Below are 286,616 nucleotides of genomic sequence, written 5' to 3'. Positions count from 1 at the left end.
TGAAAAGTTTCCCTGCTCTGGAGAGCAGGATCTGAGCAGCTGGAAGAGCTGATCCCCATGGAAAAGGCAGTTCCAACATCTCCTTCCCCACCAGCACAGCCACCTTCCCTCCCTGCATCTTCACTGCTGCCATTCCAGAATTGCCACTCCAGGATTGCCATCCCAGGATTGCCATCCCAGGATTGCTATCCCAGGATTGCCATCCCAGGATTGCCATTCCAGGATTGCCATCCCAGGATTGCCATTCCAGGATTGCCACTCCAGGATTGCCATCCCAGGATTGCTATCCCAGGATTGCCATCCCAGGATTGCCATTCCAGGATTGCCATCCCAGGATTGCCATTCCAGAATTGCCATCCCAGGATTGCTATCCCAGGATTGCCATCCCAGGATTGCCATTCCAGGATTGCCATCCCAGGATTGCCATTCCAGAATTGCCACTCCAGGACTGCCATCCCAGGACTGCCATCCCAGGGCTGTGCTGTGGCTGCCAGGAGAGCAGGGATCTGTTTTCCAAGCACCTGAAGCAGCAGGAGTTTGCCCTTTCCTTCCCTCCCCTCCTCAGAGCCAGCAGGACACGGCAGGGACAGCACAGGCACATTCCAGCAGGAGGAACTGGAGCCCAGCTGGAAAACACAGCTCAGAAACTCCAGAGGCTGAGCCCATCCAGAGCCAGCTCTGTGATTTTCACCACAATCCAAAGGACTGTGTGGGAACAGCTCTGGGCTGGGCTTTGGAGCTGCCCCTGGCACCTCCAGCCCCACCAGCTGGACCAGTTGTCCCTGAGCCATGGGACATCCCTGCTCCAGAACCTTGGGATGATCAGTCACCACCCAGAGGCTGCTCCATCCCCCAGGATCAAGGGCATTTCCCAAACCTCTTCCATGCTCCCTGTCTGTCCCCTGTGCTTTGAGCTTCCCCCAGGGCAGGAGGAATTTCCTGTTCCTGTGGGACAGTGAATACTTAAATATCCCAAATATCCCTCACTTGGAGAATGTGTGCCTGGATTCTGGAAGAGCTGCCCCCATCACCACCTCATCCCTGCTGGTTTTCCCTCCATCCTCACCGAGGTGAATTTTAAATTCATTTTTGGCAACAAATTCCCTGCTCTTTTTTGGTACCAGCAAATGCTGCTGTTTTGGAGAGAATTTCCAATCCAGCAGGAGAGAATTCCCAATCCATCAGGATTTCATGGAGCTCAAGAACAAGTTCACTTTTCTTTCTTTGTATTTTTTTTTTTAATATAAATAGAAATCTTTCTCCCTGTTGCCTCTCTCCTTCTAATTCCTAATTGGACAAGGCAGGCTCTTTCCTATTTCCAATAGGGCTGTGCAAAATGATGAGATCCATTAAATTTCCAAGGGGAAAAAAGAAAAAGCCTCCAAGCCTTCTCTGCTGATTTCCAAACCCTCCCCTGACCACACGTGCTCTGGGCAGGGTAATTTTGTTTGGGGTAATTCACTTGTGCTGATTTCCTGGAAGTCTTGCAGGATACATGACTCCATTTTGGAGTGTTTTTCTACATAAATTCAGGATTCATTTCCCTGAGAAATATTTAAGTGTAAAATATCTCCAGAGAGAGCAGGGGGTTGGTTTTGTTTTGGTTTTTTTGTTGTTTTTTTTTGGGGGGGGGGGGGGGTTTGGGTTTTTGGGGTTTTTTGGTTTGGTTGTTTTTTTTTTAAATTTTATCTATTGCAGGAGCAACGTGGCCTAGTGGAAGGTGGAATTGGAATAAATAAATTTTAACCAAATTCCAACCCAAACCATTCCATGATGGAATCCCAGGCTCATCCATTGCTGTGTTTTAGAGCTAACAGGGAGCTGTTATCCCAAAAAACACCTCAAGCAGCAGTCCAAACTTTCCCTGAAATCCTGAGCACTTGGAATTGTAATTCCATTCAATCTGGGTCACTTCATTCCCGTAAATTGCTCTGAAATGAAAATTCAGATTCTATAAATCACCCACGAGCTGTGAGAAGGCTGAAGGGTGAATATCAGGAATTCAGGATGGGTTCATTAGGGATAGTTAGGATAAATGCTCCAAATGGGGAAAATCTGAGGGGGAGGCAGCTCTGGAGTGCCCAAGGAAGGAGCAGGAAAATTCAGCCCCCCACACCCAAAGGGAATCTGTGCCCTGGGAAGGGAGAGCCCTAATTCCAATCAGGGGAGATCCCTAATTCCAATCAAGGGAGAGAGCTAATTCCAACCAGGGGAGATTCCAAATTCTAGCCAGAGGAGATCCCTAATTCCAATCAAGGGAGATCCCTTATTCCAATCAAGGGAGATCCCAAATGCCAGCCAGGGGAGATCCCTAATTCCAGCCAGAGGAGATCCCTAATTCCAGCCAGGAGAGATCCCCAATTCCAGCCAGAGGAGATCCCTAATTCCAATCAAGGGAGATCCCTTATTCCAGCCAGAGGAGATCCCTAATTCCAGCCAGAGGAGATCCCAAATTCCAGCCAGGGGAGATCCCCAATTCCAGCCAGAGGAGATCCCAAATTCCAGCCAGGGGAGATCCCCAATTCCAACCAGGGGAGATCCCTAATTCCAACCAGGGGAGATCCCTAATTCCAGCCAGAGGAGATCCCTAATTCCAGCCAGAGGAGATCCCTAATTCCAATCAAGGGAGATCCCAAATTCCAGCCAGAGGAGATCCCTAATTCCAACCAGAGGAGATCCCTAATTCCAACCAGGGGAGATCCCTAATTCCAACCAGGGGAGATCCCTAATTCCAACCAGAGGAGATCCCTAATTCCAACCAAGGGAGATCCCTAATTCCAGCCAGAGGAGATCCCTAATTCCAACCAGGGGAGATCCCTAATTCCAACCAGGGGAGATCCCTAATTCCAACCAGAGGAGATCCCTAATTCCAACCAAGGGAGATCCTAAATTCCAGCCAGAGGAGATCCCTAATTCCAGCCAGGGGAGATCCCTAATTCCAGCCAGAGGAGATCCCTAATTCCAGCCAGGGGAGATCCCAAATTCCAGCCAGGGGAGATCCCTAATTCCAGCCAGGGGAAATCCCTAATTCCAGCCAGAGGAGATCCCTAATTCCAGTCCCCACAGCTGGACCCAAGGAGCTCGGCAGTCTCCTGCAGAAGGAGCAGGGATTGGGATGGAGCCTGGGGAGCAGCAGAGCAGCTCCTCACACTTCCCCATCCCTCTGCTTTTCCACCCCGGACTCTTTCCCTCAACATAACCCCATAAGGGAGATCCCTCCCCTTTGGGATTTTTGGGATCAGCTGCTGCCCTACAAATCCCAGCTGGCCCCGAGCTCTGCTGGAATTTGCTTTCACCTCCAGGTGGAGCAGGGCTGCTGTGGCAGGGCTCAGTCCTGCTGTCCCTCCCTGAATCCAGCCTCCACCGGATCCCACACCGGGAAAATCCCACCCCTGGATCCCAAATGTCACCTCTGGAGCCATTGTTTGTCGGGACAGACGGACAGGGGACATGAAGTCCTTGAACCCTGGTGCCCACCACCATCCTGGGAGGGTCTGCAAGGGAGTGGATTTTGGGATATCCCAATGCCATCAGGGGATGCAGCTTTGGAGCATCTTTCCCACGGGAGGAGGAAGTTTTGGGGCTTTCCAGGGGAAAGCCTCTCAGTCCAGGGTGGATTTTCACACTCTGAGAGGCAGAATTTGGAAGCTGCTCGCAAGCCAGCAAGGGAAAATTGCAATCCAGGGAGGAGGGGAGGAAAACCTGGATCCAGAGCCACCCTCCTCACTTACAGGAAGGCAACTGGGAGGACGCAGTGTGGAAATGAACTTCCCAAAATAACGGGAATTTAACGCTAAGCAAAACAGCCGGCCGCAGACGGACTTAATCACTCCGAAGTGAGGGAAGGTCATTAAACAAACAGCACAATCCAAAGTGTTGATTTTGGGGATATATCCAGCTATCAGCTCTTCAGGAGAGCAAATAAACCTCGGGAATGGCACGGCACAAAGGTCCCTGGAGCGCTGAGACAAAGGGAAAAAGCCAAACCGGAGCCTCTGCTGACACACCAGGTCCAGAAAGGCTCTTTCACAGGGATGGAGGCAGGGCTGGGAAGGGAATGGGGATTTCCAACAGCACTTTATGGGCATTTTTCTTCCCTGATTCCTTATTTTTCTGCACCATAATCCCAACTCCACCATAAAAAATGTTGATGTGGATTGTGGTTGGTGGAACCGTCCCCTGGCCAAGAGCAGCTCCTGGGCTGCTGCTTCCCTACAAATGTGATTCCTGGTGGCTCAGCCACTCAGTGACCTCCTCAGTCTTTTCCCTGTGGTAAAACCTGGGATATAACTTTTTATCCTCCTCCTCCTGTTTTCCTTCCTCCCCAGCTCTGTTTTCAGAACAGATGATCCAGGGATCAGGACTCACTACGGAGTTTCCCGCTCCTTTTGCCGGCACCAGGAAATCTGTGCAAGAAGGGCACAAAAAGTTCAGCTTTTCCATAAATCCAGTACCCTGGAAGTCTCTAATTGGCACGGTGGGATCCTTACACTGGGCTTGGTGGGAGTTCTGCCCAAGGAAATCATCCCTGAAACTTGTGGGACCATAAAATGGGAATTCACCCAGTGCTTCCAACCTTGAATCCCTCCCCAGTCTCCTGGATGGGGAATTTCACTGGTTTTATAGGAATCAAGCTGGGTAAAACCTTTGGAATGATCTTTTCTGTCACACCTACGTTCTGCAAAGCAGGAGAGGGATTTTCCTGAACAGGCAAAGATCCTTTACAGGGATTTAGGAACGGGAGAGAAACAGAATGGCTGTGGAGCCTCTGGAGAGAGGATTTTCATGGAACAACTTGGAATAAATCACCCTCTTGGAATCACAGCTCCACACCACAGAGATGCCCAGATGCCAATGCACACACTCAGCAGAAGTAAAGAAATCAAAACCAGAGCTAAAAATCCCGGGAAAAATCCCCCCAAGAACCAAGAGGGATGTGAATCCGCCTCTGGAGCTGCTCTTGGAAGGAGTCCCCGGAGCTCCCTGTGCCAGCAAAAGCTCTGCTGGGCCCTCCTGATTTTCCTGAGTCACCAGACGGTCAAGCAAACATCAGGCAGAGGATTCCTGTCCAGATCCCCATCAAGGCGTTTGTTCGGTGCAGGAACCAACCCCGGCAGGGACCAACTCCCCTCCCCAAACAGCCCCGATGATTAGCGCTGATTAATGGGGCTGTTAGAGGCTCATTCATCACCCTAACTCACAACATCTTTTCCACACCAGTTCCAACTCCCGAGGAGCTGGAAAGGGAAATGGTTCTTTCTCATGGCTTTTGCTGTTCCCAAACACATCAACCCCGGGTTTGGGGTTTTTTAAAGTTGCCCAAAAGTCCTGCCCAGGTCCAAAACCTCTGCACAGCACAGGATTTTTCATTAATCGCCATCTCTCTCCCCTATTTCCTTAAAATCATGGAATCATTTAAACTGGAACAGCCCTCTAAGACTGAGTCCAACCCATCATTCCCTCAGTGCTCCAAGGCCACCACTGACCATGTCCCCAAGGGCCACATCCTGTTCTCAAATCCCTTCAGGGATGGGGATTCTGCCACTGCCAGGGTTGGACAACCCTTTCCAGGCAGAGATTGTCCCTAAAATCCCACCTAAACCTCCCCTGGCACACCTTGAGGAGGAGCACCCCTTACTTGGAGGTTGCTCAGTGTCGCTCAGCTTCTGAAATTATTTTGTTTCCACCCCAAGTTTAAATTTCCTGCAGGAAAGAACTGCCATAAAATCCTGGATTTGGAAACCAGGCAGTCTGGGATGCTGGGTTGGGAATGATACAGCACAAGGAAAAATGAGGTCAGATTTTGGGCTGCAAACACATCCTTCCACCCAAAGCCAGGGAGAGTGTCCCATGCACGGGACCCGAGCTCTGCTCTCTCCTGGAGCACCCAGGAAAGCACAGAAACAGTCACACACACCCTCAATGGCCAAGATTCCACCTGAGATATTCCCTGCTTCCCAAATGTGGGATTTGAGTGTTGGATTCCTACAGAGGAACTGTTTGGGAAGGCGCAGGATAAAATCTGGGCTCACCCTATAAAAGGCACCACATCCCAGGAAGACACAACCCAACAGATCCACTGGGAAAGGATGGCTCAATCCTCATGGATGCAGGAATCAGGGAGCAGCCAGGGGAGCTGGCAGCACCCCAAACCTCACAAAGTCCTCAACATGGAAAACTTTCTCCACTGCGTTATTTGAGTTACCAATCCAGAAAAAGTAAGGAGCTGTTTCCTTACCTTCCTCAGCTGGATCCACGCTCCAGTGGGGATCAGAGCTGTCCAGTGTTAATCCAGGCTCCTGCTCCAGCCCCAGTCCCTCATCTGCCCCTGGACACCTTTGGGATAAATAAAAAAGAACATTAAGCCTTTTATTTTTAAGCAAACAGGAAGATGTGTGTTGCTGCTCCTCTGTTTTCCCACTTTTCTCTTTATCCAGGGATACCAGAAATGGGACAGCAAAAGGCAAAGCACGTGAGGGAGAAAAAACTGCAAGGCAGAGCAAAAATCCCTTGTGACGGTGGAACTGATCCCTGTCCTCCAGGAATGGGGCTGGGAAGGCTTTCCCAGGAAGTTACACATCTGGGACGATGCTGTGGATGGAATCAGGGCTCCTCAGAGCCCCCAACATTCCAGTTCTTTCCCCAAACACGTCCCATGGCTCCAGTTCCCAGCCAGACCCAGGGGAGGAGAGGCTCCTCCAGACTCGTGGGGGTGACCTAAGGGTGCAGACCCAAAAGGTCCCACTCCAAACCATCTTCCCTGGGCTACACGTGGGCATTTCCCAGAGATCAGGCAACCCTGACCCTCAGGAAAGGCAGGAATTTTCACCAATTCCTCCTCTCCCTCCGTTCCTCCCCAAACCCAAGTGGTGGAGGCCAAGTTTGAGGCAGGGGCTGGGTGTCCCCTGTCCCCAGGCTCCCATGGAAGGTCTGTCCCTGGCAAGGGGCAGAGCTGTTCCCAGTGCAGCCAGCCATGGATCAGCTTTCCAGGGAGCCACAGGGAGCTGCCATCATTCCTCTGACAGCTCCGGGGCCGCTTCCAGCCCGCTGGACTCGCCTCCTGTCACTGCAGATCGGAAAGAATCTCCAGTCATCCAAAAGTGGATTCCAGCAGGCCCTCCAGGTAATTCCTCAACCTTGAGACAGTCCTGGAGAGCCATCATTCCCTCCTTAATCCCCTCAAAAACATCCATGGGAATGGCAAGTTGGCTGTCTGGCCCTTGCCCTGGAGCCTCACCGCTCCCTGCCCGGGGCTGGACAGGCTGGAATCCTGGCTTCTCCAGGAGCTTAGTTCCAGGTCACCGAGCCCATGAAGAGTGACTGGATGGAAGGAATGGCACATGCCATTCCCATGATGGGATGTGGCCAGAAGGGCTCTCCCCAGCTGATGCTGTCCCTGGGCCACGTTATTCCTGCAGCACCTGGATGCTGCCCCATCCCGGGAATGCAGCAGCTCATCCCAGCTCTGGGAGCCTCTGGATGAACCCAGCTGGGGGCTCTCCCCTCCTTTTCCCACCAATCCACATTTCTGTGTTAACAGCAGCCTGGGATGGTGCAAACTGTCCCTTCCCATGGCAGGGGGTGGGATGGGATGAGATTTAAGGTCCCTTCCATCCCAAACCATTCCAGGATTCTCCAATAATTTATTTATAAATTTTATAAATACATTCTGTGGGTTTATATCTGTATTTTACATCAGCCAGGGAGGGAGACGTGACCCAACCACCTAATGGATCAGGGAATTCTAATTCCTAGAGTTAGGAGCATCACAATGGAGACATTTTTGCACACAGAGGCTGGAAAAAGAACTTTGGGGTGGGGGGGTTAAATTCCAGTTCACATAAATCATGGGAAGGAAGCACCTCCTAAAAAAATGGATACAGCAGGGGGTTTGGGGATTATAGTGTTGAAAACAAGGATCACAGGGTACAAGGAAAGGGAAACTGGGCACCATTCCCCTCAGGAATCCCCTTAGCTCTGCAGAAGGGTCTCTGGAACAAGTGCAATTGCCCCTGGAATTGTCCCTTTTCCCATTAAAATTCACAGAGGAGGGTCAAGGGTCAATGGATTCAGGTTTCTCCTCTCAAAGCTTTTCTGTTGGTCACCACTCACTGGGTCCCCAACTCCAACTGTGCAGGATATTTCTCCTGCTTTTCCTCCACCCTTCAGGATTTTCCTCTTTGCTCCCATTAACACCATGCCTGTTCCTCCCAGGCCTGGATCCTCCAGGATTGGATCCACCCTTTGGTAGGACCAAACCAGCACAAAGGCTCCTGCCCACTTTGCACCCAATCCCAAGGGAAAAAAGTAGGTCCCACAAAAAAAAAGGAGGAGAGCAAGCACGGCTCCAGCAGTTTTCATGGCATTGAGCCAGGCTGGAAACACTGATGGCAATAATTGCCTGGAGCCTCCCAAAAAGCACTGGCCACGGATTTTCCAAATGCTGAAAGACCTGTATTTGTGAGCAACCACCAGAGCCCATCAGCTCTTCCTGACCAAACACTCCACAGTGACATCATTCCACACTGGCATCATCCTGAGAGAAAAACCACAGCATTCCTGGAGCCCCAGCAGAAACTCGACACATGGAATGCCTAATCCTACAGTGGACTTTATCCCTGTTTCCCTATGAGTCATTTTCCATCCCACTGTCTGCCCCAAAATGCTTTTTTGTTGTTTATTTATTAAAGGTTCTCTCAATGGCTTCATTGATGACCCAAGAAAGGAGGGAAGGAGGCTGGGACTGGGCATCCCAGGGATCTGCCACTGAGCCTGGCCTAACTAAACCCATCTGCTTGGGCCAGTCTGCCACCAGATCCACTGCCAAGATCTGGGACAGCACTGGAGCAGCAGGATGCAGACCAGGCTTTGTGCTCTAAACCAAAGTCCTGTCACAAATAATAACAAAAAGAAAAGGGACATTCCTTGATTTTCCAGGAGCGACATGGGATGGAGGGATGGGGCTGTTCTGGTTGACTGTCAAAGCTCCATTTTTTGGCACCAAAGGAAAGGCCCCCAGGCCTGTCTGATGGGAACTGGGAGAAAACCATGGACCAACCCCAAAAGTGAAATTGGCTGGTCCAAATCCATAATCCAAAGAAAATGCTGGATCCAGGCCTTGGCTGTACAAGAGTCTGTGCAGAGCTCAGCATCAGGGTGCCAGGCAAAAGGAGGATAAAGCACCCAATTATTTAACAAATACCATTAATTGTGCAATTTGATCAATCTCCATCGTCTCAGCAACTGAAGATCCCAGTGGAGACCCTGCCATGAAGCAGCACTGTCCTTCAACATCCTTCCAACACTGTCCTGCCACGGGGTGGGACTCACAGCTCCACTAACACCAAAAATCACAAATCTAAAACAACAACATCCTCAACTCCCCTGCTTCAGAGAGAGGCTCTGCCTTCCCCAGCCCCGGCCAGACACGAGGCACGGACTCCAGGCTCGTTTCCATCCACACCTCCATAAATCCGTGACAGGAGCAGGACAGCCAGGCCAGCCCCGACCTCTCGTGGCGCTGACAGGAGGCTCCCAGAGCAAATGTTCCGCGTTTGTCTTCGATTTGTTCTTCAACAAGAGGAGCAAAGGCCAAACCTGGGCTGCCCCAGGAGGGCCCATTTGTTGTCCAGATGTGATGAATGCGAAGGACTTTTTTGGGAATGGACAAACAGCTGCTCTGCAGCCCCAGCTCCATTCCCACCTTCCCGCTGTTGGGAATGTGTCTGTTCCCTTGGGCTTGTGCACCAGGGATGGGGTTTGGGACCAGCAGGGCAGAGTGCAGGGAGGTGTCTTATTCATACAGCACCTGGTCTGTACTGAATCATGAAATCATGGAATGGTTTGGGCTGGAAAAAGATCTAAAAGATCATCCTGTTCCTGCTCTGATCCATGGGCAGGGACACCTTCCATGAGCCCAGCCTGCTCCAAGCCCCATCCAACCTGGCCTTGGGCACTTCCAGGGGTCCAGGGGCAGCCACAGCTTCTCAGGGCAACCTGTGCTCACCTTCCCAGGGAAGGATTTTCCTTCCCTGGAAATTTTCCAGGAATTAAGATGGGATATTTTCCCAATATTCCATCTAAAACTACTCTCGTTCAGTTTACAAGCCCAAGGAAGCTCATCCTGGAGCCTGAGCACCCTCACAAGCCCTTGTTCCCTGGGAGAAGGGGCAAATCCCACCTCCTGTGAAGACAAGGAGAGGCAGAACCCTCTGAGCCTCCCTCCTGCCCCCAGCCAGGTCCCACGGAGGGGAAGATGCCCGAGGCAGCTCCATCCAGACCACACAACCCCCCTGCAGCAAGCACTGGGCAGGATCCCAAACTGGGGGAAAACCCAACAGGGCCATGGCCCAGAGTCAAGGAGAGCCTGATCCAATGGTCCTGGAAGCTGCAACAAGTCCCAGTGGCTCTGCTTTGTCTTCTGGGGCTAATTGCTTTCAGGCTGTCAAGAGCTGCACGTCCTCAGAGCCAAGCCTAAGTCTGGTCCAATCCTGACTTATCCCAGAGCAAAAAATCCCTTACTGTCACTCCAGCCAGGAATGCACGTGGTTCCACTGGGCTGAGCAGTGCAATCGACCTCGGTGCCCACCTGCCACCTCCTCCTGATCCCACACAGATCAAGTTCCTTAAACCTGTTTTTTTTTTTTTTTTTTTGAGGTTGAACAAAGATCTCTCCTCAGCTGGAGATTTTTTATCTGCTCCCAACGCTGAAATTATTGTGATGTGAAAATTATTACCCCAACACAGGGAAAGTTAACTCCCCAGGACAGTCTGAGACAGGCAAATATATCCATGATCTTTGCCATTTGCAGCACAGTGGAAAATTGCTAAGAAAAGTTCCCATTGTGTCGGGGATGCCACTCCAACCTCCTGGAATTTCTCTCTCCCTCCCCTCCCCCTGGCAGCTAAAAATGGCTCCAAACTGCCCAAAATGCTGGAGGTTGAACGGTGATGCTGGAGCTCCACGGGGAAAGGGCTGAAGATGTCCAAGTGCACGGCTCACTGCCCCCAATCCATGCTCCAAGACTGGTGGGTGCTCCAAGGGTGGAGATCCTGAAGTGCAGAATGCTGTAGGAATCCCCCCCAGGTAATTCCACCCCAAGACCTCAGCATGGAGCCATGGATAGGGGCACCCCTCATCCCTGACATCTCCAATCCTTCCCACCACCAAGGAAGGTGGTAAAAGACATTTCCCATTCCTCATGGCTTTGAAGGCACCTCCTTTGGACACTGCTCTCCCTCCTCCTTCCTTTTAATGGATAAACACCCATGTGCTGATCCCAGCCCCAGGAATGGAAGCCCAGACACAGGAATGAAAAACTGGGATAACATTCCCATAGCTGCATGGCCAGAGTGGGACTCCTGGATCCATCTTTTGGCACAGGAACAAGTGACCTGATTTCTTTACAGCCCACCAGAGCTCCCAGCAGTCTGCTCCTAAATGGGGTCACGACTCCTGGAATACCAAGGGAGAGGTGGAAAACCCAACTGCAGGCTTCCTGCTTTGAGGGCTGTGAGTTTTCCTGAGACTTTCCTGCCTTAACTCCCTCTTCCCTCAGCTCCAGGGATGAAGCAGCAGGACAGGGGTCAGGCGAGAGAAGAGGGAAGTGCAGCTCTCCTTGGATGGGCACCTGTCTCTCCCTCTTTTTCCAAGCACATTCCTCCTCCTGCCAACTCCTTGTGCCTCAGACCATCCCTGCTTTGCCTCAGCCCCTCCTCCAGCCTTTCCTCAGCAGGAAAGCTCAGGATCCAAGTGTGACACACACAAGATGCAAAACCCAACCTCAGATCTTGACAGGGAAAAGGCCCATTCCAGGGAAAACTGGGGGAAAATGGGAGATTTCAGGTGGAACCACTGGATTCAGTGTTTCCCTAAGGCAGCCAGAGGGTTTAATTTCTGAGCATTTGTTAATTATCTCATTATTTCCAGGACCGTGTGCTCCCTATTCCGATAGCAAAGGGACATCTGAGGTTGGTTAAACTGTTTGTAATGGGGCCATCTCCAGCTTTTTGGAATTTCCTGATTGGCACCTGCCCAAATCAAGACATTTTCTACGTAAAACAAGAGTCCCTCCAAGGAGCTGCTCTAAACAATTCCCTCATTCAGCAATTTTGAAGGCACTGGCTTTAGGGACTTTATAAATTGCAGGGGAAAAAAGTCCCAAAACTGAGAAACAACAACAAAACGTGGAACCTCTTTGACCCCTGCAGTTATCTGATGAGTGCAGGCAACAAAAATAGTCTGGAGACTGGGGAGATTTCCAATGAGGAGGAATTTCTGGGTTTTCCCTTCAACTTGAGGCTGACAGAAGCCATGGAAGAAGCCCCATGGAGCAGCAGCATCCCTGGATGCTGGTTTAGGAAGCAGCAGTCTGAGATCTCCTATCACATCTGAGTAGAAGGAATTGTTGGGGTAATTCCCAGCTATCTACTGAGATATCAGTGCTTCTTCCAGCCCTGGCAGCAGCTAAAAGCCGTGGAAAAATTATCCTGGATCAGCCTGTCTCCATCCTTCCCAGAAAGCACCTCCACCATCACGACCTGTGTCACAGAATCCCAGGATGGGCCAGTTTGGAAAGGAACACACTGGGTCATCTGGTCCAACCTCTGCTCCAGCTGGGTCACCCCAGAGCACTGGGCTGAGTCCAGATGGTTCTGGAATGTCTCCAGAGAGGGAGACCCCACCACCAGCTGGGACCACCACAAGCTGCAGCTTGTGGCCACCTCTGGATCCCTCTGGAAGAGCTGGACACGGAGGTTTCCTGGCGTTTTGGACTTCTCTGAGGTTCACGGGTGGCCCAGAATGTGACACAACACAGAGCTGTTAGCAAAGCCCAGGGATTTGGGCTAGAGTTCCTGGCTGGAAGAGCTGGATGGGACTCTTCTCCTCGGAGCTGAGCTGGCAGATCAGCACTGCTGGGGAAAAGCTGGAGGGGAAGGGAAGGAAATCCCAGCATTTCCCAGGTCACCTGTTTTCCTTATGCCAGCACTGCCAGTTTCCTGCAGAAAACCCAGCCTGCAGATTGAACCAGTGCTAAATGGGATTCCTCTCCACTCCTCCCTTCATTCCCACTCCTCTGCAGCCCTGGAGTTGCCATTCCTGAAAATTTCACACCTAATTATTCATTATCCCCTGCTCTGTCTGGAGATGGTTTGAATGGGCAGAGTTGTGCAATCTCTGGCACCAGCCCTGCTCCACCTCTACTTGAATCCCAAAAAATGAGCCTGGAGGACTTTCTCTGGTCTGTGCACTGGGTCAGGGCAGAGGGAGAGAGGGATTTGTCTGGGATAATGTTCCAGGCTGAGGTTTGGTCAGCACGGTGGCCTCATTAACAGCAGGGCCCAGAGAATGGAATTCCTCTGGGCTGAACAGGCACAGCACAAACCAAGGAGAGATTTGGTGGGAAGGAAAAGCCCAGCTCTGCTCCTACACGCTCTGCTGGTGCAGCTTCCCACCCTAAAGGTCCCAACAATCCTGCTGGCATGGAGCAACTGGAGATAATCAACAGCTCCCTGATTCCAGTGCACTGGTCCCCACTGGGATCCATCCAGTCCCTGGCAGCCACCTGGCAATCCATTCATCCAGCACCTGACTGAGGTGTTGGAAATCTGTCCCAAATTCCCCTTCAGGACTCAGACCCATCTTCCAGTTTGTTTTCCAGCTCCTCTTTCACTGAGGAGCAGCAGTCTCCTTCCCAACTTCAGTGTACCTGTTTTTCCACTTCTCCCAGAAGCCCAGCATTCCTCCTCCAATGGTTTGCCCTGCAGGTACCTTGTAGGGAAGTTTTGGAAATGAAAATTCCCATTCCAAATGCTGGCTGTGCTTTGCAGCTCTGCCTGAAACAGGCAGGCAGTGCCCTGGATCTTCTGGGAAGCCAGGTCCCAACTTCCAGCAAGCTTCACCTCCACCTCCTCCAGGACCCGGGAACCTCTGTCATCCCAAAGCCTTTTTAAAATGTCATCATTCCAGCAGAAGGCAGAGGGGGCCTGAGCCAGCAGTGGTGACGGAGAGCTGAGATCAAAGCTGTGAACTCGGGGCAGTGTGGGGAGCTGAGGGAAGCCAGAGCAGGAGGTGACATCAGCCGGGAGAGCACAGGATTCTCCTGGAGCCGCTGCTGCCGGAGGGATCCGGGAAGCCGGGATGCTCCAGGGCTGAGTCACCACGGCTGGAGGCTCTCCTGGGAGGAAGGAGCAAGATTCCCTCACAAGAAGGAGCTTTTTTCCACTGTAAATCTTCGGAGCACAGCGAGGAGGCTGAAAGGTCACTGGGGCTTGGCGCTGCTTTGGCAACTGGGAGCCAAATGGCTTTGGTGGGAATGAGGATGATGCTGCCTCCTCCCCAGGGGCTCTCTCCTCACAGGCTTCACCCACAGCCTGTCTGGGTCACTGTGGAGCAGCTTTCCTCATTCCCTGGCTGCTCCAAGGTCAAACAGGCTTTGGCAGGGCTGGGAATCCTGGTCCCACTGAAGGAAAGGGGAGTTTTGTCCTTGGCTTTCACAACGAGGGAAGGGTTTTGAGCTCAGACCCTAATTCGTGTCTTGAGAGGGATCTCTGGTGAGGAGCAAAGCAGATCTGCAGGTATTCCAAGAGCTGAAGTGGATCCAGAGCTTTTGAATTTTCGGGGAACTCAAATCCCACCGGTGTTTTGCCTCCACTCAGATCTGTGGGGTCCCTGATCCGGGTCAGCTCCTTCCACACAAAATTACTCACTGAATTCCCTTTCCTTGGATTTGGGAGAGGATCAGCGACATTAAAGGGCACACAGACAGGAGACCCTTCCTCTGGAAACGTGGGGAAGATTTGCCGTGCTCCACGACGGAGCTGAGCCTGCTCTGGTATCGGGGGAAAGAAATTCCACCCTCAGGAGTGCAAGGTGGGAGAGCAAAGCCACAAAAGCCAGCCAAGACTGACCTCTGGAGAAAGGCTGGAGCAACCACAGCCGGAGGAAAAGCCAGGGAGCAGCCGAGGAAAGGTGGGAAGAAAAGCAGGGCGAGGATGATGACAACAAAGCTCCCTCTGTGCAGCCATCCCTCAACACTTCCTCAGCATTAATTACACACAGCATCACCAAGGGTGATAATGACTTTCCAAGGTCCACCCAGCTCAGATTTTTGTCCCTGGAAGTGGCCAAAGGCAGATTTTCAGGAAGGGTTTAAGAATACCATAAACACACTGCGATTTTTTTTTCTCCCCCAGCCTAAAGAAGTCAGCAGCTGAGGGATTTCCTGAGCTGAAGGAGGAGTTGTCTTTGCATTAAACAGGACTCGGGGGATTTTCCTCCTACAAACCTCTCCATTGTCCCTCAGTCCATAAGGAAAGAAGAGAAAGAAACGTTACAATTTTACTGATGATGAGGTGTCAGCTGAAAATGCAGGGCAAGAAATTAAATTTCTTCACCTGCACCTGAAGTCGGTTCGGAGAAAGCCCCAATTCTCCCTCTGACAACAAAGTCTGGGCTCATTAACGAAAATTGTGCTGTAAAATCTTTCCCCTGACTTAATGGGACAGCTCCAAGGTCCTTGGAAGGATTATTTCAACCCCACAGGCTCAATCAGTTGGTTCATTAAGCAGCAAAGTTTGGGAAAACCCACCAGGGATTCCTTCCTTCAAGGTTATTATTCCTGCTACAAAATGTCCTTCTTGATTTTTCAAGCAGCTGTGAGCCAGTTTTGGCTTTTAAAGCAAATGAGTGGGGACCCATCAGCACCCAAACACATCTGGGTGGAAGTGTTAAAGGGTCTTTTGGGGTGAATCCCAGCACAGGGGAATAAATGGAATTTAAATGGTATTTAATGGCGTTTAAATGCTATTTAAATGGTATTTTAAGGCATTTGCATGCCTCTCCTCCTCACACATCTGGAAGGGGCTCCAGCTGCACATTTTACCCTTCCACAATCCTATTTTTCAAAGGAATTTGTCGTGCTGTTCCCACTGCCACAACCTGGGCAAACACAGAGGCTCTGCCCTCCGCACATCCCTCCTGGATGGCATCCCAGGAATGCTGCTGGCGCTTTCTGCTCCCTGCAGAAATCCTGAGTGTGCTCAGCAGGACAAGCCTGGGCAGAAGGCTGGGCCTGGAGGACCTGCCCCAGCCTAATTCCTGCACCAGGAATTCCTGCCTGGCACCTCCACATCCCACAATGACACCACTGGGCACAAAACTCATTTTTCTGCTGAAAAATGTGACCTGGCTGTGTTTCCACCCAAATACTTTAAAACCCACGGCTGCAGCACTGAGACCCTTGAGGACAACACGGAATAAGGGGAAGAGAATGTACCCAAAAAGGGAGGAGGGAAGGGGATTTTGGAAAAAAGGAGGAGGGCAGCACAAAATCAACACGGCAGCAGGGCAGGTGATGAGAAGGGAAGGCAGCTCTTCCTCACACAAACATTCCAAATTCCTCATTTCCATGGCAAATACCAATTCATCTCCACGCCTTGGCTTTGTGATCCTGGCCGTGGACACAGCACTGGCCCGGCTAATTGCCATGTAAATCATTAGCAGGGCACAAAGGGGTGGCAGGAATTCCTGCCCCCTTGGGCTGCGGCACAGCCCGAGGCCCTGCTCCCTGTTAATGAGGGATTTCGGCACCTCCTCGGGATCCTGAGGGGTCCCTAATGAGGGGGAGGGTGTTTGTGGGAATTGAACCTGTCCCTGATGAGTTCACGGCACAAGGGCTCCCTGCTGAGCCCGAGATTTATGAGCTGGAGTTGATCCTGGAGAGCTGCAAACCTGGGCTGGCCACGCTCAGCTCATCCCACCCGGGAGGCACCCAGACCCTGGGATGGAGATGGAGACAACACCCCCAGGTCTTGGTTCTCTCCCCCCAAATCCCAAAATCTGGGTGATCTAGAAAGCGGTTTTGCTCCTGTTCTGCCCCATGACTCTGCCTGATCTCCCTCGGTGTCACTTGAGGTGGGAGCAAACTCAATCCAGCCTGAGCTCACAGCACCAACAACCAGCACCACACCCATTCCCGACCCCACATCCATTCCCAGTCCCAAATCCATTCCTGATCGTACATCTATTCCCAATCCCACATCCATTCCCAGTCCCTAATCCATTTCCCAATCCCAAATCCACTCCCAATCCCACAGACATTGCCAATCCCACACCCATTCCCAGTCCCAAATCCATTCCTGATCCCGCATCTGTTCTCAATCCCACATCCATTCCCAGTCCCTAATCCATTCCCAATCTACATCCATTCCTGATCCCGCATATGTTCTCAATCCCACACCCATTCCCATTTTACACCCATTCCCAATCCCACATCCATTTTTGATCCCACACCGCTTCCCATCTCACACCCATTCCTAACCCCACACCCATTCCTGATCCCCCAACCATTCCCAGTCCCACATCCATTCCAGTCCCACACCCATTCCCAGTCCCACACCCATTCCCATCTCACACCCATTCCCAGTCCCACACCCATTCCCATCTCACACCCATTCCAGTCCCATTCCCAGTCCCACACCCATTCCAGTCCCACACCCATTCCAGTCCCATTCCCAGTCCCACACCCATTCCAGTCCCACACCCATTCCCATCTCACACCCATTCCAGTCCCATTCCCAGTCCCACACCCATTCCAGTCCCACACCCATTCCAGTCCCATTCCCAGTCCCACACCCATTCCAGTCCCATTCCCAGTCCCACACCCATTCCAGTCCCACACCCATTCCAGTCCCACACCCATTCCAGTCCCATTCCCAGTCCCACACCCATTCCAGTCCCACACCCATTCCAGTCCCATTCCAGTCCCACACCCATTCCAGTCCCATTCCCAGTCCCACACCCATTCCAGTCCCACACCCATTCCAGTCCCATTCCAGTCCCACACCCATTCCAGTCCCATTCCCAGTCCCACACCCATTCCAGTCCCACACCCATTCCAGTCCCATTCCCAGTCCCACACCCATTCCAGTCCCACACCCATTCCAGTCCCATTCCCAGTCCCACATCCCCACGTTTGGCTGTCTCAGGGGAGGAGTTGGGTTTCACTGCTAACGGGAGAACAGCTGTGGTGGGACTCCAGAAACGCCTCGTATTAAACACAAAACACCCCAGAAAATTAAAGCTTGGACTGCATCACATCTCAGACTTTTGGGACTGGAAGTTCCCTTTGGGAATACAGGACCCAGACAAGAGCTACTATTTGTTGACAACCTCTTGAAATCATCCTCTCAAAAATGTTGAGTGAATGGAAATCATTGCCCTCCAAATTTTCAGCTCGTTAAAAAATGTTACAAATTCATCTTGGATTGTTACAAATGGCTTGCTTTGCTTTCAACCATTGGATTCTTCCACATGCATTTCTGAGCGGGATTTGGGAGAATTCCCAAGGAAGAAGCAGCTCTAACCACTGTAAGAATTCTCCCCTCCCAAACCCCGAAAACATTAAACTCTAAAAAATGAGATATAAATAAAAAAAAAGGCACAAACCCAGCGTGGTGTGATGAGCTCCCTGCACATCCGTGGCTCCTGCACGGGATGAAAAGAACATTTAACACAATTCCCGCCGGAGCAGCTCGGCTCTGCCACGGACTGTGATCCCTGAAAACCCCGACTGAGGCACAGCCCCGCTTCCAACGCCCTCCTCTCTGTTCCCCTCAGCAGGGAGAGTTGTTTGTTTGGTTTTGTGAGTCCCAGCTTAATGCAAAGCAGGAGCCAGCCAGGAGCAGGGCTTGCCAGAGGCAGAGCATCCCTTTCCTGCCTTTTCCCGTGGTTCCCGTCGCACTTTTGGATCCTGCCAATGTTTGGGTTGGGTTTAAATCATTCCTGACAGGCCCAACTGGCGACTGTGACGCCAGCCCATGGAGGGAATTGTGGAATATGGTCTCAGGCTCAGGCTTAGCTAGGTTGGGATGGAACTCCCCCACAAATGGCGCCTCATTCCCTATGGATTTTCCCTCCTCTGTCCCCAAAGGACACATTTTACAGGGGTGTCAGCAACCCCCAAAATCCTCATGGTACAGAAATAACCAACCCTAACCCAGCCCCCTTTCCCCCTCTTTTCCCACAAAACCCGTTCTGGTCCTCAGGAGGCTCCAAAGGCTTCTCCCAGCAGGAATTCCCAGCACATCCCTCATCCCTGCCCAGCACTGTGCCTCTGCCAGGGGGGTTGTGCAACTGCTCGAGGACATCAAGTGGAAAAATCACTTCCAAGTGGGAGGTAATGAGATGCAATCCTGTCTGCACAGGACAATAAATCACCTCTTTGGGCTTTTCCAGCCCTAAAAAACGTGGAGCAGAGGGCAGGGATGTGGCTGGCGAGGGAAAGACCAGAAGGAAAAGATCACAGCTGAGGAAAGATGCAACAGCAAACTCCAGAGAGAAGGAATAAATCTGTTCCACATCCCTGTGCATCACCACCACAGTCTAAGCAAGGAATCAGCTCCATGGCAGTGTCACATTCCTGAAAAGTCTCAGTGAATGCATGTTTGGGACAGCAACAAAGGAAATCCAAGGAAAATGGACTCATTTTCCCATTGTCCAGGGCCAGCACAGCTCCCAGCCCTCCTCAGCACCTCAGGGGCTTTATAGCTATGATTGGATTTATGGAATCATGGAATGGTTTGGGTTGGAAGGGCCTTAAAGATCATCCACTTCCAACCCTGACACCTTCCACCATCCCAGGCTGCTCCCAGCCCTGTCCAACCTGGCCTTGGGCACTGCCAGGGATCCAGGGGCGGCCCCAGCTGCTCTGGGCACCTGTGCCAGGGCCTGCCCACCCTCACAGGGAACAATTCCATCCATTTTACTCCTTAGCTGGAGAAAATCTGGAGTTTTTCACAGCCCAAACAATCCAACGGTGCAGAAGAGGAGAAAACCCAAAATCCATTTGGGTGGAAATTCAGGGGGCTTTCAAGGAGGGAGAACTGAGCGAGTCCAGGGGAGTCCCTGCAGGCTCCAGGGAGCTGCCAAGGGACAGGGACATTGGGAATCACCAGTGGAGGCTTTGGATCAAGGGACAGCTCCTGGTCCATCCCTAGGAAGGATCCCACCTTCCTGGAACAACGGGACCTCAAACTCAGTGAACCCCACACCAAAATCTTCAAGCAGGAGAGAGGCCTGAGACACATTTTGGGTACCACAGAACCAGGGAATCCCAGCAGGAGTTGCCAGGAGCTGAACTGGTCCAGAGGGATAAGAATTTGACCTGGGATTTGGAATCCCACTTCCCTTGACTTGCTAAGAGAGATTTTTTTTTTTTTTTCCCTTTCCTGGGGACATCTCTGTCCTTAAAGTGGCAGCCTGAGAAAAGTAGCAGGAAGGCAATAAATAAATAAATAAATAAATAAATAAATAAATAAATAAATAAATAAATAGGAGGCTGAATTGCCTGGATTAAGTATCCAGGGTCTGGATACTCGAGGAGTGAAGGATTTAGAACAAGTAGCACTCGACACACTTGATCTTTTTATCCCCCCTCATTTCCATTCCTTTCTAATGGCTCCAAAGCAACTGGCCCAGGATGTTTCCCATCCTTCATCTAAACTCGGAAGAGCAAAAGCATAAACATTCCAGGAATATCCACAGAGCCGTTTCCCCAGCTGGCAAATGAGGCCGATCCCCCTCCCGTCCCCTTTCCCCTGAGCACATCCAGCCCCACCACAGCTCCATTAACTGTGCTCCTCCCGGGATCACTGGCAATCACAATCCTGCCCTCAGACAAAACAACAACAACCGAAATTTGGGGGAATTAATAACAATGTCTTCCACTAATGAGCTCTTCCGTAACATCTCCCGAGCTTTATGCAAATTAACAACTCCCGCAAGTAACGCGAATTTCGGATGATCCAAGAGGATCCTGGGCAATCCTGGAGCAGAAGGAAGGGATTTGCACAGCACTGTCACCCCCACTTCCCCTCAGCAGGGAGGAGATTCCAAGCTCTCCATCAAAGGGAATTGTCCAAAAGGAGAGACCAGTGCCAGCCCTTCATGCCAGGAGGGAATTCTACTCGCTTCCAAAAGAGGGGTTTAATTAACAGCTGAAGTTGGATCCATGAATGATCCAAGATGATGGTGACAGCCCCCATCCCAGCACGGATACAGGCAGTGCCTACAGACAAAGTGGGAACAAGGAATGGGAAAAGCCTTGGACCACCTTGCTGTGACCCCAGGGGTTGGAAAACCAGGATTTGGAAAGGTTTCCAACAGCAACACACCCCAGTGTTTACAGGGAGATGGGAATGGTGCAGGATCCTCAGGAAGGTGTCCCTGCTCATCCAAGGGACCTCTGAAGGTCCCTTCCAACCCAGACCATTCCAGGATTCCTGCCTGCTCTCAGGGATCCTGCCTCCTGCCAGGAGCACCCATGAGAAGGACTCACAGTAGAAGGATCAGTGTTATCCCATCCAGGATAATTCCACAAGGAGGCAAATCCACCTGGATCCCCTCACACTTCTCCATGCACTTCAAAAGCCCAAATTTTTGTGGGTATTCACGACCTCCAAATCCCACTTTTCCCCCCAAAATCCCAATTCAGCAAACCCATGAGGAGCACTGAAGCTCTGGAGGAGGAGATCCCTGAGGTGGCCCAGACCCCACACCTGCAGGTATCCCAGAGAAAACCCTGCTCTTCCCAGATTCCCTCCACCAACCCAGGGGATCCAAACCCCACTGGGAGCTGCTCTTTGCCAGCCTGGAACCTCCTCCAGGAGGTTTGGGTCGATCCCACCACTGTCCTGCCCCCAAGCCAAAGATCACAAGGATGATTCTTCAATCTTTAGAGCCTGGTGGTACCCAGAAGATCCAGAGTGGAGCTTCCACTTGGAAAGCAGTGATTGTCCTGTTCTGGAATGCTGCAGGAGCCTCAGCAGAGCCTGCCCAGAGCTCTGCAATCCCAGAGTCCCAGCTATAAAATCCCTTCTGCAGGCAAACACTGGGACATGGAGAAGGAGATCCAAGGAATTTCTCCATCTATAACCATCACAGCTCCATAAAGTTGTTTAAAAGAGGGAACCGAGCTTGTTTTCCTTGTGGAAATCCTATGTTTATTTTTAGTTCTGCCTTGGAGTATAAATAACTCCGGAATAAAGTGCACGGTGCTTAATTCCCTTCATTGTGCCCTTAATTGCTTCCTTGTTTGCTTTCCACTTTCCACTCTGCTCCAGCCCCTATTCCAGCACCAGCTCCTCCCTTCCACGTTTGTTTATTGTGTCTGCATTTCCAGAAACTGAAAGGTCAGGAGAAAATATGAATTTTCAATGGAATTTCCTAATGCCACCAAGGCTTTACCCTCCCCGCCTGCCCTTGGCATGGATTCCCTCCTATCCAGCCTGAATCCCAGAGCCATTCCAGCTTCCCTGAAACACCCTCCCTGTCTCCTTTCCTGTTGGTGTTGGAGCCCTGAGCTCACCTCCCTCAGGAGGACATTCCCCATTCCCTTGGATGCTGTCAAAGGAACTGGTGCCGTGCTCATCCCGGTTTTGTGGGGCCACCCTTGGATGAGGAAGGAGCTGTCAGCTCTTCCAGCACCATCTCCTGACACTTCCCAGCAGGAAGAGTGGGATTTGCTCCATGGATGTCCCCACGGAGCACAGCAGCACCTTGGGAGACTCCCGGGGCAGGAGCGATGCTGGACCTGGTGCAGGGATGTGCTCCATGAGGTCTGGAATGCTGGAGATCTGCTTCCCAACCCCCAGCAGGGCATAATCCACATCCTGGAATGGCCCATCCCGACTCCATCTCATCCCAGCATCCTCTGAACCCCTCCCTTGAACACACATTGAGAACTTTGCTTCCAAAAGGAGCAGCAGGAGGCTCCAGCCCAGCCCATCCCTGAGCCCCCACAGGCAGATCCAGCCCCTTGGGAAGGGTTTTTCCATGAGTCCCATGGGCCAAGCCCTGTGCTTGCTCCACAGCAGGGACATGGGGGGGAAGCTGGGTCAGGAGCATTTTTCCAAGGGGAGTCCATGGGGGAAGGAGCTTGGAGTTCCTGACTGGAAGTGCAGGGAAGCACTCACTTCTCCCAGGTAAACACCAGAGTAGGATGAGGTTTGTGCAGGGATCAGGGATCAACCTGCTGTCCAGCCTGGAGACTCCAGGGAGACCTTGGAGTCCCTTCCAGTGCCTCTCTCCAAGAGAGCTGGGGAGGGTGACAAGAACACGGAGTGCCAGGACACAGGGAATGGCTTCCCAGTGCCAGAGGGCAGGATGAGGTGGGACACTGGGAGGGAATTGTTCCTTGGGAGGGAAGAGGAGAAGAAATGGCTGCCCCATCCCTGGAAGTGTCCAAGGGCAGGTTGGAGCAGCCTGGGATGGTGGAAGGTGTCCCTGCCCATGGCCAGAACTGGATGATCCTTAAGGTCCCTTCCAACCCAAACCATTCCATGATTACTGCCCTCAGTCCTGCTGCAGGGGTGGATCAAGCCATGTTTTCCAGGTGGATCATGTCCAAGGTTTTCCTGCCTTGTCACCACTGCCAGCCCCCAACCAGCACTGGTTTTTATTTATTTTAATTCTGTAACTTCTCCCACCCTTAAAGCTGCCCAGAGTTTCCAATAAACCTCTGCCCACTGGGATTCCCACCCTCAGTCCGGTTCTTCCTGTGCTCCTCAAAAAAATTAGGACTGAGTTTTTGGGAAGCTTAAAATTCCTCCCTCAACCTCAGGAGAGGTAAGGAGAAAAATATGCAGGGACGTGAAGCAAATTCCTGCCTAATTCCTCGGGAGACCCAATCAATGGGAGACTTCTCCTCTCTGTTTATTTTTTTCCCAGCAGAAGTCCCAGTCTGTTCTCTCCCTCTTCCAAAAATCCCCACCCAGGAGCTGTGACATCAGAGGGTATTTTAGGAAGGCAGCTTTGTCCCCAGCCCAGCTCTGGGGTGGTTCCCTTTCCCTCACACAACCCCACGAGCAGAGGCACCGCTGGCTCCCGGATGCCAAACCTGGAGGTGAAACGGGAATGTAAAAAAGCAGGAATTGTCTTCTCCAGCCCTTTCCCTCCGAAGGAATAATATGCTTGGCTTGTCCTGGTGTTGACACAAGGGTGACTCACGGGCCCAACAATGTGGGACTGTTTGGAGGTTCAGGGCAGGCATCTGGAACAGCCCCGTGTCCCTTGGCAGGGGCTGAGCTCAGCTCAGAAATGCACTTTTCTCCCTGTAATGCACCCGGAATGCAGCCCTACCTACAGCTCCCATTCCCAGACTCCTTTCCAAGGCTATTCCTGCATCCATCGGCTCCTGGCTCCGGGTTTGGCTGGAAAATCACCTCTGCAAACCCCACCTGTGCCCACCTTTCGTGTCTTTGAGGTGGATTGCACCCCAGGTTTGTCTCAGTGTGTTTTTACTTCTCCCAGGTTTGCTCCAGCCCCAAAACGCCTGGATGGTCATGGATTCACTGCAAAGCCTGGAGCAGGCAGGAGTTCACAGCCCTCTGAACCCCCCTTTGACACCATCCCTTAGAACAGGTCTGGGAGCACATTCCCAAATATCTTCCCACCTCCACCTGGGGGCTGAACAAAGCTGCTCTCCCAAAAGGTCTTCAAGGAGATCTCCAAGGAAACCAACCAACAGTGAGTGCTATTCCTGCTGTGAGTGATCCCAAAGGGCTGATCCCATGGGGACAGGGATCCCAAAGGGCAGATCCCAAAGGGCTGAGCCTGTGGGGACAGTGATCCCAAAGGGCTGATCCTGTGAGGAGAGGGATCCTAAAGAGATGATCCCAAAGAGCTGATCCTGTGGGGAGAGGGATCCCAAAGGGCTGATCCCAAAGGGCTGATCCTGTGAGGACAGTGATCCCAAAGGGCTGATCCCAAAGGGCTGATCCTGTGAGGAGAGGGATCCTAAAGAGATGATCCCAAAGAGCTGATCCTGTGAGGACAGGGATCCTAAAGAGCTGATCCCAAAGGGCTGATCCTGTGGGGACAGTGATCCCAAAGGGCTGATCCCATGGAGAAAGGGAGGATGAGGAGGAGCAGCTGCTCTGCCGGGTGTCCCACAGTGCTCTGCCAGAGGAACGTGCTCCAGATCCCTCATCCTCCTGCTCCTCCAGCCTGGATCCCATCCACGCTGCCCAGTCCTCAGCACAGACCTCCCACATCCACATGTGGCTTTCCCAGCCCTCCTGCTCCTCACCCAGCCCCAAATCCCAAATCAATTCCCACATCCCAGCTGTCCTGGAGCCCTGGGCGTGCTCCCCGCGTGTCACCCTGACATTGGAAGTCTCAGCTCCTCCTCAGAAACCTCAGCCTTGGCTTGTGGCACCCCCAGACAGGGAACAGCTGGAAAACGCTTCAGCCCAGACAGCGAGCCCTTTCCCGGGATTTTAAAAGGTCAGGAACGAAATCCATCTCGTTGCACAGCGCGTGGAATTCCGCCGCGCTCGGGGCCAGCCCTTCCCACCGCTGGCACTTCCACAGCTTCAGAGCAGGATGCTGCTCCTGAGGGATGCTCCAGACCTTCTGGAGGACCTGAGGATCCCACACCCAACGCTCCCTGAGTTCAGCTCAGAGTGTGGAAGGCTTTTCCCTTTCCCAGTTTGGCTCCGTTCCCTGCTGGCTGCGTGCCGGTAGCTGGCAGCTCCCGCATCCCAGCAGATCCATAAATAATTCAACAGCTCACTAAAAAACAGGGATCCATCATGTTTATGGTTCTGAAACATGCACAGAACCAGGGCAGAGACCTGGAGCACCAGGAATGAGGCAGGAAAAGTCAGGGAATATCACCAGGGAAAGCATTGGAGACTCCAGCTACAACAGGGCCGAAGGAAAGGGAAAAACCCTCAGACTTTGAGTTAATTCTTCAACAAAAGAAAAAACCCACGAGTTTCCTAATTCCAGACAGGACCCTGAGCAGCTCTGTGAAGAATTCCAGCTCCAGCACGCTCGTCCTTGGCTGTCCCGGCCTCTCCATCCCCAGCTCCAGGAGCAGAGAATGCCACAGAGACAGATTCCATCCTGATTCCAGCCTCCCTGCAGCTACTGCTGCTCTGCAAACCCAGCCCTCACTGAGGCTCTGTGGGAGGTTTAGGAGCCCTCTTCCCACATTTCTGTTATTTCAGTAACACCATCCAGACCGGGAATCAGAATTCCATGTTCTGAGCTCTGCAGATATCGATGGCAGATTAAAAGACCATTTTCCTCTGCAGAGATCTCCAAATCTTTCTGGCAGGGGGGAGGGCTGACAACTGCCTGGACTGCTCTTTTCCTGCACTTTTCCTTTCCTTGGCTCTTGGGCTCAATGGAGTGAAAAAAGACTTTTTTTTTTTTTTTTTTTTAAATACGTGTGCACAAAAACATAACAAAAAAATCCGGGTCTTGCACTAGCAGGAGGAGCACATCAGAATTCCAGACCCAGTTCCAGGGATCTGGGGCATTGCAGACCCCACTCAAGGGGTCTGGAACATTCCATTCCAGGGCAGCTCCTCCTGGCAGCAGCAGGTGTGGAGAGCCAGTGCCAGGCAGCTCATCCCAAGGGGACGAGGGGCAAAAGGGAAAGAAGGGAGAAGTCACAGCCTGGGTGACTGATTTGAGGATGGGGGTGGAAAATCCTTCTCCTCATCTCTCCCCATTCCCTGGGCCAAGCACAGCCCTCCAGGACTTCCCTGAAAACCACGAGGGGCTCTGAGTCTCATGAGGAGTCACAGCGGTGACAAGGAATGGTGACATTCCAAACAAAACCTCAGAGCATTTCCAAGGACCTGCCACGCTTACAGGGAGATGGAAGGGAGGGATTTCAGGCTGGGAGGGTGGGATAAATGAAGGAGAAGGAATTAAGTGCTCCCACGCAGCAATTTCCTCCTTCCCACCTCCCCTCAGCTCCAGCTCCAGCTCCCACATCAGGATGTGGACACAATTCCCACTCACCTGCTCAAGGAAAACACGGAGCTGAGGGTGCTCCACTAAAATCAAATGAACTAAAATAAAATAAACTAAAAGAGGAGGTGGCTGCCTGATCCTGCCTGGAATACAAACGACTTGCCAGAGACCAGCAAGAGATTTGGATTTCCTAAAAACACTCCCAGCCATCCCAGGAAGGGTAATTCCCATTCGTCAACTTGAGTTTTTCCTGGCAGCACCTTCCAATCTCTTGGCATTGCTTCCAAGCTCCAGCAAACAGCTGTGGATGTTTGGAAATGGAGCTGCTGCACGCGAGTCAGGTGTGGGAGCTGATCAAAGCCCTGACAGATGTCAGGGCTCTGCTTGGATGACAAATGAAGATATAATTAATTCCTTTAAATGACCCCTATTCCCAGAAGATATCAGCAATCTGGGAACAGATTTCTCTGTTGCATTTCACTCTCTCCAGGAGAAAGTCCAAGTTTTCCCTTGGGCAAACTCCCTTTTCCTGCAGCTCCAGTCCCCTGCTTGTGCCATCACCAAACTGCTCTGGGAATTAAGGGATCCTGCCAAACGTCCCGGGAGCAGTAGCACCAAGCTGGAATTTTGTTCAAAACACCCCTTTTGCCTGAGCATTCCCGCAAATGTTTCCCATTAGCCTCAGGACAAGGTGTTACCTCCAGAGCAAAACTTGGGCTGTCTCAGTTCCCTGGGAGAACTTCCCACTGCTCCCACCCCGCTGAACCCACACACATCAGATGATGGGATGAGCAGGAAAAGCCTGGATCAGGTGTCCAGACGTGAGTCCAGCCCTGGCAGAGCCCAGCACCAGCTGCTCTACAGGATCAGTGGCTCCCTGAGCACCTCTCAGCCCAGCTGTGCTCCCAAATCCATCAGGATTTTGGGCTCTGGGTTTCCCTCCTGGCAGTGCTTTGGGTACAAACCACAGGATCCACATCAGGTGTGGATCACGGAATAATCTGGGCTGGAAAGGAAACTTCCAGGCCCTGAAATAAGCAGGGATATCTTCACTCAGAGCCTCATCCAACTGTCTGCAGGGATGAGCATTCCAGGGATGTCTGGAGGTGCTACGTGGACTGGCCGGGATGCAGTGCTCCAGCACATCCTGCCCCCAACACCACCCAGGATTAGGGACACGGGGTGGGACAACCCCTTCCCCTCACAGATTTCTCTCCCCTCCTCCTCCTCCTCCCAAGCCAGCCGTGCTGGGGGAGGAGGGAGCTGTGCTAATCCCAGGGCCCTGGGGAAGCCTCTGGATTCCCTGGCAGCAGCCACAGCCTCCGGACAAGCGGCTCCGCACGCAAAGCCGCCGGGACAGCCCCGGCCGCCTTCAGCAGGATTCCCCTGCTCGTGATTTAGGAACAAGAGGCCAAGTGGTAACACCCAGCAGCTCGGGGGCTCCACCAGCTCTCAGATATTCCATGAGCACCAAAGAGCTCCTGAGCAATGGGCAAAAATCCCCAAAAGGGACAAGCAGGGAGTTTGGGAGAGCAGGGTGGGAGCTGCTGTTTCCCATCTCCTGGGTTTTCCTCCAGGAATGGAAGGAGGATCCGCTCGTCCTCCTGCTCCAAGGATGCTTTGGAATGAGTGCCAGGGCAGCTGAGGAGCCCTGGGGCAGAGCTGTCCCCAGCAGCTGCGGTGCCACACCGGTGACGCTGTCACAGCTGGGTGGCACAGACTCATCGGCTCAGTGACAACTCCAGCAGGAGGTGCCTTCAATTTTCCACAGGATTTTTTTTTCCAGTGGGGACCATGCTTGGATCTGTGCTGTGGAAATGCTGTCCTGTTGGAAGAATGAGCTCAAAAATCTAATCCTGAGTGCAGGTCTGGGGTCCTGAGCATGAGAAGCACAAGGACCTGTTGGGGCAGGTCCAGAGGAGAGCACAAAGATGCTCAGCATGGAGAAGGGAAAGCTCCAGGGAGAGCTTGGAGCCCCTTCCAGTGCTTAGAGAGGAATTGGAAAATAGAGGGAAAGTGGCATTTTGCACAGGCAGGTAGTGACAGACAGGAGGGAATGGCTTCCAAGGGCCATAAAGCAGGATTATTGGGGATGTTGGGATGAGGCTCAGAGCATGTCATCACACAGTGCTCCGGAGAGGGCGGGGGGCCACGGGGCTTTGCTCCAAGTGGTTCTGCTGCTGGGATGGGAGGCAATCAGGAATCCCCCCAGGTTTGCAGGAATGCTCGGACTGCTCCTCAGATTTCTCTCACACACGCAACAGAGATGCTTCAAACCAAACATTTGCCTCCAAATAAATTAGAGAGAGAATATTAATTATTAATTAAAGAATATGAATTATTAATTAACCGGATGATGCCACATTCTGCTTTTATTCCAGTCAAACTGAAATCCAGCAATTGATTTCCTTCTCTTTCCTTTATTCTGTGGAAGCACAAATAACACACCTGGGAAAGGACAAGTCCTGCTGTTCCCCCTTACTCCTGAGGGCCAGAAGCAGCTGAATTTTGGGATGTGCACCTGGATGTGTTCCTGGCCCACTCCCCGTGTCCTCCAGCCCATCCTCAGTGCTGCTGGCTGGGGCTCTCCAGCAGCACCTCCCTCTCCCAGCCCTCACTGCCTCATCCCATGTACTTCAAATTCCTTTAAAGGTCTTTAACCACAGAGCCAGTTTTCCAAGATGCTGGGAATCTCCATCAGCACCAAGGCAGGAAGAACCACAAGTGCATCATCATACCCCAAAATCCCACACCAGACTGGCTCCAAGAGCATTCCCGCAGAGTGAGCACGGATTATCCTCGGAATAAACAGGACAGAGCGGGGTGAGAAATGCAGGAAACCCGACTGGCAGTGACCCCTGGAGCCACAGCAGGCTCAGGGACACACCCTGTGTCCCTTTGCTGAGTGATTCCCGGTTTTCCCCCCCAAGGTGAGGAGAGGGAGATGTGGAGCTGCAGCAGAGCCCTGCTCGTGCTCCTGCTCGGCTGCAGCTGCGCCTCGCTCTGAGGGAGAGCTGCTGGGATTTGATTGATTTACAGGATGATGGACACGACTCAAAATCACAGCACTCCGAGCTCTGGGGAGGTTCATTACAGGTGAACATAAATCAATCCTCCCTCTGTTCCTGCATGCCACCTCCCCCTGTCCTTTGTCCCAAATGCTTCCAGAGCTGGCGCTCTCCCACCTCACACACAGCTCCTGCCTGGAGCTGCTGCTGGGGCCCAGCCCCAAATCCATTCCCACATGGACAGCCCCATATTTGTAGGGAATTCAGCCTGACTCATCCCCCAAAGCAACCACAACACCAAGGCAAAGTCACTGATACACCCAGTCCTTGTTTCTTTTCCCTAAGGACAGGGGTGGGCAGGCCCTGGCACAGACTCCCAGAGCAGCTGTGGCTGCCCCTGGATCCCTGGATGTGTCCAAGGCCAGGCTGGACAGGGCTTGGAGCCACCTGGGACAGTGGAACTGGATGATCTTAAAGATCTCTTCCCACCCAACCCACTCCATGATTCTGGGATCTCAGCTTTTGGCTCCAGGGGGGCAGGGTTCTGCTGAGGGGAAGGAAAATTCACTGCTGATGTCTCTTTATGCTTTACATCCACTGTGGCTTCATTTTTAATAACCTTGTCATCTCACCTATGTAAAATATGCACCTGAATTAAACCCCACAGATTTGGGGCCTGTTGCTGTAGGTTAAACAAACATCCCTGTGATTCAGTCCTATGGAAAATGCTCAAATTGTTCACATTATTCAGCCAGCCCACGTTTTATTAAAAAAGAGAGAACATGCAGAACAGCACAATTCCTGCTCAGCAGCTGTGATTATGCCATGAATTTTCCTCACTCACAAGAGATGACACCAAAAATTCCAAGCCTCTCCCAACCAATCCACGCTGCAGCAATAGAAATGACTTGGACACAAGATCTAAGCCCTGCTGCAGGTGTTTCACCTGCAGAGGGTGTCTGGACACCTGCCAGCTCATTCCCAAGAAATATAAGCAACCCCAAGCCCCAAAATAAGTTTGTTTTAGCTAGGAGAAAATTCAATGCTACAAAAATAATCCCACAGCTGCACTGGGATCTGAAGCAGGTGGAGATTTGTTCTGAGGGTGGTAAAACTGGCACGGGGTGCCCAGAGAAGCTGTGGCTGCCCCATCCCTGCAAGGCTTCCAGGCCAGGTTGGAGCAGCCTGGGATGGCAGAAATGTCACCATGGCAGGGCAGGAATGAGATGACCTTGAAGGTTCCTTCCAGCCCAAACCATTCCAGGATCCTACAATTTTAAGGATGTGCTGGAAGGCAGAGCTCTGCAATCCCATCCCCCCTGATGTTTTTCTTGGCTGCACAGGAAGAAGAAGCACCTGAGAGCACCTTGTCCCACTGGCACAGGCACTCACCTGGGCTCAGCTGCCTCCCCACCCCAAACCAGCACTGCAGGGATGGTGATCCAGGGATTGTGGTGATCCAGGGATGGGATCAGGGCAGGGTTACAAGCAGGAGGTTTAGAGGATTAAACACCTTTTAGTGCAGTACACACTCACAGGCAGGAGCCATTCCAAGGGAAAACATCTTCCAACTCCCTGCCCACAGCAGAGGGCACAGCCCCTCTCCTCCTGCCAGGCCTGACATGGATCAAGCTGCAGAAGGGAATTCTCTGTCCCTGCAGTGATGAAATCTGGGTGATTTAAACCCACAGTGACAGCACAAAAACGAGCCCCCTCCATCATCTCCCTCCCAGAGCAGCAAGTCAGGTCTTGCTCCCAGAAATGTTACTGGATTCCATGGAAGTGCAGCCTTGCAGGCCTGGGCTGGGGCACAGGGGAGGCTCTGGCAGAGGGATGATTGATCTCCAGACGAGGCAGGAATGTGATGCTTAAGAGGATCAGATCCATTTAGGGAAGTTCTGCCCCTCAGCAGGGACCTGCAGCTCTTGGGGACACTGAGCCACTCAGGGGGACAGCAAACCCTGACCTGTCCTGCTCCCCCACAACGTGGCACAGGAACTGTGGCAATTACACCCCCAAAAAGTGGAGAGAGGAGAAAGAACTCCCACAGAAACACCTCACAGAGGGCGGGAGCCCAGCCCAGGCCCTGGCTTTGTGCTTGTGCTGGAAAACATCTGTGAGCACACAGAGCCAGGCTTTCACACCTGCCTGCACATCCTCAGAGCTGCCACACAATTCCCTGCATGCTCAGGCTGGCAGAGCTCCCTGGGCAGCACAGATGGCACCAAGAGGGCAGTGCCAAGCCATGCCCAAGCCCCGGATGCCCAGGGATCACCATTCCCACTATTCCCAGTGCTCACAGCCCTGCATTGCTGCCTTTGTGCTGCTCTCAGCTCGCTGCTCCTTGGCCAGCTCTCCAGGAGAGCCCAGATCCCTCCCCGAGGATGGAGCTGGGGAGGTTCCAGAGCTGAACACGACACCAGGACTCCCACACGTTCCCCAGGGCTGCTCCAGCCCTGCCCTTCCGTGTGCTGCTTCCACGGCTCTCAGGTTTCCAGGAACTGGAACCAGGTGCCTGGGAGCTCAGCATGCAGCTCCAGCAGCTCGTGTGGCCTTTGGCCTGCCAGGGCTGAGCAGGACAGGACAACCAGAGCTGGGTCATTTCACACAAGCCCACCAGAAGATCCCTTGGGGATGACCTTGGGAATGTACTTTGTATGGCTAAATAAATTCTTTTGGAATTGGCCAAGTATCTACTGGTACACTGACCAGATGAGTGGAAAATGGTTTTTTTTGGGCTGTGTTTGACAGACTTAGGGTATCTCAACTTGATATATTAGCTGAACATACTTCCCACTCAAACTTCCCACTCCAGCTGAGCCTCGGGAGCTCAGCTGTGGGAGCAAGGCTGGGATTGATGCCCCTTCCCTGCTCTGCAGGCAGGCAGAGGGGTGGCACACTCTGGAACTCTGCCAGGCTGGCCCCAAAACACGTGTAACCAGCCCAGAGCCCAAAATTAAACCTGGTTTAGCTGGTGGGAGGAGACAATCCCACAGAAATAATCCCACAGGAGGATTGGGATCCAGAGCAGGTGAAGGTTTACAAGGAGGGAGGGGAGGCCCTGGCACAGAGGAGATGGGGCTGTCCTTGGATCTCTGGAAGTGTTCCAGGTTGGACAGGGCTTGGAGTAACCTGGGGGAGTGGAAGGTGTCTCTGCCTATGGCAGGGGCTGGCTGAGAGGAGCTTTGAGTTTCCTTCCCACCCAAACCATTCCATGATCCTACAATTCTTCCAGGCCAAGACAAGGGACACACATCCACTTCCCCCCCCCCCCCCCCCCCCCCCAAAATTAATACATCTAAACTTCACCCAAAGGAATCCCAGGAATCACAGCACTCCAGGAACCATCCTCTCTGAAAGCAAACCATTATTCCTCCTTTTCCCCACTGGCCCCAGCAGCAGGTTGCTGTTAACTTGTCCTGAGCCTAAAAATAGTTCTCCTCAAAGGAAATCCAAACCCTGCACTCTGCTCCTTCCCTCACTCCCTAATTAATGGTTTCCAGGTCAGCCCAGCTCTCTGGGAACATCTGTTTGTTTTCACTGCATCCAAGGAAAGGCAGAGCTGACCTGAAAGGGGAATATGAGAGAGGGTTTGGTGTCTGCAGAGCCTCCCTGCCACAGACCTCTGGATATTGGGGCCTTGGAGTGGAGAGGAGCATCCACAGAGGCACATCCCGACTGCAGGGCTGCGGTGTGTGTGTCCCCAACTCCCAGGGGGATCTTGAGCTCCACAGGAACAGGGGGGTCACCCACAGCTGCTTTCAGGAGCATTTTTACAGAAATACAGAAATAAATGCAGGTAAATGAGTTGGATCCACACGGATCATCCAAATCCAGCTCCTGGCCCTGCACAGACACCCAACAACCCCACCCTGTGCATCCCTGAGAGCACTGTCCAAACTCTCCTGGAGCTGTGACCATTCCCTGGGGATCCTGTTCCACCCTCTGAAGAACCTTTCCCCAAAATCCAACCTAACCCTCCCCTGCTGCAGCTTCCTGCCCTTAGAGCCACCTAAAACTCTTTGGTGGCTCCGTCACATGAGGGAGCTGCCTCAGGAATAATTGGAACATTTATTTTCTGCAAGTGGGGGGAGACTTGAGCAAACCCAGGAGTGGTTTTGTCTTTCAGTTTAAGTGAGGCTTGCACGTTTCCAATCCATCTGACAGCAGGACAGGGAATATTTATCTTGCTTTGCATGGATTTGAGAAGAGGCAGGAGGCCGGGAAACTCCAAGGCTGTCACACAGGAACCCCCCTCAGCCACATTCCCCAGCTTCCCTTGGCTCCACAAAACACCAGGGAAAGCTGGGAGATGCAACTGCAGCAGGAATTTGGGAGATCCACAGAAAAACCAGCCCTGAGGATAATGGATGTGTCATTAACATGGAGAACCATGGACAAACTGCTCCTGACAGCAACGCTGGGGAAGCAAGGGAGAGGCAACACGAGGGATGAGCAGGAGGAAGATGGAAGAGAGACATCTCCCAAAAGGCAGCCTCCAAATGAAGAGAGATGGGCAATAAAATGAAAAGCAGCAGGGAAGGAGCTGGAAGATGGAGGAGATGGGAGTGTCCTGGTTTCCCACACATCCAGGAACAGAACCTGGCCCCAGGATCTCCCCCAGAATCTGTCAGCACCTCCAACAGAGCCATCACTTGTCAGCACAGCCCTGCTGGAGCTCCCAGGCTGTGACACCACCAGCTCAGCTCCAGCTCCAGCCCAGCCAGGGATGAGATTCCTGTTCCAGGAGGCAGGGCTGCCTGGATGGGGAGGTGCTGACAGCAGTGAATCAATCCTTCCATTCCTGTCTCCTCAGAGCACTGATCCCCCAGGAACACTGACTCTGTGGGTGACAGCAATTGCAGGGACCTCGGGGGCTGGGATTGGGGATTGCTACTGGCCATGGCAGAGCTGAGTGTCCCAGGCTCCCACTGCACCCTGCACTGCACATTCCAGGCTTTGTCAGCCCTGGGATACAGCCAGCTCTGTGCTCCAGCCTGCTCCACGCCAAATCAGCCCAGGAAATGTTCTTGGGGAGCAGCCTGCTCCATGGAAGGTGTCCCTGCCCAGGGAACAAATGAGGTTTGAGATTCCTCTCAATCCAGCCCACCCTGTGATTCTGTTCCATAACCCTTCCAATTCCAGAGCAGCACAGAGCAGTTCCAGATCAATATCACAGAGCAGGAACTCCCAACCCCTCTGCCCAAACCTGGCAGGGATCCTCTTCAACCCCCAGAACATCTGGTTGGGAAAGAGGTGAATTTTATGGACAGGTTCCCAGAGCTCAAAGTGCTGCTCTGAAGTGCACCACCCTGACCTTTTAACTCAATTTAATTAATTACCCAAGTTAATTGAGGTCTGGATCTGCCCTCCTGGCACTCACAAGAAGTGAACCTGGTTGCACTCAAGGACAAAGTGACCACGGACAAGGACAGGGACTTGTCTGGGAGCAGGGACAGGGAACGAGGATCCAGCAGTGCCTGAGATCAAAGCATTAATTAAACCCTAATTCATCCTCCTGATGAGAAAGCTGCAAAAGCACCCGGGGTGTGGAGACTGGCTCTGCACTCCCCACCAGGCCAATCCCACACTGAGATTCCCTGGCTCGTTCCAAGGGTGAGGGAAGGTCATGTTTGCACTCGGAGTGAAAAGCTCTGGATTTATTTTTCCACCCAGCAAAAGAAAACCCCAAATAATCCTCTCAGTTCAGGTCAACCCCAAAGCATGACCAATCCCTTCGTTTTGGTTTGGTGCTCCTGATCCTTCTTGCCCTTTGCAGGAAGGTTTGGAGGCTATAAAATATTACTGGGAAATGGAAGAACTGGAATATCGACCTCTGAAAATGTAGGAACAAAACTGAGCTGTTCTTTACAAAAAGATGAGCCCCCAGTGCCAGCTCAGAAAAGAGCTGCAGTCAACCCCAAAATTGCATTTCTCAGCAAATGAACTCCTCATCCTGGAAAGAGTTGCCCAAATCTCTGCAGATTCTGAAAACAAAACTTTGAGCTCAGCTCAAATCTCCATCACCACATCCAGGTTTGGATCCTCTCCGAATGCTCCCAAACCATGGCGTGGAAACATTTTAAGAAGGACTTTGAATAAAGTGATTTAATGGTGTTTAGCTTTGTTCTTAAGGGGAAAATGGAGAAATAATGAGAGTTTTTTCCTTTATTCAAGAAAAGAAAAGGTGTAGGAGATGGGAATTTTGCCCTGCCGGTGCTTAAGCTGGTTAAATGATCCGTGAAGCATCCCTAAAAATGCATGGCCCCACTACCTGGCTGTTCATCTGCCTGCATTGTCCTCCCTTTGCCAGCACATTTTGTGGGTTTTCCCAGTGGAAAGAATTGGGGGATTTTTCCAGTGGTGGCTTGACCCAAAAAGCCCCAAGAGATGCCAAAGGCAGACCCAGAGTCCCACTTGGGTTTGTTTTTTTTCTGGGTTTTTTTTCAAAGTGCTGACAGCAAAATCCTTTCATCTGCTGGGAAAGCAGCACGTGGGCTCCCATAAAACAGCAAACCCATGACCCTGGGAATTAAAGTGCTCCAAATTCTGCTCCCTGCAAGCCAAGGCTTGTCCTCCGTTCCCAGAACTGCTGCTGCTCCTGGAGAGTCACAGAAGAGGTGAAGCAGCACCCAAACTTCCCCCATCAAACAGCAAAATAAACACTGACACCACACCTGGCAAAGATCTGCATCTGTGGGAAGGGGGACCTCAGAAGGTTGCACATTCCATGAGGAATAATATCCAAAATTTAAATCCAGCACAACTCCTGCCACCCAAGGATGGGCTTGACCTGCCCACATCAATTTTTTATCATGAAAATATTGCCCAGAAGAAACACATCAAATAAAATACTTGCCCCAAACCCCTAAGATTTGAAAAACTAATGATTAAACAGTTACAGAAAAAGGTTGTAGCTGAGGATTGCATCTTCTGAATGTCAAGGAAATGAAATATTCCTGTTCTGGGTGGGAAAACCTGCCCAGGGAAACTTAAATCACACCCACCCAGCTCAGGGCTGAGGCAGCAAGAACCAGTCTCAGCTGGAACCACCACAGAAATATTCCACTTAACCTGGGTCAGTCTGAGCATTTTGCACATCCCTGTGAGGAGAGGACTGAGATGGCAGAAGATTCCCACTTCAGCAGGATCTGAAGGGAAAAGTGTTCCCAGGAGTTTTACGCCGCTGTTTCCTTTATAAAATCCCCACACACTGCTCTGCTCCATCCTTCCTTCTCCCTCAGGACTTCCTGACTCTTCACCAGCTTTCCCAAGGAGCTGAGAGGGCTGAGGCTGGAACAAAAGCAGCCCTGATTTGGCAGCACCTTGCCAGCAGTGTGCTGGGTGAGCAGGGCTGGTCCAGCCCAGCTCCCCTGGCAGCGAGCACGAGGTGGGAGCTCACTCCCTCCTCAAACCAACCAAACCCAAAACTCTGTCAGCTCTGATCCTGCTCACGCTCCCAGCTGAGCCCGGGCTGGGGAAATCCAGCAGATTTCCATCAGCTGCTCAGTTCATGGAGAGCAGGGAAGAGGGGCTGGGGTGCTCTGAGCGCTGGCTCAGCAGATCCTGACCTGCTGAGCTGAGCTCAACCCCTTCTCCTGCAGCCTGTGGGTGGTTCAGAGACAGGGTTTGATTGGGCTCAGCTGGGAGAAGTTTGCATCTGGATCTCAACTTACAAAGAGTTCAAATCCAGGGGGTTGGGGCAGATCCATGCTGAGGATTCGTTTTCTGGATATCAAAACCCACCCACGGGACTTGGAAAAGCCAGCCCAGGCCTGGCATAAATGGAGTAACAGCACTGCCCTCCCTGGAGTCACTCCAGAGAGATCCAAATCCATGCCAGGGCAGCAGGGAGCTGTGCTCTGTGCTCACTGCCACGGTTGCAGTGGACACAATCACAGCTGCTCGCTCCAGAGCAGGCACCATTCCTAATGTGCTTCCCATCCGTGGATGAGCAGTGCCAGAACTCCTCTGAATGCACTTGGAGCTACTATTTTTGTTTTGGGGAAAGAGCTGCACAACTCCTCTGCTTTCATATCCAAATGAGCTTTTTCATCCTCCTCCTCCTCCTCCTCCTGTTTTCCCTGGCAGCTGCTCCTGCTCCATCTGTGCCAGGAGTGGGAGCTGGGAATGGCAGGTGGGGCCTGGTACCTGCTGAGCTCTGGCTGCTGCTCCAGCCAGGTTTATCCACAGCTCCTCAGGATTCCCAGCATTTCACACTCCACAAAGGATTCTCCTTCCCAGGAGGGAGTTCCAAAAGCCTCAGGGGCAGGGGTGGAGAGTGAGGAAGGAAATGCAAGCTCAGGATGAACAGAACTAAGCACATCTTGCCCAGACTGAAGGGCAGAGGAGCTGGGGGCAGCTTTCCAGCAAGGTCACAGGAGTATCCAAAGGCCAGGAAAGATGGGAAGGACCACAGGAGCTTCCACCCAGCTCCCAAAGGGATCGAGAGCCCCAGTGCTGTGAACCTTTGCATTCAAAGGACAGGGAGTTACAGCAGGAAAAAGCCCGAGGCAGGGGGATTCTCAAGGATTGTATAGGAATATATAAAATAGGAATATTGGGAGTTCTTACGTGAAATACCGAGGAAAAAATCCCTGGAGTTTGGAAGGGCTGTGCAGTCCCTCTTGCTCCAGAGTTTTTTTGGGAAGTGAAACTACCCAGAGCCAAGGCCAAGTCTATCAGCAGGGACCCCCAGGACACACCCCGGGCAGGATTTGGGATCTGCAGGTGCCAGATCCTCACAGCCTGGAGGAGAGATTAGTGACAGGAATAGAGGGAGAAGCATCACCCAAGGGAAAAGAGCAGGACCAAATTCCATCCTCTCAGCCCTCTCAGGAGCAGAGGCTGCCTGGCCAGGCACTGCCCACTCTGATCCCAATCTCCCTGGAAATCTGCCCCTCCTGGCCACACTCCTCCCATCCCAGCAGCCCTCCCAGCACAGCCCCAGGTAGGCAGAGTTCAGAGCACACATCTGGAGCCCAGCCCACATCTGGCTTTGCTCTGGGCTTTGTTCATGCCCGGGGCCACGGAGCATCCACCTCTCCCCTGCCTTTATCTCCTCCCAGGATCCCCTGGCTTTCAGCTGCCGGGTTTTATTTGAGTTGCACAAAGGAGTTTTTTAATTAAGCAGCCTTTTTCTGGGGCTGTTTCTGATTGTATCAGGTTGAAAGCAGACCCCCAGGCCCAGCTCTCAGTCTCTGACACAAACCAGAGAGATCTCCCCACAACAGCTCCCCAACCTTCATTACTTTAGTGTTATTGCTTTTCTGCCTTAGAGGCCAGAACAGGGTCTCGGGGCAGAGGGATTGAACTCTTGGAATAGTCCATGGAGCAGAAACAGAGGCAATCCCAGATTCCTGCCCTTGGGAAGGTTTGGGAAAACCTCAGGTATCTCATTTCGAGCTCATCCCTGATTTTTGAGCAAGGTTAATGATGGGGCAGCTCAAATTCCCTCACAACGTGGAGAAACCCTCAGATCCCAAGGAAACCCGCACAGAACCTTCTGGTCTTTGTCCCAATCCTTGTTTTTACTGTTTGGTTACCACCTCCCTGTAAATATTCCAGCCTGTGCAGCCCTTTTCCAGGCAGGACAGCAGGTGCAGAGTGATGGGATTTCACAGTCTGGATTTCTTTGGAAATCCTTGCTGCAAAAGGCATTGGGCTGGAGCGTGGTGCTGCTCCTGCCTCAAGGTGCTCCCAGCAGGGAGAGCCAAGGAAAACCTCAGGAGCAGAACAATTAAAGGGATGAGCTTGCAAAGGCTCCCTAATTGGCTGCAGGCACAGGGAAGCTGGAAGGGTCGGGAAGGGCTCGGGGAGTTCAGGAGGCTGCTGAGGAGGGGATTTTGTTCCTGGGAGTTCTCAGCCTTCCCTCCTTCCGCAGGGACTGGAGCTGCACGGAGCAGCCACGCGCTCTTCCAGCACTGGAACCACACACCCAAACCTTGGGATAAGGCCGGGAAAGGCGGATGCAAAGCCCCATTCAGCAGCACAGAACAATAAATCCTCCTCAGAGTTTCCAGGAACCTGGAGATTGCGGCCTGGAGCTTTTCTTTCCAACACACATTGTCAACACGATGACATCAGCACATCCCAATACGTGCGGGCCTCATCCAGCTTGGAGCTTCACTCCACTCCCCTCAAACATCCCACTCCCACTCCTCTGGACTTCCAGGGTCATCCATCTCCCTCCTTGGGACACTTTCAGCCTGAACCTCCAGCGATGAAATCATGGATCTGGGATGTGACTCAGAGGGGCCGTGACTCACCCGCCTGAGCACTGGCACAGCTCCATCCCCTCATCCCTGGAGCTCCATCCCCTCTTTCCCAGGAGCAGCTCATCCTCTCATCCCTGGGAGCAGCTCCATCCCCTCATTCCTGGAGCTCCATCCCTCCATCCATTCAAGCAGCTACAACCACTCATCCCTGGAGCTCGAATCACTCAGGAGCAGCTCCATCCTCTCATCCTCACAGGGTTGGTCTGAGAAGTTGGCCACTGAGATGTTCCAAAGTTTGGCACGGAGTCATTGGGAATGCTCAGCTTTGGATATTCCCAAAAAAAATTGGAAATATTTCCAATTCCACGTTGGTCAAACATCAAGGTGAACACAATCCCACGCTCCCACTTCTCCCTGCCCTGGGATGAGATGGGAAGGTACCAGTGCAGCCATTTGGGAACAGCTGGATTCTGCTCCCATTCCTTTGCTTCTGTCCCAGATGGAGGCTAGACTGGGAGGAAAATCCAGACCTGCTCCTTGGCAGAGCTACCCGGGAGCAGACACACAGTGAGGACAGTTTGCTTTGGCAACTTCCTCTAGGAATATATAAATATATATAAATATATACATTTTAATATCTTTGGCAAATAAAGGATCATAAAAAGAAAAGTTGGTTGGCCTTCCTGGCTGAGCCAAGAATGTACTTTAGGTTAAAAAATAGACACTGAAAAGGACGGAGCCAGAACAAAAAAAACTCCAAACCAAACATTTTCCCTGCTCTGAAGCTGCTTTAGGAATTGCTGATGCCACAAATCCAGGTCAGGGATGGAGCACATTGCCTATGTGGAAAGTGGCTGATCCACAAAACACGGGCCACACCTTCAGGGAGCCATCCTGGAGACAAATATCTGTTCGAGCAGGTCCAAAATCCCATATTTATTAATCTGCTCTCATGCTCTGGGATGGATTTCAGCCTGTGTAAATCACTGGGCTGATAATGCACAAGGAGGCAAAAGAGCAACCACATGTTCAGTGTGGAGCTGTTCTCCTCTTCTCTTTCCCCCTTTCCTTGCCTGATGTTAATCCCAGAACCTGTAGACTCTCTCTCTCACCCCCAGCTTCTCCCTGACCTTAACTCCTTGACAATTAATGTGGATTTCTCATAAGGAGAAGGAAATTTTTCACTTTGAGAGGGCTCCAAAGCTTGGCTAACACAAAGCAGCCCAAGAAACAGGGCAGGGATAGATGGGATATTGGGAGGGAATTCTTGGCTGGGAAAGTGGGGAGGGATGGGCACAGGTGGCCAGAGGAGCTGTGGCTGTCCCTGGAAGTGTCCAAGGCCAGGCTGGAATAACCTGGGATAATGGAAGGTGGCCCATGGCAGAGGGTGGGACTGGATGAGCTTTAAAGTCCTTCCCAATCCAAATAATTCTGGGATTCTGCATCATGGGAAGTTTGATAATTAAATAAAGAGACAATAGAGGACTTCAGGGTTAAAGGAAGCCATGGAAAAGCTCTGGGAAGTTTGCTTGGCACTGCCCCAGTCCTGGCTGCAGCCATCAGAGCAAGAAAGATGAAATTACTTCAAAGGTATTTGTAGAGATTCTCCCTAAATTGGAGAGGCAAGAACTAAAAAAATAAGGTGAAAAGTGAATAAAGAAAATCTCCAAAGAGGGAAGGACCTCTGAGAAAGGAGAGGATGATGACAGAAACTCTGATGGAGAAGAGGCTGAGGGAGGAAAAGCAAAGAGATCAGGGATAAGAGGGGCTGGGCAAGGGAAGAGTCCACAAAAAGAACCCAAGGAGAGGAAGCCCAGGCAGCATCAGGGAGCTGAGAGGGTGAGAGACCCCCTGGAAACTCTGGGGGGCTCCCAGAGCATTTCCACCAAAATCCAATAACGCGTTCTGGGGAGAGAGCCAGGGACAGCCAGGAGACGAGGGGAGTAGAGTTTGTGTTTTATGAGTTTTCCCTTGGAAAAAGCTCGTGGAGAAAGGGCAGAGGGGCCAGAGCTGCTCCTTTGGGCAGGAGTCAGACCCTGCCAGCAGCAGAGGGGGGCCACGCTCAAAGACACCCCCAAAACCACACAAGAAACCCTCCAAGTGCTCCTTTCCTGGGAGGGGGAAACCAGGACCCTCCATATTCCAGCCCCAAAACATGGAGGGGATTGGGAACAATGGATTTTCCTTCCTCTCGTGCTCAGCCAAGATGGAAAGGCAGGTGGAAAGTGGTTTAGGATTGCAAGTCAGGAGAGCTCTCCTCGTGCCAGCTCTCCAAATGACATCACTCCAGCAAACTGGCTGGAATTCAAGCCCAGGAATGCCCAGAGCAGGCATTAGAGCATTTAGGAGTGTGTTCTGCTCTGGATGGATGGGAGGATCCAGCAGGAGACCCCACTCCCCCTCCACAAGGCACAGCAGGAACCCCCAGCAAAAAAATTCCAGGAATGCAACAGATCCATGGCTTGGGAGGGAGCTCCCCGAGAGCCCAAAGCCCAGGTTCCAGCTGGAACTGGCACCAGCCCCTCTCCAATGAGAAGCTTTCCTTAAAAACCTGTGGGAATCACATCCACAAACTCCCAGGATTTCTGCTCTCCCTCACTGGCAGGGTGGGAGATTCTTGAACATCTTGAACCAGACAGGAACTTCCCCAAGGTCCCCAACACTGAGTCACAACTCCCTTTAATCTAATAAACACTTCCAGGGCTGCTGACTCCATGTCCCTGTAATTCCCAAAATCCCACAGATTTCTCACTCCTGTCCAGTGGTTTTCTCTTTTCCCTCCCTGGGGAAGGCCACCAAGAAGAGCTGGATCATTCCAGGCCTGCTGCAGATCCAGCTCTCTGTGTCACCCACACAAAATCCCCCACATTCCCATATTTCTTCCTGTTCTCCTCATTTCTGGGACAACAAATCCAAAAGCCACCAAAAAGCTGGGAGCAGCCCTGGCTGGGGTTTTGCTGGCACATAATAAACAGCCCATGCTCCTGGGCATTTATAACTAAAATAAAATTAAATAAAAGTGGTAAAAAAAACCCACCCTCTGCAAGTCCCAGGAACTCCAATCAATAATTCTGCTGGTTTTATTGCAAAGAAAAACATTTTTAAACTTAGACAGCCCTTTCCTTTCTGTAGGTCCAGAGATTAAATTTATGTCCCTCTTGCAACTCTTAATCCAAAGCATTAAAGCAGCAGAGGCATCCAGGATCCTCTGGAAAGCTGGGAATATTTATGAGCAGGCACTGGGCCTCTCTATATCAGCAAGGAGTGGTGGAGGGAAGGACTGGAGAATGCACTTGAGATTTACTTCCCTCCCGCTGGGAATTCAGTGTCTGGTGCAGCCACAAATCCTGCCATGACATAATATTCCATAAAAGAAAAATATGGCACCGATGTTTTATTTGTACATAAAAAGCCTCGTTTTAATTAAAAGGAAAAACACAGAGGGGTCTTATCAGGGGGGTTGGCAAGAAATAAGTGATGCCTTCAGTGTTATACAACCAAAAACTACTGGAAGGTTTTTTTAAAACTTCATTTTTATCTAGCCTGAGACACATTTCCCCAGCAGAGTTATTGGGAGGGTTTTATTCTGGTTTTGTGTGAAGACTAGGAGGATATCGTGTTCCCTAAGGATATTTTAGTTGTGGCACCCCAGAGCAGCCCCTCAAGGTCACTGTCCCCTGTCCCTCATGGAGGGGAGCACCATCCCAGCAGGAATTCAGCCCAACCCCTTCCAACCTTGGCACCTTTTCCCACTTTTGGCATCGTCCCTGTGCCTCCATCCAGTTTGGTTTGCGCCGACTGCGATTCCAGCTCATTTCTCCTGGAGCCAAACTCAATGACTCAACCCCAGCCCAGTCCAAGCTATCAACTCCTGCCTGCTCTTGGGTGGAAATCTGGGATATTTTCCTTTCCTTGGCGCAGTTCTCACCCCCAAGTGTGAAATGACCTGAGTGCCTTCAAAGCCCCAGCTGGGGCCGGCTCCCGCTCCCTTTGGGGGCAGGTTGGGTCTGCTTTGGGTGAAATCCTTCCTGGAGCAGAACCAGGACACCTCTGGAGAGCCAGCCATGGTCCTGGAGGTGCCTCTGTGTTTCCATCAGCCATTGCTGCCCATGGAGAGCATGGGGAGAGGGAAAAGTGATTCCCTGCCCTTCCCATTCCCAGTTCAAGCCCCACTGGCCAATTCCACAATTCCCTGCAAAGCCATCCCACCTTGGTCCCCCCAGTTTCCCTTTGGCCATTCCAGAGGCCACCATGGAATGGTTTGGGTTGGAAAAGACCTCAAAGCTCATCCTGTTCCATGGGCAGGGACACTTTCCCTCTCCCAGCTTGCTCCAGGCCCCAGCACCTCCTGGGAAGGTGGGAACGCCATGCCTTGCCCAGGGCTGCACGAGGAGCAATCCCAGCTGGAAAACCCCAGAACTGGGACCACAAAGAGGCTGAGCAGTCCTCTATGCTCCATGCCAAAATTTGGATAACACCCCAAAATTCCAGCCACAGAGTCAGAGCAATTCCAAGCATGGCAGAGTCACCTCCCAGCTATTTTTTCAGGATTCTCTGTGCCCTCCCTGCCCCTGGCACCGAGCTCAGCAGGATCTGCTGTCTGATCCCAGGGAGCAGGGCTGGAGCTGCAGAAGCCTGAGGATGACTCACGTCACACGCACCAGTCTGGGCTTCTGGATTTTATTTTTACTCCAGTGAAACATCCAGCTTGCCCTGGAGCAATCCCATTAGTCACGCTGGCTCCTGGGAACGGGCAGAGTCTGAGCGGGATCAAGAGTCAGATGTGGTTTCCTCCTTTTTGATTTGATTATTATTTATCAGGAGTGAAATTCCTGCCTCGGGATGAGCCCTGTTCTGCAGCTCTTCCATGGAATATAGGTCACCTAATTTCACCCCCAGAGACACAAACAGCTGCTGAGAAAAATCCCTTTCAGATTTCCCTGAGAAATTTTTTGGGACAGGAGCAGCACTTGCTCTGCAGCCTCAAAGCCTCACTCTGACTGACTTGAAATCCAGGGTTTTTGAGTTAAAGCACCCTTGCAGAGGAGAAATACCCATGGAAAACAGAAAGGCTCATTGGCATGGAGGGAGAAAAGCCCCAGGCAGTGATTAAGGGCTCCAGGAGGACCCTGGGGACTTTGTACATCCCTGAATTATTTGTTGTGTTTATTGCTCTGGGATCCGAGCAGGATGAATCCATCTGCTGAAACTTAAAGCTGTAACTCCAAACCATAACTCAGAGCTAGGATGGAGCTCCAGGCAAGCACAGGGAGTCCTTGGGATGCTCTGGATGACTCAGGACTGCAGCATCTCCTCAGGCAAAGGGTCTCCAAATTTCCTCCCAAACCCAGACAAAATCCTCCTCTCCACACACAGAAAAAGGGATTGAAACACTGCACAGAGTTAAACATTTAAACAGAGTAAAAGGGAACTGCTTTCCCAGTCTGTAAGGGTGGAGGACAGGGCTGGGGGTTCTGATTAAAAATCAAAGTTCAAAGATGATAAATCCAACTCAGAGCAACTTCCAGCCGTGGGTGCTTGGAGGATCCTGCCTCAAAAGGGCTCATTCCACACTCTGGGATCACCTCTGGAGCTCCTTCCCTCCCATCCAGGTGAATCAGGAGCTCACCAGCTCTACCTCCCCCTTTCCCAGCAGAGTCTGGAACTGCAAGGCTGGCACATTTCATCCCAACCCCGAGGTCCTTTTGAGGAATTTTCTGGTGGAGGATTTGCCCTTAAAGGAAAACCCCCGAGAGCAGCATTTGTACAAACTCCTTCCCTGGGATGCAGAGAACGTGAGGAGCTGCCACAGTTTGAGCTGCAGCACGAGTACCTTGGCATGAGGGACACAAACAGCACCTGAACCTAAGCCAGGCTTCTCCCAAGGAGAGAGAATCCCTCAGACTTCTCCAACCCATCCAGATGTTATCAGACTTGCTGCTAATCCAGCAAACAACAGCGACCCGGAGCAGGGAGACCCCACCAAAACTCCCTGGGGGAAAACAGAGCTTGGTGGAAAACCTCTGCCTGCAGCCACACCCTCCCTCAGGAGGATCCCTGGCATTTCCCACTTCCAATGGCCCTCCCTGCCAGAGGGGAGGGAAATGTGGCTGTGTCTGAGGGCCTGAGCAGCATCTTGGCTCCATCTGCTGCCCAGCATCCCTCTGCTCCCAACAGGAGCTTCCCATGGCTCCCACGGCAGCCACCCAGCCCTTCCCGCCTGTCTGCTTTGCCTTGCAAGCCTGAAATTCCCAACTTCCCAGCTCCAGCCAGCAGCTCTGAGCACACACCAGTTGTCTCCAGTTCAGAGGCCTCGCACAGAATGGTTTGGGTTGGAAGGATCCCAAAATTCATCTCCTCCCACGATCCCAGGTTGCTCCAAGCCCTGTCCAACCTGGCCTGGGACAATTCCAGGGGCACTTCCAGGGACCCAGGGGCAGCCACAGCTGCTCTGGAAAATCCATTCCAGGGTCTCCCCACCCTCACAGGGGAGGATTTCTCCAACTCAGCCCTGGAATTTCAGCTCCTGCCCTGCCTCACAACACCCCACACTAAAATAGTGCCCCAGATTTCCAGCTTTTATTAAATTTTTCCCTATTAATTTGTTTTAAAGCCAAGACAGGTGCAATAATAAATCAACAAAACCCAGCTGGTGTTTCCTTGTGCCATAATGAACCTTCAAGCTCATTCCAGCAATAATGACACTGCACACAACTTTACCTCTGCAAAGGTAAAAGACAGAAAGCCAGTGACAAAAGGAAAGTGAAAAATGTAAAGTTAGTTACAACAACTGAAATAAAAATCCCCAAAGAACCAAGGGTTTGAGTTTAGTGCAACAGAACAGGAATCCTGTGGTGAAATTCATGCAGAATTCCAGGGATTTCACCTCTGAGAGGCATCCCAGGGCAGGATACTTGAGTTACAGTGTGGGACTCAGGAAGAAACAAAGGAGGAAAATGCTGTAATGAGTTCTGAGAGGAAAAGCCTGCCGGAATTGATGGGTTTTAAAGCACTTCCAGAAGTCAGCCTTGTCTGCAGGTTGGATAAGAACCACAGAGTGAATCAGAGCTCACTTTGTTAGAGCAGCACAGCCACAGAATTCCAAGGAAATAAAAGGGCTTTTATAAATACAAATATATAAATTTATAAAGCTCTCAGCCTGCCTAGCACGGCACCCTCACATTTGCATTTCACAGCATAAAGGTCCTTTGATTCCCCAAAAACATCCCCTGGAGCTCGGGGCAAGGCTCCAGCTGCAACCAGAGGAAAACCATTTGGAGCAAGCAAGCAAACCAACCAACCAACCAAGCCCAACCCAACCAAGGCAGCAAAGTGCCAATCCCATCCCAGCTCCCCCTCGCTGCCTGCTCCCTTCAGGAGTGGCCTCAGAGACCCCTGGATGGGAGGAAGGAGGATGAGCCCTCCTTTCAGGAGGAATGGGTGGGATGGAGGGAGCACTGGACAGGGCAAACCCCACGGTGAACCACCCCAAGAGCCCAGGGCTCACTCCAAGGTTCCTCCTGAGGAACTCCAGCTCCACATGGGTGGCAGGGCTTGGAAACAAGCAGCAAGCTGGGCAAGACCCTCACCTGGAAGGTCAGTGCCTCCAGAATCCCTCACAGCAATAGGATCCCATGGGAACCTCCTGGAGATCTCTCATGGCAGTGGCAGCTCTGCTCTGAGCCGTGGCTCCCACGCTGTGCCTGCCTCCATCCCTATTTATCCCGGGATCCCTGCTCCTGCTGATCCCCCCCAGCACCCCCGTGACGTGAGCTCTGGCCCCGGGGATGGCTCCTCCTGCCCCCTCATCCTCACCCGGAGCCGTGGGGATCTCCAGCCCCAGCTGCCGGAAGCTGCGGCGTTCCTGGGTGGTCCTGGAGGGAGCCCCACGCTCCTGACAACATCTCCACTCGCCCACCTCCCACCCCAGCTCCAATGGACATCCTGAACTTTCAGCATGTCCATAAAATTAGTGTTTGTCATCCTACAAACATCCCCTGGCTCTCCCATCCATCCCATCCCCAAAGGAACATCTCCAACATGGAGAGCTGGAATTTCACATCCCCCTCCACTGCTGTGCCAGGAGGGATGAGGAGAAGGAAAGCCAAGGCTGGCACAGCTGGCTGCTCCTTCCCAGCCTTCCTGAGCCTCTGGGTGCTCAGTGCTCCAGGTGCTGCAATCCCTAAATGCCAAATCCCAACACGGATCAACAACAGACTCCAAGGGGAACACGTGTCAGGAGATGGATGCTCTGGGTGTAGTTTGGAAGCCTTCTCACCACCATCCTGCTTATCCTGCTCTTTCCCATCCTAAAACTCCTCAGCAGATGCATTATCCTTGGAGGCAGCAGGCACAGGAGCACTGCCAGCCCTGGGAGCTGCACAGGGAAGGTCATGGAGAGCAATTCCTCCCTTGGAATCATCTCCCAATTCCTCCCCACCTGCCCACATCCCTTCCCCACACCTGGATGCTCACAGCTGGGAATTCCCCATCCCTGGAAGAGCTCAAGGGACGGGGTTTGGAGCAACCTGGAACAACCCACGGCAGGGGCTGGAACTGGAGGAGCTCTAAGGCCCCTTCCCACCCAATCCAGTCTGGGATTCCATCCCAGGAACTCACCTCCCATCCCAGCCCTGGAGTTTGGTGAAACCCAAGATGAACAGACCAAGTGACTCCACCTCCTAAACCTAAAAAAAAATGAAAACTTGGGGATTTTTTTTTCCCTCCCTTTTTAATTTCTCCACGGATCTGTAACCACAAAGCAAACAACCTCCATCTGCAGAGCCACGTTCTCCTGCAGGAAGGAGAGGGGGTGTGGAAAAGCTCTGGGGAGAGGGCTCAGCTGCCAAGCAGGATGTTCTGAGGAGAGACAATGGAATCAGGGCTGCTGAAAACAAGGCAGGTGGGCTTTTCTTTCCTTTCCCCCTTTTTTTTTCTGCACACCCCAATATTTGTTACAGGGCCCAGCACAGCCCACCCTGCCACAGAATTCCCACCTGGGGCTCTCCCTGCTGCTCAGGGGGAACTTGTGGGGATGCACCCAAGTTGGCACCTGCATTTTAGGGAAAGCATTTTGGGAGTGGTGAACAACATGCCCAGGGTTGAACAGACTTTGGAGATCCAGATTCCCCCTTCTGGCTGTACCCAGGGGAGGATTTTTCCTCCTGGTGCAATTCCCCCTCCCCTGCTCCCCGCAGGAAGGTGAGGAAAACCCAGCCAGCACAGAGGAGGGATCCCGAGGTTTATCCCGACTCACTGCAGCTCCTGGAGCCCACTGACAGCCCAGGAGACAGCAGGAATTGCCTCATTTTCACACGTGTGAGGGAAACTCCCAGAAAAGCTGCAATCCCAGCAGCTCCATCAGCATCATCACCTTAACTCTGCCTTTTCCCTACCGACTCCAATTAGGCTGAATGTTCTCCGAGCAATAAAGAGCAGGAAATTGGAATTTCAGGAGGATTTTCAGACACTCAGAATGCCCAGGTCACAAAGTGACTCACCCCTGGTGGGAGCTAAACGTCGAGAGCTCCACTGAAGGGATTTTTCCCGTTTCCCTTGAACTCCGAGCGCTGGAATCCCGCAGGAGGTGCGGGAGGAATTTCATTTCATTTCACTTCACACAGAGGCATTAATGACATTCCCATCCTGAGGAGCCCCATCCAAACCTATATTCCAGCAGAGCCAGCTGTTTGCCTCGACAATGAGCTCACAGCAACTTCAACATTCATTTGCAGCAGCTGGAAATTTGGCAGGACGGGAGGGGAACGTCTGAGTGGTGTGGACACCGTATGGATGCACTGGAGGAGAGTGGGATGAGGGCAAAAGTCACCTCCAGCCCCCCAATTTGGGCAGCAATTTGGTGTCACACAGCCCTGGTGATCCTGAAACCCTCGGCCACAGTGTTTAAGGAGGGCCAGTCCTGGCAGGTCCATCTGTGTTCCCTCCCAGGGTCACCACCAGCCTTTGCTCTGGATCACTCTGGAAAAGTTGAACCTCCACATGATTTGCAGATTTCAGCCAAATGTGAAGAGATCAAAGTCCAGGCTCTTTTTATGACCTCACCTCCACAGAACAGTGGAATGGTTTGGTTTGGAAGGGAACAAAGCTCAGCTCATTCCAACCCCCTGCCAGCAGCAGGGACACCTTCCACCATTCAATTCCTCACTTAAAGCACTACAACTTACTCAAAAAATATTGAGTTATCCTTAAAAAAAAAACCTCAAAAAACTCCTCATGCACAAAGATGTCTGGCACCTGGGAAAATGTGTTTTCCAAGTGAATCCAGAGGAAAAGGTCAAATTCAAAGCCAATCTGAAAGGATCTGTGAAAGTGACAGAACAAAGATTTACACTGAACACTGATTTATGTTACTCAGGGATTGATATATTAAATTATCTGTACCCAGCACATTCCCATTATCCAGGATTCCTAATAACCCTCGAGCTCAGAAATTCCCATTTTCCTTGCAAAGGTTCCCTCCAGATCCCAAAAGAGACATTTGGAGGCTTCATTCACCACACAATTAAACCAAAGCAGAGCACAAAGCACAGAATAGCTTCTCTCCCTAATTCCCCCTGTTCCACACTGAAAACCCTTCCCAGAAAATCCCTTTGTAGGGATTCTGGCTGTACAGGAGGAGAGATCCTGGGCTATTTTTAAGCAGAATTTTGGGATATTTTGGGTATCACCACCACGAAGGCAACGAGACCATCACGGCCCTCACAGCTGGGCTTGCACTGCAAACCATCTTCCAGCACATCTGGCCAGATGTGCTCCCTCCCTACTCCAAGCAGCAGGCACAGATGGAATTCTGCACGGGATACAGATTTAGATTATGGCAAAAAGAGCTGAAAACTCAGAGTGGGCAATTCCTGCCAGGCTTTGAGCCCCACCACACCCAGCACCAACCTGGGCACTGCCCTGGATTTTCCTCCACAGAATTTGTGGGGGAAATCCCATTCCTGTGCCCAGAAATAGGTTTTGGAGATGCCATGAAACCAGTTTGATTAAAACCACACGGATCAAAGAGCCATTTGTTCACGTGCTGGGCTCTTCCCACCTTTTCTGGGTTGTTACCCTTCAGAAATATTTGGGAACTCAGCACAAATGGATCAGCTGGAAGAAGAGAGCAGCAGCTCCTCTCCCTGCTTTGGTTCCTTGCAAAATGCTTTTTTTTCCAGCTCAAAACTCCACATTTTTCTTTGGCCACAGCTCCTAGGGATGAGCAGGGAGTTCAGGAGAGGGACCCACGCCCTGAACATCTTTTATCGCCAACATTTCAACTCCAGGCATTTTTTGGAGGTGAGAAAACCCTGCTGAACTTGGGAGCTTGGAAACTTCTCCCCCTCTCTAGGAATCCAGAAAAAAGAGGTTTCCTGGGGAGCACCATCCAGGCTGCACAGGCTTGGGATGGAGGTGTCTGGAGTATCAGCAGTGATCCAGCCCGTGGCATTCCCAGGTTCATGGGAGCACAGCCAAGGCCTGGGGGCTGTGCTGAGACCTCAGGGGGACCCCAGAGTTTTGTGGGTGTGCTCCAGAGCTCTGGCTGTCCTGGAGGATGGCCCAGCTCCCTCTGAACCTGTCAGGCCTGATCCATGTGCTCCCAGCCACACAGGGCTGAGCAGCACAAAGATTTCCCAGGGAAAAGATGGAGCTGTGGCTATGCCAAGGATGTGGAAAAGCACAGGGAAGTGCAGCACAATTTATCCAGGAAAAAAAAAAAAAAAACCCCAGCTCATGGGTCCTATGGGCAAATCCTACCGTGACCACAAGGGGTGGAAATTGGAATTGTTGGGGAAAAGGTCCTGTTACAAACCATGGAGGTCTGACAGGAGCAGCTACAAGAGCAGACATTTTATGGCCTTTCTGTGGCTCAGAATTCCAGGTGGGAAGAGAGCTCAGGAAAGTCTGGAAGAAAGAGAGATTCTGCTGCAGCCCATAAACAGCCCTGCCCCAAAGCAGGAGCTGCTGGGGCTGGCACAGGTTCAGGGAAAGAAATCAGATCCAATCCAGGATCCAACCACTCCTGGTGGGAATTTGCTCCAAAAGACAAAACCTGAGCCTGCTCCAAATTTAGGCAGCTCAGGCAAAAACTTGGATTATTCATTCAGTGGTGATGGGCAGAAAACACACTCAAATTCCCAACAAACAACACCCAGCTGCAGGTGAAGGGAAGACTGAAGGAATAATGGGAAGTTTTCCCAGAATTGATACCATTTTAACAGGAAGGTTTGGGCATGCCCTCAGGAGGAGCAAACAGTTTTAAATGGAGAATATTCCATTGAAAATTTGGTTTTGCTCATCAAAATTAATTAAAAGTTGATGGGAGGAATTCCACCACTCCCATTCTTCACAGAATTATACATAAAATAATTTAATAATTTACATTTCTGGCACAAAACCAAAAATTGCCCCTTTCCCAGTAATCTTTTGGATAGACACCACTCCACACCCGTTTCCCCGAGGGCACTGTTATTCCCTCCAGAGAGAATCATGGAATGCTTTGGGTTGGAAGGGACCTTCAGGATCATCCCATCCCATCCTACCCCTGGGACACCTTCCACTGTCCCAGGCTGCTCCAAGCCCCATCCAGCCTGGCCCTGGACACTTCCAGGATTGGGGCAGCCACAGCTGCTCTGTCACTGTGGAGCCATTCCAGCTTTTTTTAATTTTTTTTTTTTTTTCCCAAAGACATTGGCAGTTTCCAAGGAAGAGAATTCCCTTTTCCATCTTCTTGCTCCCCTCATCCCATGCCCACCCAGCAGCATGGAATATCTGGCTCCCAAGAACCCAGGATTCACCTGGGATCTTCCCACAAGGATTTGTTTTGTGCTGAGAGGATGCATTCAGGGTTATTAAAACCCTAAATAGGATTTGGAAAAGGTCCTGTTTCCAATCAAAGATAGAGAATGGAGAGGATGCAATTGGAAAAGGATGGAGCTGAAGCCAGAGGGAAATAAAAGCTGGACAAGTGACAGTGAGGCTCTTTCAGGACTTTCCAAGCTGGTTTCGTCCTTTGTCCATTCTGGAAAAGGACAAGGATTCTGTATAAAGAGAAAAAGAAGCAAAGGCAAAGGGAAAAGGGAAAGGTTTGCTCCTGTCAAGTGGGATTAAACTCCTGCAGGGTGGGGTGATGTCATTCCACCTCCTGCTTTCCATCAGCTGGACACATGGAGTGTGGATCAGCTGTGCCAGGGGAAAACCCAGAGCAACCCCAGATGGGTTAAAGAACAGAAAAAAAAGCCAATTTCCAACTCCAAAGCATCCCTTTGATCTTCCCTGTGAGGGTGGGCAGCCCTGGGATGGATTTCCCAGAGCAGCTGTGGCTGCCCTGGATCCCTGGCAGTGCCCAAGGCCAGGCTGGACAGGGCTTGGAGCACCCTGGGACAGTGGGAGGTGCTAGGATTGGAACTGGATGGACTTTAAGGTCCCTTCCCACCCAAACCAATCCATGATCTTTGTGCTTTCAGGTACCCAACCCTTGTGGGGATGAATCAGCAGATCCATCTTTTCCAGGGAAGGAACTGAGCCAAGGAAGAGCTCAGATCCACAGGCAAGAGCTGAACAAATCCTCTGGGCTGCCCGAGGGCTCATCCCACAGGAGGACTTCTTCTGGAGCTGGATCCATACTCTGGATCTGACACGTCCTTGAGGAAACATTTGCTCCTTCCCTCCCCTTTTCCCTGCCCACAGCTGCTCTGGATGGTTTGGAGGCTGGAATCAGGTGCTGAATCCTTGTGGGAATCCACCATGTGGAATTTGTTGGCTGTTTGATCCCCTGGGTCAGGAATATCCATCCTCCAATTGATCTGAGGAGTCTGGAGCATTCAAGTGCCCTCTCCCAAGGCAGGGATCACCTCAGGGCAGGATCCCTGTGGAAGGTGACTCAGCAGAGCAGGAATTTGGGGTTTTCCCAGGCTTTGGGAGCTGGGAATGGCATTTGGAACCAACAGTTCTACCCCAAGCCACATCAGTAAATCCATGGATGTTTGGCAGGTGCCCAGGCCAGGAAAGGGCCACCAACACTGGCATCCCTCCCCAGCCATTCCTGAGGGATCCCAGGAGCTGCAAGATCACCTGAGGGAATTTCTCCAGGAACCAGCTTGGAGGGGACACCTCCAGAAGGCCCCTCAGGCGTCTGCCCCCTCCCCTCCCTGCCACGCTCCAAGTGAGCTCCACAGAACCACAGCTGGGGCTGGATGCAGCTGCTGAGCACATCTGGGAGCCCAAGCAGCAGGAAAACAGCTGCAAACAGCTGGGTTGGGATAAAAATGCCACCCTGGAGCACTCCACAGGGCTGGATGTGCAGAATGCAAATAAAACCCCAAATCTTCCTGTTTGCTGCAATTCCCAGACAAAACATGGCTGATCCTGGCAAAGCCAAGGCAGAGGCTGCTCCTTCCCAAGCAAACACAACCAGAGACAGTTCAGCTCCATGTTGGCTTTTCCCAATTAAATCTGGCTGGTTTTGCCCAGAGGAGCTGACAGAAATTCCAGCAAACCTCAGAGAACAGGAGAAATCTCCTGCATCCCCAAATATGCAGCAGCGGAGGGGCTGCAGAGATGCCAACTGGCAGAAGGCAGGGAGGGAACAGAATATTCCTAAGAAACCTCCTCATTTCCCCCATTCAAAGGAGCCAGGAGGAGGGGGGAGCTCAAACCCTTGCCCTAAATCAGGGTGAGAGGGAAAGAAAACTCTGGGATTCCAGAAGGAGAATTTTTACTGCGACCACACCGTAAAAGGAAAATAAAAATAGTAACAGGGAAAGCAAACTTCTGTTCCTTCACCTTTTCCTTATTTTAACCATTTGCTTGGGAATATCTGTACAAAATGCACCAAATTTGAAGTTGATATCACTTATGCCAAACCCTAAGGAATGCGGTCCTCAGTGAATGCTCCCACTTGGCTCAGGGGGAAAAATCTTTTTTCACAAGGATTTTGGGGATCTGCAGCTGCTGAGGCCAAAAACAAGGAAGAAAAACAAAGGATGAGGTGGCAAGGACAGCAGAGGTACCATAAAACCTTTAAATTCCAGCAAAACCTTGAGGAGAAAAGGAAACTGCAATGGAGTGCTCTGCTGTTATCACAGGAAGGAGAGAACAGGCACTAAGAGATACCAGAAATCCATAACACTTCAGGAAATCCAGTCATTTTTATCCTCCATGGAAAGAAAAAGCCACCCTGAGCCTCAGGATGCTTTAGGATAAAAGCCATGGACCTTCCAGGATTGATGGAAAACTCATTTATAATTATTCTTTGCAGGGCTAAGGAGAATCAGCTGGAGCTGCAGCACCAGAGAGGGAAACTGAACTCCCAGAAGGTCCCAGATCCTGGAGAAAGGAATGAGGGAAGAAGTTCCACACCCCCAGCTGAAATCCTTGGGAGGACTCACCTGGAGGACACCAGGGAGAAGGGACAGGCAGATTTTTCTAAACCTGCAGCTTTTTGGGGCAGATTCCCTGGGCACAAAAGGTGGAGGCAGCCAAAGCCAAACCCAAGGCTGGTCCACAGGTTTGGATCCCAAAGAGCCTCGAGGTTTGGGGTGTGTCAGCATTCCCATCCCTGCTCCTGTGCTGGGATTCAGCACTGGAAAGAGGTCCCAGACCTGTGGAAAGCTCCAGTTTTCCCCTCAGGAGAGCTGAATCCAGGGAACGCCTTCTGCAAAATCCTGTTTTATACACACACATTGCCCCAAGCCCACAGCACGGTCAGGCAGCTCCAAACACCCACTGGGGCAGCAGCTCCTCTGGGAAAGAGCTGGAAACAGCCTCAGCTCCAGGGAAAAGAGTTCCACCACAGCAAGAGAGCTCCAGAGCTCTCCCAGGGAGCCTGGTCCTCACCCCAAGCTCACAGCCTGGGATTGGCTGTGGGAAGGGGGAATTCACCCAAAAGCTCCAAGAATCCTTCCCTGTAGAGACCCTTGCAGACAGATTTCCATGGATAAATTCCCTTGGCTTCTCAGCCACGCTCATGACTTCCCTTGACCTGCAATCCCCCAATCCATTTATTCCCAGCTGCAAACCCCTGATTCCCATCCCTCTCCAGCCATCCAAGCACAGCCACGAGGCTCTGATATTCCCCAAGAATCAAACATTTGCTGTCAGGAACACTGAGATTGGAATTGACAAACATCACACACAGGAGCTGAGCCTTGCCACAAGGATGGGTCCTTTCTACAGCTGCAAGAAAAAAAAAGTCCTGGAAAATCGTGGGGTTGGATACCCTGATCCTAAATCTGGGATTCTGCCTCCTCCTCTCCTTCACCTCATTTGCTCTTTCCTCTGGTTCTTGTTCTGCCTGGGCACCACACTGGGAGTGACAGATCCCAGCTCCAACCTCCAGGCACTTCCTTGATAGCACTAAATGACTTTTAACAACACAGAGCTCATCCAAGAGCCTCCAGAGGGAGCTTCCCTCCTCCATCTCCTGAGAAGTTTTCCTCCTCCATCTCCCAAGGCCTTTCCCCTCCAGTACCCAGCTGGTGCAGCCCCAGAGTTCCCTGGAAGCCTCACACCAAGATGCAGAGCTCAAGATAAAACAGTTTCTTCCTAAGCTTCCAGTGCTCATATGAAAATCCCTTTTTAGGTAAAAAACCTTTGGGCTTGGTCTTAGCTCCTGAGGGAGTGGGATACATGGAAAAGCTGGAGGAAGCTGGACAAGGCTGCACCAGGAGCAGATGAAAACCAGAGCCAGCTCCCAAAGAGCTGGGAATTAAATGGACTTTCCAATCCCCCTGCACCCCACACATTTCCATTTTGTTCTGCTCCTCTCTTTAATTCTGTGGGCTCCCTTGGGCTGGAGTTCAACTCCTCTCTGACAAAATCAGGTACAACATCAGTTCTCTTCCCACTTTTTTAAAGCTTTTCCTGTCAGATTCCAATGGTTATTGGGGTAGTTCTGACCATGGCTGAATCCTGATTTCTGCACCTGTGAGAATGGGGAAATGCACAGGGAATTTTCCCTCTTTATCCCACACCTGCTGACGTGCCACAGCACCTTTCCATCAGGAATTCACAGGGCCCGTGCACAAGCCTGGTGTTCCTGAAGGATCTCATGGATTTCACAGTGCAGAATCAGCTCCTGGGAATTCCTGGCTGCAGGGAGCTCAGCTGGGCACAGGGACCTTGCTCTGACACGAGATCCTCTGCGAGCCCAGCGCTCCTGAGCAAGTCCATCTTCCCTCTCTGCTGTTCCTTGGAATATCTGGCTGCTTGCACCACCTTTCCTGTCCCAGCAGCAGTGTTCTCTCACGCCACAGATCCCAGCTCAGGACACCAGGAACAGCCTGCAAAGGTCAGCACCATCATTTGATGTTCTCAGAACGTCTGGATTCCTTCCGGATTTCCCTTGTTCCAACAAAAAAAGAATGGATGGAATGAAGGAAGGGGGACAGCCGGCCCCAACTCCAGGTGCAGCCTACCCCAAACCCTTCCCAGCCAGCTGAGCTCCCCTTTGGGCATCTGCTGAAATCCCAAAAAAGCTCAGGAGCCATCAGGTGGTCACGAGACGTGGAGCTGCTGTCAGGAAATTTCTCCACCGTGGTTTGAGGTCCTGCCTTCCAGCCTTATTTTCCTCAAGCTCCCTTTTCTTCCCTTGAAAATAATCCCTTCACTCAGATTCTTGTGGTGCAAAGCTTCCAGTAAGTTCCAGCCTGGAATCCAGGCAGGGGGATGGATTATCTGCCTGCAGTAGGACACCTCACTCCAAGCAGTCTAATAACATAAAAATGATATATTTGAAGTGCTGCTCCCTCAATAATACCTTTAAATGGACTCCATTTATTTGAGCATTATAAATAAAAGTGCTGGCACATGTGGAAGTTTCTCTTGGAAAAGGGGAACAATGAACTCTCCAGCTCCTTCAGCCTCTCCGAGCTCTGGTTGCCAACCTCGGAACTGCAATTCTCCAAGTGACTTTAATAAGCAAAATATTCCATTTTCCATGTATTGCTGCTCTTCAGAATGGATCCAGTTCTGGGGAGCGACGAGGAAAAGCTGTGGATTTCTGCAGAGCAGAACCAAAACTCATCCAAAGCTCATCAGAGCCCATTCCAGGGGCTGTGACCAACACTGGGACATTGGCTTCATCCCTGTCCAGGAAAAGAGGACCAGCTCCATGCTCATCTCCAGCAGCTTCCAGGTGCCTCCTGCTGCTGGAGCTTTGGTCCCTCTTACACTGTGCAAGAAGCCAGAAGATTATTCCAAGCTCCAAGTCCCCAGAGTCTGGAAAACTACAAACCCAGACCCAAACCGTGGTACGTTGAGCTCATCTTTTCATGGGAGAAGTTGGAGTTGCCCTGAAAAGATCCTTATCAGTGGCATTTTCCAGAGCTCTGTGAATGCTTTCTTAGCTTTTTTGGTTTTAATAATTCCAGCATCAATTGGAAGCTCTGGGGGATTTTTCCACATGTTCTGACACATTGCCTCCATCCCCTTGGATATTCCTGGAGGGATGGATCATATGGTGCTGACAGTTCTGAGCACCTCACTCTGCAGGAAAGAAGAGCTAAAAGCCTTCCCCTGGATAAAAAAACAGACAGGGAATCTGATGAGCTGGAGCAGCTCCGAGGGGGAAATGAGGCAACACCAGCAGCACCTGTGGGCACAGAGGGCTGGGAACACAAAAACCTGTTTAAACCACGATCCCAAAACTCCTGGAAGCAGGTTGGCCCTCTGGATAAGCGGTTGTGCTGCTTCCAATGACTTCATCCCGAAGAAGGGTGGCCATTGGGCTTGGGGAACTGGATTCTCTCCAATATTCCCTGGCTCAATCCCCTCCCCGAGCCCCATTATCTCCAGTCGTGCTCGGAGCTCATCCCACCGCTCCGGAGATTCCCCAGGCACCGCCTTCCATCCGACGGGTTTTTCCTTTGCCAGAAAAACACTGCACAGCCTTGACCTCCCCGTTCTGGCATCGCCGCTTCCCATGGAACGCGCGGCTGCTTTCGCGTCCAGCTGGGATGGCTGAGGGTGTTTGTGTTGTAACTCCGGCCCAGCTGCGGGGCCCAGCAGCCAGGCATGGAGCAGCCCTGCAGCCATCGCTCCGGTGCTCCCCAGCATGGGGATGGCCAGCAGAGCAGCTGAAGGCTGGGTGTGGAGCTCCACCAAGGGCTCCCCACCCCATCCACTTCTCCTTTCCCCGAGGATCCCGCGCTGTTCCAGAAGGGTGTGGCGGCATTACGCCATGGAACCGGGAGGCCGTGAAACGCGGGAGAGCCGCGCTCGCCCTCGCAGAGCTCGGGGGCTGGGACCAGTGAGGGCCAGGGAAAGGTGTCCTGGGATGGAGCTCCTCCAATGTGTGTCCTCCAATGTCATTCCAACACCCCTGTCCAGGTGGGTCTGCCTCCACCACACCTTCCAGAGCTTTCTCCGGGCTCCCAAAGGCTCCTACAGCAGCTGGATCCCTAGGTCCTGGATGCTGGGACCACAAGGAGCACACCCAGCACTGAAGGAATCATGGAATGGTTTGGGAATGGACGGTAAAGTTCATCCCATTCCAACCCTGCCATGGCAGAGACACCATCCACTATCCCAGGGTGTTTCAAACCCTGTCCAACCCAGCCCTGGACACTTCCGGGGGGGGCCAGCCATACTTTCTTTGGGAATCTCTACCAGAGCCTCCCCACCCTTAACAAGAGAGGATTTCTCCCAAAATTCCCAAATGTTCCATTGCACTTCATACCCCAAACTATGTGCTTGCACTCATTAAGAGTTGAGTACACCCTTTTAATTAAGACTGGAATTAATTTAGCACACCCCTGGAACATCCCAAATCCCTTCTGCAACACTTCATTCTGAAAATACATCTCAAGAAGTTCCTTCTCATTTTTAGGCCTTTCTTCCCTCACAGCCACACAGGGAGAATAGCAGATTCCACTTCCCACTGAGGGCAAGCTACAGCTGCTCCATCTGAGCCAGCCTTCCCTGCAAATACATCCTGATCCTATCAATCCTCGCTCAACTTCTGGAATGGCTCTTGTTTATAAAGGCAGGACCTACAGCAGGACACTCAAAATATTTCATATCAGGCTACGCTACAGTGCCTTCCTGACTGGCACGTTCAGAACGCCTTGGAATCGGTCCGGCCGGGATCAGAGCTTCCAAACCCTCGCCTGGTGATGGGAATTCAAGTGTAAAGCCAGTAGTGATAAGAGAAGGAAGTCAGCATGGTGAAAAGATGAGAGCCTCATGAAAGCCACTGGCATTGTCCAGACACAAGAAAACCTCCCAGTGGGAACCACATCCTGTTTCAGACCCAGCTGGATTTAACACTTCCCTGGAATCCCCTTGCACAAGCCCTGAGTTTTCCAGCAGAACAACCATTAATGCCAAAGCTTAACCCAAAGTGGCCTGGAAAAAAACCCAAACATCACCAAATTCTGCTCTTCATTTTTACCCAAGGGCAGAACTGGATATACTTGGATTGAACTAACATCTTTTCAGACAAAAATGCAAGGAAATGGATTCATCCTCATCTTTGCGGAGATCCTGAGGAATTTTAAGAGCCAAACTTGTGCCAACCCTGTCAAACAGACAGTGTCAAAGTGACAGAGCAAGTCTTGGATTATCCAAGCTCACCTCTGAGTTTTCCAGAGGATTTTCCAGCCATTCTCATTTCCTTGGTACCAGGAAGAAAGGAGGAACAGCTCCCACCCCACGTGCGGGGGACATCCCAACCAGAGTCCTCACCTCAGTCCACTGCTGCTCCTGTAATTCAAACAACTCTTTCCTCCAAATTCTCCCAGAACTGCAATTCCAGGTCAGGCTCAGAGGACAAAACATTGCTCAACTTCATAAAGCACAATGTTAATCCCTGAGGCAAAACCCAGCCTTAGTTTAACTCGGCTCTGCATGAACCAAAACTTCAGCAGAAAAATCCTCAAGTATCAAATTAACAGAGATGTGGAACCAACTTCCACATATTCCCATTTTGTCTTATTGGGAATCTTAGGTGCTGTGAAAGGCTTAAAGTTAAATGTGAGTGAACTGGAGAGAGTTCACTCAGCACATCTCCTTTGGAATGGGACCAGAGGGCGTCAGGAACTGGCCAGAGTGGGCAGCAAAAAGGTTTGCAGGATATTCCTTCTTTTCTCTTTAGAGCAGGGAAGTGCCTGAGGTCAGGGTTGGAAGATTCCTGGTGGGAGCCCCGGCTCCTGATGGAATCAGGGAAGGCAGAAACAAACTGGGCTAAAACTGGTGACAAAAGTGAAGGAAAATCACAAACTGGGCTACACCTGGTAACAAAAGCAAGGGGGAAAAGCACAAACTGGGCTAAAACTGATTACAAAAGTGAGGCAAAAATATCACAAACTGGGCTAAACCTGATGACAAAAGCGAGGTAAATAAAAAACAACTGAGGAACCATAACTTGACAGTGACGTTACAGGGAAACATAAAAAAATAATCCCAGTAGTGATGTCCGAGAGCCAAATTTGATGAATTTATGAACAATGCAACAGGTTGGAAGCTCTGCCTCCACCAGGGCCCAGCCCCAGGCTTTGAGGGGAGATGAAATCCCCCCCCAGAATTTGCCTCAGGTTGAGGAGCAGCACCCCAGGGACGTGTCCCTGGCTCGGCAGAGCAGCACGATAAGGAAAGCTGTGCTCACGTGCAGAGCTCTGAGCGACCTCAGACTTGGCTAAACCTCATCCCCTAAACACACTCCAGACCTGGATGGCTCAAAGGGACCCAGCCTCGCCTGAAAGCTCCAGACCTCCAGGAAATCAATGGAAAATTTTATAGCTCACATGCAAGCAGGGTCAAGGGCAGAGCGTGCACGGAGCCTGTCGAGATGTACGTTCAGGAAAACAAATGTGTGCATTCAGCTGGGAAGGGGCTGGCTCATCCCTGAGGGAATCATCTCCTCCACCCCATCCCACGGCAGGGAGGGAGTTGGGGGGATTGTTATCATCCACGTGTGGGCCAGGAAAACCCAAGTCATCCGTTTGCCCTTTCCAACACCTTTCCAGCCGTGCTGGAGGCGAAGCCATGCGTGAATCCATCCGTCCCTCCTCGCAGGGAAGGGGAGAGGAGAGGCTGAGTGACTCAGGAATGTGCAGCCTGCTCTGCCATCTGCTCCTGGCACGGGCCCGCTGCATCCCAGCCATCACACGGGGCTTGTGGAAAAGGCACAGCCCCGTGCCAATCCTCCCTGGTTGGAGGTTCTCAGGACTATATTTAGGATTTTTGGGAAGGAGCGGGGTGTTATTGGTTGTTACCAGGACAAAAACATGTGATTCAATCGGCAACAGCTCGGTTCCACCGGGCCACGGCATCATGTGAGTCCTGGTAACAGCCACATCTGCCAACTTCCCAAGACTTCTGGAGTATTATTTTTCCTATTTCTTGCTCACTCCTCAACATGTTGAGCAAAGACAGGGACTTGCTGCACGCTGCAATCTGGACCCACCGTGTCCCATCCAGATCAGAGCAAAACAGCTCGGGATTGGGAAATACACAGCGTGATTTAACCCATAAATCCAGATTTTCACTGGCACAGCTGCTCTTCTGGAACATCACACCAGACATCAATGAGGAAAGGCTTTGCTGGCACTGCGAGAGCCCATCATGTGGCTCAGCTAATTAAAAACTGACCTCGGCCATCATCATTAAATGTTGTAATCACAAGCCTGCAAGTGATTAGATGGAGAAACAACACCCCCCCTTCCTCGTTCCCAGGGATCAGCAGCTGACTAAGCCCAACTCAAGGCCCTCAATCCTTTTTATAAACAGCAGAGCTCAGCTGTTGTCAGGGATGAGGACACCCAGGAATTTTGACCAGCCAGCATTTCCCTCTTGCTCCACAACCAGATTTTTGCCAGACATGGAACAGTCAGCGCTGACTCCAAGCCCTCTGCTTCCCCATCCCACCAAGAACGGGATGGCAGCCAGGGAGCTCAGCCTAACACATCTCAGGCACTGCTAAAAAGGTGATTTAGGTGGACACGATACCATCAGCTACCAGAGGATGAATTCCAGCCTTGGCACTCAATCCTTGACAGGTACACGAAGACACAGAAATTGATTTTCAATTCTCTGGGAACTCTGCACTCCCTCTTGGGTTGATCTGGGGACGTTGTACGCTCAGCAGAATTGGAAAAGTTAATTAAGGGCAGATGAAAGATGATGGAAGCAGAGAATGGGTAAGAGGGGCTGGATAAGAGGCAGGATGTTCCTTGGAGGATGGAGAGGGGAGGTTGCATTGAGAGCCCAAAGGGTTCTTCATCCCCAAAAGCCCCAAACCCCTGGATCACAGAGGGAATTACCAAGGTAATTTTCCTGAAATGACCTGGATATACCAGAGGTACCACGAGATCTCTTGGCCAGGATCCTCACCTGTGCACCACCAGCACCTCTGCCAGCACACGGAGAGGAAGGAACTCCCCCAAATTATGACAGCAAACAAAAAACCCAAACCATTTCTGCTCAGTTATAAATCCCTGTGTTCATCTTGTGTCACTGGAATCCTCAGTGTTGGAAAAGACCTCTCAGAACATCAAATCCAACCGTTAACCCAGCAGCACTATGTCCACCACTAAAACATTCCCATTCCAATTACCTTGGGATTTCTACTCCTGGATGTTGTTCAGCTGGGATTTTTGTTGGGGGTTTTGCAGTTGTTTGGTGGTTTATTTTTGGAGTTCTTGGGTTTTGTAACCTCATTCAGCTCTTATCTCAGTGTCAAGCTGTGGAACTCATGGTCCCAGCCTGATTCTGCAACACCCCCAACATCTGACAACCCCGTGTGATGATTTTCCTGTTCAAGCACCTCTTTTGTTGTGTGTCCTCAGAAAGAACCCTCAAATCATTGCATCTCCTTCCTTTATACTCCTTCCAACCACTCTAAAAAGCCACTGTGGGCAAAACACCTCCAAAACACTCAACTGCTCCCCTTTTTCATTGCTCCTGCCTCTGAATTTCTGAGTTTTCTGCCTCCTTGGTGGGAGGAATTTACTCGAATGAGAGGCAGCACTTGAGGCACAGGCATTGAGCCTATTTATATAATACAAGATATTTTCCATGTGTTTTGTCGGGCTCTTCACACTTCTGTTTGCTTTTTTTCCACCACTGCTGTGTGTGGTGCCAAAGGCTACATTGAGCAACCACTGAGGGCTTTAAGCACTTCTTCTCCATTAATATAATAAACTCAGAACAGGAAAAAATTGGAGAAGCAGCTCCTTGGCATCTGGCAGGGAAGAATTCAGCTCCCAGCAGCTTCTCCCAGCTCCCAGTGCCACGTCCCTGGTGACAAGAAGCCAGCACCAAAACCAGGTGGCCAAAGGGCTACTGGATCTGCTGGTGGATGAAGCAGGAGCACGAGGGAAGCACCATAAAATAGGCTGGAGTGTATTTACCCAGGATTTTCTGGGTGTAGGAAGGGTTTAAACACCACGGGAAGGGTGCGCACTGGGCTGGGCTCTGCACAGGCCCCACGGGGGACCCCAGGCCCCACACAGGCCCCATAAGGGGACCCCCGGCCCCACATGGGCCCCAAAATGTGACACTTTTCCAACCTTTCCAGCACCCAGAGGCCGAATGGATGCTCAGCACAAAGCCAGCTCCAAAGACAAGCTTTCCTGGAGAACGTTTCCCCTGAGGTATCCAGGCTGCAGCCCAGCACGCTGCCCCACAGGGTTCGGCCCGCGCCTTGGCTTAGGAATGTGCTGAGCTCTGCTGCTGAACCCGGCCCTCTCGGACCCACCTTGGGCCACAAGCAGGAAATCGGGGATTTGGGATGAGCCAGGATCAGCCTCCCAGCTGTGCTGGGCTTTTCTCACCACCTCCCCCCCACAAACTCCCTCACGAGCGGGGTCACACAGGAACCGCGTGGACACATCCAGCAGGATTCCCTCAGGAGATCCAACATGCAAAACTGATTTTCTTCAGCACTTTGGAAGCTCTGGAAGTGTTTTTCATTCCCACTTTACTTCCAGGTCACTGGATACTCTGAGTGGGAAGGGACCATCCGGTCCAGCTCTGCAGTGAGGCCCATCCAGGCACTGAACCACGGCCGCGGTGTCACCAGCACCACGCGCTGACCAACAGGGCTGAGCTCACTGAAGAATTCCAAACTTATCCCTTGATTATTCCAAGATTCCCGAGTGTTCAGTGCTCCACATCACTTACAGACCCAAAGAGCAGCATAGGCAGCCTTGAACTTTGCATTACCTGAGACCCAGCCCATCAAGATTTGTCCGGCCTTTTCACACTCCCTCAGCCTCTAACACCACCAAATATCCTGGTTCAACAACATCCCACAAAGCCAGAATTATTACAAACTCCACAGCAACAACCCAGCCCATGCTCTCAGGGAAACTTCCAGAAGATCCTGGAGTGGTTTGGGTTGGAAAGGACCTTAAACCTCCCCTCATTCCAACCCTGCTGAGGCTGAGCTTCCACAGACCAGGCTGGTCAAAACCATGGCAATAAATGTCATTGGAGCTGCTGATCCACACAGGAATCGTTTATTTGGGGAAAATCCAACCAACAAATGTCCGGCCCTCCAACAACCAGGTTGTGAACAAGAATGTATAAATTTAACACAAATCCCTGTTAAACTTTGGACAAATTTGGGCCCTGGAGGCTCCTATTTATCAGCACTAAACCTTCCTCCTATTAAAGGGGGAAAATCCTCCATTCCAAGCTGTTTCCAATGTTCCTGGCACAAGGCAGCATTTCTTATTTTTAAGACCCCACCCCATGTTTGTGATTTTTTTTTATAAGTAAATTATGGACCTACACAAGGTTAAAGGAAACATCCCAGAATCCATAGGGACCAAAAAGCAGGGAAGAGGCCTCCAGACTGGCATTTTCTCTGGATAAGCTGATCTCATGTTCTTCCAGCTCTGATACACAAAACAAGTGTGCGGAGAGACTTTTATCTCTGGAAAAAAATAACTTTGCTTTCTGATAACATCAAAAAAACTCCCAGAATAGGAAAAAATGAGGAAAAAAATGAAATACTATAAAAACCTGGAAAATAATTAATAGATTTTTCTGTGCTTTCATAATAACATTCACTTGGGTAACCATAAAAAGCGATTATTATGGTAATAAAAGGATGAATAATTTATTATGAATCCCAGACAAACTGTTCCCTTCCAGAATTCTAAGACGACTCCATGCATATGAAAATCATCTCTTAAATGTCTGTGTTCACTGTAGCCATGGGGCCAGAAAGGTCTTCTGTGGGTTTACAGGATTGATTTTCATTTCCAAAAGTCTTCATAGGAGTTAAAATGGGAATATAAACCTGATCATGTTGGAACCTCAATGTGCAAGTTGGGACTCCTGTTGCCATTTACTCAGCTCAGGGATCAGTTTTGTCTGTTGCATTTCCAGACACAAATTTGGGAAAGGGGATCCATGTGCAATTCCCTCAAACTGGCATTTCCTCAACACACAGAACTCGATATCCAAAATTCTGCTCATAACTTTTGTTTGCAGCAGCCTTCAGAACTGAAAGGGGTTTTTGTATGGACTGGCCCTCCCAGAGACTGTGAGCTGGCAGAAACAGGGAAGACAACCAAATAAATCCAAATAATAAATCTGAAATCCAGGAGGGGAACTTTTCACCACCCAGAGCTGAATACACTGTGAACAGACCTCAGTGTTAATGAAAAAATTCCCAACAAAGCACAAACCCACAGAATGCTGGGATTTCACCAGAGTAGGGTTAGATGGGATACTGGGAAGGAAAACTTCCCTGTGAGGGTGGGGAGAGGCTGGGATGGAATTCCCAGAGGAGCAGTGGCTGCTCCATCCCTGGCAGTGTCCCAGGCCAGGCTGGACAGGGCTTGGAGCAGCCTGGGACAGCAGAAGGGGGAACTGCATGAGCTTTAAGACCCCTTCCATCCCAAACCATTCCATGATTCCGTGGATAACCCAGCAGTTCCCAGCTTAGGGAACCAAATCCATCCCCTCTCCACACCTGCCCCGGGCAGGAGGCTCCACAGAAGCCCTGAATTGCAACACCAAGGAGCAGAGAGCAGAACTGGAGCTCCTTCCAAAGCAAACAGCCATAATTCAGGATTTGAGACTTCCCAAAGCACCGATTGAAAAGAGCAGGAGCTCTTTCCTAATAAAGCCCAACTGCCTGGTCTGGGTTTCCCAGCTGCTCCAAGTGCACACAATCTGGAATTAAACTGAGCTAATCTAAACCATGAACATGAACCATCCCTTGGTTAGATCTGCAGCCCTCTGCTTCCAGCCCCAGCTCGTTTTCTCAGAGTTCAACAAGCAACAAATAAACCTCCAGAAAGAAAGAGGAATTGTGGCAGTGTCTCGTGCAGTCTGCTATTAAATAAGTCCTCACACAAACCATAATAAAATTCAATTTACTGGACTTTGCAAAACCTGATTCCTCACCTTGATAATTAAAAAGATACTGTCATAAAAGTCTTTAGTCCTCATGTGCTGCACATTTGTTCCCATCTGATTTTTATCCAGGCAGGGGGATTATAAGAACATGGAATTGCTGGTGCAGCCTTTGCGTGCAGGCACAGTGTCAGGGAGATAATTCTGGTGTCACAAGAAATTCAGAGCTCTGAGGCCTCAGCAGCCCAGCATGGACCACCACAGCCCAGTCCTGCACCCTGTGGCATCAGCTGGGCTTCCCTGAAGAGAATATCCCAAATTTTGGCACCTCCCCTGGTTGAGACAGTGGAATTGGTGCTGCCTTTCCACTCAGGAGTCAGCACCAAGCTCAGAGCAAAGACTTTTGTAATCAATTAACAAGAGAGGCAGAGGGGCAGCACCAGCCCTTCCCAGCCAGGTTTGCCAATGGCCAGGATCCTCCTGTCTGCCTTCCAAGAGAAAAATGGGAAACCACTTGACTCAAGCTGAAAAATGTGCACATCAAGTCACTCTCCCTGACTCAAGCAGGAACAGAAGGAAAACTCCCTCCCAGGTTAAATCCAACACTCTGCCTGAGCAGCCTCTTGCTCTCTTAGCATCATCTTGGGGCACAGCACCAGCATTCCCCGGGATTTTTCCTGGTCCATTTGCCCCTTCTGACCCAGATTCCCCTAGCCAGCCAGGGCTCCAGCCCCACTCACAGCCACTCTCTGGGAAAACCCTGCAGATTCCCCAGAGCTGGTTTGGATCCAGCTCCTCTGCAAGGCCAGAGCTTCCACAGGTTGGATTGGGTTGGAGGGACCCAGCCCTTGGAATGGGAATTTCCATTGTTCCACTAATCCTGGCAAAAATGAAAAAAGGTTTGGTTGTTTCCCCCACCACACTGGGGCTGTGAGCAGAGGGTCACTCTGGAATCTCCATCCTCACAGCCAGGAGCTGATCAGGAGTTGTGCTGGAAGCAAAACAGGACCAACCACAGGGAAAGGCCACCAAGGACAACCCAGATCCCACAGAAATTCGGGATAATTTGGGTTGGAAGGGACATTAAAGGTCATCTAGGCCAACCCTTCACAGCAAGATCCTAAAGAGGTTGGACAGGACCTGGCTCCAGGCTCATCCACACGGACACCATCTCTGGTTTATGCAATTCCAGCCCCCTCCTGACTTCCCTTGGCTGATCCAAACACGGGATCTCAGCCCTTGGAGCGAGCACAAGGGGAACCCGAGTGCAAAATAGAAATCCTCCATCCAAACACATCCCTTCCTGAAAACCAGGCACACACACCCAACACGAGCAGGGCCCGCACTGGCTGTTTATTTCACATGCATTCTCCACCTCAGGACAGGCTCCATCCATCCTGCTGAAAACCCTCCCAAATCACAGGGAGAATCAGGCAAAAATCACCCTCCTGAAACAGGAGGAGGCATGGGCAAAGCAGCTTTATAAATCTCACCAAAAGTCTAAGTTTTACCAGAGGAATTATTTTTAAATCTGCTCAGAAAACACACCCCCAAATCAAGTGAATTCCCAGCACAGGTTCTGCTGCAATCCCAGAGAATATTAATTTGTAGGTCCATTTATTATGGGACCAGCCTAAAAGCACTGAAGCATTTTTATTTCACATATGGGCCTGGAATGAAGCTGATTTCTCCATATTTACCCAGACATAAAATAACATCTGTCCACGGAGCAGACAAAGCTCCAGGCTGGATAACTTCACCCGGATAAATCCCAAACTTAGATCATGCAAGGAGTAGCCAAGAGTAAAACATGAGAATAAATGGAGAGAGCACCACGAGGAGCAGCACTGCCACAGGCTGCAGGGCTGGAATGGCTGATCTTGGAGCTCCTTTCCAGCCTCAGTGATTCCATGAGATCAGGAATGGGATTTATTATCCCCAGCCAGGGAAATGATGGAGCCCCTGGGCTGGACTGGGAGGCTGTGCCCACAGAGCAACATAGGAGAGAGGACACAGGTTTGCAATCTGCAAAATCCCTGGCAAAACAAGGATTTGAACTTCATTGAGCACTTCAAACTGTCCCATGGCAGAGACAAACAATGATGGGGGAAACCAAACCAAAACCACCCAGAAATGCAAATATTCACATTGGATTTTCTCTTTTGGGATCATTCTGAAATTGGGATCTACACCTCAAACCTGAGCTCAGCTGCTGCCAGACAGGGCAACCTCTGCCAGCTTTAACACCAAAATAAAATAAAATAGAGCTGTTAGGCTTTTGTCCTATTAGAATTAAAAAAAAAAAAAAAAAATCAGTGTATTGAACTATAAAGTATTTTAAAAAAGCTCATTCATTTACATAATTTAAAATCTCAGTGAGAGAAACTTTTAGAGCCAGCGTGCCACAGAGAGGAAAAACCACAAATGACAACCTGTGCACACAGGTCCGGCTGAATTCCTTAAGCACACTCCAAAACCCGGGAGGAGCGTGGCAGGGACTGCAGCTCGCAGCCCTGTCAGCACACGAGAGGGCACTGTTCTGTAGGCTCAGCTCAAAGCCAGCCCCTGCTCCTGGAAATCAACCCCTGGGCTCAGCCCAGGCTGCCAGAGCTGCTCTCTGCACAGTCCCACCTGCAGCCAGAAGCAGCACCCTCAGCTCCTTCCAGGAGATCCCTCCCTGCCCAGCAGCAGCAATATTTGGGCAGGGAATGATGATAATCAAGGCACTTTTCTTGCCCCAATGACCAAAGAACTCATTTTTCAGGTTTTATGAGACAGGAGCTGACTCAGGGCAAGGTTTTTGGTTTGTTTTGTTTTGCTGGGGGCACCAGTCAGGTGTGACAGATTCCACAGGGCCTAAATACCTTCAGGAGACTCCCAGGTCCAATCCAAGCAGGGAAAATTATTCAAATTTAGCCCAGTATTTAAGGTTTAAACAAACTGATCAATAAACTCAGCATTACAAGAGAGGAGCCCACTCAGGACAAGGTTTTTTCTGCTGGCATTGGATAAATCAGGTGTGATGGAGATTTCACATGGCATAGAAACCTTCAGGAGATTCCCATATCCAACCCAGGAGGAAGAATTCATTCAGATTTAGCCCAGTATTTAATGTTTAAACAAATTAACCCAAAAACCTGGATTAAATCCACTGTGAAGTAACTGATTGGAAATTCAAGTGACACTCCAGGGTCTCCAATTTGTGATTCCAAGAGGTGCCAACACCTCAGGATGCAGCAGGAGCAGATGAGACAGGAGAAGAGAGCTCCCAAGTCCCAGAGAGCTGAAGCTGCCCCAGACTAAACCCTGCTGAAATCTGCTCCTTTCAGTAATTCCACCTCGTGCCACCACAGGCTGCCACACGTGTCACCTGCACTTCTGCCACCTCCTCTGCCCTCTGAGCCCGAAATCCTGGTGTTCCCCACAGCCTCCCTGCTCCTGCAGCTCCCCCAGCAGCACATAAATCATAAAATTATTTCAGACACACTCAGCCCCTCCTGTCAAGGCACACTCTCAGCTCCTGTGCTTCTCCTGCAGCACGTGTTGACAGATGCCACATTCCTGCTGCTGCAGGGCTCCTGGGGAAGCACAGGCAGACAGGAACAGGAGGAAGGCAGGAAATTGCTCTGTTTGGGATAAAAAGAAACGTCTGCACGGCTCCTCTGAGGACAACAACATTCCCACTGAGGCACAGGGAGCTGGGCCTCCAGATTCCATTTCCTGCCCCCCAGAGCAGCTGATTTCCCTCCCACTTCCATGAAAGCTTTTCAAATCTTGGAGCTAAGTGGCCAAAAAATTGATCGGTCCAGTCATCCTGGCGGCTTTTTGAGGGCCTTTTTCCTCTTTCTGGACTGGATGTCATTTGGAATTGGGCATCACCAGCCCACTGTGGCAGCCTGGCACCGCCATCCTGGGGGCCACCACCCTCTGCCACCCCAGTGGCCACAGCCAGCTCAGGAACCACTCAGCCCCTTTTTGGTTTTCCAGAACATCCCCAAGAACCACTCAGCCCCTTCTTGGCTTTTTCAGGACACCCTTAGGAATGACTTTGCCACTTTTTGTTTCTCAGAGCAGCTCCAGGAACCCTTCAGTTTTGAATTTCCAGAACGGGAACAAGGACCTTCCTGTGGCTCCAAGTCTCAGTCTCCTGTAAATCTCCAGGAACAACAACCCCTTCCCCTGCAATACAAGAGGATTTTCAAGTGCATTTCTTCACAAAGCTGTGAGTCCTGAAGGGACCATGAACTCATCTGTGCTGACCTCCTGCACTGCCCCAACAATCCCATTTCCTCACTCACCCCACTCCATAAAACCCCAAAATTACATAAAATCCTAAAATTGGGGTCCTGGCTGAGCAGCCTCCCATGCACGGCTGGTTTGAGGAGCAGCAGGGGACAGCAAATCCTCTGTGGCACTTCCATCACAGAGGCTGGGCTGTGGCCAAGGCAGAAAGTGCTGGAGTTTAGCTTCCAGCTCGGATTCTCACTCTATCTTATCCTTTTGTTTCCAAAGCTTTCTCTTTCAAAACAATCCCAGTGCATAAATACCAAGTCACTCCATTTATTTTAGTTTTTTCTTCACAAATGCAGTAGATTAAGAGCTTTTCAATCTCTTGCTCTCCTTTTTTTTTTTTTAGCCCTTTTTTTTATACTAACTTCTACTTTTTGACATCCTTTAGAAAAGAAAAGTAGAATCAATCCCCTGTGGTTTGGTGAGGGACACGAGCTTCCCTTCACACCCATCCCAGTACCCCAGGGACCTTTTGGGAATTCCCAAAGGCTTCATTTATTCCCTTGGCAGTGCCATGGGGAGCACCCCCTGCCTCAACCCCAGCTCCAGCTGCATCCAAGCCTGTTTCATTTCCACGGGCTGAGCTTTGCAAAGCTCCCAGAGCACAGCTCCTCCATCACCACCCTGCCCTCCCCAGCCAAGGCAGAGCTCCAGCAGCAGGAATTTTATCAGGACTCGGGGTCGCCGAGGAGGGGATGGAACAAGAGCGGGCCAGGCTCCCCGAGCCCAAGCACCAGCCTCCCTGATGAGGAGTATTTTTCTTTCAGATGTCTCAGCCAGTTTTGGATCCCTTTGGTGTGGCTTCAGCCCGTAAAACACTAATTGTTCTCCTCAGATACACGGCCAGCCCTCCGGAAAAACGCCCGGCTTTAGTCCAGCTACCTTTGTCAAGCAAATCCTTCAAGGATGAGGCAACTTTTGCTTGACCTCCATTTAACAAGTGTCCACCAGAGCCCACATTTGTCTCCAGAACCACAACTGGAACAGTTTATTGGGGCTTTCTCCTCCCCTGCAGGAAAGCAGAGCCATCAAGGGATGCTTTGCTCGGCTGTGAAGTCCAATCCGAGCATTGAAGCCACAGCTGCTTTTCCCAGTGTTCTCCAAGGAAAACACAAAATTATCCATGAGTGCAGGGCACTGGGAGCAGAGAATTTGGGACCAGCCATCACTCAGGAGCAGCTCTCCAGGAGCACAGGCACTAAGTGGGAATTGCTAAATGAAGTCCTCACGTTTCATTAACAAAGAGCCCTCAGCTCCTTTATCCGGCTCTTAGGCCGAGTCATAACAATCCATAAAACTGACTCGGAGCCTTCCAGCAACTCCTGCAGCTCTGAGGAACGGGCTGAGCAGGCAAACCTGAGTCACCACAGACAGAAGCGTGTTACTCCAGCGAGAAATGAGTTACCACGAGTCAGGGCTACCAGTGCCACCCCATTACTCAAGCCAGGCCAGCTGCTTTCATTCCCACCCAGCCTCCACCATCAAAGGCTCCGACAAATCCCGACTCTTCCCAACTTTCTTGCCCACCCAACAGCTATAAACATCCAGCGAGCCTCTCTGGTGAGTAATGGGAACAGAATCTGCTCCGTGGCCGCGCGAGCCTCGCCGGAGGCTCTCTGGTGGATTTGGCCTCGCGCAAACGTGCAACGTGATGTGATTTCCCACAAATGTTCCTGCCAGCGGGGTTCTGCGCTCATCCCCAGCGGCTGGGGAATAAACAAAGGAGCAAAAAACACCAGCGAGGCTCAGCACCGGGTTTGGGATTGGAAAATATCCGCGGAGGATGAGCACGTGATGGGAGCGGGGCCGATGCACGGGATCGGCTTCCCCGTGTTGGGAAAGAGGGAGAATTGGCCTTGATTCCCTCTCTACTTCTGCAGCCTCGTTTAGAAGAGGAAACAGAGGTAACAATTCATAAACCAATAAAATCCCATCTGAAAACCATCCCAGAAATTGGTCAAGCGCTTCCCAGCTCTCCTCGGGCGCTGCGGTGCCGGCACACGCCAGAACCGCGAGGTGATGAAACGGGCGGGGGGCTCGGGCTGACAGGAGCATGAAAGGATTTCAGACACTCGAGCCACGGGGATGGCTCGGGTCACACATGGGGCTGCTCCTCCTGACAGGCTCCATCTGGGATCAGGAACAGCTGGGAAGAGGATTGAGTTACACAGGCACGGGGAGAGCACACCCAGAGCGATGGAGACGCCCAGGTGCTCATCCGGCCCCACCACGTGCTCCAGGATAAAGATCCCAGGTTTTCCAAGGCCTCCATGAACCTCCAGTCCCTCTGCACAACAAAATCTTCATTTCCAAGGGTCCTCACCATGAGCTCTGGGAACAACTGGAATAAAGATCCTGGATTTTCCAAGGCCTCCATGAATCCCTCAATTCACTCCGTACAAGGATGTCCCTGTTTCCAAGGATCACCACTTTCAAGCTTCACCATGAGCCCTGGAAAGAACTGGAATAAAATTCCCAGGTTTTCCAAGGCCTCCATGAACCTTGATTCTCCCTGCACAACAATATCTCTGTTTTCCAGGGCCCTCACCACACTATCCAGGAGCAACAGGGAGCAAAGATCTTGGGTTTTCCAAGGCCTTCAAGAATCTCAATTCACTCTGCACAATATCCCTGTTCCCAAGGTTCCATCACCTCTTCCTGCAATCAAAATCTGAGATGCCAGGGGGCAAAATACAGAGCCCAGACCTCCAGAAGTAAAATCCAAATGCAAGCACAGCACAAATATTCCAGCATTAAAACCTCTGGACGTGGCATTCAACAGGAAGACAGCAGAGAAATGCAATGAAAGAAATGCAGTACCTGGTGCAGGTGCTCAGGAGGGAAATTCCCACAGTGTGGAGTCAATAATCCTGCCTGGAAAAAGAGAGAAGGAAAATTAGTGTTCTGTTAAAATTTAAAATAAAGATATTTTCTAATTGAGCAAAATAAAGATAATTAATTCATTAAAGCTGTCCACACTTTGATTTACTGATTAAGTAGCAGAGACTTTGGGATTGTATTTTTCTTTACACCAGGAACTTCTGATAATAAGAATAATCATTTAAATTACTATTAATAGATAATGATTATTAATAATTATTACTAATTCTGCCCCCTTTTATTCTCCAAAAATAGTTCATTCTAACAAATAAAAAGCTTGGAAGAAAAATCTGGAACAGTCTCAAAGGAATCCTTTTATATGGAAGTTACATGGACAGGTTCCTCCAGCAGCTGATTCCTTCAGGCACCAAATCAGGGAATTTTTGGGGAGTATAAATATTAGGAATAGCCACACATCCCATTTACTCCACAGAACTCTGGAAAAACCTTCAGGAAAGACCATTTTATTTTCATTTTCTCAGTTAAAAAAATAAAATTAACAGTTGAACACCTAAAACTTCAGAACATGCCTAGCCTCAATGATCTGAAATGTCTTTTCCAATCTAAATGATTCTGTAATTCCAGTGGTGTCATTCCCAGTGATCTCCATTGGCACTGCTGGCTTAACAGCCAACCAGCTCCATTAGAGCAGCAAGAACAAGGTCCAAAATCCAAATGCCACTAAAATCCCAACAACTCCTCATCCATTAGAGCCAACATTGGCCTTTCCTGCTTCTCAAGTGAGGGGACACATCCCTGGAAGTGTTCCAGGGCAGGATGGACAGGGCTTGGAGCACCGTGGGATGCTGGAGGTGTCCCTGCCATGGCAGGGGTGGGACTGGAGGAGATTTAAGGTCCCTTCCCACCCAGCCCATTCCATGATCTCACCCAGAACCACAGCTCTTGGGAAACGAGCCAGAATCCCCCTCCATTCCCTCCTTTATTACAAATCCATGATTTTCTGGAACCAGCTCCTGATTTCTGAGTGTTCAGGGCTGGCAGAGCTGCAAATCCTTTGGACTCAGAGCATCCGTGGGGGAATCCCCAGCCGACCTTTGCTCCACACCCACTCAGGGAACACTGAGGGAAGGGCAGCTCCTTCCAGGCTCACAAACACATCCAGAGGGGAACCTGCCGCCCTGGCCCTGCTGACCCCCAGGGAATTCCCTGTCAGAGCATCCACGGCAAAGCTGCTGCACAACAAACATCACCAAGCATCCCCTGAAATCAGGGCCAGGGCTTGGAATGCTCCAAGGAATGCCCAGGATATAAATATTTATGGGGCTTGATCAACTGCAGCCCTGCACTAATGAAAGCAAGGCTGGAGAAATGGGCCTGGACTGTCCTCTGCCCAAAAGGAGGAGGTTGGAGTGTAAATATTCCTGCTCCGTGCACATGGCACATCAAGAGCAGGGAATCTTCCCCTGGAGCTGCAGAGGGAACTCAGCCAAGCCTGGGCCAGCAGTGCCCAGGTGGGCAGATGTCACCACAACAGCTGGACTGGGCTGATCCTGAGCACAGCTGGGAGTCCAACCCCACTTCCAGGAGCAGCACCAGCCCTCAGCTGCTTCCCAGAGAGCCCCTGCTGCACACTCCCACAGGCAACTCTTGCAAACACCCTGCCCTTCCCAGTGTTATTCCAGGAATTCCATAAAAACAGGGAATTTTCCCTGGCATTCCATCCCCCCTCCAAAACAACCCCGATAAGAAATGTCTGCCTTGAACACACAGGAACAGGAAAAGCTGCTCATCCCAGCAGATATTTGCTGCAGCTCTGCCTCCAGAGTCTCCCAGGTGTCTGATAAACTCACGGATTCTCCCAGCTGGATGACAAACTCCTGAACTCCTCCAAATGGATCAGGGAGTGAGATCACAAAAAAATCTAACCCCGCCATGTGGCAGCAGCTCTGGCCACGATGGCTTTCCAAGGAAATCAAAGCTCCCTGCACGTTCCACTTGCTCTGGATGCGCTCTGGGAACAATCAAAGCCACATTTGGTGGCATTCAGTGGCGGCTCCACCTCAGCCACTCCAGCAGAATTTAGGTCAGCGTGATCCTCCCAGGATGAGCTTCCCAAGGGATTCTGGCTCAAGGCAGCTGGCAGCCACCACCTCCCACAGCTCCATCCTCTCCCAAAGCCCCCACGAGCCAAGAGCTACACTTGGAAAAGGCTCTGAGCCCCTTGGAGAAACAGGGCTGTGCCCTCATGCAGAACCACAGGACTGCCCTTAGCACCATCCCCATGGCACCCCGGGGTCCTCTCCTGCCAGGTGGGGACATTCCAGCCCCTCCAGGTGCCACAGGTGGCTGCAGAGCCAGGAGCCACCAGCTGTGTTTCCTGCATCCCCATTTCAAGCAGGGAATCAGGCACAGGAAGTTTTCTGTGGCACTCGATTTAAGCAGGACCATCTTTGCTGGCTGGGAGTGAAGCTTTTCATCCCAGGATTTTTTTTGGGATTAGGGCTCAGGACATGGTTCCTCTTGGCTGCATGGAAGGAACTTGATGCTTTCTGTCCAAACAGTCCAGGGGGACTGGGATTAATTCTGACAATATTTGGTGGAACAGAATCCCAGGTCTAGCATGATTCCTTAGCTGCCTCCAGAGGGATGGAGGGAGGCAGAGTGGTGGGAGGGGGAGCTTTTCCTATCCAAAAACCTCATGTTTTGACTCCATTCCATTCCAACAAGGGAAAAGAACTCCAAGACCAAAGGAACAAACCCTCAGCCTCCAAGGTCTTGTTTTCATTCCTGTGTGGAACTCAACCACTCTGGCTCTGTACAAAGCCCAGAGTTTGTTTTCTGGGCATTTTTAACTTTCCCCCAGCAGCATTCCCACTGCAAGGCACAGGTGGAGCTGCCAGCAGGAGGGATTGCAGAGGCAGGAAGGCTCTGGAGCCTTCCAGCCCCAGGGATGTTACCTGCTTTCCACAGGGATATAAAACCCTCTGCTTCTAAAGACAATTCCTGAATTTTAGCCTCCATAAAGACAGAAGAATTCCAGGAGAACCCTGTCCTCTCTTCCTGCAACTTCACCTGCAAAACTGGGATCCAGCTCCATCCCAGCAGAGCTTCCCACCCTCCTCCCTCGCCCAGGGCCAGAGGTTTTGGGGTGGATTTGGGAAGATGCAGGTTTGGACCTGGGGAGGTCCTGCCCATGCCACAGCAGCTGTGGCACCTGGGGCAGGCAAAGGAAAACGGGGATGGGGAGGGAAGAGAAGGACAATATTCCCTGATTTAGACATTTTTTGGCAGCTGGGAGTGTCAATTGGTAAATTCTGCTGTTTCAAAAGGGTGGCTTTTAAATCCCTGCAGGACTGGGAGCTGCAGCACTGCCCTGGGCAGCTGGGCCAGCCTGGCTGACCCTCGTGGGCAGGGATTTATCCCAGAATCCAACCTAAACCTCCCCTGGCACAACCTGGGGCAGGCTCCCCTGGTCCTGCAGCAGAGCCTGACTGAGGGGAAGTTTCACCTCAGGTGAGCAAGAACACAAATCCTGAAGGGGAACCTCCCCCAGCCCCCCAAAGCCAAGCACGGAGTGGCTGCATCCACATTCCCACCCTGGATTTAGCAAATTTTCCCCATTTGCATCATCCCATGCCCACTTTGCAGGGTTTATTCCACATCTCTCTGATGCAGGATCTTCTCCAGAGCCTGCAGTGTCCCTGGATGAGCCATTTATCTCCAAACCCAAACAAAGAACATTTTTAGGCCTGGCCATTGCATGGGAAAGATGCACTTTGAGTGAACAGCTTGAATTAATGAGCCAGTAAAACTTAAATTGACCTTTTTTGCAGTTCTTGGCATTAAAGGGAGCATCAAACTTCCCTCTCTTTTTTTTTGTTGGAATGGCAGAAATGGGTGAATAGAGCTCAGTTATGGTATCAAGTGATGCATTTCAGGTTTGCTGTCAAACAAATAGAGATAAAACCCCCTTTTCTCTGGGAGAGCCTTTTACTGACTGATAACCAGGATAATTAAAATTTTAACTGGGCTGCCCACAAAGAAGCAGCATTCCAGCCATCCCCTGCCTCATTCCCAGCTCAAAAGGGGAGAAGCAGGAAGAAAGCAGGAACCATTAAAGCCCCATTTCAACAGAATCCTTGTGTTTCCCAGAGCAAGGCCATTAAAAGATGCACTGATACCTCCAGGATTGTGTTCCTCCATTTGGGGAAAATGGGATGTTCATTTATCAGGGCTGGGCTGCAACCTGATCCTAAATAAAATCCATTTATTTCCACATTTGCTCCAGCTGAGGCCGGGATGCTGAGCCAGCTGTGCTGCAGATGTGCTGCTCCTGCACCCCTGGCAGTGCCCACACCTCCCCCACTGCCACCCTGGGCTTTTGGGGTCTCATCCTGCACATCCCGGGGGAAATCTGGCCTCAGCAGGCCTTGGGAAAAGCTGCCAGGACCTGGATGCACCCGGGATGAGCCAGGTGCTGCCCCAGCCTGGCCCCTGCTCCTCCCCAGCTCTCCATCCTCCACCTCTCCCCCTGAGAGCCCCGAGCACTCCAGGTGTCCATAAATTCACTTTTCAGCTTCCAGGGATGGCACTGCACCCTCCCAGCCAAGGATGGGGTTAAATCCTGGGCTCATTTCACCCACCCCAGCAGTGCCACCTGAGCAGGGACACTGCCCCTCCCTCGGGGACAGCATTCCCAAATCTCTGCCTCCAGCAGCAAAGCCCTTCACCAAATGTGGGATTTTTACTTTTCTCCCCCTCCAAACTTTTAATTTTCCGTTAGGAAGGAAATGGATGCCTTAGGATAAAGGGGCAGAATTTTCCAGTTAGGAAAACAAACCAGCCCAGCCATTCCCACTTGCTAAAGCAGATGACAACCATGGAGGCACCAGCTCCTGCTTCCCCTTTCCACGGCTCCCATCCCAGTTTCCTCCAGAGCCAATTCCCAAATCAGGGTCCTCTTCCCAGCAGCAGCCCCTGGAGGAACAGGAAAGGAGCTCCTGAGAAAAGAGATTTTTTTTTTTTTTTCCCTAGGAAACCCCTTCCTTTTTCCTCTAGGAAAAGGACAGATACAAGCATTTGCTGCAGAGGCTCAAGAGTGCAGCCAAAAATTCCAGGACCCCTAAATCAGGTTTATGAAGCTCTTCAAACACCTGACAGGTGAAGGCAAGCCCACAACTGAATCAGAGGCTCTCAAAAAACCAAAACAAAACAAAAATTTAAAAGTCAAGCCAGATGCTCTTTAATCCTAGAAATATTCAGACCCTGTGGACATGTAAAGGAGCTTCAAAGCTCTCCAGGTATCCAATATTCCACTTCCAGTCAGGCAGGATGGCTTTATTTGGGAGAGATCTGCAGCTCAACCCCCGTTTCCAGATTTCATCAGCTCACAGGGGACAGCAGGGAGGCAGCTCCTGCTGTGCCCTCCTGCCAGGGACAGAATCCCGACAGGAGCTCCTGGCTCTGCTGTTCCAGAGCCCTTTCCTCATCCCAGCCACGGCAATCCCCCAGGAGCAGACACAGCCCGGGAAGGATCCCTGGCAAGGCACGGGGCCGTTTTTCCCTAATTAGCCGAAAGTGGCGGCACCTGCGCAGCCCGGGGGGTTAATGACTGAATTAATTACTGAATTACTGAATGAGGGGGCGGGACCGGGCGCTGATGAGCCCGAGTGGTTCCAGCTGGGAGCGGAGGACGCTCAGCTGGGGAAGGAAAGCAAAAGCGACTTTGAAACAAAAGGGAGGAAAAGCATCGCAGCATCATCTCGCAGGCAGCTTCCCAAGGCTCTGGCTCAGCCCCAGCCGCTGCTTTTCCTGCACAATTCACAAGGACTCCGCTCCAGAGGGAGCACAAAGCGCTTTTGTTCCCCTTTTCCAGATGTGAGGAGCGGGGGAGCTGCAGCAGGGCAGGTCAGGGTGGCACAGCCTGGGCTGGAGCCGCTCCTGCTCCCCCCAAAAACTGCAGCGTGCAGGGGAAGCATCCGACCAAACCCAGCCACGTGCAGAGAGCAGGACGGGCTGGAGTTCGGGGTTTTATTGCAACAACAGTAATAAAAAAAAAAAAAAAAGGATTTTTAGCGGCAGAATGCTGTGTCGTTCCAAAGGGGAGCAGAGGGAGAGCAGAGACCACCCCCCCCCCCCCCAAATTCGGATTTCAGGGACGCTGCTCAGGCGGAGCTCACGGGACACAAGGAGAGGAATAAAAGAGGAATAAACAGCAAAACCCAGCCCAACAAAACAACTCACTACAGCTAAAATTAATAAAAAGGGGGGGATTGGGAGAAATAACAGCCGTACCTTGGGGTGCCAGCGGAGCACAGGAGCGACAGGGATGAGGTTTGGGACAAACGGAGAAGAAAAGAGAGCGGAGCAGGGAGCATCCCGCGAGGCAGGAATGGTTTCCATATCCTGAGCCTTCCCAGCCCCGGGGCTGAGGGGCTGGCACCAAACCCCGCTCCGAGCACAGGGGAAGGAGCAGGACGGGCTTTGCATCCCACGCAGCTCCAGGCTCGCCTAACTCCGAGCAGGAGCCCGAGCGCAGCTCAGCCTCCCTCCCGCGCATCCCGGGAAATCCCAAATTCAACTCAACAGGGGCGGTTTGGGGACACAGAGGGGACACACAGCTCACTGACCGGCTGGGGACACAGGGGGGACACACAGCTCACTGACCGGCTGGGGACAGAGGACACACACCTCACTGCTGAGCTCCGGCGCTAGAAGATGCCCAGAGTTCCTAAAGAGGCGACAAAACTTCCATGGCGCCTCATCCCCCAAATCCAGGTGGTCGCCAAGATTCTGCAGCCCCTCAGGAAGGGTAAAAATCCTCCTCTAATTCACTTACTGTCCCTAAAAACTCAAAACTGAGGAATAAACGCTGCTCCTTGCAGCACCTCCACCAAAAGTTCTCCCCGGCGCGGAACCAGAATTTCTGAGCGGTTCCAATCCCGCAGGCAGGTGGGAAAGGGGCTGGGCGGGGCTCGCCCACCCCACTCACCCCAATCATCACCCCAATTATCACCTCCAGCTGCTCCTGGGCTGCGATGGCCCCACCTGGGCAGCGTTGAGCACCTGGAGGCACCAGGGAAGGGCCCTGGCAGCTCCCAACACCCCTGCCCTGGCAGGGACACCTCCCACTGTCCCAGGTGCTCCCAGCCCTGTCCAGCCTGGCCTTGGGCACTGCCAGGGATCCAGGGGCAGCCACGGCTGCTCTGGGAAATCCATCCCAGGGCCTGCCCACCCTCCCCGGGAACGATTCCTTCCCAAAATCCCACCCGTCCCTGCCCTCTGGCAGTGGGAGCCTTTCCAGCTGTCAAATCCCCATTTTTCTCCCCACAGCCCCCCTGTCCCTGCACTTGCCCCCCCTGTGCTGCCACACCTCTGTCCCTGGATTTGTGGTGTCCTTCCCACCTCTCCCAAAATAGTCTTATTTTTCCACTTGGAGTTTATTTCTAGCCCTGACATTCCTTTCATCCAAGCAGGCAGCGAACATTTAAAGATATTTATCTCCCTTTAGCAGCCTGGCTGTGCCTCACACGGTGTGGAATTGGAGAATTCCAGGTCTGGGCTGGAAAAGACCTTAAACCTCATCCCATTCCATGGGCAGGGCCACCTCCCACCATCACAGGTTGCTCCAAGCCCTGTCCTGGAAATAAATTCGGAGTAAACTCACTGAAATGCAGGAAATTCATGGGGATAAAAGCAACACCACTGATTCCAGCAGAGAATATTCCTGTGGGTTGTCCCAGCTGAAATCCTCCCCTTACAGAGAACTTGAGCTCCTCTGTCTGTGCTGGGAGTGATTGGACTCTGTAAAATCTGCCCAAACTGAGGGAAATGGCATTTCCAGCATACACAGGTTTGTCTGGAATATTGCTGGATAAAGTTACAAAACCCAATCCGCTCTGCAACTGAAAGTTTGGAGAAAAAGTTCCAAACAGAGAAAATACAATTTTTTTCAATGTGTGAACAGCTTCACCTCCCAGGGACAGTGCCACAGACTGTGCTGATGCTGTGACAAGAATTCCAAGGGAATTCCATGGAAAAATGGAGGTTGTCAGCATCCAAACTATCCCACTCCCAACTTCTCAGCAGTGTTCTCAACCTTCCAGCCCTGCTGCCTCCATGGAGAATTCCCAGCCTGTCCCTGTCTGGAGGGTTTTCCTTGGAGCAGCTGTGGCAAAATTGAAAGGAAGAGAGGAGGAAGCTGAGCTGGAGGAGGAGGAAGAGGAGGAGAAAAGGCTTTCCCAGGCACCAGGGATTTTCCAAGCTGCAAAGGCTCCAGAGCTCTGCCCATCCAAATCCCAATGTCTTCTCCCAGTCCATCCCAGTTTAACACCCTGGGAGCTCTGCCTGATCCCCCTCTCCTTTCCAGATGGAAATCTCTCTGTGGAATGACAAAGCTCTGGTGTGCATCCACCTTTCCCTCCTCCCTTGGGGACAGCCAGGATCCATCAGCAGTGGCAGCCAGGAGACAGAACCCCCTGCTGGAAGTTTGGGAAGGAGGAGAGGTGGGACAGCAGTAACTGACGTGGGTTTCTCCCAGCCCTGGAGCCTGCAGAGGTGAGAAAACAGAACAAACAGCAAAGGGAAGAGCTCTGGTGTGAGAGCACAACGGGGCTGGGGGAGATTTCCAATTCCATCTGCCCTTGGATAAAGGCAGATAATGAAATACCTCTGGAATGAGGAAAAATATTTCCAATGTGATGGAAAAGCTGTTAGCAGGGGGCAGCAGCTGCAGGGGTTTTATCTCCCTCGCCAGGACAAAGGTTCATTAATCATCTGGCTCTGCTTTATGCACCCATCTTATCTTCCCAAAGCTCCCCGTGCTCCCTCCCAGGACACCCTGGAGCAGCACTGGAATATTGATTCCTGTTCTTGTGTCCATGTTCTCCTCTGGGACTGCTGAGTGCTTCAGGGAGATGGGAACACGGGCATGGCTCTGCCCCAAAGTGCAGCAGAGCATTTGGGATAAAACTGGAAAATCCTTTTAATAATGAGGAAAAATCACACAGTCATGGGATGGGGGGCAGGGACCTTAAAGCTCATCCAGTCCCACCCCTGCCATGGGACACCTTCCACTACCCCAGGGTGCTCCAAGCCCCTCCAGCCTGGCCTGGAACATTCCAGGGATGAGGAATCCACAGCTTTCCTGGGCAACCTGTTAAATCCAGGGCCTGCAGGAAGGTGGGATATAAAGCCACAAGCAGGAATGAAGGCAGAACTGCCCCAAATCCCTTCTCTCTTGGGAAGGTGCTGCCAGACCTTTGGAGAACACAGCTGGTGGAGACCCTGATCCTTCCTTAGCTCTGGAAAAATGGGAATATTCATCTGCCTCTCCTGGCTCAGCAGATGAGGTTCCCCAGCCATCAGCTGTTGTTTTTTACAATTTTTCCTGAATCTCTTGGCAAGAGATTCCCTTCCCTGACATCCTAAACAGGGGCTGTGCTCGTGCCTGGGTTGGGAACAGGCAGAGGAAGCCGATTTTGAGGAATCTCAGCTGGGGAAAGCCCAAATCCCAATTTCCCATCAACCAACCAAGCACTTAAGCCTGGCTGACACCACAGAGGAGCTGCTGAGCTCTGAGCTCAGCTTAACCTCTGTAAAACCACCCTGAGAGCACTCCCAGCAGCTTCCCACTGGGAATTGCTGCTCCAGCCTGGAGCAGCACCACCCTGGGGAAGGGCTCTGGGCTGGGGGTCACAGCCATGAGCAGCCAGCAGGATCCAGGGATGGAATCCCAGCAGGAGCAGTAGGATCAGGGCTGGGATGGGCACAGGCTGTGGGGAAAGGCTGGAGAAGAGCCAGAGGGTTAAACAGAAACCCTCTTTGCCTGAGAAATGATTCCTGTGGAAACAGCAAAGGGGATGAGCTGAACGTGGAATGGCAGGGCTGGGAGGTGACCACCACACTGATCACCACCAAAATGACGACCACCAGACCTTCTGAGAGATCCCAGCAGGAGTTTGAAGCTGGTTTTGGAGCACTGGGGATCCCTGGGTGGGACTGGGATCACTGTTCCATGGGACAGCAGTGACACCACGTCCACGCCGACGTCACCGCTCTGCTGGGAACACCCAGAGCTGTCCATGAGTGACAGGAACCCCTGGAATGAAGCAGAGTGGGGAGGAGAAAGGCTGTGCTCCTGCAGGAATGACCTTCCAGGAGGTGGAGCCTGAGGAGCTCCAGAGCCACGGCCGCACTCCTCGCCCAGGCCCGAACTTACACAATGATTTATTTGCATCCTGCCCGAAAACAAATGGATGTTTTACATATTTATATCATAAGATAAAGTGATCCTGCAGCTGATCAAAGCCAGGGCAGATCTGGAGGCGATTACAGCAAGTGTTTGCTTAACTGAGGTCATGATGCTCTCGGAGCGGGCGAGGCTCCGGCTCTGCTCCGCACATGTGAGCGCTCCAGGAAGGTCGGGAGAGGCCCTGGCTCCAAGTGCTGCCTGTCCAAGAGCTCCAGCAAAGCTGAACCTGGTCCTCAATCTGGCCTCGGGACAAAGGATTGGTCAAGGGGAGCAGTGTTGTGCTGTTTGTGACATGAAGTTGAGTTTGAAGAGGTTTGGACTGAGGGAAGCTCAGTTTGGCTTCATTTGGAATTCTGGAGAATCCTCAGGGAGCTGAGGGGGCTCAGCCTGGAGCAAAGGAGGCTCAGGGGGGCCCTCCTGACTCTACACAGCTCCTGCCAGGAGGGGACAGGGCCCAGGAACAGGGACAGGAAGGGAGGGAATGGCCTCAGGCTGGGCCAGGGCAGGCTCAGGTCGGACAGCAGCAGGAATTTCCCCATGGAAAGGGGGGTCAGGGATGGGAACTGCCCAGGGAGGGTTGGAGTGCCCATCCCTGGAGGTGTCCCAGGAATTCCTGAGGTGGCACACAGTGCTCTGGGCTGGGGACCAGGTGGGGATGGGGCACAGCTGGGTGATCCCAGAGCTCCTTCCCAGCCTCAGAGCTCCCAATCCCATCATTCTGTGAAATGGGGATGAGCCTGTCCAGCAGTGTCTGTGTCCTGGCAGGCTGGGCTGGGAAAGCTGGAGCAGGGACAGGGATGCTCCACTCTGCACACCCTGGACTGGCCTTGGAGGGATTTTCCAGGTTGGAATCTGAGGTTACCAGTGAACCACACAGTTGGGAATGGGCAAAGGATAAAGTGGATGCAGTTTCCTCCTGGAAAGCCTTGGCAGTGGCTGGGCAGAGGCTACAAGACCCAGGGATGACCAGTCCAGCCTGGCACTATACTGGGATATACTGGGAATATTGATCCCACCCCTCAAGCTGGGTGTCCAGGAGACTTTCCCAACATCCACTCCCATGGGAAATCCAGGCTGATGCCAGGGATGTCCCTGGTACATTCCCTGCCACTTCACTAAATGTCATCACAGAGAGCTTGATTTCTGCCTGCTCCCACTGAAACAGCAAATTCCTGCTCTTACACCAGAGCCTGGATTCCAGCACGGGAAGAGCCAAATTCTTGCTGAAAACCAGTCAGGAATTTGCCTTCTCCAGATTTTCCAGCCACGTTGGGACCTTCCCCTCCTTCCACGCAGCACAAACTCCTGTGCAAGGCTCAGGGGACAAACCCAGCCTGGATTTGCAATCCCTGGGATCTCATTCCCAGCCACATCTGGGGCCCTGCCGGCTCAGGAACATTCCCCTCCCGTTCCATGGGATGCTGAAATGAAAACCACATCCTTATCTCCCGGCCGCTGTCATCCCACCTCCCGCAGCTCATCCCCGCTTCCCTGGCTCCTTGTCCGTCACATTCCCGAGCATCCCCGCAGCCGGCAGGTCCCTAATCCATGCCGTGTGTCCCGGGAGGCTCCCGGTGCCTCCGGCAGCCCGAGCCTTCATCGCCGTGCCGGGGATGTCAGCGGGATGCTGATAAGAGCCTCGCCCAGCTCGTTATCAGCGTGTGCGGGGCGGGATGGAGCAGCCGCAGCTGCTGCAGAGGGGGTTCCTGAAGGCTCGGCTGCCTTTGGGAATGCTGCGAAGCCCCGGCAGCCCAGGAGCTGGGAAACCACAGGAATTTTTGGCGAGGCTTTCCCGGCAGTGCCAGCGGAGGTGACGCCAGGTCAGCGGCTCCGCGCTCCGAGCGCTGAACTCAGGGATGCTCCAGCTCTGCTGAGCGTCTCCTCCCCTCCTTCTCCTCTCCTCTCCTCTCTCTCCTCTCCTCTTTCTCCTCTCCTGCTCCTCTTTCCCGATCTTACAGAATTTTTTCCCTGTATTGAGCTCCTTACACGCCACTGGAAGAGAAGCCAAAGCTCCAGCAGCCCCCACCAGCTCAGCTCAGTGTTCAGTTCATTCCCAGCTTCTCATGAACCCCAACTTCCCCAGCAGTTCCAGCTCTTGAAATTCCTGGGGATTTTCCCATGAAAATACCCCATGAAAATGTCCCTGGAAAACAGCGAAAGCCTGGAAATGTAACAAAATAATAATTTTTAAAAGGCTACAGGTTTGTCTTTTAGACAGAAATCATCTCAGCAGCATGAGCAGGTTGGAGCAATCTGGGCACAGGCTCTGCCATGGAAAAGGGATTATTTGGTCTATAAAGGGATTTTGATACAAAATACGTGAAAGAACCGAGACTTCCTGCAGCCAAATTCCTGCATAAAACATGAAACCAGCCCAGACTTCAAACAGCATCTCAAAAACTTTCCAGCAGATCCATTAAGAGCTGGGTTTTCAAGGAAGCCAAGGGAACCAGGGCTGCCACCCAGCATTTTGCTGGTTTTATTTGGGAAATTCCGTGTTTCTCGCCACCTGCACTCACTAAAAAGGGCTCACCACGAGTTTGAAGGAAATTTCTTTGCCTAAATGGCAGAGGGGGCGGATCCTGGCTGGATTCTGCCAGGACTGGGGAGCAGAGGTGCTACAACCTCCACTCCACTTGACACCCCCAGATGTTGATGTGTTTCCTCAGGTGGACACCAGCTGTGGCAGTGGGATGGAGGCCAGCACGCTCAGCTTCCCCATATCCAGGGAAAACCAAACCTTTGGGATCTGCCCTTCTGCTTCCAAGACCTTCCTCAGCAGAACATCCCTGAGTTTAGGTGATGCCCCAGAAACGCTGCTCCACCAGGATGGAAACGGGATGAAAACGGGGAAATGACCTCCAAACAAAGGCTCCACATCCACTTCCCTCCAAAAATCCACCCCCCTGGATCAGCCTCCATGCTCTTGGCAAGCCTAATCCTGATTTTCCAACTGCACCCCCCAAACCTCTGCAGAGCCCTCGGCAAAGGGCAGATTTCATCCTTCTTATCACAGCTTGGAGACAACATTTATCTTCCTGACAGCAGCCAGCTTGATTCCCCAACACAGAGACAAAGGGAAAGGCCACGAGCCCCAGGAGGGCCTGGATTGTTCCAGCTGCTGCAGCTGAGGGGTGAAATCCTGGCCAGGAGGGTTTGTCCCCACTTTGTCTGCACGTGGAGCTCCGGGATGGTTCCAGCACACCGGGGCTGGCAGGAGCCAGAGCAGATCCCAGCTGTGCACACAGAGCACAGATCTCAGTGGAATTTTGGGATGTTTGGGATCCTGGGGGCCCTCCCCAGCTCCTGAAGCCATGTTCCTGTTGGCTCCAGGGCTGGCTGGGCCACAGGACAGGGATGAAATACTCTTTGGGTTTGCCCAGTGGGAGCAGTGGGGGCTCAGTGGGGAGGGTCTGCCAAGGCTTGGCAAGGAGATGAAAGAGCCTCTGCCCCATTCCAGGCTCCAGAAATGGTTCCCAGCCCATTCCCACCTGGTAAACCTGGACTGAACCCTCTGCCCAAAGCTTTGGGATGGAAGGGACCTCAAAGCTCATCTTGGTCCAACCCTGACACCTTCCACTATCCCAGGGTGCTCCAAGCCCTGCCCAGCCTGGCCTTGGCCACTGCCAGGAATGGGGTTTGTGCCCTGGCCAAGGTGGGGAAGGGCCACAGGAATGCTGGAGCAGCTCCCTAAAGCCCCAGGCCTGCTGTGCCCTTCGAGGGAAGGTTTTGGGAATTGTTTCCACCACATTCCTGGAAGCTCCTTGGCTGCCAGCACCAGTCCCAAACTGGTTTGCAGGAAGGAAACCAATCCCATGCTGGGCACCACAGGCTCCAGACACATCCAGCAGCTGGGACAGTGCACCACAATTCAGGATTTGGGCAGAGCTGGACTCTCCCCCTGTGTGGGGTGAGAGTGGCAGCTGCTCCAGGGACAGAAGGGAATCAAAGCAAATTCCCTGCCTGGGATGGGGATCCTGGATTTGCAGGATCCTGGAATTTCCTAAGGAGCCCTCCATCTTGCTGGAGATGGATTCTGGACAGGGAGGGAAGAGACACATGAAACATTCCCTGAACCTTGATTTACACCTGGTTTTGCTTCAAAAGCATCTTCCCAGTTTATCCCGAGTTTGAGCTGCTTCCTGCAGCTCCACAGAGCCCATCTGGGATGTGCCAGAGATCTGCAGCCAGGCAGAGCAGCCCAGCCCCAAGAAACACAGTGTCCTGCCATGGACAGGGTGTCTGCATGGCCTTCTCCTCTCCAGGCTTCCAGGTTCTGTTTGCTTGAACTCTCAGTTCCTTTTTGATGGTTCCCCCGAGCTGACAGGCTCAGCACAGGCTCTGCTCCATCATTCTGAGATCAGGATTCCAGACAGAGCTTGCCAGCCCTGTGGAAAGCAGGTCCTGGGAGCTGGTGGAACCAAATCCCACAGAAACACCCAACAAGGCTGCCCTCCTTTTGAAGAAGTTCCTGAGCCCATTTTTTCCCCTTGAGCAGAGCCAGTGGAGCTGCCCAAGGCTGGCATTATCCCAAGGGCAGGTGCACACATGGATCACCCTCCCCACCAGCCAGATCCGAGCCTGGAGAGGCCCCTGGAGATCTGGCAGGTGGAATTCAGCAGGACTGAAGTGTTTCTGCTGTCATCCAGCTCTGCTTGGAGCTGGCTGGGCTTTGTTTTGCCAGGGATTAATAGGCCAAAAGTAGAACTCAGGGCAGTGCAGCAAAGCAAAGCTTTGCCCCAAGAGTGGGGAGGCAACCATGGCCTGGAGCCCGAGGGAACTTGCCAGGGAATGTCTGTTTGGAGCCCCCAAAGGCTGGATCCCAAAAGGATCCAAGATCCATCCATCCCCAACTCCTGCAAAGCCTGCTCAGCAGCCCTGGGCTTTCTCTTCCAGGAGGTTCCTGGCAAACACTCCCAGGCAGGAACGGTGGGTGGAAGCCAGGGTGGGCTCTGGAGGAGCTGGAGATTGTTTTTCATGGTTTTCCTGGGGTGTTGAAAGAAATCCTTGGTTCTGCACGACCTGGGAGCTCTGGGAGTGCAGCGGGGTCGTGCTGAGCTCTGGAGCTGATTAAATCCCAGCTCTGAGGCTCAGGAGTTGGAGAGAGCAGCCTGAGCTTTATTGGTGATGTCAGCACCACCCTGGGGCTGCTCACAGCCCTTCCCTGCCTGCAGCATTCCCAGAAGCTCTCTGGGAAGCCCAGGCTGGAGATGGGATGGGTTTTCCACACCTCAGTGTTGTGCCCAGGCTCCCTGTGCTGGCACATCCCAGGAATGATCCCCAAGGGCAGGGGATGGCTGCTGGGAGAGGGCAGAAGGGGAAGGGATGAAGGAACTGGCCTCAACGATTCACCAAAAAATGAGGTTTTACAAGAAAGCCTGGGATCCAACCCCTGGTATCCAAAAGAAGTGTGTGGCACACACGAGGCTGTTCCACAGGATCCATCTGCCCCCTTTCATCCCATACATTTATCCCATAAATCCTTCCCTGCGTTTCCACTGCCTGGAAGCAAATGTTTTTCCAGCTGGCCCCAAGCAGAGAAACACAAATCCAACAGATTATTTGGAGGCAGTGATGGAGCTGCTCCTTCCCTCAGCTTCCTTGTGTCCCCTCCTGGAATGTCCAGGCCTTTCCTGCTGGACAGAGACAACCACAGAGCCATTCCAACCAAGGCAGCAGGGAAAAGCCAAATGGATCCCCCCAGTTTTGTCCTGCTGGGGCCCAGCTGAGGCAGGCTGATGTTCAGAGCACTCAGAGGGAGCAGCTCATCCCCTGGGGGCTCTGCTGTTCAGATCCAGCTCCCTCTCCCAAAGCATCCCTGTGTGGAGCTCTGTGCTTCCACCCTCACTGTTCTTCCAAAAGATCCCAAAGTGACACTGGAGGCATTCCCAGTATCCTGGCCATCAGGAAGAGCTTGTGTCCATCCCAGTCCAGCTCCACAGAGGCCTCTGGAGCCTCCCCCTAATTGTAATTAATGATTTTCAATCTGCTGCTGCTGCTGAGGGGAGCCGACAGCGCTCCCATCAACTCCATCCTGCTCCTTTGGAAGCCCACAGCTGCAAACTCCCTCTGGAAGGCCCTGGTGCCATTGTGTGAAAGGGGAAAAGGGAAAAAAAGGAAGAAAAAGTAGAGGCTCTCAGGAGGTGATGGATTTATCATCTGCTCTTGCTCATGGGATGAACCCGTCATGAGACGGGGCAGGGACCGGCCTTGGAGAAGCCAAGCTGGAGATTTCCCCAAACCCCTGAGGAAAACAACTCTGCTAATCCCAGAGCTCCAGGCCAGCCCTGAATATCCATCAGGCTGGGGAAAAGCCAAGACTCCAGCTCCAGGCCTCTGCTTTCACTCTTTGTCTTGGTCCTGTGCTCCCTTCTGGGGACTCTGTGACAAAGGCACATCCAAAGGCCACGGGGCCACCAGAGCCTCGAAGGCACCAAATTTGGAGGTGTCCAGAAGAAAGAAGCTGATGAACCCCTCCAAAAATCTCCCTCAGCCCTCTGGGAGCTGTGGATCTCCCAGAGCACCAATTCCCCAGCAGAGCAGACCACACAGATGGAACCAGCTGGAGAAAAGGGCCTGGATTTTTTATATCTATTTTTTTATTTTTTTTAATCTCTCCATTTTTTCTGCTGTTGCTTTAACCTGCAGACAGTAACTCGAGGAGTTACAGATGCTGCTCATCTCCTAAAGTTCCCTCCTGCCCAACCTTAAATGGCATCCAGGGAGACACAGAAAACCCTCTGAGCTCCCCCTGGCACCATCACAAAGCACAGAAGCCAAGGTGTGAAACCCCCAAAGGTGCCAGCACATCTCCAGACCAGTCTGACACCCTCAGTGTCCCAAAACTCTCCTTCTTTGCCTGAAATCTGGGTTCATTTTGAAGGCAGCAGTTGCATAAGCACTTCTGCATGTGGTTAAGTTGTAAAACTTGGCCCAAGGTTTCCCTCACCATGGCTGAAGTGTTATTTTAGGGGGGAGGGAGGCTGTAGACACTGAAAATCCAGACCTACCCAAGCTTCAAATAAGTCTCTTTTTTTTTTTTTTTGTCCTGCAGACTGAAATTCCTGGAGTTTAAATCCCTGCTCTTTTTTTGGAATAGCACCTGGGAGAATGTTTAACCCCTGAACAGGCACTACCTTAGAAAAAAGGAAGTTTATTAGTTCTGTTCTTTAGAGGAATAGAAATGGATTATTAATAGCATCAGGGATTATTAAAACCTGGGGAAAGCAAATTAAAAACTGATTCTGTCCTCACCATTTCTGACTTTTTGTGCTTTTCCTACCCTGGAGTGGGAGGTGCTGCACAAGAGGGGAGGGATGGGTGGGAAGGGCCTTCCCTGCCTTGGATTTTCCTTTTCTGCTTCTTTTCACTTCCCTGTCTCCACAGGGAAACCCTGGGAGCTCCCAGAGCCAAAGCAGTTTGGATTTTTTCCTCCTCAGCCCTTCATTTGCATGAAATCCTCCTTTTTCTGCACTGCATCTTCTAAAATAATGTGGATAAAATAGGAAATAAGAGAAAATCCAGACTGGTGATCTGAGCAAGGAAAACCCAGCACTGGGAAGAGACTCAGGGAATTCCCTCATTCCTGGGAGGGCTGAAACCTGTCCTTTAAAGCTGTGATTAAACACAATTAACATGAGCTCAACAGCAAACTTTAAGAGGAGAATAATTAACAGCCAGCTCTGGAGTTGCTCGTTCTCACCCTGTCCTTTGTGATATTGTCAATTAACACAAATTCCAATCATTAGGAAAAAAAAATTCATTTTCATAATAATTATGCAAGGTGCAAACAAACCTAGGCTCCTCTTCCATCCAGGATGGTGGAGAAAGAATAAATTATGGAAAATGCAGATTCCTCTGCTTACCTTGCTTTTGGAACACTTTTCCACATCCTTGTGAGGATCCTTGCAGGGGATATTTATCCTCCACAGTAATTCCCCATCCTGCTGCACTTCCAGTGGTTTTTAAAAGGATGCAACAGAAAATCCACTAACCTCGAGGCCCTGGGGGCTGAGAGCTCTGCAGATCTCTCACTCCTGAAGGGCTTTCCTGGAGGGAATCCTGGTTTTCCAGGTGGAACAGCACAAATTCCTGGGGAGAAGGACCAGAATTGGGTTTGTGTTAATGTGGCTTGTCTGGCACAGAGCTGCACCTCAGACATTAAACCAACAAAGGAGGGTTGGGAAAAAGTGGGAATTCTGTTAAATTCTCCAGGATTTCCCCTGGATGTTGTTTTTAAGACATGGATTTCATGAGGCCAGACAGGTGAGCACCAAACCCCCTTGGGTCAGCCACAGGTGCCACCTCCTCGGGACTGCTCCTCTTCTCCAAGGTTTTCCAGGGCAGATGCCATTCCCTGGGGAATGTCCCACCTGGGGAATGTCACCTGGGGAATGTCCCACGTGGGGAATGTCACCTGGGGAATGTCCCACCTGGGGAATGTCACCTGGGGGTGCTGCTCAGCACCAGGAGCTGCTGTTCCCAGGGACAGTCACCCACGGGGACACCCCAGAGTGTCCCTGCTGGCAGAGGAGCCGCAGTTCCTCCAGGAACCTGAGCTGTCCTGGAGCAGCCCCTGCACCACCCAGGGGAGGGACAGGACTCAGGGCAGGTCCTGCAGGGATTCAGTTCAAATTCTCCAGGAAAATCCCTCTGTTTGAGTCAGGAGTTCAGGCCTTGCTGAGTTTCCTGCTTCTCCTGGGATATTTTAGGTTTAAGGTGGTGATTTGGGGTCTCTGAGGAAAGAGCCATCACAAATTCCTATCAGTTTCTCCCTGGGAGGGCAGGGAGGCCCTGGGATGGATTTCCCAGAGAGGCTGGGCTGCCCCTGGATCTCGGGAAGTGTCCAAGGCTGGTGAAGCTCTTCCCACAGCCTCGGGGGGGTGAGCAGCAGTGTCACCACATCCCCTGTGGAGGGGACAGCAAGGACTGGACCTGTCACATCCAGAGTCAGGACACCCAAGGTCAGTCTGGAGGTAAAAACGAGCTGGTTTCCATCTTTCCAAGGATCCCAAAGAGCAGAGAACTGGAAGAAAGCCACACATGACTCCTCCATGCTGGCAATTACAAGCTCCTCGTTAAGAGCTGTGCTGAAAGAAATGTAATTTAGCCACTGATGTGGCTCTACCAGGGACGAGCACAGCAAGAGCAGCCTGGAGCCTTCATCTCCCCGCTGTGCCATCCCTTTTCCTGCTCTCTCAGCACCCACATCCCTGGCTGGGATCTGCTTTGATGCTTTGTTGGTTCAGGGTGTAATCAGCACTAATAATTCCTCCACGCCAGGACTATCAGGCACGTTTGGGAAGTGATTTCCCACCCCTCAGAGACCCTGCAACTGGATACCCTGTGTGCTAACCATGGATTTCTCCACTCCAGCACATCCCCAGGCCTCGAGGAAATTAGCAATCCAAACAAATTCTGCTGGGGTTTCAGAGATGAATTCTTGTAGTAACACTGCCCTGAGATTGGATCTGGGGCTGGAGCTCTCTGCAAAAGCAGGAAAATGTCCCAGACAAAGAGAGATTTGCCCAAACTTCAGCTCAGTGGTCACTTCATGTCCCCCTGCCCTGCACTGATTACCCAGATTATTTCTGTCTCAGCACAACTTCAGTCCCTTATCCAGAAACTCCTCCTTTCCACGAGCTCCAGAGAGAAATGAAACTGAGCAGATTAAAAATAGAAGAGGGAAAAAAAAACCAACCCAACAACTTGCTATCTGCACTGACTTTTGCTTCTGGCACTTGCAGAGCTGTTCCTTGTTTTGTTTGCTTTATTTCTTGCCTTTTTGTCTCTCCTTTCCCAAGAGAGAACTGCAAAGGTCAGACACTGCCACTCTCCATGTGTCCCAGCAGGAGCTGCCTCTTGGCAGGCTCAGCACCAGACAGCTCCTTAGGAGAGGTCCTAATCCAGGCTCAGCACCAGACAGGTCCTTAGGAGAGGTCCTAATCCAGGCTCAGGACCAGACTGCTCCTTAGGAGAGGTTCTAATCCAGGCTCAGGACCAGACAGCTCCTTAGGAGAGGTTCTAATCCAGGCTCAGGACCAGACAGCTCCTTAGGAGAGGTCCTAATCCAGGTTTGGGAAGAGCAGCAGGAGCAGGACATGGGAATGCTGAGCCAGCAGCCAAATCCTCCCCCTGGGCTGAGCACTGAGGGAAGGGGAACATCCATGGGCAGTAAAAAAAAGGGATTTTATATCTGGGTTAAAAGAGATGGATGAGGGGAAAATGGATTTTATGCCTGGATTAAAAGAGGTGGATGAGGGATTGGAGAAGAGTGGATTTTAGACCTGGTTTAAGAGAGAGGTGCTGAGGAAAAAGAGTGACTTTTATGTCCAGGTCCAAGAGAGATGGCTGAGGGAAAAGAGTGGATTTTAGACCTTGGTTCTGTGTGGAAGCAAATAATTTTTCTTCTTACTTTTACTGTTAATATTATTATTATTATTATTATTTAGAAACCAAATTTATTTATGGCATCTATTAAGACCTAAAATAATGGACTAAAAGAATGTCCCCCAGGATTCTTTGTTCTTACAAATAAAGGGTGTTGGTAACTGAGGGTGTCCCTGTGTTGATGAGGACTCAGCAGGTTGAAGATGTAAAAAAGGGTTTATTTCAACAGCTGAGCTGCTCTTTGAGGCACAGGGAAGTTTTAAAAGCAGAGCAAAAACCAGAACAAGGTTTCTCATTTGTAACTTGAGCCTTGGGTTTATTCAGTGCCATCATTCCGAGGTAATTATGTTTATTCTTAGCATAATTATAATAAAAAGAGAAATATCACAGATGCAGAGCTCTGAGATGATGAGAGCTGGATTCATGGATGAAATACTCTTAGTGTCCCACCAAAAGGGGGAGGGTGCTGCATAAGGAAGGATGATCCAAACCCAGAGGGACAGAAGGTCCAGGGAAGCAGGGAATGGGACTAGAGGAAGCATTGAAATTGCTTTGGAATTTTGCACTTTCACTGTTTGCATTGAGATTTTGGTCCTGCCAAGGGCAAGGGGCAGCAGGGGGGAAGGAGCAGACTGAAATGAGAGCAGGATATGGGGTGAGGACAGCAAAAGTCCTGCTGAGTGTTCGATGTGCCAGGGAAGAAGAAGCCAAGGAGAGGAAGTTTGTGAATGGATGTGATCTGGGCAAAAGGCAGGTCCAGCGAGGCCAAGAGCAAAGGATGTTGCATTCATGGAGATGTGATGAGACAACAACTTGGCCACGAGTTTCAGCTCAAAAGGTTGAGCTCTTAGGGCTGAAAACATTTAGGGCAGGAGCAGGAAAACAGGAAGATGTTGACTGGCCAGAAAAAGCAGGAAAATCTCTCCCCACCACCTGAAGTGCATCAGCTGAGACAAGTCCTCTCAGGAGATTTTCCTTCCCCTCCCACAATGTCCAGCTTCCTCCTCTCCTCTGCTTCCCATCCCAGCTTTCTGGTGTCATGTGGATGATTTGGATCATCTGTGTCTCTCCTGCACAGGACCTGACCCAGGCGAGCAGGCCTTGTAAACCCAGGGCCTTTTGATGTCTGGAGCAGGCAGCCAGGCTGCTGGAATTTATGGTTTCCAAGGAGCACAGGGAAAGGGAGAAATTTATGTTAGGAAAATGTGACTGTCATCTTCGTTTATCTCCCAGTTTTGTAATGGAAAACAGGCATTGCACAAACACAGCCCCACAAACCCAGCGTGGAATGGTTCAGGAGCTGAGCCTGCTACCCATGAACTGCTCCATCAATATCAGTGCTGTTAATAACAATCATAGCAATGAAAACTCTGCAGTAAATCACTCAGCAGCTGGAACATCCCATCCCCATGCACCTGGCAGGCTTGGGAAGCAAAGCTGCAGCATCTCTTCCTTCTTCCCATCCTGGATGGTGTCTGGATCAATCAGAAAATCCTTGGATGCTCTGGAGCACAAACCCCCCACTCAGTGCAGCAGCTGTGGAGCATCCCAGAGGCAGCAAACAAAGTAGGGAGCTCCACCAGGATGCTCCAAGGTTCAGGAAAACCCATCCTGAAGGCAGGGATTACCTGGAACCCTGCAGCTGCAGCAGGCAGATAAGGAGAGCAGCTCAAGCTGAAGGAGTTAAGCCACACCAATCAAAATGCTCCCACAAATTTGCATTCCCACTCCATCAGTTCGTTTGCAGTCCTTGGCAGCTCATGGGGAATTCTGCATTTACAGCAGGAAAGAGCAGAGATTCTGCTCCAGACCCCCCCAGCTCAGGAAAACCTGAATGAAGAGATCACCCATTGCATCTGATACCCAACAACCCGAATTCACCTCTGCTCCTGACCTTCCCACCCAGCCATTCCCAACATTTCACCCATTTTCCAAGAGTTTACGTGGGAAGTTTTTCCCTACTCACCCTGGAGGAGGTGGTGGCACTGCTGCTCCTGTCCTGCCCTGCTCCCAGTGCCCTGGGCAGTTTTTAATGTGCTTTTCCTTTGACAGGGAGCTGGTTGCAGAGCTCTGGGATTACGTCTGCATCTCCAAATCTTTCTTTCTCAGCTGGAAAGGCTCAAGTTCCAAGCTGGGATTCCCTCTCCACCCCCTTTCTCCTGGAGTTAACTCTCCTTTTGCTGGAAGGGTCTGTCTGCTCAGCACCCACCAAAATCTCAGGGACAATAGGAAGAGGGAAGGGGGAATTTTAAGAGAAAAATCAGTGTTTTCTTGGGTGTTCTCTGCTTATTAACTCTGTGCTGTAGGAAAGCTCTTTTTAATGATGATATTTTTAATTCTGGACTTTCAAAAACCAGCCCCAAAGAATTAAAAGTTTCAAGGCTTTTTAAAATTGCTTTTATCTCAAATTGTTTTATTACACTGTTGATCAGCCTGTGGATTTCCAGCCAGAAATTTGCTGTCCCCCACAAACAAGGGGGACAAGAATCCATTGTTCCTCTGGTCAGACCCCAGTCAAAAGCACTTTTAGCCCAACTCAACCCTCCTACTTTGAGAACTTCACGTGAGCAAGGCATTTATTCCCTCAATATTAGGAACAAGTTCTACCCCAGAAGCATTGGCCAGCCCTGGCCTTGGCAGTGCTGGGGGATGGCTGGACTTGATGGCCCTAAAGGTCTTTTCCAACCTGAATGATCCCTGATTCTCTAAATTCAGGATACTTCCCACATTACTGGGTGGTGCTTTTTGGGACAGGAAGGGATCAGAGGGACAGAGCCTGGGAATGGATCCAGTGACTCTGAACTGTGTGAATCCAGGGGCATCCCTTGGGATCAGCCCTGCACACCCATCCCCATCCCCATTCCCATTCCCATTCCCATTCCTATTCCCATCCCCATTCCCATTCTCATTCCCATTCCTATTCCTTTTCCTATTCCTATTCCCATCCCCATCCCCATTCCTATTCCCATTCCCATTCCTATTCCCATTCCCATCCCATTCCCATTCCCATTCCCATTCCCATCCCATTCCCATCCCAAGGCACCTGGTGGCACCATGGGGCTGCATTTGGTGACATTTGGCAGTGGCAGAAGGGACCTGAAGATGAGGAATCCTCCACTCCAGGGCTGCTTGGGCATTGCTGCTCCTCCTCCTCCTCCTCCAGACACGGCCAATCCCTCTGCCTCAATTCCCACCTGGATTTCCCCTGCAGTTCCTTCCCTGCCCAAACTGAAGAGTTTTCCCCAATTTTTTTGCCAACAGCAAAACTCCAATAATGAGATTTTTAATTTACCCTCAACTTGATGGATTTGCACATGGATCAAAGCTGCCAAGATCTGGACATGGAGCCCAGAGCCTGGGGGACCTCAAATCCCAGGACACCTGTGCAGCACAGAGCTGGGATTGGAGCAGGGAATGACACAGGTGAATCCCAAAATAAAACCACAACCAGACACAAAAACCCCACCTCAAAATCTTCAACCACTTCCTCTCAACGGATTTTATCAGTGCCAAGAGTGTTGTGTCTGCTCAGAGAAAGGAGCAGCATGGAAAACTGTCAATCCATGCAAAGACATTCCAAAGCTTTTAAGGGAATGTTCATTCCTACAAAGTCGATTTTCTGGCAGGAAAATGAAGACATTCCACTTTTTACAATATGGAAAATAAAAGGGAATCATTCTTGTCACTGAACTCCAGGTTCACTGAGCTCTTTGCCACACAAGAAAACTCCCAAGAAAACTCAGGGAAGTGTCAGAGGGGGACGTGTGGGGATGCAGAGTTTATTTTTGGAAAATCCTGAGGCAGAACCTGCCAGAGGAGCTGCTGGTTTCGTTCTAGTGCTCAACTGAACGAAACTCCCAGGAATTTCAGGCAGAACCCAAACCAGATGTAATCCCCCCAGATGTTTACAGACTCCTTCAAACCCCAGCAAGGGATAAACAAAATGGGAAAGGAAAAAAAGTTGGAAAATCCCCCCCAAGCCTCTCCCCTCCACCTCCCCCTGCCTACCTCCTCCTGCTGCTCCTGGGGTGAACGAGGAAATTTGGGGAACTGGTTCATGCCAGGAAAGGAGGAATTTCCCAGGAACCCCCTCCCTGGGCTGCAGAGAGGAGGAAAAGGCAACCTGAGCATGGAAAAGGAGGGAGGGATCCAACCAAACCAACAAACTGCTCCTCGGTTTTTTTGCCTGGCTTTTCCCTGGATTCCTCCCTCCTCCTCTTTTCTGAACATTTGGATTTTTATTTTATTCCTTTAATTTCTCAGCTGGTTTTGCTGAGGAGAGCAGGGAGCCCATTAGAGCAGGGGGATTAGGAGAGTTGAGGGAGGATTGAGTCATGCAATGGCTGTGAAAGCCCAGGAATTGTGCAAGGCAGATGGCCCCAGGGCAAATCCCGTGGGATGGGGCTGAGTGAACCCCCCGGGGGAGCTGGGAGCAGGAATTTGGGCAGAAAAGGCACCAAACTGGGAGTTTGCTGCTCCACCCAAACTGGAACCAGCAGAATTCCCAGAGCCATCACCCCAGGGCTCCCAAAGGGACCTTTGGCTTCACTGCCACGTGGGAACTGCAGGGAAAAATCTGGATATGGACTGAAAATGTTCCTAATTAGCATCAAAGGCTGGAATTTCCAACTGGGGAATTTTGGGAGCTGTTAAATCAGCCCAGTGAAAATCATCTTCCCTGGGCATGAAATTAAGGGCTAAAATGGCTTTAGTTTTTCCTGATTCATGGAATTCAGAATGCAGCAGAACATGGGGTCTATAAATATAGAAATATATAAAAATAAATATTTTATTATAATGTATATTAGTAATAATATTATCAGAAGAATATTTCTTATTATAAATATATAAAATAGAAATAGAAATAAATAGAAATAGAATATAAGAAATATAAAAATAAAAATAAACAATATAGTATAAATATAACTACAACAAATATAAATATAAATATAAATATAAATACAATCATAAATATAAATATAAATATAAATTGTGTCTAAATATAAGTATATGTTGTATTTATGGTGTATTAATATAAAAATAAATATATATAGTATCCATGGTACATATATAAAAATAAATATAGATATTGTATACATGGTATGTAAATATAAATTATATACTATCTATTATATATTTTACATGTTTATATATATATAAAGAAATTGATATTTTATATATGGTGCATATGAAAATAAATCTACTTATATATAGTATATGGTATATATATTAAAATATTTAAAATTAATCTATATAAATCAATTGATAAATACATGTAGTTATACAAATAAATATAAAAAAGTATATATAAATTATTTAGAAATATATAGATATATAAATGTATAAAATATAAATATTCACATATATAATATATAGAAATATATAAAATATATATAGTATAAAATCATATAAATATAAATATAAAATATATTGAAATATAACTATAAATAAAATATAAAAATTAATATAATATAAATATCTGAAGCATACCTTTCAGCCACTCAGGCAGTGCTGGACACCTCCCAGTTTTTCCCTGCTTTTCCCCAAGGCAAAGGGAATGCAGAGTCCATCACTCCCAGCTGGAATTTCAGTCCCTTGGCCCTGAGCTGTGTCCCTGTGGCAACAAGCAAGCAGCAAAGTCCCTCTGCTTTCCCTGCTCCAGAGGCAGCCAAGCCCTGAGCATCTGGAAAACTGAAATGCCAGAGGTTCCCCAGGAAAATCAGGGAAGCAGGGACAGTTCTCATTTTCATGGCAATTTCTTGAAATCCCATCAAAGTCCAGGTCGTGGAACACTGAGGGACAACGAGCACAAGCTCAGCCTAAACTCAGTTTTCCATCCAGGTTTTTGTTGTTGTGTTTCAGCACCACTTGAACTCACGGGAAAAATCTGGAATAATCCACTTACTGGAAAATTGTATACATTAAATAAATGATAACAATTATATGAAATAAAATTAATCATAAACCTGATGGAGAGCTGGAACTGGGAGGTTTAATTAAACACCCAAAACACAGATTAAACACAGGGACCAGATCTGCAGAACTTTTCCCTGCTGTTGGTTAATTAAAAAATCCATATATGAATAAAATAGGTAAAATATATAGAAGATATATTTTCTGCTCAATATAAGAAATTTTATTATTTATCACTAGAAGACTTTTTTTCCTTTGCACAAAAAGGAGAAATTGAAAGAAAACAAAGAGGAGAAAACTTAGAGAAGTAGAATTATAAAAAGGCAAAAGAAGTGAAACAGAGGAGACATTTGCTGCTGGATTTAACATTGTAGGAGACACAAATGGAGAAAAGATTTGATTAAAAATCACCTTGAGAAAGAGGAGAGCTGAGCCCTGCCTTGGACTGTGGGCTCTGCACGGCTCCTCCAGCCAGAATTCCCATTCCTTGGGATCCTGGGGGGTGGGGGCATTGCTGTGTGCCCGCAGCAGCACGGGCAGCAGGAGCTCACTCTGCCCAGCTCAGGGATTCCTTCTCCCCAGCTCCATCCCAGGAAAGGAGCTCTGAGTGCCCAGGGCTCCTCAGAGCAGCCCAGCTCCCGGCAGAGCTTTGGGAGCAGCAGCAATGAAAGGAGCATTCTTATCCCTGACAATGGGAAACAGCTCCTGCCCCATTTCAGCTCCAGCTCCCAGTCTGCAGCTCTGGGACAACTGGGAATTGGGCAGGAGAACGGATTGCTAACAGGAGATCCCACAGTGGTTCAGGGTTTGGGGTTTTTTGGTAGGGATTGGTTTTCTCCCAGTGTTTTTCTGAGAGGAAACTCCATTTCCATGGATTGGGTAATAAAACCCAGGGCCACCAGAGGATCTCCACACAGCAGGAGCTCCACCACGGAGACGAGCACCAGAGCAACTTTTTGATTTTTGGATGGAATTCTTTGCTTTACAGGCAAAGTGTCAGTGCTGAAATGCCTGAAAATGCAGCTGACGAGGACATTTGGGTCACAGGAGGCTGATGGGTTTTATAGATTTGTTTTGCAAGACAAAATACATAAAACTAACAGGGAAGAAAAAGCAGGAAAGAAATTCCCCACATCCCTCACTTTCCTGAGACCGATTTCTTGCTGTACAATCCATCAAACCAGAATATTTTAATCAGGAAATCCTTAAGAATTCTTTTTTTCAGGCAGGATTCAAGATTAAATTATTTGAAGGGTCTTAATAATGGTCCACTGAGAGAATTTTAGTAAAAATCAGGATAAATGGTCGTGGCTTTAGTGAACAGAATATTAAAAATAACCAGCAGGGCCAAGGAGGGCAACCAGAGGCTCTTCCCCTCCCCCCAAAAAAACCTGAACACCAAAATATTGCTTTCACCAAAATCATCCCAGGAAAACCTGGATTCTGCAGGGCATGAGGTGAACTCCAATAAAAGAAGCAGCTGATCCAAGGCTAACCCCACAAGAAATGTGCTCTGAACAATCCTGCTCTCCATCTCTCTTGGGCAGAAGCAGTGGGAGGAGGTAAAACCAGTGCAGCTGAGGCTGTTGGAAGGTTTGCTGAGGGAAAAAGAACATTATTAGTAGAAAAGCAGAGGCTGGGAGTAAGAGGAGATGCAAACTGAGTGTTTCCAGGGGATTTAGTGAAAATTGTCTTCAAGGATGGAACCACATCCGTGGTGAACCAACACCAACCCTCCCAGACTCAGAGCCAGGCAGACCCTCAGGGCCCCCAGGAGCTTCTGCTCCCTTATCTTCCAAAACTTCCAGGATTTCTTCCTGGTTTGTGCATGGGTCTGGTACAACCTAGAGGTGAAGGCACCTTCACCCTGCCCAGAACCTCCCAGACATTCCCAGGAGGAAATCCATCCCAGAATGATTCATTTGGGGAGTGATTTATTTGTGATGGCACAGCCTGGAGAACACATCCAGCATTCCTGGAGAATTTCCTGCCTGGAGAGGGAAATCAATCCAGCATTCCTGGAGAATTCCCTGCCTGGAGAGGGAAATCAATCCAGCATTCCTGGAGAATTTCCTGCCTGGACAGGGAGACCCAGCCCCTAGAGAGGGAGCAGGGACAGGGAATACTCACCAGAATTCCTGGCTCAGTGCTGAAGCCTCCTGAGCTCAACCTCCTCCTGAACTTCAGCTGGAAAATGCAAAGAGGACAAAATTCTGAGTTCACAAACCAGAGGAATGGAGGGGAATTCCCAACTCTACCTGACAGGACACAGGGAATGGATTCCCACTGGGGGCAGGGATGGATGGATATTGGGAAGGAACTGTTCCAAGGCCAGGTTGGAATAAGCTGGGATAGTGGAAGGTGTCCCTGCCCATGGCAAGGGGTGTGTTTGGATGATCCTTAAGGTCCCTTCCCACCCAAACCATTCCATGATTCCATGATTATGAAAATGTCCAGGCCTGACTTTATTTTTAGGCCTTTCTTTGGGTGCCAAGCCCTTCAAAGCTCCCCCAGGCTGGGGAACAGCACTGAAAAAGGAGCTGAAGAGCAGCCAAATTCCTGGCCTGCTGCAGACCCCGAGCTGCACAAGCTGTGGTTGTCTGCATTGTGCTTCTGTGTCAAGAAATATCCTAAAGAGAAGGAGGAATTCATAGAAAGTGTAACACTTACCAGGGACAACATTCCCAGAAGCTGGGGGTGCTTAACCCTTCCTTTGGTAACAAAAAAAGTAACAATTCAAATTATCCTGGATTCCAACACGTGGGATTTGTGGCCATACCTCATTTATCAATTCATTAAATGCATTATGAGCCATAGATTGGGAATGACCCTGTGGGAAATCAGCTGGAAATCAAATAGAAAGCAACACCTCCCTCTCTTATTTTCCAAACTCTGTTTTCCAAACCTTATTTTCCAAAACATGCATCATTAAAATAACCAGGTGACAGCAAACAGGTTTCCTCTGCATCAAGGATTAGCAAATAGGACAATGGTGCTTTGTCAAAACCTGTATCAAATTAAAGGTGATTCCACCTGGAGCTTGGATGTTGGTTCAGATGGATGAATCCCACTCTGGGGAATTGCTGGACAAAGGAGGCAGGAGGAACTGAAAGGGAAAGAGCTCAGAATTGTTCACATGACATAAAATCATTTCAGAAATTCATTACATTTTGCACACTCAAAAACTCAATTATCCCATTTGTCTTGCACTGGGAATTTAGAAAACAAAATGGTCTGGGATTGGGAAATTAGAAAATAAACTGGTCTGGGATTGGGAAATTAGAAAATAAACTGGTCTGGGATTGGGTTCTTCCTTAGAGGCTGAATGTGGATCCGTCCCCAGCTCCTCCAGGACAACATTCCTGCCCAGCCAACCCGGACTCATTCCCAAGGCAGAGCAACTTAGAGCTGCACTATTCATAAATACACATTTATTTTTCATTAGAAATGCGTAATTACAGCATTTTTAAAGCATTTTCCCCTAGAAAAGTAGTTAAGCAACAGTACAAACAAAAGTGTTAGTCTTCTGCAAATACAGTTTTCATGACACTGAACAGAAAACACCAGCAAAAGGCCAAGACTTGCTGTCAAGGGATTTCTCCTTTTTTAAATATTTTCCTTTTTTTTTTTTTTTTTTGTTATAAACACCATAGCAAATTAAAAAAAAAAAAAAAAAAAAGACTGTTCCAACAGTGAAAAATATCTGAGCTCTGGAACTTTCCCTACGTGGCAAAGCAGGTACTGCAGGGCAGCAATACCCCAAACATCTGCAGACATTCCATTTGCACAGGAGGGACCAACGGGGTGGCCAGGGATGGAGTCTCACAGTTTGGATGCAGGAGAGCTCTTCCTCTCCCCACGAAAGATTTGCTCTGTCCTCTCTGAGTGGATTGAAGTGCAGCCCATGGGGATTTTTTGAAGGCCAGGACTTGCACTGGTGTTGTGATGCAGCTCTGCCTGAAGCTGGAATTACCCCCGGGTGGGTGAGCAGGGCATGGCTGGAGGTTCTGAGGTCTGGGAGGTTTTTCCAGCCCTTCCCACTCCATTTCTGGCTGGAGTTCACTGCCAGCTCCCCAACATTCCTCAGTGCTCTCACTGGATTTGGATGGCTCCGTGTTCTATCTGCATTTCTGGCTGGATTGCTGATTGAAGGGAATCGGTGCCCTGCAAAGGGGAATGGGACAGCAGGAAATCAATCCCAAAGTGCTTTTTATTGGTGTAACCAAGAGAATGAGGGCTTGTTATACAAATATAAAGCTCTTGTGAATTCCAGTGGAAAAAATTCCAAAGCAAAATCCGCATGGATGTGGGCTCTGTGACAGTGGGAATGGGAACCCACTCACAGAGGCACCAAAAATAACATCAAGAGTCTCCATGAAGCTGAAATAATGCAATTATGATAAACATCTACACAATCATGAGTGGCACCAAGGCAATTATTCCCTCTCTCTTCCCAGGAAAAGAACCAGCTCCAAATAAAGGAAATAAATTCAGAGTCTGGCACCAAACTGAAGCTGTGGAAGGCTCATCCCAAGAGTGAGACTTTGGGAACAGGGAGCTGGGAAGGGCACCAAGGATGAGCATGGAAAAGGCAGGAGGGAGTTCTGCAGTGCCAGAGCTGCTGGGGGTGAGGGCAGTGAAATCACCTGGTGGCTTTGTCCTTGGAATCTCCCAGCTGGAGCAGGATAGGGTCTAAAAATGCTGATTTTCCCCACTGCAGCCTTTCCCTGGTTAGGGTGAAGTGAGACCAGCACAAGTACAGCCAGCTTTCCTCAGGAAATCCCTCCTGCAGGCCTGACTCTCCTCACTTCCCAGGGAAATCCAGGAAGAATTACAAGTGAGCAAACTGACTGAAACCTCCAGAGGAAAAATCTCTCTACAAACCAACTCACTGCCTACCAGGAACAACTGGGGAGGGAAAATCCAAACTCCTGGGAGCCAGGACAGCACCTGCAGAGCTGGGAGAGGAGCAGCACCCAGAACTGCTGCACTGGCCTGCACAGAGCCTCTCACACCCAAAAAAGCTTCCCCTGGCACAGCCACCACAGCACGGCCAGAATTCCAAGCCCAGGGCAAGGATTTCAGGATTATTTCCCCTCTGAACTCCCCCTCCTTCCAGAGATCTGCCCTTGATGGACTTTCCCTCATAAACACCTCTCAAGGATGCTCTGTGCAACACCCTGGCCACAGAATTCTCTCTCTGACAGGATTTTGGTGATAAAAAAATCCTCATTTGAGGTCCTGCTTTGTGCTTCAGCCTTGAACCTGCCAGAATATCCACAAGGAGAGAAAATCCACCAGAATTCCCAGATTTCAGGTTTTATTATACAGTCCCAGCTTATTTATTATTCAAATTAAAACACTAGAAGTTCAAAATCCTCGAGTGCTGCTCCTAAATTCATTTATTTCTCTCTGTCTTGTTGCCAGTGATTGCATTTGGCTACAGGAATTTTTTCCCTGTTTAATTTGAAGGGTATTTTGTGTTTGCTTAAAAGTTCAATAAATTCATGCTAAGGTGCTGAATAAATCTATGAGATTGCTAAATTGGATAGCACCAAAAATTTAAATAATCCTCAAAGTTTTCGTTCCCATTTAGAGGAAAAGTGTATTGAGTAAATAGAATTATCAAATACCAGAACAAGAGCAACACCAAATATTGATCCAGCCTCAGACCTGAAGGGATTACAAGAATTTAGATTTGGAACGATGGTGGGGTTTTTTCCAAATCTAACAAAATTTACCACCAGCATTGCATCTGAGCACAGAATTTTAATCCAAATATTCTGTATTTCTAGACTTTGCAAACTGCTGTCAAAACATGAAAAGAAGCCAAGCAAAAATCATTCATGAATAGACTGAAAATACAAAATTGAAGTGGATTTTGATCTGTTCCAGCTGAACTCAGAGCAGGGATTCATTTCAGAAAAAAAAAAAAAAAAGGGCAGAAAACTGGTACTTTGTAGTGAGACATGAAATAAATCCACATTTGTGCTGTTTCTAAGAAGGAATTGGCACAGAATCCAACCTAGGTGGAAAATAAATTCCACTTTAATGAGCTTTGATTGATAAAGAGCTGCAAAAGCCTTGGGAACCTCTCAGCACCTTGACAGAGAACCAGGTGGAAGTGTCAGTGGAGGGGGAAGTGTCAGTGGAGGGGGAAGTGTCAGTGGATTTGCCCTTCCCTCAGATAAGACTTTTCCCCTCAGGTGAGAGATCCTTCTCCAGAGGAAAATTCCATATTTTTATCCACAAAAACGATCCTGAACGATGGATAAACTCAGAGCAGTGCAAACACCAAGGTGGATTCTCCAGATCCTCAGTTTTCACTCGGTGCAAAGTGAGGGAATATTTATGGCTGACTTGTTCTGAGGCTTGTCTGCTTTTCCTTTCCTGCCCTTTTCCTGTCCCACTCCTGCCCTGCTTTCCCTGGAAAGCTCTGGGCTTCACCTCAGTGTAAAACCAGCACGGTGCAAAGCGTCCCTGCAGAGGGAGGAGCTCCTGGGGGCTGCTCCTGGGAACTCTGCTCCAGAATTCCTTCCTGAGGAGGTGCTGGATGAGGAGGGAGGGAAATGTGGGAATTCCTCAGGTTTGGAGTGGGGACAGCAGCATGAGGAACAGCTCTCAGTGCCTGCTGCTCTTCTCTGGGGCCATGGTCCTTGTGGGTCCTTCCCAGCCCAGGGTACCCCGAGGTTTGTGCCATTCACATTCTCTGAAAAATCCCTTTGCCTAGGATTCCTCTGAAGCTGAGAAGCCTCAGAGAAAAAGCAAAACAATTCTTATCTCACTTGATTCTCCTGTGTTTTGCTGCTTTGGAATGTGTTTGGAGATTGTTTACCCACAGGTGATTGTTCCATTGGGTTCTGCTGTGAGTTCTTTTCACTCACTGGACAACCAGGGCCAAGCTGTGCCAGACTCTGGAAAGAGTCTCAAGTTTTCATTATTATCTTTTTAGCCTTCTGTCTGTATCCTTGCTGTATTCTTTAGTAGAGTTTAGTACAGTATTCTTTAGTATAATATAGTATCATAAAATAATGAATTAGCTTTCTGAGAACATGGAGTCGGATTCGTCATTCCTTCCTTCATCAGGGCTTCCTGCAAATACAACAGTTGGTCTTGGATTTATCAAATCCACAGGAGCAGCAGTGATGGAGGATCCATAAAAAACAAGGCACAATCCCTGCAGAACACCCTCAGTGTCCAGAGCACTGTTAAAATTAAATATTGACAAGGGCAGTGGCGAGGCAAAAAGAATTCCACAACCACTTGGAGAAGCCCACAGAGTGGGATTTTCAAAACCACGTGTGACCAAATTCAGAAAAATGTGTTCCAACTGGTTTAAATCAACTTTGTGGTGCTGTCACCAAAGCTTCAAGCTGATGACAGACTTCTTCTAGCCTCAGCTTCACGGCTGTTCAAACTGATTAAAAACGACCAAAAAAGCCCCAATAATTCCTCCTCAAGCAGAGAGGATCAAGTGTTCACTTCCAACTGGACTTGCTGTTGATCAAAACAACTGGAAAACTGCTGTCAGAGCAGGAATGACTTTTCTGAGGGAAACCTCAGTCTGAAAATACTTTTTGGCTGATTGCAGCCACGTTTCTGGTGCTGTCCTTTGTGAGGCTCTCAGCCTTCAGGGACACACCAGTGACCAAAATAACTTCTCCAGAGGCACTGAGCAAGGACAGCAAAGCAGGAGCAGTCAAGGATCATTTCTACCTTCAAAAAAAATAATGTTTCTTATTATGAATGATGGGTTTTATGGTTTGGAAAGAGGATAATGAGCTGCTTGTATTTGTGGGTAGATATAAAACGGAGAGGAGAGGAGAGGAGAGGAGAGGAGAGGAGAGGAGAGGAGAGGAGAGGAGAGGAGAGGAGAGGAGAGGAGAGGAGAGGAGAGGAGAGGAGAGGAGAGGAGAGGAGAGCAGAGGAGAGCAGAGGAGAGGAGAGGAGAGGAGAGGAGAGGAGAGGAGAGGAGAGGAGAGGAGAGGAGAGGAGAGGAGAGGAGAGGAGAGGAGAGGAGAGGAGAGGAGAGGAGAGGAGAGGAGAGGAGAGGAGAGGAGAGGAGAGGAGAGGAGAGGAGAGGAGAGGAGAGGAGAGGAATGAGAAGGAGAGAAAGGAAAGGACAAGGAGGAGGAGGAAGAGGAGGAGGAGGAGGGGCTGGCTCATACTTGGCTGGAGGCAGCGTGGTCTGTCACGGGGGTCAGCTGCACGTACTGCACCTGGATGTCGCTGCCCTGCAGAGGGGAGCCGTCCACGCCGCCGGCCGCGGGCTCGGCCGAGGCCACGGCGATCAGCTGAGCCCCCTGCAGCACCTGTGGGAGGGCAGAGAGACAGGTGAGAGCTGGGAATGCCACCAAGGCAGGCTGGCAGTGATGGCTAACTTTCAGCTTTTGTATTTTCAGACTCTGCACTGCACTGGTACATAACTCTGAACTCCAGATAAAGTGCCAGCAGTTCTCCTCACAGCTCAGGCACACAGAACAATCCTTTTCCAGCCCAGAACCAAGGACACCACTGCAGCTTCAGCCCCAAAAAATGCAAACAACAACAAAGCCCAAAAGGCCCAAAAAGTGCAAACAGGGAATGGAGGAGAGCAAACTGGGACGGTGGGACTGCATCACCTGGAGCTGGAATTGGACAATTAACCCCAATATGGAAATGGACCAAATCTTATAAAAGTGTGAGAACTCATGACCTGCTGTCCATCTTGGGTCCATCTTGGGTGTAGCCTTGGCCAGGCTCTTGTGCTGCCCAAGGTGAATCCATTGAGGCCTTTTTATAAATCCCCACTTAACCTCTGTCCAGCTCCTGTTCTAGGCAGCCTCTCAGGGCAGCAGGAGGAGCACAGAGGGCAACTGGTCCCAGCTCCCTGCCCAGCAGGGCTGATGCCTGAAGATTTTTGTATTTTTCAAATCCTGTACTGCATCAGTGCATAGCTCTGAACTCCAGATAAAGTGTAGTTAAATGTCTTCACATTTGGGTCAGACCATCTCCCAGACCAGGAACACCCTGTGAACCATCCAGAGAAATCCAACCAGAAACATCCCAAGAACCATCCAAACAAATCCAACCAGGAATACCCCAAGAACTATCCAAACAAATCCAACCAGGAACACCCCAAGAACCATCCAAACAAATCCAACCAGGAATACACTGTGAACCATCCAAACAAATCCAACAAGGAACTCTCCATGAACCATCCAAACAAATCCAACCAGAAACATCCCATGAACTTCCAACCAGGAACATCCCATGAACCTCCAAACAAACAGAACCAGGAACACGCCATGGACTTCCAAACAAATCCAACCAGGAACACCCTGTGAGCCATCCAGACATACCCAACCAGGAACGCCCCATGAACCTCCAAACAAATCCAGATCCAACACCAAACCCACTAAAGGAACCACAAGAGCAGCTGTCCCTCAGTCCCAGCTGCTCCCAGCAGGGTTTCCCACAAAACAGGGAGCACATGGATTCCCACACTGGATGCTCACTGCATTTGGTCTTGTGGGATTGATAATTATGTTAATTATGACAAGTTAATTGGGACAGAGTGACAGATCCTGCTGTGAGTGTGATACCATCAGAAGTCACTGAGCAAGGTTTTCCTGCATGAACACCCAAATCCAAAATATTCCTTCCCACAGCCAAGGCATTCATTCCAGCAGTGTTTACATTCCTATCAACAGGAAGGTGGAGATTTAGGAATTCCTAATTAATGCTGATGTTTATCCCATCTGCATTTGGCTGGAGAAGACAAGAAGTCCCTCACTGGCTTCAAATCCACAGAAGAACTGATCCATCTCAAAGCACCTCAGAATGGGCTTGGGATAAACTCATTTTCATTCCCTTCTTGAAACAAAAATCAGAATAAAATAAATGTATATAAAAAATAACAAGTCCCCGTTGCATTTCTCAAACCCAGCCCCACATCCAAGTTTAACTTTTATGAGCCACAAATGAGGGACTTCTAAACATTTGAACACAACGAACAAAAGGAATCTTTCAAAACAAAAGAAGAGAACAAAGAGCAAAAAATAACATTGTTCACAAAGGTTCTGCTGACCAAAGGATGATTTCTCAGCTGATCTGAGGGTGGGTGGCCATGGACGAGGGGCTGGACCTGAATTTCCCCGGGGAGCGTGGGAGGAAGAGGAGGTGACCTCCAGGAATGACCTCCTGGGTGTTGTCAGGATTTTATTGGGATCTTGGGTGTTCTGAGACAGCACCAGCACCAAGCTGCTCAAGGACATCCCAGTCTGCTCAGAAGGGATAAGCAGAATTCTCTCCTCCCACAGTATTAGTTTTGGAAGCACCCGAGGCTGTCAGGATCACCCTTTGTCCCACTCATCCCCTGCAGGTTTGAAATGACTTTTTTCTCATTTATTTCTCAGCTGGAAAATTCAGAAGGGTTGGGAGTGACTGAACAATGCCACGAGCACAGAGTCCTGGAATAGTTTGGGTTGGAGCAGCTGGGAGAGTGGAGGTGTCCCTGTCCATGACATGGGAGGGATGGGGTGACCCCAATTCCAGCCCCACCATTCCAGGATCCTGGGATTCTCCCCCTGTGCCATCCCACTGACCTCAATCTCTGCCTTTCTCTTCAGGTTCCTCCCTCTCCTCTCCCCCTTTTTCTCCCCTCTGTCTTACTCTCTTCAAAGTCTTGGTGCTTTGGGACATGACAACAATTATCTCCCAAATTTCTCCATTTTGACCCTTCTTCAGTGAGATGTTTACCACACAAACCATAATAAAATGAATATTAATAATGAAAACCTGCTCTCTTTCTTTCCATGTCAAGTCCATTTTAACCCATAACAAATAATTCCCATTTAACATCCAACTGCCAAGGCATGAAAGGGAATTTTTCAAAAAAGAATAAAATATAAGAAATTTTCTTTCAACTTCTTCCAAAATTATTCAAACATGTTTAAATTCCTATCACATCCTTTGAACCTGCCAAACCCCATCATGAACCTTCTAAACCCCATTTTTCAACCTTCTAAAACACATTTTAAACCTTCTAAACCCCATTTCTGAACCATTCTTGCTACTGTTGTGAGCTCTTTTATTAATCTGAGCAAGCACATGTGTTTGCCTGCCTATAAAAATCTCAAAAATAACAGATGTTGGGGTTTGGTGCCTTTTTTCAGTGTATTTTCCCCATTTCTACAGCAGGAATGCAGTAAAAGGTGATGTTTCTTTAAACCAAAGTGAGGTTTGGAATCCCAGAAGGAGTGGATGTTTCTGGAAGCTGAAAATCCTGGGACACTGATGGCCAAACACATTCAAATGACAAACACAGCTCCTCCAAATGATAAGAAGCTCTGCTGATAAGAGTCCTCTTCAAAAAGATAACTCCCTGTCCCTGATTCTTTTCAGTCTGAAACTTTTGGAGCCTTAAACTAAAACCATCTCCTGCATTTAATGCCAGCAAAACATTCATTTAGTGGCTCACATCCTCAAATATTCCACTCTGAAGGAAATGCAGGGTTGTGGGATAAGGGCCTTGCAGAAAATCTCACTGCAAGAGCTTTCAGGTGCTTTATTCCCATTGATTTCCCAATTAACTGTTCTGGAAATAAAAGTGTGTTGGGTTAAAGTAAAACAAAATAAAAAGCATCCACTGCTCTTAAAGTGAGGGAATTTCATGAGCTGCTTCCTTGGAGACCTTCCCTTCCCCAACAACACTCGGACCTAAATTTGTTATTTCTTTCTGACGTGAAATGTGCTGATATGAAAATAAATTCAGCATAAATCAAAGCAGTTGAGAGTGGAGGAACTGTCCCTGCTGTGCTTTTCTGGGAGTGCTGAGTGGAACCTTGCAAAAAGTGACCTTTAAATCTGTCAAAGCTTCATTAGGGAGCCCCCAGCAGAGCCATAGAACAGGGAGCACCTCCTGGAAATCCCCCAAAATCACAGGCATGGAAAAGGAAACTGATTGCAGCTCCGTGGAGTGGGGGGAAACCAAACAGAGAATCCCCGAGTGTGTTTTTAGCAGGGGCATTATTTAATTGTGCCAGAAGAATAAACCATCCCAGCTCTGAGATTCCCTTCCTGTCCTGGAGAAATGCAGGAACGCAACCTGCAGCCACCTAAATGTCCCCAAAACGTCCCCAAAATGTCCCTTTCCTGCCTGCCATGGCCGGGTGGAGCGAGGGGAGTGGTGGCAAAGTGTGGCTTTCATTTCTGGCAGGGACGGTTCAGGCCCTGAACAATGATGTCAAATGCATCAAATCCAAACACAGATTTCCACTGAAAATCCTCTTGAAACCAGCACACGTGCAAAGGCTAATTATAATTATAAGTAGAACTAATTGGCAGTTTGAGTGCAGATGGAATTTCAGTAGAAATGACTGGTTATGGAAACTGGAGTTACCTCATCTCATTCCCTGTATCAAATTCCAGGGGATATTGGGAAGAAAGGAAATCTGGATGGTTCCTCTGACTCATCTCCTGCTCTGAGATCCTCCCAGGGAATTGAGCTCCAAGGGAAACTCCTCAGGATGGCTCTGGAGTTACCTGAGGGCTCTTCCCAAAACCAGCCTGCACTTCAGAGGGATGGCACACCTCTCCTGCAGGGAAAGCCCAGGGGAACTGGGATTGCTCAGCTTGGAAAAGCTTCAGGGTGACCACACCGTGACCCTGCAGTGCCTGAAGGGGCCCCAAGAAAGATGGGGAGAGACTTTGGACAAGGGCTAGAGGGACAGGACACAGGGAATGGCTCCCACTGCCAGAGGGCAGGGATGGATGGGACATTGGGAAGGAATTCCTGGCTGTGAGGGGGGGAGGGGAGGTGCTGCAATGGAATTCTGAGAGAATTTCTGACTTCCCCACCCCTGGAAGCGCCCCCTGGATGGGGCTTGGAGCAACCTGGGATAGTGGAAGGTGTCCCATGGCAGGGGTGGATCTGGGTGAGCTTTAAGGTCCCTCAGGAGCCCCCAGATCTGCACAGTTGTGAAGAAATGGTTCAGTGCCAGCAGCAAGCACAGCAAAAGCCATGGAAGTGCCTCCCAAAGAAAGAGTTTTCAGGAGTGGGCAATTCCAGATCTCTAGTATAATTCACTGTTCTGAGCAATACTAAAGAAGCCTTTGGCTTAAATGCTGGGTTTTTTTTTTCCCAGCAGAACGTTATTGTTGGGTTTTATTCAATGTACAACTGAGTAATGGCTGGATAATCCAGAGAAAAAATACTCCAGAGTCAGGGAAATCTTCCTAAACTGGAGCTGCTGAGTGCAAGAGCTCAAGGAAGGAGTCAAAGATGGGAGGTGCAGACTCCTGCAAGTGACCAGCACTGGGAGAGGAGAGGTCATTCCAAGGAATAACTGAGGGTCACAACACAGCATCTGCCTGGTGGGAAATCTGTGAGTGCCATGACCCAGCCAGGAGGGAGAGGATCCCTCCTTCCTGAAGGAGTGGCTCCCTTTCCATCCAAACGTGGCAAATCCCTGCTTGTCTGAAAAATACAAACCTGGCTTGAAATGGCACCCTGGTCTCCAATTCCTGGTGGGATTAGCTCTGCTGCAAACAAAAGGTCAGGAGAAGTGCTGGGGTATTTTCAGCACTTCCCAAGACACTCTGCTGAAAGCTTCAGGCAGTTGCAGCAGGAAGAGCATCCAATCTTTTCCTAAATAAATTCAGAGGAGGATTTGGCCTCTCAGTGCTGCTGAGAAGCTCCATCCCCTCCAATGAGGCTGGCAGTAAATATGCCACTTAAAAAGAGTCTGAGCAGGTCACTGAGGATCTCCCCAAATCCCACACAGCTGGGAGATGTCTGCTCCAATCCCTCACTCTGCCCTCCGAAGGGTCATTTCACTTCAATTCCAGAAAGAAAAGAGATTTAGGGGGAGCTGCAAATGTTTACATCATAACTGGCAGTGGGGTTTTTTTAATAGAAGCAAAATAACATCTGAAAGTTTGGCTCTTGTTGCCAGAGTAACAAACACTGCTCCTACTGTCCCCGACAGGATCCCATTAACCAGGAGAAATATGGATGGGGAAACGAGCACGGAGACACAGAGAACTTCTAGGATTGCACAGCTCAGGAAAAGGCCTAAGAAAACTAATCTTCTCCCTCCTCCACTAGAATTCTGGAATGATGTCACCAGCTGGAGTTCACCATCAGGATCAGAAGTTCGTGGTGGCTTCAAAGGAAAAGCAGGAGGAGGATGGCGGGAAAAACCAGAGTGAGGAGCCTGAGCTATAAATCAGGAGCTGGAGAAAGTTCTAAGCCAGAGCTTGTCAATTAAAGAGCACTTAAAGGAGCAAAGAGTGCTCTGGAGAATTACCTGAACTACAATAATGAGTTCCTAACAGAAACTTGCACCAAAAAAAAACCCTGCTCTGGATATAATTCATGGAAAAAAATGCCCAAGGACAAGGAGAAGTGGAAACTTGACCCAAGTTAAAGAGCAGACTCAGTCCCTCAGGGTTTGCTCTCTTTAACAGCCCCACTCCTTTGGGAAGATGCTCCCTCATTTCCTGGACAGGGAAGGAATCCAGAACCTGGAGCTGTGTGCTGTCTCTGGCTTTCCTTTCCCACCCAAATCTCGTGACAGGAGTGTCAGAGCTCTACTGAACACGAGGAGTTCTCTGTGTTATAGGGGGTATTTCCACGTGGAGGGGGAATATGAATCCCAGAATTTCTGCTAAAAACAACCATATGGGGTTTGGAATGAAAACCATATGAGAGAACACCTGCACTTCTCCACACACTCCTACAAAAGCTACAGAAACTGGTAGGAAAGGAACTAAAACACCCAAAAACTCCAGCTCCGATCCTGGCTTTTATCTGCTAGGAAAGTTCATGTCCAAGGAGTCCAGAGGAACAGAAGTTTTATCTATTTTATTTCAATTACTGGCACTGGGCAAGGTGAGAGTGGCTCTGGCAGTGACCAGAACTCGGAGCAGATGGGCTGGATATTAAAGGTGATCCATCATCTCCACCCCAGAAAATCATCTCTGATGTCCAAAGCCTTTTCCTGAAGAAAAGCAATTAGGAGAGCTGATGGATTTCCTCCATGGAGGTGGATGCTGTTCCACACAGCCACTGCAGTTTTTAAAATATTGGGTTTTGATGGGTTTAATAAGATCAGAATCAGCACAAATCAGCACTCTCAGATTCCCAGCAGGGCTCACAGATAAGCCCTGAATTCTCTCAGTTTTCTCTGCCTGAGGCCACATCATTTCTGCAGGAATTCCACAGGTGCTTCCCTTTTGCCAAGGCACTAAGTGGACAAATGTTTCCAATCCCCTGGACAAAAAGCTTGGGAATTGGTGCTTCTTTCACACCAAGCATTTGCAATGATGCAAATGTTCTTTTTGTAATTTCCAGCCATAAAACAGAAATGACTCCTCAGAGAGTGTCTCTTTGACTAAGTCATGTACTACAAGTTCTGGGGCTGCACGTGAAGCTTTCCCAATTTTGCAAATGAATTTGTGATTCCTTGGATTAATTTCCTCCTTTATGGACTTGTCTCGAGTTGAAGCCAGTAGCCTGACATGTAAGAATTGTACAAATCCTTCAAAAATGGGATTTGCCAATTACATTCCACATTGAGCCCACAAATAAGGTCCTTTTTCTGGAAGGGATTTTTAAAATTTAATTTTTTTTTCTGCTTGCATGGAAAGCATTCCCAGAGAAATTCGGATTTTAGCAGAGAACCAAAGCTCTGTTTCAAATGGGAACAAAGAGGAATAAGAAGGGATTTGTTTATCCACTGCACTTCCTGCATCGCTCCGAAAACTGCATCGAGTCATTCTAAAGCCATTAGGTAACACATCCACCCTGCTCTGCTATAAATCATTAAAATCTCTTTGCTTTGGGGGTGGAAAACAATTGGCACAGGCATGGAGTGCCTGTTCTCCCCCGTGGATTAAACTCCAACCATATGTGAGTTGTCAGGGCAGTTTTACCCTTGCCGGGGCTCTCCGAGGTTCTGCGCTCTCCTCACCCCTCTGCTCACCCTTTGTGCTCATTTTCCTCTCCAGCCACATCCAGGGGATGCAATTACAGGAACCAGAACATCTCTGAACCCCTGGCTTTGCTGTAGAGCTCCAAGTTTCACCTACGTGGAGCTCCCAGCCATCCCTGGCCTGTGCTTGAACCTCGCTCTCCCATCCAGCAAGAAATTTCTATTTTGCTACCAGCTGAGCCTCCAGGCCAGCCAAAGGTCTTTAATTCCCCTCTCCAGATTACATTTGCATACATGTTAAACTTTCCCAGCGTCATTTGCATGTTTGAAAAGGCATTTTGGAAGGCCTCTCCATTGGATTTTATTTTTTTTTCCTGCAGTGTGAGTTTGAAGCAGACATCAAGGAGAGCTCTGGACCCAGAAGTGCTGTTTGCTCTGAGTCCACATCTGCTTTTCCCCAAGCCATTGCCAGTTCTGGAGCTCACTTTAATACCCAGCTGGGATAATGTAAAACAAGGCTAGAACCTCAAATAAAGGCTGGGAGCACATATTTGTGCTCAGGAATAGTTGTGTGCAGCCAGTTCAGCTTCACTCGTGTTCTACCCACCGAAATTTGGCCTCAATGGAGGGAAAAGGGGGGAAAATCCACCCCAAGACAAGCCCTATGTGTGTGTGTGTGTGGTCACACGAGTGGAAGTGGAACTAAAGCTCACCAGAGCCATATAAAATCCACTTTTAGAAGGTTAAAGTGCCTTTTTTACAATCAACCCCTCAGTTTTGAAAGCAAAGATGTGGTTTTCTCCAAGCAGAGAACACAGAGTGTTCCCTGGGCTGCTGGGAATCTTCTCCCTCCACAGCTCCAAACTTTCCTCAATCCGTGGGAAGTCTGGTAAGAAATTTTTTAATTCTTAAGACACTCCAGCTATTGGAGTAGAGAGGGAAGTGCTGGACACAGAGAGCTGAATAAATGGATTAATTCTATACAAACCATCATTTCTTGGCAGCTTTGGTGGCCCAAACATCCATCAGGAGTCGGGCAGCAATAAAAGTGATAACCTGATAAGGTTATCCCAAAAGCTGTGCAGAGAGAAGGAGCACAAGCTGTGGCTGACAGGGATTTGTGGGATGGGGAAGGAGTTTTGAGAGTGTCAGGGAAAGCTTTCCTCCTCCCAGCCCATTAAGGGATGAATTATTTTGATTTAGATGAGCAGATTTTTCTTCACACATCCTCCAGTCTGAGCCTGACTGTGTCTGGCTGTTTGTGGAGATGAGGAAGGGCTGAAAATGGGTTCAGCACTGGAGGAAAAATCAAAACCCACCCACATTTGGCCTTGCTCGAGTCTGGGGCTGATACAAGCGAGAGAATTTCCAGCCCTCACATGGATCCAGACGCTCCCTGGGAGTGCAAAATGCCAAGATCCCCTTAATGGGAGATTCCAGCGAGCTCCTGCTCATAAAAAGCAGTTTTTCATATCTAACACAGAACATGCTGGGGCTTTTTCCTTAAAAATCCTGCAAAAAGTGTGGAAGTTCTGCAAAAGCAGCTCATGGAGAGAGACAGAATAACCCTGGTGCCACTGAGGCCCCTCAGCTGAATTCCTCCAGCTGGCAGCCCCCAATTCCCAGCTCCTTAGGAAATTCTGGGAATATTTCCCTATGGAATTCCCAACTCCTAAGGAAATTCTGGGAATATTCCCCTATGGAATTCCCAACTCCTAAGGAAATTCTGGGAATATTTCCCTATGGAATTCCCAACTCCTAAGGAAATTCTGGGAATATTCCCCTATGGAATTCCCAACTCCTAAGGAAATTCTGGGAATATTTCCCTATGGAATTCCCAGCTCCTAAGGAAATTCTGGGAATATTCCCCTATGGAATTCCCAGCTCCTTAGGAAATTCTGGGAATATTTCCCTATGGAATTCCCAACTCCTAAGGAAATTCTGGGAATATTCCCCTATGGAATTCCCAACTCCTAAGGAAATTCTGGGAATATTTCCCTATGGAATTCCCAGCTCCTAAGGAAATTCTGGGAATATTCCCCTATGGAATTTCCAGCTCCTAAGGAAATTCTGGGAATATTCCCCTATGGAATTTCCAGCTCCTAAGGAAATTCTGGGAATATTCCCCTATGGAATTTCCAGCTCCTAAGGAAATTCTGGGAATATTTCCCTATGGAATTCCCAACTCCTTAGGAAATTCTGGGAATATTCCCCTATGGAATTTCCAGCTCCTTAGGAAATTCTGGGAATATTTCCCTATGGAATTCCCAGCTCCTAAGGAAATTCTGGGAATATTTCCCTATGGAATTCCCAGCTCCTAAGGAAATTCTGGGACCATTTCCCCCATTATTTCACAATTTCTGGCTGAACACGAGGTGTTTTTGCAGCCTGTTCTCCTCCTGGTACCAACATCTTCCTCTGGGGCTGGATCCTGCCAGGATGGAACAGTCCCAACAACTCCAAACTTTATCCTTCAAAAATCACGGCCCAACCCCCCTTAAATCCAAGTTTCACACTCTTTAAGGAGAAAGGAGAAATGGGATTTAAGGAGAAGGAGGCAATAAGTGCTATTTAAGCTTTTGTCATAACAAGGAGATAAAAGCACAGGAAAGAAAGGGATAAAAGACTCTCCAAGGAGATTTGCAGCTGACCAAAAATTCCCTCTGATCCTTTTATTTACCTACTTGGAGCTTTTTCCTGAATAGATCGCTTAGGAATTGGATCACACAAAGCACAAAGAAAGCCACTGTACAGTAAATAAACCACAGAGGAGATAAGGCATGAAACAGCACTGAAAAAGATCAATTTCAATTTTTTTTTCTCCCTTTTATGTGCAGTCAGATTAAAAATCTTTAGGAATTATCCATCCTAAAACTGGAAATAAATGTTAAAGCACTGGACATGCCAGAGTATGGCTGGGCAGTGTTATAAGGAGAGCAAGAAGAGTTGATAATTAGATTTTAAATGAGATTTTAAAGTTCAAATGGTGGCACCCAGAACGGAGCAGACAAAGAGTGAACAGGGGAACTTTTAAAAGGTTTGGGAGTCTCTGTGAGTAATTTCACGTTCCAAATCCATGGAAATGAAAATTTCTGCCTATTTTCACTCTGGATGGGACTGATCAGGAGTTAATTCCAGTGCTAGTGTCCAGAGAGATGGAGAAGGAGCTGCTGGAATCCTGTCCCCCCCAAATCCACATTCCCACTGGTCTGATAGGAACAAACCCTGCAGTGCCCAAGGCTGCTCCTGCCCCACCTGCAATCCCAAATCTGAATTTATGGGATCACTGAGACTTTTCCTTCTCCACACTGGTGAGGAGCTGATCTGATCCCAGGGAATGGAGTTTGGTTTGCTCCTCCTGAACAAAACCATTCCCAGCGTCCCCCTTGTGCTTTTCCCTGGTTCCCCTGATGTAATTCCTGCTCAGCAGCAGCAAATCCCACTGAGCCACCCCCAGATTCTGCATTAACACATCCCAAATGTCAGGGGGCAATTCCAGGGAAAGCTCAGCTTCCTTGGGGTGAGCTCAGTGTCACTTACAATGGCAATGATTTCATCTCAACCTCTGCCAACTTCTGACATTTCCCCTCTCGGTGCAGCACTCTCCATTTCTGCCCCTGGAGAAATGTGCTGCCATCCCGGAGCTGGGGACATTCCCAGAGTCCCCCCGGCCATTCCCACTTCATTTACAAAGAGCCCCTTTGAGAGCTGCGGGATGGAAGCACAGCTGGAAACATTCCAGATCCCACTCCCTGAAAAAGCTGCTGCTGCTGACATTCCTGAAGGGATTTCTGAAGTGTTGGCCCACAGGGAAATGGTTATTGTATTATATATATTATTATATAATACAATACTAGTATTATTCTATTGGTATATATGATATATAATTTTAATTTTTATTTTATTTACATTTTATTTAAAATTTTATTTTATATAGTATATATGTAATAATATAATATATAGTACCTTAATAATCAATAATATAAGTATGAATTATTAATTTAATATCAATAAAATAATAATATATTTTATGGTATAATATACCTGATAGAATAATATTTTTTCCTATAGAAATAATAGATAACAATGTTATATATAGGAGGATATGACTTTTTCTATGATATATGAAATTATAATATATAATTTAATATACCTGCAATATTATTATTATTATTACTATTATTATTATTATTATTATTATTATTATTATTATTATTATTATTATTATTATTATTATTATTATTATTCAGGTACAATATATAATGTACCTGCCATATTATACAATATAATGTTATTGTATGGATTTTATGGGGATTTTAATTAATAAGAAACCAGGAGAGAGAAACAGAGGGGTCTCTGCTCCCTCTGTACCTGACCCTGTGCTGGGAAGGAGTAAATCAGGAGTAAATTCCACCTGAGGTTTGCACCAATAATTAGCAAAACTATAAATTAATTAGCTCATTAATACTAATAAACATTCGTTCTTCAGACCAATAAGTGCAAGGATTAAATTATAAAAATTCAGTTTGACCTTGGAAAAACCCATCTGGAATTTCTGGATGCTTTTTACCAACGAGGGAAGTTTGGAATTATTTGGATGCTGCAAACAAAAGCCTGAAGGGCTGAGCTCTGAAGGGGAGGAAGGTGCACGTGGAAATACTTAACGTGGATAAATCCCTAATAATTCTACTGATGGCACAGGGAGAAAGCTGGGAATGTTTCCACACAACACGTGGGAAGAGCGGAGCCCGGTGCTCACACGGATTGCAACTTCCCTGAGGAATCCAAGAGTGAGGAGGAGAGCAGGGACAGACACTCCACAAAAGGGATTAAGGGAGAAAATGAAAAGTTTGAAGGCAATTTCAGGATAAAAATTCCAGCGGAGTACGGAGCGCTCCAGGAAAAAGAAACCCTTGGAGACTGCACTGCCAAGCAGTTCCACACACCCGGCATAAAAACCTCCTATTCCATGGCAAGGTAAATCCAGGGTTTCTACCCAGGGGATGGCATTTCTGTCCTGAGAAACAGTTGAGAAAATCCCCAGATGTGATGGGCAGGAAAGATTCGTGTGAGATAATTCTGCAGGAGGGAGAATTCCAGTTTATTTTTGGTGTGCTGGAGTCATTAAGGTTAAAACAGAGGGGGAAAAGTTCTGTAGTGAGAAACAATTAAAAGAATTAAAAGAATCAAAAATTTGAATATTTGCACTTAGTTCTAAATGGAAATTATTAAGAAAAATAATTAATTTAAAAATTAAAATCTTTTTTCCTGTACAAACTTAAAGCACTTGAGCAGCAGCCAATAGTGCAGAGAAAGCAACGTTCTCCTTCCAAAGCTTCCACTGGAATAGCTGAGATATCCCGAGAAAATTCAAAATAAATCATATTTATCACCAGAGGGGCAAAAAAAGAAAGCAAACATCCATTTTATTGTTTTTCCTGCGGCTGGAAATGAGATTTGAGCCTGAAAAGAACAAACAATTGCGGGGTTTCTGTCTAAATCTGTTTGTTCGCTGCTTGGGAACTGGGGAAGGATTTTATCCAAGGAAAACAAAATCCTACCAAGCCAAAGGGTGAGGGAGCCTCGAGCCTGGGTGATGCTGAGGGTACAAATCATGTGAAATTCCCTGGAAATAAAGAAATCATTTCTTTTACAGCCCAACATTTCTCACGCTCATCCCACATTTTCAACATTTCTGGCCCCGATCCCATTCCGAGCCGGAGCACGAGTGGATTTTGGCCACCAAGGAGTCAAAGGGAGCAGTGCCAGGCACCCTGGAGAGCCAAGGCAGGGTTAAAATCCTGATTTAGGATATTTGGGAAGGGTGGGTGATGTTGTTTTCAAGTTTAATTCGATAAAATCTCTCATAGACCTCAAAAGCAGGAAGAGAAATGAGTAATAAGCTGTTGATTCCCTCCGTTTTTCCAAGTTTTTACTCTCTCAGTGCTAACAAAAGGCAATGGTTCCCGAATTTCTTTACTAAATTATTGTGTCTGTTGGTCACTTACGACTTTAAGTGCTAAAAGATCAGATTAACAATTTTAGGGGATTTTTTTCTGTCTGTGAAAGTCCTGTTTTCAAACCCCTTCCCAGCACTATTGGCAGTTTTTATCAAAAGCCAGGAATTTCCAACAAGGAATATTTCAGGCACTTTATCTCCCACCGCTGCCGTTATTATTTTATTTATGGGGTGGCAAAACGACCCCAAAATTTGTTGAAAAGCGGCAAGATTTTGAGATATCTGCCTAATGAGTGACTTAATTGTTGAGTAATTCCATGGCTCCCATCCCTGCAATCCCAGGTAAATAAGAGGAACTGCCCAGATACGGAATGTTCCCGGGAAATGTCCAAGATTTGGGAAGCTGGCTCAGGATGAGCCGCGTGTTTGTGGAGACACGAGGCCGAGCAAGGACTTGGGGAAGGATCCCTCTGGGAGAAGCTGAGCTCAAGGAATGCTCAAAGGTTATGAAAGATCCCTTATGTAACGAATCCACCTGGATTTTTTATGGAAAACACTGAATTTTAAATTAATCTAAAAGAGGCTGGTGGGGTTTTGTTTTCCACAGCGATCCCGTGGAAATAAAAAATTTTGTGGAAAGCTGGGGAAACATCACAATGACAAATGCAAAGCAAATTAAATGAGAGAGGATTCCAAAGCCTTGAGCAGATATTCCAAAGGAAAAACAGTGAATCCCACTCCCAGAATTCCTTAAGGCAAAAATGAAGAGAAAACTTTGAGAGGGAAATGTTCACCATTAAAATTCCATGTTAAACACTTGTTTCACACCCCCCCAGCAGCACCAGGAGCAGGTTTGGCCAGTACTTGTCAGATAATTCTGATCCCATGCTTTCCTTGCACTTCCCTGTCAGGAGGGATCTGGCTCCGTTTAACCCAGACCTAACAAAGCTGAGTTTGTTTAACCCCAAAAGAGTTTAACCCCGACCTTTGGCCACCTGCTCCTTAAACTCCAAGGGTTTCCCTGCCCTTACTCCCTGTTTTTTTTTTAACCTCACCTCACACCTCACTAAACACTGCCAAGGTTTTACAGACTCAGTAATTCCCTAATTCCCTGCTCCGTGGGGCTTTATTGGGATTGTAACCTTTTCACGAGCTTGTAAATCCCGGCTGTGACAGAGCGAATAAAATCCGAGGATGAAGATATTCCATAGCTGTCGTGGAGAATTTTTTTTAAATAAAAACATTTTGAAGCATTTCTTTTTTAGCTGGAAACAAATTCCCCTTTTTTGTTTTTTCTTTTCCACGCAGCTGTCAGCAACTGCTCAGTGTATGAAATGTTCTGCTTTCAAGAAGCAAATGTTTCGAGTTGAGATACTGAGATTAAACCCAACTCATTAAAAGACACCCAGAGCTGACCTGGGGCTATCCCTGCTCTCATTTGCTTCCTACTTCAGAAGAGCTGCCAAGAATCCATGAAAAATTTTTCAAAATCTTTGGACTTGGGTTGATCACGAACGAGTTTTTCTCGAGGAGGTTCGAGCTCGCTGCAGCTTTAAGGAATTTGCACATCAAAAATCAATATAAAACCTCATCCATTAAAAGGGTACAAGGGGCATAAAAATCCGATTATTCCGTGTGGAAATTAAACACAGAAATCGTAAAATGCCAAATTTCCCACCACAAAAACCAAATCTGTTTGTTGTGTCAATTAAATTAAAAAGTTAAAATGGAGAAGTTAAAATTCAATTAGAAGTTTCCTGTTCATTTTCACCAGAACAAAGGAGAATTTGTTCAGCTGAAATGGAACAGTGAAATCAAACCCATCCCAAAGATTTCGAGGGAAAAACTGTCACAAATACATCAAGATCCTTTTGAATCCCAAGGATTTGAACAGAGCCTGGAAAAGAGGAGCTGCACTGGGAGCAGTGAGCTCCAAACTGAGGAAAGATGAAAATCCCAATTTTTCCTGTAACTGACAGCTCAGGGATTTCGGAATTCTTTTTTCTGATCCTTCCCTGCAAGGCAAAGCAAAGATTTTTCCTGCTCATTCCCTGCTAATTGACAGAGGGGGAAAACGGGCAGAGGGTTCAGAGCTCACTCTGTTCCTCAGGGAATGTGGGATCAGGTGGGATCCCCAAAAGCAGAAACATCCAGTGGCTCCTTCCTTGGGAGGAGCAGGAGAAAATCCATTCAAAATCAGAGAAAACACCCAAAAACGTGGACAAAAAAAATCCAGAATTTCTGATTTCTTATCTTAGTTCTCCACTGCAGGGATTTTTATCCTGGATGAGTTTTTATGTCCTGGAACATTTTCTTCCCCTCTGTTTTTGCAGGATCCTGTGAACCTGAGTGCATCCAAACTTGGCCATTTTTGGGGAAAATAATCATTGCTCCCCCTCCAAATCCAGATTCACAGTCACAGAACTGCATTGGGAAGGAACTTTAATTAAACATGTTAATTCCTCGTTAATTGATTCACCCCTGGAATTATAATACTAGGATCTCACATTAATGAGGAATATCTGTGACAATTCCTCAAGATTTTTTCTTTACGGTTTCTTAAAATGCAAAAGATGGAGTTAAAATCAGTAATAGAGTAAAAATGATTTATGGAGTAAAAAAAACATTCAGGGAGTAAAAATCATTAATGGAATAAAAATAGAATTAAGGGGATACACTTCAATTACTGTCTAACTGCAAATTTATGGATTTTAAATCCTGCAGCACTGAGCAAAAATAGTTCTGCTTTAAAACTGGCAATTTTATACTCCTTACACTGCACCTCAAATGTTCTTTACTCTTATTAAAAAGTTCCATAAAATGTAAATTCTCCATTCAGCTGAAAGCAAATCAATTTTGATTTGCTAATAACGATTATTTAATTTTTACCTGTAGTGAAAAAAAAAAAAAAAATCAACCCAAAATCTGGGTTTGACACAAAAAATTTGACCCACAGGGAAATAACCACAAGCCACAAATTGTTCTCCTCTTTCAGATGCTCTTAAATTCTGTATATTTGGGAATATTATGTGACAAATCAGCACCTGCACACAGCAATAGTTATTTAAACTCATCCTACAATGTTCCTGAAAAGCACAAAACTTTTACTTTGGAATAAATGGAATTAATTCCACAGGGAAAAAAAAAATCCACGTTTTTAAAGTCAAAAGATCAGTTTTGCTTGTGGAATCCTTGCTTAATTTAAATTATTGTTGTTAAAAATTCATTTTTTCATCCTCCTCGCTCTGCTCCCAGCACCTGCTCTGTAAGAATTGCTATTATCTGTATTTATAAAACGTTTTCTATAGTTTTTCCACAGTTTTTCCCACTTTTTATCCGCAGACTCTCTCTGGGAACCAACACAGGACGGTTTATCCAGCATTTTTCCATGTATTCCACAGCCTGATGAACAAAACCCCTTGTAAGCATAAAAAGGGTTTCACTTTTGATTTATCTCATGGATTTTTTCCCCTTTTTTCGAGGAGATTCGTAGGAGCAGCAAAAAAAGGGGGAAAACTCCAGGCAGAGCCGATCTTTCCGTGCCAAGAAATCCCCTCCTCTCCCTCCCAGGGCTCTCCCAGCCTCGGGAGCTCTGTTTAGATAGGGAAAAATGAGCAACAAATGGTTCCATTTGTCAGAAAGGGGAAATATTTGCAATCCTCCACTTCTTCTATGGATAATGTGCATCCATATGGATTTCACTGGCTCGGCCAATTAGGACAAGTGGTTCAAGATGCTCCTTAATTTCTCTTTTGAAGGAAAACAATAATAAATTTGGGAGCCCTGGTGTTGTCAGATGAGCACATTTTGCCAATTTGAAGGATTTTCTCTCTCCTCCCAAATCCTGGGGAAATTCCCAGGGGTTTCACTCCTCTGGCTCCTGAGAAGGACAGAAGGGTTTTCAGGAATATCTGGGGATGCTTGAAGGTTGAATTGATAAGGCAGCACGAGCCTGGCCTGGAGTGGGATGGAGGGATCCTGGCAGCTCTGGAGGGAAGCACAGGAAGGGGATCCCATCAAAACCCCATGGAAATCCCATGGAAATAAGGCTCGTGTTGCTCCAAATGCAGGACAAAAACTCCAGTGAAACACAATCCAGGGATTTGGACCTTGGAAAATGCAACCCTGATCTGACATGGAATTATGGAAACGCCAAGGCTGGAAAAGCCCTCCAAGATCATCAAATCCAACTGTTCCCAGAGCTGCCAGGGGAATGGATCCATGACCCCAAATGCCACATCCACGTGGCTTTAGATCCCTGCAGCTGTGGGGATTCCACCCTGGGCAGCTGTGCCAAGGCTGGGCAGCCCTGTCCAGGAAGGAATTTCCCCAGTGTCCAACCTAAACATCCCCTCCAAGTTCCTCTCACCCTGTCCCTGTTCCTGTGAGCAGAGCCTGATTCCCACCTGGCTCCAGGAAATTCAGGTCCCTCCTGAGCCTCCTTTTCCCCAGGCTGAGCCCCCTCAGCTGCTCCTGGTGCTCCAAACCCTTCCCAGCTCTGTTCCCTCCACATCACACAACAAATGCTGGATCTATTGATGACTCTGGAGCCCATAAAGCAGAAAATACCAAGGAACTCAAATAATCCCCAAATCCTAAATTGGTTTAGGTTGGAAAAGCCCCTCCAAAGCCATGGAGTCCAACATTCCTAGCACTGCCAAGTCCCCAAGCTCTGCATCCACTTTTAAATCCCTGCAGGGATGAGTTTTGGAGCTGGAGCTGAAAACTTCAAGGTCTGATCCAGGTCCTGTCAAACCGATGGCAAAATTCCCGATTGTTTGAAAGGGAACAACACGGAACGAAAGCGTGGAGAGTGTCAGGAGCTGAAGTTCACCCCCAAAAATAATTCAGCTGAGAAAATGAGGAACAGGCACATGAGATAAGGCAGGGAAACCCGAGGTGCCCTTCCCAAAAGTTCTGTGGAAGCTCTGGAATTAAGGTAAAAACAGAAAGTTGTGTCCTGTCCAAGCCCTGAGCAGCTTTCCCAGCTTTTCTTGCAAATGTGGAACTCCATATTCCTTAATTCCTCAGAATTCCTCCTTAATTCCTTCATTCCTAAATTCCCCCTCTGCCTCCAGGATCCCCAACTCCGTTACTGGGAAAAGTGCAGTCACAGATAAGTAAAGATAAAATACAGATACAAAATATCCACACAAAATCCTGGATATTTCCTTTTCCAGCTGCACTCCTGAAAAGAGTGGATCTAAAACCAACCAAATCTATGGAATATTTGCTTGATTTTACATGGACTGAGCAAACTAAAGAATTGTGTGGTGCTTCTGATCTACTGGAATTACAGTCAGAGATCCAAAAAATCCTGTTCTTGCCAGGGATTGTCCTGTAAATATTTCAGGGTGGATATCCATAGCAGGAACATGGAAAAATACTGGGATACATATACATATATATAGGGATGAAATATAGAGATACATACATATTTTCCCAATAAAATATATGGCTATATACATAAAAATATAGGGATAAAATACAGAGATAGATATATTTTTTCCCCTATAAAATACAGGGACATTTGTAAAAATATAGGGATAAACCCATTAAAACCTTCAGCACTCTCACTCACAATTCAAGTGATTTTATTAAATTCAATCTAATTAGGCGCAAAAGTGAATTAGGATCTATAAATTAAATCCTCTGGGATTCTGTCAAATATTGCCCAAATGGGGGTTTATTTGGTTTAAAATAATCCACAGAACTCTGTTAATTTAGAGAAGTTTTTGGGAATATCCTTGGAGAGAGCAGCCCGAAAGAATCTCTGCAGGATGGGTTTAGAAGAATTATGGATGTTATTCCTGTTATTATTTACAATTTTTGGATGATGCTTTTAAAGCATCACACAAATTTAATGTATTCAAGTTTTCATGCATTTTAAACTTGCTCCAGTTTGTGCTGAGTGCTGGCAGTGATAATTCAGTTTTTTGGGTGTAACACCCACCCAAATGCTCTTCACACAATTTCACTCTTCCCCCGTTATCCTTCACTCTCCCACGTCACCAAAGGAGTCCCAACATCCTGAAAATCATACAAAACCCCCTTTTTTTTTTTTTTGTAATAAATCTGCCCTTCAGAACATAACCCTAAAGGTTACTATAATCAATATCCTCTGCAGATATTTTCCTCTCTAACTCAATTACATTCCCCTTTTAATTAGGAGCTTTATTGACTGGGTACAGCAATGCCCTCGAATCCTCACTTTGGCTCTGTCCTTCTCTGGAATTTCCATGGAAAAGGACTCCCAGGCTTTGGGAACACCCAAATATCACTCTCAGCCTCAGCTCCAACTCTGTTCGTGCTGCACATTCCCAGGATCCAAAGAGAACTCCTTGGATATTCCCCTGGCTCTGGGGGAATGTTCCTGGAATGTGGGGACTGATGCCAAAAGCAGGTCCAGGTCTGGACCCTCTGGCTGGGAGAAATAATGGAAAATGTTCCCCAGACCCCACTGGGACACCCTGATTCCCCCCCTCATCTCTCACACCTCTGACATGTCAGGTTTAATAAGGAGAAGGGAGAGGCAGGAGGGATTCTGGACAGATTACAATTATAACTTAAATTTGTGATGTTCCCCCTTAATAACCAGAGAATTTGGCCACGTCGATTGTTATAAACCACAAATATCATCCCTCTGCTCCATAAATCATCATTAACAGAAACAGCACAATAAATTAGCCCATGAATCCCAAATCCACTTTTTCTTCAGCACAAAACAGCTTTTCAGGTGTTCAAGACAAAGGCAGCCAGGAGCCCCTGCAGCTCCTGTAGGAGCACAACCTCTGCCTGGAGTTTGTGTTGGATTTTCCATTAATCCCCCTAAAATCCCTTCTCAAAGGCAGCCAAAGCCAAATGGGAGCCACCTCTCCCTCACCTGGAAGCTTCCTGGAGTGAGTACCCCCAAAAATCCATCATGTGCACCTCCACACTTTCAACAGGCTGAGAAATCACTGAAAATTTAATTAACAGAGGCATTAAGTGGTTCAGGTTTCCTTTTCTCTTTGGAAGCTGCTGCCTGTCCCCGATGAAGAATTGTTTTCAAGGAGATTCCTGAGCTCTGTTTTTGTTTTAAATACTTGTAGCTAAAGGCAGCAAGAAATAACTCAGGGAAATAAAATATTTACAGGAAAAGCTGCAGTGAAATGTAGGTTTTATGGTTTTCATAAAGAAACATTTGGGTTTTGTTTCAATAGAAACTGGAATAAAACCTGCTGAAGTTTTTAATGCTTTAATCTACAGAAATAAACACCAATTAAAGTCACATGGCTAAAAAACCAGGAGCAAGTTATATATTTCATGGGGGGTTTAATTTAATGTTTTTATCTAAATTCAAAATAAAAAGCTGAACATTCCCATTTCTCCCCCTCTTTGTTCTCCGAGTTTTCCAAAGAATCACTCAGTGGAAAAGATGAACGTTCTTTCAATTTCTCTCTTTTTTTTGGTTAAACAAATTTTAAAGAACACAAGGTTAAAGTTGAAAGATGCCCCTGCTATTGCTGGCTGGGTGTTTGTGAGTTGTCTGAAAATACAGATCTGAAGTCTCGCTGTAAAAATGACCTCTCCTTTGGATAACTGCAAGAAAGATTTCCTTGGCAAGTGTCCTCACAGGGAAAAAAGCTTCACATATATGATTTTTTTTCCATAAAAAGACCCAAATGAAATCAGAGATAACAGTAAAAAGTCTGTGCATAGAAAAAAATAGAAGAATTTTGAAAATTAGAGACTGAAGGAAGAAAAATCACCACAGAAAAATTCAAGTTCCTTTAGGTCCCATGTATGCCTTTGTAGCAAGGTCTTGTTCAAAGGCTGAACCCAGGGCCTTGGAAAAAAAGGAAAAAAACTATTTGGAAAAAAAAACCAAAAAAAACTACATAGAAAAAAAACTACTTAACAACTTTGAAAGAAGATTTAAGGAAAAAGAGAAATCACCACAGATAGAATAAAGTCCTTTAGGTAGCACATGGGCCCTTTTAGTAAGGACTTTTCAAAGGGTGAACCCAAGGCCTTGAAATAAAAGGGAAAAAACTGAGGAATTTTGAGGAAAAAAAAGCAAAAATTTTGAGGGGGAAAAAAAGTAAAAAAACTACAGAGAAAAAAACCTACTTAACAACTTTTAAAACAAAAGATTAAGGAAGAAAAATCCCCACAGATGAATTGGAGCTCCTTTAGGTCCCTTTTAGCAAAGCCTTGTTCAAAGGCTGAACACAAGGCCTTGGTGACTCTGGATGAACTCCAAAGTTCATCTTTTCATTTGGTGCCAAGTTTGGAACTGTCAGTTCAGCAGAGCAGCCACACAAAGCCACAAAAATAAATCTTTAGCAGTTCTTTAGCACCCTGCTACTGTTATTCTGCCCTTGGAAATCCAGCTGCAAGCAAAGGATCTGAAACCCCCTGCGGCCATTACTTAATTAGGCCTCGAAATCTGGACACGAATCCAGGGTGGGTTTGGAGTATTTTGGATTTTGTCTCTGCACTGATGGTTCAGGGGAACAGGGATTTCATTGGGAACTTCTGTGGAGTTGGAAATGCAGGATTTTAAAAGGGAAAACTCACTGGCAAAACTTCTAACTCCCCACATCCTTCCCTCTCACCGGAGTTCAAGCACAGGGTGAAAATCAGCCTGAAAGTGCTGGGACAAAGCTAGAGTTTGATTTATATAATATACATCACTTTTTTAGCAGGTCCCTTGTTTTTAATCATCGATGCAAGACATTGTGAAGGGATTTAATCCTAATTCTGTCTCAAAAACCCCTCTGAGTTCAGCTGGGGCCCAAAAATCAGACTTCAGTTCAACTCTATGTTTTACATTAACTGACTGAGGCAAAAAGTATCTATATCTTTTTAAATTCCTGTTTTAGTAAGTGCATGGGAATAATTACAGACATGAGCAGAACTTAGGTCTCTGTCCTTGGAGTTCTGTGTCTCCTCACTTGGAATTCTATCTCCAGCTCTGACCTTGCACATCATCTGTCCATAGCTGCACTCATTACTTTACACACATCATTAAAATGTATTAATTACCCATTTTTATCTGCAAGGAAATAAAAGACACTTCCAAAAACAATCCTCTTCCTCCAAAAGCTCACAGCCAGTGCTACAAAAACACACCCCAGCTCACAGCACGAGCATCTCTCCAGTCAAACAATGACTCCTTTTTCTTTTCTTGTGGAAGTGAATTTCCAAAGGCTGAACTCTCTGAGCAGATGGACCGAATTCCCCTCGAGTGATTTCACAAAATTAATTTCTATGGGGTGTTTTGAGTGATTTTTCCTCCCCCCCAAATAAGAAATGCCAGAAGTCTGAATTTACACACAATTTAGCAGGCACAGAGTGTATCTGTTTAACAACTTAAAGTGGGGAAACAGTCATTGTTTCAGCTGTATCATATTTACTGGTGAAAAAGAGAATATGGTGAAGTAATTCACAATATTTTCACTTAAAGTATTGTTTGCAGAATGTTTTTCTTCTCGAATATAACTTAATACCAGTATAACTACAAGTTCTGCTGAGAATGGGAGTTAGCTTTTCTGTGAGATGGTAAATATTTAGTCAAAAACTCTGAATCAAAAACGTGAGGAGAAACACTTCAAGATTTTTAAATTGTCAGGAATTTTTTTAACCTTAACCCCCAGAAAAGCAGACCCCAGTGCAAGGAGCACACCCTGGGAGATGCTGAACCCAAACCAATGCAGGAGCACTAAAAAGCATCTCAAAGGCAGGTGAAAATCATCCCCAAGGAGCACAAGTTAATGCCACAAAGATTTCCAAACTAATTCTGTAAATTGGTGGAAAAGAAACCAAGAGCAGGTTTGCAATGTCAGCCTAAACCGATGTGAAAGGCTTGGGAAACGAGGAAATGCCATTTTGGAAAACAGAATTTAGTGTTATGCATATAAATAAATACGTGTCCAACTTTCAGCTTCTCAACCTCAGAAACAAACCAAAGAAAATAGAGAAACTGGCCCAGGGAAAAGCAGTGAAATAGATGAGAGAGCTGCAAGCTCTCTGCTCTGGAGGGGAGGTTGGGAATCTGAAGGATTCCCGGGACAGGCAGGCACAGCGGGGCTGCAGTTGCTGCACGGCGGTGCCGAACAAAAACATCTCCTCACACCTCCCTGGTTTAATTCAGCATCACAAGACACTTTTCAGCTTTGCTGCCTTTCTTGTGAAGCCTTTCCCAAATGCAGGGGGACATTTCCCAGCCCTGGCAGCACAGCTGGTTCGTGTATCCCCCAGCACCGCTCCGCTCCCAGATCCCAATCGCCACCGGGGCTCTCGCGCTCCTCCCAAGCTACAGAAACCCCCTGGCTCCAAAATCCACATCAGGAACCACCTGAGCAAGGTGGGGCAGCTGAGGATGCAGGGGATGGGAGAGCCAAGGGGAAAAAACATGGATAAAGGGTGGAATATTCTTTAAATGAAGGCACTGAAACGACTGGAAAAGGCTCCCGGAACACTCAACTGTTCTGCGTTGCTGTTGCAAATTAAGAAGAATTCCAAGAGGAATTCGAGCAGCATGAAGATGAGTTTGGAAGTGAAAGGTTTCACTGTAGGATGGAAACCCACATCCAAGCACTGCCACTCCGTTTTATTTCGAAGTGACCAAACTCCTGATGCTGCTGCCACGGCGATCTTCAGCACGCGATGTCTGCTGACAGCTGAAGGGACTGACAGGAACATTAATGACAACCCATTAAAACCCAAATTAACCAACAAAAAGAACCCCCAAATTATTCATTTTTGTAAATGCTGAGGCTATTAAAAACTGCTAAAATGGATTTCACAGCCTGCCAGATGAATTTATTGCCCCCGCAGCAAAAAACAACTGTGAGAACTGAGACTAAACCACAATTATTAAATATTAAAAAATAAATTCTTACCCCTTTCATGCTCTCCTCTACCTCAGGGTGTGATGCAGGAGCTAAACTAAGTGTAAGGAGGATTCCTCACTCTAAAATGGCTCATCCTGAACATTCCCCCTGAAATGTGAGCACCCTCTTCACGGCAGTTCTCTATCTGCTGCTCAAATTTTCAGGCTGCTCCTTCCAAATCCATATTTCTCCCTGCATTACCGAGCAGAGCTGAACATTGTCACTGAAATAAAGCAGACCCAGCTGGAAATGCAGCTCCCACACCACTGAGACGTTAAAGATTTAAACTTTCAGTGTTCAAAGCTGTTGCACCAAGAGGACTCTCCTTGCAAAGTGGCTACAGGGGAAAATCTAATTTTCTAATCACTCGCTAAAAGAGAAAACAATTAGAAAAATTACATCAAGTTGAAAAAAAACATTTTGTTCCTCTTCTGTATTATGATTTTTTTCTGAAATACCTAAATAACACTTTTTTCAAAGCCCATAACCCCCATGTTTGACAAGTATCGGTATCAGATAAAATCACAAAGTTCAATCTATGGGGAAAAAAATCCCCTCTATCAGTAAAATCCACATAAAAAATAATAATAAAAAACATTTTTAACACATCTGTTTGACATCAAGAAAAGAAAATTTCTCTTTCAAAATCCTTCAGCTTAGACAGAGCAGTAAAACCCTGGTAGTAAATTAGAGAGTATTTTTACGTAAGTCCATGGATTTTACCAATACACTAAAATCCTATTTCCACCCACGTGGGTTTAAAAACTTTTATACATGATATTAATAAACAGGCAAATCCTAACAGAGACCATGTATTCAGTAGGGTATTTCTGCAAATTTCCTTTCATCTATTAACTTCTGGCTTGCTTTGGGATCATTCTTCAAAATAAAAAATGTAGTTATCAATGAAGAATGTTACCCAGAGAATGAATTACTTCAGGGATCAGGGAAACATTTGTTATTTTCCCATTTCTTAACAATAAAAAGCATCCAACCTGCTCTCTTCTTTGGCAGGAATTCATTGAAGCTTTGCAAAAATCAGCTTTCATAAGGGTATGGCCAAGGGTTCCTTTTTTTCCACGTAGGCTGTGGGCTATTGCTTTCCCCAAATAAAGGTTAACATGAGAAATTACCTGTTTGGTAGATTTGGGGTTTAATGATGGACTGAACTCCAGCAATCTCTTTTTCCAGGAGAATTCTGGAACATGAGAATTCTCATTTTTTCCATTCATGGGACAGGATCTTCTTTGCCCAGTTGGAGGTGGGAGCTCTGCTGGGATCCATCACCCCCACATCTCATGGAACCGTGGAATGCTTTGGCTTTGGGACCTCAAAGCTCAGCTCCTTCCAGCCAGCACCTGCCTCCTGTCTCAGCAAGGGCTTGGCCACTCCTGACCTTAAACCTCTGGTCCCAAACCCTCTGCTTATTATTAATTAACAGTGAATGGAATCATCTTCTTCAAGAGTCCTTCTGCAAGGACTGGCTCCTTCAATTCAGCCAAAATGAAGATTGTGTTTCTTGATTTTTTAGCACCAGCCCCCACAATTTTTTCCATCTAAATCAAGCCCAAATTAAAATGAAAAACAGAGAAAATATTGGTTAAAGCACATTGTGTGGAATTATTCGTGATTAAAACGCGAGCACGGAAAAGTAATTTTATAAAACAGCTTTTCTAGAAACCTTACAATTCTTTTTGCCTTTTTCTCCCTTTTCCTCCCTGATATTTTTCAGAAAACCTTTTCTGACACACCTGGTGTGTCCCAGTCCGTGGGAGCGAGTGCTGGGGAGTCAGGGGCACGAGGCTGGGAGCTGGAGTGTGCTGGGGGGAGCTGAACTCCGTGCCCTGCTGTGGGTGCCAGGTTTGCTGCCTGTGTTTGCTCTGTCCCACTGGATGCTTTCCTTGGCATCCCCACAGGTGAAGCTTTGGCAGCCAAGCTCCATCCGGCTGCAAAACCCTGAGCAGGCATTTGGATGTGGAAGAGAAGAGCTCTGAGTGCAGCTTTGGCTGGGATATTAAATTCAAAATCCTAAGAACCTCGTAAAAGCCGAAAATAGCCTTATAAATATTTATAATTTATTCTTATTACATTTTATTTATTACTTCAGCAAGTCTGAACCATGGAAAATTACACCGAAGCCATCGAGCTTAGCATTGACTGAAAGACTGTTTTGAACAGATAAACAAAAAGGCTCCTAAATAAATCCTGCAAAGTTCCCAATCCAAGACAAACAGGATCATTCTGATTTTAGGATGCTCCTGCAGAGCATTGTTGGGTGCTTTCATTGTTTTATGGGGTAGGGATAAATCTCTGCTGATGGGTCGTGGTTAAAAGCTGGGGCACTTCTGGGGAATCCACACATCCTAAAAACATCCTTGTCCAGACATGTAAAAACCTGGGAAACCAACTGATTTTCCTGCTTTTGAAACTCCTGGGCTGTGCCATTGGTTTTTCCAGGGGCAGCAATGGTTTTCCTTGGCCCAAGGTGTGGCCACAACCCGGAGGAGGCCGGGATTTGCTGGGTCTCTTTCTCTGCTGGCAGCTCCAGGGAGAACCTGCAGCTGCCCTTGGAATACCCTGAGCTGGAAGGGAATCACAGGGATCAGCGAGTCCAGCTCCTGGACAATCCCAAATTCCAAACACTCCTTGAGCTCTGCTACCTGACCATTCCCTGGGCAGCAGTTCCAGTTTCCCTGAGGGAAGAACATTTCCCTAAAATCCAACCAATCCCTCCCTGACACAGGTTAACCCTGACAACTGAGAGGCCAGAACTGCAATATCAGGATGTTCTTTCCAGTCCTATTATTTATAATGTGGAACCTCAATGTAAATCCATGGAAGAAGTTCTCTGCCACTTGGTCTCGAGTCTCATTAACACAGAAATTTCCCCTCAATTTACACTGGAATTTGAATTGTGGCCAGATTTTGCCCTCTGACACCTTCTTGCACCAGTAACTGATTCAGGCTCTTCTTTTTGAGCTGCTGGGAGAAATGTGGATGGTGATGGTGTGCCCTGAAACTCCCTTTGGATTTCCTGGAGTGTAGAGAGGCCCTGGCACCCAGAGCAGCTGTGGATCCCTGGCAGTGTCCAAGGCCAGCTTGGACAGTGGAAGGTGGAATGGGATGAGCTTTATTATCCCTCCCAACCCAAACTGATTAGTGATTCCGTGATTTAAAATGAGACTTCTGTTTGTTCTCCTACCTGGAATTCTTTGCCCACAGGCAGTGTTATTAGCCACTAAAAATGAAGCTGCTGCAACGAAACAGGAATTGGCCAACAAATGAATACATGGGACTGGAGAAAACATCAAGCTCAGACTTTTCTTCCCAGTTCCATGGATTTAACCGACATTCTTCAGGAAGGAAGAGGCCAGATACCAAACTGATTGTCTTTTTCTGTGCATCACCTCCACTCTGAACTTTTTTTCTCTTAGCCTCCTCCTAACCCTGCAATCCAATAATGATAAAATTCCAGAGATATTCTGGAGATGATCAGGGCATTTAGTTGAAGTGCAGTGTTACAGATATGACATTTAAAATTGGGCCTGGAGCTGGCTGGACAGTCTCTAATATAATAAAAATAGCCTTTTCTTTCCCACATTTTACTATCTGCCTTTGTTTATGCAAACATTCAGCAAACCCAGCTGGATCACAGGCATTGTCATCAAAGAAACATTCTAGGTCAGCCAGAAGTGGATGCCAATTGTCTAAAAATAAATAGAGGCTTTGTCACTGGAGTATAATTTTAAGGCCCCTGTAATGAATAATGGAAGAGAAAATCTTTCCAAACAAGTGGGACACACAGATTTCCAGCAGAAAGATTTCACAGTTATTGTAAGCTCCAGATAACCTCATTTTTAGTTTATTTCAATAAAAGTGATACACAAAAAGGTTTGGGATCAGTTTGAAATCCTGGAGGAGCTGCAGAATTCCCTGGAAAATGAGCCCAGCAGCACCTATCACACAGGCAGGGCTGAAATGCTGTGGGGAACCAATTTCCTTTGGGTCACCAAGTGGCAGGAGTGGGATCAGATTTCACAATTCCCACTTCTTATCCTTGATAAAATGCACAAATTATTTCCTCTGAGCTAAAAGAAGAGACAAGATAAGCCCCCCTGGCTTTATCAGTGCAGCCTAATTGCTGAAGATCTTCAAGGAGCTGGAAGGAGCAGCTCCAGAAGCCTGAGATGTTGTAACAACGTGGCTCTGGAAATTTATTCATTTAAAGAAAACACTTAGCTGAATTCCTTCAGGAAAGTTTGTAAAAGCTGCTTCCTCAATGGATAAACAGCAGAGTTTTCCAGCTGACTTTTGGCCAAGTCTCATCAGCAAAGACAGGATTTTGTCTCGAGTGCCTGACACGGAGGAGTAAAAGATTGTGTGGGGAAAATCATTGTAAAGCTGGAAATCAAAGGGGAGTTTTGCTCCGTTTTCTTTGGTCTTTATGAATTCCTACATAGGCTATTTTCTGATTTTTTCTACACAGCTCCAGGTGCCCTAAAAATGGGATGGTGCAGGGAAGCCACTTCCAAGGTTTGTCTGCAGTGGGGTTTGCACTGGGCAACCTGAGAGGCCAAAAAAACTGGGAATAAATGGGGCAGCCACAGGAAATTATCACTAAAAATTATCACAAATGGGCCAAAATCCCATTTGTGCTTCCCTGGAACTCAGCTGGCACAGGACAAGCTCCAGCTCTCTTCTCACTGCTGCATAAAACCCAGGGATAATCCTGTAGTTAAAAACTGGTTCTGGACACTCAGAGAGAAAAAAAACCCACTCAAAAGTGGAATTCAGATGAAAAATCTCCTGATTATTAACAGGGTCACATCACCAAACTCGAAGCACCAGGGAAGGCCAAAATTTGGGGTAGAGCAGCATCAAGGTCCTTTCCAGAGTCAGGAATGTTAGCATTTCAATTTTTCTATAAAATACCAGTTTTGCCCCCAAATTCCTTCAAATTGCCAGAATGAATCCCACCTGGCCAAATGAATGCAAGGACAATAATCAGAGAATCATGGAATGGTTAAGGGTGGAAAAGACCAACCATCACCCAGCAGCACTAGCCCTGTCCCAAGTGCCACAGCCATGTTTCTTCCACACTTCCAGGGATGGGGAATCCTCCACTGCCCAGGGTTGCCCACAGAAGCTGTTTTACAACCTTCTCCAGATGGAAATTTTCCTAAAATCCAAACTAAACCCTCACTCCCTGCCATAGGCTGCACATTGTGTGGGTTCATATTTTATGTGTACATTTTGGATGACTCAGCTTTTAAACTGATAAAATATCACATATTAAGAAGCTCCACAATGCAGTAACAACATCTTTTTTTTTTTTTTTGTGACCACTTTTGGTGGCTGCTCTCCCTCAGACCGTCAGTGAGGGGACTTTTCTCAAGTCACACTTTGCAGTGGCAGCAGAAGCAATTTCTGGCTTTGTGACCAATGCTCCATGGATTATATGGCACTAAGGAATGGATTCCATCCCCAAGAACCATAAATCCAAGTCCTAAAACAACAAAGTGTGTCAATATTTCTCTTACAAATGGGAGTCACTGAATTGATCTTCACTGAACTGGTGAAAAACTCCTGGTTTTCACTTGCTCAGAGTTTTGAAATCATCAAGAACAAACATCCAAGGAATGACAGAGTAAGTGAGGAAGATGAGGGAATATAATCCAGTGCTTCATGCAAAACCAGGGAGTGCTGAGTGCTCTGCTGACCTAGAAACCCTCTTACATTTTTAACATCTGATGTTGCTGTGAAATATATTAAAAAGGATGTTCTATCTCTTCAGAAGCAAATCCAACCACTTCCCAACCCTCCATAAGCTGCAGAAATTGTTTAAAATCTAAAGCAAACTATCCCAGACACAAATAATTTTCTTTTCTAATTGGCTGGAACTTTACTGCTCCTTAAAAAAAACACCACCCTCCTCCAAGGGCTCTAATTCCACAAATGTTACAACTCCGAGGTTTCAAAGCTTTCTCAAAGTGTTCACGGCTAAAAATAATCTGGAAAAAAACCATTTCAAGGAGGCAAAAAAGAGAAGGCAGAAAAGGTTTTTTTCGCACGTTTTTCTCATCAGGTTGGATGCTGGTTTTCCATTCAAGTGATCCCAAGGAAGGAATGATTTCCTCTGAAATGCTGAGAGCTTTGTGGTGGCTCCCATCCTCACCCTGCCCGCTCCAAGGAGCTGCAGCAGCAGGAATGAGAACCACAGGACTGACAGGAACGTGGGGCCAGTGCCCCACCACAAACCCAGCTTTGTTTACTCTCTTGTGAAATCCTGCATCTTCCAGCACTGCTGGGCCTAATGAAGAAAATCTGCTGCACAGATAATTGTGGGGAAGACAATTCCTGACAAATCTTGATGCACAAACACGGCCCTGGAGATGCAGGAGATAAAGGCTGTCCCAGGCTGCTCAGAGAGCAACCTCCTGGTGTTCATTGACACAAAGCAAGGGGAAATATTCAGCAGCAGCCTGATCTCGTTAGAGGGGACAAATGAAAGCTGAAGGCCTCCAGAAGTGTCACCTTCTCCCCCTGAGGAGGGGCAAGCAGCACAAAAAGTGGCAGCATCATACAGGTGGTGGTGTGCACAGCTGGCAGGGCTGGTTCTCCTCAAAGAAAGGATCAGCTCAAGGGGAAAATGGAAGGAGCTGTGCCTCGTGTGGTGTTTGTGCTCCCTCAGTGCTGACACCACTGCTGGAGCGAGGGCTGTCCTGTCCAGCTGGCTCAGAGATGAAGGAAGCCTTTCCCAGCACCTTGCCCAGGCTCCAACCCAGCTGTTCCAAGGCCTGAACATCACATCCCCCATCCAAGGCCCAGCTGAGCAGCCCTTCCAGCACCTTCCAGCTGAGCAGCCCTTCCAGCACCTTCCAGCTGAGCAGCCCTCCCAGCACCTTCCAGCCCCAGCACCAACACAATGTGGAATATTCACTGCAGCCTTTGTGGTTATGTTATTCCTGTTGGAGAAGGAAAATGCTCTGTGCCACTGCTGGAGCCATGAGGGGAAAAGGGGGCTCTGGAGGGGCTTTCTGCTCCCTAAAAACTCCTGACAGGAAGGGACAGCTGGGGGATCAGGCTCTGCTCCCAGGGAACAGGGACAGGAGGAGGGGGAATGGCCTCAGGCTGGGCCAGGGCAGGCTCAGGGTGGACATCAGCCGGAATTTCTGCATGGATAGGGTGGCTTTAAAGCGCCAGAGGGTAGGGTTAGGCGGGATTTTGGGCAGGAATTGTTCCCTGTGAGGATGGGCAGGCCCTGGCACAGGGTGCCCAGAGCAGCTGGGGCTGCCCCTGGATTCCTGTGAGTGTCCAAGGCCAGGCTGGAAAGGGCTTGGAGCCACCTGGGATGGTGGAAGATGTCCCTGCCATAGCAGGCGTGGAATGAGACGAATTTTAAGATCCCTTCCAACCAAACCATTCCACAAAACCCCTGGGTTTCTACCTTAAATAAAATCTTTAGGCATTCTCAGCCTGCTGAGCTGACACTGACACAGGAGAGCAGCAGAGCAGCTGCCTCGAGCCTCCTGCTGCAAGAGCTGGAAGGATTTTCCACAAGATCCCAACTCTGTGGTAGCTCTGGCAGCTCCAGAGGCCACGCTGGGCCTGGAGCTGGACAGGCTTTGCCTTCGTGGGGTTGGTTTTGATCAGGTTGTCACGGACTAAATTTAACTCTGCTCTTTGTTGCACTGAGCTCTTGGCAAAAGCTCCAGCAGCAACGGCTGCAAACATCCAGCGTCTCCCAGTTCTGCCTTCACTGGGAATCCTGGAGCAGCAGTCAAAACAGCAATCTCCATATTCCACTGGGGTAGCACCCATCTGCTCTCCCTGGCAGTACCAGCTCATGGCCAGGCCTCAGCTGGACTCTCCCAGTGCAGCATGGAAACTTTTCCAGAGCTGCAGCACAGCCAAACCCTCCTCCTCCTTTCCACTGCACTGGTGAACAATTATTTTATACCAACTGCACACCCCAGCTCCTGATTTTACACCAACTCCACACCCCAATTCCTGATTCTATACCAACTCCACAGCCCAGTTCCTGAGCTCTGTCCCCTGATTACACTGAGGTAAAATACAAAAAGGCAGAAATTTTAGACCATTCTGGTCCTGTCTCAGTCCTGGTGCTTCCTGTGTTTCATTGCTTTGAGGGGAGCAGGGTGAAGAATTCATGGATTTATAATTATCCCACAAGTTATCTTTATCCCTCACATTCCTTGGCTGCTGATCCAGACATAGGAATCTCTTCTGCATCTCTGCCCTGTCTAGGCCAGCCCAGGAGTGGCAGCTACACCTCCAGGGTGACCTTTCTGCACCCCTCTCCAAAGGGCTTCCACATCCAACCCATGGATTTGCTGCCTTCCATGGAGATTTCTTCCTGGTCCCTTTCTGAAACTTTAAACTCAGGTTCTTTCCAAAGAGATTTCACACCTCTTTTGAAGCCATGGAAAATCAGTGCTCCTTCCTTCCTCCTCCCTGCTTTCACTTTCCTCTGCCCCAGGCTCGCCCCACTCCAGGATCCCCCTTTCCTTCTGCCTCCAGACTTCTCCCTGTGTCCCAACCTGGACATCCTGGCTTGAAACCCCCCAGCACCTCCTGCCTCATCCGTGGGGCCCTTCCCGGAGCACTGACCACCATTCCAAGCATTATTTATCACCCCTCCCATCTGAGAGCACTTCCAAAATAGTGACAGCGCTGCTCAGGCTCAACTGAGATTTTTCTAACCCAACACTACAGATCCCAACAAACATGAAGCCAGGCCAGAAATCCTTCTGGCAGCCCCAGCTGTCCCCCTTGGCCATGGCTGCTCTGTGTGAGCAAAACCAGGCTGCAAAACCCAACAGGGCTTGAGCTGAGCTCCAATGAGAATCTGACTAAACTGTCTGGTTTAAAGCGATTAAAACACAAATAAAAATATCATTGTGCCTCTCAGGGGATGTTGTTGTGACCCTCCTGTCCTCGTGAGGAGGAAGAGCTGCTGGATTATTCAAAATGAAATATTTCACAAATCTATTTCTGCTCAGCTCCAGCTCTCTGACCCACGTGGTTTGTGGCTCCAGGTCTTTTTTCCTGGAGTATTTGGAATTCCTCCTCGAGCCCAGCAGCCTTCCAGCACCTAAAGGGAGCTGGAGAGGGACTTGGACAAGGCCATGGAATGACGGGATGAGGGAAAATGGGTTTAAACTGAAAGAATGCAGGATAGATGGGATATTGGGAAGGAATTCCTCTCTGTGAGGGTGGGGAGGGGTTGGGATGGAACTCCCAGAGCAGCTGTGGCTGCCCCTGGATCCTGGCAGTGCCCAAGGCCAGGCTGGAGCACCCTGGCACAGTGGAAGGTGTCCCTGCCATGGCAGGGGTAGAATGGGATGAATTTTAAGGTCCCTTCCAGCCCAAAGCCTTCCCTGATTCTGGAGCTGCAGCCACAGTTTGATCCCTAACCCAGTGCCTTGCTTTGAAGGAAAATCCCAGTGTGCTAAAGAGCTTTTTGCTCCTGAGGCTCCTCCTTGAGCTCGTTATCACAACCTCATCTCTCACCACAGAAACAATAAAACCCCTTCAGAACTGAAAAAACACTTGTGGAATTTTGCTCAGTCCCAGGGCTTTCTGTGACTTCAGCCACTTTTAGCACCTCCTGCCTTAGGGGGTAAAACTGCATCTCCTGCTGTTTCAGATGCTCCTGGAATGCAGCACTGCTCCCCTCTCTCTGACCCAATTTCTCAGTTACCTTCTCCTTTCCTTTTCTTTCTTTTAAAAGAAAATTAAGTGGCTCAAGTGTGTCCAAGGCATCAAATCCTGCCCAGCCCCATTCCCTGGAGCTGGGCTCAGTCCATTCTTGTTTCAGCTTTCTCCTGTACCAAATTTTCACTCCAGTGCATGTTTCACATGCTCTGCTCTCCCACTGAGGATATCCCTCAATTTTCCTTGTATGCCTTGGACCACATGGAATTCAGGCATCAATCAGATCCTTGAAAAATCACATGTGCACATTTGGGCTGGGCTTTTTTAAAATTGCATTTCCTGTTCCAAGTTGGCTTCACAAGAAAAATTCAAAATAACCTTCACCCTGTGTATTTTATCCCAAAAATTCAGCTTTTAAAAGTGCTGTCCCCCAGATATTGCACCTTGCTGGTGGAGAGGGGGAGCTGGCATAATGCAGATTTTTCCTGAAATGAAGATTTTGGAGCTCTCACATCGCTCCCAAGTGAAGCTGTGGGAGAAGGACTGATTATAGCCCATGACAGGGCTGATTTATGATGAAAAATCTGATCTTGATGAGGAAAACAAGCTCAAATAATTCAGAGGAAACACCACCAGCATGGGAATATCAAACCAGCACACGGATATCAAACCGGCACATGGAAAATGAGCAGGAAGAATCCCAGTGGCATCCTGGTGTTTCCTGATCTCTTTCTAACGTGGTGATTTTTACATGAGGCCATCATGTGAGCCCACATCTGGGCTGCTGTGCCAGAACCTTTCTGGGATCAAAGGTTTTCCCTGGAATCACCACACACAGGAGGTGCCCAAATCCCAAATTTGTGAATTTACAAAAAGCTGGGAGATCTCTGGGAGCTGTCCCCTAAAAGTGGCACCAGCAGATCCCAAAGCCAGCATGGCCAGGAATTTCCAGCTGAAAGCAGCAGGAATTCCAGCAGGAATGGCAGGGGAACCAAACCAACACAGGAAGATCCTTCAGGAGCCAAATTTTTCCTGGAGCAACTCAAGAAAAAAGATGCCAAAGACCCTCCTGAGGGAGAAACCAAGCCCTGATTAAACATATGGATGAATATTGTAAATAAAATGTAGGAGTGGAGAAAGTCTGAGGTTTGACCTGAAAAGAGCAGCTCAGAAAGGTCAAAGAACAGGATAAAAATGAAGGGTTTATTCAAGCTCATTCTCAAGGCAGTTCTAGATAATCCTAAGGGCAGAAAATCAGTTTTTACCTGGTTTTCCACAGGTAAAACAACTCCAGCATCAAAATAATTCTAAATCAACTTGGAAATTTGAATACAGAACAAGGTACTCACAGAATAAAACACTGGAGTCCCAAAAAATCTGGGTAAAACCAAGGAACTGGCTTCAGTCAACCCAAAAAACTGTCAGCTCCCAAACCCAAAGGCTCCTGCTGCCTGCCAGCACTGAATCCAACCCCAAAAACAAACCATGAGCTTTTTCTTTGGAATTCACCCCCCAAATTCTCTTATATCCACAAATATCTATGGAAGTGTTTCATATTTCCAGGATTTCCTAATGGAGGGAGCATCATTTGTATTGATCACTGACAAGGGCTGGGCTGAACTCTGCTATGATGGTTTGAGTGCTCAGAAAATGTTTGTACTCCAAAATATCCCAGCCAGAATCACCTCCCTTGCTGAGGAATGTGAACTCCCTGGGATGCTCCAGGATCCCACTGTGTGCTAACCTCCAGCTCATTGAATTAATTGTCAAACTTTGCTCAGCAAGACAAAGTCTTTCTGTTTAACTGGAGCAGCACACACAGTCCTGACACCAAACATTCCCTCAAATTCTCCTTTGGATTCCATGCAGCACCTGTTGATTGGTCAGAAAAAACCAATGGGAATTGTTGCTCCCAGTTTTTTCCTTTCAAAGGAGCAATTCTCCCAATAATTCTCCTCCTTGTTACACTCAGACCTTTGCACTGCCCAGAACTGCAGAGATGAGGGGAAAAGTTGAATTTTAAAGCAATTTTCTCTAGGAAGAGCTCACAAAATGCCAGGAGTGGTGCTGCTTTCCTGGGATTTTCACTCCAGCTGCACACAGCTGAGCAGGGCACACACCTGAGCCCACCTGCACCCCAGCCCCCAGGAGGAAACTGAACACAGAGTCCTGAGCAGAGCCTGGGATGGCTGATTCCTGCCAGGACACTCTGCAGCAGATAATGTCAGATCAGCCATAAAATTTAATGGAGCATGGAGCCAAACACATCCCAGGCAGCTGCTCCCAAATCACTCCTCCCTTTTTAGGATGATTCTGAAGCCAACTGGATTTTTGATTAATTTTAATGCTGAAAATAATTTTACTTTCATTTTTCCCCTCACAGAATATTTAATTCTGATCTATTTGAGGCTGGATATTAAAAAATAAATTATTTTTGTGGTTTTGCTACCATATTTCCCTACTTCTACTGCTTCCCAGAGAAGTTTTGGATGTCCCATCCTTGGAAGTGCCCAAGGGCAGGCTGGGGAAAAATCTGGGATAATGGAAAGTGTGGCAGGGGTGGGACTCAATCCCCTGAAATCCCCTCATCCCAAAGCATTCCATGATTCCATGATATTGCAGTTTTTTCTCCCTGAAACAAATAACTTTCCAAATTAGGGGGAAAAAAAAGGAAGTCTGGGAATTTTTGTAGCTTTTGCTTTTTGCACTCTGCTGGGTCAAAAAGAACTCAGTGATTTTTAGTTCATTCAAACATTTTGCACCAATTTCTGCTTTAATCATAATTACAGGCAAAATGCAAACAGATGACAAAGCCATTTATCATTTCAATAAAATGTTTGCCTTGACACAGAAAACACCATCCCTCACAAAATCAACATTTGGAATTCATCTGGCATTTGAATGAATTCAGAAAAAATTCCCAAGGAATGGCACTTCTTGTTCTGACAGCAAGGTCTGGCTAATAAAGCCCAGCCCCAAAACCCAAGAATGTGACTTTTAAAGTCCTTTTCTTCATCATCAGTGCTTGGAAATGTTTGGATTAAGGCTGATGGATGCCACGGATGCAGAACCATAGGGAAAATCAACTTCTGATTCGTGTTTTCCCATCTAAGCAAAACAGATTTAAAGAGATTTCATTCACTTCCAGGGAATCATTTACATATCATTGATTTTCTTTAGGAATTTACTTCCCTTTTTTACACTTAGGCACTAATCCACAGTTAAAAGGATTTGAGTTTTCCTTAGAGAGAATTCTGAAGAGATAAACTCACAGAATTCCCTGGAAATGTCAATAATTTAAGGAGTGGAAACGAGGAATGTCAAAACCTCAGTAGTGACAGAGTCTGGGAAGTTGGATCCCACTGTTGTTATTTGATAATTTGTATTTCTCTGAGATATGAGGCTGAAAGGAAAACCCTTCCTATTTGATATTTCAGGGAAGGGAAAAAACAAGCTAACAATAAATACTTACAAAACAATCTGGCTCGGCCTGATTAATGGAACAGGAAATAAGATTAAAACTGTTAAAACCATGGAATGTTCACTCTGGAAAGCTCTGGCTCTGGAGGGCTGTCATTCCTTTTTCATTATCCAACTGTCATCAGTGAGACCAAATTCTGCTCTTTTAAAGATCAGGGACAGAGGTTGAAAGAAATCAACTTTGACAGCAGACTCCAAATGGATTCCACTGGCTTCCCATGAAAATGAACAAGGCATTACTCAACACATGGAAAATGAAAGGATTTGATTTGTTCCATAAAACAACCCCACCTTGACTAAAATCATCTTAACCTTTGAAAGGACTTCAAAGGAAAGAAAAGCCTCTAAATGAAATCTTCACAATGGAGCATCTCTAATGAAGATTTTACAACTGAAGTACCTCACAAATGTTCTGTAGAATGATATTTTCCAGAAAGTCAGGCCTTGACCTGAATCAAAGACCAAAAATCTCCCAACACACTCCTAATAATTTAGGGAATTCCTAATCATTTTCAGGCCTTTTTCCTACAATCTCAGCATTTTCCCCTCCCAGCTCTCACACCTGCTGGTGTTTGCCTCTGGCTCAATTTGGGGCATCACAAACCCCACACAAACCCAATGCAGGATGGGCTGGGCTGGATTTCAGACAACCCCAGGATGGGGTGGGTTGGAAGGGACCTTAAAATCCACCTTGTTCCCAGCCCTGCCATGGCAGGGACACCTTCCACCATCCCAGGCTGCTCCAAACCCCGATGTCCAGCCTGGCCTTGGGCACTGCCAGGGATCCAGGGGCAGCCACGGCTGCTCTGGGCACCTGTGCCAGGGCCTGCCCACCCTGCCAGGGAAGGGTTAATCCCAAATATCCCATCTAAGCTGTCCCTCCTTTAGTCTGAAGCCATTCCCTGTGTCCTGTCACCCTGTCCCCTGTCCAGATTCCCCTGGCACCTCTCCAGTGCCACTGCTGTGGGACGAGTCCCCAGTGGGCAGTGCCACCTCTCCCACAAGAGTTAACTGGGAATTCAATAATCCCAACTCTTCCTCCTGCTGAACTCCCTCCTGCTGCTAAACACAAACATTTAGCAACATTCCAGAGTGACAGATTGCAGGAATAGAAATAGTTATTTAAAAAAACTAACAATAAAATCAAAAGGCAAGTTTTCAAAGAGATCCATTCAGTCAGGCCTGGTGGGAGCCCAGAGCTTGCACCAAAGGCAAAGTGGCTGAAGCAGCTCTGCCTTTGCTCCCAGCCCGGGCAGGAACTGAGAGCTCTCAGTGGATAACTGGTGGAGCAGGAGCCAATGAATCCCAGCAGACTGGGAACCAAACACAGCAAGTTCAGCACTCAAATCCTCGCTCCACAGGAGGAATTCTGGTCACACAACACCAAAGAATGGCTGCAGAGGATGGTTTTCCAAGCAGACTTTCTGAATGTTCCTCCCTGAGTGAAGGAAATCTATCCCAGCTAATTAAAACAGCAGCTGAGAGTAGGAATTAAAACTGGGCTGCTGAGGGGGGATTTTAATGTCTAAATCAAGGAGCAGCTCATTTCCCCAAATTCCCTCCTCATTCCTTCACAAAACAACTGAGGATCAGCTTTAAGCATCTCCAAGTGCTCATCTGGTAGGGTTTTGTTTTAATAGATGTGCAAACCTAATCCCAAATTCAGGATCTTGGATCATCCTTCTTCAGTTTATCAGAATTCTGTAGATAACATTTATTTATTGCTCAGCTAGTTTGAAATATCTGAAGGGTTCTGGAAAGTTGGCCTGGAAATGGAGTTGAACTACGTGAAGGATTAAATCTCTGAACACAAACAAAAGTCAATCAGCTGTCAAATTTCCCTGGATTTAACACTGCCTTGCTCAAAATCTCTGTAAATCACACAGGTCTGCTGTGAAAAAGAGAAACTGATCCTTCAGGTGAGGTTTAGTTTTTAAAAGGGATGGTTTGGGGCCTGAAATTGGCAAAAATCCCCTTTTTTAGCAGAGAGGAGGTGAAAAGGAGGAGCCATTTCCCATTTTCAGGCATCACAGATTCCCAAGGCTGGGACCAGCCCAAAATGCCATTTAACCCTGCCACACCAAAGGTGGGAACTCCCCTGATTCCCTGGGGGCTTCCTGGGGTGGAAAGGGAGAGGGGATTTCCCCTGAGCTCCTTTTCTCCAGGTTAAAAATCCCCAAATCCCACCTGGCTTGGGATTGGGATGTGGGCAGTGATTCCCAAGCAGGGCTCGCTCCAGACACCCCAAAAATTCCAAATAAATGAGAGTGGAGAACAGGGATGGGGTAAGGGAAATGTGGAGCATCGGGACAGGGCTGGCATCACGTGATGAGAAAAATCATAAGAGAAGAGCAGGAAAAAAAAATAAACAAAACAAAAAAGAAATGATTTCTCCAGATGAGCCCTGATAGCTTTGTGAGCACGGCCAGCCTACAAGCAGAGATTTTTATTAGCAACAGCTCTAATAAGAGGCAGCTTAGACCTCTGCCTCCTATCAAGGTGGAGAAAATGATTTTTCCTTATATTTAAAAGATTATCACTTCCTATCTCATCTCTTCTTATTAAGTTTACAGCAATATTAAAACAAGATTTGGGTGAATAAAGAACATAATATACTCCAAAATAGAGAAGGTATTCTTTGGAGCATTATAAATGCTCCTGTCTGCTTGAATGGAATTTTAATGGAACAAACCCACTTTCTCTGAGGAGAAAAATCAGAAAACAGGCAGAAAATATTCTCCTTTTCCAAAGGCTTCATTAAAAAATCTTGTTTTACAAGCACAGATCACTGGGAACTGAGGGACTATCAAAGAACTGCCTGTAACAGATTAACAAAGCACCTCTGGTCATTCTTCCAGCAGCCAGAACCTTCCACAAATGGAAAAAAGTCATAAAATAAATTCCTGGTTGTTATCAAATGAAAATGAAAGTGGATTTTGCCACCTCTCTGTGTGTTTTGGTCAGGAAGGCAGAGAAAAAGGAGAGACTGAGGTGAGAGAGGGACTTGGGACTGGGACAGGGACCTGGAGAGGGGAAGAGCTGCTGCCATGAAGGAGAAATGCAGGGAAGCCAGGGCAGAGCTCTGCTCCAGCCCAGCCTCTGGCCTCCCTCACCTCCCCCAGACGGATCCACTCTGCCATGGGACAAAAATGGCATTTCCAACTCAATACCTGAGTGCTGGAACCACAGGAAATGGCTTTTCCCATCCAAATCCCTCAAGGTTTTTCCTGATTTTCTGTTTGGTTCAATGTCACTGCAGACCTGTCCTTTGTGCTGGGGTAGAGGAATTCTATCATTTAAAATTAAATTATTACTACTAATTATGATATAATTAAATAATTAAAATCAAGAATAATGACATAAAAAATAGAATTACTGAAATAAAATAATGATTATCACAATGATGATTATTATGATGGTGGTAATAATATTGGTATTGGTGGTAACAACAACAAAAACAACAATAATTTCAAATAATTATTATTTTAAATTATTATTATTTACATTATTTTAAATTATTTTTTTTTTTTTTATTTGTTTCAGTTTTTATCCTCCTGGGCTCTGTTTGATCCTGCTTTAAGCTTTCAAATTAAGTGCAAACTTTCTCCAAACCCATCCTAAATTCTGCACTGAAACTACAAATTAGTCATGAATAAATCTGTGTTATGTGCACATGTGTATACAGAAATATTTTATTCCACTTCATTTTTAAGCCAGATTTAAGAGAAATATTCCTGTTTTCCTTACAACATTAATTTTCCTGGAGATATTTTGTATGGTACTGATCACCAAGTCAGAGAATTTTCCCTGAAGCCTTTTTTAGGAGTGCTTTAAAAGAAAATTTCTCCATTTTCCTTTGCTAAAATACTACTTTACCTAAAAATTAACTTTTCCGAACTAGAGGGTGAAATAGGGTGAGTTTTGTGTTTTGGATGAATTGCTCTGAGGGACAAAGTGGGGACCAGCTCCATGAACACCAAGTCAAAAAGTTTGTGCACAAAAATCCTCAAGAAAACCCAAAAAATCTCGCCTGTAAAATGCTTCTATTTAAGTGTAATGAAGTATTTAAACACTTTTATTTATCCATAAATAGAGTTTCCATAAATACTCTGGGATTTCACAGGGAGTTTGCACAGAGCACAATTGTTTCCAAACTCTTCTTCTTCTTTTTGCTCCTAAAACCAGGAGCAAATTTAGGACAAATTACAACAGTTCCTGAAGAAACATCAGTTAAAAATAAGAATTAATTTCTTTCCAAACCAATCAAGGAGTTTTTAAGCTCCAGCTGAGCTGCACTGAATTTTTAATTGAATTTTTTTCTTGTAACAAGCATTTCTCCGTGTGTGTTATTCCAGGAGCTGTGATGGAACTGGGAAAACCTTTTGGAATTCCACAGCAGCAGCAGCAGCAGGAGCACAGAATTTCCACATTTTCCCCCTTCCAGATTCCCTCTCATTCCTTCAGGAAACAACTCAGCATCATCTTAATGCTACTGCCCTCTGCTGCTCCTGGGTTGGGGAGAGGGAAAAAATTCCTCCCTTGGATTAATTTGTGACTGAGCAACTCAAATAAAGCACTGCAGTGTATTTAAATCTAGAATATTCCAATTAAATTAATTACATAGAAATTAAATTTGTATATAATTTGTGCAAATTTAATTTGTGCACGTTAAAAATTGCATTAGAAAGTTGTTGTCTTATTTTTGGATCATTTAAATAGCCATATTTTAATAATATTTTAATATCTGGAAAAGAAGTCTCTGAGAATGTTTATCCATCCTGGTAAATGAAATAAAGGTCAATTTTGAGAGGTTTAAATTACTCCAGGGGAGTGCCAATGGATCCCTGCTCCAGACTGGAATACAAACCTGGGAATAAACAGGTCTGGGAATGGGAAACTCTGAATTCACAAATTACCATTAACAGCACTTCACATTGTTAAAAATTAACACTGATTTTTGGGATGATATATTCAGTTTGGGGTGATATATGGAGTTTTAGGATAAGAGGTTCTGTTTTGGATAACACTTGAAGTATTATTGAAGTTATCAGAGGCAAAGTTCAGGGCAAGAAAATGCAATTCCTGCTCCAGCCAAGAGCAGAAGGGTGGGATGGGATCCCCTCCCTCTCTCAGAGCACCCCCCTGATTCCAGCCTCACCTGGGACACTCTTCTGTCCACAATTCACAAAATCCCAACTTTTTCTTTTTGGAAAAACAACCTGGCAGAAGCAATCCTGCAGATTTATCTCCTCCAAAAGCTCTCTGCACTGGCTGCTTTTTCCCTGCCAGTCCCATCCTGGATTTTCCTGCTTTTTCCCACTCCCCCACAGTGAATTAAATGCTGCAATTGTCCCCAGTTTTTCATTCCTGCAGCAGAACAAATCGTTGGCTCTCCTTGAACACACACAATCCTATTTTAGATTTTAAAGGACATCAGCTTTTCCATTTAAGAAGCAGGCAATAATTAAAGACCATTTCCCTGGTGCCATTTAATTAATCCCTAAATTGGAGAAATGCTGGCAGTGAGGGTGTGTAATGTGGAATGGCTAAAAAACAGAATTAAAGAGTGGGGAACTGCTGGAACTGTCCTGGATTTTCTATCCCAGGTGGATTCCTGAGGCACAGGACACACTGAGCATTTCCTGGGATGACCAAAACTCCAAGAAAAAAAAGGATGGAGGTGGGGAAGGAGCAGGGCAGGTAATCAGAGGAGACAGAAGTGAAAACTTCTGGTAATTCCTAAGGATAAAATGCAAAGAGAAAAAAAAAGAAATTCCCACTTCTCTGAGGTTTCAAGGCTCGGCTAATGTGAAGTTTTAATTATTTTTGCAGTTTGGGGTTTTTATTAAACGTGCACTGAAATCTGAAACTTCCAGCTAATAGAACACATGTGGAGGTAGACAGAGCTCCTCTGGAATGATTTCATTCATTCCATGCACAGGGATGCCAGAAAAACAAAATCTGAGCTCAGAGCAGCCACCAGGACACAGGAGGCAAGAGGGGGGAAAAGTTGCAGTCAGAATTCTGCAGAGAAGCCAAGATTTGGTACCTGAGCACCTGTGGCACCTGGGAGATTTCCCTGCCAACATCTCACCAAGGTCAGGGCTGTTTTCTGCCTCAGCTCCAGGAACTTCCCAGGTTCCTGCTTTGGGAACCTTTCACTTGGAATTGGGATGGAGAAGCTGCAGCACCAAACCTCACCTGCACAGGGGAACCTCCAGCCCCTGCTGTGTGCCCAGAAAATCATGGAAAACAGGAATTTCCACTGGGAAACATTCCCAGGGAGTAGCCAGGCTCAGATTCAGTCTTTAAGAGGATATATTTATTATTCAGCTGAAAACACTCAGCCCCACGTTATTCCTGATTCTCCAGATTAGGCTTCAAAAGATCCAGGAGAAAAGCTTGGAAAATAATGGACAGGTGGGGAAATTCCAGGAGTTTCTTGGAGCAGCTGAGTGGAAGCTGCTGCTTTGTGCTGTGTTTGCCTCCCCTCACCCCAGGCCACGTTCCCTGCTCTCATCCCACTCCTGGTGCCAAGGAAAAGGGATCAGCTCCAGCTCCAGCCTCAAACCCCCAGCAGGGTTTAGCTGAGCTGGTTTAACTCCTTCTCCTGGGCAGTTCTGGGGGCTCACAGGTCCCACACAGCAGCCCCAGGGCTCCCCTCTGCTCACCCCCCTCCAGTGCTTCAGCTGCTGTTGAAGTTTTCAGTGTTTAATGCCAAAAATCCCCAAAATCTCTGCTTGCTCCTGGTTTTTAATCCACTGAAAACACCTATTTCCCAGGAAACACTTCTGGAGGAGCTGAGGGTTCCTGGGAATGCTCCTGGTGATGCTCAAGGCACTGAAGTTCCTTCACACCAAAATGCAGCTGAGTGAGGAAAAAGCAAAAACCCAGCACTTCATCCTTTGTCCTAACCAAAGTTTAAAAGCAGAGCTCAGGGCACAGATAGTAAAAACAAATTCCCTAAAACCTGGATGTCAAACTGATTTCCCATCATGTGTGCACAGCCAACAACCACTGAGGCAGGAGAGAGATTATTCCAAATCTGAGTGATAGTGCAGATGGACAGATAACATCACTGACACCCCAGAAAAGATCATTAATCATGGTTTTCTTCCCTGTCTCCCACCCATGACACAGCCCTGGGCAGGCACAGACACATGGACACACAAAGTTCCACAGGAACAGAAAATGCAAGGGGAAAATAATGCTGGGAGGTTTTAATTACAAATAAATTCAATTTGATCTGCATGCCACACTCAGAGAGAAGAACCCACCCAGTATCAGGTGCAATTGGGACAGCAGTACTTCACAGAGAAGGAAAAAATCCAATAAACACCAAAGCAACATCTCCAAAAAATCACCTTTCCAAGATTCACTCCTGCAGAAGCCCCTCTGATGCAGCCCTGAGCAAAGAACATTTCCAGGGGTTTATTTTCTTGTTGAAATCCAAACACTGCCAAGCTGAGAGTGCTGGGGGCTCCTCTGAGCCCCAAACCCTGCTGATGGCAGAGCCTCCAGCCCAGCAGGACCCCAGATGTCTCCCAAGTTATTCAGATTCACCAGCAGCCAAACAATTCCTCACACTCTGATTCAATAATTACTGCAGACCAGAGCTAAAAATCCCTTAAATATTTGCTTGATCCTGTTTATTAATCCACTAAAAAATAACCATAACTAAAAAAATTTAAAGCAATGGAAGATGGCAGAGCCTCCATCCCAGGCAGGACCCCAGATGTCTCCCAGTTTATTCAGATTCACCAGGAACCAAACAATTCCTGGTGAATCTGACTGGCTTTGTTGACTGAAACTTTAATTCCATTTAAATACCTGGAAAACTCAGTTTTAAAACAGATATACCATCACTAAACATAATAATAATAATAATAATAATAATAATCACACTGATTCTTGTGGCCTGGAAGCTTCTTGCAGGATGATTTTTGTGCTCTGCTTTAGCAGAATTTAACATTTCAAGTGTGTCTGAGATCAAATGTGAGCAGTTGTGGGAATCCTGAGCTCAGCTCCATGGTCACTGACTCCTCAGCCAAGGAAAAGCTGCTTTTCCTCACCTGCTGTTTGCAGAAGCACCACATAAAACCTCTCATCAAGAACAAGAGATCTGCTTCCCTCAGGACAGCCATGGCATGGAAAAGGACAAAATGTAAATCAGAAGAGTAATTGCTTCAATAAATGTTGGTTCCTGGGGACTGAGGAGAGCAGGCAGGAACACCCTGGGCACTCTGTCCTCAACCCAGCTCCTCCTTGGCCAGGGGACAGGCCAAAGGAGGCAGAAAACATCCTGCAGGAATGCTGAACCAAGCTGGGCCAAATATCAAATATCTCCATCAGGTTTTATCTTTTTGCAAGTTATTTCTTTCACCAGAGCAGGTTTGGCTCTCTAAAACAGGCACTAAAAGTGGGGATTACCCCACTCTGCATCACAGACCAAGGCAATGCTGCTCCTACCTGCCCGTCCTGCCCCACGTGCACCTGGTGGATCTGCAGGTTCCCCTGCAAAAGGAGAGAAGGGACAATCAGCACAAGCTTGGGAATGCAAAAACTGCAGAAGAATCTGTTTCAGCTTGAAGGAAATTGTGACTTTAAAAGTTTTGCTGAAGGTTCTTTAAGCAATCCAGCTCCAGTCAGCCTCAACAGCAAGGACCTTTCCCACCCAGCGTGTTTTGATTTTTTTTTGGTTTTATGCAAAATTTTTCTGAGCTAAAACTTTTGGTTTTCCTTCTTTAAATAAACCTGCAAATTGAAATCCAGCCCTTACTATCCCAGAATGAGCAATCTAACACTTTTACAGGTTGCAGAGCTATTTACTATTTGCTTTTTATTTATCCTCATTCCAAACTGAAAACCAACACAGTCCTATTACAGGGATTACATCAAGAATAATCATAATAAAAAACCTCAAGAAATCAAAGTATTTAAGCTCCAAAGTCCAATCAGGAAATCTTTATGACATGAAGTTTTTATTCACATGCTCACTGATGTCTTTCCAAAAGTACACTTGGATTAAGGAAAGGCAGCTTCCCAAAGGAGCCTTGCAGTGAAGCAGCACATTTTGGAGGACAAAATCCCCTTTTCTGTGCAGTTGCTCCTGCTGGCAGCTCCTCTCTCACTTGTGTACGTTGTCATCAATTTAAAACCAGATGTTTTCATCTGTCAGGGACAAATGCAGCCTTTGAAAGTCCCACAGACAAGAAGAGCCAAAGGATCCAGGCTGTGTTGGAACCTCAGGATCCAGTCCAGCAAGCTCTGCTGAATCATCAGGTTTTTAGTGGTTCTTTACCCAAAAACTCCTTCAGTTTTATGGCAGCACCACACTTTAGAGACAGGATATTTTAATTCTTTCTTCTCCCTCTCAAGGCCTGACAGGCTCTTCAAAGGACAAGCCTTTAACTATAATATTTATAGAATTTTTATGATAATATTTATTCTCCAGTAGCTGCCTGTGTTAACAATATTCCTTCCCAAAGTGGTTTTATGAGCTGTGATTTGGGTTCTTTGGACAGGGATTAAACCAAGCCAGGCAGATCCACTTCCCAGCAAGGGAAAAACCCTGACAGGGAAATGGGACAGATTCAAATGGTTGCCTGTATTAATGTTTAACCTGATTTCTCTATTCCTTCTGCATTTAAACAAAGTGCACCAGAAATCCAAGAGCAGTTTTAGCAGTCAGGAGATTTTAAAATAACCAATAACTGCAGCAAATACACAGGGAAATCCACCTGGATTTGGGAGCTGAGCCTAAATTGGAGGGTTTAAGATTGAATTTCTCCATTTCCAGTTATCAATATCCATTTATCCATCCCATTCCTCTGAAGTATTTTTCTGGAAAAAAATTAACAAGTGCAAATACTGCAGTGCCAGATAAGCTGGTCAGGAATGGAGGGTAAATTCATTCTGGAATATTTCTTTATTCATTGGTGGCTGAAGGTTTCTCCAACTCCTGTTCAACCACTGAAGGCCCTGAGTGCTCTGACCATGTTTAGTTCATCAACCTAAAGAGAATAATTTCATTTTTAAGCACTGCAAGCACCTGGTTTCCAATGAAACTCTGCCAGTACTAAATTTGCAAAGATCATCAGCCTTATGCAGCAATTAACACACACTGAGCTGTTTTGACTGGTGAGGGAGGGGAAAATAAATCAAAATAATAAAAATAATATAAATAATAATAATGAAAAAGAAACAACACACACTAAGCTGTTTTGGCTGGTGAGGGAGCGAAAAATAAATAAAAATAATAAAAATAAAATAAATATAAATAATACCAATTTAAAAAGAAGCCCCCAAGACCCCAGAGACAGAAGCAGCAGGTTCTAAAGCACATTTTCTGCTGGTTCCAGCCCATTTCTCATTTTCCCTCAGCTCTCAGGGCTCCACACGAGCCCCCAGGCTTTGCTCACCTCGCTGTCCTGCGTGATCTGGACCTGCTCTCCCTGGGGCACCTGGGCTATGTGGAGATGGCCCTGTGGGATCCACAACAAAAGAAAACACCAAGGAGCATCAGAGGAAAATCACAGCTCCAGGAAGCAGCTCCTGCCTTGCAGGCAGCAGAGTTTCATGGAGAGAAGCAAAACGTGCAATGAAACCATTGAGGAGCTTTAAAAATGCCAAGTGCACCTGTACTGGCCCAGCTCTGGATGGAAATAAAACCAGAGGGACTTGGAGCAAAGACTGGGTCATTTCCACGTTAGGAAAGGAAAACAGGCAGAATAATAATAATAATAATAACAACAACAACAACATCATCATAATCATATTTAACAAGTGTATTTTCCTACTGCCTTTTTGACTGGCACACAAAGCCTGGGGTTGACTTGCTTTGTTGACTGAAACTTTAATTGAATTTAAATATCTGGAAAACTCAGTTTTAGAACAGATATACCAACAGCAAATATCTCCAAGAGTGAGGTTTCCAATCTCATTTTCCACCTAGTTTTGCTCACACAGACCACGCCAAGGACTCTCAGCTGCTGAGATCTGGCAGGAAATCATTAATTTGAGCAATTCCCCTGATTTATATTGGTGAGAATCTGCCCTGATGCTTTTAATCCTGTGATATTTGGAATTGCTGCCCATTCCCACCACTCTCCTGGTCCCATTTGCTGCCAGCAGGGAGAAGAGTGGCTGGAATTCCTTGTGCATCCTGCCCAGCCCAGGCACTGTGATTTACCTGAGGGGAGATTGGATTCTAAATAACCTCCTGGAGGTTTTATAAAGCTTTGTGTTCATTTTAATATGCCTGCATGAGATGAAAGATAATCATTTGGAATTCTGTCAAAGGCCCCTCTGATTTTATAACACAAGAACAATTGCCTGTGATTTTCAAAGACACACAGATCCCTCTATTTCCAACAGTTTCATTTCCTTTGGAAGGAAACTGCCTATTTATAGGGAGAAAAACCACACTGAAAGTGTCCCTCTGACAATAGGGGCTGCAGAGAAAATTATAGCACTGCCCAGCCCTAGGGGAGATTAAAATCACTTTCCCTCCTTCACATCAAACTCTCAGTGCTCCCAGGAAAAAGATGGAATGTTTAGAAGATCCATTTATAGCAGTTTTTTCCCTGGATTCCACAATTTGAAGGATAATTAACATGTCCAGGTCTTTTAATGAAGCAAGTTTTTATCACTTCCATCTATAAACAACCATCTGTTCTATTAAAGTCACATATTTAATGTAATTTTCCTTGCTATCTTGTCTTTCAAGACTTGAAAAGTACTTATCAGTCACCAGTTAAATCTCACCCACAGACCATAGGAAAATCCACTTTTAAAATCTACATGGAATTCAAAAGACCAAGAAATTCCCAGGATAATATTGAAAAGCAATGGCAAAAGTGAAGTGGAAAAGAAAGATTTTTCACCCAGTTCCTGCACAAAGAGAATTATTTCACTGAGGAGACTTCTTAAAAAGAATCTGAATTTCAAACAATCCTTGTAGTGCCCCGTGGGACACAAGAATTAAAGTGATGGTGGTTTTTTCCAGAGTACTAAAACCACAGATAAAAAACATCAAGCCTGAGTGGTGGTGGGAGTGTCATTAAAAAAATGTCAATATTTAGAACTTTCACTGATAGACACAGAGCTCAACAAACACACATGGGAAGGACTCATCCCCCAGATGTCCAAAAGTGCCTGTGGATGCAGTTTTACAGAAAACCAAATAAATAAATGTGATTTTGTGGTGGAATCACACCAGAACTACCTCTGAAGCATAAATCACTAAGCAAACACAGCCAGGAAGAGGCTGATAATTCTCTATATGACAACCAGAGTGCACTGATTGTGTGAGGAAACCCTGCGTGGATTTTTTGTCAAGTAACTCTAATTTTTTTTTTTTTCCATAAGCATTTGTTTTCTGGGCACTTGCAGAGCTGGCAGGTTGTGATCTCCCCCAGCAGCTGGAGCAGGGATGGAGGAAAGGGGAGCACATACTACTTGCACTTGGCCATCCTCTCCGATCTGGTGGATCTGGACCTGCTGGGCGTTGGCCAGGGCGTAGTGCAGGGCCTGGGGCTGGCTCTGCTGCAGCTCACTGGAGGCTGACACCGAGCTCTGCGATCCCTCTGCAGGAAAAGAGACCAAATTCCAATTTATTGCAGGGGCAGCATCCCCCAAAGTGCTCCTAGAACCCCACAGCAATCAAATCCAGTCCCTGGAATTCACCGCTCACGTTCCTGTTTGCTACAAACCCACAGAATTCCAAAGGCTGCCACAGCTCCTGCTCCAAAAAAAAATCACTTTTGGGATCTAAATCCCACATTCTGCAGCTGGAGAAGTCCCATCAGAACAAAACCACAGGGGTTTCCTGAGGAATTCAGGTTTTTTGGTCATCTGAGAACAATTTCTGCCACCACCACCCCAAGGACACCTTTAAAAACCCAGCCTGCCTATTGTCAGAAATGAAATTATTGTCACAAATTAAATTAATGTTATAATTGTTCATAATTAGAATACAAATAATTTCTATTTCATTATGATTATTTATTATAATAGTTATAATTAATTTGTTAATAATTTCTTTTTATTACTACACACATTTATTATTAATAACAATAATAATGCTAATAATAACAATTATTATAATAATAAATTAGTAATAATTGATCATTATAAATCAAGGGAATTTCCTCACTGTTTTCCAAGATCCATCCCCTACAGTTCACACTGACACACGTGAGGTCTGGAATTGTATTTTTGAACCTCCAAATGACAGGTGGATTTCTTGATTTATTAAATTTGCACACAACTCACACTGCAGAGTGGAAATGCCCCTGAAAAGGGAATGTTAAACATAAAAAATGGGAGCTATCTTCATGTAACAGGGACAAAAACCAGCAGGAAAACCTCAGTGGGATTTCCAGGGGGTAAAAACTTGGAATGGACACATCCTAAATCCATTCTGAGGTTTTCCAGCTGCAGGGAAAGGATTCCTCTAAACAGAAGAGGCAAAAGGCAAGTAAAAATGACAGAAACCATTAATTTTTAATATCTCTACTAAATACTCCAAGATTTATTCTGCAAACACACTGTTAGTTCTGCAGGAATGAGCTTTATTCACTCAAATATTTTAATGGGGATGTTCTTGAATAAAATCAGCCATTCAAGGGGTTTTATTTTCCCTCCTGTCTGCAAATGTTTGGGCACGAAGATAATTTTGAGGTTTAGCTCTGAGCATGGGAACTGGGAACTCCAAACCACCAAGTTAATATTTATTTATTTGTTGAAAAGTTGGGTTGGTTGACAATTCAGGCAGCTCTGATTCTGTGAACGAGCTGGAACACAGAATTCCAGCCACAAATTTCCACAGGAACCGAGGGAAACACAACAAATCCAATTTTTTCTGCCTCTTGGGCACACCTTTAATCCCTCCCATCTCAGCAGGTAACTGCAGAGCTCTTAGAATTCCTTCAATGCAGCCTTGCTGCTCCCTTGCAATTCCAGCTTTTCCTGCTCTGCTGCAGAGTGGAATTTGCTGCATGGAATTCCAGGTGGGATTGAGGAACCCCAACTGCCTGAAAAGTGCTGAACTTTGTAGAAAAATTGCCCCACCAACCAAATCAAAATGGCATTTTTTAATCAAATAAATGATAAATGGCATTTATTAACCAAATAAAAATGGGATTTTTCCAACTGGGATACCTTTGGCTTTGTCATGGCCACTGGAAGGAATTGATGTCCTGGAAAAATCCTTTCCTGAGCCTCTGTCTTTCACTTTTTCACCCATTTCCAGTAATTTATTCCTCATATTTGATGCATTTCACTTCTCTATTGTTTTTTTAATTTACAAATAGCATTTTGTGGGGATAACTGAGAAAATCCACTGCTATCATCTGCTCCTTCAGGGCTCCCAGCTCAGAATTTTGTGGAACAAATTCCCTCAGGATTTTGAGGAACAAATTCCCCCAAGATTCTGAGGGATAATTTCTTGGTCTTTCCTTTGTGTTTCCCAGTTTTTCCCTGTGGAATTCAACTGAGCTAAATTACAACTCAACCTCAGCCAAACCACAGTGTGCAAATACAGAATCCTTCATTTATAATATTTATTTTCTGATTAAGTTATGTGATAAAAGATTATCAAATAAGTAACACCTGCAGCAGAGAAATCTATATTTTACATATATTGATGTTATTCACATATTGAAATGCATTTTTAACTGTAAGGCCCCAAAGTCTTGATTTTTAAGTCATTTTTGGTTTCAGAGGACAGAAATTATTGTGCTTTTTGAAGGTGCAAGAGGAGCCACAGCCTGGATGGAATCACCCTGCACCTCTCCTATGGTCACCTATAAATGGATTTAAATTTGGCTTCACTGCAACAACTGAAGTTGGGGTTTTTTGCTCTATTTTGTTGGAGTTCTTGGTGTTTTTCTTCCTTAGGAAGAAAGAAGAGAGAGGATTCAGCCACATCTGAAAACAAAACATCCTTTGAGTCCTGTTTCCCCTCTCTTCATCCCAGAGCAGACAAAGGGAATATTTGTCCACTTCTATAAACATTCCCCACTACAAACAAACGCAGCCATGAGGAGCAGAGCCAGCCTGGGAGAGGAGCTGTCAGCAGGGAGAAACCCCTGGAAACCATCGAGCCTCACTTTTCCAGCTGGGATTTTGGAGAATCCCTGGCAGGAGGAGCCACAGCTGAATTCCAGAATTTTCCACGTGTTCCCAAGGGACAGCTGGGACACGAACCCTGCAGAGCATTCCCAAAGAACCTCCAAGGACGTGTGGGGTTAATTCTCAGCTAAAATCACTTTCTAAGGCAGAACCTTTGGTGTTTTCTAATCTGTTCCCATTTAGCTGTTGAGGATTTTCATTTTCATGGAATCGTGGAATTGTTAAGGGTGGAAAAGACCTTTAAGATCCTCAGGTCCAACACCACCACCATGGTCACCACCCACCTCGTCCCCAGGTGCCACCACATCCGTGGGATTTCTGGAGACTCCACACTGCCCTGAACAAACTATTCCAATGCTGGACAACTCTTTCCATGAAGGAATTTTTCCTGATTCCAGCCTGAACTTCTCCTGGTGCAACTTTAAGGACATCTGCTCTCATCCTGCCCCTTGTTCCCTGGGAGAAGGGACAGATTCCACAGCAGGAGGGATTCCCTCTCAGGAATTCTGGAATTCAAAATGGTTTTCCAGCTCCACCCTCAGACCTCTCCTCACAAACAGAGATGAATCCCCTCATTGTAGCCCCAGCAAGGGAAGGGTGGATGGATTAACCATCCCCAAACCCAAAAGAAGCAGGAAAAGCCACTCCAGAACAAAGGAACTAAAGCTGTAAACCATCACCTCCCCCTGCCTCAGCCCCAGTTGTGTGGAACAGCTTTGAAGATTTGGCTGCACATCCAGTTTTTAATGTGACACCTCAGCACAGGCCTAAATCTACACAGAAATCCCAAAGTCAGAGAACTAATTAAAAATTCCAACATGGAAAATTGTGATAACAGCCTGAACAATCTGAAGAGAAATGAAAAGAAAGGAAGAAGGCACTTTTCAATTAATCCTCCTCCCAAAGCCCTCATTCCCTGCACAGACTCCAGCCCTTTCCACAGGAATATCCAGTGAAATTCTCATGGCAGCCACATGGATGTCTCTGCTTGGGAAAAAACATGGGGAAAACACAGCTAGGTACTGAAATGTTGGCTCCAAGAGCAGAGCAAAGCACAGCAATCAACACCTCCTTCCCAAAAAAAGGCAATGGATTCAAGCAAACAGCCAGGGAAAATCAGGAAAAGCAACTTCTGGCTGAATTAACAGTCAGTTAAGTGTAGAAAAATCTTAATTAACATCTCTGGGGGCGAAGGACAGAGAAAATCCATTTGTGTTTTCCCAGCAGGCTCCCCAGACATGATTTTCCCTGCAGGTGGATCCCTCTTGAACACCAAATTCCAAGCCCAAAGCCTTGGAGGGTCTGTGGGCTCAGCCTCCTGCTTTGCTGTCATTTCCAGAGTTCATTTTGCCATGTGATGAGCAGAGCAGAGAGGAAATCTGCTGTCACTTTTCAGCACGCTCCAATCAAAGCCACGTGCCCCAGGAACTGTTCATCCCAAGCAGGAAAAGCCTCAAAGCTTTGGCATTTCCAACAAGTGCAAGAGGAGTCAGTTTGAACAGCAATCCCCTCGTCATGCAAATAATTCAGAATTCTTAATTGTGCGTGCAATAACTCATTAAGAACATTTAAAATCCCAAATAAATGAGGTAGGAAGTGGACTCTGGAGATGATCTAACCCAATGTCCTTCCTCAAACCATGGGCAACCAGAACTGGTGGCTTCGGGCTGCACCCAGGTGGATTTTGATGCCTCCAGGGATGGTGACAACCTCTTACCGTGCTCAGAATCCCTCAGAGCAGGGAAACCAAAGTCAGGGCACAGCTGAGTGAACTTCAGGATGCCATATTTATTCACTTTTTTTAATTAGGCAAATTAATTGCTGCTAAAAACAACTCTGAAAATCCCAGTCCTCCCATTCATAGGGAAGGGTTTCCAGCAGTGCAGTGTCAGGATTTGGGAGTACCTCAGGAAGTGTTCCAGGCTGGATGGGGCTTGGAGCACCCTGGGATGGTGGAGGGGTCCCTGGAATGGGATGAGCTGTAATTAAGGCCCTTCCCACCCAAAGCAGGCTGGGATCCCATGGGATAACCAAGGAACCAACCCAAACTCATGATCCTACAGGAGACAGGAATCCACTGACTCCAAGTTTTCCATCTCTGCAGGTGCCTCCAAACCTCCAGGCTGGAGATGAATCATTTGAATAATAAATCTCAGCACCACTCAAGGAGTACAGGCTAATGAGCACAGGCTGTAATATCCACCTACTGCTGCCTTTTTACCCTGAAATACTGATTGCTGAAAGACTGAAAGCAAAGATCCCATCAACATAGAGGGCTTATGGTTATCATAACATTGATTAGTTGTTTTAATTTGAGATTTTTGGATGGGATTCCCTGTTCCAGCACATAAAATTTTCCATTGAAAGCAGATTTTGTCATTCTTTGCATGAGATACAGTGGTTAGTGTTAACATGCAACCAAAAATTTTATGCAGGCAAATAAACTGACTTCCTTTTCTTTGGGCTGCCTTCCAAAGCCCTGGTTTTAATATCTAATGTACAAAAGTCCCAGAACACTGCTTTATATTAAAAGCATGAGCCAGAAATGTCCTCAGAGAACACTCCTGAGGTCAGGATTTTTCATTTGTTATCCAAATAGGCCTCCATACCTAGATGGAAATATGGAATCACCTACAGCACATTTCATGTCTGCAGAGGAAAACACTTCAGGAACAGCATTTAGCACGTCCCACTGAATGGTGTGAACACACTGGGAAGGATTTAGTCACTTGATTCCTCTCAGGAACAACAGCTGCAAGGATATTTGGACTTTCTCCTCAAAAGAACTGAGTGTGGTAAAAATACAAAATTACAGCACAAAGCTGCAGGAGCTGAAGCCATGGGGGTGGACAGAAAGCAGGGTGGGGTGGGATTTTGGGGAGGAATTGTTCCCTGTGAGGGTGGGGAGGTTCCCAGAGCAGCTGTGGCTGCCCCTGGATCCCTGGGAGTGCCCGAGGCCAGGCTGGAATAACCTGGGATGGTGGAAGGTGTCCCTGCCATGGCAGGGGTGGGAACAAGGTGGATTTTAAGGTGCCTTCCACCCAAACCATTGCAGGATTCCCCACTCTCAGCACCCCAGCAAAGCCAGGCAGCCAAACTAAAATTCACCTTGGAAACCAAGAGGGATGTATGATTGGGGGGAAGGTTTGGTTTGTACCTGAGCCACTGTAGGAGGAGGATGAGGGGGTTCTCCTGGAGAAGCTTTTCACAGCCAGGCTCTGGCCTCTCTGCTTCCTCCTCCAGGCTGTCCTGCACTTGGAGTCGATGCTCTGCTTGATGCGGTACCAGTCCGACTCTGTGATGCCAAACTTGTAAAACAGGTGGCCTGGAATGGTGGGAAGAGAGAGAATTGTAGAAATACAGCAGAATATAGCACAGAAATATCTTAGAAAGGCCATGGAATAGGACAGACATTGTGGAGTGAGAGCTGGAAACAGAAACAAGTTTCAAAGGACGGCCTTACAGAAAAGACTGGATACTTTGGAGAAATAAAATTCTGAAAGATGCATTGTAGTAGGACCCATGAGGGGCAGTTTGGCTTTAAAACATCTACAGCATGGTGTGGCAAAAGCTGATGGACCAAGAAATACTTACAATGCATTGTAATTAGGAAATAGGTGGTTTCTGATTGTGATGGTGTGAATTATAACATCTGTACTGTCTCAGCCTTCTCATGAGACTGAACAGAATAAAGGTTTAAACATCTCTCAGTTGCTCCATGTCTAGGTCAGAAAGGCCTTAATCTGACAATAATAATCACCACAAACCTGCATTTTCCAGAAAGCACAGAGAGGTCACACCCAGTCCCACACACCAGGCTCTGCACCTGTGCAAGGAGCCCCAAAGCTGAGCAGTGACAGGACTCCAGCAAAACCCATTCCCAAAAGTCAGTAACTGTTCACCTGCACAGTTCTGGGTGTAAAAATGCAGGGAATTTTAAAAATGTCAAATGTGCAAGGAATTTTATCACCTGCACTGGGGTCTGTGAAAGCTGCACTGTTCCAAACCAAGAGGAGGATCCAGCACCCCAGAGCCAAAGCTGGAGCAAGGATTATTCCTCACTGACAGTACCCCTTAAGTCTGACTGTACAGAACTGCCTCCTGCTGAAGAAGGAAAATGCATAAAACTCCATATAAAGAAAAAAAAAAAATCAACTCTTTTAAAGCTCAGATCAAAATGGATCTAAATCCAGTAAAAAACACAGCCAAAAATGAGGATCCTCTGCAGAGCTGCTCCCAGAATTCAGGCACTTCAGGAGCCTCAGGGTGAACTCTGCAGCCCCTGGTGCTGAGTTACCAAAGTGTTCATAAACACGGTGAGGAGTGGCTTTAAAGCTGGGAATTTAACTGGGAATGTTGTGCACTGTCAGCTTGAATTATTGCACACTTTCACCATTTCACTGGAGCTTCTGAGGGGTTTGGAGCACTAAAGCACCAACACTGGAGAGCAAAAGACTCCAAACCCCCCTGGCTGCAGAATGAAAAAAAAAAAACCACCTGGAAAAAATCCATTATTTGCCCATCTGAAAAATGGATTTTTATATGGACAGGACAAGGGGAATGGCTTTAAACTGACAAAGAAAGGGGTAGGTGGGATTTTGGGAAGGAATTGTTCCCTGGGAGGGTGGAGAGGGGCTGGGATGGAATTCCCAGAGCAGCTGTGGCTGCCCCTGGACCCCTGGCAGTGCCCAAGGCCAGGCTGGAGCAGCCTGGGACAGGGCAGGTGTCTCTGCCCGTGGCAGGGCTGGAATTAAATGAACTTTAAGGCCCTTCCCACCCAACCCATCTCAGGATTCTCTGATTCAAACCCCCCACATTCAACCAGAGCTCTCTGAACATTTAATATGTTAATACTCTAAACCTTCTGGACTCCAAAATTCAGAGGTGCAACAGTGAACAAGCCAAGGCTGCCAGAGATGCTTTTACTCCACAGGGCAAAGCTTCAAGAATCTCTAAAATTCTCATTTTCCTTTCCCTACCCTGCAAAGTAAAATAATCTTTTCCACTTTTCCACTTACTGGGCTTTCCATCTTCCTCTCAGATGGGCTCCTAATCCTGTGAAGGACTTGCTTAAGCTGTTGTATATAGAACCTAAAGAACAGGATATGGGCTGCTCCTGCAAGACAAATGATTTGAAGCCTGGAGCCACAAAATTCCAGGTTTGCACAAACTAAAAGCTCCACAGTTTCCTCTGCACTACAAATGAGCCCAGAGTCCTCAAAGCCTGAAATCTGCAGGCTCTAACAGAGCCAAGAGGAGAACTGGATTTCTTGTGGCATAATTTTTAAAAATAAAATTGATTTTTTCCAATGCTTTATTTCTTTTTTTGTGGGAGCAATTTGAAATGAAGGAGAGAACACACAGGAAGAAAACACAGGACCCCAAAATCTACTTCAAAAGTGCCTTGAAGTCCCCCAAGATTTCTCACTTCTAAGTGACAGCAAGGACCCAGAGAAGTTTACAGCCCTGTGTGGTGTCCCCAAACTGGGAAAGGAGGAAAATGGGCAGAAATTCCAGTTTGCTGCTGTGCAGGGCTCCTTTCCATGGGTGTCAGCAAAAGCAGAGAACAGAATGAATTTCAGCTGTAAAATCTGTGCAGTCACTGTCACAATCTGAAATGTTGGTTTACAACCAGGTCCTGAGCAAGACTTTTCCTACCAGGAAAAATCTCAGCCTGAAGGCACTGGAGGAGTTTATAGGGAGATAAAAAGTTCCCAGTGGCATTAAAAACATGATTTACCTGCAGGAGAGAGAGAAACCCCCAGAAGTGCCCACAACAGCAGAGAGTGGAGCGTGCTGCCTGCTCCCTAGCCAGAAGTGATTGCAGGCAGGAGAGCTCCCAGCATGGCCCACTCCCAACCCAGCCAGAAACCAGGATACTGGAAATGAGACCTCTCCCTTGGGGAAATCCTTAGGAGAGAAAAGGCAGGAGTGCTCCAGGGAGAAGGGATTTGAGGGTTTTTTGGATCATTTACTCTCCAAAGCTGCATCAAACACTGATATTTTACACAGCACAGCCTCCATGAGCCACAGAACAGCACTGAAAAAATCCAGGCAGGGATATAAATCAGCACTTGGACCAAAAGACAATGATTTGGAAGATGGATGCCCATAAAAGAAGAGAAAAGTGCAGGATTTAGATGATTTAAGACTGGCTGAGTATGTTTTTAGTGATCTTTTCATGAATGGTGCCTCAAAAAAAAAGATATCCTTATTTTAAAACAATAAAAACCCAAAGTTTGCTTTTTTCGGGGGAGGAATCTCATTTCCTGAAGGAAGCTTTCCATAAAAAACACTCCAGAGACTTAAAAATAATTCAGTGATTTCCTAAATTGCAGGAGTTGGGGTGATTTATACAGACAGAGAGATCCTGGCTGCAGCTTGGGAGACAAAAAGGGCTGCAAAGAGAATTCAGGGAGCCACAGGGGAGAAAGGAGGAAATCAAGGATCAACATTCCAATCTGAGCAAGGAAAAGCTCAGGAAGAATGCAAAAATCAGGAAAATTCAAGTCAGCTTTAAAAGGCAACAGGTGCAGCAGGGATGAGAGACACAGGGAGAGAGCTGGGGGACTTCAATTAAAATTAAAAAGAGCAACACAAGCAGCTCTGAAATAAATCTTTCTGTGGTTTTTAAAGGAAATAAAAACTAGGAAATGCAAAGGGGAAAAAAAAAGCTTGGGAATACAAAGGAATACAGATTTGATTTGGTACAAACACAGAGGTAGTGCCTGAAATGATTCAACACTCCCAAATTTTTAGAGGATCTGCTGTAAAAAATAAGGAGAGAAAGGGTTGGAACTTCCTAAAAACCAGGATTAATTATAAACTAAGAAAATCCCAGGAAAACCACGTTCCTGGGGAAGTAATCCTCTCTTTCTGAACGGTCAGAAGTCAAGGAGCAAAAGACAAAACAATCCCCATAGAACATGGAACTGTAAAGAAATCAAATTAAGAACAAATTGAGGAGGAGGAGATCAACACCAGACATGAAATATTCCATCCTCATCCCACATTCAGAACCAGCTCCTAAAAACCAAACTCCATGGCAGGAGTTCCATTTGTACACCCCGAGTTCCTGCTGCTTGCCATTCTCCAGGAATCACAGATTTCCCTGGAAATTTCTAAGGTAAATCAGTCTTTTCATGCACTTGGCAGAGTTGGGCTGAGGTGGCCCAGAAATTCCTGCTGGTTTTGGTGCCTTTGGGAAGATTTGGGGAAGTGCAGCACAGAATCCAACAGCCAGATGTATAAAATACAAATGCATTTCTATTAAATACAGACTCCAAGCAGATTTGGGTCACTGCTCCTTCACTTTCCAATTCCCTCTAGTGTTTAAAACGTCAAGAAAAACACAAGGATGGGGAATTCATCCTAAAGTGATGGACAGAATCCTTTCAAATTGACAGGAACATGATGGATCCTACAAGAAACAAAGGCTCCTGCCTGCTCAGAGAGGAGAAGGGGCTGATTTTTTTGGGGCTTTGGCTCCCAAAATTCATTTATTCCCAGCAGGGCGATTCATTTGGAGTCTTTTTGATTAAACCAAGAGCACATGACAGCAAAATCTGCTGCTCCAAACACGGAGGGAGCAGAGGAAGAGCTGAAGCACCTCTGGAATTCCTCCCTGAGCCTTCAGGCTTTGATTCTGCAAAGCTGATGCAGGGCTTGCCCTGCCCATATTGAAACCATTGGAAAGCAGGGATTGTTTACTCCTGGACAGCTGGGGGATGATCTCCACAGCTGAGGCACTTCCCCCTGCTCAGTTTGGGATGTTTAGGTTTGGGATGCAGGAGGGGAGGGATGCCAGAGCTTTGGAGGCTCCTCCAATGTCACACGCCTGGAAAATCCATCCTGGCACCAAAAATTCCCTTTCCAGGCCATTGCTCTGCTCCACAACGTCCAAAAAGAGACAGGAGGAGCTGCTGGGGAGAGGGAGGAGGGAAGGCAAGTTCAGCTACCAAGTCGTTAGTCTGTTCATTAATATTTATTTAGGATATCTATCTGAATAGTTCATCTTTAACAAGTCACAGATTCAGAGGAGACATGAAAATTTAAGTTATTTTAAATGCCTTTGCTCTTCAAATTAAAAGAACCCTACCAGAAGTTTTAAAAATGAAAAATTAATGTTAATTGGGATCTAGAGTCTCCACATTCCACCAAGGAGTCCTGTTCCTGAGCAGGAGAGCTGCTCCACTCAGTCACACCTCAGCACCTCTCTGGAAGAGCAGCCAGGCTATTTGCACCTACTTTACAGCAAGCAGAACCTGGTTTATTCTGATTTATGGAAGGAGCCATCAGCATTCAAATATTGCCATCTAGTGGGGTGTCAAATTCCCAATGTGGCAGGAAAAGATGGATTTTTATCTGCTCCTGGGTTTGCTCCATCCCAACTCCCCACAGGACCCAGCAAGTGATCCGAAAGATTCTGGAGCTGCAGGAGCAGGGAGAGGCTGGGCTGAATGAATGAATTAATCCCTGCAGAATTAATTAATCCCTGCAGAATTAACTAATCTCTGCAGGAACAGAATGTTTGTGATGTTCCTGGAATTCCACATGTTACAGAATTCCCAGAGGGATCCTTCAGTCCCTTTCCTGATGGTGACAGAGCATCCACTGCTGTTTAATAACCTGAGTACAATTATTATAAATTAATCAATCAACCCCTACAAGAAAATAATTCTGGACCAAACAGAGGGTCTATAATCTGAGAAAACTCTTCCTGTTCTCTGCCCCAGGTCCCAAGTTACACCAGACTGATGACACTGGACAAATGGCATTTGCTTCTAGTTTTTTCCTTCATTAAAAAAAAAAAAAATCTACATTTATTCCTATTTTGTCTCCCATTTTTAAAAGAGAAGACAACAGCTGCAGCAGAAACCTTCCCAAAGGGCCCATCTTCAAACTTGTCCTTTCCCTCTTTGCACACCCCAAAAGGCCTGGAAAAGCCTGGAAAAGCCTGGAAAAGCCTGGAAAAGCTGCTTTTGTGAGGCCAGGCTGAGCACCGTGCTCCTGGCCCTGCAGCACTGCAGACCTGCTCACTCCAGCACGTCCTCGAACCACGTCTGGCCAAAAGGGAGAAGCACTGAGGGGTGGAAGGAGGTGCAAACAGATGGTCCAAGTGACCTCATACATTCATTTTCTGGTTTCTGGAGAGGCCAGCACTCACCAGTGCCTGACAGCACATCACACACGGTGCAGTTACACACAGCAGTGGGGACTGACAGCCCCACCACGGCTTTGCCAGGAATGGAAAATTGAATTTCTCACTTGTCTAACACAAGGACAACAAGAGGAGTGTGAAGAGGAGAGACAAAACACACAACTTATTTTCTTTCCCCAAAATTGCTGCCTTTTTTTTTTTTTTTCAGATTATTAACAGGGCCTGGCCAGGAAAATAATTGAAATCAAGAGAAGTGCCCAGGAAAGAAGCAAACTGCAGCAGCGAGTTCCAGCTGAAAGCAAGGCCAGCAGTGATGCCATGGATGAGAACTGTGGTGCTGAGATAAACTCAATGGGTTCTCCCATTATCTTCTTGCCTGGCCTCAAACGAGGTTATCAGTGCCCTGCATGTGGCAGCATTTAATTGATTCACAAAGCAGCAGCTCTGTGGAGCTGGAGCCAGGCTCGTGCAGCTCTGAGGGACACGGCGTGTGAGAGCAGCAGCAGCACGAGGCCAACAGAAATTAAAGCTCTTCAGACAGGAGAAAAGCCCAACAGAAAGGCTTTCTTTCACTGCTTGCTTTTTAAAGATGTGCTGAACTCTCAGACTTTGCTCCTGGGGAGGAGAGAGCCCCACAGCTCTGCAGCCTCTCTGGTTTTGTCCCCAGCAGGTGACACCACCGGTGGCCTTCCCAACAAAGGCAGCCCAGCTCCCAGGGGGAGCAGAGCCCCTGGCAAGGCTGAGAGCTCAGGCTGTGACAGCACAGAGCTCAGCAGGACCTGCCCAGCTCCCCCAGTCTGCCACGGGCACGCTGCTGCACAATTGGGCAAAGTCAACCCTTCCACCTCAAAGAGACCTGTCCTCCCCCCGAGCCACGCCGAGGAGCAGGAGTGTCCCACAGGGTGAGCTGAGCAAGCTGGAGCAGTGCAGGGTGTCCTGCCCAGGCAGGGGCTGGAAGGACAGATTCCAGCCCCTTCCAAAGCAAACAGTTCCAGGGTGCTGTGATAACACCACAGAACAGCCTGCAGTCCCTCTCTGTTTCCCAAGAACTGCAGCCCGTGGTATTTAACACTGGGAGAAGAAAATGTTGGCAAAAAGGATTTCCAGGGACCACAGGATTAGCTCATCCAGCAGACACAAACCACAGGACTCCTGTTCAGGCTACCAGGGCTGGGAAGAGGAGTTCTTACCCTATAGCCTGAGGAACCCTGAGCTGGGGCCAGCAGCTCAGGGATGCTCAGGAAATTGCTGGGATGGGCTCTGCCACTGCCCCAAAGCTCCAGAGCATCCATGGCTGATTCCCGAGGGAGCTGGGGAGGGACTGAACCAACAATTACCAATATCCCAATCACAGAAATCACCACTTGCTGCTGCTGCTGAAATGTTAAAGACACAGGACAAAATGCCAATTTGGATCATTTTTCCTTGGGCTCTCCAGCAGTCTCCAGATGGAATCCAAGGTTTGGATGCACCTCTACAAGTGCTGATGTTCAGGACTGTGGCATGCTGGTGTGACACTCTCAAACCATGGGATGTTATTCAATACTCTGACAGCCAGCCATACTCTGAATATTGTGGGATATTCAGAAATGAGACACGAGAAGCTCCAAATTATAAACAGGAAATGAAAGGAAGACAAAATATGCCAAAAAAGCATAGAAATATTAGGAAGGGAAGAAGAAAAAAAGGAAAAATTGGTAGAGTTAATAAAAATGCAGTAATAAAAAAGGCTTTTGGAAGTGGGAAAGTGAAAGAATAGAAAATATTGATGACATTCTGTATTTATAGTGCATGTCCTCAGTAACTGCAATGTTTGTTTACAGCACCTGAAGGAGACAGAAGCTGGAGAGAAATTATTTCCAGGGGTCTGAAGGGGCAGGACACAAGGGATGGCCTCCCACTGCCAGGAACGGGGTTAGGTGGGATTTGGGGATGGAATCATCCCCTGGGAGGGGCAAAGAGGCCCTGGAATGGATTCCCAGAGCAGCTGTGGCTGCCCCTGCATCCCTGGCACTGCCCAAGGCCAGGCTGGACAGGGCTTGGAGCAGCCTGAGACAGTGGAAAGTGTTCCTGCTATGGCAGGGGATGGCACAGGATCTTTACAATATAACTATAAATATACACATGTAAATATAAAACTATAAAATATAACGATAAAGAATTGGTGCACACAGCCCAAACCACTCCAGGATTCCATGATAAACATCTTAAAAAACAGCACCAGCATGGAGTGTCCCACAAAACATCCTCTGGTGAGAAACATCTGAGCTCAGCTCATCCATGAGAACTTCCTGCCCTTCCTCCAGTATTTCCAAGCAGGATAATCCCCAAGAAGGACAGAAATGTGATCTATTTGCTGTTTATCCTGCTGTTATTAAGCTCAGACTCCCCATGAAAAGCTGGAGCAGCAGTGCTGAGCTCCCCACACGTTTTCCATGCCACCAGAGGCAGCTCCAAGCAGCCCAACCTGCCTGGGCTGTGGGCAGCAATATTTCTATTTCTCTTTCTCTCTCCATACATAAACTCATCCCACTGACATCAATTCCACAGCCAAATGTGGTTCCTATTAAGCAGCCGTGTGTGGGCTGCAGCTCCAGAGCTGGTGTGTGGATTTTTGGGAAGCAGAGCCAGTGTTTAATTCCATTTGGCCTCTGCTGAGGACACAAGTCCTTTCAGAGTGTATTAACATCTCTTTCAACTCCTGCAGTAGGAGAAGTGCTCCCATCCCTACTGCAAGAAATGTTTTCTAGAACAGGAGCACAAGCTTTGATGAGGGATTTCTTTCTGTGCTGTGTTATTGTGGCTTAAAAAGTGAAGTTATTTGGCACTTGAAGCAGAAAATGCATCATTCAGAGTTAAAAATCAGATTTTATCATTAGGTATTCTCAGCTAACACTTTGTTTCATGGTATTTAAAAGACAGGGATGCATTCTGGATGAAATTTAAGGGAAATGGGAAAATTCACTCCATGAGGGTGGAAGCAGATGGGAAAATTCACCCAAATTTTTCAGCAGTTTCCTCCCCTCTGTGAACACTGGAGGGTTTAGGTGGGGGATTTAAGTTTTTGAGTTGTTTTTTTTCTCAGCAACAATCCTGTCCCTAACAAGAGAGTTATTTCCATGTGCATAAATCATTCCCTGAGCAACAGACGCTGTCTGGAGCCAAAATAAGAATTTTGGGGTCCAATAACACAAGGGCACAGGTTCCCCTCAATGCAATTCATGAGTCTGGATCTCCTTCCTCCCCCTAACCAGAAATTCTGCATTAAATGTGCAGGTTCTGATGTTCCATCCTCTTAGAATAATGAACCAGAACTGACAAATCAGTGGGAAAATGATTGGTGAGAGTCTGAGAAAACCCATGTGCAGAGCAATGGGCTTGCAAGAAATAATACACAAAGTTACACACAATAATATATAAAATATCTGTGTATATAAATATGTATTATAAGTAACTAATCATATTTTGTTTTCATTTAGTTACTTTGATTATTTTGAAGAATAAGAACTACTGATGAATTTTCTTTTCTGAGCTTCAGAAATCCCCTCTCCATTTCTTCCAGCATGCCATGGAAAATCATCTTTTCTATGGCACCATTTCTTATAACAGCAAAATTCTGAATTTGGGAATCTGTTTTTTCCAACTTGCTCGTGGAAATTGCTGTGAAATCTCCAAAGAACTAAACCTGTATTTTCTGTTAGGCAAAGAAAATTACAACTGGGGATGTTCTTGGATTGTATTTCACCAGCAGAAGTCTCCATTTTTAGCAGGGCTGAGGTAATGAGCTATTTAATGACATAGATTGTGTTTAAATCATTCTGGTTTCTTGCCCAAAAGCTCTCCTCAGTACCACTGCCACCCCACAAGCAAATTCCTACCACAAGTGAAAATTTAGACTTCCAAAGATAAACTTTCCTCTCCTCTTGTGGTAAACCCTGTGCAGAGCATCAAGAATTTTTAATAAACACACAGCTCTTCATTTTCTATACTTTCTGCATATTACACAAAATACTTTCTCTATTAAATACAGATTTGCTTGGTGTTTTTCTTATAGAAAAAAAAAAAAAGATGGAATATCTTTGCACTGACAAACTGCAAGAAACTTGAAACGAAAGGAAAAACAAAATCCTTTCTATTTCCTTGGGCTCCTCTGGCTGTGATTGGCACAGGCCAGGCTGATGACATTGGATTTTTCATTTCTGGTTGAATTAAGTCATCCAAGCATCATTTGCTCAGAGCAGAAGCAAATCCCACTGTGGGGACCAGCACTGAGGGGGTTCCCATGCCAGGGACACTCGGGTTTGGGGTGATTTTCTGGGAGAACACCTCAGGGATGAAAAGCAGATGTGTGTGGACAGGGAAAGGGGGTTTGGGCTGGCAGGGCTCTGCCCAGGCAGGGATGCAGGGATGGAATCATGGCACACACAAACTCTGAGCGTGGCACAATCCCATCCTCGAGAGCTGAGTGCTCCACATTCCTCACCAGGCTGCTGAATCCAACTCCACTCCCACCTAATTACTGCCAGTGATGACACATGAGCTTATTAAGTGAAATCATCATTCCTGGACCACTGTTCTCACTGTTACATTTGCTGCTCCATCAAGTTCTCCTGTGTTTTCTTTGCTGGTTGCCACAGGATTCTTTGTCCTCGCTGGTAGCAGATCAACATTTCACTGCCCAAACCAGACTTCTCTGGCCAGATCCACACAGGGTCTATTTTTTCCAGAAATCCCTAGTTTTTTATGGCCTGGCTCCCAAAAGAAAACAGCACAGCAGCCAACAGCAGGAAGGAGAGAAGTTGTTTCAGATACCTGGATCCCAAACCATGCCCATATCACCAAAGTCAGACACTGATTGCTGCTCATGATATCCCCTGCTTCACATCTGTGCCACTCCAGACCTTCTCCAGCTGCAGGGATCACTTCTATAATCCAGTATTTTCATGGTCAGGATGCCTCACAGAAATGACATAATCCCCAGCCTGAGCACTTGGTCACATGGACACATTCCTTCCCCATGCTCACATTGGCAAACATCTCATCTTCCTCCACAACCAGTTACAAACTGACCCATGTGATTTGTGCTCTCAGGTTTGAGAGATGGGAAAAGAACTGCCTGGGAATTGCTTTAACGCTGATGCAAGATCCATTTCTTAGTGTTTCTAAAAGCTTTTAACAAAAATCTGTGTTTTAATAGCAACATCATTGACACTGATGAGATAAGCAGACAAGAAGGCTTTGGAGATCAGCATTACTTTGAATTACCATCTCTCTTAAAAATACACATTTAATGTGTTTGTAAAAGAAGCCAAAAGTCTTCTGCTTCAGGTAAATAATGAAGCAAAAATTGTCCTAATGCAGCCACTTGAGTGGGGTAGATTTGGTTTTCAATTTCCCCAAAAATAGCCTGAAAACCACTGGAAACAGCAGCAGATAAGAGGAACACGTTTCCTGCCCTCACCAAACACCATTCACATTCCCTTCCCTGTCACTATCCCACAGCCACTTCTCCAAACAGCCCCCCAAATCATCCCTTGCTGACCTGTTCCTAAGCCTTACCTGGAGTTTCAAATTGCCAATTCCATACAAAACTCACCAGGAGGACAAATTATTCCCACTCCAGATCCACCGGTGACTACACAGAACGTGACTATAAAGAATCTGGTACCAAGAGGACCTCCAGGTTTATTAGAATCCAGTTCAAGGATCACTCCTGGGCCTGCCCAGACACCCCAACAACCCCAGCCTGTCCCTGGGAGCGGTGTCCAAACACTCCTGGAGCTCTGGCAGCCTCAGGGCCGTGCCCATTCCCTGACTGCAGTGCTCAACCACCACCTGGCAGAAGAAACTTCTCCCAACATCCTGGTTATGCTAGTTTCTTGGAAATAAAGCACAGGGAACAGACTTGGCTGTCCTCAGTGTATTCACTAGAAGTCACCACAGCAGAACACGATGCTCACGTCCAGATTCCTCTTTTCATTTCAAACCAGTGGCTGTGCCTTTGTTCTACATGAAACCACACTTGATTCCTTTTAAATTAACAAATATCGTGCCTTTAACACAAATAATGTCAGTTCACAGTTCCATAACAGCTTAAATAATCCAAAGGCTGGTGCACATGGAGCAGACAGAAATCCAACAGCGTCCTGCCATTCCTGCTGTGAACCTAGATTTTATGATCCTGAGATTGCCAACTTTTCCCATCACAATCTCAGCAAGTCTTTTGAAAAAAGAGACATAAATGGGAAGTCAAAAACTACGGTTCAAGACCATGCTGGTTTGAGCACTTGAACAGTATTGGAATTTGTGTTACTAATTCTTTCTGCAGTATTTACTACACTCATAGCTGGCGATTGCACAGATGTCAGAATTCAGAATCAAAGACTGAGGAATTTCTGGTGAATACCCACCAACGGATGTAAACCACCCCATCAGGATTTCTTCCTAAAACCCCTAAACCTTCTTCATAAACAAAAGCCACCAGAACACCTCAGCACACATCAAACACACTCTTAAAATCTCATTTAACCCATCCGTTTCTGCTTTATCCGCACGTCCAACTCCCCATCTCACTCACAGCGAATCCCGTAGATCATGAGAGGATCCAGCTGCTTCTTGCCGTGCTTGCCCTGGCCCGAGAGGTTGGAGATAGCCTGGATCTCCCTGTGGAAGAGGTAATCCAGCAGGGTCAGGGCCATCTTCTCGGCCGTGCGGCAGTTGGTGCTGATGTGCAGCATGTCTGCGGGCGTGATGGGGCAGCGCACGCGCATCTCGGGGTTGTTCTCGTCGCCCAGCCACGTCCCGTTGGGGTAATCCTCTGAAACACACATGGGCAAAGGCTGAGCAAGGAGACAGGCTGGGGTAATCCTCTGAAACACACAGGGGCAAAGGCTGAGCAAGGAGGCAGGCTGGGGTAATCCTCTGAAACACACAGGGGCAAAGGCTGAGCAAGGAGGCAGGCTGGGGTAATCCTCTGAAACACACATGGGCAAAGGCTGAGCAAGGAGGCAGGCTGGGGTAATCCTCTGAAACACACATGGGCAAAGGCTGAGCAAGGAGACAGGCTGGGGTAATCCTCTGAAACACACATGGGCAAAGGCTGAGCAAGGAGACAGGCTGGGGTAATCCTCTGAAACACACATGGGCAAAGGCTGAGCAAGGAGACAGGCTGGGGTAATCCTCTGAAACACACACGGGCAAAGGCTGAGCAAGGAGGCAGGCTGGGGTAATCCTCTGAAACACACAGGGGCAAAGGCTGAGCAAGGAGGCAGGCTGGGGTAATCCTCTGAAACACACAGGGGCAAAGGCTGAGCAAGGAGGCAGGCTGGGGTAATCCTCTGAAACACACAGGGCAAAGGCTGAGCAAGGAGGCAGGCTGGGGTAATCCTCTGAAACACACAGGGGCAAAGGCTGAGCAAGGAGGCAGGCTGGGGTAATCCTCTGAAACACACAGGGCAAAGGCTGAGCAAGGAGGCAGGCTGGGGTAATCCTCTGAAACACATAGGGAAAGGCTGAGCAAGGAGGCAGGGGGGGTAATCCTCTGAAACACACAGGGGCAAAGGCTGAGCAAGGAGGCAGGCTGGGGTAATCCTCTGAAACACACAGGGGCAAAGGCTGAGCAAGGAGGCAGGGGGGGTAATCCTCTGAAACACACATGGGCAAAGGCTGAGCAAGGAGGCAGGCTGGGGTAATCCTCTGAAACACACAGGAGCAAAGGCTGAGCAAGGAGGCAGGCTCAGGACACAGCCAAGATTGCTCAAGTTTGCATCCTCTCCCCCACTTTGCCTCCTGGTGTCCGTGGGCTTTCCCAGCTGAGCGCAGCGGGATCGCAACGGCGCCCACTGAGAGAAAGAAGCCCAAATTCACCCAGCAGTGACCAAAAGTTATTGTTGTTCATGTTCTGACCTACAGAGCAACTGGTGCAGCCAGTCCAGGTGTCCAGCTCGCTCTCAGAGATCTCTTTTATTGAGAAACCACTCCAGGCCCAGTGCTCTCATCCCCTAAAAATGGAGGTTACTGCAACTCTGGGATATTCTCAAAGCACAGCAAATTTCAAGCAGCCAACAGCTTTGAACCTTGTTTTTCCCCAACCCCAAACCCATGAGATTAAAGCAAGGTTAGGCAAGATTACAGATTTAGGAAATTATAATCAATAGTGAACACTAACTTGTTTAATCATTTAAAAGGAGTACATCAAGGAATTACAATAATTTAGGATGTAACCAGAGATCCCAAACATAATTTGGGTTTTTCCTCATATTCACTGGCTATATTATTTTCTAAATAATAGTTTCCCAAGGAACAGGCCCAGCAGAAAGATAATTATTCACTCACTAATCATTTTCCCTCTTATTCAAATATAAGACCATCAGTACCACAGCTAGACCTACCTACACACACACTCAATATAGTAAGAAGCTTTTTTATTTTTTTCCCAGTTTGTCAGGGGGGAAAAAAAGAACACTAAGGATTTAATTAAATAAATAAATTGAACTCAAAGGAATATTAGGCCCTCACTTCAATTAACCTGTGCAGACAATGCCAAAAGTTGATGGATTCAAGACTAAGCAGCAACTGGAAGAGAGCTCAGGACCAACCCCACCTCAAGTGGAGGATGGAACACACAGCCAAGGATGAGACTCCCATTCCAGACATAAACCAAACCTCCAGAATTCCTCACACTGCTAATAGGAGCTGGGTAGGAAACAGTCCAGCAATATTTCAGTGTCCACTGACATGGACCATTTGGATTTGATTTCCATGTTTGCTCAACCATGGAGTAAAACAAGGTTTGCTGACTGAGGGGTCACTCAGCCCTTCCACAAAGAGCTTTACAGTAATTTATTGTGTACAACATTCAGTTACAATTACATTTATGACTTTTTATTTCATTAAGTGATCTTAGAGCAGAGTTTTGTATATAGACAAAGTCCCCAGTTCCTGGTTTCCAAAACCCTTCCAGTCCCCAAAGGAGGTGACAGAGCTCAGGTCAAACAGCATTTCCTTTTCACACTGAGCAGCACCCACAGCAAGCAGCATCTGGATATCCAAATCCTGCCCTGGGGTTTATCAGACTACAAGCCAGAAGAACTCAATAAAATAGAACATAAAAGCAACTCCAAACACTCCAAACTGCTTTTCCAGCACGACCTTTGGGTTGAGTCTCCCCACATGTCAGGGCCGAGTTCGCAGCGCTGAGTAACGACAGGATGAGGCAAACGTTGGGTTGTGCAATCCTGATTTATCACTGTGAGCAGCAGATTATCAGCACGAGCACAGCCCCACAACCAGGGAATGGCTTGGGCTGGAAGGGACCTTAAAATTCTTCTCCTCCACCCCTGCCATAGGCAGGAACACTTTCCACTATTCCAGGCTGCTCCAAGCCCTGTCCAGCCTGGCCTTGGGCACTGCCAGGGATGCAGGGACAGCCACAGCTGCTCTGGGCACCCTGTGCCTCCTCACAGGGAATGATTCCTTCCTTATATTCAGTAACTTGCAAGGAAAACTATTTATTGTTGACATATGTAGCAACTCATCCCTCAGATTTTTTTCTGCTGAAATCAGAACTTCATGCCCTGTCCTGAATATATTTTTATACATTTGCAAATTGTTTGTATTTTTTTGCCTTAATTTGATCCTTTCTTTTTTATCCTGAGCCAGGATAGGTCACACTGGCTGCTTTCTGCTCCCAGTACCAGGTGCCATCCGAAAAATAAAGTGGTTTGGATGAGTTGTGCCTTGTTTTGCATGCCACTGTGTCTGGCCTCACCACAAGTCTGGTTACCATTATCAGGGAAAACAACAGGCTGTTCCTCAAGATAAATGGACTGGGTTAGAAAAATTTGGGCAGATCTGGCAAAGCAAAAACATCTCTGGATCAATGTGTACGTTTTTCAAAGAAATTCTAGGAAGCCTGAATAAATTATCCTCCAGCCTATCACAGCCTTTCTGCCTTACAGCTCACAGGATTGCTGTTGGATATAGGAATTTTTATTCCTTATGGAACACCTTTTGCCTGCAGACTTTTCTAACAAACGCTGTTAACCTACATGAACCAAAGATTTTGTTCAATTTGCAAAATCCTCCCTTTTTTCTGCTGGCACAGAGTCCAGAACATACTGTTTTTACCACATGCAACTGTTCTTTTATTGCTCCCAGCCTGGAAAAAAAGACATTATCTTGTTATTCTGACCTATGACCACAATCCCCCCACTAAATTATCTCTTGCATTTTCCTCCTCCTTTCAAACAGAAAGGGAATTTATTTTATAACCATTTTGCATTAAGCATGACTGAAGTTAACCATGAATCCACTGCAGCTCCGTGAGGGCACAAAAGCTGAATTATTCCTTATTTTAGATCAAAATCATTCCTGCCAAGCTGCCAACACATCTGGCACTTTGCAGGGAGCAACCACAGGACTGGCACCCAAAAATCTGGTGGAAAGAGGAAATCCAGGGCCAGTTCTGAGTGAGGCACAAACACCCTGAGCTCTGGTGTGGGGTGGAGGAGAATGGATAAGGAAGGAGAAAACAAATTGGGAACTGGATGGAAATTCCCTCTGAGCAATTAAACACATAAACAGCATTGACTAAGTCTGGATTATTGGAGGCTCCCAGCACTGAAACACCCTTCAATGCACGTGGAATGGTTCTTCAGGTGCATTCTCAGGCTTTAGAGGTGGTATCTGGGTGGAGTCTGGGGGGGGATAGGTTATTTAGTGCATGCACTGTAAAAGCCAGACTCCACCCCCCAGCACTCACAGCCATACCCTGCTGCTGCTGCTCCTTAAAGACTTCCAAAAACGCAGCCAACGTCAGCTGGGGAGGAAGGGAACACTCAAAGAACACCCTTCCCTTCAGCTCAGTGAAGTACAACTGCACACACTCACCTGGAGCCCAGCTCTTCACACACCTTCTCATTTCGCCCTATTTTTCTTTAATTAACTGAGGAAGAACTTCATTCCCTGGAGGGTGGCAGAGCCCTGGCACAGCTGCCCAGGGACAATGTGGGGTGTCCCTCTCTGGAGACATCCCAAACCCACCTGGATGTGTCCCTGCCCGGGGCTGGGTGATCTCCAGAGCTCCCTTCCAACCATTCCCTGACTCTGTGAATTTTCCTGAGGACCCTGCTGCCCTTTCAGGGGAAAGGAGCTTCCTTGCCCTTTTTTACACCAAGATCAGATCACCACTGAGCATTTCTCCTCCCAGTGCAGAAAGCCCTGCCAGCTGTATCAGAGTACCTCTCTGCACTCCCAGCCCCATTTCCCCCCACACCCATTTCTAGTTCCTCTTCACTGTTCTTTTTTCAACATCACAAAATTTGCCTTGATCTCCATTCTGCTGAACCCAGTTTGCTTTCCAGAGCTGGTTTTGACTTTTTTGCTGCATTATTTTTATCTCCCAGCACAGCTAACCATCCATCCCTGTTTGGGACGTGCTGCCACGCAAACGAGGAATTCTCTGGGAACAGGAGGAGCCAGTGTGGGGTCAGCAGCAAAAGAAGCCCTGTCAAGAGAACAAAAACCAGACAGGGGCTGCTCTGGACGTGCTCTCCCACCCAGGGAAGTGACAGACACTGAGCTGTTCCATTTTTCCATTGGGATAGGCACCCCTGGTCTGACATGAGCCTAAAAGCAAAACCAGGCTCTGCTCTAGCCCCAGGAGCTGTCAGTCATTCCTTTAAAACTAGGGAAAACAAAAGGGAACACCTGCCCACAGGAATACTGGAATTAACATGTTCCATCACTCCAAGAAGTTGTGTTTATTTTACTCTCAAGGCTGGGTGCGAAGTTGGCAGTGGCAGCAAAAGACTGGTAGGTGCAGAGAGGCAGAAAGATGAATTAATCTTCAAAAAATTAAAATAAACCCCGAAAAAACAAATCCCAACTTAGAAAAATAAACCTCAATTTCTAGAGAAGTTAAATAATGTTTTGGCTGATGTATAGAAGATTCAACATCAGCATCATGTGGAGGGTTGGAACGAGATGAGCTTCAAGGTCCCTTCCAAGCAAAACCATTCCATGATTCTGTGATCTTTTAATGAGCTCCTGTCAATTAGCAGAAGTTCACAGGGGCAGTGATTAATTGGCAGAGACTCCAGAGCACTGACTTTATTAATTAAAAATCATTAAGTCTGTGGAAGGGAGGGACAACCAGGCTGTAACTTCACCTCCAGATCCAGGAGTGGGAATGAAAGCTGTGCTAAAAGCAAGGTTCAAGAGCTTTAAAGTCACATTCAGCAAAACCTCCTCCAGCACAACATGCAGCTCAGACATTGGGAATTCTGCCTGAGGAACAGCACACACAGCCTGGGCACAGAGCTGGAGCTTTTCACTGGACTGTTCTTGTGGGGGGAAAGAAACGTTTCATTTCCTTGTGAATATCAAAGAAAAATCCCAGATTCATGGAATGGTTTGGGTGGGAAGGGACATTGGAGATTATCCAATTCCAGCCTTGACACCTTCCCAGGGTGCTCCAAGCTCTGCCCAACCTGGCCTGGGACACTTCAGGGATGGGGCAGCCACAGCAAATCACATTTACTGAGTTTTGGAAGTCTTCTCTGGGAAATCCATTCCAGGGCCTCCCCAGCCTGACAGGGAGGAATTCCTTCCCAGCACCCCACCTAACCCTGCCCTATTTCAGCTCAAGCCCAGAAGAATCTCTGCTCCAGGTAAATATTCCACCGTACACAGAGCCTGTGGCTGAAGGAGATCCAATCCCAGCTCACTCCCTGTGGATCCAGGACCAGGAGGAATTTTGGGAACAGCCCCTGCACTCACAGGTTCTTCAGCCTCAGCACAACATCAGTGAGGCATCACTTGTTTGTTAAGAATAAGCCTCAGTTTTGGTGAAATCCAAGAGAGATTCCCTTACTTTATGACTCATGGAAGGATGTGATCAGATAAAAAGTTCAGATAAAAAAAGATCCAAAAAAACCTCAGAGAATTAAAACCCATGGACTCAAAGGGCTTTTTAAAACCTTGGAAAATGTGTTTCACATCAGAAAATCAGATTTCTAATGTGGATTTTGCCCTTTTTTCCTTGTTTAATATATCTTTGTTATATTTGGGTGGAGGTGGGCCAGTGTTAACTCCAAACATCCCTGTGGCAGACACCTGCAAGAAACTTGTTCATCTGCTGGCTCCCAAAAAAAAACCCCAAAGCAATTCAATTTCTATCATTTTCTTTGGCTTTCACCAGTCCTCATCAGTGTCTCCACATCAGCAGCACATCATTGTGTTTTAGGGTACAAAAGGTTCACTCCTGCTCTGCTCCTCTCACTGTCTGTGCCTGTCCTGAGGAGCTTGGCAGGAGACAGCTCCAAGTGCTCATCCCACAGCTGAGATCTGAGCCTGCCTGAGCTGGAAAATCCTGTGCACAGATAAGTCTGGGACACAGAGCTGCTTGGATTCCCACTTGGAAAGCAAATCCTCAGTGCTGTTTAATGCTGCCATTATCAAATGACTGCTTCAGATGCCAAGTTGAGGAGACAAGACGTGACTGAGGAGTTTTCTCTGGAAAAAATATCAGTCATCCCTTAATTAACACCCAGTCTCCCCTTATCTGCTCCAAAAATACATGGTCACATTTCCAGCCTGGGGTTCTCTGCATGAGAAACTGGAGGGACAGGACACAGGGAATGGTTTCACTCCAAGGCTACATGAGATTTTGGGAAGGAATTCCTCCCTGTGAGGCTGGGCAGGCCCTGGAATGGATTTCCCAGAGCAGCTGAGGCTGCCCCATCCCGGGCAGTGCCCAAGGCCAGGCTGGACAGGGCTTGGAGCAGCCTGGGACAGTGGAAGGTGCCAGGGCTGGAACTGGATGGGCTTTAAGGTCCTTTCCAAACCAAAGCATTCCCTGATCCCACATCTTCAGAGCTATAAAGGCCCAAAGAATTGATTCACAGATGAAGTTCTGTGCAAGGAGGGCATTAAGGATCAGCTGCAGCACTCAGAATCTTCAAAATGTTAAAAATGCACAAGAACTCTGGAAAGCACAGGAAAAGAGTCTCAAAAGAACTAATTTTTAAATTATCACAATTATATGAAAGCCAGCAGAGAGCAAAGAATGCCTTTATAGAAATCCACTCCCTAAATCCTGGAAATATTCACAGCTCAATGTCAGACAAACCCAACTCTAAGCACAGCTCAGTTGCTCTTTCCAGAGCCAGGATGGCAGAGTGGAGCAGTCCTGAACACCTGGTGTTTGGTCTCAGTCCTGGGCTGGGATCTCCATCCAGGTTTTACCTCTGCACAGCCCAGAGCCACCTGGAATTCTGCCCCAGCTGATGAAAGCCAAGGGCTGCTGTGACTTTGTCTCTCCCTGCACACCAGCCCTGTTATTCTCCATCTCTTCCTTTATTAATAATTGAATTTGTGCCACCCTGCAGGTGAAGTCACTTAGCAATTCCCTCCCGTGCAAGGGCAAGGGCAGGTGGAGGGGGGTCACTGATCTGATCCTCAAAGCATTCATCAATCTCAGAGATTTTGAATGGATGAGTGTTCCAGAGGTCTGAGGGAAATCAGATCTGCAGACATTAATGGATTAGGTGTTTCTTCAGAATTTACATGCACATCAACGGGTCAAACATCACATTTGTCTGTGCAAATCTGTGCCAGACCAAGGCAGAAAAGGAATTACACAACAAACATCCTCCTGGTGCTGGCAGCTTTGCTCCTGGCATAGCTGACAGAGCAGTAAAAATTCTGGAATTACTGAGGCTGGAAAAAACCTCCAGGATCAGAGTCCAAGCTGTGCCCAGTCCCCACCTCGTCCCTAGCCCAGAGCACTGAGTGCCACCTCAGGAATTCCCGGGACACCTCCAGGGATGGGCACTCCAACCCTCCCTGGGCAGTTCCCATCCCTGACCCCCCTTTCCATGGGGAAATTCCTGCTGCTGTCCGACCTGAGCCTGCCCTGGCCCAGCCTGAGGCCGTTCCCTCTCCTGCTGTCCCTGTTCCCTGGAGCACAGCCCAACCCCGTGGCCAGGCTCTTTTACTGCCCAAGGTGCATCCTTTGAAGGCCTTTAATAAATCCCTACTTTATTTCTTTAACTCCGTCCAGCCTCTGTTCTAGGCAGCCTCTCAGGGCATCATTGCTTTCTCAAGATAGATTAGGGCTCTGCGGCCTCACACGAGGCCTCGCTCTGAGGCCTTCAGGATGTCAGGCCTAACACACCACCAGGACTGTGCTAAATTCCCAGACCTAAGGAATTACAAGTATGCACACTAAGAGTACTGAGGATACATAAAACGTACATTAAAAAAAAGGTAAAATCTCCCCTTGGCCCGCCACGTACCTTCGGAGTTGAGGGTGATGAGGGTGACGTTGTTGCCGATGCTCTGGCTGCCCACCTGGCCGCTGTTGGACACAGAGTCGCTGGCCTCGGAGCCGCTCTCGCCGTCCTCGTTGTGGCTGTCGTCGTGGCCGGGCACCTTCACCACGATGGTGTTCTGCCGGCGGCCCGGCACCGCGCTGCGGGCAAGGAACATGGGTCACCCCCAGAGAACAGCCCTCAGCAGGAACGGGAGCAAGGAATATCCAAATTCCAGTGTTGGTGCAGCCCGTGGGCCTGCACGTCGTTGTTGTGAGGGCCAGCACAGGTCACCTCGAGGGAACGGCCCCTCAGAACGAATGTGAGCATGGAATGTGCAAATTCCAGAGTTACTGAATTCAGCCCATGGGCCTGCACGTTGTTGTGAGGGCCAACACAGGTCACCTCGAGGGAACGGCCCCTCAGAACGAATGTGAGCATGGAATGTGCAAATTCCAGAGTTACTGAATTCAGCCCATGGGCCTGCACGTTGTTGTGAGGGCCAACACAGGTCACCTCGAGGGAATGGCCCCTCAGAACGAATGTGAGCATGGAATGTGCAAATTCCAGAGTTACTGAATTCAGCCTGTGGGCCTGCACGTTGTTGTGAGGGCCAACACAGGTCACATCGAGGGAACGGCCCCTCAGAACAAATGTGAACATGGAATGTGCAAATTCAAGCATCACCAAGTTCAGCTCATGGCCCTGCACATTTTTGTGAGGGCCAACACAGGTCATATCGAGGGAAAGACCCCTCAGAAGGAACATGAGCATGGAATATCCAAATTCCAGCATCACTCGGTTCAGCTCATGGCCCTGCACATCATTGTGAGGGCCAACACAGGTCACCTCCCGAGAACAGCCCCTTAGAAGGAACGGGAGCATGGAAAATCCAAATGCCAGAGTTACTGAGTTCAGCTCATGGCCCTGCACATTGTTGTGAGGTCACCTCCAGAGAACAGCCCCTCAGCACAAATGTCAGCACGGAATATCCAAATTCCAGAGTTACTGAACTCAGCCCGTGGCCCTGCACCTCCTTGTGAGGGCCAGCACAGGTCACCTCCACAGAACAATTCTCAGAAGGAACATGAGCATGGAATATCCAAACTCCAGTGTCACTCAGTTCAGCTCATGGCCCTGCATGTTGTCATGAGGGCCAAATAAATGTGTTGTATAAAATGGATTCCTTTAAACCATTCTACTCCTGTAGAACTATCCAGCAGAATAAAAATCACACTGTGGGCAAGGAATGCAGGTCACCTCCAGAGAACAGCCCCTTAGAAGGAACATGAGCATGGAATATCCAAATTCCAGAGTTACTGAGTTTAGCTTGTGGTCCTGAACGTTGTTGTGAGGGAATTAAAAGCACTAACTGACAAAATAAATGTGTTGGATAAAATCAGCTCCTATAAACCACTCTGCCCCTGTGGAACTTGGAGCTATCCAGCAGAATAAAAATCACATAGAACAACCAGCTTGGAAGAGACCTTCAAGATCATCAAGTCCAACCCATGCCTTAACACCACCTCCACTAAACCCTGGCACCCAGTGCCACATCCAGGCTTTGTTAAACACACCCAGGGATGGTGACTCCACCACCTCTTCAGGAAGATGATTCCAGTACTTTATCACCCTTTCAGTAAAATACTTTTTCCTAACATCCAACCTAGATTTCCCTTTGTGCAGGTTAAGACTGTGCCCTTTGGGTCACATGTAGCAGAAGGAATAAAAAAATCTTAGGTATCAACTTCCTACATCTGCCTCAATGGAAAAGTCTAGGCCCTGTGTGCAAAACAAAAGAAATATCCCAGTAATTTATAAAAATATATTAATTACAACCATTTTCCACCCAGAATCCCCAGGTCTGCTTGTTTAAAATTCACTTTAGATAGTCCAGGTTTTCCTTGGACTGCATATTCCTCCTTCAGCTGGTTACATACAGGATTTTGGCATGCTCCCAAGAGATTGTGCATCCATGTAAAAATCCACAGCTATAGGAAACCCTTCTGTAACTTGGCAGAGATAATCCCAGCTCCTCCAGGATGCTCACTCCCACCAAGAGGGAAACAAGAGAACCTAACCAAGCCCAGGTTCAATCTTTCCCCCATTATCACCTCAAGGATTCCTCATTTTTCCCTTCAAACTGAAGGGGAAAACTGGCCTTTGCAGCTGGCCCTGCCCAGGGAGGGAAGGAGGGAGGGTTCCAGGGAATGGCACTCACTTGCTGAGGATGTTCTCCAGGGAATCTGCTGCTCTGCTCAGAGGCTCCTCCTGCCCCACCATCTTGGCCACGATGGAGTTCTGCCGGTCGTTGTTGAGGATCACCGTGGTCTGAGGGACAACGCTGCAGAAAAAATAATCACAGAGGGACAGGAATGTAAAGGAGCAAAGCTATAAATAATCCATGAAGAGAGTTTTGGTTTAAGTAATCCAGGGAGGGTCTGGGCCTCGTCCCTCTCCCGGCACTGCTGAGGCCAGCAATCCATCGCGGTGACACCGGCACCACCTGGAGCACTCTGATTTTTCCAGAGGATGGATGGCTCCCATGGAATTATATAAAAGTCCACGACCCCTGGGGAAGCAAGAAAGAATTCATCAATTCAGGACACACAGGGGGAAGTCTGTAAATCACAGCTCCACCAAATTCTTTCTGGAAGAATCTGAGTTCACAGAGGTACTGTGGCCAATGCACATGGTAATGCCCCAGTTTCAGTAGGACAATTCCTAGGAGAAGAGAATTTGAAAGGATTTATTGCAAAAGTGGATGATGAGCATGGTTAAAGGACATGTGCTGTCCTCCAGGGTGGGGAGATGAGCAGCACAAGAAGCATCAGAGCAAAGAGGACCAGACTGTATCTGAATAAAAACAAGACTAAACTACTTCTGGTGTGCATTTCACATAAAAAACCTAAAACCAAACACCAAAATCATTTCATGTGTGAGAAACCAGAAGTTTCTCTTATGACTCCTGATGACAATGGAGAAGGAAAACTCGAGACAGGCTAAGGTTACACTGGAGTGCAAAAGGAAATATGAAACAAACAACTCCACAGGCAGATGGGCACCTGACCTGTTTGCAGGGATTACTCACGTTACTGCCACACCACACTCAAGATTCCCAGGTGGGGATTTCAGACTTAAACTGTTCCTGCTGTGCTCAGGGAGAACTGAGGGAGAGAAATGTTGGTTTAGCTCCCCTTTGCTCTCCCCACAGTAAACAGCTTGTTCTTCTTGTCACTGCTCCAACATCCCAAACGTGACTGGGGGTCATTTATTTTCCCCTGGCTAATTACTGAAACACAAATGAAGCCAATCTGGTGATAGCAAGTGTGTTTCCTGCAGCTGCAGCAGAGCACACACTTGAACATTCTCAAGTCTGTGTAAGCCTCAAGTGCCAAATTATCCATCGCCAAGGAAAGATAAGGCCCTGTTGTGGAGCTGAGGATGAATGGATCCCAACTTTGGCACAAACAAAGTGCTTGACCCCGGATTTTTTGGCTCCAAAAGCCCCAGACTGCAATGCCCTGCCTCCCCCTGCCAGGGACTGCATGTGCTGCTGGCAACTGCTGGGATTCCTCAGGGAACCCAGGGACCCCTGGGTGCAGACCTGGGCAGGCTCTGGGAGATTCTGGCTCATCCCAGGCAAGGGCAGGCTCTGCCAGAGCTCCTCGTGTGCACAGGGAGCTCAGATCTCAGAAAGGAAGAAAGAAATGGGGGCTTCTGTTGCTTTCCTGTCATTCTCTGGAGAATCAGGATTTAGGGCACCTCCAGTCACCTGTTCAACCCAGACATTTTTATTTTTGGAAAAAAGACAACTTCCATCTCTTTTCTCTGCACCAAACATTTAAAAACCCCACCAAGCACTTGATAAAAGAGGGAGATGTGGCAGTGCTGGCAGCTCCCAGGCCAGCAGCATCGTGTGTGTGCTCATTACATTTCCCAAATTATCCAAACAGCTGCCCTGCAAGTTCTCACATCCCAGTTTAAAACGTTTGAGTATTTTACACTTCCTTTCAGACACTGTTCTTTATCAGCATCTCCCTTGCAATCACTTCTGAAGGCCTGTTTAAAATGTCACTTACCAAAGCTTCTTTTTAATGAAGACTCTGAATAATTAATTTCAACTGGAGAGATAAATGCAATAAAATTACATTTAGAAAGTCCTTAGCATTTTGCTCTTATTAAGTTTGGATCTGAAGAAAAAAGTAAAAGCCTTAGCACTAAAAATTGGCATAAAATAAGGAATTGAGGGGGGTTGCTTTGTTTTAGGAATGTTCATTTTTATGGATTTCTTGAAATTCTTCCTGATGTCCACTCTGGACCTCCCTTGGAGCAGCTTGAGGCTGCTCCCTCTCATCCTGCCCCTGCTCCCTGGGAGCAGAGCCCAATTCCCACCTGCTTGCACCATCCTGGCAGGGACCTGTGGAGGGTGATAAAGAATTTGCTTCCCTGGGGGCTGTTCCAGTCTCTGTTTTCAGATTTATTTAGAAATCTGATGAATAGACACAAAATAAAAAATGGAATTCTACATAAAATCAAAATATTGGGCCAAGCTGACAAAAAGCCATTAAAATTCATTAAAGCCAAGTGCATCTTTGGATTATTCCAATTCCTTTCTTCAATCTCTCCATCTCTTTCTGAAGATGAATCAGCTTTAACCATTCCCTCTGTACTAAAACACAGAGAACACAAAGGAGGAGGAGGAGGAGGAAAGCTTTGGATATTCCCTCACGCCCCAAGGGAAGCAATTCTGAGTGCTGCCAGTACTCAGGGGGAAGATGGAAGGAAAATATTCCAGGGGTCAGGGGGAGTTTCACAAACCCAGAGTGACTGCACAGGCCCCAGAACTTTCCATTTGTGCTCACATATTCCTTTCCCCACAAGCATTAGGACTTGGAGAGACTGGAGCAGCAATTTGCCTCTTCTTGGACACAACTCTCTAAAAAAAAATGTAAATGCATGCAACCTGCGGATATTTGGGAATTTTTTAATGCAGTTCACTAAATAATCTGTCAAATTATAGGTGAAAATATTCCTAAAAAATAAACATGCCAACTAATGACTGCATATTTAGCTTCTGATTTTTTTTTTAATACAAAAGGCCAGTCTATATTTTACATAAGGAAATTGCTGGCAAAGGTCATTTTCAGCATGGAAAATGTGTGAGTCAGATCTGATCATTCATCTTAAAGGCTGGGGCTCCACTGCCAATAACCTGCCAATCACCCAGAGTGCAGCCAGACACAGAAAAGAACTTTTGGCAATGCCAGGACCATCCTCTCCTCCTCTTCCCAGCTGAGCTTTCCATTTGGAAAGAGAGAGAAATCAGGCAGAAGGAATAAACCGATATTTCTCTCTTCCATGAGGATCAAAAGTGTTTCTCTAAAACACTGACAATGACTTGGAGTGAGATTTTCAGGCAGGTTCTTCCCATGGACCAGCTCATGGAGAAGCATTAATGGGAAGAAGAGCTGGAATTCCTGCTGGAAAACTCTGCAGCCTAAAGGAAAGCCAGGCTGGAAAAGAGCCCTTGAACTCTGGTATTTCCCAGTTTAAATTAAAATTTAAATGTGCAGTTCGTGTGTGGAGGAATATCACAATTATCCCTAGCAGGGAGAAAATCTAAATATAACAATTATTTTTGCACAATGTTCTGTTTTCCTTATTTTATCCCTAGTTTATCTTTCACTAACACTCATGTTCATCCTTTACAACAGCCCCTTTTTACATCTTTTCATCATTATTTAGGCAGATAATGTCCCAATGCTCCTTCCTCCTGATGGCCACCTGCTTCCTTTGCCTGCTGCTGACTGAGTTAAGGATCCCTATCCAAAAAGGAGAGAGAAAACCCACCCAGGATCTCCCACTGCAGCAAAGCCACAAACTGGCACAGAATCCATGAAATGGCTTTGGCTTGATGCCCCAAAATGCACAAACCTGTCCACGAGCACACTGTGCACAGACACCTCAACAATTCAAATTTAAATCCCCAAACTCATGGTCCAGGCACAGGCAACTACCAAAAAGCAGCTGTGGCATCCATCATTTTCAGAGAGCTGAGGATTAAAAATTCTTTTTGGATTCTGGACAGAGCAGAGACCCCAGGAACAGCCCCCAGGAGCAGCCCCCAGGAAAAGACTCAGAAACAGACCCCAGGGGCAGACCCCAGGAGCAGGACAATCCAAAGTCCTCCTGGCAGGGCTGGAAAAACTCCTGAAGCTGAGAGCTGAGAGGCCTGGGAGCAATTTATAACGAAAGATAAAGCAAATGCTGCTTTATCCAAACAATTTAAACACAGTCAGTGTTGAATTTTCAGCTCAACTCAGTACAAATCAGAGATTTTCCAAGTTACAAAATCCATCTTTAGCTACAGAGGAGCCCCTGGTTGGCTGGAGGCAGGAGAACATCAATTACTAGCTTTAAGAATAATTTAATTTTTTTAAAATTTAATTTTAATCCAATTTTTAAAGCTGTTAAACTCTCCTGGGGATTATTGTGCTCTGAGAAAAGCTGAACCCACCTGGAGAACCAAACTCCAAAATGACAACAGCCATTTCCAAGGAGTTCATCAGCTCAAACCCTCCTGTTCCCAAGCCAGGCTTGCTCCTCCAGGGATTTTCCACCACCTCGATGGGGACACAAATAATTTTAGATCTTGGTTTAAAAAAATACAACAAAATTTTAAAACCTCTCATTTTGAACACAGCTGAAACTGTAAAAATAAAGTGTGGTGACACAGGGTCCAAGGAACATTTTGCTTTTAAGAAATACACAAAACAAGGAAAAATGACAAAAAAACATTAAAAAAACCCAAGAAAAAAATAGAAAAAAAAAAGAAAAAAAGAAAATATATAATTTTTTTTTTTAAATAAAAATTGGGAAAACCTTTTAAAAATATTTTTAAAAAGGAAAAATAGAAAAAAATGGGGAAATAATAAATTGGGGAAATAATAAATTGGGGAAATAATAAATTGGGGAAATAATAAATTGGGGAAATAATAAATTGGGGAAATACCCATCCAGGTAACATGTGACATAAGCAGAATTGAAAAGTGCTAGAAATTACACTAATTATCAGTCTTCTACTTTTGATTATGGCCAAGAAAAGGCCAGGTCATGCCAGAACCAGCAGGTCAATACCACCCTTTTTGAAGATAAATGTACTCATAAAAATACAACAGCAGAGATATCTTGTTTTCTGCCAGTCTGGGAAGAAATTTACAGTTATTACCCTTCTTTGAGCCTTAACTTCCTGAGGCAGATAAGGAGCAGCACTGCAGCACGTGGAGATTGTGCTCAGTGGGAAATGAGGCAGCTGCCCTGACCCTCAGCAGGTGCCAGCAGTGAAATTATTGATTAAAACAGAAATTCTGGATGTTTAGAAAACACAGTTTGAATCAGGAGAAAGATTTGGAATCCTTCATTGTACAATTAGTTACTTTGAGATGGTTTTCCTGATTTTTTGACTAATTCTGGTATCAGCAGAAGTCTGATTTAAGCACTAAATTAAATTTAGATTTAAGTAGTAAAATCTTGGGGGTGGAGGAGGTAGTGCTATAAATTTGGTTTCAAAATATTAATTACAGGAAATGAAGTCTCACTGATCACCAGGTAACCAAAGTATAGAATATCAGGTTCCTGCAAACACCCCTGAGCTCTTTCTGGGGGTTTGTAAATAATTCCCACCAGGGAATTCTGCTTTTCCTGCTTTTCCTAATTCCCAGCCAGCTCTGTGCCCTTGCCACCACCACAGACATTTTCCAGCCATTCCAAGGATGCTTGGAAGGAAATTAGGGATTAAATCTCAAATTTCCAGATCCCCTGAGGGCACCCTAAAGAAATCCTGCTTTTCCCTTGCTATGATAAACACAATTTCAGGAGTTATTGGGAGCAGATTTCCTGCTCATGGAACAAAGAGATGGAGCTCAAGATATGCAAAAATGTACAGTTCCTAAAAAAAGGGGGGAAATGCTGTTTGGAAAGACATTCCAAGGGGTTTTAGGGGTTTTTAGGGGTGGAAATGCAGCAGTTAAGTGGCAGCTGCTGCCAAGGAACGCAGATGGAACAGGGGCTCCAACCTCAGCAAGACTGGGAGAGGTTCTGGAGCCACACAGGGTGGAAAAGACCTCCAGGATCAGCAATTCCAACCTTTTAGGGTGGCTCATCCTTGGGAATCCCTCCTTTCCATCCTGCTTCAAGTAAACTGCAGCCCTCCAAACCCACTGAAAGAAATAAATTATTTCTTTTTCAAACTCAAGTGGTTTAAATTACTCTAAATTTCAATTATTATATGATTTTCCAAAAGCAAGACTGGCAGTTTTTGAATTTTTAAAAATAAAATTACTGGTGTTTTAAACTGCTCTAAACTGGTACACAAATTATCCTGGGACACCCCTAAATCCCTGTCATTTCCAAACCTTGTCCCTTTAATCACTAATTGATCACCTCCTCTCCATTCATTTTCTGGCACTGGCAGAATTAACTCCCCAACCTACAGGAAAAGTTTCCAGGGTCTGCTTTTACTGCTGGATTTTCAAATTCCCACTGACTGTATCACTCAAAATATTAAAATTCTGCCAGGCTGGAACCCAAAAAGGATAAATAAATAAGGCTTTTCTGCCCCCTTCTGTTTACTGTCTGCTCAATGAATGAAATCTATTGGGTGTAACACAGGCTTTCACAGCCCAGCACTCTGCTTCACACTGATAAAGATTTGTCGAGTTTCACTAAACATGATCACAATTTGCAACATCCATGAGGTAAAAACCTGCCCACTTTTATTAAATAGAATCATTTTTAATTGCTTCTTTAGGCAGAAAGCAAAGATGAGTCTTACAAAGGCCTGAACCAAATTCCACTTCCTGCACCTTTCAATTTATTCCTGGAAGAAGAATAATAATATCTAATATATCTATTCTAATATATTGTATATTACTATATAGTAATAATATTGATATTATTAATATATTTATTGTTATATATTCAATAATAATAATAATATTCCTGGCTGTGCTCATGGAGCCATGGAATTCAATGTTCTGCTTTCCCTGGAATTCATCTCATCAAAGGGATTTGGCAAGCTTAACCCACATTTTAATATGTTGTAATTGATTTTAAATGTTCTTAGACAGTAATTAGAGTGGTAAATGTCCCCCTAATCTGTGTCTAAACCCAAATCCTGTTGGATTCCCACGTATTTCTCTTTTTTTCCCTTCCCAGAACCCTTACAATGAAAGGAGGCTGATTCCAAATGGAACTAAAAGCATTCCCTGAGGTCTCTGACCCAAAGCAAGTGTTCCAGCTGAGTGGCAATAAATAAACTGTTTATCCACACGTGGCCAAGAGTGAACAGCAATCCTGCAAACCTCCCAGATTAAAGGGTTTCACATTTATCCTGAGCTAAGTTAATAGGAAAACGCCCAATTTCCTAGCAAAAAAAGTAAAATATCCAACCAGGTAACACATCTGAAACATGAAGGAGCTTCATCACCTACAATCTCATTTTCAGTGTCAATTCTCTTTAAGAATTCAAATCCACCTCTTTGTAAAAGTTCATTTTGGTGGTTTAAGCCTGACAGGCACTTTTGAAACAGCACCAGTGCAATTAAAAAGATCCAAACCACACTTTTTCCATCCTTTTCTCAGCCCTAAATCATCAGCTGCTACTTGCTCAGCTCTCAGTTGAATTATTGGACTCTCAGAAATGATATTTCATCAGAAACCATTAACTTGAGAAAAACTGCAGTGGGGAGAAGGAATCCACAGTTCAAATCTTGGTCAGTCTGAGAAGTTGTAGAAATTAATTCCACCCCAGCCATGCAGGAATTACTGAACTCTGCAAAACCCAGCTGAAAGGAGCATGGTAAATTGTTGGTTTGATTCCATGACTGACCTTTCCCTCTCCCCTGAAACGCTGCAAGCCAGACACTGCCTCCAATTTATCCACAAATTCCTGGGCCCTTGGCTCCCCAATATCTGAGTGCAACACTCCTGGAATGTGAAATTCCCCAAGAACTCTGCTGTGGGAGCTGATTAATGCAAGATGCCACTTCCTCCTAATCCTGGGGGAATTTGGAATTCATAAAAATCCCAGCCCTTATTTTCAATAATCAACTGGTGTTGCTGATAAATCAAACAGATCACTGAAATCTTCTCCATGAAATCCACGTGGCCAGGAAAGCAAAATAAAATTGAACCTCAAGAGGTTGAGGCTGACAAGTTTTGTGACAAATTAGGAGATTTTGGAAAGCACTGTTGTGTTTTTCAAGCAGTTAAAGATGTCAAGTTTTGGGAGGATTTTTTATTTTTTTCCACAGCCAAAGAAAGAACAGAACTCTGGATAAAGCAAGATGAGCTGACAGATAATCTAATAATGCCTTTATTTCATTTGTTCTGTTTATAAACTCCATTTTTGAATGCAGGACAGAACTGTAATTTTCAGAGAAACTTCTCTACTACACCTCAAGAAGGAATTTGGGGTTTTCACCACACATCCCAAGGCACAGCAATTCCTGCAGGCTGGAGCACTGCTCAGAGCTGGCAGGAAGGTGACAAACACTGACTTCCCTCACGTCCAAAACCGCAGAAAACACAATTCACAAACTCAAAAACAGAGTGTTCATACACAAATGATGTGTGGAAACCCCTTGATCTCTTTATCAGAACTGAAAACAGGGCACTCAAAAGGCTGGAAAAGCAACAATTCTGTGGCCCAATCCATGAAATGATGAAAAACCATTCAAATTCTCACCCCCTAAACTGAAATTTCACTTTACCAAATTATTTTACTCAAAAATATCCAAATTTTGCTTCCACGTCTTCTGTACTCTTTAAAAATCTTGTGATTCTAAGCAGGATTTTTTAATTGATGATTTTCTCATTGTCAGGGTTGACTCTGTTTCCCCACTGGGAGTGTAACCAAAATGAACGTGGTGAGAACAGACCCCCAACAATTGTGCCATTCTCCTGCAGCCCCTTCCTCCTCCACCCTCCAGGAAAACAGCCCCAGAATTCCACCTGGGAGAATCCCAGCTGTGACCCCAGGACTCAAATATTCTCAAGAATTGTTTGCAATTATTTATGGAATTCCAAATAAACATTTGCTCTCGGAGCCTGCTGACAGGGAAAGGTTGGGAACTCCTCCGTCCCACCAAGGACAAAAGTCCAGCTGTGGTCATGTCCAGGCCTCCCAAAATTCTCTTTTTTGCACATTTGCTGCTGGGTGGGGCCCCAGGAAAGGCCAAAGATAAATAAAGGAGAAATAAACCTGGATTCCTGCACAATCTCCTGCAAACCTGGGCAACTCCAAAGCTTCTCCAAATCAAACCTTGACAGCTCACCCCAAATTTCTGACTGTATCTGACTCCCTCTCAGCCCCAGCACTGCTGAGCTGTCTCCAGGGCTCAATCTGCTGCCAGGGAAATGTTGTTCCAGGCTGATTCATGGACCTGCACCTTGAAAAGAAACCCTTCACCCTGCCTGATCCTCTGCTCCTCAATCCATGCTTTGTTCCCAAATAAATCAATTAAAATCTTCCTGCAAATTCAGGGTCTTCAGAAGCAATTCCGAGAAGGAACAATTAGCTCTTAAATTGAGTTAAAACCAGCAAAAATCCTGAAGGTTCCCAATGTTAATTTATTTATCACTGAGTGAAATAAAAGGATATAAAGTGGTTTACATCCCCTAATGAGTTATAATATCAACTGCAGTGAACACAGGGAAGAGACTCAGCAGCCACTGCTCACTGATAAGGGCTGAGGAATTATTATTTCTTCTAGAAGTCTGGATTAGCATAGTGGGATAGTTTATTATAATCAGTAAAAATCCTCCTGATAAAAATGCAATTAGGTTGGCCAAGGGGTTTGTAACTCACAGAAAGAATAAATATATAGATATATATAAATTTTAAAAATAGAATTCTGGCTATTTTAGGGTTTATACACCAATACCTTGATTATATTTCTTTAGGTTTGTTTGTTTTCCTAAAGGTTTTATGGCGAAGCAAAAGTATTTTTGCTAAATCTAGAACAGTCCCTCTACAATTCATTCCACACCACATTCTCTGCTTTACAACCTCATTGAAGATCGTCTCAACTCTCAATTTTGCATTTTTCGACCCCAAACCCACTTGTAAACAAGGAAACAATGAGCAGAAGCACAGCTCTGGAATCTGGGGGATGTGGAGCCAGCAGGCTTTGCCAAATGGCACACTGCAAAGTGGGTGGACAGGTCGTGTTCTCCAAATTCAATTAAATTGTTCTGCTGATTAAATTCAGTGGTAAAACAAACATTTCAACGATCCACACCTACAAAAACACAGCAAATCCAAACATCCCATCTGGTGCAAAACTGCATCTGAGGATTAATTAGCCACATTAATTAGCCAATGTTCAACCCCCAATGAGTTTTGTTCAAGGACACCAGGATGGATTTTGGCTCATTAAATGAGTGCAATTAATCTACAGTTCCATTTTCTACTGTCCCACTCTCATTAAAGACAAAAATATAAATGTTTTTATCTCTATACTTTTTGTCAATTACCCACAAATAACATATGGAACAGAACCAGATGCTTGTGGTCTGTTTTTCACCTGTAGTGAAAAAAAATAGGTCCAGGAAAACACCTGAGCTCCATTTACCTTTGAATTTTCTTCATTTACATCTGAACACCTCCAGCCTGGCCTTGGGCACTTCCAGGGGTGTCACAGCACATGCCACAGCACATACCGTGATGCATGTGGAAAAGCAACAATTCTGTGGCCCAACCCATGAAATTATGAACAACCAGTCCTGAGGTATTTACTGGATTTATTCCCATTTTTTCCCAAGAGCTGCTCTCCTGGCAGTGCAGCACCATCTTCCCTGACAGCCTCTAATAACCACAACTTTTTGTTACAGCAGCAAACCCAGCATGAGCTTGGTGGCAGGAGGAGGAGAAGGAGGCTGGAGAATCCCATTCCTGTGGAGGATCTGAAAATGCCTATCCCAGACTTATGGGAAGCTCTGCCTTCTGTGATGGATGGGGAAGAGGGAAGGATACAGAGCTGGTACAATGGAACAGCCTCTAATTGGAAACAATCAACAAGTGATAAAGGGATTTATGGATGAAAGACAGGGAATTCAGGGAAACATTCTGTCCCTGTGCAAATGGAGCATCCCCAGTGCCAAATTCAACACATCCAGCCCTATTTTCTCTCGAGTCCCAGAGGCCACAGTCTGCTCCAGAACAAAAAGCCCTCAGTGCTCTCCTGGCATCACACCTCCGATAATGTGCAACTTCAGACCAACAGCAACAAATATTTGGGGCAGAGATTCCTGCTTTCTTCAAGACTTCTATCTAAATGATGGTCAGATTGGCTGAGGAGCTGTCAGCAAAAATCTGTAACCCAAACCAAAAGATGAAGCACCATCAACAGCCAGGACAGATTTCTGATGGCTGCAGAGATTTAAAAACAAACCAAACCAAACCGAGCAGCTCAGGTCTGACAAATCCCTCCAGAAACTCAAAACAGTACAATTTACAGAGGAAAGCATTCACTGAGCATGAATTAATAGGGTCCCAAAGGGGCCGTGGGTTCCTGAAAAGGTTTCTGAAGCCTTTTGTGCACAAACCACAGCAAAAAGCACAGCTCGTGCACAAGAACTTGGAGATCTCTAAATTAATGACAAAAAATTCAGCCAAGATTTCACAAAGGCTCTTGAAGAAACAATTATTGAGAAAAGAGTATTTAGCAAAAGCCCTGGTGTAAAACTCTGGTTGCTTCCTCTGTGATCCAAGTCCTTACTGCATGTACTTTGTTTCTGTTATTACACAACTCAGCCATAATTTATCTTTTCAGTGTAGGAAGCCCTCAAAAGCAGAGGTAAAAGCAGACACAGCACCTGCTTAAAAGAAAAATTAAATGCCTGCACACCTTTGTAATGGAGAGTAAAAAGTAGTTATTCAGAGCAGTATGAAGTCTTTTCCAGCTATAAAAAAATGAAAAAGGAGGAAGAAGTGTTAGAGAAGAGAGTCTTTTGTTAAGCAGATTTCTCTGGCTGGGATCACCTCGATGATAAGATGACAGACACATCAAGATTTAGGTATTTAAAACCACATTAGGGGAGTGAGACACAAAGGGACTGCAGGTCAAGCCTGCTCTTTAAGCAAAGTGCATTAGATTATTCAACAGATTTTCCACCTCCAGCTTCTAACTCCAAAATAAGCAGAGATCTTTTTCTAGCAGGATTCTTTAGCAAACAAGCTCATAAAACACAGTCCATTGTACCTCTGGTGAAGAGAAGTAAAATGAGAAGCAATTAGAATGATGATGAACTCATTAAGTCAAAACAGCTATAAATAAAAGCAGAGCAAGTCTCAAAAACCTGTCTGAAAGAGCTGCTGAGGCTTTTCCAGGGGATGGATGAAGGAGTCTGGTTTAAGTCAGGATGAAATGTGGGAAGAGCTGCAAACCGTCCCTGGACCAGCGTCTGCTTCTGAGTAACATCACAAAACTGCTACAAAAATTACCTTCAAGAAGATAAATGAACTCTACCTCCACCAGCAGCCTCTTGCCAGCTGCACAGGGAGCAGGAATGGCCAGCTCCTGGATTTGGGGGTTCCAGGGCAGTGGGCAGTGCTGTGTCCTTACCATCGGACTTTATTGCAGGTCTGGGTGGCGCCCAGCGGGGACCCGGCCACCATGGGCACCTGGATGGGGCTGTGCTGCTTGTTCATGACCAGGTCCAGCTTCTCCTCCAGGGATTTGCAGGTGGCCTCCAGGGCCAGCAGCTTGGCCTCGATGCTGTCCAGCCTCAGGCATATGGTCTGGTTGATGGAGTACAGGAACGACTGGGGGGGAGGGAGAGAGAAGAACCCGCACTGAGCACTCCGAGTTTATCCCCACTCCTGAGGAAGCTCCAGACAAACGTGACTGGGAAGCAATCCTAAAGGAACTCACAGCCTGTCTAGTGACAAAATCCACCCCTGATGACATCCAGGAGCGTTTCAGCAGGCTCACATTCTTCCAGATCTTTATTTGGGAGCCAAAAGCAGCTCAGCCAAAGCCATTTTCACCTAAGCACTTTGTCAGGATGATTTCATCCACTGCAAAATCATTTCTAATGACTTGCCAAAGCCTTGCAGCCCACATGTGAAAACAAAAGGATTATAAATCTCTGGATGCATCCTCCTGGATACAGTTAGTAAGTTTTTTTCCTGCCCAAACAGATAAATTGCAGTGGAAATTGTATCACCACACAAAATCTCAGAGACAATTAATGTCACTCACTTCAGCTTCCTGCTGAACAGCAAATCAAGAAAAGCAAATAAATAAAATCTGTTTTGCTAAGCAATCTTTTTGAAAAGAAAACATATTCCACTTGGGTTCTCCTGGGAAAACAGGCCATTAGAGGGAAGAGCTGCACTCTGTGTGCTTTGCAAACAGCAGCTGTGCCATCTTGTGGCTCTGCAGTCACTGAGCACCCCAACCCCCTCCTTCACACAGCTCCAGCTCTTGGGATCACCCCAAAAATACAGAATTACACAGGACAGTGTCTGTGGCACTGAAATACTCATCAGGTACTCACACTCCAGGGCAAAAACCAACCCTAAATCCCAGCAGGGTGACTCCTGAGCTCCTGAGCCAGAATTAAATGTGAATTATCTATCAGGAGAACGCAGTTAGCATCAAATAACACCTTCAAACATGCTGAAAGTATCTACAAATTGTAACACAAATACATCCCCAAGTTCATGTTCTTGGTCAACTTCATTTACTTTATCAAAAGATGTCCCAGTTCTGAAGTTTTGGGGCAGTGGAATTAATTCTGGTGATATTTTACATTAAATCTGAAATTCTTGCTACTAATTCTACACTTGAAAATTAGAAAATTATCCAGATTTTAAAATTTGTGCCCAAAAATGCACAAGTATCTACCAGAATAATTCCAGCATTAGATATCAAGTTTATTTTGCATTCTTGTAATAACTTCCCCTAAACTGAAACCCAGAAAAGAGCATTAAATAACCTTAATGGAGGGATCCTGGCAGTTGATTTCTATCCTCTGACGTTTCAGGGCAGGTTCCACATCATCATCTGCCACCTCATGGTTCTCCAACACAACTGCAAAGGAAACAAAAAGTTTTTGCATTGCCAGAGTTTAGAGCCTGAGAGGACAAAGCTCAAATTAAAAATACAGTAAGTGGAGAAAACAAAAGCACATAAATTTAATTAAGATATTTAATGTGTTATTTGACACTTGCTTGGGGTTTCAAATCTCTGACAGTGCTGATGGGACCAGGTTTGAGTTCCTCTACCAAGCCAAGACTTTTGAAGGACTGGCAGGTCCCAGCTTCTCCTCCAACTCTTTGGGACCATTTCTGAGTGACTTTTCCATTTTGTATCAGAAAAGCAGTTTTTTGGCCTGTGTCTCTCATTTCCATTACTGTTTTTACTTACAATAGCCACAGAGGACCAACATCTCAATAAAGATTTTCACTCAGGAAGTCAATTTCTGAGCAAGTGATATCCAAATACTTGCTTTCACAAGTGTTCTTCAATTTGACTGTCCAAAGAATTTTAATAATGGATGAGACAAAGTGTCTTACACATAAACCAATTCCTAATGGATGGGGAACAGCTCCCATTGGAGGAAAAGCCTAAACCATGGAGAAAAACAAGACTGCAGGAATATTTCACTGGTTTTGGGGTTAGTCTGCCCCTGCACAAAAAACAAACAGGTAATAAAGCCTGTAAGAGAAAAGTGAAATAAATAAAATAATCTGATCTAAAGGGTGTGGAGATAGACAAGTGGAGCTCTGGAAATCATGGGATCTGGGCTTCAAAAGCACCTTTTGGAATAAAACCCTGGCTTGTATTTTAAAGAAAAGCTCAGCAGTGATTTCCAGTTCACGAGCACTGCTGGAAATCTCTTCCCACCTGGATTATCAGGAGTCAGGTCCTCCACAGCAATCTGAACCACATCTGCCAAATCCTGCTCTGACATCATTCAGAACCTGCAGCAAAACCCCTCAGGCACCACTGCAGCTCCCCAGGGCAGAGCTGGCCCAGGCATGCACTCCTGCAAAACAGCAGCAAGGACAGGGTTAACATTTGTGAAACATCTCAGACAGCACCAACACCTTCAGCTTTTCACTCTCCTTTTATTGAGAGATTGAGTTATCCAGGGGCACCCAGAGCTCAGCTCTGCAGCCCTGCAGGAGGAACCTCCCTGCCCCAGGGCTGAGGCAGGAGCTGAAGCTTTCCTTGCACATTCCCAGGGATGAGGAGAACTTTCAGGTTCACACTCTCAAAGCTCACAAAGCTCCAATCCACACCAGATTTGCAAGAACTGCAAATTCTGAATCTTAACAGGCCTCTAAAATCTTCCTAAACTCAGTGAGAACCAGGAGTTTCCTCACATCTTGTTACAACTAAAGCAAAACTTGACTTTTTTTCTTCAAGATGAACTTGCCTGGTTTTTCTACAGTTCAGCTCTGATGAAACCTTTTTCAGGATATGGTTCTGATTTTAAAGTCAAAATATTTCTCAGCCTTGCTCCCCTGGAATTCTCAGTCCAGGTTATTTATTAGTGTTTTAAGAGAACCCTTCAACCTGTAAAAATGAAATAAAATCACTGCAACCTCTCCTAGCTGTGCTTTCTCCCTGTTTACAAAGGGCTGGACAAGGAATACCGAGAGATCAGTGGATTTTTCTTTTTTCCTTTTTTAACCTGGAGTAAAAAACACTGGAGAGATAAATGGAGATTTACTGATGGAAATGATCATTCATCCATTAACACGGACATGGAATCAAATCCAACTATGCACAATGATTTTCCTCTTCCACTTGAGCCCGAGAAATCCATCAGGCCAGAACTTGGAGAGGATAAATTTTTAGGAGAGCAACACAACCTAGAGAAGGATTCTGAGGAGGCCTCCCCACATCCCCAAACTGTTTACCCAAAATACCAGCACTGCCAGCACTGAGTCACTTGAAATTCTGCTCATGGTGAAAGACTTTTGGGGCAGCACAGAGCGTGGCAGCAAGCCCAAAATCCCTGGCAGTCCTTCCGTGCTTGTGGATGCCATTTTGGCAAGTGAAATTTGCCATTTCTGAGAAGTCCTGGTGCCCAGCCAGGCTGAGCAGAACAAAGCAGCTGTGCTGTTCCATCCTGTCACACATGGCCTGCACCAGGAGAGCCCTGCCCTCGGCTCCAGGGGACACATCCACCACTGCAGGCACTAAAAAAGGCCAAATTAGAACAAATCAGAACTGTTAAAAAGCTTCTCATTTACAGTAATTCACTTGGTTATCACAGGACTCTCTGATGCTGCACGTGTCGCATTGAAACCTCTCATAGCAACAAATTTCTCCTCTGAAGGAATTGCAATAATTGTATTGCAATTAAATTGTGATAATGTAAAAATCCACTTTCATACTTCACATATTTAGCACCAAAAATCCTGAGTTTGAAGGGACCCACATGGATGATCCAACCCCTGGCCCTGCACAACTCACGATCCAACCCATGTGCCTTCAAAATTAAATTAAAAAACCACTAAATTCAATTTTTCTTCAAATGATTTCCAACACCCACTGTCCACCTCTCACAGGACACAGGCTGAAAGTGCTGAGCTTCACCTCAGGAATACCCAAATGTTCTGTCCCAGACCCTTGAAACAAGGGCACAACCACCAACCTACAACTGGCAGAGCAGCTACAGCACACACAGAGAATGTGTGTTCATAACATCAGTATTGACTTCAATTTAAATGAATTTTATTCTAATCTCACTAAGTCAGACACAACTTGGAAGAAATCAGCCACAATTCTGGCTTTTCAAAGCCAGGACAAAATTCCCTTCTGCTGCCATCCTGGATCAAGGCATATGGGGGAAACAAATAAATACAAACCAAATAACAAATGAATTTGTTATTGGCCCTGGGGATTAGAAAAGTCCAAGGAAGCTGCAGCCACTGCAGTTCTCACACCTTGGATAAAGTGTCCCTCTCCCAAATTCACCATTTCCATTTCTAACAGTGAGTTTTACTGGTGGGCTGACCTTGTTTTAGAACCAAGGGGAAAAGCCTAATCAAATTGAACAGGATGAGAGTTAGAGGAGTTTATCAGCTTCAAAAAGCTTCAGTCAACGAATTCAGAGTAACTTTGCCATTATGGTTTCCATGTACTTTACTCAGTGAAGTATTTACCAGTTTTCCTCACGTAAAACACTCATTTTCTTGAAATTTCCTCTATATTCCCCCTTTTTTCCAACTTCTGTCTGAAACTCTAGTCCCCATTAAATCTAAATTAAGTGTATGTACATTGGCATTAGGCCACCAGTGCTGAACTATTCCCAGGAACAAATTTTCAGTTATAAAAAAGAAATATTAACAGAAAGCCAGGAAGCTGGGGATAAACCACAGCAGGGCCAAGGAACGTGCCCACTTCTCCTCCCCAAGCAGCACATGGAAGTTGGATCAACACAGGAGTATTTTATGGTCACTTTGCCCCTGTCTGGGAGAGGAAGGAAGGTTCTACCAGGCAGTGGAAAATATTCCATTAAAGGAGTTCCTGGCCAGCCAGGCTCACACCAATTCCAGCCCAGTGCTTTTGGTGGACCTGTGCTGCACTTCTGGATTCTCCCAGAGAATTCCAGGGCCTCCTCTAACTCTGAAAGTCAGGAACAGGTTATGGTGTGTCCTGGAGGGATTTCCTCCCCCCTCCACTCCCAATTCCCTGGGTGCCACCAAAGGGGCCAGCCTGGATCCATGAGGTTCCACAGGGCCCTTGGGTCACAACAACCCCTGGAGCTCCAGGCTGGAAAGCTGGGAAGGGACTGGGGATGCTGGGGACAGGGGCTGCACAGGAGCCCAGGTGTGCCAGGTGGGCAAGAGGCCACTGACACCTGGCTGCCACCAGCCCTGGCATGGCCACAGCCCCAGGGCAGGGACTGTCCCCTGTGCTGGGCACGGCTGAGGTCACATCTGGAGTTGTGGTCAGGTTTGGGCCCCTCCAAGACAGACCTGGAGGGGCTGGAGCATGTCCAGGGAAGGGAATGGAGCTGGGAAGGGGTTGGAGAATCCTGAGGGAGCTGAGAGGGCTCAGCCTGGAGCAAAGGAGGCTCAGGGGGGCCCTCCTGGCTCTGCACAGCTCCTGCCAGGAGGGAACAGGTCCCAGGAGCAGGGACGGACAGGAGGAGAGGGAACGGCCTCAGGCTGGGCCAGGGCAGGCTCAGGTCGGACAGCAGCAGGAATTTCCCCATGGAAAGGGGGGTCAGGGATGGGAACTGCCCAGGGAGGGTTGGAGTGCCCATCCCTGGAGGTGTCCCGGGAATTCCTGAGGTGGCACTCAGTGCTCTGGGCTGGGGACAAGGTGGGGATGGGGCACAGCTGGGTGATCCCAGAGCTCCTTCCCAGCCTCAATAACCAATTCTGTGAAATCCCAGGTGCTCTAACCCCTCAGAGCTCTTACAGCCCATTACCAGAGCAGCTCTTCCACTGCCCCACCTTTCCCCACCCCAGGCCAGACCCCACTTTGTTCCTCTTACCCAATAATCCCAGCAGACACTTGCTCCTGCTGGATAAATGAAACTACAACTAAAAATTATTTCATTTTCCCTTAAAAATGGGAGCAACACGTCTTGAGCACCCCTGTAAGCACTTGCCTGGAAGTGGCTCCAGTACTGGAATACTCAAAAAAAACTCATCACAGACAACTAAAGATATAAATATAAAGCTGATTAGATAAATTACATTAAATATCTCTGCCAATACTCTTACTCAGAATTGATACACTCAACACAGAATTCAATCAGCCTTTGTTTAATTAAGTAAATTAATATTTGTAAGCAACTAGATTAAATTCACCTGAATTCCAGATTAGCTTTTCCACACACAAGTTTAATGTAATTTAATTAATCTATTTTAAAACATTAATTCTGAATAATTCTTCTGAACAGTCCCTTGTAAACAAAGCTATTTACTGAAATATCTGATGGCTTTCCCTGGTCACGGGGCAGCATTCCAAAGTGGATAATCAAACCCATCCAAGGCCTTGTTAACACAGGAGAACATGCACAGACCAGAAACCTTCTCTCATATTAATTAGCAAGGGTAAACACCGTCTTTTAAAAAACCCAAACACATTCCAAAGCTCTGCTTGGAAGGTGGAATTGCACTGCTCTGGCTGGAGCAGCTGAGCTCTCCTGGACATTTCCCAGTGCTATTGATAAATGAAAATCTTCCCTCAGATTCCAACTTGACCTGTGGCAAATGTGGGAAAAGCTGGGAAATGCCATTTCCCTCTGCCCAGCCCAGAGCCTCAAATGTTCTTCCTCTTCATTCCACTCTTCCCTCTAATCGATTCAAGGCACTGCTCAAATACGGAATTTCTGTTCCAAAAATCTTCATCCAACCACATTTGGAATCATGGAATTGTTGGGGTGGGAAGGGCCCTTGAGGATCACCCCATTCCAGCCCAGGGACACCTCCCAGTGTCCCAGGCTCTCCCAGCCCTGTCCAGCCTGGCCCTGGGCACTGCCAGGGATCAGGGGCAGTCTCAGCTGCTCTGGGAAATCACTCCAGGGCCTCACCACCCTCATTGCTTCCCAACATCCCATCTCTCCCTGCCCCTGTCCATGGAAAACCATTCCCCTCGAATGAATGTAATTAATTAATTGAGCCCAGCAGCCCATTTTTCTGAGCCAAAGGTGATCCTGCAAAACCTCTGATGTAGTGAGACTTCCCAAGGTGTTCCACAGCAGGGGAACACAAAGCCCAGCCCAGTGACAGGAACAAAGGCAGCACAGGCCAGGGCTGATCTCCAGGAGCAGAGAAATGACCTCAAGCTGCACAGGGATGATGGTATAAACACAATCCATGCTCTCCAGGGGAGATGCAGAGGACAAAATACTCATTAATTCAGTTTTTATTTGAATCCCTGAGGTCTCATCCCTGCAGGGAAACAGCCCAGAGGAGAACTGAGCTGTCCCTGGGCAAGGGATCACCCCCATTTAACTCCACCTGGGAACAAACTGTGGCATCCCAGCAAAGCAGCAGCCCAAGAACAGCACAGGACTGTCCCTGGAAGGTCTCCAGGAAGAAGAATCCCCCTCTGGAGGCTCCAACCCCCTGGCACAGCTGTGACCCCCTGGAGGGTCCTGGGGAACAACCTCTGGAGCAGCTCCAAGGACCCAGCTGGGAATGAGGGGATAATTCCACACATGAAGTTACTCCCAGGAGTTACAAAGCTCAGGACACAACAATTCCCATTTCAGTCTCTCTGTGACTTTCAGCAATTCTCTAACCCAGAGCCTGGCTTCTCCTCCATGATAAAATCACCTTGGCTGGCAGCTGGAACGGAGCCTTCCTGCACCAATTCCCAATTCCCAAAAAAGCCACACCAGTGCAAATGGAACACAATAAAAAGCAACAATTTAAGAGCATGCAGAGCTGAAAGCACCATAAATCCAAGAGCCTCCTTTGAGCCCCAGCTCTCTGCAGCCCATCACAATGTGAATTAAAACTCATTTTAGGAGGAAGAGATCAGATTTACACTTCCTTCTCACTACCCAAAACTACAAAGGAGAACAATTTTTCTCAGCATCTGTTTGGCTGTCACCCTTATCCTCAATCCACCTTAAAAGGCAAGGAAAAACATTGTGTTTCAATTAAATTTCATAGTGAAACCACACAAACATTTCAGTTTAACAGCTTAAAAATGAGTGTAATAGTAGACAAGCAGCTTTGATTCAGCCAAAGATTAGGGAAAATGTCTGTTTTCCCCCCAAAAAATGACAGAAACATTCCCTGTCTGGGAAAACCAGGACACCAGCCACAACATTCTGGAGATGGATATATCAAATAAATATCACTCACAGAGGTATTATGGTGATGGACTCCAGTGCAAGTGGCAAAATTCAGCTAGCAACCAAAAAAAGGAAACAGTTGCTCCAGGAATAAAGGAGCTGGAAACCTTCTGGAGTGGAAAACCTCCCAGGGAGGCAGAAATTCCCAAGTATTACCACAAAAGCTGACATTATTATTGTTGGTTTATTGTTTTGCTTTCAGAAATATTTACTTTTCAGGTTTTTTTTTTTTTTTTTTTTGTTCCACCTGGTACCAGGCACTGTTTTGCTTGGATGTCTTTTCCCAACTCCTCTAACCCTGGCACCAATCCTAACACAACACCCCACAAATAACCCAGGAATGCCTTCCCTGCTTCCCAGTGTCCTCCCAGGCACGAGGAATGGCAGTGGGTGGTCACACAGAGCAGGAATTCCAGCCCCAATTCCCTGTGGATCTTGTCCAAACCCTGCTGCCATGTGCCAGCCCCCCTGGCACGGCCTGGATGGGATTATTCCCCAGGAGCTGGGCAGGAAATGTTCACACGTGGCCCAGCTCGGCTTCCAGGTGCCTGCACACCCTGACAGAGCCCGAATTCAGCTGACAGCACTTAATCCCGGGAACTCAGCAGCCACCCCGGGCAAGGAGCTAAGTGCTTGCAGACTGCGGCCCGAAGGCAGGGGCTGGAATTCCGGGTCCTGGTGGGATTACTCCCGACAGGGATCATTCACACCAGGCACTATTTGGAGAGCTTGCTGAAAAGCAGCAAATGTGAGAGCAGACCTGCCCAGAGAGCAAATCCCATCCCCTTGTTTTCTTGTTTTCAGCCACTAGATGGAGGATTTTTATTGGGAACAGCTCCAAAAATCCTGCAAGGACTTGCAGGGTGGTTTAGGTTGGAGATCAGGGAAAGGTTCTCCCCCCAGAGGGTGCTGGGCACTGCCCAGGGGCTGCCAGAGCTGCAGAAGAGGTTGGAGAGCCCTGCCAGGGATGCCCAGGGTGGGAATTTGGGGATGTCCTGGACTGGAGGAACCCTGTGGGTCCTTCCAGCTCAGGGTATTCCATCACTCCAGGAAATTCAAACTTCCAGGATTAATTTCATCGACCTTCCACCACCCAGGCTGCTCCAAGCCCCAGTGTCCAGCCTGGCCTTGGGCAGTGCCAAGGGCCCAGGGACAGCCACAATTCTCTGGGAATCTGTGCCAGGGCTCCCCACCCACAGGGAGGAATTCATTCCCAATATCCAACTTATCCCTCCTGCTCTAGGGTCATTCTCTCTTGGCCTGCCAGCTTAACTTTAGGAACAAAAGAGAACAATAATAATAATTGACAGTTTTTTCTCTTTTTTTTTCCTAATATGTGCATTGCTAGTCCTCAATACACTGGAAAAAGTTCCTGATCCAGCAATGCAGACAAGGACAGCCCCCGGTGTTGGCACAGGCTGCTGCTACTACAAAAAAGCAGGAAAGCCAACAGCAAATACAACCTGCTCACTGCAAAGACTTCTAATGGATTTTCCTGCTGCAGGCATCAAGGAAAAGAAACCACTCCAGCTGCCAAACCAGACCTTAGCACTGCTTTGCTTTATAACACAGAGAGCAGGATTTTCAAATTCTTGCAAAAAAAAAAAAAAAAAAAAGATGATAAACTGAAGAGCATCATTTCAGCAGGGAAACATGAATTGAGCAGTTATTCAAAATCTGAAATATTTTCATAGGATTATTGAGGGTGGAAAAGAGCTCTGGGATCATGGAGTTCACCCAGCTGTGCCCCATCCCCACCTGGTCCCAGCCCAGAGCACTGAGTGCCACCTCAGGAATTCCTGGGACACCTCCAGGGATGGGCACTCCAACCCTCCCTGGGCAGTTCCCATCCCTGACCCCCCTTTCCATGGGGAAATTCCTGCTGCTGTCCAACCTGAGCCTGCCCTGGCCCAGGCTGAGGCCGTTCTCTTTCCTCCTGTCCCTGGAGCACAGCCCAACCTCCCATCTTGCCTCCAAATTTGAAATTTTCATCTACACCACCTGATCCTGGCTTGGCAGCTCCCCTCCCTGTAGTCAAAAGAAAATTCCCAACTAAATTCAGCTTTAAACTCCCCAAAGCTCAGCTCAGAGGGCCCTGGAGAGGATCAGGTTGGTTTGTACCTGAGGAGCAGGGATGGGAAGGGGAACTCCCCACTGCCATCAACTCCCTCCTTTCTTCTCCATGGTAAAACTCAGATTTTCAGAGCTTTGAACTGAATATATTTTTCCCTTAAGTGCTCTAAGTCAGGGGTTACAAACAGGAAGCAACATCAAATGATTCTGTTCAACAGACACCACCAGAAATTATTTTATTTCAAGTCCCACATGCCAAGGGTGTGATGAAGTTAAACCTTTTGTATGTTTTTCAGTCTAACTGCTTGCAAAATTCACTATTTTCCAGCACCTTTAAAAACCTAAACCTGCAAGGAAACAAGTGGTTTATGTGACTGTGAAGACATTTTATTCCTTTTATTTTACTTGGGAAAGAAAAAAAAAAGGTGATTAGCCTTTCAACGATATGGATAAGAAAGAAAATAAGATTATTTCAACTGTCAATAACTAAATGTGGAGTTTCAAACTAAAGGAAATCAACCTGTGACCAAAATTTTATTGATAAAGTTCTGCATACAAAGACATTTTGTGGTTCTAAATCCAACCACTGGCTTTGCTCTGTCTCCTCCTACAAGTGGCTCAATCCCAGCAACTCCAATTCCAGGGATCCTTCAAGGAAAGGGATGAAAACCCTGGAAATTCTGACAAAATAAAGGAAAACCCTGGAATTCTGATAAAATAAAGGAAAACCCTGGAATTCTGGCACAATAAACCTAAAAGGCTTTACGAGGTGAGGGGGAAGCTCAAGAGAAAAACCAGAGGCAAACTCAAGTCCTGGCAAACAGGAGAACACCCTGGAATTCCCGGGGTGTGAATCCCGTGGGACACCCCAACTCCTTCCCAAGCCAAAGTAAATCCACAATCAGCAGCTCTGAGCTGTGACTAAAAGCTCATTTTTCCTCACCCGACTGCCCAAAATTCCAGGAAGAAGATGGTAAAAGCAGCACAGGCAGGAAAGGAGCCTTTTCCACACTTATTTCTTGGAGCAGGTGCCTCTGGAAGCTGCAGCTGTGAGCACTGCTAATTAGCACCACACCCTTAATGGTTTTATTAAATGACTCTGGATGTTATTAATCAATTAGTTCTTAAAAGGAACCTTAATTAACACCTGCTCTGGAACCACACAACTTTCACATGGCTGGGTGACTCAGAAAACCCAGATGCAGAAGAGATGATAAAGTGAAAAAACAAAGTTCTAAAATGTTTGTCCTCTGCAGAAGATGGAATGTTTCCCAAATCCAACCTCCAACTTTTTCTTCTCTCAGTAAGTTAATTAATCTTTCTTCTTAACATCTATTACTGAAAATGGAACTACTTCCATTTATTGATGGGAAAATTTGCTCAGGGTTTCAGAATCAAAGTCTTGTTATTCTGGTGCATTTGTATAAACAACTACTTAAAATATACATAATTATATATACAAAAGCTCCCTAACAGAGAAAACCCTCTGTTTCGAGAGCCACTGCTATGAAATTCCGACACTTTTTTTTTGGTATTTTAAAATCGTGGTTGAACTATGTAAAGTTGTATCAATGTCAAGTTTGCCTCTTGAAATCTTGGTATCTAGGTATCTGTAGGGGACCACACCTCAGGTAACCTCACACACAAGGCAAGAAAGTACCAAAAATCACTCCAAAATACCACTTGAAAGCTGCTTCCACCAAAGCAATCTCTCAGTTGCTAATAACTCTTGTTTACTTCAAAAAGTCTTCCCTGGAGAGCTCCAAAAATAAACTGATCCATAAACTATCCGTGCCATTGCAGGATAAAATGACTATATTTGGTGAAGTACAAAACTTGCCACTGTGGATGGATTTAAAAATAAAACAAAAAAAAAAAATAAAAGCGGGGGTGAGCGGGGGGGGGAGAGAAAAAGGAGGCAACACTTGAATTGCAAATAAGGGTATAGGGATACCGAGTGTGTTGACATAATCCTGGAATAGTTTGGGTGGGAAGGGACTTTAAAGCTCATCTCGTTCTACCCCTGCCACGGCAGGGACACCTTCCACCATCCCAGGCTGCTCCAAGCCCTGTCCAGCCTGGCCTTGGGCACTGCCAGGGATGCAGGGGCAGCTCCAGGGAAAGCTGTGCCAGAGCCTCAGCACCCGCACAGGGAAGAATTCCGGCTCAATATCCCATGGAAAGCACTCAATGTCAAACAGCTGCCTGGTATGAAGAGGACAGAGAACACCAACCTGCCATGGACGTGGAAACCCCTGTCACCCTGCTGCACCAGGGCAGGGCACGGAGGAGCGCTCCCAGCCCAGCCCGAGCCTCGCCCGGCTCCAAACACATCCCGGGGGGACAGCGGGACACCGAACCCAGCACTGGGGAGCCCGGCAAGGGGTGAGCCCCGGAGCGGGGAAGAGCCAAACCTTCGGGTGGAAGGGACCTCAAAGCTCATCCCGTTCCACCCTGCCATGGCAGGGACACCTTCCACCATCCCAGGCTGCTCCGAGCCCTGTCCAGCCTGGCCTTGGGCACTGCCAGGAATCCAGGGGCAGCCCCAGCTTCTCCGGGCACCCCGTGGCGGGGCCTCAGCGCCCTCACCGGGAGGACTTTCTCCCCGATATCGAACCACGGGCGACCCCCATGAGAGCGATGGGGGGAGGCGGAGAGGGGCGCGCGGCCCCCCCGCCTCGGCCGCTCCCTCCCCGCCGGCTCGCGGCCCGGGGAGCCCGGCGGGTGCGGGGTGTGTGCGCGGTGTGTGCTCGGTGTCCCCGTGCGGGGCCGTGCGGGCGGCCGGGGGTGGCCGGGTAGCGGAGGCTCCCGCCCGCGGGGCGCCGCGTTACCGTGTGAGGCGGGCGCCGAGTTCTCGTGGTGTTTTGTGCGGCGGCTGCGATAATGGCGTCCTTCCTCGCGAGAGATCCGGCCCGGGGCCCCGCGCCGCGCACGCGCCGCGCCCGCGCGCGCGATGCCCCCGCCCTTCCCCGCCGAGGCGCCGCAGCGGGGACCGGACTACGAGTCCCAGAGGGCAGCGCGCGCGCCCCCGCAGGAGCACGCCGGGACCTGTAGTACGCGCGGGTGGCGCGGGGCGGGCCGGGAAGTGTAGTCAGGGAATCACCGAATCACAGGATCACTGAGGGTGGGAAAGAGCTCCGGGATCATCGGGTCCCAGCTGTGGCCCATCCCCACCTGGTCCCTGCCCAGAGCACTGAGTGCCACCTCAGGAATTCCCGGGACACCCCCAGGGATGGGCACTCCAACCCTCCCTGGGCAGTTCCCATCCCTGACCCCCCCCTTTCCATGGGGAAATTCCTGCTGCTGTCCGACCTGAGCCTGCCCATGCCCAGCCTGAGGCTGTTCCCTCTCCTGCTGTTCCTGGGCCCTGTCCCCTCCTGGCAGGAGCTGTGCAGAGCCAGGAGGGCCCCCCTGAGCCTCCTTTGCTCCAGGCTGAGCCCCCTCAGCTCCCTGAGGATTCTCCATCCCCTTCCCAGCTCTGTTCCCTTCCCTGCACACGCTCCAGCCCCTCAATGTCCGCAGCACTCGGCCAGCAGAGCTGGCAGATGCAACAGGAATCTGCACCTCCAAAATCATTCCCACCTTTCCCATCATCTGCTCCTTCCCCAACAGCTCCTGGCCTGGGAGCTGGGATGAGCTGGATGTCACCGTGCCAGCTGGCAGCAGTGGGAATTTGCTAAATTGGCTCCCCAGCCTCGCTCCTCTGTCACTCCCGTGTGTGCCGTGAGAACAGGAGGGCTGGCGAAGGTGGGGAACGCCCCATGAACCTTCTGGGAATGATAAAAATATGCAAAAAGCCCCAAAAAAGAAGCACGGAGGAAGTGTGTGCAAATGGCTCTGAAAGAGGACAAAGATTAGACAATTTTATGTCTTTGTGTAGCACCGTGCTGCCCAATAAAGACCAACCACACTTCACTTTTCAGCTTCACCATAGCCAGCAGCTTTCAGATTTCTGCACTAAAACATTCCTTAAATGAGACAAATAAAATTTCCTAAATAAGATGCCTAATGGGGTTCTCCAGTGCCATGTCACACATCTGAATCCACTCTGGCTCAGCTGTAAGTGGTTCTCCAGACACCTGCAGGCCTGGTGTGTTGGGAAATTGCTCCCTCGTGCAGGTTTGGGAGTGCTCAGCTGAGCCTGTTGATTTATTTACCGTGTTCTCCCCCTTCACAAGCACATTAGGCAGTTCAAAGGTTAAACTACTTAGAATCTGACTTTTCACACTGGATTATTTCACGCTTTGCTGCACTGATTTGCCCTGCAACAGTTTTGCTAAAGAGTTTCTGCTGGACTCAAGCAATTGCAGGTCCCAGCTGGAAAACCAGGGATACAAATATCCGTGTTCCAGCTGCTGTGGGAGATGCTGGTAAAAGCTTTTGCCATCCTAAACCAGCCCGATATAAAAGCTGCCCTGTTTTCTCATATTTTCATAATATTGCCATCCCAAAGATGATGAACTCCTGTTTGCTGGAGGTGTGAGGTGTTTCTCCTCTGGAGAGCCATGAATCGTTTCCCAACACAAACATAAATCCTTCATTCTCATAAACCAGTTATGGTACTTACCCAAAGTTAATTTAGCTCAGATTAACTGCAGGAAATACTGGCGGGATCCAACTGATGTCTGTGACTGTGATCAGAGATAACAGCAGAATAAACAAATAAAACAACTTATCCCAAGGGAGGCTGCAGCACCTCCTCCTGCCAGTCCGCTCTGATCCAGCAGCTGAAAATTCACAATTACCTCACCCCTCAGAAGAGTTTTTCCCTCTTAACCAGAGCAATGAGTTTGGATTTTTTTCCAAACCAGGAGGCATTTCTTTCTAAAATTATGGATGACACCAATCAATCATAGAAAGTCTCCTTTATCATGGTTTGCCCTGTGTTCACTTGAGACTGCACAGCCAGAAATGACAAACACTTCATGCAGCACAAAGTCTGACTGGAAACACTGGGAAGCAGCAGGAGGAAAAGGATCTTTCTGCTCAATCTGAAGGGCAGATTTGGCTTTTTAGTCTTTGATTCCCAGTACCAATGAGTGACTGACCAAAGGGTAATTGCTTCCTGTGCTTCACAATCTCCTGAGCTTCAGCTGCTGCCAAAACTGAGCTCCCGTGACTATTTCTGCTCTAATTGAAAGGAATTCAATGTAATCCCCATTTAGTGAATGAGGGCTTCACTTTACCCTGGGACAAGTCTGCCTATGAGCAAATGCCAAGAACTTGATACACTGGAAGGTTTATTCTCATTTAAACCATGATAATTTGCTCAACTGCCTGCATCAAATCCATTCTTAATTTCCTGTCCTCATATAAAAGCAACTGAGAACTTCAGGCTGCTAATATATAATTTAATTTTTTAATTTTACAGGAGAAAATACCCCCTGTTGCCCTGTTGGTCTGTTGTCCCAAATAAAACAAAGAATTTCTTTGTTGTTCTATTTCCTCACATTTTCATGCTCTTTTTTTCAGTTTCTTGCATTTTATGTCTGTGTTTTGCCATGTTATGAGGAGTAATTTGCTTCCAGGAAGTATCCAGCTTATTTCACCCTGGTTTCAGCATTCATTTACTATTGTTTTCTAAGGAAGTTGCTGCTTTCACAGGTTTTGTGTGGATCAGGAGAGATTGGGATCTCATTCATTGGTTTCCTTTTTTTTTTATTAGGGGAAAAAAACCCTTCCCAAAGCATCAAAGGTAAAAAATTAACACACTGTGCACACAATTTTGCAGTTGCAGCAGAAAGAGAAAGGTTGCCAAACAAAGCTTTTGTTTAAACAAGTGACAGACATCCATAATTATCCCCAGTGCTGAGCATGAGGACATGGAAAAAAGGGATGGAGAAGATGCGAGCAGGACACAGAAGTCAGTCCAGAGTATTTGCTGGAAGAATAATTTTGTTTCCTAAGGATAAAATCCCCAATTACATCCAAGTAAAAAGAGTACTTGAAGCTCTTTTGTTTATTCATTTCTTTCTGTTTGGGTTTATTAATTTTCTCTGGAATATCTCTCGTAACTGGAAAGGGAAAAAACCCAGCCTTATGAACACAGCATGTCCTATATTGTGACAGTGATGCTTCAGGAAAAGTTACATAAAATACTCTTCAAACAAGAGAATATTGATACTGTTTGTAAATGTGCTGTAGCAGCATATAAGGAGGAGCTCATAATTTAATTTTCAGCTGCCACATCCATTTTCAATCCCCTCAGAATTGTTCTGTGGTTTGTAACAGAAAACAGGGCAGCATCAAGGGGGTTTTGCTCCTGGACCTACTTCAGCTACCTCTGTATCAACACTCTGATCCCATTCTGGTTTCTGCAGAGTAAACTCCGTTTTATTCAATGAAAATATGCCTGATTTTCATGAACAGGGATGGAAGAAAAGGCCCTGAATCCCCTCAGCAGAGACAGAAACATTGAGGCACGTTTTGCCACCTGTCTGGTCAAACTCCATAGTCCTGTAGGGTCACTTCTGCCAGTCTGAGGAACAAGGTGAGAAGGGTCAGGCACGATCTCGATGTTCTTTTATTTATTTACAGACTCCTCCATCTCCCTGGACACATCCTGGGAAAAAAACCCAAATGATGGGAGGCTCCTTCCCTTCAAGAAATATGCCCCTGGCACAAGCCCTGTGTTTACACTTTGCCTGGCTGGGATCTTTCAGGATCTCTCACAGAGCCTGTGGGAGAAGAGAAGAAGAAGAATCCAGAAGAAGATCTCTCTTCTTCTCTGCCCTTTTACCTCCCCCACACAGCTGAGATTTGCCCAGCTCTGCTCAGGTTTGCCCCAGACCACATTTATTTGGTCAGGTACTATTATCGTCTGAGTATTTTTGGGGAATTATCAAAGCCTGAGGGGGATTCATTCCACCTACAGATTTTAGAGGATTTTATCCTTCTATGATTCTAAGCAGAATTTCACCATCTCCTCGTTCTGGATATGCATCCATTTCAACACGTCCAAAATTATTTGTAACTCCAACATTTCAGGTGTGAGAGGTGAAATAAACTGAGTGGAGATGTCCAGCTGTGGCCAGGGTGGCAGAATGTCCCTGAGCACATTTCCACACAGCTCCACGTGGCAGAGGCAGGAGGGCAGGGCTGCTCTTCAGGGCAATCCAGGTCAGCCAGAACCTCGTCCGGAGGCAAATTCCAACCCTTGGGATGGTGAAATCCTGCATTTCCCTACAGCCTGGGCACTGCAAAGCTCTGGAGACAAAGTTTTTCTCCCATTCCAGGTGTTCTCCAGTAGATCCTGGAGTGCTCCCTGGCAGGGATGAAGGTCCATGAGCTGTATCAGACAGAAATTCCCAGCACTTCTCAGGAATTCCCCCTGCTCAGCACTCATGGGGACAAATCTGGAATGTTCTGTCCTGACTGGGGACTCCAATGCAAGAGAGAGGATGAGAAGCAGAGGTGGTTCCCAGGCCTCTGAGCTCAGCTGGATGAAGTGTCCCAGCAAAATGTGGACATCAAAAAAAAAGCTTCCCTCAAGTAAAATCTGCCATGGGAAGTGTGAGCCAATCCTCAGGGAAATGAAGGGCAAAGGCCCCCAGGGATGGCCTGGCCCTGTGGGGAACCTGCACTAAGTGACATTGTTAGTCACTCCATAGAGGTTTCCACTCCTCAGCAGCAAAACTCCCAGGCAGCTTCCCACAACTTGACTGAGTGTCCTCCCAATTAGACAATAATTAGGTGAGGAAAATGTTCATTATTAATTCACTTCCATGATATCTAATTACAGTAAAGCTGCAACACTGTATTTTTTGCTGAATTACTGGGTTTGACCTACAACACTAGGGCAGGGACAGCCTTCCAAGCAGGATGCCTGGGGATCAGATTCCTTGGACACACTGCAGTGAGGAGGTGATTTTCCCTCTGCATATAACACAATTAATCTGAACAATGGTAATATAAAAACAACCAAGTACTGGCAATGCTCTAGTAAAAAAAAAAAAAAAAAAAAAAAAGACAACCAGTTATTGATCCTCTCTGCTCAGTCTGGAGGCACTGACAGCAAAAGTCAAATGGGTGACAGCAAGAAAATACTAAATTTTCCCTCGTTTCATTTCTGTGAAGAAAAAGAAGGCCATTTTCATTGTGTGCAGTCACACTCCTCACCCACATTACCCAATGATGAAGAACAGTTGATGTTTCAGTTCTTTGGGCAGAACTCAGAGCTGACAATACAGGCAATGCCAGCAGCTCAGGGAATAAATGACAAGGAAGAAAGACTCTGCTAAGCAGGAGGGTTTGGAATAATAAATATCACAGCTCAGCTGGCCACTTCAGGCTACCAAAAAGGATTCCCTGAGCCCTGCCCTGACACCCTGTGATAAGAGACGGCAGACAGGCAGATGTTTCATGAAAATATCACCAAAAAGTTTCTAATTCAAAACACCAGTTTATTAAAAATAGGTAAAAAACCCCAACAGAACACAAATCAAAACCATTGAAAAGATTTCAAAGGTAATTTATAAATTAAGAAAAGAGTAGGGTTTAATGGTAGAATGTTAATATTGTTATCATTGTCACTTCTTGCTCTGTCATTGATGGATTCTGGAGTTTTTGAAGTATACCCATTTGTGTATTTAATGGAGAAAAAGAATCACATGGGTTGTGTAAATAATTTCATTTTGTCATGAATCTGAGGGAGTTTTTAATTAAGTTTTAATGACCTCCATAATCCTCACCTGCAGCCTTCACCCACCACGATGGGCCAGGAGCCCATTTAAGCCTCAGCTCTGGGGCAAGAGCTCTTGCCTTCAGGTTTGTCTTTGTTTCTGTCTCGGGGAAGGAATTGGGATATTTTTTGCTCCTTGGCTTTGGTGCTGTCTCCTTTTGCTCCTTCCTGTGCTCCAGGGTTGGACCCTGGATCTGATTTGGCACTCACAGTGGCTGGGGACCCTTTGCTGTGTTATCCTTGCATTCCTGTCCTTGGAAGGCAGGAATCCATCTTCAATGGCTCCTCATCTTCATTCCTGTTTGGCTGGTAATAATCTGAAATATTGGGAAATTTTTATGGGAATAATTCCTTTCCTCTGTTTCTGTGCTTGGCCTGAAAAACTGCCCCTCTGACTTGGATGTGTTTGTGCCACTGATGTGGATTTTTTTCAGTCAGAGGAAGAGCAGACATCCCAAAGAAAATTAAAGTGTGGGATTTCCAGGGAGGATTTTCACATAAGATAACAAAGTTACTGGAAGTGCCCCTGGAAGCAGCAAGAAAGTAACATTCTTGTTCTTATCTCTGAAAAATATGGGTCAGGAAGCCATCTCCCTCTGTCCTCTCCCAAACAAAAATTTCAGCTGGGTCCAAGTGTGAGCAGAGGAATAATTATGGGTCCTTATGTTACTATTTTTAGTCTATACAAAACCAGGGGATGTTTTTGTAACAAAACTTGTTGGCATCCCTTCTTCTGCAGCTCCTTGCCCAGAGGCTGCAATGCTGCTGTAGCAAATGCTCAGAGCTAAAATGTTGCTTTCCTGGGCCCAGCCTTGCATGGCTGCTGGATTTTGGGAATTCCTCAGTTTGAGCCCCAGCTTGGGGCATTTCAGCCGTTCCTGACAGCATCTCTTAGCTATCAGTATTCAACTATACAACTATTCAAATTCACAGCGTGTATGCACCTAGGAGTGATAAGAACTTTCTCCTTGCATATCAAAGAGGAGTTTTCTGCAACCCTTCTGTGTTCTTGGAACCAGATGAGGGGGAGAAGACACCTCTGGGAAGCACATGTGGAATAATCATCAACTAGCCAGTCTCTGGAGAGAATGCAGAGCCAATGAAGAAGACAGCGGAGGGACAAGTTGAAAATTAACTCCTGGTTGGCTCCACCTCTTAACCAGCAAAGGGTGCTCTCAGAATTATTTATAAAGAAGCCTGGGCACCCCTCAGCGGGGCTCTGTGTCCATGTGGGTTTGATTCTCTGTGATGCTGATGGGCTGTTAGGCTGCGGGAGGCTCTGCTGAGGGGGCAGTGAAGGTTTGGAGTGCCCTGGCAGCGATGAGTGGACTGAAGGTGACAGCTCTGGGGCGTCTCTCCAAGCTGCTGAAAACCCTCCGGGCTGTGCCAGCACGGCCCTGCAGCCTGGCTGCCTGCTCCCGGAAAAACAGCAGGAATGCTGCCTGTAAGTCACTGCATCTCCTCCGAATCGGTGAAAAACGGGAGAGGCTGGGGTGGGAAGAGAGCTGCTGTGGTTTGAGTGTTGTTCTTATTTGTTAGCGAATTAAAAAGGGGGATTTGGGAATGTGGCTGAAAGACTGAAGGAAAGAGAGTGGATAGAATGAAAGAAGTGAAAATACTTTGTGGAATTTCAGGGTTCCACCTTGTTCTTTATTTCTGCTGTCAGTGGCACTGGGATTTTTGTCACTCCAGCCTGTGGCAAAAAGCAATCATTACTTGGGAGGTTTGGCTGCTTTCAATGAAAGCTGTTCATGAGCATAATTCAAAACACATTTAGCACAAATTGATTCTGACTTGGAATTTCATAGCCACTGCAATGTTTGATTTGGAAAATGAGGTCTAGAACAAGCCACAAACCCCTCCAAATGTGCTGCACAGACCTCCAATAAATCACTTTGAAGTGCAAGATACTCCTGGAGGATGTTAAAGATTTAGTTATTTAAAATACTGATTAACTTGCTTCCAGATAATGTGGGGCCAGCCAGAGATTGTGTCTACTCACTGCTGTGCAGATGTCAGCTGGAGAATAGCAAAGAGTAATTTCTTATAGCTAAAAAACCTTTTGTTTCTTCTTTTTTTCCTCTGTAAATTTGTTCAGCATAATAACTTCTGCCAAAGAACAGAGCTGGGCTCCTCCTCGAGCATTTCATGGTTACCCAGGGTAAGAGGGGATCCCATTCCAAGGAGAGATCAGACAGTTTGCTCCATCCAAGCACCACTTCTGATTGAATGAGCCACAACTGGTAGTTATTTTTACCCACATTCCTCTTTTCAATTTGAGACAGATACTGTTTACTCCTTCAAACTTTCTCTCCTCTGTGCCATTCGTGCAGGAAATGCCAAAACAAACTGATTTGGGAAATCCCTGTCTTTGGAATGGCTGTTTTTGGCAGGCAGGGGGTGGACAGGAGCTCTGAGTGAGGCAGCCTGGGGGTTACTCCACAGTTACTCACACCAGGTTTAAACAACTCAGAGGCTGACAGTTTCTGCAGCTTTTGGATTCCCCTTGTGACCCTGCAGGGAACAAAGGGCTTTTCCTGCATTTCACTGTAGAAACACTGGGGAGAGTTGTGGCACGGATGTCAAAATTCCCAGTGGTGTGGAGGATCAGGGAGTGTCTGTGCCAAGCTCTGAGGTATCTTGTAATGACACATGGAGGTGGAGGATTTGGACATTCATTTTTCAGAATAATTGCTGGAAATGCTCTCCATGGGGATTTTTAAGCCTAATTTAGTAATTATTAGCAGAGCAGACCTGAACAAATTTTTTCTTTCTTGCCCTTTTAGAAGTAGTTACAAGAAAAGCAGAATCCTTCAAGTTTTGGGGTTTTTTTTCCCAAAGAATTGTACAAGTCCTGCAGAGCCACACAATCCAGGTGTGCCATCTCCAGGCCTGCACATACAACTGCAGTGCCTCCCCAGATTGTTCAGGAGCTCTCTTCCAAGCCCTTTCCACGCTGAGTTCCTAAGCCTGCATGCATAATTTCAGCAAGTGTTTTTCATACAGAAGATAAAGCCTCTGTTTGCTTTACCTTGCCAGCTGGAATTACCTCCCCCTTATCTGGGCTCAGCCACTGCCTCCTCAGCCAGGCTCCTATCTCAGCCAAAGACTGTGGAGGCAGAGGAAAACTCAGCATTTCCCAGTCTGCTGTGCTCCCCTGTCGAGCTGGGAGCACCCTGTCAGCTACATCTGTTTGATAAAAAGCTCTGGGCTGTTTATCAATAAACTGGCCCAAATCACAGCCCCCATCTGACATCAATTCAGCAGCACTTTCAGCACCTTGTCACGAAGGGCCTGAGCCAAGCAGTGCTGTTATCCTCCAAAATCTTGATTCAGACCAAAAAAGCTTCAAGGAAATCAACCTATCTTGGATTTCCTCTGCAATATTTGGTCCCAGTGGCTGAAGCAGAACTGTGCTCCTTTAAAGTTGAAAATGGTTCTTTACTGAGTTTCAGCAACGTGTATATTTTATTTTCTTGTTCAGAATGTGTTGCTATGGCAAACAGGACTTTATTTCCTTCCCCTGGGTGGGGTTTCTGAGCTCTTCCCACTGCACTGTTTGCCCTGGTTTATCTCATTTGTAAAGAAATCAAAGCACTTGATTCAACAGGTATTTTTCTTTTCAAAGATGAAAACCTTTATTTTCATCTGGATCTTGAAGTTTTACTGAGTTTTACTGACCTTCACGCTCAGGAAGAAGTAGCATGTGCTTGTGAAAAACTGGATGGAGATTCTGTGAGTGATACAGGAGGGAAATAAAAGTGTTTCAGGTCTAAGTTATTTCTCTCTAGTTTTGTACCTCACCAGCCCTTCATTGCTGAGAGTGTGTCATAAACTTCCTTTTTGTTGTGCAGTTCAGCCCACAAGAAGTGACTTGCTCTGTTCAGCTTAGTGAAAAACTTGTAAAAACTGCAGTTTTCAAAATCTTGTGGGATCAAACCACCAAAAAGCTTAATGAAGTTGGGTTGTCTTAATGGCAGAATGTAAAGCAGTGGAGTTTGAGCCTTTTTATTTCATCAGCTTTGACATACAGAAAAGGGATGGCTGTAAGTATTGTGATTTTCTATAGTTACACATCTAAACCAGGTGTAGATGGAATTTCTAAGCTGCCCAAGGTTATCAGTTGTATTTAGAGGATACATCCTGGAAGAATGGGCAGAGGGAGGGATGACAGTAGTTTGTTGGTAGATGAGAATAAGCCCCGGTATCTCTTGTTTGTGCTGAATATAAAAACACCTGAAGCCCATCTGGGCTGTCCTGATGACCAGGAGCTGCCTAACCATGATCAATAGGCTGTTAAACTGTGATTAAGCCTGACTGAATCGTGATGTTTATGGGCAGCAGGTCTTTTCAATCTCATTGATTATCCATCTTTTTAAGCTACAGGAAGCATTTTGTTGAGAATGGTAAATCAGCCATCCTAAAAAACGTTGGGAGTCAAATCAAAAATTCCTTTGCTTGCAGTTTTGCTACACAAAAAAGACTGCGGGGAGGAAGTAAAATGAAATTTAAACCCAGTTTAACATCCTGACATCACAAGCTGTTTGTACATCTCCTGATGATCTGTTTGTGATCATGCAGCCACTCAAAGCAAGTCGTTGGTCGGATTTCAACCTGCTCTTACTCAACTCAGTACTTTAAACATGTTATATTGTGAATGCAATGGAAACTTCTTATGCAATGTTGGAAAAAGAGAGCAAACACTTCTTGGTTGACTCTGCTTGAGTATCTGGTCCTGTCTTCATTTCAGTAAAACATTCTCACTGTTACATCAGGTTCCTTGTGAAAATTCAAAAGTACAAGATAAAAAAATCCCCCTCAAAAAATGCAGATTTTCAAAATTATTTTAAGAGAGTAATTAAGAAATATGATTGTACAGCAAGATGAAGGGCGGTGTTCTGCTCCTGGCTGCCCAAGGAGAACTGGCAAAATTAGAACTCTTGCTTTATCTCTGTGCTTTCAGCTTTTTACAGGCTTTCCCATTTTTCTTTAATTTTATTTTTTGCTGTGTGTTCCTTACTGGTAGCTGAAACAGAAGGAGTGATGAAGGTTTTAATCAGTTTCATTGAGATTTCTCTGCCTCAGGCAGTGTCAGGTGAATACTGAGTTCATTTCAGTTGAGTTGACCCTTTCACCATCCAAGAGGGGCCTATTTTGGCCTCTTGCCTTTCTGACAGCCAAAAAAAGGTAAATGTAAATATTAACTTTTCATAACTTCTAAGTGTGGCTTGGAGAGGGGACCCTGCTGTGCCAGGGCCACTCACCTCTGTGCATTTTTTTGGTGTGAGGAAATAAACACTTTTTTGGCATTAGGGGACGCCCTTGGTGTGAGGGAATAAATACTAATGTGATGTGAGGGGATGAGCTTTTGATATGAGGGGATGCTTTTTGGATGAGGTGATGCTCATTTGGTGAGAGGGGATGTACTCAATGCAAAAGAATCACTTTTGATGTGAGGGAATAAACACTCTGTGAGGGGGAAAACATTTGATAAAGGAGAAATGCTTCGATGAGAGGGAGTAAATACTATTTTGGTGTGAGGGGATGTACTTTTGATGTGAGGCGATGTTCTTTTGGTGTGAGGGGATGTACTTGATGAGAGAGAGTATTTATTCCCTCACATCAAAAGTGATTCTGTGCGAGGGAAACACTTGATAAGGGAGAAACGCTTCGGTGTGAGGGAGTAAATACTATTTTGGTGTGAGGGCACGCTTTTTTGGGTGAGGCATGCTCTTTTGAGGGGATGTTCTGGGTGCGAAGGAATCCCTTTGGATGTGAGGGGCCCCGCTTGCCGTGAGGGGCCGCGCTTTTGGCAGGGGCGCGGGGCCCACCCTGAGCACGGGCAATGCCCGTCCCCACCCTGCACGGAGCTGCTGCCGCCGCTCCGGGGCTGTCCCACCATGAGGAGCCGCCGAGGGCCGGCCCAGCCCGCCCCCGGGCCATGGCGGGGAGGCCGTGCCGGAAGGGGCCGCGCCGGGCCGGGCCGGGCCGGGCTGGGCGGTGGCTCCTCGATCTCCGCCGCGATGCTGCCGCTGCTCCGCCGCGCTTGGGCGGCCGCCGTCACCTCGTCCTCGTCCTCGTCCTGCTCCTCACGGCGGGGCAGCCGCCGCTGCAGCCTCGGCGCCTGCTGCTCCTACCGCCTACGAGACGCCCGTGAGTGCCGCTCTCCCTCAGCCCCCCTGCCCGCCCTGCCGCTGTCCCGCCATCGCTGCCCAGCTTTGTGTAGGAAAGGGACGCCGAGTTCTGCCTGGCTTTGTCCTCGGCTGAAGCATCAGGAAGTGGCGAGGTTTTAAATAAATACAGGGAGTGTTTTGCGTAGCCTTTGCCTGAGTTGACCTCACGGAGCTCCGCGGTTTGCATCTCGCTGAGGGAAACCGGGCGGGAGGGAAGTTTTTCGGTCACCCCTCGTGTGAGTGGTTTGAAGGTTTAATTTATTTTCAATTGCTCGTTTAAAAGACCCTGAGCAGTGGTATCTAGTGAAGTAGCCTGTAAAGTGATGCTCGAAGCGTCACGATTTGGGGCTCGGCAGAGGCACTGTGTGTGGGTCACCGGGTGAACAGCTCCGCACAGGTGGCAGTTCTGGTTTTAAGCAGAATAAAGTCCTGTGAAAACCATTCATGTACCTGTCCTGCTTGTGCTAGACCCAAGCTGCACCGAAAATTGCTGGGTTTGGGTTTGACAGGAGTGGGATCAGCAGGAGCCGTCTGCACGAAGCAGTTTGGTTAAGGTTAGCTTCTGCTGCAGGAGCTCTGAACCCCCTTTGTGCAGTAACCCCTGGGCTTGTGTTTTCTTTTAGAGAATGTTTTGCTTCCCAGTGGGAATTATCCCATGTCTGGAGCGCTCCCAGCTCAGCTGATGGTGCTGGTGTGTAAAGAAAGCTGTAAAACATAGCTGCCTTAAAATCTGGCAATAATAGGGAAACTTTCTCTCTTTCTGGGAAATAAGGGGACAGTTTCTTTACAGAGCATTCTGCAAAGTCAGAAAGGTACTGACATGGTTTTAAGTCAAATTACTGCGCTTCCCTGTTTGGCTTTGAGTCATGCAGCTGGAATGTTTTATTTTTCTTTTGCTTTCCTGGGCACCAGCTGACTCGAATTAGCCTTTGGTGACACAGCACCTTCCCTTGCCAGAAAGTTCTGTATCCTGCATCAGCCTGACTCTGCCCCTCATCTTGCAGTGCATCCGCTGTGGCAGAGCCCGCTGACAATTCCCGGAGGCACCCGCCAGTCTCCCATCAACATCCAGTGGAGGGACAGTGTTTATGATCCCTTCCTGAAGCCTCTGAAAATCAGCTATGACCCCACCACCTGTCTTCACATCTGGAACAATGGCTACTCCTTCCTGGTGGAGTTCGATGATTCTGCTGATAGATCAAGTAAGTAAAAACTCAGGGGAAAAAAAAATTCTAATGTCTCGTTAATACTAAGAGAGGAGAATTACCTGTGTGATGTAAGACCTGATGTTGAAAATGAAAGTACAGTAAAAAAATGCTGGGTTTAAAGTGGTGGGAATCACGATGAAGAAATTCCATACAGACTTCACATTTACAGTGTTTTTATTACCGTGCACAAATCCCCTGCTGTATGTTGAAACTCCTTTCACAAGCCTCAGTGCCCTGTCTTGTAGGTTTTGTAATAAACTTTACCCACACGAGTCAATCTTCAGTCATTTCTATGTGTACTTACTCAATTTGCAACCTGATTCCCTCACTGCTTTTTATTGAAGTAATCTGCCACTTATCTTTTATGGTGCTAATAAAGATATTTACTGCACTTGAAATAATCGGCAGCCAAATGAGTTGCAGTTAGAAAGCACACAGGCTTATCTCTGTGGGCTTTTAGGGAATGAAATGACACTGAGCTCTGCCCTCGGGAGCAGGTGTGTGTGTGTATCCCTGTTGTTTTAGGGGAAGCAGGAGTGCATGGAAAATCCAACCGTGCATTCCAGCAATTTCATGTGAATAAAGCTCTGATCTGAGTAGCTCAACCTTTTTAAAGGCTCGACAGAGTAAAAAATTGACTTAAAATCAATATATTGCTCCCAAATCCTAGATTTTCTGTCCACTGTTTTTTCTAAAAGCTGCCTTTACCAAAGGAGGATATTGCAGAATATAAAGGTATTTCATAAGGGTGGGTGAGTTGGTAGCAATTGGTCAGGGCTGTTGTGATGCACATGATTGCTCAGCTTGTCCTGCAGGGAAAAATTGAAGGACCCTGAGCAAGTTTGAACCTGTTGGATTGGAGTCCTTTATGTTTTAAATGACTGCTCCTGCAGCTTCCTGAGGGATTTAGCAATGCCCTTGGGGAGGGAGCCTCCAGCACACAAACACTTTGTCTTCACAACACCAACATTTGTGGTTGATGTTTGGAAAGAGGCTGATAAAACAGTGCAGCAAAAAACGGTGGTGGTGGAATGCAGGGAGCTTGTGGGATGTTTGTGGCGTGTTTTGTTTTTCTTGTTTCTAGCTGTTCACTCGGAATATCCATTTCCAAGAGGGAATATCCTTGTCCTTGCTCATTTAAGCACTGATATAATGAAGAAGTGCTGTTTTTTTTTTTCAGTGAGGTTGGGTTAGAGAACAGACATCACCTGTTAACTCATCAGTGATTTTAATTTACTAACTTCAGATTGGCTTTGCTTTTCATCAAACAGCCTCTTGCTTTATAAGCCACACCCCACTATCTGCTGAGGACAAGATCCTGAAAAGTGTTTAGTGGGAGGGGGAATTGCCTGTAGGGGGTTCAGAAATATGCAATATTTGATTGCACAGGAGCAGTTTTTGTGGCATAAAGGCAAGGCTGGAATCATCAGGCCTTTGAGGCTGGTGCTCGCCTCTGAAAGATCTTACCTCCTTTGTCGGTGAGACTTTCCTTGAGGTAAATCTTTCCCTGTGAGCATTTGCTGCCTTTTCATCGTCCTCATCTTCCTTAAATGAATTAAACTCCACAAAGGGGTAGGATGGCACCAAACAATCAGTGACAGGGCTCCAAAATGACAGAGAAGCAACAGACAGTGAGGTGTTGCTGTATAACCCCCAATTTTCAGGTGCCTGCCTCTCTCCTCCACCTTTCTCTCTTCACTCTTGCTGTTTCTGGTTTTTCTCACTGCCAGCTTCTAACAATCATAGAAATCCAGAGGAGAAAGCTTGGGAACAAACAAAAGCACCACAGAAGATGAGAAAGATACCCAGGATAGACAAAAATGCCTGAATCCTGAGATGGGGTTTGCAAGACTTGGGCTAAAGCTGAAGGTAGAGCAGGAGGAAGAAGAGGGTGAGGGGAAGGTATGTACAGCATGTGGTCTGTCTGTGTGTGGTGCCACTGGAACAGAGCCAGGGCTGCAAGAAATGCCTGAAGTGATTCTTGTTGTTTGGGCCCCTAAACTTCAGTTTTGTTTTGAAATTGTCAAGGTTGTAATTTGAGGAGAAATGCTTCTGAAGGGACTGAAGTTCCTGTTTGTTTCCTGTCACTTTCTGGTGGCCACTACAGGAACCTGAGTCTCTTCTTACGCTTGTCTGTGCCTAAAGTTATTTGTGAGACAAACATTCAAGTGGATGTGGTTAATAACACAAACTTGTAGTCACTTGTGGGTTTGCATCATCACATAGACAGGACTGGATCGTGTTAGAGCACAGAAGCTTCACTTCTGAGAGGCTTGGCTGTGTGACCCACGTGTTTATCCCACCCCTTTTCCAGCACAGAGTCCCAGCATGGTTTGGTTGGGAAGGACCTTGGAGCTGATCCCATTCCACCCCCTGCCCTGGGCAGGGACACCCTCCACTACCCCAGGCTGCTCCAAACCCTCTCCAGCCTGGCCTTGGACACTTCCAGGGATGGGCATTGTGATTTCCCAGTGATGGTCAGCATTGCATTCATGCCCAGAGCTCAGCAGCAGGGGATGAAATTAATTCAATGTCACTTTGCACAGCTCATTTCAATTTATTCCTTTTTCACAGACAGGCCTGTCTGGTTCAGATTTCAAACCTGCTGGCTGGCTTTTAGGAAAAAAAATAATACAAGAAAATCTCTTAATGCCTCTCATTGTTTTCTCCTTAGCATGGAAGTGATTAACTTATTTCCAAAAGCAGTGTTGGGATTAAGTGCTTTATACCAAGGTTTGCTGTAAAACTTCCCCATGTCCTACAGTTCAGTAAAAATCAGCAGCTGCTGATGCTTTAGTGCTGGGTGAATCCTTGGAAAAGCTCTTTTCCAACCTAAATGGTTCCCTGATTCCATAAGTGTTATTAGCCCTTGGGAGGTAATTAGGGATTCTCATTTACCAGATGTTCTCATTTCATAATTAGCAAGATGACTTTGCAGGATGATTTTGGTCCAGGTAGGAGGGAATGAGTGGAAGCAGAAAGCTGGGCATGGACTTCATTCATGTGTTTGCAGAAGGATGGGAGGCCTTCTGAAATCAGGAGAGCAGACTGAAGTTTGACCTTTACTCATTGATGAAAAGGGCATCCAATCTTTCAGAAGCTTGCCCAGTGGCAGACTGGATGTTTAAATCCTTCCTGAACACTTGTAGGCCCACCAAAACACATTTCTGGCTGACCTTTGCTTGTGCAGTCTGGAAGCTGTGTTGACGCAGAATAAGATGTTTGGATTTTTGTAGCTTGCAGGAGACTTGAACATTTGACTCAATATACTGATTTGTCTGGCATTATTTGCTTTTTGAAGTCTTGTCATGAGAAATGTCAGCATTTTTCACAGATCCTTGTAGGGATGTCATTGAATGCATTTAATAGATGTGTCACTGCTGTGTCACCTGGTCAGGCAGTCCTGACACTCCTGCTCTGACAGAGGGGTGAGAATGTGACACTCACCACTGTGACTATGCCAAACTTGGTGTCAACTGGGAAAACATTCCCTCGAGGGGAGATGGGTGAGGAGACTTCACTCCTCTCCAGCTTGATGCAGGGAAAACCAGAGTGTGTTTGCTTGAGTAATTTGGCCATGGCAAAGTGCAGATAGGCACTGGTTGAGTTGCTGCACCTTGTACTTTTTCCTGGGCAATTTTTTCCCAAGGATTTACTTGTCTGGCCAATTCTAAATCATATTTATTAACATGTGTGTCTTGTTTTTTTTCTAGTTATTGTTGGAGGCCCCTTGGAAAACCAGTACAGGCTAAAGCAGTTCCACTTCCACTGGGGAGCTGTCAATGACTGGGGCTCAGAGCACACAGTTGACTGTAAATTTTACCCAGCAGAGGTATGAGATGAAATCCTCAACAATGCAAATATTTAGCTCAGGTGTGTCTGTGAAAACTCCCAAATTGAAGAACTGCAGTTTATTTTGAAGTGCTACAGTTCATCTGCTGTTGTTATTCATCTATAAAAATTCATCTCCACTGTGTTTTCTGGAGAAGAACAGCCTGAAAACTGGACATTGGCCCCATTGCTGAAAGTGAAAAAACACTTTGTTTATTTTTACTAAATATTTCAGAGAAACAAACATACTCTTAAAAAAATCACTTTATTTTCTGTTTGCAACTGATGAACAGTTACTAAAATAGCAAGACTTTGATGCTTAAGTAACTGCTAAGGAAGAAAATGTCAATAAAAAGGATGAAGTCAGTGGAAATGTGAAACTGTGACAGCTTTGACCACAGTTCTATGCCAAGGAGAATTTGTCAAGTGATGATGGGTTATTTTTAAGGAGAGTTTCTCTCCTGTTGGTGTGTTCATGGTGGTGCTGCCAGCTCGGCAGGATCCTCATGAACAGGGAGAGTGTGACTAAGTTTTTGGGCTGGGGTATTTATTTACCACACAAACCCCCTCAATGTATTGGCTGTCAGCAGTGCAGAGGAAGATTGTTGTGTGCAGGAGGATGTTCCTCAGGAGGACGGGGTGCTCTGCTCCTCCTGAGAAGAGAGGAAAGAGATGGAAGACTGAGCTTTGTCTGTGCCTTTGAACAGGATTCCTGGAGGCAGACTGCCACAGACTAAATCTCTTTTAAATGCAGTGGGTCTTAACTATTGTTTAAAGCAAAAGAGAAAAAAGGAAGGGAAGGACCATTATTTACCAAGAGCACTTTGTTCCTCATTTCTGTGGTTTCTGAGGAGCTCCCTGCAGTGCCTCTCCCTGCCAAGGAGCAAATGCAGCCAGGATCAGCAGTCAGGTGTGGTGTCTGCTCTGTGCAGGGGCTGACTTCTCCCTCACTCCTCTTTCAGCTGCATTTGGTGCACTGGAATGCTGTGGAGTACCCGAGTTTTGAGGAAGCTGTGATGGAAGGGAATGGCCTGGCTGTTATTGGAGTGTTCTTGAAGGTAATTTTGCTCTGTGGGACCAGCTGTGATGGGGCCTTTCTGTTTGCATTCTGTTGAAGCCAATTTAGGGCAACTAAGGGAAGGCTGAGAGGGGAGCCCATCAATCCCATCCATGTTCCCAGGGGGTGTCAGAGGATGGTGCCAGGCTCTGTTCAGTGGTGCCAGTGACAGGATGAGGAACAGTGGCCAGAAGCTAAAAAAAGGTTCACCCCAAGAACTTTCTGTGAAGAACTTTCTGTTGAGGGTGGAACAGCTGCCCTGGGAGGATATGGAATCTCCCTGTCTGGAGACATTCCAAACCCACCTGGATGTGTTCTTCCAGCCTTGGGCTGGATGATCTCCAGAGCTCCCTTCCAACCCTAAATATCCTGTGATTGTTGTTATGAAAAAATACTAAGGCTGATAGGTAGAACTGATTGATTATTGATCAACTATTGATCAACTTATTGATTCTCCAACCCCTCCCTGTCCCTGCAGCTGGGAGCACGGCACGAAGGGCTGCAGACCCTGGTGGATGCCCTGCCAGCAGTCAGACACAAGGTCAGTGCTCTGAGGTGTCCCACCCATTGTCACCCAGCGGAAAGAACACTTGGACAACCACAAGACACCCAGAAAAGCTTTCTTCCTTAAATTTTCCCAGAGGGGCTGACTGACACCTTGGACGTGGGAAGGGAAGCTGATTTTTCAGGAGGAGTTGGATACTTGAAGCTTTCCAAACCTCTTGAAGAAATGCTGCTCTTGAGATTGTTTCTCCTTACAAGGACATGCTTGAAGTGGGAGTTTATTTACTGTAGGATTAAGGCTTCTTGATTTTTGTCTGATCTTTGAGGAGGTTATTTGCTTTTTTATAAACAGTGCATTTTCTGCGGGGGGAATGGGATCGTTCCTGGCAGGCTCCTGCCAGGAGAGGGAGCGCTGAGTCTGTGACAGAAGCGTTTCCTCCTTCCCATGCTCGTTCCCTTCTGAAAGTACATTCAAAAAACCACATCTACCTCTTCAGCTTCTAATCTCATCCAGCTGAAGTCGCTGTGCCACTGCTTCTCACAGGAAGAAGTTTTTAAAATCCAAATAAAACAAGTTTTTGTATCAGAGCAGTGACAGCTCTGCCAGATAAACACCAAACATGTCAGTTCAGTGCCAGAAGAACTCCCCAAATCTGAATGTACATCTATTGTGATAATATAATCATTTACAGCATGTGAATTTATAAGAAACTAAGGCAAGAACCCCCAGTACATCCTGACACTCCCCCTGGAGCACTGTTTGGTGGGAAATCCTGGGTTTTGAGACTCCTACATTCTGATATCCCACGTGTGGGAATGAACATTCTGGAAATGGGAATATTTGATTTAAATTAAACTTCAGTCCTTTTCCTGCTGCCTAAAATCACATGGTGAAAAGTAAAACACTTTTTGTTTGCAGTCTTTTAAGGATCTGGCACAGCTACCTGAACTTATTCCACCACTTGTTCCCTCTTTTTTCTGGTTGCATCCAGCTCCCACAAAGCCTTAGGCCACTGATCCTTCTCACTCCCTGTTTTTCCTGCACTGAATTCCTAGTAGCTTGTGGAGACAACAGAAATATTTAACTTCTGTCTGCTCAGCAGCTGCCCTTACACCTCAAATCCAATTTTACACAAATATGAGGGATTTAAAATAATAACATTATTAATATTCCCAACACCCCATTTCCCATGCACACACAACACAGTTTTTAACCACACTGTCAAGATCTTTTTCAACTTTCTGTCAGTTTTTTCTCAAAACACCTTAAAAACATCCTTAAAAAATGTTTTTTTTCCTGCTATTTAGGACACTGTGATCGAGTTTGATGTCTTTGATCCCTCGTGCCTGCTCCCTTCCTGCCCTGATTACTGGACCTACGCTGGCTCCTTGACCACTCCCCCCCTCACTGAGTCAGTCACGTGGATCATTAAGAAGAAGCCAATCGAGGTGGATGAGGATCAGGTAAATCTCAATTTTCCTTTCAGATCACACCTCTTGCTGCCACAGAGATGCTCAGAACCAGTTGTCTGCCAGCAATTCTCTGTGAAAACTCAAAAATTCTCTGTGTTTTCTGAGATCTGTGACTGTTTCAAGCCAGGATTTGGGGAGGAATCCTGGCATTAACAGCCACTAACACTGAAAGACCTCTCCAAGATGTTTTTCCAGCTCTATTCAACTTTTCCATCTATTCTCAAGAGTTTTATCTTGATCTGTGATACAATTCTGGAACAATTCTGCTCCTTGAAAACTTGGGGGGTTTTAGGAACTTATTGGAATTCTCATACCTTTGCTCTCCTTAGTGTGATGCAGCCTTTTTTGTGGAGGGAAGGGAAAAAGGGAAGATTTTGTGAGATGGAGATGGTTAACAGAGAACTGCAGGCAGAGGGTAGCATTCCTTTAAATTGAAATTTTTCTCATTTTTTCTTATTTTCTTGCCTCCTTACTCTCATAGATAGCAGTGACTTACCATGAGCATTAAAAGCTGATCTGCTGCTGCTTTATTTTAAGCCCAGTTATAAACCAGTGAGACAACAACTTGGGGATTGCTGAGGTTCCCTCTTTTGTGGGTGCCAGGGAGGCTGTAAATGGAGGTTGGATGAAGTATTTGAGTGTCAGTAGCTCTCTCAGGTGTGCCACATTTGGGATTTGATTTCCCTAAGGATAGCAGATGACTGATAACCCTTCCATGCCGGTGTGGATAGCGGGACAATCTTCACCAGCAGATGTGGGTGCTAAAACCCCTCAGAACACAAACCTAGCGCTACCTTTGATTTTGCTCCCCTCTCTGAGAATAAACTCTTGTCCTTTGCCACGAATTCCCCGAGTGGGGGATTCCTGGGAAGTGACAGGAGCGGCCCTTTGTGGTTCCCAGCTGGAGGCCTTTCGGACGCTGCTGTTCTCGTCGCACGGGGAGGAGGAGAGGAGGATGGTGGACAACTTCCGCCCGCTGCAGCCGCTGATGGACCGCACCGTGCGCTCGTCCTTCCGCCCCCAGCTCAGCCCCTAGCTGCCCCAGCACCCCCAGCACTGCCCTTCTGTCCATGCCCTTCCACTGCCAGTGCTCCTGGACTGTCCCCAGGGCAGCTGTGGGGTTTTTTAGTTTGGCTTTTTTTTAAGAAGTGAGTGATATTAACTCTTAATGGAGTGACTTGTTCTTGAGGCGGGGGTCAAGAAGGAATTATTAAGACAGTTAAAGATAAGGACAGGAGATCTCCTCCCCTGTTCCTTCTCTGAAATGCTCTTTCAGTGCCTTGCATGAATTAATAATCCTGGGTAAAAATGGTTAAGAAGGAGGAAGTGGGAAGAAAAGAAAAATATCAGTACTTTGATATAAGTACAGGACTGATCAGGTCCTTTTAGGGAATTGTTTGATGTCTGTGAAGAGAGCTGGAAGGGAACTGGCTTGTCTCAGAGACATTTTACCTTCTTTTTTCCTTGGATGACAGGAGAAGGACAAAAATGGCTTCCAGGATCTCTTTCCATTCTGTTGGCTGCACATTCCATGTTTGATGTGGGTGCCACAGAATGCCCACTGTAAGGACACCAGGAGCCAGAAGACTTTTTCTAAAACCTTTTAACAACTGTAGAAGTTTTGGCAGCTTTTGTTTTCCCATGTTAATAATCTATCAGGAGAAGGGAGGAGAAGAGAATTCACCAGTGTCTCAAGACTGGCAAGGGCAGCAAATTAGGTGAAAATGTCCAGTTGATCCCAGGAAACTGATCACATCAACAGAAGGCAAGATTAGATAAGGCCCAGCTGACCCTCCCAGTGGGATTAGGAGGACAAAAACCCAAACCATTCCTCAAACCAGTGCTAGGAGAGTGTGGACAAAACACAGCACTGGGAAAGGGCTTTTATTTCAGTAACTCAGAGAGCACCAGTGCTCTCTTCAGTTTTGCCTTGAGATGTATTTTCCTCTAAAAACGCCTACCCAGCTTCAGGACCAGTGGGGACCAGTTTGTTTTTATTGCACCTTATGGTAACAAGGTCCAGTGGGGGTTGGAACTGATTTGTGGACCAAGCAGAGCTGCTGTGTGAGCTGCCAGCTCCGAGCCCTTCCCAGGAGCTGTGATCCAGCAGCCCCAGGGATCACTGACCTCTCACATCCTACTAAACCTAGTTTTCTCTCAGGCACCTTTCTCTCTGGCCTTCGTGCTCTGCTGTATTTAGCAGATTAAATTCCTGCACCAGATTTCTGATGAGGAGCCAGCTCTGTGTGTGAACTCCCTGTGCCATCTCCGTGGGTTGTGTTTGAGGAATCTTTTCAGGAATCTTTCCTCCCTCTGTTTGATTCCTGGTGGGATTCAGTGAAGCCACAACCTGGCTTGGCAATGCTAAATCCAGTTTTCCAATTGGTACTTTGGTTTTTTCAAGTCCAAGTATTCAGTTTCAAAGCACCTTAACACTTTTCAGTGTGACCCTGATGATTTTAAGGGTTTGAGATAATGTTGAAGCAGTTGAGTGCCCAGATCCTGTCTTTCCTTCCTCAATAGCTCTACCTCAGGCTGATGTTCTGGTGCCACAGTTGTGCCTTTGTCCCCTGCATTGTGGCCCCTTTAGTTGAGTGACTCTGGGTGCTGAAAGGAAGGAAATCTCCCTCTATTCCAGTGCAGGATATTTTTCCTGTTGGGAATTCAGTGGAGCTCTTTGGTTTCACCACTTTCCCCTAGCCCTCCCTGCCTGGGGGAACATTTCCATCTTGGTTGTGCCACCTCCCTTTGGATGGGGCGGGGATTATCCTGGGAATAGTGGAAGGTGTCCCTGCCATGGCAGGGCTGGCACTGGATGAGCTTTCAGGTCCTTTCCCACCCAAACCATTCCATGATTTTCTGATTGCATGATCTCAGTTGAGCTCTGCAGGTTTTGCCATCATCACTCAGATTGTTAGCTACAAAGCCACATCAGTGATGATTTTGCTGGAGAATGACACATTCCAAAACAAAGCTGGAAGGAATATCTACAGTCCAGGGAACAGGAAAAGAATGATTTTACTTTTTGCCTGAATATATAATAATTATGATCCAGTCATAAAGTCTGAGATATTTATTCAGTGCTGTTCTTGCAGACACTTTCTGAGGAGGACCCTGGAGAAAGATGGCAGCAGCTCAGATATTTTCTACTCATTAATAGAAAAAATTGTAATGCAAAGACATCTTAATGTTGCCTTTTATTTAAAACCAGAGCTGCCACTGAGTTTTTGGATTTCTCTGACCCACTGAGAAGAATCACCCGTTGATCCAGCTTTCCCAACAAACCCAAAAAACAGATTATTTTAGGGAACTGCCAGGGTATAACTGTTTAACCCCAGCTGCTCTGGAGCTCTGCAGCAGCCTCACAGCCACTGAATTCTCCGTGGTTTGCTCCACTCAATCAGATTTTCCTCCTGGATGTGAAAATCCCTTTTGAACCACCCTCCATCCATCAGAGGGAATGTGGGATATTCCCTTCCCATGATCCAGTTCAAGTTCTCAGAGAGGTTTATTTAAAGTTCTCCCAGAGGTTTACTTTGTTCAAGTATTGCCATGGAAGCTTTGTTAGAGAACAGTGAATTACCCAGTGATGCAGTTAAGCTGTGTCCATATCTCCATCAAATCACACCTTTTTTTACTGACATAAAATAAAGAGATTCCAGTTATAGCACTGATCACTTCAAATAGCTGAAAACAGGGTTAATGTAGATTAAAAATAACTCTAATGTGCTATAAAAAGAAGTTTTACAGGTTTTAAATTTATTTTGCTGTTTCTTGAGTCCTGCATTTCTGTGTAGTGTTTGAGCATCTCCTGAAGGCAGGCAGGAGCTCAGCTGCAGGGCGGATTGCTGGAATTAATCTAGAAATGAATGCACTGAGGTTTATTTGATTGGGTTTTTTTCAGTTTGAACTTTCCTGTTACAATGACTTTATGGACCTTGTGAATGTAAACTTTAGGAAAATAATTGTGTTTGAATCAAGAGATGGGACAAAATTCCTGTGCCTTATTCTCTCAGTTCTGTGTGGAAAAATGATTTGATTGTTGGGTTAGAGCTGATTTTGCACAATTAAGTTAAAAAGGAATTTTGGGCTCTTTTGGGTGGCACAATACAAAAGGGTCAAAGCACATACTTGTATTTCCCTTGTATAAGAGTCACTTTATTAGTAAATACTGTCCTGGGAGGCATTCCTGGGGTAGCAAGTCCCAGGAATTAAAGACTGTCACTGGAATGATTCTGGGACAACTCCCTGCAAAGGGAGGAGGAGGTTTGGAGGTCTGTGCTGGTCTGATTCCAGCTGCCTTTCAGGATTCCTCTGAGCTGCTGCTCTCACCTTGTCCTGGGTGACTTCACAGTGGGGACAACTTCCTCTGGTGTTGGAATGTTTGATCCCTGTTCCTGCATTCCAGAACTTTCACTCTTCAGGTGCTCCTGCCCACTTTTGTGCTGCCTTTTCTGTCAGGGATGACAGGAGGGTCTCCCCTGGTTTTGGAAGCTCCAGAACTGGAGTTTGCTTTGATCTCCACAGGGTTTTAGAGGACTGGAATTCTGCTTTGGATGAAAGGTCCCCTCATGCCTTAATTTGGGGTGTTTTAACTTGTATTTCCTGGCACATCTTGGCTGTTTTTTGTTTTGTGCATCTCGTTTTTGTGGCCTTTATGACATTGTGTATTTAATGTGTGTTACCTGCCTGACCATGACTGAAATCACTGTCTGCAGACAACACCTGGAACAGGGAATGCTTTGTTTTCCTGGGATACAGGCCCTTCCTTAAAGTTTTTCCCTGATGTATAGACCCCTTCAGCTGCTGCATTTTACACTGTTACATTAGTGTGCAACTACAATAAAGGAACAGAGAAACCCATGCCTGTATCTCATTGTGTAATTAAGCTTTTAAAGTAAAAAAAAAAAAAAAATCAGCTTTCCTGTCAAAAAAAAAAAAAAAAACAAAAAAAACACTATTAGAATTCCTCTTTGGGAATGCCCCAGTTCATTAGGAGCAGAGTCTGATCAGCTGTCAGATGTTCTGTGATACTTCCAAGCTCTGAAAGGCTCTGCTGAGCTGTGTTAGAATGAAAGCACAAAGAGCTCTCTGTGCTGCTGAAGGGTGTCCCATGATTGATCACATCCAGCCAGATGCCACAGGCCATCTCCAGCAGCATCCCAGCCTTCCAGGACCTTTCCTGAGCTCCTTCACTGGACACTGCCCATTCAGCTGGACCTGTCAGCTGAGCTCCTTCCTCTGTCCTGTCATAAAACCCAGCCTTGAGCTGGGTGGTGTGACTCAGCTGGTGCTTGTGGCTACAGAAATGCTATCAAATAACCCTAAAAAGCCTTTTATGACAGTTCAATACTGATGCCAATTAGAAGTTGATCCTAAGAGAGTGGGTTTTGTTGGGATATTGGGAAGGAATCATTCCTGTGAGGGTGGAAGGCCCTCACTCAGTATGCCCAGAGCAGCTGGGGCTGCCCCTGGATCCCTGGAGGTATCCAAGGCCAGGCTGGGCAGGGCTTGGAGCACCCTGGGGTAGTGGAAGGTGTCAGGGCTGGAACTGGATGAGCTTTAATGTCCCTTCATCCCAAACCATCCCATGATTCCATGAACTGTGGGTGAAATAAGTGTTAATTTTTGTCTTGCAGCTGAGCCACACCTGGAGTCCAGCTCTCACCAGACAGGTTTTGTTTAGCTGGGTTAATCCAAAGAAGCTTCTTTTGATAGGAAAAACAGGAGATTCCATTCCTGGTTAAAGAATCCCCCTAAAATAATTGTAGGTAACGTTTCTGGAAGGTTCCCCAAGTGTGCTGGTGGGTGGGCAGCCCATTTTCTTCTGGAGAAAGAGAGCCTGGATTACGAGTGAGGCCAGCTTGGCTCTTGTGACCATTTAATGGTTCTAGAAGCTGCCACCCTTTCCATTTACGCAGGAAAAGCAGCTCTGAGCTCTTTATCAGCACAGCTGAGGTGTTTGCTGAAGAAATGGGGGATTGATGCCAGCAGGATCAAGGCAGCTTTTCCAAATAACTGCTTCAAAACATCCCCATCCCTCCTCACAAATGGCCCATTTGCTCCTGCTCCTGCTCATTGTTTGTGCTTCTGACAAAACTGACAAATCATTCCTTCCCTCCTCCTTTTTGATGTGCCAAGCTCTGAGTGTTAGCACATGGAGAGCTGATCGGATAATCAAATAGTCTTCAAAGATCCTGCGGAAGAACTCGGGGCCCTGAGCAGAGGTAATGCTCAGGGCCGGCTGATAACAACACCGCCACTGGCAGGTGCTTTGAAGATATCGGCTCTGGGAACACGCCCCAGTGCCAGGCTGGTGTTTTCTCAGGAATACAAATGGAAAAAACAGTTGCAGAATGAGCTCCCATGCAATAATTGTAAGAGAGTCAAGCACAAGGTGTGCTTGGAACAGGGCAGTTCAGTGGCTGCTGTCCCATGGCCTCTGGAGTCTGGCATTGCAGTCCTCAGCTGTGAGTCCAGGAAGAAATTCCCCTTTGGAAGAATTAGAACAGGATAACTCTGTCCCGTTCTTGTGGGAGTTCATGGAGATGTCTGTGTGGGTTCATGTTGGGTGTAAAACGCCCATGGTGGGATTCTTGGGGCCAGCAATTGGCCTTGATCCCTGTGGGTCCCTTCCAGCTCAGGAGATCCTGGTTCTAGGTCATTGTTGGCCTTGAGGAGCTTGGCCTGGAGCACTGGAGAAGTAAATGCCTCGATAAATTATTTAATTCCCTAAATACAGAACTGAGTTTGAGTATTCATCTGCAAACACCTGAAACAAAGACTTAATTTCAATCCCTGTCCTGTCTGCTGCATCCTGATGTAACAAGGCTGACACAGGGATAATCCCATTTGTTGTAAGTATCTGGTTCTTTTCCTGATTTCATGGTCCTGGGATAAATCATGAAATGCAGTAACAAAAAATGGAAGTTTACCATTTCATTTTGCCTGAAATGGTAAACTAGTTAAGTAAAAAAAGGGTTTTGAGGTTACAGAAAACATGTGATGAATGTTTTGTTGTTTATTTTTAATTAATTGTCAGAGTCTTTCAGTCTCCTCAGGATCCCATTTCTCCTTGAAAACTGGAGGAACCTGCTTAGTGCCAAGGTAATTTCTGCTTTTGCTCTCTTTCAGAATTTGGATGTTTACCTAAAGTCAGCAGCAGATTTTTGAGCCCCTGAGCAGCCACTAGATGTCAGGTTTGGATTAATGCTCCGAGGATTGGGCTGGTTGGGATTCTGGAATGGCTGGAAGTGGTGGTGATGGAAATGAAATGTAACTTAAATGTGCCCTTTCCCCCCCAGAATGTCCATCTCACGTTTCCCTGGAGTTCTCTTGGAAAAAACCTTCCAGCCCACCCCCTTCCTGTCTGACCCGTGCACAGAGGGGGCTCCAGGAGGATGAACCATCCTTGGGTTTGGGGCTCGGAAACCACTCCTCGTGTGACAGCACTGCCTGGGAAGCAGCTCCTCACAGGTACCACCCTCAGAGGGAATGTTTGCAATCAGAGCTTCCAGGCTGGAGCCTCTGAGCTCCTCTCCTCCAGCAGGGCAAGAGGGAATCTGAATTTGCTGAGGGATTGGCTCCTTGGGCATTACTGTAGTATCCAAGTGATTCTCCTTGGATGCAGAGCCTCTCCCTTCAGTGAGGCACACATTGCCTTTTTTGCCTGCACGACTGCCAGATGGGTGAATTATTTTATATTTTCGTTTCCCAAACAAGCATTTTGGTGACTTTGCCATCTGTCAGATTTGAGATTGGTGACTCATTAATATTTCAGAGAAGCCTTTTTGGCGATTTTGGTGTCTGCCAGGAGGGGCTGATTCCTGCAGAGCCTCTGCAGAGCTGCAGGTGATGCAGCACTGGGGCCTTGCCCTGTGCTTGTGAACTGGGATGGAAAAGCAGGGCAGGATGGGGCTGGAGGAGCTGAGAGAGGCAGGATATTCATACATACATGTCTATATATCATACCTACTCATCAGTATATCCTGTATATCATACATGTATGTAGGTCTATCATACATGTTTGCATATCCTGTATAGCATACATACATGTCTGTATATACTGTATATCATACATACATGTAGGTATATCATACATATCTGTATATCCTGTATGTCATACATACATGTATGTATATCATACATACACATCTGTATATCATACATATATGCGTGTATCTCCTGTATATCATACATATATATATATATATATATCTCCTGTATATCATACATACATGTGTGTATATCCTGTATATCATACATACATGTCTGTATACATGTATACATTCACAGGGACCCGCTCTGCTTTACAGGAACTCCTTTACAGAGCACACCGAACGCACAGCGCCCATGCCGGGCGGAGAAGCGCCGCTCACACCCCTCCCCTGCAGGCACCGAGTGCCACCCGGGGCCGAGCTGCGGGCTGGCCTTTGCCTCCTTCTGTCCCCTTCTGGGGCTCGGGGACGGTCGAAGGGCCCGGGCTGAGAGCGATGCGGGCCCGAGCGGGCACCCCGGGGGCGCTGCAGCATCCCCCGGCGCTCCTGCCCTCCTCCTGCCGCTCTCCTCCTCCTCCTCCTCCCCCCGGAAAGCAGCCCGGCCCACCGCCGCCGGAACAAAAGGCGCGGCCGAAGGTGGCGGCGTGGCCGTGCCCGCTGCTCCCGCCGCTCCGCCACCATGTCCGCCAGCGGCGGCAGCTCCCCCGGCAATGCCGTGAAGAAGCGGAGCCCCGCCGGCTCGGCCGCCTCGCTGCCGCAGGAGGAGGAGAAGCAGGCGATGGAGAAGATGCTGGAAGGGGCGCAGGAAAACGGCTGCGCCCGCTCGCCATCGCCCTGCGGCTCGGCGGAGGGGGTGACCCTGAAGCGGAACATCACCCTGCTGAACGGCGTGGCCATCATCGTGGGCACCATCATCGGCTCCGGCATCTTCGTCACCCCCACGGGCGTGCTGCGGGAGGCCGGCTCGCCGGGGCTCTCGCTCGTGGTCTGGGCCGTGTGCGGCGCCTTCTCCATCGTGGGCGCGCTGTGCTACGCCGAGCTCGGCACCACCATCACCAAGTCCGGCGGGGACTACGCCTACATGCTGGAGGTGTACGGCTCCCTGCCCGCCTTCCTCAAGCTCTGGATCGAGCTGCTCATCATCCGGCCCTCCTCGCAGTACATCGTGGCTCTGGTGTTCGCCACCTACCTGCTCAAGCCCATCTTCCCCACCTGCCCCGTGCCCGACGAGGCTGCCAAGCTGGTGGCCTGTCTGTGTGTCCGTAAGTTGCAGCGAGTGGCGTTCAGCTGACAGGCAGGAGGGATAGATGGGGTTTAAGGAAGGAATTCCTCCCTGGGAAGGTGGGGAGGGGGGCCTGGCTCATGGTGCTCAGGGAAGCTGTGGCTGTCCCCGGATCCCTGAAGTGTCCAGGTTGGAGCATCCTGGTCTGGTGGGAGGTGTCCCTGCCCCTGGGACGGGATGACCCTTAAATTCCCTTCCCACCCGACCTATTCCGTGATTCAGTGACCCTCTGCAGGTCCCCGCTGTCCTACTCCACGTGGTTCCTCACTCCCCATCACCTTCCCCTAAAGGTCTGCACCATCTCTCCTGTGCTTCGCTGGCTGCATCCTGCGGGCTTTTTGGCTACTTCGAATAGCCACAGCAGAAAATGTGGCCCCGCCAGTAATAAATTGAGCAGAAAATCCCCCAAATGGCAGCTGTGGGCTAGTGAGGCTCTGATTCCCGAGCAGCGTGTGATCAATGCAGCGTGCGTTTTTCCTGGGAGCTGCAATAGGATTTCTTGTGCTTTCCACAGGACCATGCAGGGTAAAACCCCCTTGTCCCCAGGTTCTGCAGGGCACTGTGAACGTTGGTGTGCGGCTTTGGGTGAGGATAACAATTATCTGTCACCAGCAACTGGTGCTGAACACGCCCCTGAGCTGCTTTCAGCACCGGTTGTGAGAGATGTGGAAATGTTTCCCGCCCGTGTGTGCGCTGATACCGCGCTCAAAACCTGCTTTTGTGAGATTTCTTTTTGCCAGCAAACATTCTGTCTGTCTGTCTGTCTGTCTCTGGGGTGGTGCCTTGAAGGCATGTTCGGTCACGGTGGGGTGAATTCAGAACCAGGGATGCCAGCCTGGGCACACAGCCCTGCCAGGGCACACAGATCTCTCCTGACGCACTTTTATCACCTCTCTGCTCTCTTGGGGTCTGCAGTTTTGCCATTCAAGTCCTATTTTCTGTTCCTCTGCTGACTGCAAAGTCACCCCATCCCAATTCCCAATCCTTCAAATGCAGGACCATGCCCTGCCTCTTCCCTCCTCATTTCCTATTCAGTCTGTTCTGCTCCACTGGAATTTAATGCCTTTATAAAGATGCTTATTGGGAAAATATACAGTTTTTGTGAGGGCTTGATAAATCATTTATCCACTGTACAAAATCACAGCCTGGTATCTCTACATTTTTGCATTTTGAGTGATGAGGAGAAAGCTGCTCGTTGGTGCTGCCCTTTCCTAGGATTGTGTGAGATTCCTTCCCCTTCCGAGGATCTCAGGCATCCCAAAGCTGCAGCACGTTGTCGTTATGGGAAGATATATTGTCTGGAAATGTCTCAGAGCCAGCCTGACCCGGGCTTTGGGAGGTAAATGATATGGCTCATTATAGGATTGCTAACGGGCATGGCACTGGGTTGTGCTTTCTTCACACACAGATTGAAACTTCTCAGTCCCCAGTTGTGTTTTCAGGAATGTAAAGGTACCTGGCCAGGCATGTGGATTTCCATCCAAATTTTTAACAGTGTGGAGAGTGTTTATTAGGGAAATTTAATAATTTTTTTTTAACTTAGACAGCTGTAAGGTGGTCAGGGAATAGTCCTGCTGATGGGTGTGCTGCCTTTTGAAAATCTGATTTTTGAGCTTTGCTGCTGGTCTGTGCTGTGGTTTCCCTGGCATTTGTGTTCCCTGCTGGAAAACCAAGGAATTAGGATATAATTTAAGGTTTTCTTGCTGCCTTATGGCAAAGTTTTGCCGTGCATGTACAGATGGAGCTGGCAAAGCCTTTGAGGATGTGTTTCTAACCAATACTGACTTTTCACCTTCAGGATCATTCCCAAAACGGGTCTCTGTTCCCATTTTATTGCTCAAAGCCCAGGGCAGGGTTAAACAGACCTGTCCACATTGGGATCTGTTCACTGTTGGGGGATTTGCAGCACGAAACTCCTTGGAGCCTGCTCTCATTCCTGTTTTTGCTCCTCCAAGAAAAGTCTCCAGCCTTCCTTTGGTAGCAATTAGAATTTCCCTGGGGCAGAATTTGTTCTTTAACCTTTATCCTGAACTGCCAAGGGAAAGGTTTGGAGTTCTCCAAATCTGCATCATCCCCATGTGTTTCTGCTTTAAGCTCTGCTCCCCCTTGCACTGCTGGCTCTTGGTTTGTTTATGCTTTGGGTTAAGCTTGGTGTTGTCTCCTTTGCTCCAGGAGGTTTGTTCATCCTGCAGTGCCTTCAGCAGGGCAGCTTTTGGCAACTTTGATTTTTGGAACTTTGAGGTTTTTAATCAGCTTTTCATGTCCCCAGTGCCAAAACCACACCGTGACCCAGGAACAATAAATGAAATAAACCTGCTCCAGGGGCTCAGGCAGCCACACAACTCTTGTAGGGACTCATAAACAGCTTTGTTCAAACAGAAACTGCACAGAGACTATTTAGTCTTTTCAAAAGCTCTAGAGTAGAAAAAAAAGGACCTATTTGTGCATAGGCTGTAGCACATACATGAATGAGTTACCTCAAAATGGGAGAGAGCAGCTTGGGAAGCAGCAGAGGAATCTGGGGGCTGGAGTACAGTAGCCAAAATCCAGCCCTGCAGAACGGTCCCAGCTCTATTCCTTGCACAGTTCGTATCTCCACATGAAATGCACTTGGCTGCACAGTTTGTAGTAAGAGGAGGAATAACCTAAGTTATTTGTTTCCACTTTGCTGCTGCTGAAGGGTTGAATAAATCATGTGTTGTTCAGAATTTGCCATCATGAACTTCAGAGAGTGAATTAGTGCATTAAGAGAATCTAAATCACAGGCTTGAGTGAGAGGAAAAAATGGTTGGAAGAGGGAATTTTGTTCCTCTGGAAGATGCTGAGGAAAACAAGGTGGGTGGTAAGGAGAATTTCCCTACAAATAGCTATTTTCTGCCCTGGAGGTTGTAATCTACACACAGTTGGTATGCAGGGCTTCTTTCATGGGCACCGGGAGTGCCTGTGGTGTTTGCCTCAAATAAAAGCTGGGAATCCACTCCAGGGAAGTCTTCCTGGAGCAGGAGGGGTCAGGCTGTTCATCCTTAGCCTGGCTCATTTCACATTCCCCAAAAATTTGGCTGAAGACTTTTGCAGGCTGCAGGTTGCCTGGGTGATTCAGAAGCTTCAGCATCTGTTTTACCTGTGAGATTGGATGGTTGATACTTAAAAACTGGTAACACAAAATCCATCCATGTTCGATACACAAAAATTGGAAGTTCAGGAAACAGAGTTTGTGCATTTGTGTGAAAACACAGGAATAATTTGAATTCTCTCACTTCTTAGCTCATCTAAACCAGGTTTACCCCTTCTGTAGTGGGTGGGGGGACAGTTATTGGGTCCTGAATTTGCATTTTTGATGATCTACATTACAATGTCAATATTGGACATGGCAAAGAATTGAACCTTGGATCCTGTGCTCTGTCTCAGGTGTGAGGGGCTCAGCTTTTCTTTCCATCCTGCTGCCACTTGTGTGAACACTTCAAAGTAATAAATCCTAACAAAAATCAGTAAAAATCACCAGTACACTCTGTGTGTTCCAGAGAGGGCTCAGGGGTGGAGAGGGTTAAACTGATTTATTAAAGATGCTGTGGCTATTCCTCATTTCCCACTGTTAATTTGCAGATTTCCTGCTTGCACAGAGGCACCTTCCCAGGTCTGGGTTGTGGTGCAGTAAATTCATTCCCTGTGCATCAGGGAGCAGGAATGAAGCTGCTGCCAGCCCTGAGCTGGATCTTGGTGTTCCACAAGTGCCTGAGCTGTTCATCCCACACATCCTCACACCCTGAGAGCCACACACAGCTTCTAGAATTCCCTGATTTCCTGACAAGAAAATCTGCTCCACAGTGGAAAACTGGTATTGGATTTGATAATTAATCCTTGTGGATCCTTTCCAGCTCAGGATATTCTGTTGTTACAATTTTGTTCTTGCTCCTCAGTGTCAGATCAGCAGTTTGACAGTTTGCTTCTGAATTTGTGTCTCACTTTTTAATTAGATATGCAAATCTGGCACTAATAACCCCAGCACAGCAATATCAAAGCCGGGGAATTTTAATCTTCCTCAAAATTTACCTAAACTTCTCTCACTGCTTCTGAGCTCTGCTGTTGGGCATTCCTCCTGCAGGGCTGGAATTCCAGGGAATGCTGATGAACTCCTTGTTTTCTCTTCTGTTTTGAGCAGCCAGAGAGTGGAAGGATGAGCAGGAGGCAGGTCTGAGTGCCCTTGACCTGTGGAAGTGCCTGACACTCCTGAGAGAAGGAATCCAAGCTAGGGTAGTGGCCAGGTTGTCCAGGAGGGAATATCCAGTGTCAGCATTCCACCCAGAAATCCCAGATCCTGTGGGAAGCAGGAATGTCTTTATTTGACATCAAGGTTTGGCTGCCAGGCTCAGCTCTTTTACAGGTGTGTGGATTTTCACCTCATCAGGAATTAACTGATGAAAACCAAAGACAAAACACACCCAGGGCCTGTGTGCCTGAGATGGGTTCCTTCTGCAGCATTGCTGCTTTTAATTAATCAGCCAGGACAAGCTGGGTGTGAGGCTTTGAAGATTTCTTTTTCCTCCTCCAGAAAGGTGGATTAAGGGACTAAAGCTCCATCAGCAAATTGCCCTGGTTGGAGTGGAGTGGAAGGAAAGGGTCTGTGGAACCCCTGCTGGATGGCAGAGGCTGCAGGGCTGAGGTTGCTTTTTTAATCTGTGTTTAATTAGAGCAGCATTAATGAAAACAGGCTCTGACACTCGCAGGACTCTCCAGAAATCAATGAGAGCTTGGAGGACTCTTGAAACACCCAGGGAGCAGCCACTGCAATTCCAGCACCCCTCTCCTGGCTCTCACAACAATTACCCCATGAAATGTTACTGTGTTAGAATGATTTATGTTGTCACTGAGATCATTCTGAGTCTTTCTCCTCTGGCATGAACAAATTGGGAATGTTTTTGTGGAAAACCCCTCCAGGGTCAGCCTCATTCAAAGCAGCATCCCTTGTCTGGAGTATTCCAAGAGTTCCATAGTCCCAGGGTCAGATGTGGCCACAGGTCCGGTCTGAGGGATGGGAAATTCAGCTTTTCCAGCCAGGATGCAGGACTGAATTCTGTGCACATAAAATAGCAGCAGGTGCTGCTCCCTGTTGGGAAGATGCTTCTGTGAGGTGAGCATGTTGCTGGGAATGGGAGAAGTAGGGAGAAAGAGCTTTTCCATATCTTTTCTCCCTGTATTTTGTTTGTTTTCCTGAGGTAAAATGTCCTGTTGGTGGAATTGCTGTGTCATGTCCTTTGGAAACCTTGGCAGTAAATCACAACCTTCTTCCTAAGGAGCCAAAATAGCAACTCCTGCCTCTAGATAGGAGCCACCTCTCCCAACACTGAGGAACTCTTTGGAGTTTTCCTGTGTCAGTGTCCTACTGTTATTATGGGATAGGGGTGTTGACCTGGTCAGGGTGCCTGGGGTTGTTTGTTGGGACATCCAGAGTTCCTGGCCTCAGTGTAGATTTGGAGATGATCCCTTTTTTAACTCCTTGGTAGGGCAAGTTTGCCTTCTCCTTTGTTGATGCACCCATTCCCTGATTGCTGTTTTGGGAAGAGGAATAAAAAGGGAACTGGGAAGCATTGCCAGGGATTTTGATTATTATAAGTAGATTTTAATATAGACACGTTTGCTCTGGGGCCAGGAGCTTTCCAACAGCCTCATGTGCCCCCAGGCCTTGCCCTTTCCAGACTGACTGCCCTGGGTGTTAAGTTTCTCCAGGGATTTGTCCTTGCAGAAATATCTGCAAAGTTTTTCCCTCTGCTTTTTCCCTTCCCCACCTTGCAGGGCACAAAAGTCTTCAGTCAATACCTGCCAAGTTGAAATGTCCCAAAGCATTTTCCTTCTGTGACCTTGCCTGTCCCATGTTGGAATGTGCAAGTGGAAACAGTCACCACAGATTTTTGGGAGAAACTGTAACATCCCAGCCACTGGAATATGAAACTTGTGGGGTTTTTTTTTGCCTTGGTGAATTGATTTGCCCTTGAGTTTAATCCACTCTGCTCAGTCTAACTTAATTTTTGCTTTGTCCTGTGTTTATTAACTGTCACCTGCACTTCATGTGGAGGGAAAGGAGCATCTTCCTGTGGGGTGGGGAAAGGAAAGTTCTGGGAGTAATTGTGAGGGAAAATCAACATCACCCAGTGGCAGATGGTAAATGGGAGCATCATCTTACAGTGGCAAGGGCCAGGCATTTTGGAAATGTGAGTTACACACTGAGTCATGCATGACAGAACAGTTCACAGTCCTTGTTTTCCGGGCAGGGAAGCTGATGGAGGGGATTTCTCTTCATTTTCCCTTCAATTTCCCTTTATTTCCCACAACTTCCCAACCTGCTGTGTGTTTTCACTGGGTCCTGTGATACCACAAACAGGAATCCCATGGGAATTAAGAGCAGGTTAATGAGTTTAGTCCCTTAAAGGCAGCTACTTCCACACATTTATCCATGTTCCAGAAGTGTAGGTGGAATCACACTGCCAGCAGGACAGGTCAGGCCCAGGAGGTGAAATGAGGGACAAAAGGGACATCGTGCAAGTGTGTGGGACCCCACAGGCAGCTGTGCCAGTACCTTGGGAATTCATTCCTGTGCTCATTCCAGAGATTTCACCTGCAAAGCTGCTGAGGAGGATCTTGGGCTGAGCAAGCTCCTGTCTCCCCCAGGCAGTTCCATGTGGGAATTGGATCTTTGTCCCTGTCCCTTATCCTGGGAGAGCTGCAGCTGTGCCTGTTGGCCAGGAGTGCTGCCAAGGCTCTTGCATCAGAAGTGGCCAGGGCTGTGTCCTGCTCCATTCCCACTGTTTGCTCTGGGCACAGCCTCACTCTCCCCATCCTGCCTTTCCCCAGACACAGGAGCTCTTGTTGGATGTGCTCTAGGAGGGACTGATCCATTTATCTGTCTGCAGTTTTTCCTGTTGTCCTCTAGGAGTTGTGTCTAGGAGAGAGCTTGGGAGGCTACTTCAGAGGGATACAGCCATAAAATGGGAATTGTGGGTATAGTCCTGGGTCTGGTGTCACATTAATCAGTTTGTCCTTGTTCCTATCAGGAGTGGGGAATTCCCTGGCTGTGCAGGTGAGTGCCAGTGGAGCAGGTTCAGTGAGATGTCTGAAGCCAGCTGGGACTGCAGGACAGAGGAAATACTGCAGCCAGACCTGCTGGTGTATTTAGAAACTCAGATTTCCCTCTGTGGTTTGAGTTGCCTTGGAATGAGGCTGGGCTGGAGCAGTCTCTGGGGGGTGAAGGGATGAACAGCACCTGGAGAGCAAAAACCAGGATCTCTCCTGCCAGAGTCATGAGTAATTAATAACCCAAGCTAGATTAGGTGTAGGGGAAACTTTTGTTATTGTGAGGGTGGGCAGGCCCTGGCACAGGTGCCCAGAGCAGCTGTGGCTGCCCCTGGATCCTGGAAGTGTCCAGTGCCAGGCTGGAATGGACTTGGAGCCACCTGGGATAGTGGAAATTGTCCCTGCCCTTGGGATTGGAACAAGAGAATCTTTAATGTTCCTTCCGACCCAAACCAGTCTGGGATTCTCTGAAAAGTCCATCTGCCATCCCTTCAGCTTTCTAACGCTTGTTATCCCAATTATGTAAAGCTTTGGAGAGGGGCTGCTGGCTCAGCCAGGCCCTGGCACGTCAGGCCACGCTGAAATCCTTGTTCCTCGAATGATTCCCCAGCACAGCCCTGATGGGTCACTCCAAAGCTCTGCCTGCTGCTGGCTGATGGGGGCTGGAGCCTTAGGCAAACACTGCAGGAATTAGGGCAGCACAGCCTGCTCTCTGTATCAGTGCCCTGATTTGTGCTGGAGCTGTGCAGCTTTGCTGTGTTTTTCCTGGAGTGATTCAGCCGAGGTGAGGGAGCGCTGCCAGGAGGATCCCACAGCCCCTGCCTGCCAGGGCAGCACCTGGGATCAAAGCAATCAAACTTGCTGCTCTAAGAAATCCCAGCCTCCTGAGAAGCTCAGCAGCCACTGGAATTTGTTCTGGAGTTTTATGGAAAAGCTTTCATCCTGTTTGTTGTCTGTAGGATTCTTCCTGATGGGTGAGACTGGGAGATTCAGTGGAGTAACTCCACTGTGCTCCTTTACTAAAGACAAATATTATTGTAAAGGGGGAAGAGCAAAGCTGGGGAGATGTGACTGGCAGGGCTCTGACTGATGACCACGGCAGAAACTTCCAGCCCTGTTTACTCTCTGATCCCAAAGTGTTTTCTCATTTTTAGGGAGTCTGTTTATCTGGCGCTGATGGGGCTTTGGGGCTGAACACAAACACCTGAACTGTGTAGGAAGCTTTTGCCTTTCTTTTTCACCACCACCCTCCAGGGGACTCTGTACAGAGCCAGAGCAGGGAAAACTGCCCCTAAAAATGAGTGTTGAAGTGGGGGTGAAGCAGTTATTGACACAGACAGAATGCCTAAATGGGGCAGGGAATGTCACTGTCACACCTCTCAGGGCTGTCCTCACCACCACAGCAGCAGTGTGGTCCTAGATGGGTGAGCTCATCCTCTAAATATCCCTCTGTAAACAAGGGCAGATTTATTTTTAGCATAATCGCTGGTCAAAGGGAATCCTGCTCAGAGCCTGCTGCCCTGAGGACTCACTGGAGGTGCTTTCACTGGCTGAGTTGGGAGTTTTGCTGGGAGACGTCCCCTGTGTTTCCTTGTCCCTGTAGCACTCTAAGGTCACTTGGTTAAACTGTATTTCCTCCTCACTGCTGTCTGACTGTGTCCCTTTGCCCTGTCCCCAGAGGCAGACGTGTCCCAGTGTCCCTCTGTGGGGACAGAGCTGTGACACCACGGGACAGGGCTGCTCCAGGAGCTGGGAGCTGTCCAGGCCTGTCCCTGTCCCATATCTCCTGGAGGGGCCTGGCACAGGGACAGTGGTGTGGCACATCTGTCACCATGTCACTCACCCCTGCTCCTGACCAGAGCCCAGCTCATGCTGTCCTGTGTCCCCAGCATGGCTCTGCTTCCCCAGAAACAGCTCAGGGTCACTTCAGCCTCAGCCACACTCCCAAAGGGGCTCCAAGGGCACGGTACAAAATCCATCTGCAGTCCCTGTTTGCTGCTGGCTGTCAGCCCTGTGGGATGGCTTGGATCATGTGCTTTCCTTCCTGGCACACGCAGCTCCCACTTCTCCACACTTGGGGTGCTCCTGTGTTGGAATGGCAGTGGGTCCTGGAGATGGGAGGGTGGGGGAAGGAGCCAGTGATCCTGGAAGCCCCTGGATCCTGGGACACTGGCACAGGCTGCCCCTGGCAGTGCCCAAGGCCAGCTTGAATAGAGCTTGGAGCACCCTGGGATGGTGGAAGGTGTTCCTGCCCTTGGTGGGGGTGGGACTGGATCTGTGAGATCCTTCCAAGCCCACCCACTCTGGGATCAGCTCTGGGCTCTAAAGTGGGCTCCAGCTCCAGCTCACACCCTCAGGAGAGGCACTGGGATGTTTTGGGGAGCAGCTGCTTGGCTCTGATCAAGAGTTCCTGTGAAGAGGAGCTGCAGGCTCTGCGAAGGAGCTTTTGCACCGGGGCAGAGGGAGCTGGGAAAGGATCTTGCAGGGAAAAGCCTCCAGCTCCTGGAGGAGATTTGGGATCTGCTCCTCCCGTAGCTGCTGGTGAGAGCTCAGGCTGGGCTGACCAGGGGACAGTGTCACCCTCAGAGTGACATTTGCCTGTGTCCATAACAAGCAGCAGGCTCTGGGGAGGGAGCAGGGCACCAAAATAGTCAATGATTTGTGAGGGCAGCAGAGCTTTGCCATTATTTGCTCTGCAGCAGGTGAAGCTCAGCCAGGAGCAGAGGCTTTGATCAAGGCCTGGTTCAGGCTGTGCCCTGCCTGGCAGGAATGTCACACTGGCAGGAGTGGGATACAGAGGGGCTGGGGGGGAATATGGCAGAGAAAGGCTGGAAGTAAACCCCAGTAGTTGCATTAACCACAGGGCAACTTGTGGGCAGCAGGAGCTTCTCAGCAAACAAATACTAAGCCCTCAGGAGTGTTTTCCAATGGAGCAATCCCATTCCATGTCCCAGGCACCACAGGCATTATTCAAAACACTTACTGCCAACATAAAGGTGCAATTGAGAAGTGCGAGGCTGCAGAGCTCTCAGTGAGTTTCTCTTCTGGGAAGAGGCTCTGGTTGGTTGTTTTAGCGGAAGGGAATCACTGGATGGTTTGGGTTGGAAGGACCTTGGAGAACATCTCATCCCACCCCCTGCCATGGCAGGGACACTATCCCAGGGTGCTCCAGGTCCCATCCAAGCTGGCCTTGGGCACTGCCAGGGATCCAGGGGCAGCCACAGCTGCTCTGGGCACCCTGTGCCTCCCCACCCTCACTGGGAGGAATTCCTTCCATGTATCCCACCTAAAGATTCCTTGTGATTTTTGGTGTGTTTGGCGTGTCTCGCTGGGTGCTGACCTTGTCCCTTGTGTCCCCTCAGTGCTGCTGACAGCTGTGAACTGCTACAGTGTCAAAGCTGCCACCCGTGTGCAGGACGCCTTTGCTGCGGCCAAGCTGCTGGCGCTGGCTCTCATCATCATCCTGGGCTTCGTGCAGCTGGCCAAGGGTGAGTGCTGCTCCTTTTCTCCTTTGGGGGCTGTGCAGGGAAAGCAGGGTGAGAGACAAAGCCCAGGAGTCCAACCCGAGGTGTTCCTGAGCTTTACAAACCTCCCTGTTCTCTCAGGTGCTTGGGGGATGTTCCCAGCTTTGCCAAAGGCTGGGGTTTTGTGTTTTATTTGTGGGATTTTCTATTTTATATCACTGCCAGGCTTGATTTCATGCTCCTGAAACCATTTAAAGTCTTTCCCACTTACACAGAGACAGTGATTTCTCTGTTGGTGCTGCCACACTGGGAAATCTCTTTGTAACATTTTGCTCACAGAGAATTATCTGCGTGTGCAAACCACTCCCAGTCATCTTAATCCTTCCACAAACTCCCCCTGCACATTTCCCTTCATCCTGTTCCAGGTGTGCAGTGGCTCAGGCCAGCTCTGGGTCACCCAGGGACACAGAGCCCACGAGGAGCAGAGATTGGAGCTCTCAGCTGGCACTGGCACCTGGAAAAGAAGACAAAAATAGGAAGATAAAGCAGATTTTTTTGTGGTTCTGCTGGTTTGCTTCATGCACCCATAAAATCCTCTCAGGGCAGGGAGATGGTTTGTTCCAACCCCATCTGAGTTTGTTCCAAACTTGATTAACTCACAGTTAAACCAAAGTGTGGCTTTTTTGTGCAAGTTTTGTGGGAATAAATGTGTCTTGGGGAACAGTCCTGTCCTTGTTTGCTGAAAGGGAATAAAATCTCCAGGGACTCATGTCCCTGCACAGGGGTGTGTCTGTGTGTGCTCGTGGGTCTCTAATTCCTGTCTCAGCTCTGGGAGCCAGTGCTGTCTTTGCAGAATTTCTTGCTTTGTCAGAGGTTTTATTTTCTTCCAGCTCAGTGCAGACACTCAACAGGGACATTGTTTGAGGCTTATCAGAAAACACACCTCCTCCCTCTGCCCAGCTCCCCAGCCTGCTCTGCTGGACCTTTTGATTCTCTCCCAGGAGGAAAAGGATAAATCAGGATAAATCTCTTTTAGTTGGTTAACATTTTACCATGCAGATCTTTACAACTGGGCTTTGTTTGCAGATAGAATCTTAATTTGCATCTTTAGAATGTGCTGTTCTTTTGGCCTTTTTGGGGAGGCTGAGCCACTTTCTGCCCTGCTTCCTCAGGTGGAAATCCATGAGGTTTCCCTTGTTTTCTGTCTGTAACCTAGAAGGGATTTCTGCCCTGTTACAATAAAACCCCCCTTCCCCTCCTGTGTCCCAGGAGCTGTTTTCCTTCCTTTGAGGTTTCAGGTGGTTGTGGCTGTGCAGACCTTGCAGGGCAGAGAATTCCATGGGATTTATTTTCCCGCTGATCCACCTGGCAGGGAGATCAAAAGCAATTCCTAGACAGTGACACCACCTGTAAGCAAAGACTTTTCTCCCTGTCTGAGCAGCCAACCCTCAAACCAGACAGGACCAGAGTGGGATCCTCAGGATCCACAGCAGATCCTGGTTCCCACTTTGTCCCAAGTGCCCATTCCTGCTTGTCCGGAGTCCCACAGCTGGAATTCTGCCTGGGCTCCAGCATGGATTTGGTGAATCTCCTTTGGGAAGTTCCTTAAGAATGTGCAAGTTCCTTTTCCTGTCCCTTCCTCAGCTCCCACCTGCAGTTTGCACCTTGCTCCATTTTCCTTTCAATCATTCCAGGTCACTCTGTGCTTTTAGCAGGGATACAACAAGAAATTGTCTTTTTTCTTCGTTTTTTTAATTCAAAAAAAGCACAAAAATTCCCATTTTCAGTGACAATGGGAGAGCACTGCCCCATTGTCACTGGTTGTTTGTCCTCCAGCTTTGTCCCACATTTCCACACCCTGTGCCCATTCCAGAGTTGGTTTTTTTGGATAAAGAGGACTCTTCCCACCAGCAGCTGGGTGACCCCATTTGAGCTGGCAGCAGTTTTGGGGTGAGATCTGCACCCAGCTGGTTTTCAGGGGGATGGGGTTGTGTATTCCTGGGATGTTCTGGACAATGAACTGGTTTTACTGGTTCCTGTCCCACTGCTGCTTTGTGTTCCCAGCATCCATCAACAGGAGGAACAGCACCACATTTTTTGCTCAAATGTGGAAATTTCAGTGATTTCACAGAAAATCTCTCTGCATTAACCTCCCACCTTCAGCCTGTGGCTTTTTCTCTTTTTATCCTCTCCTTGGCTCTTTTCCTGGTTTGCAGAAGAGCAGGGATCTCTCAAGGACAAAGGACTCTGTGGCAATTTTGCCCCACAAAAAGAACATTTCCCTGTCAGCAGCTCTTTTCCATCACTCCTTCCCCACCCTTTCCAAAGGAGGAAGCTGGAAGTTGGTTTCTTCCCCAGCCTTTCAAGTGCTTGGAGGTTGACTCAATGGAACTGAGCTTCTTGGGATGAAATTATTTTATTAATCCAAAAGTGAAACTTTTAGAAGCCTTTTTGTGGCTTGAAAAGTGCTGGATTTGGGTATTGGTTTGTAAAATCTTATGTATGACCCCCAGATTACAGTCTGCAAATAATAGAAATAAATAAATTAAACTTAAATAAATAATAAATAACTTATTTAAATAAGTCACTTATAGAAATAACTTGAATAATAGAAATAACTTAAAACATAGAGAGGATCAGTGTTTTTTCACTCCAAGATTTATTTTGGTTCTCATATTTCACCAGCTCTCTCAATTTGCTTTCTGTCCAACTGGGTATTTTTTGGCAGTGTTCCTCAGCTGGGGAGTGAGTGGGATACCTGGGACTGGATCATGGAGAAGGTTTGGACAGCAGGTCTGAGGGATATTTTTTGTCCTGGATGTGACACAGAGGTCTGTGGTTCTGTCCTCTCCATACCCACACCTTAAAACTGACTGAGGTGTGAAATGGCCAAAAAATCTGGGATTTTTTAAGGACACCCTTGTGCTTTTTACAGGTGAGGAAGTTCAGGAAAGGTTCTGATGTTAAAAAACTAGAAATAAACATATCACAGACATGTTTGACATCTATTTATTCCTGTGGATGATGCCTCAGGGCTTCTGGAATGTTTCTGTGCCCTCAGGCAGCTGGAGCAGGGATGCAGCTCCAGCCCTTGCTGGGATCTCTCACCAGCAGCTCTGCTTAAAAACCTGGAATTGGGCCTTTGGGACTTGAAGAAATAGAATTTAACACTGATTTTATTGAATTGCTTTTATTGGATTTATTGTCCCTTTATTTATTGTCCCTTTTCTTTATCCTGGCTGTGAAATTCCTGGTCTGTGGTGCCTCCAGGAGCTGTTTGGTGGCAGCAGCATTTTTCTCCCTGCCTCCCTTCCTTGGGCTGTCAGGGATGCAGAGCTGCATCTGCCAGAGCAGCTCGGGGTCAGTTAAGGACAGAGCAGGCAGGTTTAACTCCAGAGCAGAGCTTAGGCTGGGCAGGAGATTTCGGTTTAATTTGGGCTTTTTTTCATTTTTGTTTTTGTTTTTTTTTACCTTGTTATTTTGTTTGTTTGTTTGGGGGTTTTGTTTTGGTTTTGGCTGGGGGTTTTGTTGTTGTTGTTGTTGTTTTGTTGTTTGGGGTTTTGTTTTTGGGGTTTTTTTTTCGTAGAATGATGAAATAATTTGGGTGGGAAGGGACCTCAGACCTCCTCCAGTCCCGCCCCTGCCATGGGCAGGGACACCTTGCCCTGTCCCAGGGTGCTCCAAGCTTGGAATGAAAGGAAGAGAGACTCAGTTTTCCTTCCCTCTCTCTCTAAATCATGGGATTCTTCCCTAAACAAAAGCAGGGGAAAACAATGTGGACTGGGAGCTACCAAAATAACCCCCAGGGAGAAATACAGAGGCCAGAGGGGTGTTTTGTAGCAAAAGGGATTTGATAAGTGAAAGCAGCACCCAGATGTCTCAGCCCCACAGTGTCAGATGTTTCCTTGCACCTGGAGTACTAAAAATGGCATTTTAAGAGCCAAGCTCTGCTCACTGAAGGTCTGAATCTTCCTTCTGGTACTTTCAGAACCCTCCCAGCAGAGTTCAGGCTTTTCAGCCACAGTATTACCTTTAAAGAGCTTTTTACAAGCAGTATTGGGGTGGGGGTGGCAGAGCTGGCTGGGACTGTGCCCTGGGGCAGAGCCTGGGCAGGGGTGTCCAGGGAAGATGTGGCTGCCCCTGGATCCCTGGCAGTGCCCAGGGCCAGGCTGGACAGGGCTGGAGCACCTGGGACAGTGGAAGGTGTCCCTGCCATGGGATGGGAGGAACTTTGAGGTCCCTTTAACCCGAAGCAGTCCAGGATTCCATGGTCAGCCAGTGCTCCTGGCACAAGGCTGGAGCTGTGACAGGAGTCTGGAGCCCAGAGCTGGGGAGTGTCCCCACCCAGCCCAGCCTGGCTCCCACCAGGGATCCTCCGAATGGATAGGGGACATCCTGAGGGCACACAGGAGGATGGCAGGGACATTCCCTGCTGCTGCTGTCCCCTGGCATCCCCAGTGCCAGCGCCTGCCGTGCTTCGCAGGGAGGCTCCTTCCTCATCCTCCCCTGGCAGCAGGGACGGCTGCCACACCCTGCCCCTCTAAATCACAGCAGCCTCCTGCTGCAGATTAATCACATTAATCACAATAATCAGGTGTCAAATGCTTCTTTTCCTGCCTCAGTTCCCTGAATTGTCCCTGGGTTTCCTCCTCCTCTGGGGCTCTGGGTACAGACACCCCGTGCTGAGGGCCCCTCTCCCCATGGCCGGGTTCCCTCTCCTCGCTGTTGGGGCAAGTTGAACATTTTTAATTATCCTGCAATGCTTTGTGCAGGAGAAGATGGCTGTGCTATTAAAACCAGACTAGACATGACCGGGGAGCAAATGAACATTTCTGAAGGCAGGGCCCAGCACAGACACGCAGCGCCTGGCGGGCCCTCCCTCAGCCCTCCCGCGGCAGGGCCCCGGCTGACCCGGCACAATTACCGCAGTCTTGGCAGCTGGACGAGCCGCAAATGGGCTTTGTGTCACAGCTCGTTACCTTAATTTGGTTAATTGTAGAGCAGAGTGCGGCAGAGGGAACAGCCGGTTCAAACCGGGCTCTCCGGGGTGCCGGGCATGGGCAGGGCAGTGCCTGGAGCCCGGGATGAGCCGGGGATGCCCCAAGGCCGTGCTTGGCAGCCTCACCTGCACATTTGTAACTTTAATTTCAGCCAGATCCAAAAGCCTGGGGCTGGAATTGTCCAGGCTTGAAGGATGGAGTACCTGGGAGATGGTGCAGCACGGCCGCTCTCCCTGCTCCCCCAGCACACCCCGGCTTCACCAGGTGGGGTTGGATCAAAGGTCCAATTTAGGATCAAACCTAAACAATTTCAGGATTTTTTAGCAGGGCTTGTTGAGGGCATGAGGGGCAAATGGTTTTGAACTGGCGGGTTTAGATGAGATAAAAGGAAGAATTCATGTATGCTGTGGAACGGGCACTCCTGTGGTTATTTAATTGTGTCCTGACATGTTGCTAAATCCATTTGACTCTGGGGCACAGAAATGGGAAATTTAACAACTCACTGGGAGGTTTGGGGGAGCTCCAGCTCTCCAGAGGTGAGGTGGGAAGGGCAGTGAGGTGTTGGCTGCCTCAGGAGAAGGAACATTTGGCCTGAGAGGGTTTTGCCTGTGACAGACAAGGAGGATTTGGAAGAGCTGTGGACAAGAAATGGAGCGGTGCTCGTGCTGCTCCCAGGTGGGAGCATCCTCCTGCTCGGTGAAGGTGATGGTCCGTGATCATGGTGGGAACATGGAGAGCCTGAAACCTTTGAGAAGAGATATCCTGAGGGGTGTTTGAAATGCTGGAGAGCCTCCTGCTCTCCCAGTCCATCCATGCGCTGTTGCAGTAGCTAATTGCAGGCACTGTGAACAAAATGTGTCTCTTATTCCCAGAACAAAAGGCCTGGAAAGAACCAGACTGGTAATTATTCAGGAAGGGCAGAAAATGAGGTGGGGAAAGCTGAGCCCGAGGGATGCAGGGGATCACATTCCAACCCTCCTGCTCAGCCCTTTGATTCACCTGGGCTAAATTGGGATTCTGTGCAGAACCTACAAGGCAGGAATTGAGGTTAAACTCAGCCTTTTATCAGTCTCTGCATTTCCTGGCTCTCCTCTTGCACTGAGATTTCTTTTTAAAAAGGATTGATACATTTTGCTGAGGAGGATCAAATACATCCAGCACATCCCAAGGGAGATTCAGGGAAGACCTTTCTGGTGCAAGGAGCTGCTGGGAAAGAGGGGACTCCAGCAGGGAACAGTTGGGATTGGGATCTGGGCAGAAGGAGCCTTGCACACCTGAGCTTTGTTGGAGCATCCCTGAGCTTTTCCAGCAGCACCTCCTGGGTGCCCTGTGCCGAGGGGTGAAGGGTTAAGCTGCAGGCCCTGCTGACTGCCTTGTGATGCAGTTGCTGGGGTGATTAGGAGAGCTCTGTGCCCTAAGAAGAATCACATGGGCTCCCCCTGGGTGCAGAGGTGCCCCTCTGGATCCCACCAGTTCCCTGCACTCAGTCTGGGAGAGTGGCTCTGCCATCCCTGTCCCACAGCCAGCCCCTCCATCAAAGACAGGGAACAAAACAACTGCAGAGCATTTGAAAGCAAAATAAATAAACCTGGGGCTGCTCAGGGAGAGCTGGGACCAGAGGCACAATCAAATCTTCTATTTCTGGCGTTTTCTTTCAAAAGCAGATCCACAACAGGAACTTTTGATCATCAGGCCCTAAAGAAGGTGACTTCTGAAATCCAAACCCCCAGAACCTGACTTCCCTCAATCAAAGGGATTGCCACAGGCCTCTGCTTTATCAGGTGGCTGGTGGGACTGGAGGAAATCCTGGGTTTCTGGGGGTTTGGGTGGCTGGTGGAAGTGCAGGAAATCCTGGGGCTTTATCGAAGGCCAGCAGCCTGGAGTTGAGAGGACAATGTGACAATCTCTGTTTGCAAAGCATCTTCCAGCAGGAAGGTCCCCAGGATGTCCCTGGGACATCACCTTGGTGACAGCACGTCGCAGTGTGAGAAAGTTTGGAGGAGTCAGTCCTTGCTTGAGATGAGTTTTTGTGGTCACGTGTGGGGATGAGCCCAGCTGGAGTGATCCCTGGAAAACTGGAGGGTTAATGTGCCTGTGCTCAGCAGAACCCAAAAAGCAGCAGGGTGATAGTGAAAATAATTTCATCCTAAGAGCAGCTCTTGCCTCCAGGTTTCTCTGGAGGCCTTTGAGGTTCAGAGCCCATGGCACTGAGCAGGGGTTTGTGTCCTGCAGGTGATGTGGAAAACCTGACCCCTCAGAAATCCTTCGAGGGCACCAAGGTGGGCGTTGGGAACATCGTGCTGGCCCTGTACAGCGGCCTCTTTGCCTATGGAGGATGGTAAGGCACAGCCCTCTGTCCCTTCCACACTGAGCTCAATTCCAACTCCAATTATTCCAAACTGAAGCTCCTGCAGGGCCCCTGTGTCAGTCCTCTGAGCACCTGCTCTCGATTTGCTGTGAAAAGAGGCCACTTGTAGCCATCCTCATCATGCTGTGGTTTGGGTTGGGAGGGACCTTCAAGATCATCCAATGGGCAGGGACCCCTCCCACCACCCGAGGTTGCTCCAAGCCCTGTCCAGCCTGGCCTGGGACACCAGCCATCCTAGTTTTCCCACAAGATCAGTGCCTGTGCCCCTCCTGGAATCCCTGTGCAGATGAGTTAGACTGGAGGGGTTTATTTAACCAGAATTAACCCCTGTCCTTTTGAAATTACAGGAATTACTTGAATTTTGTGACAGAAGAGATGATAAATCCCTACAGGTAGGTGTGAGTCCTGACATGACTTCCCTGGGGGAAAAGCTGCTGTTCTGGGGAAGCCCCTTCCTTGTACATTTAACAAAGGAGGAAGCCAAGGTCTTCATCTGGAAAAAGAGAAAACAAGATGAGTTAATGACCTTCCACCTCCCTGGAATCAGGGAAAGGGAACAATAATCCCTGCAGGAGCAGGGCTGTTGTTTTCCCTCCTCTCCCGTGCCGTGTTATCAGCACTGGGAGAAATCTCTGCTTCCTTGGCCTGACACCTCTGTGAGTTATGGGCCAGGAAAGAGCACTCAGGGCTTTATTGCTGCCTTGGTTCAACTCCCACTGAGCATTTGTGCTGCTGTCCATGTGTTTGTGCTGCTCTCCATGTGTTTGTCCCGTGCTCTTCCCGTCCTGTTGAGCAAGAGCTGCTTCCTGCTCTGCCCGTGCCTCTCGGGGTCATTTGGGGCCCTCAGCAGGGCAGGACAGTGCTGAGAAATCCCTTCTGCTCCTGGGAAGATGCCTGGGAGCTGGGGCTCGGGGGCACTTGTGCAAGAGCCCATCCTGGCTGACCCTGGGGGTGCTTTGGTCCTGCTGGGAAGCACAGGGCTGGATCCACCCCCTCCCAGAGAAACAGCAAAAGGGGGGCTGCATTTTGCAATTATTTTCATGTCTGCTGGATGCAGTCCTGGTATTTGACTCTGCTCCTGCAGACTGGAGCTCTGCTGGAGCAATTAGAGTGGCACCAAGCAGGGTTTCCTTTTGCACTTTCCCTTCACAAATGAAATTAAACTGTTGGGAAAGGCAAATTTGTACCAACACAGGCTGTTCACAGACCCACTTAGGCTGTGCCTGAACTCCTTTTCTTTGAGTTCCCTCAGTCCAGACAGCTGAGTTTAGGTAGAGCCTAAAACTGCCCAGTGCATCCCTGAGATTCCCATCTCCCCCAGGAATCCCCCCAGCACAAGGGAGCTCCTTTGCCCAGAGAGAATCCCTGTGCTGGTGCCACTGGGTATTTTTAATTAAAAGTGATCTTGGATTCCTGCTTGCCCAGGCAGCCAGGGCCTCTCCATGCAAAAAAATCCCTTCTGCCATCGTCCTTCCCTCTCCACCTGCATCCTCCAGGCTGTTCAGGGGCCCCTCAGTCCTTGAGGCTGGAAAAGACCTTTATTTAAGGCTGTGAACCAGCACCACGTTCACCACCAACCATGGCCTCAAGTGCCACATCCACCTGTTTTTGAGGGATGGGGAGACCCCCACTCCTCGGGCAGCCTTGTTCCCACGTGGATGTCCCCTGTCCCTGGGAGCAGTGTGTGCCTGGGACACTGCACAGCAGAAAAGCCAGAGAACAGAGCGGCTTGAAGCGAGCTCGGGAGGCTGGCAATCCCTGGGATCAGCAGCTCCCTCCTCAGAGCTGCTCCAGGACAAGGGATGTTTTTTTTCCTAGGAACCTGCCCCTGGCTATCATCATCTCCCTGCCTGTGGTCACGCTGGTCTATGTGCTGACCAACTTGGCTTACTTCACCACGCTGAGCACCGAGCAGATGCTGACGTCCGAGGCCGTGGCCGTGGTAAGAACCCCTCTGCTCCAGCCTGACTCATCCCAGGGCAGGTGAATCAGCCTTGGAATCACTGCACGCATCTCCTGCTTTGTTCCAGGCTGCTCAGGGCTGCTTGCAGAAACCCTGATGTTGAGCAGGAGATGAAGAGCAGGGAAGAACAGTGTGATCCCCAGGGGATTTTCCTGGGCAGCAATGAGGGTGGCACTCAGTGCTGCTCTTCCTTCTGAGCTAGGGAAGGTTGATGCTGGCCTTGTGACTGCCCATCAGTTACCAGAGCTTGATATTTATGGGGAAAGGTCACTCAGTCAACACTGAACTGGATTGTTCTTTCTCCGTGTTTTCCTTGTTTCAATTAAGAGAGGAAAATAATACTTCTATTAGCTAAAATGCCAGTGTGGTCAGGAACCCTGATGGCTTCAGAGGGGAGCAGACCTTGCAGACTGAGCCTGACCAGGATTGTTCAGGGCTTCCGGGGGAATCTCCCAGGCCAGGATGAGCTGAGCCCCTCAGGTGACACTGCTCCATCCTTTGGGTTGGGACAGAGGCTCTGCTCCAGCCACAGCCTGTGCTGCAGGGGATCCTGGAATGATTTGGGTGGGAAGGGACCTGAAAGCTCATCCCATTCCACCCCCTGCCATGGGCTGGGACACCTTCCACTATCCCAGGTTCTCCACGCCCTGTGCAGCCTGGCCTGGAGCAGCAGAGGCTGGAAATCAATCCCATATTGTTGGTGCAAACCCGCAGTGGAGCAGCACAGGCTCGGCCTGCCACAGAAAGCTGCAGGACCAGGTCCCTGCGTGTCCCCAGAGCTGAGTCCCAGCTCCTGCCTCAGCACTTGGCAGGAGCTGCTGTCTGAGTTTCCTCACAGTTTCCGTTTGGTCTTGAACTTTCCGATAGCTGGTGGGTAAACGTCGTGTCCTGGCCCCGAGGGAAGGGCTGGCTGCTGCTGTATTTCAGCAATTCCACAATCTGTTTTTTCAGGAAAGGGGAGCAGCACGTGGGAATATGGGAAACTCTGTCACAGCTTCAGCACTGAGCTGTGGCATTTGTTGGGATTTCTCCAAATACTCTTTGTAGGCAGCTCTGAGTTTTTTGGGACATTGTGAATGTGAAATGTCTCTTGTTGTCCCCCATTTAGGATTTTGGGAACTACCACCTCGGTGTCATGTCCTGGATCATCCCTGTCTTTGTTGGGCTCTCGTGCTTTGGGTCTGTCAATGGATCTCTTTTCACTTCTTCCCGGTAGGTTCCTTGCTCAATCCTGTGGGTTTTATTTACAAGCTGTGCTCAGTTCCTCACCCTTTGGAGTTCTCCTCCGGAGAGTGGCTGTGGGCAGACACAAAGTCTGGAGGGCCTGGAGGCCACGTGGGGAATGCAGGAAGACAAAGTCAGACTTTAAACCAGATTAAAGGCAACCTTTCAGTAATGTCAATCTTCTGTTCCTCAGGCAAAGTCCTGGCGAGGTCAGTAAACCAGAACCAGACACAGGCTCAGGGCTTGGGGCTGCTGAGAAAGTGGCTTTCATGAGAAGCAGAAAGTTGGGAAACTTCAGGCATGAGAATCCCTGGGGAAGGGGTGAAAGGCTGGGCAGGGGCAGGTCTGAGATGGTTCCAGCTCTGACACATCCCTGGGTTGCCTGAGGAGTCAGCTAATTGCTGTCCCTGGAGAGCAGGATAGAAATCCATCCTTCCTGCATTCCTTGGCCATGTCCAGCCTCCCTGGGGAGCAGGGACTGCTGTTCAGTCCTGGTGTTCCACTCCTGCCTCGGGGCCACCAGGGCTGAGTTTGGGCTGGCCCCACTAGTTCTGTGCTGAGCACAGAGCCCTGCAGGGCTGTGACTGGACTGTGTCCCCTCTCTGTGTCCCCTGCCAGGCTGTTCTTCGTGGGATCCCGAGAGGGGCACCTGCCTTCCATCCTGTCCATGATCCACCCCCGGCTGCTCACCCCCGTCCCGTCCCTCGTGTTCACGGTGAGCCCTGGGGCCGGCTGGGGGGTGGAGCAGGGCTGGGATCCCACTGGGATGGAGCCACAGCCATTCCTGCATGTGCCCACCAGAGATGGACCCTTCCCATCATGTCCTCATTGTCCACTTCTGTCTTGAATTCTTCCATCCCTGGAAGTATCCAAGGCCAGGCTGGACAAGGCCTGGAGGAACCTGGGATAAGGGAAGGTGTCCCTGCCCATGGCAGGAGGTTGGAACTAGAGGTCCTTTAAGCTTTGAGGTCCTTCCAACCCAAACCATTCCATGATCCTATGAAATGGTTCCAGGCACCAATTGAAAATCACTTAAATAAGTAAAAAATAGTCAGTGGGATCCCTTTCCTGGCAGGTATCTCCCCTACATACCCCTGTTTAGTGTTGTAACATAGTGGTTTTGCCTGCTCCCTTTCCTAATGGCCTTTTCCCTGGATTCAGTGTGTCATGACCCTGCTCTATGCCTTCTCCAACAACATCTTCTCAGTCATCAACTTCTTCAGCTTCTTCAACTGGCTGTGTGTGGCCCTGGCCATCATCGGGATGATGTGGCTGCGCTACAAGAAGCCAGAGCTGGAGAGGCCCATCAAGGTGAGAACGGGGTGGGCACTGCCAGGGGACCTCCCCAGCTCCCTTCCCAGCACCAGGGGAGGTTCAGCTGCTGCTCCTGCACGGAAGAGGGGCTGGGACTGCAGGGCAGTGTTGTGTTGTAGCTAAAGGAGATGTCCCTGCTGCTGAATCCCTGCAGGAGCACAAAGAGCTGCCTTGGGGACAGCGCAGTGAGGGAGCTCTGGGTGACAGGGACAGGGTGTTGTGGTGGGATTACTCTCCATGAGTGCCAGGACAGATCCCAGGCTGTGGCTCTCAGTGTAACACTCTGAACCCCCGTGGAATTCCCCTGAAATAGTTCTCTGCTAAGGCAGCCAGCCCCGTGCTGAGCTCTGTCCCCAGTGTCCTTGGCCAGCTTGGCAGCCCCGTGTCCCATCTGGGGGGAGGCCAAGATCCTGTCAGCCCCCGGTGCCTCTCCCCCAAAAGCTGCTTCTCCCTCATCCCACGGCACACTCGGGTCCGTGCCAGGCAGCAGCACCCACAGGGAAACAAACCCACAGGCCTGGCCCGGTGCCTTCCCAAAGGGAATCTTTGCTGGCTCTTCCCTTAGCTTGTGGGGTTTTCTTCTCAAAGCTGGGCTGCTCTGGTGGGTGCCCTGCTTGGAGTCCCCTGGGAAACAACCCCAGCTTGTGCTGGGCCTCTGCTGGCTTTGCAGTTTGGTGCTGATAATCTCGATATGGAATTATGGAACTGAGGTCAAAAAGGTGCTGAGAAGGCTCTTGGCCATGGGGAAATGGTAATTCTGTCCCTCCCAGAGTGGATAAACTCCTGGAAAGCCTCCCCTGGCACATGTGCTAAGCTGTCCCTTGCTCCCTGCTCAGGTGAACATCTGCCTGCCCATCTTCTTCATCCTGGCCTGCCTGTTCCTCATCGCCGTTTCCTTCTGGATGACGCCCAAGGAGTGCGGGATCGGCTTTGCCATCATCCTCAGTGGGATCCCCATTTACTTCTTCGGGGTCTGGTGGCAAAACAAGCCCAAGTGGGTTCTCCAAGGCATCTGTGAGTATCTCCTGGGAGGAGCAGCTTTGGCTCCCAAAAGGTTTCCCAGTGCTCTGCTGCAGTGCAGGCTCTCCTCCCTCTGGAGGAGCTTCCAGAATCCTGGCTCTGCTCCATTCTTCTTTCATGGGAACAGGTTTATCCTGATGATTGCCATGTGTGCCAAGCATCCAAAATGCATCCTGATTTGCAATAATGGCAAAGTCTGGGACCAATACCATGTTTTGGGGGGGTTTTAATCCTGCCAAAGAGGTTGTTAGCAGCAGAGCAGAATTCCCTGCTCCTGGAGAAGCCCAGGGCCAAACCTTTGCTCAGCAAAGAATCCCTTCCCAGTGGTGTAGGAAGGATTGAGCACAGCTGGCCTCAGTTTGACAGCTAAAAATCCACAATTAGTCCCAACCCATGGCTTAGGCAGTGCTGACTTTTGGGATGCAGGCAAAGCTTTCCTTGGCATCCCCTTGTGGCAGCAGAGCAGAGGGAAGGGAAACTCCCCTGCACGTTTTCTCTCAGGTTAATTTTTAAGGTATCTGCTCCAAGGTTATCCACCAGCTGCCACAAGGCCAGGATGTGTTTGGTGGGATGGAGAGGCTGTGCTTGGAACACAGAACCTCAACAACTGAGCCCAAAAAGTCAACCCCTGCTGCCCAAGTAACTGAGCTCAGCAGCTGCTTCCCTGCTCTCCTGCAAGGGGCTGACCTAGAAAAGCAGGCAAGGAGAAGTGCCCAGCCTTAGCTGGGTGTTTCATGAGGAAGAGAAAAGCTTTCAGCAGCACTCAGCACTTGTTATGCTTCTTTTCCCCCTGTCTCTCTCTGTCCTACACTCACTTTTTTTATCCTGGGTATTAGGCTCAGTTCCTGGAAAAGCCATTTTTGCAATGCCTGGGTAGTAAATTAGCATATTCATTGTTTTCCTCCACCACAGGATTGCAAGGGGAATATTGAAAATATTCTGGGAACAGACAGTGATAATTCTGCAAATGTCCAGTGAGAAACACAGGAACTTTAAAAGTGATTTATTGAATGAATGGAATGGAATTCTTGGAATATTTCAAGCCTTCAGCTGTATTTGGACTCGGGGTGGGGAGGCAGAGGGCTCAGCCCTTCCCTCATGGCCCCAGGTTTGTGCTGGGGGTGATCCCTGACCTTTCCTTTGCTTTCTCTGCAGTCTCCACCACCGTGCTGTGCCAGAAGCTGATGGAGGTCGTTCCTCAGGAATCCTAGGCAGGACAAGCAGGGACTCTGAGCTCGAGGAAACGCACAAGGTTATTCTGAGATGACACAAGGATCCGACCCCTCACTCCCCAGTCCCAGGCACTGGAGCTGCCTCCTGCTGCCACCACTGCCCCGAGGCTCTGCTCACCTCCTGCAGCCCCTCCAGCCCCTCCCAGCCCTGCAGAGCTGCCAGAAGTCCTTGGTACGAGCCAGGAGGAGGAATTCCAAAGGGCACTTCCAGGGGGGTGCTGCCTGTGCCCTCTGTGTGTGTGTGAGGGCTGTGCTGGCTCTGGGGGGCTCCTTTGCTTTGGCTCTGGGATCTGCTGGAGCCTGGTTTGAGTGTTCAGAGTGCCTGGGGGGGCTGGGGCTGCCACAGAGCCCTGGGGGTGGTCCTGAGCTGCCTTACCTGGCCCAGGTGGGGGGGTGGGAAGCAGAGGTTGGCTGATGTTGTCTCACTCCCCCAAACTCACAGCCCCATGTGCTGCTGGACACTGGGTGTGGGGGGGCCTCAGCTGAGTGTCACTGTGCTCCTCACTCGGGGCCCTGCCACCCTTTGGATTTGGATCACCACTCTCAGATCCAAGGCAGCTCCCTGCTGCTGAGCCAGTCCTCCAGGATGCTCTTCCCCACAGTGCCCATCCCTGGGAGTGAGCACTGAGGGGGGAGTTCCTGCTGAGAACCCCAGGAGCTGCAGTCAGCAGAAGGCCAAGTCCTTGGCTTGCTCATTCCATGCTTTTCTGTGCCAGGCTTTCATCCAGCATGGGACGAGCAGCTCTGTGCTCTCTCTCCTCATGGCCCTGCTCAGGGAGCCATATTTGCCCCTAAATCACCTGCAGGGAGAAATAAGGGGTGGGGATTGCCCTGGCACATTCCCTGGGGTCTCTCTGCACTGCCTGGAGCTGTTCCCTTTGTCCTGCTGTGTTTCCTCTGGAATGTGCCAGGGAGATGGGACCAACTGGCTCTGGGCTGTGGAGAAGGACACATGTCCTGGCTGGCTGGAGCCACCTTGGGCTGCTGGAGATCATGGAATGGTTGGGTGGGAAGTGACCTTTCAGCCCATCCAGTGCCACCCCTGCCATGGCAGGGACACCTTCCACTGTCCCAGGCTGCTCCAAGCCCTGTCCAGCCTGGCCTTGGGCACTGCCAGGGATCCAGGGGCAGCCACAGCTGCTCTGGGCACCCTGTGCCAGGGCCTCCCCACCTCTGAGTAATGAAAGTGAGCTCTGCTCTAAGGAGCAGGGCCTGGGCCTGATCCTCCTTCGTGCATCAGGTCTGGCTTGATGAGATCCCAGCACCACCCTCCAGTTCCAGGAGCAATCCCTGAGCACAATCCATGATGTGCATGTGAAATCCTGGTTTGCTGTTGTGGGTGGTGCCATCCCATCCCTGAGCATCCCAGATTTCCTGTAGTTCCCAAGTAGTCAGCACTGTCCCCCGAGGGACACGTTGCTTTCTTTGGTCCAAAGTGTCACCCTTTGGAAAGCTGCAGTTCCTGAACCATTTGCTCATTGTGCCTCTGTGCTCTGACATCCCCTGGAATTCTGATCTGTCCCCACTGGAGCTGCTTTGCTGTCTCTGTTGCAGATCTTTGTGCTCGTGCTTTGTGCAGGTGGCTTGGTGAACTATTCCCTTTTTTTTTAAATCTTGGCCGTTGGGAAACCGGGGTGCTCCAGGAGCTGTCTCTTCCCTCTGGGTTCTCCTTGCAGCACAGTTCTTTGGGGTGAAGGGGCATTAGGGACACCATGGTACTCACTCACTTTGTGCTGGGAAGTTCTGCAGCACTGCAGGTGTGTTGAGGCAGGGCCAGCTCCTGCCCAGCTGTGTGGCCGTGTCCAGGTGCAGCTCCACACTCCCACTTTGGCAGCCCCGAGTCCTGCTCCGAGGCAGGAACAGGGGAGACAATCAGCTCTTTATTCCATGGCAGCTGGGTGGAGATTCCCAAATCAGCTCAGTGACAGTGTGGACATTCCCAGTGACAAGTGTGGACATTCCCACTGACAGTGTGGAGATTCCCAATCCAGCTCTCTGGGAGCTGAGTTAATCCATGAGGATTTGCAGCTGCTTTGGGAATATCCAGAGGGCAAAGCCCAAGGTTTTTGGCCAGTGCAATGAGTTGGAGCATCTCAGATCCAGTGCCAGTGGAGAGGCTTTGGCATAAATAAGGTCATGAATCACAAAACCTGAACTCGAGTTTTGGCTTCTTCCAGCTGAAGGCTGAGGTGGTTTTGAGCAGTGATGGGAAATCACAGCTCCTGCTGGACCTGCTCCATGGAGAGGGGACCACTCAAGCTGCAAGTTTTTTTTGGCTGGGAGGTCTCAGGGCAGCTCTTGCAGGGCCTGGGTTCAGCATGGGGGCTCTCAGTACCAAAACCCACCAGCAGAATTCCTTGGGCTGCAAAGCAAAGGCATTGGAATCTCAACCACCTCAACCCAAAGTCAGCTGGCACCAAGGGCTCTCCACAGAGAGCTCAGGATTGGGGCCAGACCTCCCAAAGGTTGGCTTGGACACATTGTCCATCAGATGATGACCATGACAGTGTCCTCCATGTGACCCTTTCACACTGCTTTGAAAGAGGAGCTGTCACACTAAAAAGTATTTTTTAAGCAATCAACAGATTTTAATTAAATCCTTAACTGGCTTGCTTTGCTTTTCGTGGATTTCCATGATTTCTCACTTGCTGCTGAAGATTTTCTCTTGTACTAACCTGAGGCTCTGATCCCACCTCTGTGGGCATCTCATCAGCATCTCCTTGGCAATAGAGGTTTAGGAAGAAACTGAACCAGGCACCAGCACAGAGCCACAGCAAGGCTGAATTTGGTCAGCCACAGCTCACATCTCAAAGCTGATCTGCCAAAAAGCTGATTTCTCTCACCCTGGAGTCACTGATCCCCCATAGCTGCCCTCCACCAGAGCTTGGTGGCACGGCTGGAAGAGCTTGGGTTGGTTTTTCCTGGAGGTTTGGGAGACAATGAGGGAAGGGGTAAAACTGAATTTAATTTTAGAAGAAAAATACCACAAGTAGTTTCTGCAATCATGGAAATGGCTGCCACAGCCTCTGCTGTCTGTGGCAGCTTTTCCCTTGGATCAGCAACATCTGCCCCCAGTTTGTGCAGTTCTGACGGGTTTGGGTGTGGAAAAGGGGGAATTCACCCCTGGGAACGACCTTGCTGCTTGTTTTCCTCAAATGTGGAGGGAGATTTGTCAGGGAAGGCAGGGGAGTGACAGAGTTCCCAGTTTCCCATCCTTCCCAGCACTGGGGGTGGGATTTTCCCTACTGAGCTCTTTGGAGCCTGTGGTCAGGCAGGGAGGGAGGAGAACCCTCCCCACAAGGACCCTGCAACCACAGTGACCTACAGGAGGTTCCACAGGAATCTGTTCCATGGGCAGCTCCCTGCAAGTCCAGCTGGGGCTGTTCTGAGCATGGAATTCAGGTTGGAAAAGACCTTGCAGGTCACTGTGCCGTGATCCTGTGCTCTGAGCTGACCCCAGCTTCCAATTCCTGCTCCTCTCCAGTCGTTGTGAGCTCAGGCTCCCAGGCTGGCAGATGTTGTTTGGGGTGTTCACGGAATTGCATCCCACAGGGATTGCTAAACAGAGCCAGAGCTGCTGGCCAGGCACTTCCATACCCATTGGGTTCCTCTTTCTAAATGAACCCTTCCTCCAGCTGGGAGGGGAACCAGCCCTGCTCAGCCCTGCAAGAACCAGGGGGATTTATGTCATTGTGATGGACTTTTAATGATTTTTTTTTTTTTAAACTTCCTGCAGAATTTGCAGTGGTTTCCATCTCAGACACCGTGTTCTGGTAAACAGGATTTTGTTTGCAACGGTGGCCACGGAGTTCAAAGGGACTGGCACAGCTGAACAAATTTTAAAGGCCCTTCAGCTGGGTTGGAACTCCTGGGAAGTGGCTTTGTTGTTGTCCAGGTCCTCTCCCAGTGGGTGGCTCAGGCAAGGGAATAAATTGGGCTCCTCCAGGGGCTGCTCCTTGGTGGGTCTGGGCAGGGACAGTGGGGCTGTTCCCTGGAGCTGTGACTTCCCAACCCTCGAGGGATATTCCCAGTGGCAGAGTCCTGGTCTGGCTGCAGGGAATCCCAGGGAATGTTTCCACTCAGTCTGGGAAGGTACCTGTGCCTTCAGCTCTTGGGCTTTAATGGAAAATCAAATTACAAAACAAATCCTTGAGGAAACTGCCAGACATTGTCCTTACACAACTTGGGCTGCTCCCGTGGGGTGCCAGCTCTTCATCCACTCTGCAACCTCATGACATGAAATTGGGCAAGGGCTGGAACAAAGCAGCTCCTGGAGCTTGGGAAAGGGCAGCCCCAGGGCAGGGTGGCTCCAGGCTGGTGCCGAGCTCTGGCTGGGACCCCAGGGACTGAATCCCAGCCTGTGCCTCAGCCAGAGCCAGCCACGCCTGGCTGCCAAGGAGGGAGATCCTGCAGGGCTGGGAATCTGCTCATGGGATGCAGATTCTGCTCCCTCATCCCTGCCAGGACATCCTGGAGACCTCAGTGCTGAGGGAAGCTCCAGGGGCTCCTCATTCTGGGTGTCTCCTTGAGGAGTCACACCCAGGATTGTGCTGACTTTGCCTGGGCTCGAGTTCTTCCCAGTTGGAACTGGAACTGGGTTGGGAATGTGTGGGGGATGCTGCTGAGCTCCCACTTGATGATGCAGTGGTCGGAAAGGTGGCTCGGGGTGGGTGATCCCAGAGGATCCCATGGCCAGAGGATTATTCCTTGCCTGAGAAGGGGTGTTGCTTCCTCCAGCTGTGGAAATGGTAATGAGTAAAAACAAAAAGTATTTTTTTAAACACTGAATTAATTTCTAAACTGCCTAAAAAAGACTTTATAGCTCCACCTGAGTTCTTCCCCAGGGCTGGCGTTCAGCCCAGCACAGGGGCTCCCTCCTCCCGGGCTGTGGCTGTGCTGGATCAGGCAGGGGAAAAGCTCCTGGTTTGTTCAGAGGATGGGGCAGGTCCATGTCCCACCACAATCCTTGGAGAGGGAGGATCCTGAGTGGTTCCCAGACCTCGCTCCCACCCTCAGAACAAAGCGAGGGTGACCTTCACTCCTGGTGGAGAATCTGTCTTTTCAGAGACACTTTGCTTTGTATTTTTGTTGTTGTTTATTTTTAAACACAGAAAAAAAAAAAAAAAGCTCTTAACACACACAAGAAAACCTGAACCTGATTTATGATTTTGTTACATTTGGTTGCTTTAAAAAGCCTGTTTTACTAATTTAAATATATCTCTAGATGACACTATATTTATTTGAAGGGGGTAAATATCTTTTAGTCTTAATTCTTCTCCAGTAAGTGCTGTGTATTCCCAACGTTTGTGTTCCTGGCAGCACAGCAATTCCACTGACTGAGGGCTGGGCAGCCAGCAGCTCCTGAATCCAATGGCCTTGGACAACAAGATGTCTCTTGCAATATATATATTTTTTTGTAGTATTTCTTGATTCTTTTATGTCTGTGGTTTAACAAATCTGTTCAATGTTTGGGTTGTTCTATGTTTTGGGTTGTTTTGTTTTGTTTTTTTAACAAAGAGAGCTGAATTACAACACTCTGGTTGCTGGTCTTTGCCTCAAAGTTTTCTTTTTCCACGATTACCCCACATCCATGGGCACCTGGGTTTCCCAATATTCCTCTTGCAGCTGGATTTAGGAGCAATGAGAGCATCCATGCCTCCATCTCCATCCTCCTTTTTAAATTCTAGATAGTTTTCCTGAGGTTAAAACCAAGGGAATGGGGGAGTGGGAGAGCTTTGGGCACGAGGAGGGAGCAGAGGAGGAACATCCCAATTCCCAGGGTGTGTCCATAGTTCTGTGCAGCAAAAGGAATGTCCAGCAGTAGGAAGGGACCAGGTTTTTATGGGAGAAGGGCTGCAGTTCCTCTTCCCTGTCCATTCCAGGCTGGAGAAGAGTTTCAGTGGGAAAGGAGCAGGGCAGGGATGCTCAGGCTCCCAGGGGTTGGTGGAGGATTGGGTTTTGGGTTGCAAAGGGCAGAACTCCAAGGTTTTCCTTCCTAAAGGAGAGGGTGGTGCTGGGGCTGTTCCCTTGGGACACAGACACATCCCAGAGGAAGAAGTGGGCAGGAGAAGCTGTGGAGAAATCCCAGGAAAGTGGGACTTCAGTGGTGCCACATGGGCTGAGCAAATGTCACACAAATCCCACAGGCAGCTCAGGTGTGACTCACTGAGCTTCCCCTGGAGTGTGGAAAAGGGAATTGTTTGGGAGAGAGGGAGCACTGGCAGAAGGAGTTACTAACAGAGGGAGGTCTGCAGGGCTCACCCAGGGATCATCTCCTGCACATGGGGCCTGGAGAAGGAGATGGACAGGCTGGCAGAGCCTGGAGAACAAGGAAATACAAAGCCAGGGAGTGAAATCCCACTGGAACTGGGCAATCCCCGTGGATCTGTGGGATGCTGCTCCAGCCCCACCAGTGACCCCTCCAGGGCTGGGCTCTGGGTGGGAGCAGGAGAGGACCTGGACACCCAACAAAGGCAGGAAGTGTCTGCACACCCTGGGGCTGGGGATGTGCTCAGCCCACTTGGCTTTGTGCACTGAAGTTCCCACAGCACAGAGAAAGGGTTCTTTATCTGGGGGACACTCGGTGAGTCCAGGGCACACCTGGGGTGGGATCACACTCCTGCTCCACACATTCCCTACAGATCACCATGGTTGGTCACCTCTGGGGCCCTTTGGCTCCTGGCTCCCCCCAGCTGACCCTTCCCTGGTGCCACTGTGCCCTCACAGAGCCATGGAATGACCTTCAAGCTCATCTTGTTCCCACTAGCCCCGGCTGCCCCTTGAACACCCCCAGGGATGGAGCAGCCACAGCTGGAAATGCCTCTGGAGAATGGATGTGGATTCATCAGTGGTGCCAGTGTGGCAGAGGAAGGTTCCTGGAGGGCTTTTCCTGGGAAGGACTCCTGGAATGGGAGCCACATGTGGCCCCAGCACTGTCCAGACACGTCCCCAGCTCTGCTCTTGTGGCTGCTGGGTTTGTCCTGGGGGCTGGAGGTGCTGGGAGAGGGCAGCACATCCCTCTGGAAAACACACAGGGAGCAAGGCTGACATTTTCCCACCCTCAGACCAAAGCCAGGATATTTTTCTCCCCAAGGAGCTCCTGTGTGGGAGGGCTGTGGAGAACACAGGGAATGCCACCAAGGAAGGGTGAGCCCTTGGAGCAGCAGGTGGCAGTGTCCCAGGACTGGAGGGAATTGCAAAACCCATAAAACTCTTGTTGCTTTGAAGATTTGTGTGGAAGATGAAAGGCCCTAAATCTGTTTGGGTTGGGAAGAAGCCACTGAAGGGTGGGGTGTGACACGGGCTGGGAACAGCTTCAAGGGTGCACAGATAAATCAAATCAAGGAGCTGACAGGGAATTGTGGCTGGAACTAATAAAGGGATCCTCGGAGGGAAATAAATTCATACAGTGAAAATGAGCTCCAGGTATGAGGGAAATTGGAGACAAGAAGAATTGATGTTGACAAACTTCCTTGCAGCAAAATAACACCCAACAACAAAACTGTTCCTTTAATTTTGAGGCAATGGAACTGCCTGAAGGGTTTTTTACCATTTTTAAAGGGGTTGCTGACTTTAACTCATGAAGCCATGAAATAAAGGTGTCTCTCCAGCTGATTTTGCTGGAGATTTATTTTTATTTAATTTATTTATTTGTTAGGTGTCAGAGCTCAGCAGCACAGGATTTTTGGAAAAAATGGGTGTTAAAGATCTTTAACAAAAGGATCTATTCACCTCCCTGACTCCAGACCTTGAAATGTAACAGGGATTTTTCAGGGATCCCTATAAGGATTTTCCCCCCCTGCATAATTCCTGGAGATGTAAATTTCCTGCCTGTCTTGGACTGCAATTCTCCCAGCTGGGAATGGATGGCACAGGAAGCAGCAGGGTGGGCAGGAGGGACCCAGAAATCCACAGAAACCACCATTGTTCCTGGCTGTGCCTCAGTTTCCCCCACTGAGAAAGGTCTTGCTCGTGTTCCCAGAACAGACTGAAAGCTCTGTCTCAATCAGCTGGGACAATAAATGCTGGAAATTCCCCTGCTCTTCATCCAAGCTGCACAACAGGAAAGATGAATCCCCATTTGGATCCCTCCATCGAATGAGAGACCAGGGAAGCAAGAAATGGCAATTCCTGTTGCCCGAGCCTCTTTCCTGATTTAATTAATGTCCTGATTTAATTAATGTGTCCTTCAGCCGCTGTCCTGGGGTGGCCATGCAGGACCCTGTCCCCAAAAACCAGTTTGCAGGCAGGGTTTGCTGGGAAAACGTCCCTGTTGCCTTAGGCCAGTGCAGTCCAAGCCTTGGAGAGCCTGTTCTGGGTTTGGGGCAGCTGAACCCGATTGTCCCCGTGAGCACCTGGAGCTGTGGCAGCCAGCAGAGAGCTGGGATGGGGCTGGGAGGCAGCAGGAGTGAGGGACAGTGCCCAAGAGATGGGAACAGGCAGAATTATGGACACGTTATGTAGGGAAAAGAATTCCTTCTTTAAAATCAAGAGCTCTTTCCAGCAGCTCCTTTTGGAAGTGATTGCCTGCCTCCCTCTGCAGCCAGGGCAGGAGCTCTGCAATGTCCAGCTCCAGGATCCCCCCCTGCTCTCCCAGTTTTTCTGCATGAGTTGGCATCCCTTGTCACTGTGTGTGTCCCTCAGGGTGACAGGGACACACCCACACACCCAGGTCACAGACACCTCGGGGCTGGGGGTGCATTTGGCCATGCTGCCTGCCCTCAGAATCATGGAATGCTTGGGGCTGGAGGTTAGAGCTCACCCAGCTCCACGGGCAGCTCCCACCCCACGTGTCTGCATCGTGCCAGCACCACCTCTCCAGGGACTGTCACAGCATTGGGTGACAAATCCTGCAGCCTCCAGAGCAGCCCAGAATTATCCCCAAGATGAGTGACAGGAATGAAAGGCACAGAGCCCCGAGCCTGAGCAAATTCTCAGGTTGTTGCAATATTCCAGGAGTGTGGTGAGCTCCGAGCCATTTCCTGCCTGGTTTGGTCAGCATCTCCAGGAGCCTGGCTCTGGATCTCAGTGAGGTCATTTCTGCTCTGACTTGCCCAGAAAAGCAGGGGCTGCCCCTCTGCTCCCACAGCTCCTCCCCTGTGTAACCAGCAGGAGCCTCGGCCCTTGGGCTGCCCAGAAATCAGGTCTGGGCACCTCAGGAATTCGGGAGCTCTGTGCTGCAATGAGCTGCTGCATGTTGGCTCTGGGGGCACAAAGCCACCAGCTCAGCCAAAAGACAATTCAAACGCCTGGAGGGGCCCTGGTGCCTGTGCCAGGAGCAGGGTGGGGTGAAGCTCCTGCTCAGTCACTGGGATTTCAGCTCTCTGTGATGGAGAATATCCCAAACACTCCTGGAGCTTGTGAGGACCTGAAGGAGATTCCTGCTGGCCCTGGCTTCCACAAGCAGCCAAAAGACACCAGGGCAAAAGTTACTCTTGCTGGTCACAATTTTTTCTTGAGAAAGAACATTTGGGGATGGAAAAATCCTCTTCCCCTTTGTTTATGATTGTTTTCTTCATGTACCTCTAATATTTTCTGGAAAAACCAGAAGCCTGGTGTCACCTGGTGGCTCTAAAGCCAGCAGCCCACAGAACCTTTCTGGGTTTGAAGGGTTTGGGGGTGTCCCAGCTTTTCCTGCATGTTTGGAGGCAGCTGGATCTTTCAGTGATATTCCTGGTGGATGCAGGAATTGCAGGGCTGAGCTCCCTGCTGGTGGCTGCAGTCTCCTGTCTGTCTGTCTGTCTGTCCACAGCCTTGCTCCTGCTAAATGGGATTATCCCTGTGCTAGCACTGGGTTTGCATTAGGGGAGAAAAAATCATAATCCACGCAGACAAAGTTGCCTGCAAGAGGCTTTCCAAGAGGCTCCCCACAATGTAAAGAGTTTAAGCTCTCACATGATGGCTCAGGCTGTGCAATTACTGCAGGAATCAGCCCTGGACAGCCCATTCCAGGGCAGAGCAGGAGCCTGGGGAAGCAGCTGCATGGAGAGGTCTGGGCTCTTAACTGGGGAGTTCTTCCACAGGTAGGGGAAATAACGTGGTCAAATAAAACTCCCAGCTCACAGAAGAAAGTCATTTAGAGCCACATTAATTCCAGTGTATGCCAGACCCTCTGAATAATCAAAACCAACTCTTGCTGGTCACAATTTTTTCTTGAGGAGGAACATTTAGGGATGGAAAATTCTTCTGTCCCTTTTTTATGTTTGTTTTCTTCAGGTACCTCTAATATTTTCAAGAAAAAACAGAAGCCTGGTATTACCTAGTTAGAAATCCTGCAAGCCACAAACCATTCTCTCTTTATCTTCCATTTTAATTAAAATTAATAGAAATTGAAGCAAAATTAGCCTTTTTCCTAGTATCCCATGGAATTTCTGAGCAGGTGCTATCACTGCTGAGCAAAGGTTAAACAGGTTTTTGTCTGTCTTATTCAGGAAACCAAATCTGAGAGAAGCTCCTGTACCCAAGGCAAAGAAGATAAACCCACAAATCCTGCAAAATATTTTCTCTGGGATTTGCTTCTTGCTGTGTGGGCCAAATACCATCTGGATTTCTCCCCTGCCCTCCACACAGAAAAATCAGCCTGAAAAGCACTTTGACACCCTCCTCACTCTGGCCACGGGCTTGCAGCATCCTCAGGGGCTGATGCAAGACCCTGCCAAGGGCTGTTGCATCAGAAAAAGCAGCAGGAAACAGTTGGCTCTGCCCTGGTTTCCCCCAAAATTGCAGATTCTTCTTCCTTCCTTTTTTTTTTTTTTTTTTTGGAGGAAAGGGACTGAGTGCAGAGCTGTTTCAGGAAAGGGAAGTTTGTGCTGCAGAAGATTCCCTCAGGAACAGAATTTATGGCAACTCTTGGATTTTCCCAGCTGCCTGTTGTGGCCTGCTCTCCACTGGGAAAAAAGCTCCAGCCTGGAGCCTTTGGATGCTGCAGCTCTGTTGATTCATGCAGGGGATTAGGCAGGGAAGGAGGCTTTCATTTGATTCTCCTTGGCTTTATGAAATGAATTCCAGCTTTTCTGTGGAGCTGCACACGCTGCTTTGTGTGCCACAGCCTTGCAGGCGCCAGGCCTGACCCTGCAAGGATCACTGAGGGCTGATCTGCTCCAGCCTCACTCCCCAAATCCTGCTGGGATGGGGATCCATCCCCCTGATGGACATGGGGGCACTCTGAGAACACAACAAGGACAAAATGGATCTCAGGGGTGGCTGGCTCCAGCCAGGTGTGACAGAAACAGGGCCTGGGAAGAGATGTGGAACTGGAGACAAAGAGGAAAATTGGCCTGGAACCAAAAAGGGATTTGATCCTACAAACAGGAAAAGGAAGGTCAGGAGGAGATTCCCTGCTGGTGGTTTGGTGGTGGGCAGGAGGAGGAAATCCCTGTACACAGAATCCCAAAGGGGTGATGGGAAGCACGGGACCACAACCTTTGGAATGCAGCACCTGGGAAGTGGAAGGCTCTGGACACAGCTGCTCCGAGGCCAGCCCAGACTGCCTGCAGCACCTGGGTGAAGTGGCCATGATTTCACCTGGGGCTGAAGGGATTTGTGAGGGTGCAGGCAGAGCTTTGGCTGGGCCTGACTCACTGCCTCTCCCCAATAAAGATCCCCATGCCTGTTCAAAGCCCGCTGCCCTGGGGCTGCGGGGGATAAAGGTGAGGGATTTGGGAGGAATGGGCCCAGCACCAGCCCATGCCTGCCTCCAGCTGAGCCCTTCTCCAGGCAAGTCTGTGCCTGGGCAGAGCTGCAGCCTCTCCTCACAGCTGCTCTGCACTTCAGAGCATCACTGGTTCATGTGTTTGTGTGACATTCACCAATTCCCACTGGAAACCTTCCTGGAGATTCTCCAGGGGATGTCCCATGGCAGCAGTGCCACATGGAAGGACTCACTGCCCTGTGTGGGCTGTTTGATTTCACAGTGTCCTGAAATATCCAACCTTTTTCATGGACTGACATCCCCCAGTGCCATAAGTGAGCAGGAGGTGCCTGTCCATGAAAGAGGGCAGTGGGCAGCTGGTGTGCACAAACACATTCCCTGTGTCCTCTTCCTCAGGGGCCTGTCCTGGGCTCTCAGGGGAACCCTAGGGAAAAGCAGGTGTAGAAAATCCAGGGGTTGGACTTCAATGATCCTTCTGGATTCCCTCCACCTCAGGATATTCTTCCATAGAGTATAACCCACCACTCCTGCTGGCTGCTCTGGGGACAGCCTGGAAGAGAGGAATAACCCCTCATGGACACCCTGCAGCCCACCAGCCCCAGGGACTCAGCCACCATCCCAATCCCAGTCACCATCCCAGTCCCAATCCCAATCCCAGTCCCAATCCCAATCCCAACCCCTCCCAGGCTGCTTCTCCCCAGAGTGTGCCAGTTTACCCTGCTGGAGGAGTGAAGCTGTGCTGGGTGCCAGGAGCCACCATAGAAACTCCGTTTGCACTTCAAGCAATGCCAGGCAGAGCTGCCCAGCAGGGAGCTGAGTAAATATTGGTTTTGCAATGGGATCTAATTCCCACCTGCCTCATTGGGGGATGGATGGAGTGTGGTGGGTCAGCCTGCTGTTCATGTGGTCACCATGAAACCCCTGCTTTCCGTGCAGGCAGCACAGAAAACCTCAGCTGTGACGTGTCCCTGACAGCTGGGGCTGGCCCTCCTGTGTGACTCTGTCTTTTCTAGCAACAGAAATGACAGATCAGGAAACCAAGGGGGTTATTTTCAGAGAACAGGATGGAAACACTTAATTGAGGCTGCAGGTTAAAATTAGACCTTTTCTTCAAAAACTGAGTCAGTGATAGAGAGATATGGGACAATCACCTGTTACATCATGTCTGTAAAAACACCCTGAGACGTGTTCAGGAGTGCAGGTGATGTCATCTTTTAAAATCTAAATTGCTGCAGTTTGAATCCATGTGGGCAGTCATGCAGGAGCAGTGTTGGGAGGAGGTGGGGGGCTCTGCAGATGACACTCCCTGTTCTGCTGGAAGGAAAAGCAAAGCTTTATTTACATTTCACGGTCCCTAAATTGCCACCCTTCCCTTGAGGCTCTGCTGAGATTTTGGGGGTTCACAGAGATGAGTGAGAAAGGAAATTCAACTTAATTTTAACCATGAGGAAGAGCTCTCCCATGTCTCCTGCACTGACCCACCACAGCAGCTCCTCCTCCTGCAGGTTACTGCTTTAGGAGAACATTCCTGCTCAAGAGACTGGTTAACACACCCACTTGTACCTTTTGAAGCTGCTGAGAATGAACAAATATTTTCTTTCCTTTTGCAAAACCACAAGGAATCTTGCCAGGGTCATCGTTTCCTGAGGGTAAATGCTGAGCAAGATAAGAGATGTAAGGATTTATCTCTGCTGAGGGCCTCAGGGAACCAGACTGAACTGGAGCAGAACTCACCAAACCCTCCCCAGCCTTGCTCTGACTGGTAAAGCCTTGTCCAGTGCCTTGACAGCAGCAGGTAGGGCAGGAAATCCATCTGATCCCAAAGGCTGTCACAGCACCACCGGGAAAAGCAATGCCAGTCAGTTGTGGGAAAACCCACTCACCCATCAGGCCAGGGTCAGTGGGTTCTGTGGAGATAAACCAGAATTAATGCCAACAGTGGCACTGCTGTCAGGGCTGAGGGAGGTAAAAATCAAACACTGAGGGTCAGGCCCTGTCCTTTCCCTCCTCTGCTGTGGAAGTTGGGCATGGCAGGACAGGGAGAAATGATCCAGATCCACCATTTCCACAGAACAGCTTCATTCCCTCCTGCCCTCTTTGACAGGGGCTTAGATACAGCTCTGCAAATGCCAGAACTCTTCTCATGTCTCACTGGAGCTCATTGATTTTTCTGTGATGTTTAAATTAAACCTTTTTCTGATAATATATAAGCAATCCTCCTCACCCTCCCTGCCAGGAGGTCGTTCCCCCTGAACACAGGTGAGCCACTGAGCCCAGGTTCCTAAGGCTCCCTCAGTAAGTGACAGAGGAAAATTGGTGCTGGAGAACACCTGGATGAGGGCACTTTTTCCTGGATTGCAACTAAAGCCAGCAGGACACTAAATCCTGCCTTGCCCCAGCTTGGCTGTGTCTCACTGCTGATTTCATCTGCCCCCAGCATTTCCTTCCCCATCTAAGGGAAACGTCTCTAAGACATTCTCAGCCCTGTGAGGAAGGCTTTGTGCTGGGAACTGAGTGTTGGCTGTAAGATAACTGGATGTCCATACAGCATTTAAGGGTTTCTTTAGGTGAATTTGTGTCTGCTTTTTGAGGGCAAACAGTGCTGAGCACTGTGGCCAGTCCTCTGCAGCACCCACTGCAGGCTCTGCTCTGGAGATGGTGTATCCCAAAAACGAGCTCTGGGCTCCCTGGAGATGGTGTATCCCAAAAACGAGCTCTGGGCTCCCTGGAGATGGTGTATCCCAAAAACGAGCTCTGGGCTCCCTGGAGATGGTGTATCCCAACAAAAAGCCCTGGGCTGTGCTGGCACCTCATGGCAGAGAAGGTGTCCCTGAACGTGTTGGACATGTTCTCAGCAAAACAATGGGATTAATAGTGGAAATACTTTCTCCACTGCCGAATTCCTGACGATGTCCTGAAGCTGGAGAACTGAAATACAAAGGATTTCTCCATCTGAACATGCTTTGCTCACTGGAGAACATTCCCCTGCCGGCCTCCTGGAGCTGGGATATCCACATCCCTGAATCCAGGGGACATCCACATCCCTGAATCCAGGGGACATCCACATCCCTGAATCCAGGGGATATCCATATCCCTGAATCCAGGGGACATCCACATCCCTGAATCCAGGCTATGCTGGAACCGGGATATCCGCATCCCTGAAAGCCGAGCCCTGCTCGGAGCTGATGCAAGGCAGGGCCGGGTGTTGCAGCAGCAGCAGCAGCAGCAGCGGGGCTGCACTGGCGCTGACACCTCGTGGGGCTCCGCAGCCACTGCAGCCTGACTCCATTCCAGCCCGGGTTGCATCAGACTCCGAATTTGAATATTGGTGAGGAAAAAATGGTCCTTTGGATAAGGGCAGGGGATTTTAATGTATTATTGGCTGGTTTGTTCTCTGAGCAATATGATCTCACTGGCCGGGACTCACTTCTCACCTCTGATTTTCTAAGGTTTCCTTTTTAATCATTTCACTTCTCTGAGGTTCACTCAATTATTTCTTTAGAAATCTCAAAGTGGGTTCAGAGATACGGGGTTGAGCCCCAAATTGTGTCCCTGGACCTACAAATCCCTGACTCCAAGTGAGTCAGGGACCTGTGTAATGACACTGGCATTGAAGTGCTTCTGGGTCAGCTTGGGACATAAATGAGTGGAAAAATATCAAAACTTGTTCATCAGCAAATTGGGAATAGAGCAAAACAAGGCTGGTGACAGGTAAGGAAAAGCAGTTTCAGCTGGTGCCAGCTGGATCCATCCCTGATACTGTGAGCCCTGCTTGCCCAGGAAGATTAAGCATCTCTAAAGAAGCTTAGGTAGCCTAATTAATGGTTCACCAGCCTAATTAAAGAAGATCTGGGACAGACACAAAGACAGTGTAAGATTTCTGCTTTCTCATGGCTGTTGTGGTGCAGATTGATGGGGGTCAGTGTCCTGGAAAATGTGACAAGAGCTGGACAGAGCCTTTGGCAGCAGCTGCTGGAGCATTTCAATCAGGAGCAGCTTCGGTTCTGGCCTGGTGAATCCTGTCACAGCTCAGTGACACCAGGGACACACTGAAAACACCCCAAAGCTGCTCCAATGAAAAAACAGCACCAAAGCCTTGCTGCAACACCTGGTGTCTGATAAAGGACAGGCAAAGGAGGGCAGTGACACATGAAGAGAAATCTGGCTGCTCCACAAGGAAGTTTGGCTGGAGCAGCATGGAAACAGCCATTCCTCCAAGAGCCCTGTCCTCCTGTGTGAGGAGGGCTCTTGGATGTGAGCACCCATGTGTGCGGGCATTGAGTCACCAGAGCCTTTCCTTGCAGGAATTTTGGGATTTGGGTGCTTTAGAGGGTGGGGATAAGCCAGTGAACGGTGGGAGCAGGACCCTCTCTTGTGGCAGCTGCTCCTGGTGAATAGCTGAAATAATTCCACAATCTCCCTGCTCTGGCACAGAAGGTGCTCCATGCAGGATCCCAGCACAGTCAGAGACAGGGTCTGCTTTACTCAAATCAGAAATTCTGTATTTCCCCCAACCCATAACCAGTTAAAACCAGAGATCAGAGAGGAGGGAGTCTCAGGCTCCTTTGCTCTGACATTCTTATTTATTTGCTCCAATTTTTCTCTCAAAAAGTGCAGAAACCCCAAGGAGATCCTACTGGAATGGCAAAAGTAAGGACTTTCACAGCTTCACGGGGAATTTTTGGCCTGAAGCCTGGCACTTTGCTGATGGATTTAGATGGATGTCCCTTGGGACGTGTATCTGGCTAGAGCCACGCTTTGTACTTCCCTCAAGGGAAGCCTCTGCCTTCCTTGGCTTCCTCTGTTCTCGAGATATTAAAGCACCGATTTCCAAACAGAAAATCCAGGAAGCCAATTCAATGGCTGGGAGATTTTATCAGCTCCTGGTTATAAACGAGCCTTGAATGGAGCAGCAGCCACCTGCCAGCTCCCAGTACAGCTCCAGGTTCTCTGGCATAAGCAGGGAATGAGGGGCCTCTGCTGGACTGTCAGCACAGCCAGGAGGAAAACCAAGAATTCCCAGCTTTTTTCAAAGTGAGCCCTGGTTATGGACAACCTTTGTCCCTCAGCTGGATTTACCTTTGGAGATACCAACTCTGGCTGCCACCACAGCCTGGAGGGCACATTTTGGGTGGATTTCTCCCTATTTTATCTGTGTGAAGGAGGAAAATTGCAGCCTGAGCCTGGAGACCAAAGGTTATTTTGATTCATTTTGTGAAGTTTCCCTGCAAGAAGCTGCTTCCAGTGACAGGACGAGAGGAAATGACCTCAGGATTTGCTGGGGAGGTTTAGATTGGATATTGAGGACATTTTTTCCTGGAAAGAGTTGTCAAGCTCTGGCACAGACTGCCCTGGGCAATGCTGGAGTCCTTATACCTGGAATTGTGTAACAACCATGTAGATGTGGCACCTGGGGGCGTGGCTGGTAGTGAATGTGGCACTGCTTTGATGATCGTAAAGGCCTGCTCCAACCTTAATGATTCCATGATTTTCTGGGTTTTTCACCACACAGCAGTGAAAGAAAATCATTTTTCCTGGGCATGCTGGCATGTCCCTGGGCACTCGGAGCCCTGGCTCTGCTGAACTTCTCTGACACCCCCATGTTCCCTGGCAGTGCTCCCCATTCCCACTGAGTGCATCCACCAACATCATTTGACTCCCCATCTCTGGAAGTGTCCAAGGCCAGGCTGGACAGGGCTTGGAGCAAGCTGGGATAGTGGAAGGTGTCCCTGGCCATGGCAGGGGGAGGGATGGGATGGTTTTTAAGATCTCTTCCAACAAAACCATTCCATGATTCTATAAAACACTCGCCCATCAGCAGCCCCACAGCTCTCTCTCTTTGCAGGGCTTATCTTTATCCTCGTCCTCCCATACAGACAGAGGCAGAACTCTCCAACACCAGCAATTCCAACCATTGCGATGCTGTTTTGGTTGATTTAGTCCCTGTGCTGTCAGCAGGTCCTCCCGCTTAATCTGTGGCATTAATTCCTTCCTTGCTACTGGCTTCAGAAAGCATTAACAAGAGAAAAATAAATCAAGTGCTGGAGCACAAAGAAGACTTGTGGGAAAAAGCTTTTGAGCCTTTTCTGAGGCTCTCATGCCTGTTATTCTTTACTTTGCTGATACAGCTGGATTTACCATCCTGTTGAATGAGCATATTCCAGACTATAAAAAAATAACAAAGTCGAACCACGTGGGCTTTGTATAGGTCAGAGCTGGAGAGGGGCTGCCAGAGACAACAGCACAGGACGACTTCAGAGCAAGAAATGTGCAAACACAGCCAAAGTGCAGCTTATGTTCCTCCAAACAAAGCAGGGACCAAACCTGAGACACGACAGAAACAAGCGTGGGACATCTGGGTGTGGGAGCTCTGTGTGTGTGTGTGTGCCCCAGCCCGGAGCCACAGCTGTGTCCCAGCTGTGTGCAGATGTTGGTGAGACTGTGGGAATGTGGAGTGGCCTTTCTCATCTTGGGTGATGGGAAGCTGGTGGAAAGAGCTCACCTAAGTCAGTGCTGGAGTTTTAAATGGATGTTTTAGGGCAGGTCGGTGCTCTCAGGTGTTCATTCTCATCTTCACCCTCGACCTTCTGAGGAAGATTCATCCCTGAAGTCACCATTGTGGACACAGTGATCCTCAACAGTAGAGCCCAGAATTCCCTGAAGAGTTCC

The 286,616-nt window shown here is 48.0% G+C and overlaps 3 protein-coding genes across 8 annotated transcripts; 2 read left to right on the top strand and 1 right to left on the bottom strand.

Moving 5' to 3' along the window:
- Window positions 1–104,404: 104,404 nt before the first annotated feature.
- BANP (BTG3 associated nuclear protein) lies at window positions 104,405–214,370 on the bottom strand. Its single transcript, XM_059857495.1, has 13 exons — window positions 214,274–214,370; window positions 203,438–203,579; window positions 202,527–202,621; window positions 201,149–201,348; window positions 188,740–188,862; window positions 186,504–186,679; window positions 177,782–178,021; window positions 165,202–165,369; window positions 159,366–159,496; window positions 157,331–157,393; window positions 155,379–155,423; window positions 109,164–109,307; window positions 104,405–105,159 (listed from the first exon to the last, which is right to left on the bottom strand). Exons 2-13 carry the CDS (start codon window positions 203,505–203,507, stop codon window positions 105,088–105,090), a joined length of 1,527 nt encoding a protein of 508 aa, XP_059713478.1. The 5' UTR covers window positions 203,508–203,579; window positions 214,274–214,370; the 3' UTR covers window positions 104,405–105,087.
- A 6,966-nt stretch (window positions 214,371–221,336) lies between these two features.
- CA5A (carbonic anhydrase 5A) lies at window positions 221,337–242,816 on the top strand. Of its 6 annotated transcripts, none has more exons than XR_009487997.1 (9): window positions 221,337–221,566; window positions 227,300–227,497; window positions 231,217–231,335; window positions 232,297–232,392; window positions 232,870–232,932; window positions 234,204–234,359; window positions 241,411–241,475; window positions 241,673–241,844; window positions 242,684–242,816. XR_009487997.1 is itself a non-coding variant. In XM_059857498.1 (8 exons), the coding sequence occupies exons 1-7, from the start codon at window positions 226,146–226,148 to the stop codon at window positions 241,445–241,447; spliced, it is 789 nt and encodes a 262-aa protein (XP_059713481.1). In that variant the 5' UTR covers window positions 226,102–226,145; the 3' UTR covers window positions 241,448–241,475; window positions 241,673–241,794. The 6 variants fall into 6 exon arrangements, 4 of the variants coding, with proteins under 4 accessions (XP_059713480.1, XP_059713481.1, XP_059713482.1 ...); XR_009487996.1 differs by lacking the exon at window positions 221,337–221,566 and adding an exon at window positions 226,100–226,275; XM_059857498.1 differs by lacking the exons at window positions 221,337–221,566; window positions 242,684–242,816 and adding an exon at window positions 226,102–226,275 and having other exon boundaries at window positions 241,421–241,475; window positions 241,673–241,794.
- A 153-nt stretch (window positions 242,817–242,969) lies between these two features.
- Window positions 242,970–273,831, top strand: SLC7A5 (solute carrier family 7 member 5). The gene is made up of 10 exons (XM_059857494.1): window positions 242,970–243,627; window positions 254,075–254,200; window positions 261,409–261,514; window positions 261,892–261,936; window positions 263,363–263,486; window positions 264,616–264,719; window positions 265,350–265,446; window positions 265,893–266,042; window positions 266,882–267,059; window positions 268,221–273,831. The coding sequence occupies exons 1-10, from the start codon at window positions 243,045–243,047 to the stop codon at window positions 268,274–268,276; spliced, it is 1,569 nt and encodes a 522-aa protein (XP_059713477.1). The 5' UTR covers window positions 242,970–243,044; the 3' UTR covers window positions 268,277–273,831.
- Window positions 273,832–286,616: the final 12,785 nt, after the last annotated feature.

This window comes from Haemorhous mexicanus, chromosome 12, assembly GCF_027477595.1.
Source record: "Haemorhous mexicanus isolate bHaeMex1 chromosome 12, bHaeMex1.pri, whole genome shotgun sequence".
Taxonomy (NCBI): domain Eukaryota; kingdom Metazoa; phylum Chordata; class Aves; order Passeriformes; family Fringillidae; genus Haemorhous; species Haemorhous mexicanus.
Note: the sequence above shows the minus strand (reverse complement) of the source record. Positions and strands in the feature narration are given on the sequence as shown.

Coding starts and splice junctions, on each gene's coding strand:
- BANP (XM_059857495.1), bottom strand. CDS start 203,507: ATGATGTCAGAGCAGGATTTGGCAGATGTGGTTCAGATTGCTGTGGAG. Junction 178,022..186,503: donor CATCACCCTCAACTCCGAAG/GTACGTGGCGGG, acceptor TGTGTGTTTCAG/AGGATTACCCCAACGGGACG. Junction 157,394..159,365: donor AGGATGGCCAAGTGCAAGTA/GTATGTGCTCCC, acceptor TGGATCCCACAG/GGCCATCTCCACATAGCCCA.
- CA5A (XM_059857496.1), top strand. CDS start 226,146: ATGCTGCCGCTGCTCCGCCGCGCTTGGGCGGCCGCCGTCACCTCGTCC. Junction 226,276..227,299: donor CTACCGCCTACGAGACGCCC/GTGAGTGCCGCT, acceptor CTCATCTTGCAG/TGCATCCGCTGTGGCAGAGC. Junction 232,933..234,203: donor TGCCAGCAGTCAGACACAAG/GTCAGTGCTCTG, acceptor CCTGCTATTTAG/GACACTGTGATCGAGTTTGA.
- SLC7A5 (XM_059857494.1), top strand. CDS start 243,045: ATGTCCGCCAGCGGCGGCAGCTCCCCCGGCAATGCCGTGAAGAAGCGG. Junction 266,043..266,881: donor AGCTGGAGAGGCCCATCAAG/GTGAGAACGGGG, acceptor CTCCCTGCTCAG/GTGAACATCTGCCTGCCCAT. Junction 267,060..268,220: donor GTGGGTTCTCCAAGGCATCT/GTGAGTATCTCC, acceptor CTTTCTCTGCAG/TCTCCACCACCGTGCTGTGC.